Source organism: Pongo abelii, chromosome 3, assembly GCF_028885655.2.
Source record: "Pongo abelii isolate AG06213 chromosome 3, NHGRI_mPonAbe1-v2.0_pri, whole genome shotgun sequence".
Lineage (NCBI taxonomy): Eukaryota > Metazoa > Chordata > Mammalia > Primates > Hominidae > Pongo > Pongo abelii.
In genome coordinates this window covers 109,780,844-109,993,851 of record NC_071988.2, presented here as the reverse complement: position 1 = coordinate 109,993,851, position 213,008 = coordinate 109,780,844, and the positions used below count along the sequence as shown (strand labels likewise).

General features: G+C 40.2%; 4 protein-coding genes and 2 pseudogenes across 7 annotated transcripts; 3 read left to right on the top strand and 3 right to left on the bottom strand.

The window, feature by feature from the left end:
- Positions 1-60,729: 60,729 nt before the first annotated feature.
- On the bottom strand, positions 60,730-65,314 carry LOC100435850 (leukocyte surface antigen CD53-like; annotated as a pseudogene).
- On the top strand, positions 65,148-68,020 carry PYURF (PIGY upstream open reading frame). Its single transcript, XM_024245770.3, has 2 exons — positions 65,148-65,515; positions 66,991-68,020. Exons 1-2 carry the CDS (start codon positions 65,313-65,315, stop codon positions 67,130-67,132), a joined length of 345 nt encoding a protein of 114 aa, XP_024101538.2. The 5' UTR covers positions 65,148-65,312; the 3' UTR covers positions 67,133-68,020.
- LOC100435487 (PIGY upstream open reading frame) lies at positions 67,232-67,447 on the top strand. The gene has a single exon (XM_054554149.1). The coding sequence runs from the start codon at positions 67,232-67,234 to the stop codon at positions 67,445-67,447; it is 216 nt and encodes a 71-aa protein (XP_054410124.1).
- Positions 68,021-78,453: 10,433 nt separating the features above from the next.
- LOC100461496 (nuclear receptor coactivator 4-like) lies at positions 78,454-80,665 on the top strand (annotated as a pseudogene).
- Positions 80,666-82,805: 2,140 nt separating this feature from the next.
- HERC5 (HECT and RLD domain containing E3 ubiquitin protein ligase 5) lies at positions 82,806-133,599 on the bottom strand. 3 transcript variants are annotated; one of them, XM_024246044.3, is made up of 23 exons: positions 132,767-133,599; positions 130,804-130,927; positions 130,087-130,163; positions 127,900-128,121; positions 126,625-126,716; positions 126,263-126,393; positions 123,071-123,216; positions 121,856-121,932; positions 121,037-121,140; positions 119,630-119,689; positions 117,294-117,387; positions 113,748-113,937; positions 110,182-110,336; positions 102,671-102,784; positions 101,723-101,833; positions 99,594-99,764; positions 95,792-95,935; positions 94,613-94,779; positions 88,965-89,031; positions 87,984-88,054; positions 84,551-84,734; positions 84,368-84,470; positions 82,806-83,291 (listed from the first exon to the last, which is right to left on the bottom strand). In XM_024246044.3, the coding sequence occupies exons 1-23, from the start codon at positions 133,482-133,484 to the stop codon at positions 83,086-83,088; spliced, it is 3,528 nt and encodes a 1,175-aa protein (XP_024101812.2). In that variant the 5' UTR covers positions 133,485-133,599; the 3' UTR covers positions 82,806-83,085. The 3 variants fall into 3 exon arrangements, with proteins under 3 accessions (XP_024101812.2, XP_054410121.1, XP_054410122.1); XM_054554146.2 differs by lacking the exon at positions 101,723-101,833; XM_054554147.2 differs by lacking the exons at positions 101,723-101,833; positions 102,671-102,784.
- Positions 133,600-147,151: 13,552 nt separating this feature from the next.
- Positions 147,152-212,103, bottom strand: HERC6 (HECT and RLD domain containing E3 ubiquitin protein ligase family member 6). 2 transcript variants are annotated; one of them, XM_024246004.3, is made up of 23 exons: positions 211,718-212,103; positions 208,212-208,371; positions 206,016-206,092; positions 200,718-200,945; positions 198,025-198,119; positions 195,479-195,606; positions 194,627-194,763; positions 193,387-193,454; positions 186,591-186,712; positions 185,975-186,034; positions 182,974-183,067; positions 178,310-178,499; positions 174,050-174,204; positions 167,668-167,781; positions 166,933-167,040; positions 162,890-163,060; positions 160,327-160,470; positions 154,339-154,505; positions 153,245-153,311; positions 152,435-152,505; positions 150,175-150,358; positions 149,982-150,084; positions 147,152-148,017 (listed from the first exon to the last, which is right to left on the bottom strand). In XM_024246004.3, exons 1-23 carry the CDS (start codon positions 211,914-211,916, stop codon positions 147,797-147,799), a joined length of 3,063 nt encoding a protein of 1,020 aa, XP_024101772.2. In that variant the 5' UTR covers positions 211,917-212,103; the 3' UTR covers positions 147,152-147,796. The 2 variants fall into 2 exon arrangements, with proteins under 2 accessions (XP_024101772.2, XP_054410123.1); XM_054554148.2 differs by lacking the exon at positions 200,718-200,945 and having other exon boundaries at positions 211,718-211,931.
- Positions 212,104-213,008: the final 905 nt, after the last annotated feature.

The following is a 213,008-nucleotide window of genomic DNA, read 5'->3' as shown; positions in this document are numbered from 1 at the left end:
TTCTATAACCCTGTCTTCCATCCATTTCTTTCTGCATTCTTGTATATTCTCTAACAAACGTACTATATACTGAGCACCTACAATAACGTCAGCCCCTGTGAATACACTGGTAAGCAAAACAGTACAGTCTTTGTTGCCGTGAAAGGCGAGACAAACATTAACCAAATAATTGTACCAAGGAATATATACTTGCTAACCTATATAAATTTTATAAAATAAAAACATTCATGTTAAAAATAAAAGGCTTAATAAATTCTAGGCTCATGCCCCTGTAATCCCAGGGCTTTGGGTTACAGGCTGAGGCAAGAGCATCGCTTGAGGCCAGGAGTTTGAGACCAGTCTGGGCGACATAGTGAGACCCTGTCTCTCCAAAAAATAAAAATAGGCATGGTGGGGCACACCTGTAGTCCTAGCTACTTGGGAGGCTGAAGTGAGAGAATAGCTTGAGCATAGGAATTCGAGGTTGCATTGAGCTTTGATGGCACCACTGCACTCCAGCCTGGATGACAGAGGAGACTCCAAATACACACACACTCACGCACACACACGCACACACACACACACACACATATAATCATAACATTTTTTTTAAGAGACAGGATCTTTCTATGTTGCCCAGGCTGGCTTCAAACTCCTGGACTCAAGCAATCCTGCTGCCTTAGCCTCCCGAGGAGCAGGGATTAAACTAACCATAACTTTTGACAGGGGGACAAGACCATGTGGTTCAGCTCTATCACTGGTTAGACAAGGTATGCCCAGTGGCAAGGGGATGGTGCCCAGGGCTGCTGCTCTTCTACCTGAACACATGCTGATTTCCTCCATTAGTTACCATTCACTTCTTAAACTACTTACATCTATTTTGAAATGAAACAATTTTTCAATAGAATGGTAATACTATTTAATGATAATTGTTTTCCTTTCTTCCCTGTGTTTAATTTACTTGCCTTGCAGACAAATATTTACTTGGTAAACTTTGAAAGAGATAGATTTCTGATATCTTGGATGAAATATGTGGAAAAAAACAGGCTACCCAGGACATTCTGTCTCTCAGATACACCATTGAAGAATAAATATCTTTAGGAGGGAAAAGCACTGACTGATTATTTGACAAGTAAAAAGTATGTGTACCTTGTATGGTTATGTAATGACAAAGGTGTTTCTTGGTCCCCCACCTCCAAAAGAAGTACTTATTTTCTCAGTCTAGTCAGTACTTAATGGAAAAATCAGTCTATCTATACCCAGACTAAACTTATTAAAAACTGTCCTGTAACACACAGCCTTGATTTATTAATGTGAAACAACTTAGAACAAAAACATTATGGTAAATCAATATTACCATCAAATAATCTTTTAATATTATTGAATATGTTCCACCTGTAGTACTGTTAGACAAGAAGCATCATTCCTGACTACAAAGAGCTTACAGCCATTATGATTATTTCTCTATCTTCCTTGAAACTATTCATGGTTTGTTTGCATTTTTTTCCTATCAAGCCATTTGGATGAAGCATAAGAATCTTATCTTAATTATGAGAAACTCACTGTTTTCATATAAATTAAAATGTATTAATGATAACAGGATTGGATGGTTGAACATTTTCTAAGAAAACCTTTAAGTTGAGCATTAGCTGGTCTCTGAAGATTTCATCCAATAATGCCTTTAGGAAGTGAAATATTTCATGAAGCTTCCTCCTTTTAAAAGGTCCCTTAATATGTGCTCTTAGAAATGGCATCCCACATTTCACTATGACTGGACTGGCAAAATAAGTGCTTGGGCAAAAGCAGCAAAGGTCATGTTTGTCATCGTGTAGCTGCATAGAATGCATGCATGTAACTGCCAAAAATCAGGCAGCTGTTTCACCCTTCTAGAGGCAGAGAAACATAGTCTTCCAAAATTTACTTGTGTAAAACCAAAATAAAATCATAAATGTGAAAAAAAATCTCCTTCCTTTGAAGTTATACTAAATCTGGGTCAAAGGAAATTTAAGGAATTTTATTATTTCCTAGAAAAGCTAAAGTGAACCTGTGGAATTTCAAGAGGGCATACCTATAACAATATTAGACAGCTTTATAGGTTGGCCATAAAAATCTGTAAACACAGCAAATATACCTAATAAATGGTTTGTTGTTATTACATAATATGTTTAGTGACATTACATGATATGTTCAGTGACATTACATGATATGTGAATTGTGTTGTCCCTTGTAACAATGCTCATGTTACAAAGCATGGTGCATTGATACAACATTTTTCCCAATCCAAGCAAAAGCAAAATCAGCTGCAATGTGTTGCCTCAGTTGATTTCTCCCTCTGATTTCTCCTGAATAAACCTGTACCTTTAGCATACCTCAGAAGAAGTAAGTAATCAGGGAGTTCAATGTGTAAAATCAATATATACTATAATATAATTTACTTAAGTCTGTAAAAAATAAAATAACATTGTCTGTGTTTCCAGACTTTACGGCCACCTTTTTATAAAGTAAACTGGTATTTAACTTTCTATTGACCTTCAGCATTTTATTTTCAGCCTACATATAGGTAAAAGTCCAGTGAAATCTGCCATTGTATTTACTTTTAAGTTGTTAACAGATTATTCTTGTCACAGATACTATAGATACTGTAATTGACTCTGTTTATCTCTTTCTGTTGGCTCTCCAAAGCCTAGAGCAAAATGTGTGGCCCATCTGTACAGAATCTTATTGCTTGCGTTTTTAGAAGTAACCTCAAGGTTCATTTTAACTTTCTTATATCATTTTTCCCATTGTACTCATTTCCTTACCTACTTAAAAAAATGAAAAGCAACTTGTTTTTCTCTTCACAAATGTAAAATATATTTGCTATATGAAATGTGTTAAATACATATTTAACACATTCTCTTAAATACATATTTAAGAGAAAAGAAGAAAGTGAAATGATCTGTGCTTTTCACTGACCACATTTAGTTCTTGATAGTTTGGCATTTCCCAATGCATACATATACATTTTAAAAAGTGGCTTATTCGGCCAGGCGTGGTGGCTCATGCCTGTAATCCCAGCACTTTGGGAGGCCGAGGCGGGTGGATCACCTGAGGTTGGGAGTTCGAGATCAGCCTAGCCAACATGGCGGAAACTCCGTCTCTACTAAAAAGACAAAATTAGCCGGGCATGGTGGCACATGCCTATAATTCCAGCTACTCGGGAGGCTGAGGCAGGAGAATCACTTGAACCCAGAAGGTGGAGGTTGCGGTGAGCTGAGATCATGCCATTACACTCCAGCCTGGGCAACAAGAGCGAAACTCCGTTGCAAAAAAAAAAAAAAAAAGAAAGAAAGAAAAAAAAGCGGCTTATTCTACACATAATATTTATCATTCATCTCTCTGAATTGAACAGCATATATTGAACATCTTTAATAGAATCATATACTATTCCGCAACATCATTTTAAACAATTGCATGGCATACACAAAACGGATATGCTGTCATTTAACCAACTTCCCCCTGTTGAATGTTTAAATTGCTTTCAATTCTTTACTGTTATAAACAATTGTGCAACATAGCTAAACACAGTGAATATATCTAAATATTTGGCCTCACCCTTGATTATATCAGTAAGATGAATTCCTAAAAGTGGAATTGCTAGGTCAGATAGAATGCAGACTCTTAAGATTTTGTAGTTTGCCAAGTTTCCCTAACAAAAGATGGCACCAGCCAAACACACACACAATATCTGAGTGGCTTCTCTCTAGCCCCCTTACCAGTAATTTTTTTTAAATCTTTCTTATTAATTTTATAAGTCATTTTAAGTCATTACTGATATACGTGAAATACAAACAAAGAAAAATGTTAAAATCTTCTAGTTAAGTAAAAAGCAATGTATACACATCTGAACATTAGCTTAGGTTAACATCTTTTTAAATATTCATATCAAAAATCACCTAAATGCCTAAAAATTTATGATTAGGGTTGTTGTTCCTTTGCCAAAATTTTGTTTGGTATCATAGATTTCCCCCACCCCTGCCACATACCTGCCAAAAATAAAGTTTCCAGAAAGGAAGTTCTATACAAACTCAAATTGTTGTTCATCATTTTCATCTTTAGTACACATGCACAAGCCAATAAAAGTGAGTCAATATTTCACCAAGTTCCATAGCAAAAAAAAAAAAAGCAAAGTGTCGAAATTTGTCTCATCAGCAATAGAATGATAGCCAGAGAAGACATTTTATTGTCCGTTTCTCAAAAAGAAAACTTAGTGTCATGATTTATATTATCCATCATGGTCCAATCACCTTCACTATCAGTCACTTCATCAATGTGCCCCATGCTTTATATAGGAAAACCACCTACTAACCAACTACAAGATGGACATGTACTTTGAGTACTTTTGTAACCTGCTATGGTTGAATATTTGTGTCCCCACTAAATTCATATGTTGAAATCCTAGCCCCCAGGGTGATGGTATTTGGAGGTGTGGGACTTTTGTAGGTGATTACATCATGAAGGTTGAGCCCTTGTGACTAGAATTAGTGCCCACATAAAAGAGACCCTATAGAGGTAGCTAGCCCCTTCCACCATGTGAGGACACAGTGAGAAGGCACCATCTGTGGACCAGCAAGAGGTCCTTACCTGACACCAAATCTGCTAGTGCCTTGATCTTGAACTTCTCACCCTCCAGAACTATGAGAAATAAATTTCTGTTTATAAGCTATCTAGTCTATGTATGGCATTTTATTATAGTAGCCTTAACATACAAAGACACAACCTTTATGGGTGGAATATGCTATTCCATTCAAGTTGTCACCCAGATCCCTCTTGAATTAACTGGATAACATTTCAAGATATGTCTCTTAGTCCATTTTGTGCTGCTATACTAGAATACCACAGATGGGGTAATTTATAGTGAACAGAAACTTACTGGCTCACAGTCTGGAGGCTAGGAAATTCATTATCAAGGTGCTGGCATCTGGCAAAGGCCTTCTTGCTGTGTTAACAAATGGCCAAAAGGTAAAGAGAGAGGAACTCTGTGTCCTCATGTGGTGGAAGAGCAGAAAAGCAAAGAGGCACAAACTCACCCTTTTTAAATGGCCTTAATCCCCCGCTGTGACAACTAAGCCCTCATGGCCTAAGCACCTCTCTAAGATCCTACCTCTTAATACTGTTACAATGGCAATTTAATTTCAACATGAGCTTTGGAGGGGACAACATTCAAATGATAACAGTAGGTACATAACTGTCAACATAGAATCAATTTAAATGACTTGCCCAATACCTGGAATGGAACATGCACCCCGGGCCATGTTAGCTGTGTTCTAATTAACTGTGCTGATGTTTCTGAGGGTAAATGGCTTAGAATGTGTAGTCAGTTAAATAATTTCCCTTCAAATTCATGTCTGCCTGGAATCTCAGAATGTGCACTTATTTGGAAATAGGGTTGTTGCAGATGTCATTGGTTAAGATGAGTAATGCATCTATAAGCCAAAGAACACCAAGCCACCACCAGAAGTAAGAAGAGAGGCACAGAACAGATTCTCCCTCAGAGCTTCCAGAAGAAACCAATATTGCTGACACCTTGATTTCAAACTTCTAGCCTTCAGGATTGTGAGATAATAAATTCCTATTGTGTTAAGCCACCCAGTTTGTGATTCTTTAATATAGTAGCCCTAGCAAAGTAATATAAAAGGTAACTATGATGCTTAAAAAAGCATCAGTTATAGGATTCAATGTAGTGTAGCTGTGGCATCTGTCACCAGGTTAATTGCCAGAATTGACTGACTGCTCTGGCATCCTCCTAGTCCAGAGTTCCCTTCCTCTCAGAGCTCCATGTGTGTTCTTCCCAAAGTGTCAACTCAATCAAAAAGAATGACATTTCCAATCTGACAAAGTCTATTTTTAGTCAAGGTATGTGGGGAGCTGTACTCCCTGGCTAGAGCTTTCCAATAAGCACTGAAATCCCTTTGCAAGCAAATGTAGGTTAGCCAAATCTGTTTTACAAAGCGCCCCTCTCCACCTGTGATTTTGTTAGAATATCAGTCAAATCATAGCTCCATATCAGTTTCACACAGAAAGCATGTAGATTTATAAGATTAAACTTATATAAGCCTCGACCTTGATGAAGTCCTAGTCATTTCAAAGACAAGCCTTTATATTTTCTTTGATATTACATCAGAGCAGGTACTCTTTCTAATTTATCATAGTAGAAGCTGAAAAATAATTACGTAAAATTACATTTTTTTTACTTTTTTTTTTTTTTTTGAGAAGGAGTCTCACTCTGTATCCAGGCTGGAGTGCAGTGGTGTGGTGCAATCTCAGCTCACTGCAACCTCCACCTCCTGGGTTCAAGCAATTCTCCTGTCTTAGCCTCCCAAGTAGCTGGAATTACAGGTGCCCACCACCATGCCCGGCTAATTTTTGTATTTTTAGTAGAGACAGGGTTTTACCATGTTGGCCAGGATGATCTCAATCTCCTGACCTCGTGATCCACCTGCCTCGGCCTCCCTAAGTGCTGAGATTACAGGTGTGAGCCACCGTGCCTGGCCTACTTTCTTATTGAAATATAATTTATACCATAAAGCAAGACTCTGAATGTTCAGGTAAAACTTCATGTTGTAAGGAATTTTAAACTTTCCCTCTGGAAGTTCTGTAATTGAGTCTGCTGAAATAAATTGACAATAAACAAATTAACAGGAGAAGGCATACAAATTTATTAATGTGTACATGTGCACAAGAGGCACACAAAATATGAGACTCGAGGAAGAGCCAGATGGTTGAAGTTTAAATACCCTCTTCATAGGAGAGAGGGAAGTGGGGGATGTAGGCAATTTGGAGAAAGAGTAAATGATTTTTAGGTAAAATTAATGGTTCCAAAGGACAGACAGTAGCCTGGGACAAAGTTTCTCTGTGCTCTAGGGAAGGTGGCAGCAAGTTACAGGAAGGAGAGGGGCAGAACTGCACTGTGAACAAAGGTTGGCCCATTATGTAAATAAAGTCTCTCAGGTTAATAAAAAAGTTTCAGAGCAGCCTCCAGAAGAATAAGAATAGCCTGTCTGGGCATGGTGATGACTTTTAATCTTCACTCCTGACTAATCTTGACTGGTTGTTTGATGCAATTCCTAGGGAGGGAGTTTAAGACAGTTGCATTTCTTTTAAAAGAACTTCCCTCAATCAAATATGGGAACTTCAGAGAAAACCCATCCCTGCACATTGGAAGGGAAGATGGGGAGCAGCAGGTCAGAGAGAGAGAGAGACCTTGGTTCTGAAGTTTATTTCTGAGGCCTTTTAATCCCTTTTGTTCAAAGCATTCAGCATGCCAAAGCACCATATTTTGGGATATAGTTTTCTGAGCCCCAACATTGTCTATGGAGAGGACTGATGAAAATTAATCATACCCATAGGAAACTCATCAAGTGCAGACCTAGTCCATTCCTCTCTATATCAAAAGGAAATCTTGACATTAAAAAAAATTTTTTTAAAGCTTCAATGTTATACTGTAAAACAAAATGAAAACTATTCATTTTAATCTGTACAGAAATAGAAAACCAGTTATCTAAATAAATTGCTTAGGGGATAGATTCTGATCCCAGGTCAGCCTTTGAAGCATCCAGTGAACTTGGCTATGCTTAATCTAATATGCATTGAGAAGGATGTCTTTAGTGTATGGGGTTGACATCAGATTTAACTATAGAAACATTTCAGTTAGACATCAAGTGGGCAACTCTTGATGATTCCACTGAATAAGAAATAATTGCTGCTAATTAGAAGCTACCTTTTTTATGTCTCAACTAGTCTTTGAAAAGAGATTACCAGTGATATTATTTATTGAGTTATTTTAATATCCATTTTGTGAAGATATTAGTATTTGTTGTATTCAGAAAAATTCTATAAAAAACATAGATAAATATTCTGTAAAACACTGAAATAAAATCTTTTAAGGAAATATTTTCAGGCCACGGGCAGTGGCTCATGCCTATAATCCCAGCACTTTGGGAGGCCAAGGCAGGCAGATCACTTGGGCCCAGGAGTTCAAGACCAGTGTGGGCAACATGCTGAGACCCTCTCTCTCTATTATTTTTAAAAAAATAAAAAGAAAGAGGGCCGGGCGGGTTGGCACACACCTGTAATCCCAACACTTTAGGAGGCCAAGGCGAGCAGATCACCTGAGGTCAGGAGTTCGAGACCAGCCTGGCCAACATGGCAAAACCCTGTCTCTGCTAAAAATACAAAAAAAAAAAAAAAAAAAAAATTAGCCAGGCATGGTCATGGGCACCTGTAATCCCAGCTACTCAGGAGGCTGAGGCAGGAAAATCACTTGAACCCAGGAGGCAGTTGCAGTGAGCCCAGATCATGCCATTGCACTCCAGCCTGGGCAACAAGAGCAAAACTCCGTCTCAAAAAATAATAATAATAATAATACATAAATAAATAAAAAGAAAGAAAGGAAGAATATATTTTTAGCAAATAAAATAACTCTCAACACAATAGGTTCTGCAGCCTTTTTACAAGCTGGCTCTAGAAACACAAGAATCCCTGAAATGGGTCTAGTAAGGGAAAAGAGAAGCAGGAATTATCACTACCAAGCTGCAGCAAAAGAAGGGGGGTTTTCATGTGTTAACCTTTCTATTTTCTCTTTCCCTCTTCCCTTCCTCCTTTGCCCTCTGATGTCCCATGCCATTAGAGCACCATACTTAACTTTCTTTTTTGGTTATCTATCCCCTTCAGGAATCTGATGAAAGTTATACATGTTTTCTTCAGAAAATGATGCATATACTCATACAATTATGAACACCATTCTAGGAGTATTCATGGATTCTCTGCATTTAGGGACGGACCTAATACACTCCTCTTCCCTCATTATGAGCCTCTGCCTCAACCTCTTACCAAATCTTTCAATAAAAGAATCTGATAAATTCATTCATACCCAAATACGATAAGGCTTCATATTTGGCCATTCTCTCATAGAAGAGAATTATAATTGAAGTGACATCATCTGTAACTGAAGGATATAAGCATCATTGTACTATGTGGGAGCAGCATTTACCACCTAATGACTCCTTCCTGAAGACCCAAAATCAAACCCTCATATAAGATTAACTTGATTTTGGGTGCCTACTCTTGAACTCAATTCAGAGTATATAGAATTGAATTCATCTTTCCCCCAGAAAATTAATTCCACTTCCTTATTTTTTTCTTTTTTTAAATTGAGACAGTCTCCCTCTTTTGTCCAGGCTGGAGTGCAGTGGTGTGATCTCAGCTCACTAGAACCTCTGCCTCCTGGATTCTCCTGCCTCAGCCTCCCGAGTAGCTGGGGATCACAGGTGCCCACCACCACACCTGGCTAATTTTTGTATTTTTAGTAGAAACAGGGTTTCATCCTGTTGGCCAGGCTGATCTTGAACTCCTGACCTCAAGCGATGCACCCGCCTCAGCCTCCCAAAGTCCTGGGATTACAGGCATGATCCACTGCACCTGGACTAATTCCACTTTCGTTGCCTTCATAATCCGGGTTCAGAATCTTGAAATTACCTGGGTCCTTTACTCTTTTCCTCTCACCCAATCATCAAACACTGTCGTTTTTTCTTTATAATGTCTTTCACATCCATCCCTTCCTCTATTTATTGGTTTCCTATTGCTGCTGTAACAAATGACTCCAAACTTAGTGGCCTAAAACAACACAAAATTTATTATTTTACAGATTCTGGAGGCTAGAAGTCTGAAATGAGTCTTATCGGGCTAACATCAACATATTGACAAGGCTGGCTTCCCTCTGGAGACTCCAGGAGATAATCCACTCCTTGCCTTTTCCAGCTTTTAGAAGCCTCCCATATTTAACAGTTCATGGCTTTATATCACCTTCTCCTAACTTCGACTCTCCTGATTCTTTGATGTAAAGACCCTCATGATTACATTGGGTTAACCATGTTAATCCAGGATAGTCTCCTTATCTCAACATTTTTAATCATATTTGCATTTAAAAAAACATATGCACAGGTTCTGGGGATTAGGACATAGATATCTTGGCAGAGAGGGATGCATTATTCAGCCCACTGTACTCTATAATATCACCTCTTCCTCAACCCTACTTCTGGTCCTTATCTGTACCACTGAACTAGTTCAACATTTCCTAAACTGGTTTTCCTGACCCCAGCCTCTCTCCCAATTCCCCGTCCATTCTACATACCAATAACAAATATTCATTAAAACTTAGTTCTTCGTCCTATTCCCCATACCCATTCCAAGGCCCTGAACCTAGTTTACCTTAGGCTGGCATTGGTCACTCTTTTGTTTGTTTGTTTTTTCAGATGGAGTCTCACTCTATCACCCAGACTGGATTGCAGTGATGCCATCTCGGCCCACTGCAACTTCCGCCTCCCAGGCTCAAGCAATTCTTCTGCCTCAGCCTCCTAAGTAGCTGGGATTATAGGCATGTGCCACCACACCTGGCTGATTTTCATATAGATAGATAGATAGATAGATAGATAGATAGATAGATAGATAGATATAGATATATATTTTAGTAGAGACAGGGTTTCACCACGTTGGCCAAGCTGGTCTCGAACTCCTGACCTCAGGGATCCACCCGTCTTGGCCTCCCAAAATGCTGGGATTACAGGCATGAGCCACTGCGCCCAGCCCACTCTTAACAAACTAATCTCCACACTGTCCCACAACCTATATAAACCAATTATTTGTTCAGATCATACCCCCTTCTTGCCTCCAAAATTCTGCCATTATGCTAAAGTTTACATAAGTCCCACCTCTTCCATGACTTCATCTCAACAGTTCCGAGTCACAATGTTTCTACTTTCTTTTACTTCCTACAGCATTTTTTGTTGGGGTGATGCCTCTAGCATTTATCACATGCTACTGGGTATAGATCCTGTCTCTGCCTCTTTCCCACTATATGATCTTAGACAAGTCATTTCCCTTTCCCAAGCCTCTGTTTTCTTGTCTATAAAACTGACAATATTTATGCCCTAATTATAGGATTATGATGAGGGTTCAAAGAGATAACAAAGCATTTAAGATACTTAGCACGTAGTGTTACCTCCTCCTCCTTTTTCTTCTTATTTGCCTTCTTTAATATATGACCTAAATCCTTTGTTATATTAAAAATTCCTTGAAGATTCCGACTATTTCTTTTTTTTTTTTTATGATGGAGTCTCGCTTTGTTGCCCAGGCTGGAGTGCAGTGGCATGATCTTAGCTCACTGCAACCTCCACCCCCTGGGTTCAAGCAATTCTCCTGCCTCAGCCTCCCGAGTAGCTGGGACTACAGGCGCCCCCCTCCACGCCCAGCTAATTTTTGTATTTTTAGTAGAGATGGGGTTTCACCATGTTGGCCAGGCTGGTCTTGAACTCCTGACCTCAAGTGATCCACCTGCCTCATCCTCCCAAAGTGCCAGAATTACAGGCATGAGCAACCATGCTCAAGCCAATTACAACTACTTCTTATACATTATGCCATATACATTGGAGGCTCAATAGATACATTTTTATCACTATTGTTGTGGTGATGATAATTATAATAATGTAAAGGGACAATCTGATATTATTTTCACAACATTGATATGGTCCTTGACATTTCTGTTTCTCATTCTTATTATATAAGTGAATACCTCCTTTTCTCTTAAACTGTTTACACTCCTATTAACTGTGTAGAGAGATTCATGCTTAATTCATTGTGGAAACACCTAAAGACAATGCTTGGCAAACAGCTGGGCTTCATTAAATATTGGCTGAAGGAACAAATCTTCTAGTGTTTTAGAATCTGCCTGTCACATCACCTCCTTTACCCATGATTGATAATCTGAAAAATGAAGAGATTGTATTTAATGATCTCTAAAGTCATTTGAAGCTCTAAAGTTCACTTATAGTACAATTCTGTGAATAGTGCCAGAAACTAATTTGACCAAGAAATAACCCTTTCTTACCTTTTGAATTGTTTCCTCAAACAGTACTGTCATTTGATATCACCATTCTATGGTGCCAATTTATAACGTAAATCTGTTTATGGAGACAGAAAAGCAAATTTTTCCACTAATTGCTAAATATAAATTAAGTCAACCACTATTCAGTAGCTATTATTGGCAACTACCTTTGGTATTACAAGCCTATTTTATATATATATGTATATATGTACCCACACATACACACATATATATACATAGTATAAGATATCTTTTGTTCTGATGCAAAAAAAAAGTTTAGTCAAATATATATGTGGCACTTATATAAATATTCATTTGATTGAAGGTAATATAATAAAATGTGCTTTTAAAGACAAATGTATAATTAAGGTTGAAAATGTGAAATTGTAGTTAATATGGGTTTTGGCCAGAAATAGCTAAGTCCCTGATCTACGTCAGTAACTTCTCCCCTTAAGGTCCACAAGGAAAATACATGCACAGAGGATTAAGCAAATAAAAAAACTTGCTATTAGATAAGGCTTTAATGCCAAACCTCAGTGTGGAACTTTAGGGTACTTGTTTGGAACTTGGGTAAGAAGTAGCTTTGCCTAAACTTCATTAGTTTAAAGGACCTTGAACCAAAACAGAGGCCTATTTTCTCTACATCTGCCCCATAGCTCAAATCCACAACTTAGATCTTGCTATTTTAATGTCCACTACAGTTGTATACCCCTTCCACAAGACTCTACTCAAAGCATGGCCTCAATAGTGTCCTTTAACTCTACCAATCTTTAGCAGCAGCTCCTCCTCCTTAGAGGAGAGAAGAAATTGCCATGGCCAAAAATTGGGGGAAAAAAGATAAATTCCTCCCTTACACCGTATAGCAAAATAAATTCCAGATAAATTTGAGAAATAACGACAAAAGTTTCAGAAAAAAACTGAGTAAGTACAAAATTTTGTGGAGGGGAAGGAGTCTGTAAGCATGGTGCCATGAAACAAAATGGAAAAGATTGATGGGCTTTATTATATGAAATTTAAAGCAGAAAACTCTATAAAAAGGTTAAAAGGCAACATCCAAGTGGGAAAATATCTGTACTAAGAGCATTTTAAAATAAATTTGAAGAAATGATCCAAAAAAATAGCAGAGGCCTTGATTAGGTAACCACCACCACCTCCCCACCCTGACACACACACACGCACACATTAATGGGGAGACCTATCTAGCATTTTCTGCGAATTCTTCCCTGAAGAGAAAACATTTAAGTCAAAACCTTAAGGATGTGAAGAGTTGCCAGGTGGGAGAAGAGCATCCCTGGGAGAGGGAACAGCATGTGTGAAAGTTCTGAGGCTGGGAAGAGCTTGTCATGTCAAGGCACTGAAAGGATTGCAGGATTGTCAGCATGGCTGGAGCACAGTGGGCAGAAGGGGTGGCAGGAGGTAAATTTAGAGAAAAGAGCAGAGACATATCATGCAGACCCTTCTGGGGACCTTGATTTTATTGGACATTCAATGAGAAGCCACTGGAAGGTTTTATACAGATCACAGGCACCTGGAAAGACGGCAAGGGTGGAAGGGGAGCAGCAGTAGAATTATAAAGACCAACCAGGAGGTTATGGAGGATATTGAAGTAATCTGGGCTAGAATGGTAGTAGCTTGGGTTCACATGATGGCTGTAGAGATGAAGAGAAGTAGATGGAGTCAAGAGCTAATTTGAAGGTAGAAGAGAAAACAGCTAGGAGTAGAGGGTTGGGAGTGGGAAAATCAAAGAAAAGTCCTGGATTGCTGGCTTGAGCAGCTGGTTAAGATAGTGCTGTCCTTTATTAAGGTCAAAACGATTGAGGAAGGAACAAGTTAGAATAGAAATACAGGTCATCCTCTAAAAGTATAAGGTCCTTAAGGGAGTATCTACGCTTCATTTTGCTTACCACCATCTACCCAGCACCTAGCATACTTCCTAAGAAAATAGGCAGTATTTGTTGAATTAATGGATACAAATTGAACCGGGTTTGATGGCAGTCCTGTAACATCCTAACCACTCAGTTCTTACAACAATAGAGGATTTGGTTAATTGAAATGAAATATTAAATGAATGTGGAATAAAGTTCTGAGATTCCCATTTCAAATTCATGCATCAATTGATAGTGATAAATTAATATCTTCTACAAATATGAACATCCTGTAAAGCAAATGATGTTTTTACTGAATGTCTAATGTAAAAATGTCTGATGCTTGTACAAGGTACTTCAGGAAGGAAAAGTCCCAAAAACTTCACTATAGATGATGGCTCTTTGTTATTGCTGAAGCTCTTAAATTCTATTGTTGTAGAGAGTTGACTCTTAAAACAGTGCAGCCTTGTACCACTGACTTTTATTTTAAATGGGGGAGCAAAAGAGAGCAAGTGACATCATCTCTGTGTCAGCTGTTGATGCTTGTCAGCTTTGACAGGCTAAGGAGGAGCTCTAGAATGACACTGAGACCAAATCAGTATTCAGCTTTTAAACTCTTACGGAACATGGTTTTTAGCATAATCACATTAACATGCTATTTGTATATCCCAACTCTACTAGAATATGCATTTCATTATGTGAAAAGAAAAAAATCCTACAGAGGAGGATACAGAAGTGTATCTTCACTGGTGTTCTGCCAAAAGATACTTTTCAATAGGTAATTGGCATTTAGTATCTTTACTATTCCAATAAAGGCTTTTCAAAAATTGGCACTGTCTACCATTGAAAATCAGATTTGATAAAGGAGACCTCAGACTCAGTTAAATATATCCAGAGCTGAAGCTGTATATCTGTCTACATGAGCTTTAAAATAAACAGTCTATAATAGCCATGCAAAGTTTTTTTAATATTCTGAAAGTATTAAATATAATTATTAATTCCATATGACCCAGCAATTCTACTCCTGGGTATTTACCCAAAAGAACTGAAAGCAAGGTCTCAAAGAGATCTTTGTAGACCCATGTTCACGGCAGCATTATTCACAATAGCCAAAAGGTAGAAGTAACTTGTGTCTATCAGCTGTTGAATGGATAAACGAAAGGTGGTATATGCATACAATGGAACATTCGGCCTTCGAAAGGTAGTATCAGACACACTCTACCACATGGATGAACCTTGAGGACATTATGCTAAAGTGAAATAAAAGTCACAAAAAGATAAATATTGTATGATTCCACTGCTATAACGTATCTAAAGCAGTCAAATTTATGAAGACAGAAAGTAGAATGATTGTCAGGGCCTGGAGGAAGAGGAAATAGAGAGTGGTTGTTTAATGAGCACAGAGTTTCCATTTTGCAGGTGAAAGATTCTGGAGATAGATGGTGGTGATGGTTGCACAACAATATGAATGTACTTAATACCATTGAACTGTACACTTTAAAATGGTTAAGATGGTAAATTTTATGTTGTATGTATTTTACCACAATTAAAAATAATAATAACTATTAACTAACTTTAAGTAGAAATTGTAATATTACAATAATCTGGCATTACAAGACATTAGATCGGACATTGTATTCTCCTTCCTTTACTTCCCAGATCCCTAATACTTTGAAAAGATGGAATATGCATAAAGCTGCAACCTCTGTGCACTGCCACAGGACTTCCCCTATCCTTGTCCCTTCTTCCTATCACTCCCTCTGGTGTTAGGAATGTGGTGGGATTTTTACATGCCAGGATGCAGTGGGCCATTTTAATTCTTCCTAGATTCTGCCCAGTTGCTTTCAGGGAGCCGCAATTTTCAAATGGCTATAGATTGATTTTGGGGGCAGAGGAGGTAGAGGTAGATGCGGATAGGGAAACCTGTGATCTGGCTGCCTCAGAAAGTAGTGCCTGCACATTTCAGGCATGGCAGAGGGAGAAAGAAGGATTTTAGTTCTACTTTCAATTAGGAAGGATCATTCCGTTTCTGACAGTAAAATTTGGGTGTATTTATTTTTCAGTTGTGTTTTGTTGCTTTATGAATGATGGAAATGCTTTTTAGATCCTAGCAACAGACTAACGAATCTTACCATTTTTGGAAGGGGGAATGTGACATTTTCACATTTTCTGGACCATCACAGGTCTTTTCACTGACAGCTAGGAAAGGCTGTCAGGGCTGTGAGCCAGGTGCTGTTTTAAATCATTATCTTTCTTTTTACTCTTTCTGCTGGCTTGTTTTGGAAAGGGCAGATTAAGGCATGGGAATCTCCTTTGGGACTGTCAGTGAATCTATAGTGAAGATTTGCCTTTTCTAAGATTCATTCTCAGAGAATTTAGCATTACGTTTCAAACCAATGCACAGATGACAGGGTGAAGGGAAGCTCTGAACTGTTTAGGTCACCATCCTATCATTTATCCCAGAATTCCAGAAGTCAAAGTAGGAAACAGTCCATGCTTCATGGGTCCCTAGTGACACTGACTTGTAGCAGTGTAAATAAATGGTTATATTGTGCATATTTCTAACTTCAGATTTTAAATGTTCAGTTAAAATGTCATCTAATCAAGAGATTGAGCTATATAATGACTGGAATCGTGGCTGGATTCTAAACCTGATGAGCTTTATGTCCCATGTGCACACAAAGAATGTTTTTTAATGACTGATGAGTAAGCTAAATTTTTGTTTTCTTCTCCAAATGGCTATGGATTTTCTTTTTCTCAGTGAACACTGATCTTGAATACATTCAGATGTTAAAATCCAGCTGTTTCTCTTTGTCAACAAAAAGCAGTCTTAATTAGTTTTTATAACATATACATGCCTTTCACTCTAGAGAAGTGCAACACTCAACAAATGACATTTTAATTAAAATCCAGTGAATTCTTTTCCTGTTCTTTTTCTCCTTGTATTGTTTTGCTCCATAGTTTCTGTATCTGATACACAAGGGAGAAATATCTCCAAAATATAACTTTTCAGATAAGAGAATCTGTTAACCAATTTTTAAAGAATTTATGAATTTTCAGTTTATGATTAAGTTTTCCCCATTTATATAACTTTAATTATAGGTTTCATGAAAGAAAAGACTGCTATTATTATTATCATTATTATTATTATTATTATTATTATTTTGAGACAGAGTCTTGCTCTATTGCCAGATTGCCAGGCTGGAGTGCAGTGGTACGATCTTGGCTCACTGCAACCTCTGCCTCCTGAGTTCAAGCAATTCCCCTGCCTCAGCCTCCCGAGTAGCTGGGACTACAGGTGCATGCCACCACACCCGGCTAATTTTTTATATTTTAGTAGAGACAGGGTTTCACCATGTTGGCCAGGATGGTCTCAATCTCCTGACCTCGTGATACACCCGCCTTGGCCTCCCAAAGTGCTGGGATTACAGGCGTGAGCCACCACACTCGGCCAAGAGACTGCAATTATATCAATTTTACATATTGATAAATTGATTTTTGGTTAGAAGATGGCCTGAGGCCATATACATGTTTTGTTTTTGTTTTTTGTTTTTTGTTTTTTGAGGCAGGGTTTTGCTCTGTCACCCAGGCTGGAGTGTAGTGACGGTCACAGCTCACTGCAGCCTGAAACTCCTGGCCTCAAACGATCCTCCCGCCTCAGCTGCCCAAGTAGCTGGGACTACAGGTGGGTGCCACCACACCTGGCTAATTAAAAGAATACACTTTTTTGGAGATGAGGTCTCACTATGTTGTCTGGGCTGGTCTTCAACTCCTGGCCTCAAGTGATCTTCCCACCTTGGCCTCCCAAAGTGTTGGGATAACAGCCATGAGCCACTGTGCCCAGCAAGGTTGGTTTCTTCTGAGACCTCTCTGCTTGGCTTGTGTGTGGCCCTCTTCTCCCTGTGAATTCACTTGGTCCTTCCTTCCACACATGTCTGTGTCCTAATTTTCTTATCTTATAAAGACATCAGTCATATTGGATTAGGGCCCACTCTGATGACCTTACTTTAACTTAATTACCTCTCGGAAGACCCCCTCTCCAAATATAGTCACATTCTGAGGCACCAGGGGTTAAGACTGCAACATATGAATTTTAGGGGGACACCGTTCAGCCCATAACACCAACTCACAGACTTGCCATGTTTTTTTCATTTGATTGAGATGGAGTAAAGTAGTCTCAGATGATAACTGTTTGTATACAGACAAAATACTTATAAACTATATTCAAACTGGAGTCAGATTATACCACAAATATAGGTTGTTTGGGGACTCCCAAATGGCAATTGGTAAGGATGACAGATTTTTGGACCAACAAATCTCACAAGCCTAAGGACGTCAAAGGCCTATAAGGAATAATGGGGTTCCAGCTATAAGGATATTAAACACATGCATGTGTAAATACTATGAATAGATATACCTAAGACTTTGCACCTGGGCTCTCTAGTTTGCATACCAAATCTGTCCTTCCAGGATCTGGGGGAAAAAAGAAAGAGTGAATGAGAGTTCAGAAGAAATTTTGAATACATTTTCAAACCAAGACTAGTTTCTTCTTTTGCTACTTAATTTAGGGACATGGACATTCAAAGTCTAAAAAGGTTACCATTGCCCTAAAACATGTATCATCCCACTTACCTTTAGGGACATTCCCATTACTAATTTGTATATTATCTGTTTATTCCCACAGATGACTTGTTTACTAGTTATGATACTTAATTTCCCTAAGGATCGTTTTTCTCATCTCTAAACTAGGGATGAGCCAGGTGCCTTGGCACATACACCTATAGTCTCAGCCACTTGAGAGACTGAGGCAGGAGGATCCCTTGAACCTAGAAGCTTAGAGTTGTAGTGCACTATGATGGCACCTGGGACTGACCACTGCACTCCAGCCTGAACAACACAGTGAGACCCCATCTCTGAAAAAATAAAATAGGAGGCCGGGTACGGTGGCTCACACCTGTAATCCCAGCATTTTGGGAGGCCGAAGCGGGTGGATCACAAGTTCAGGAGATGGAGACCATCCTGGCTAACACGGTGAAACCCCGTCTGTACTAAAAAAATACAAAAAAAAATTAGCTGGGGGTGGTGGTGGGCACCTGTAGTCCCAGCTACTCAGGAGGCTAAGGCAGGAGAATGGTGTGAACCCAGGAGGCGGAGCTTGCAGTGCACTCAAGCCTGGGCAACAGCGAGACTCAGTCTCAAAATAAATAAATAAATAAATAAATAAAAATAAAATAAAATAGGAATAATAATAGTACTTACCTCGCAAGGTTGATGTGAGAATTAAATAAGATGATGCCATTAAATGTCTAGCACAAAGTGAGTATACAATAAAATATTAACTAACATCAGCTAAACTCCATGAAGGCAGGAGCCATATCTGGACTAATCACTGCTGTGTACCCACTTCCTGGGAGACAAGAGATACTCAATAAATGTGTTCGGTGGATGAAAGAATTAACCACAATCTGATTTTGGGATCACTGAAACAAAAACAGGGGAAGGCAGGACAGATAGGAGAGTGCACTATATTTTTCAATTGATTTTTTAATGTAATAAAGTTGTCATTGCATTTTTGAAGCATTTGTATAAGATAGTAACCCTCTGACTAAGATTGTTTCATTACTGAGAAAATTATTTTTTCTTTCACAAGTTCATGAACACTTCTCTCAAATCCACACTTGTCAGAGTTGTTTTTCAGAATTTATGTTTCTTATTTTTTATTGAGAAAAATGAAAATAACTGTATACTATCCCACTTTGAATAATTTGAAACCTGAAACTAATTACTTCTATATCCACTCCTCATACTATGCATGCCAGTGAAACATTTTAGGAATGCCAATGACTTGAAGAAAAATGAAACAAGCCATCATGGTTCTCAACCACACCTGCTCAGTCCTTGTCTTTGCTTCCTTTCTCCTACCTATCTGCCACCCTGGAAAGGTGTGGTGTGGAGACTAAAATGCTAAAAAACAAAAATAAGAGGAAGCGGGCACTGCACTGGACATAGACATGTTCCCACCCACTTGGAATTAAATTAGGGAGCAGCACGACAACCGATAGAGAAACCAAAGGGAACTTCCGCCTCTCAGTTCACCACATACTCCTGGATGCATGTGCAGCCCTATGTGAGCAGGAGCTGGCCAGTTCCAAAGAACAGGCAACCTGGAGCGCTAGGGAGGCTGCCTGGCTTGCACACATGGAAATCCTCCCAGCCAAATCCTTAGGGAAGGGAAAGATGATGTGCATGACCTGAAGGGCTGAGGATCAAGGTTCAGGGCACACGTAGTGACTTTCATGGATACATGGATATATGGCTACAAACAAATGGGGGCAAATTAATAAGAATAACTTCAAAGGAGTATACTTAAGGAGAAAAGTTAAATGATACAAACCACATATATTGAAAGTAACAAATAGAGGTGGAGCAAGATGGCTGAATGGAAGCCTCCAGTGATCATCTTCCCTGCAGGAATACCAAAATGAACAGCTATCCACATAAGAAAGTACCTTCATAAGAACCAAAAATCAAGTGAGCAATCACAGTACCTGGGTTTAACAGCATGTAAGGAAAGAGTCACTTAAGGGGGTAGGAAAGACAGTCTTGAATTATAGATGCCACCCCTCTCCCATCCCCAGGTAGCAGCTTCATAGCGTGGACGGTGAATCTGTGTGCTTGGGGAAAGGAGAGTGCCGGGATTGTGGGACTTTCCATTGGAACTCAGTGCTGCCTATCACAGCGGAAAGCAACACAGGGAAGAATTCAGTCAGCACACATGGAGGGAGCATTTTGACCAACTCTAGCCAGATGGGAATTGTCCATCCCAGTGGTCAGAACTTGAGTTCCAGCTAGCCCCACCACCACAGGCTAAAGTGCTCTGAGGTCTTAAATATCTTTGAAAGGCAGTCTAGGTCACAAGGACTGTAATTCCTGGGCAGGTCCTGGTGCTGTGGTGGGCTCAGAACCAGTGGACTTGGGGTGCATGTGACCTAGTGAGACACCAGCTGGGGTGGCCAAGGGAGTGTTTACATCACTCCTCCTCCAACCATAGGCAGCACAGCTCACAGCTTTAAGAGGTACTCCTTCTTTCTGCTTGAGGAGAGGAGAAGGGATAGTAGATAGGACTTTGTCTTGCAACTTGGGTACCAGCTCAGCTGCAGTAGAAAAGGGCACCAGGAAAAGTCCTGAGGCTCCCATTCCAGGCACTAGCTCCCAGATGGCACTTCTAGACACACTCTGGGCCAAAAGACAACCCACTGCCTTGAAGGAAAGGGCCCTCCAAGCAGGATTCATCACCTGCTGACTAAAGAGCCCTTGGTCCTTGAATAAACATCAGTGGTACCCACACAAGTCTCATCATGGGCCTCCAGTGAGACCCAGTGTCATGCTGGCTTCAGGAGATTTCTAACTGTGGTGGCTGCAGGGAGAGATTCCTTCTTCTTGAGAAAAGAAAAAAGAAGAGTGAGAAGGACTTCATCTTGCAGCTTAGGTGCCTGCTCAGCCACAGTAGAATACAGCACCGTGTAGATTCCTAAAGTTCCCAACTCCGGGCCCTGGCTTGTGGATGACATTTCTGGACCCATCCCAAGCCAGACGGGGGCTTGCCGCCATGAAGAGAAGGACAGAAGCCTGGCGGGACTCACACCTGCTAACTGAAGAGCCCTTGGGCCTTGAATGAACATAGGCAATGGCCAGGCAGTGATTGTCACAGGCCTAGAGAGAGACCCAGTGCTGTGCTGGCTTCAGGTCTGATCCAGTGGTCGTGGCCACAGGGGTGTTTATATCACTTCAGCTTCAGCCTGCTCAGCATGGAGAGAGAGACTCTGTTTGTCTGGGTACAAAAATCAGTAGCATTTCTATTGGCATATATGCCAACAGTGAACAATCTGAAAAAGAAATCAACAAAGTAACCTGATTTACAATAGCTACAGATAAAATAAGACACTTAAGAACTAACCAAAGAAACGAAAGATCTCTATGATGGAAACTATAAAACACTGATTCAAGAAATTGAGGAGGACATGAAAGTTGGAAAGATATTCCATGTACATGAATTGGAATAATCAATATTGTTAAAATGTCCATGCTACCCAAAGCAATCTACAGATTCAATGCAACTCCTATCAAAATACCAATGACATTCTTTACATATGTAGAAAAAATAATCCTAACATTTATATGGAACTACAAAAGATCCAGAATAGCCAAAGCCATCCCAAGGAAAAGAAACAAAACTGGAGAAATCATATTACCTGACTTCAAATTATACTACAGAGCTATTGTAACCAAAGCAGGCTGGGACTGGCATAAAAACGGACACATAAACCAATAGAACAGAATAGAGAACACAGAAATAAATCCATACATCTACAGTGAATTCATTTTTCACAGAAGTATCAAGAATACACATTGGGGGAAGGACAGTCTCTTCATAAATGGTGCTGAGAAAACTGGATATCCATATGCAGAAGAATGAAACTAGACCACCATCTCTTGCCATATGGAAAAATCAAATAAAAATGGATTAAAGTCTTGAATCTAATACCTCAAACTATAAAACTACTACAAGAAAATATTGGGAAAACTCTCCAGGACATTGGTCTGGGCAAAACTTTCTTTAGTAATACCCCCAAAGCACAGGCAATTAAAGCAAAAAATGGACAAATGGGATCACATCAAGTTAAAAAGGCACAGCAAAGGATACAATCAACAAAGTGAAGAGACAACTCAAAGAATAGGAGAAAATATCTGCAAACTACCCATCTGACAAAGGATTAATAACTAGAATGAATACATGAGGAGCTCAAACAACTCTATAGGAAAAAAAATCCAATAATTTGATTAAAAGTGAGCAAAAGATCTGAATAGACATTTCTCAAAATAAGACATACAAATGGCAAACAGGTATATGAAAATGTGCTCAACATTACTGATCACCAGAAAAATGCAAATCAAAATTACAATGAGATATCATCTCACCCCAATTAAAATGGCATTCATCCAAAAGACAGGCAATAACACATGCTGGGGTGAGGATGTAGAAAAAAGGGAACCCTTGTACACCGTTGGTGGGAGGGTAAATGAGTACAGCCACTATGGAGAACAGTATGGAGGTTCCTCAAAAAACTAAAAATAGAAGTGCCATGTGATCCAGCAATCCGACTGCTAGGTAAATACCCAAAAGAATGGAAATCAGTACATTCCAAAGATATCTGTACTCTCATGTTTATTGAAACACTATTCACAATAACCAAGATTTGGAAGCAACCTAAGTGTCCATCAACAGATGAATGGATAAAGAAAATGTAGTACTATTTAGCCATAAAAAAGAATGAGATCCTGTCATTTACAACAGCATGGATGGAACTTGAGGACATTATGTTAAGTGAGATAAACCAGGCACAGAAAGACAAACTTTGCATGTTCTCATTCATTTGTGGGAACTAAAAATTAAAACAATTGAACTCGTGGAGATGGACAGTAAAATGATGGTCACTAGATGTTGGGAAGGGTAATAAGGACGGGGGGAAGTGAAGATAGGTAATGAGTACAAAAATGTAGCTAGAATGAATAAGATCTAGTGTTTGATAGCACAACAGGGTGATTACAGTCATCAGTAATTTATTGTTCATTGTAAAATAACCAAAAGAATATAATTGGAATGTTTATAACACAAAGAAATGATAAATACTTGAGATGATTGATACCCCATTTACCCTGATGTGATTATTATGCATTGTAGGCCTGTATCAAAATATCCCATGTACCCCATAAATATATATACCTACTATGTACCCATAAAATTTTTTTAAATTAAATAAAGTGACAAATAGCAAAATTCTAGGGTAGAAATTAAATAAAATTAATTTTCCTATTATGCCCAGGTTTCCATTATGCTCAAGGCTCAAATGTCACAAATTGCCAATCAGCAATACTGAGGCAATTAGAAAATAAGTCATCTTAAAATACTGAGTTCAGTTCTCATCTTAATATTGTCAATGCGGTCACACATAATCTCTCAGTGAGCAATCCCTAACAAAATCCCAATGGCATTCCTCACAGAAATAGAAAACAAAACCCTAAAATTCATATGGAGCCATAAAAGACCCCAAATAGCCATAACAATTGTGAGAGGCAAAAACAAAGTTGGAGGCATTATACTTTCTGTTATCAAATTATATTACAATGCTATAATAATCAAAACAGTATATACTGGCATAGAAACAGACACACAGAGGAATGAGTCAGGTTAGAGAGACCAGAAATACATCCAAGCATATACAGTCACATAACTTTTGACAAGGGCACCAAGAGAACACCATGGAGAGAGGCTAGTCTCTTCAGTAGATGATGCTAGGAAAACTGGATTTCTATAGGCAGAAGAATGGATTTGGACCCTTATCTTACACTATACACAAAAATCAAATAAAAATTGATAAAAACCTAAATAAAAGACTAGAAACTATAAAACTCCTACATGAGAACATAGAGAAAAAGCTGCTGGAGATTGTCCTTGGCAATAATTTTTTGGATATCACACCAAAAGCTCAGGCAACAAAAGCAATACTAAATAAATTGGACTAAATCAAACTAAAAAGTTTCTGCACAGCAAAGGAAATAATCAACAAAAAGAAATAGAAGCCTATGGTTTGGGAAAAAATATTTGCAAACCATATACCTGGTAAGGGGTTAATATTCAACATTTATAAAGAACCTATACAACTCAATAGTGGAAAAGCAAATAACTCAATTTAAAAATGAGCAAAAGACCTGAGTCGTTCTCCAAAGAAGATATAACAATGATCAACAGGTATATTGAAAGGTGCTCAACATCATTAATCATCAGAGAAATTTAAATCAAAACCATTATGAGATATCACCTCACACCCCTTAGGATGGCTATTATAAAAAAGGATGGCCAGGCATGGTGGCTCATGCCTGTAATCCCAGCACTTTGAGAGGCTGAGGCGGGTGGATCACTTGAGGTCAGGAGTTCAAGACCAGCCTGGCCAACATGGTAAAACCCCATCTCTGCTAAAAATACAAAAATTAGCCAGGCTTGGTGGTGCGTGCCTATAGTCTTAGCTACTTGGGAGGCTGAAGCAGGAGAATCACTTGAACCTGGGAGGTGGAGGTTGCAGTGAGCCAAGATTACACCATTGCACTCCAGCCTGGGCGACAGAGCAAGACTCCATCTCAAAAAAAAAAAAAAAAAAAAAAAATTCAAAACATAACAACTGTTGGCTAGGATGTGGAGAGAAGAGAACTCTTGTGTGCTGTTAGTGGAAATGCAGATTTGGTACAGCTGCTATGAAAAACAACATGGAGGTTTCTAAAGAAATTAAAAATAGAACTACTGTATGGCCCAGCAATCCTTCTTCTGGGTGCATACACAAAGGAAATGAAATTATCACCCTGTAAAGACATCTGCACTCCCACGTTCATTGCAGCATTATCCACAATAACCAAGATATGGAAACAACCTAAGTGCCTGTCACTGGTCGAATGAATAAAGAAACTGTGGTACACAAATACAAAGGACAATTATTCAGCCCCAAGAAATAAAAAGATCTTGCTATTTGTTAAAACATGGATGAGCCTGGACTTATGCTAAGGGAAATAAGCCAGACACAGAAAAATAAATTGCATGATCTCACTTATATCTGGAATCTATAAAAACAAAACAAAACAAAACAACAACAACTATACAGAGATAGAGAACAAAACAGTGGTTACCAGGGAGGGTTTGGTGGAGGAAATGGGGAGATGTAGTTCAGAGGATACAAAGTATATCTGCTTTGTATCATGTCTTTGAAGGATGAATACATCTAGAGATCTAATGTAGACATGAGAATTATAGGTAATAAAATTATACTGTATTTGGAATTCATGTTAAATGAGATTTTTTGTTTAGAAACAAAAAAAGTAACTATGTTAAATAATAGATACATTAACCCATTTATGCCTAGTGTTCCATTATTGGAATGCTAAGCATGTGGGAGTTATTTATATCCTACTGCTCAAGGTCATCACCAAGGTCTGATTACAAAAATTCAAAAAATTGCAACCTCAGGCATAAATGGATTATTGCTTCACTGTAGTAAGCTTTTTACTGTCTATCTGTCTATCAATATATTCCATAATATGTTGTATACCTTCTGTATACACAGTGAAATGTATTTTTAAGAAAAAGAATCTCTCAATGAGAATTTCCTTTTTTTTTTTTTTTTTTTCGAGACAGAGTCTCACTCTGTTGCCCAGGCTGGAGTGCAGTGGCATGATCTCGGCTCACTGCAAGCTCCGCATCCCGGGTTCACGCCATTCTTCTGCCTCAGCCTCCCCAGCAGCTGGGACTACAGGCGCCCACCACCATGCCAGGCTAATTTTTTTTTTTCTAGTAGAGATGGGGTTTCACCATGTTAGCCAGGATGGTCTCGATCTCCTGACCTCGTGATCCACCCGCCTCGGCCTCCCAAAGTGCTGGGATTACAGGCGTGAGCCACCATGCCCAGCCTCTCAATGAGAATTTCTAAAATTGTTTTAATTTCAAAAGTTTTCAGGGTACAGGTGGTTTTTGGTTACATGGATAAGTTCTTTAGGGTGATTTCTGAGATTTTAGTGCACCCATCACCCAAGTAGCATACACTGTACCCAATATGTAGTGTTTTATTCCTCACTCCCCTCCCAGACTTCCCCTTCAAGTCCGCCAGGTCCATTATGTCATTCTCATGCCTTTGCATCCTCATAGCTTAGCTCCCACTTATAAGTGAGAACATATGATACTTGGTTTTCCATTCCTGAGTTACTTTGCTTAGAATAATGGCCTCCGTCTCCATCCGAGATGCTACAAAAGACATTATTTCATTCTGTTTTATGGCTGAGTAGTATTCCATGGTGTATATATACCACATTTTCTTTATCCACTCGTTGGTTGAGGGGCACTTAGGTTGGTTCCACATCTTTGCAATGGCTAATTGTGCTGCTATAAACATGCATGTGCATGTGTCCTTTTCATAAAATGACTTATTTTCCTTTGGGTAGATACCTGGTACTGGGATGAGTGGATCAAATGGTAGTTCTACTTTTAGTTCTTTTTTTTTTTTTTTTTGAGTCAGAGTTTCGCTCTTGTTGCCCAGGCTGGAGTGCAATGGTGTGATCTCGGCTCACCGCAACCTCCACCTCCTGGGTTCAAGCGATTCTCCTGCCTCAGCCTCCTGAGTAGCTGGGATTACAGGCATGCACCACCATGCCTGGCTAATTTTGTATTTTTTTAGTAGAGATGAGAAAAATTTTGTATTTTTCTCCATGTTGGTCAGGCTGGTCTTGAACTCCTGACCTCAGGTGATCTGCCCGCCTCGGCCTCCCAAAGTGCTGGGATTACAGGCATGAGCCCCTGTGCCAGGCATCCACTTTTAGTTCTTTAAGAAATCTCCATACTGTTTTCCACAGTGGTTGTATTAATATACACTCCAACTAGCATTGCAAAAGTGTTCCCTTTTCACCACATCCATGCCAATATCGTTTTTTGACTTTTTAATTATGGCTATTTTTGCAGGAGTAAGGTGGTATCTCTGTGGTTTGAATTTGCACTTCCTGATTATCAGTGATGTTGAGCATTTAGTTATATATTTGTTGGCTGTTTGCATATCTTCTTTTGAGAATTGTCTATTCATGTCCTTTGCCCACTTTTTGATGGGATTCTTTGTTTTTTTTCTTACTGATTTGTTTGAGTTCCTTGTAGATTCTGGATACTAGTCTTTGTCAGATGCATAGCTTGTGAATATTTTCTCCTACTCTGTGGGTTGTCTGTTTACTCTGCTAATTATTTCTTTTGCTATGCAGAAGCTTTTTAGTTTATTTAGTTTTATTTAATTTATTTTATTTTTTAGTTTATTTATTTTTGTTTTTGTTGCCTTTGCTTTTGGAGTCTAAGTCATGAATTCTTTGCATAAGCCAATGTCTAGAAGAGCTTTTTTGATGTTATATTCTAGAATTTTTATGGTTTTAGGTCTTAGATTTAACTTTTTGATCCATCTTGAGTTGATTTTTGTATAAGGTGAGAGATGGAAATCCAGATTCATTCTTCTACATGTGGTTTGCCAGTTTTCCCAGCACCATTTATTGAATAGGGTGTCCTTCCCCCAGTTTATGTTTTTGTATGCCTTGTCAAAGATCAGTTGGCTGTAAGTATGTGGCTTTATTTCTGGGTTCTCTATTCTGTTCCATTTGTCTACATGCCTGTGTTTATACCAGTGCTATGCTGTTTTGGTAACCATAGCCTTGTAGTATAATTTGAAGTCGGGTAATGTGATACCTCCAGATTTGTTCTTTTTGCTTAGTCTTGCTTTGGCTATGCAGGCTCTTTATTTGTTCCATATGAATTTCAGGATTTTTCTTCTAGTTCTGTGAAGAATGATGATGGTATTTTGATGGTAATTGTGTTGAATCTGTAGATTGCTTTTGGCAGTATGGTCATTTTCACAAAATTGAGTCTACCCATCCATGAGCATGGGATTTGTTTCCATTTGTTTGTGTTATCTATTATTTCTTTCAGTCGTGTTTTGTAGTTTTCCTTGTAGAGATCTTTCACCTCCTTGTTTATGTATATTCCTAAGTATTTTAATTTTTTGTAGCTGTTGTAAAAAGGATTGAGTTCTTGATTTGAACCAACCTGACCTTGATTGCTGCTGGTGTACAGCAGTGCTGCTGATTTGTGCACATTGCTTTTGTATCCTGAGACTTTACTCAATCCATTTATCAGATCTAGGAACTGTATGGATGAATCTTTAGGGTTTTCTAGGTATGCAATCATATCATCAGTGAACAGTGACAATATGACTTCCTCTTTTCCAATTTGGATGTCCTTTATTTCTTTCTCTTGTCTGATTGCTCTGGCTAAGACTTCTAGTACTATGTTAAATAGAAGTGGTGAAAGTGGGCATCCTTGTCTTGTCTCAGTTCTTAGGTAGGATGCTTTCAACTTTTCCCCATTCAGTATGATGCTGGCAGTGGGTTTGTCATATATAGTTTTTATTACTTTGAAGTAAGTCCCTTCTAGGCCTATTTTGTTGAGGGTTTTTATCATAAAGTCATGCTGGATTTTATCGAATGTTTTTTCTGCATCTGTTGAGATGATCATATGGCTTTTATTTTTAATTCTGTTTATTTGATGCATCACATTTATAGACTTGCATATGTTAAACTATCCCTGCATTCCAGATATGAAATCCACTTGATCGTGATATATTATCATTTTGATGTGCCATTGGATTCATTTAGCTGGCATTTTGTTGAGTATTTTTGTGTCTATGTTCATCTGGGTATTGGTCTGTAGCTTTCCTTTTTTGTTATGTCCTTTCCTAGTTTTAGTATTAGGGTGATGCTGGCTGGCTTCACAGAATGATTAACGAAGTGTTCCCTCTTTCTCTATCTTTTGGAATAGTTTCAGTAGGATTGGTACCAGTTCTTTGAATGCCCGATATAATTCAGCTATAAATCCATCTTGTCCTGAACTTTTTTTGTTTGTTTTTTGGAGACAGGGTCTCACTCTGTCATCCAGGCTGGAGTGCAGTGATGTAATCTCAGCTCACTGAAACCTCCGCCTCCAAGGTTCAAGTTATTCTCTCACCTCAGCCTCCAGAGTAGCTGGGACTACAGGATCGCACCACCATGCCCAGCTAATTTTTATATTTTTTGGTAGAGACAGGGTTTCACCACATTGGCCAGGCTGGTTTCAAACTCCCGACCACAAGTGATCTGCTCGCCTTGGCCTCCCAAAGTGCTAGGATTACAGGTGTTAGCCACCGTCCCTGGCCATTTTTTTGTTGGCATTTAAAAGAAATTGCTGATTCAGTCTTGCTTCTTGTTATTGGTTTGTTCAGGGTTTCTATTTCTTCTTGGTTTAATCTAGATTTTCTAGTTTGTGTGTGTAAAGGTATTCATGGTATTCATGGTAGCCTTGAAAGAACTTTTGTATTTCTGTGGTATCAGTTGTAATATCTCCAGTTTCATTTCTAATTGAACTTATTTCGATCTTCTCTATTTTCACTTCTAATTGAAGTTATTTTGATCTTCCCTCTTTTCTTATTCTCACTAATGGTCTATCAATTTTTTTATCCTTTCAGAAAACCAACCTTTTGTTCCGCTTATCTTTTGTATTGTTTTTTGTTTGTTTGTTTCAATTTAATTTAGTTCTGTTCTGATCTTTGTTATTTCTTTTCTTCTGCTGGGTTTGGGTGTAGTTTATTCTTGTTTCTCTAGTTCCTAGAGGTATGACATTAGATTGTCCATTTGTGCTGTTTCAGACAGAATTTTTAAATAAGTAAGTGAATGCATGATCAACATAGTAGAAAAATCACAGACTTCGAGCTGGATGTGGTGGTTCATGCCTATAATCCCAGCACTTTGGGAGGCCAAGGCAGGCAGATCACTTGAGGTCAGGAGTTCAAGACCAGCCTGGCCAACATGGTGAAACCCCATCTCCAATAAAAATATAAAAGTTAACTGGGTTTGGTGGTGGGCACCTGTAATCTCAGCAACTGGGAGACTGAGGCAGAGGCAGAAGAATAACTTGAACCTGGGAGGCAGAGGTTACAGCAAGCACCACTGCACTCTAGTCTGGGTGACAGAGCGAGACTCCATCGAAAAGAAAAGAAAAGAAAAGAATAGAAAAGAAAAGAGGAGAAAGGAGGGGAGGGGAGGGGAGGGGAATTATGGACTTTTTGGATATAAAAGTTCAAATCCCGGCTCTGCACCTAAGGCAGCTGTGCCTCAGTTTTCTTACTTATTAAATGGTAATTACAATACATCCCCTAAAGATTGTGTTGAGGATTAAATGAGCTAATATCTTAAAAGGGTCTATCATAGTTCCTGGCATAGGACTCTGAATTATCAGCTCCCTTTCCTCTCTGCTTCTTTTCCTTCCATTGACCACATTAATAAGACATATGATTTAAACTAAAGTATGAAGGAATGAATTTATATAAAGGAACAAATTCCCTGACAGCATGCATTTTCCAATATTAAAATTGGTGTATAATAAAAACAATGAACAGGTAAACTAAGGAATTTGGGGCTTAAGGAATTTCTCTTTTCCTTCAGTAGAGATGCATTTTTCAGAGGCTGTCCATAGGTGGGAGAGAATTAAGTGAAGGCTTATTGGAATGAGGGGAGAATAGAAGAGGAGTCTCATGAATAGGACTTTCCATTTTAAAAAGCTTAGCTCGTGTCCAGAAGCATGACCTCTCACATTCCATTGTGTGATTTATAAGCTGTAAGGTGGAAAGAGAATGGGCTAGGGAGGCAGGCAGGCAGGAGTTTGCATCCTGGCCATGTGTGACCTTGGACATATTATTTAACTTCTTTGAGCCTCACTTTACTCCATTTATAAGTTGAAGATAATACTTCCCTGCAAGTTCATAATGAATTACATGAGATAACATAGGCATAGTGCATCATGCTCAATAAACAAGGTTTCTATAAATCTCAGCTGTCCTTCCTACACTCTTCAGGGTGTCTTTCCTTATTTCTTTGCTATACCCAGGTGCAAAGGAAACACCTCGTTTCCTTAGCTCTTATAAAGGTATTTTTTTATGAACAGATAGTTGTTCAAATTGATGTTTCTGTGAGGGGATGAGGCTGGTCCATCCTATTCTTCTATCTTGCTAGCATCACTGCTAATAAAAGAAAATCTTAGCTGTCCTAATAGCATCTGGACAGCTAAGGAAAACAAAATAAACTCCAGCAATAGTTTATGAGTTTATAATACGGAACATAGTCCATATTTAAAAAAAAAATTTCTGAGGCAGGATCTCACTGTGTCACCTAGGCTGGAGTGCAGTGGCCCAATCATGGCTCACTGCATTCTCAACCTCCTGGGCTCAGCCTCAGCATCCCTAGTAGCTGGGACCATAGTCAGGTGTCATCATACTTGGCTAATCTTTGTATTTTTTGTAGAGATGGGTTTTTGCTGTGTTGCCCATGCTGGTCTCAAACTCCTAGACTCAAGTGATCTACCTACCTTGGCCTCCCAAGGTGCTAGGATTACAGGCGTGAGCCATTGTGCCCACCCCAAAAATGTTTTTTAGAATAAATGAATAAATATAAATATGACACTTCTGTTCTGGGCCTGCTGTTTAACTGACAGTCTAAAACTCACTGGCGGTTCTTAGATAAACAAAAAGTTGTTTTTTTTTTAAAGTATAATTGAAAATAAAAGAGTAAATAAAATTCCAGTTTAATATATCTAGTTACATTAAATATGTCCTTCATTTACTTGTTCAACAAATTTTTATTGATCAGAAATTGGAGAAATGAACAAGACAAAATCCCTATCATTAAAGAATCATGTGGGCATTAAAGAATCATGGGAGAGAAAGACTAGAAAAGCAACCATTACAACACAGTGGATATGGGGACAAGGGGTAGACTGCAGGGGGCATGAAGTGCATCTGAGAGGATGAGAGGATGTGTCTCTCAAAGAATGATCAGGAGTTAGCAGTGGTGATAGTGAGAGGAGGCAAACAAATCCTCGGCAGACAGGGGTGGATCCTCAGTGAAACACCACTGTCAAGCCAAAAACAGCCTGAAACCTGAGACCTGAAGTGAAAACTTTTATTTCTGTTTGACCATTCTTTCTCAATTGGTTATTTCTGAATAATACTTTTTAACCAATCAAATGTTACCTTTTCCAATGCTACCTATGGCCCACCCCTCCCCATTTTGTGCCCATAAAAGCCCCAGACCCAGCCACACTGGAGAGGTTGACAGCCCATGTGTCCCCTCTCTGCTAAGAGCTGTTTTGTTGCTCAATAAAATTCTTCTCCACCTTCCTCACTCTTCGATTGTCAGTGTATCCTCATTCTTCTTGGACATGGGACAAGAGGTTGGGACCCACCAAACATGGGTACAGAGAAGGCTGTAATGTCATGCCTGCTGGTGGAGGGCAGCCACCCCAACCAACAGAAGCAGTGGTGGGGCCAAGCCAGCCCTGGAGCTGCAGGCCAGGGTGGAACAAGGGGCTGACAGAGCTGTTAACATGCTGCCATCCATCAGGCTGCAGACACCAGGACTAAAATAGCTAATTAGCATGCTGTTACATCCCCTCTGGGCTTTCGGGGTCACAGGCACCCCTGCCTGGGCATCACCGTGTTCCCCTTGTCTGGATGCTGGAGTCCACCACAGGAGTGGCTTGCAACACACATCATCCAGCCTCAAGCACCACATGGAGCCCACTTCTGTGTCAGCACTTAGAATGGCCAACTGGGCCCTGCACTTGCTCACTCACACAACTCCTCTTGCCAGGGGCTGAGCACACAGTTGTGACAGCCTCTGGACCCATGCCAGGGTGCCACTGGGCACAGTGTGGTGAGCAGAGGGGACAGGATATCTTCTGTGATGAACTGGGCCCAAGCAAGTCCTGAGGGCAAGGGTGTTGCTGGCCAGGGATCACTGGCTGACAAGTGACTGAGAAAAATCCTGTGTCAGTCATAGAGCAGGCGAAAGAGAGTACCAGCAGAGCTAACTCTAGAGAACAAGACACTTTTGGAGTAAATGTGGTAAACACATGTGGCTGCAATGAGTATGAGTCATGGTGAATGATGAGACTAGAAAAGGAAAGGCTTTCCATCCTAAAAAGGCTTCCATCCAAGGGCTTTCCAATCTGAAAGCCCTTGGCTGCTTTGCTAGAGTTGGACTTTATTCTTTATATAATGAGACTACACAGAATGATTTTTAAGTCATTCAATGAAATTATCAGTTCTATTCTATATTTATATACATATATACACTTGTATACACACACACGTATGTGAATATATCAGTGCTAGCAACATAAAGAACAAATATCCTCCAAAAATATTGGTGACAGAGGTTGTTTTAGGAATCTAGATGATTATTGAAAACCTGAGTTAACACAAGGTAGCAGGGATGAAGAAGAGACCCAAATAAGTGAAATTTAGGAGGTAGATTTGACTGTATTTATGACTACTTATTGAGTCCATGCTATGAGCCAGGCTAACTACTAAGGAAATAGAAAAGAAAAAATAGCTCTTAACATTAAGTAACTTCTAGTCCAATGATGGATACAAACAGTTAAACCAACTACAAATCAATAGGGAAGTCATTATGATAGAGGTATAATCAGGTTCTATGGTTGCCTAGCAAAGATGTGATCAACTCAAACTAGGGAAAGAAAGGTAAAGGAATTGAAGGATAAGGTGGGAAGGGGAGAGGAAGGAAGAGGTGGGAGCTTTCCAAATGAAGTGAATCTAAAAGGGATAGATGGAGGAAGGGGGAGATGTATGGTCATTTTTCAGAACTGCAAAATGTGTGAGTATATGTGAATATAAGGTACTTGAGACCATGTGGTGATAAATAAGGCTGAAGAAACTAAGATAAGAATAGGAAAGATTCCAGCACTTTGGGAAGCCAAGGCAAGAGAATTGTTTGAGGACACGATTTTTAGACCAGCCTGGGCAACAGAATGAGACTTTGACACTATTTAAAAAAAAAAATAGAAAGGGCTTCGTGCCATGGAGAGGAATTTGAAATTAGTTTGAAAGCTGTAGGACACCACTGAAGAATCATGGCAGGCAGGCAACAGAATCTAATTGGTGTCTGAGGAAGATGGCTGTGGTGGTAGAGTAGAAGACAGATTGCAGAAGGGTAAGGAAGCCAGGTCAGTAATGATATTAGGACTGAGTACAAGTAAGGGATTAAGTAAAGGCTAGGATGAACAGGTAGAATTTATAGGACTTGTGGCTGATCTGATGGGGAGGTTTTAGAAAAAGCAAGTAGCTTTTACCACAGTGATTACTTTCACATAATAGGCTCTCATAAATATTTATAGAATGTAACTAAATTGCTTTTTTTCTTTAAATGGGTTTGTTTCAACCAACTAATTCTTTCAAAATAAGAGTATTTGTTTCTGTTAATGCTGCTAAAGAGTGTGGTTTTAGAGCTATTAGGGTTTACCTCCATTTCATTCGTGTCTTAATCCATTATTGCAAATGTTTGCACAAAGCTTTTGGACAGCTAAACAGGTGGTGGTATTCAGAATGATTGCTTTGCACAAAGACACTTGGGGTTTAGCAGATCCAGGGCACGTCCTATGTAACACAGTTGCTCCTACCTAGGATGCTTCATTTTTCACTGAGGGATATTGGAGAATGTAAGATGTTTGATAAGGCTAGGATGATTTTATGTATCATGCCAAAGAGTTATAGTATGGAAATATCAACAAAGCAAAAATAAATGTGAGTCCTTTGTCATACTTTAACAGCTTCCAACATCATCAATTTCAAAGCTCCTTTAACTCTTCTTCTGACCCCTCTCCCCAAATCCAACCCAATTATCAATTGGAGACCCCCATGCCTATTATATATCTAATTGGTCAATCCAGTCTATTCTCTCATCTAGATAACCTTACCAGCTTACTAGCTTCTCACTGGAGCTTAACAGGTCACCAATTTCATATAGAGTAACTTTCACTATAATTCTCCTCTCTCCTCATCCTCATCATATCAAACTTAACCAAGAATAGAATATTCCTGCTCAATCTCTGCTAATAGGATTTATCTGCATCCTCACTTCAGCAACCATTGTCATACAAAATAGTAAGTAAATTTTAATTTATTTCAGGTTATATAGAAATTCTTCATATCCACTTGAAATATTTCAATAGAACATGCCAATATTGTTTTCAATAAATACACAAAATACCTTTTTAAAAGACCCTTTTATATCAAACCTACCAGTTAATGATAATTAGCCATAAAAACATACAACCTAATTCCATTAGTTTAATCAAATTTTCACTTGTAGCATACCCAACAGCCACTTGTAAACAAAATTTCTCCATGTTAAATAAATCAAGTGTTTTTAAGATATCTCAAACTACCCCATAATAACTTGCAAAACTTCTATGCTGTCATACTCCACTACATTTAAATTGTCAGTTAATTAAATTTTTGATTCCACACTCTAAAAATGTTGGTTTATACCATATAACTCCATATAATTTCTTTTTTCTTTTTTTTTTTTTTTTTTTTGAGACGGAGTCTCGCTCTGTCACCAGGCTGGAGTGCAGTGGCACAATCTCAGCTCACTGCAACCTCTGCCTCCCAGGTTCAAGCAGTTCTCCTGCCTCAGCCTCCCGAGTAGCTGGGACTACAGGCACCACCACCACGCCCACCTAATTTTTGTATTGTTAGTACAGACAGGGTTTCACCATGTTGGCCAGGATGGTCTCGATCTCTTGACCTCATGATCTACCTGCCTTGGCCTCCCAAAGGGCTGGGATTATAGGCATGAGACACTGCGTGGCCACTATATAATTTCTATACTAAAGTTCACCTGTCTGATAATTGTTTTATTTAGTTTAGTTCTAGATGTAATCCTATGTTTGAGTCTCCATAAACATTAGCATGAGTAAGCCTGGAAATTAACATTCTACCTGAAAATCATCATCCAAAATAACAGAAGCAGCAGCACATTTTAGTATACTTATTACTATACTTATTACTATACTTATTACTAGGCCAGTAAATAGGACATAAGCCCCACACCTCAATCACCATAATTCTGACTCTACCCATGGAGCTAGGCCTTATCTGTTTCCCAGTTAAAGGTCAAGGTATCCTATTTATCTCTTCATATCCTCCTCTAACATGTCAAAAGTTTTCCCATTCTCAACCAATTCTTCCCATTATTAGCTCTGCGTATCTTCCATTAGTAAAGCCCTTAATTTTATTTGGCAGCTGAGAAGCTTTAATCAAATTCAACTGGGAAAAACTGTAGGCTACCTATGCCTCAGTTGTTCATAAAGACTAAATAGCAGTCATTATTGTTTAAAGCCCAACTCTGATTAACCTCAATTATTTTATTGACCTCATCTTCACAGTTACCTTATTCTTCATTGAAAATTATGTGCCTGCTACCAAGACACAGCCTCTTGTCACTTAATCTATAATTAGTATTGCCAGGATACCTTTTTTTGGAGACGGAGTCTCCCTCTATCGTCCAGGCTGGAGTGCAGTGGCGCAATCTCGGCTCATTACAACCTCCACCTCCCGGATTCAAAGATTCTCCTGTCTCAGCCTCCCGAGTAGGTGGGACTACTGGCACACACTATGACGCCCAGCTAATTTTTGTATTTTTAGTAGAGACAGGGTTTCACCACGTTGGCCAGGATGGTCTTGATCTCTTGACCTTGTAATCCATCCATCTTGGCCTCCCAACGTGCTGGGATTACAGGTGTGAGCCACCGCACCCAGCTGATACCATTTTAAATCCTTAGGCGTTGTTTGCCATTAACAAGGTTTCTGCCCAACAATCTTCTTTTTGAAGAATTTATTAAGCACCACATTGCCATTTTAACAATTTCGTTATTACACCCTTACCAAATAAGGTAGTAAGTGCAGTGGCGTGATCTCAGCTCACTGCAACCTCCGCCTCCCAGGTTCAAGCAGTTCTTGAACGGGTGAACTTTAGTATAGAAATTATATGGTGGCCACGCAGTGGCTCATACCTGTAATCCCAGCACTTTGGAGGGCCAAGGTAGGCAGACCATAATGTCAAGAGATTAAGACCATCCTGGCCAACATGGTGAAACCCTGTCTGTACTAAAAATACAAAAATTAGGTGGGTGTGGTGGTAGTGCCTGTAGTCCTGTCTCCTAAATAGGAATCTGTTAGTGAATGCTAATTGCATTTCTAACACCATAGGTTTATTAAAGGCAAGGATCCTAAGGTTCTCCTATTTTCCTTCTTAATTGTTTTCATGAATTTTATCCTTTACTAACCCCAAAATAATTTTCATTCTCTTTTCCCATGTGATTAAATGTGACAAGTTTACGCTGAGTATTTTTAGTTATTTCATTTACTCTGTTTCAACAACTCTGTTGTTTACAAGCAACAGAGACCCTTTCAAGTTAGCTCATGTGGATGAATAAGCAGACTAGGAATTCATGGAAGTTCAAGAATTGAGGCTGGATATTGGTTTTGGATTCAAACTTTTTCTAGAAATCTTAGACGCAGGAGTTCAAGAATATTTCCTCACAAACTCTGCTGTTAGTGTCACTCAGCTGAATTCTGTGTGTCTACTATTCTGTGCTAATAAACTTCTTCTGTCTACTTATGATTTCTATTTCCCCATAATTATGTTACCCATGGTCCATTATGGCCTCCCAAGTCTGGGTTCTGTCTGATAGATTTCAGCTACACCATCTACCAGTAACAAATTCAGTTTTGTTCCTTACGTCCAATTCATGAGAAAAATTCATTTGGTCAAATTAATTTTTTTGAATCTGGCCTTAGAGGGTAAAGATTACTGTCTCACCTAAAGATGAGCTGTTTCTGAGACAGATGGTTAATCCAGTCTAACAAATGTGGTTGGAGGGTAGGGAAAGAGGGAAGATATCACCACATACCAAATATGGCTTCTGAAACAACAGGGCCCATTAGTAGGTCAGTTTCCCTTGGTGGAGGTTATGGACAGGGCAAGCACACAAAAAAAGGTGGCCAGTAGTTACAGATGAGACAAAATGTAACCCTATTCTTTGTTTAATGTTGACCTCAATTTCATCAGATTTTATTATGCTGTTGTGTATTAAGTAATGAAACTGTTTAAGAGAAGATTGTAACAACGATAAATTCTTTAAAAGATTAATTACAGCATCTATGAAAAATCCATAGCTAACATCATCCTTAAAAGTGCCCATCAGTTGTGGATTGGATAAAGAAAATGTGAGCCAGTAGTGGTGGCCTACGCCTGTAACCCCAGCACTTTGGGAGGCCGAGATAGGTAGATCACTTGAGGTCAGGAATTCAAGACCTGCCTGGGTAACCTAGTGAAACCCTGTCTCTACTAAAATACAAAAATTAGCCACGCATGGTGGCACGTGCCTGTAATCCCAGCTACTAGGGAGGCTGAGTGTGGGAAATAAATTCACCGTCCAAACCCAAAGAATGGACTCTGAGACACAAAGAGCAGAGGAAAACGAGACTTTTAATGGTGGTCTTGCAAGGCGGGGTTTCTGCTAGGCAGGCACACCCGGGGCAGTCACAGCAGGTAATTTCTCTCCTAGCACACAAGTCCCTCCCCCAGTTCCTCATTGGTAGAGTACTATGGGGTTATAATCTTCCCAGATGTCGCCTAAGTTTCATTATCCCCTTATAAGGTCATACTCCATTCCCCTTCCCTGCTAAAGTTTCGATTCCCCAATAAGGAAACTTTCTTCCCTTTTATGGGCTGACTCCTCCTCCTGTTCGTGTATCCTGACTTTCTAGGTGCCTGAGCCGTGTGATTGGCCACATCCTCAGGCTGGCTGCCAGTACTTAGATTTCTATCATGCCTTGAAGATGGACCATTTAAAATGTTTTCTCACACTGAGGCAGGATAATCGCTTGAACCTAGGAGGCAGAGGTTGCAGTGAACCGAGATTGTGACACTGCACTCCAGTCTGGGTGACAGAGCGAGACTCCGTCTCAAAAGAAAAAAAAAAAAGAAAATGTGGCACATATACACCATGGAATACTACACAGCCATAAAAGAGAATGAAATCGTGTCCTTTGCATCAACATGGATGCAACTGGAGGCCATTATCCTAAGTGAATTAGTGCAGAAACAGAAAATCAAATACCGCATGCTCTCACTTATACATGGGAAATAAACAATGGGTTCACATGGACATAAAGATGAAAATAATGTCTATTTGGGGACTCCATAAAGGGGAAAGCAGGAAGAAGAGGAAGGGCTGAAAAACTACCTATTGGGTACTATGTTCACTATTTGGGTGATAGGTTCCAGCATGCATTATGCAATATACTCATGAGCAAACCTGTGTATATACTCCGTGAATCTAAAATGCTGTTTTTTTAAAAAAAAAGATACTGTTAAGTAAAAAACCTAAGGAATATATGAGATTTATAATATAATGCAAGTTATTAAAATTAAACACTCACCCCCCCCCCAAAAATGGTGCTAGGACAAATTGTATCCACATGCAAAAGAATAAGTTTTTATTTCTACTTTATATCATATAAAAATTTCACTGACAATGGTTCTAAGAACTAAATGTAAGAGATAAAACCATGAAACTCTTAAAAGAAAATATAGGCATAAATATTTGTGAACTTGGATTAGGCAATAGTTTCTTAGATATGACACCAAAAGCACAAGCAACTAAAGAAAATAATAGAAAAACTGTACTGCAAAGGACACCATTAAGAAAGTGAAAAGATGGGCCGGGCGCGGTCGCTCATGCCTGTAATCCCAGCACTTTGGGAGGCTGATGAGGGCGGATCACGAGGTCAGGAGATCAAGACCATCCTGGCTAACATGGTGAAACCCTGTCTCTACTAAAAAATACAAAAAATTAGCCAGGCGTGGTGGTGTGCGCCTGTAGTCCCAGCTACTTGGAAGGCTGAGGCAGAAGAATCGCTTGAACCCAGGGGGCAGAGGTTGCCATGAGCCGAGATGGCGCCACTGCCCTCCAGCCTGGGCAACAGAGTGAGATTCTGTCTCAAAAAAAAAAAACAAAAAAACTGAAAACATGACCCACAGAATGAGAGAAAATACTTGCAAATCATATATCTGATAATGAAATTGTATCCAGAATATATAGAACTCAATAATAACTCTTAGAACTCAATAATAAAAAGGCAACCCAATTGAAAAACGTGCAAAGGATCTGAGCAGCCATTTCTCCAAAGAGGATAAACAAATGGCCAAGAAACAGATGAAAAAAAGATGCTCAACATCATTGGCTCTCAGGGAAAGGCAAATCAAAAGCACGTGGAGATACCATATCACACGCACTGAGTGACTATAATCAAGGAGACAAGATAATAACAAGTCCTTGCAAAAATGTGGAAAAATTTAAAATCCTCATATACTGCTGGTAGAGATAAAATGGTGCAGCCACTTTGGAAAACAGTCTGGAAATTTCTTAAAACATTAAACACAGAGTTATATGGCCACCAATTCTAATCCTAGGTATATATTCAAGTGCAATAAAAATGTACATGTATACAAAAATTTGTTCACAAATGTTCATAACAACATTATTCATAATAGGCAAAAATTGGTAACAACCCAAATGTGTATCAGCTGATGAACGGATGAATAAAATATGGTATATCCACACAATGGGATATTATTTGGCAATAAAAAGGAATGAAGTACTGATACATGCTAAAACATGTATGAAACTTTAGAACATTATGCTAAATGTGGCTGGGCACAGTGGCTCTTACCCGTAATCCCAGCACTTTGGGAGGCCGAGGCAGGCAGATCATTCAAGGCCAGGAGTTCGACACCAGCCTGGCTAACATGGTGAAACCCTATCTCTACTAAAACTACAAAAATTAGCCAGAAATGGTGGTGTGCTACTATAGTCCCAGCTACTCAGGAGGCTGAGGCACATGAATGGCTTGAACCCTAGGGGTGCAGGTTGCAGTTAGCTGCATTCCAGCCTGGGTGACAGAGCAAGACTCTGTCTCAAAAACAAACAAACAAAAAACTTTATGCTAAATGAAAGAAGCCAGTCACAAAAGATCACATATTGTCTGATTTCATGTATAGGAAATATCCAGAATAGGCAAATTAGCAGAGAGAAAGTAGATTCGTGGTTGCCTAGGGCTGCGAGTAGAGTGGGATTGGAGAAATGGGGAGTAAGTGCTAATAAGTATGGAATCCCTTTCTGAGATAATGAAAATGTTCCAAAATGAGTCTTAGTGATAACTGTGCAACTCTGAATATACTTAAAACCATTAAATTTTACATTTTAAGAGGGTGAATTATATGGTATGTGAGTTTCTCCTAATAAAGCTGTTATTTAAACAAATTTATAAGTATACATTCCTTTGATATGTGTTACAATAATGCAGTGATTAGCTACTTGTTATACTTTCTATCCAAAAAATTCTAAGACAATTCTTATACCAATACTCCAGCAAAGAATAAAAATTAAGGACTGGAATTTCACTAGAGCATTGATATTTTATCTGATAAGGCCAACTAATTTAATAAAGCTGTCTACCATTTCATTATTAAACATAATATTGTCTTAAACATTGCCTTATATTATAAATTATAGTGTATTATATAAGTTTAGGATGAAAGAAAGAAAAAAAGGTTAAGGAAGTACTGAAACATGGTTTCTTCACTGTCTGTTGTGGAATTTCAGTTATAGACCAAGAAACAGTTTTTTAAAATCACCCTAGCCTAGGAACTATGTCACATGTTCTAGGGGAATATGACACATTATTGAAGAATAATAACTCAGGGAGCCTATTATTTTATTAATAACAAGGTCCAAAACTTATTTCTGAAACTCTATGACAGAGGCTACTTAAATACATTAGATTCATCTGGGATTAACAATGCCCAGTGAGTTTCAATTTGTATAGTGCACGAAAACAAAAATAAAAACAATCATCTGCACAATTGAGCCATATGATTTCATTAAAACAGGTTACACAATGCATGAAAGGACTAGATTAGCCAGGCATGGTGGCGCACGCCTATAGTCCCAGCTTCACTGGGGGCTCTGAAGCAGGATAATCAGTTAAACCCAGGAGGTTGAGGCTGCAGTGAGCCATGATCGCACCACTGCACTCCAGCCTAGGTGACAGAGCAAGACAAAGAAGGAAGGAAGGAAGGAAAGGAGGAAATGACGAAGGGAGGGAGGGAGGGGAAACAAAGAACTAGAAAAAGTATATAAAAGAATCATTAAACACTACCAGATTTCGTAGTCAATAATATTCAAGTTCTCCTTTTTCCTGGCATATGGATAGCACTATCCTACCCCGCTGAAGTTAGATACAGCCTCATAACATTTTTTGACCAACAGAGGTGCAGTGTTAAATGATGTGTGTACTTTCTTCAGTTCTTTTCCTTCTGCCAAGGTAACCAGCAATATCCTAGCTGGTGGAACTTCTGTTAGACTGTGCCTCTCAGTACAGACAATATGGAATAGAGACCCCAATCATTCTGTGATTGATATGGATTACACCAATCCATATGAATTTACAGTCTCTCTAGTTCAAAAATTGTGAAATACTGGAAATTTCAAGTAATTCAATCTAATAGCATAAACACAAAATACACTTGTTCTTTTAAGCCACTAAGATTTAGGGATTGTTTTTAGTGTAGTATACCTAATCTATACTATTAATAAGTGATTTTTTTCCCTAAAGAGCAATGAAGTCTCTTCTAAAATATTTGGTTGAGATTCACATTTATACCACTATTAAGGAGGCTGGAAATATAGAGCACTTGAATGATTACATCTGCATATTAGGATAATTTTACACTGGATTTTAGTTTAGAATTATTCCTGAAGAATTTTAAGTTCAGATTTAAAAGCTCTTTATAGTTGAGTTCTCTTCAAGCATATGAAAAGAGAAAATAGATATTTTTCTTAGAGCCATCATTACTTTAAAAATGAAACCAGGCATGGTGGTGCACACCTCTAGTCCCAGCTATTTGGGAGGCTGAGGTAGGAAGATCCTCTGAGCCCAGGAGTTTGAGACCAGCCTGAGCAACATAGCTAGACCCTGTCTCTAAAAAAGAAAAAAATTTCTCATACATAATTCCCTAATCATTAAGAATTCTCGAAATGCTGAAGTGGTAGGATCACTTGAGCCCAAGAGGGTGAGGCTGCAATGAGCCATGACTGCGCCACTGCACTTTGGTCTGGGTGACAGAGCAAGACCCTATCTTAAAAAAAAAAAAAAAAAAGATTTCTCAAAAGGAATGATTTCCTTTAAATAATTACACAAATTTAAATATGTGTTGTAAAGTCTCATGAGGAATGTATGATAGCTCCCTTTAAGTCCTTGTAAAGTTGGTAGAATAACCAAAAATTTTTTATTTTATTTTTATTGAAAAAATGTTATTTTTAATTTCTGTGGGCACATAGTAGGTGCATATATTTATGGCTGGGGTACATGAGATGTTTTGATACAGGCATGTAATGTGAAAGAAAAATATTTTATACCAAGCCAGTAGGACTGGAAGAGTAGTGATATGGACAGGACTGTGTCCCCCCTACCATTCATATGTTGAAGTCCTAACCCCCAGTGCCTCAGAGTGTGAATATTTGGAGACAGGATTTTTTTATTATTATACTTTAAGTTCTAGGGTACGTGTGCACAACATGCAGGCTTGTTACATAGGTATACATGCGCCATGTTGGTTTGCTGCACCCATCAACTCGTCATTTACATTAGATATTTCTCCTAATGCTATCCCTCCCCCAGCATCCCACCCCCCAACAGGCCCCAGTGTGTGATGCTCCCTGCCCTGTGTCCGTGTGTTCTCGTTGTTCAATTCTCACACATGAGTGAGAACATGTCCCTGTGATAGTTTGCTGAGAATGATGGTTTGCAGCTTCATCTATGTCCTGGCAAAGGACATGAACTCATCCTTTTTATGGCTGCATAGTATTCCATGGTGTATATGTGCCACATTTTCTTAATCCAGTCTATCATCGATGGACATTTGGGTTGGTTCCAAGTCTTGCTATTGTGAATAGTGCCGCAATAAACATACGTGTGCATGTGTCTTTATAGTAGCATGATTTATAATGCTTTGAGTATATACCCAGTAATGGGATCGCTGGGTCAAATGGTATTTCTACTTCTAGATCCTTGAGGAATCACCACGCTGTATGCCACAATGGTTGAACTAATTTACACTCCCAACAGTGTAAAAGTGTTCCTATTTCTCCACATCCTCTTCAGCACCTGTTGTTTCCTGACTTTTTAAAGATCGCCATTCTAACTGGTGTGAGATGATATCTCATTGTGATTTTGACTTGCATTTCTCTAATGACCAGTGATGATGAGCTTTTTTTCATGTTTATTGGCTGCATAAATGTCTTCTTTTGAGAAGTGTCTGTTCATATCCTTCGTCCACTTTTTGAAGGGGTTGTTTGGTTTTTTCTTGTAAATTTGTTTTCATTCCTTGTAGATTCTGGATATTAGACCTTTGTCAGATGGATAGATTGCAAAAATTTTCTCCCATTCTGTAGGTGCGGATGATAGTTTCTTTTGCTGTGCAGAAGCACTTTAGTTTAATTAGATCCCATTTGTCTATTTTGGCTTCTGTTGCCATTGCTTTTGGTGTTTTAGTCATGAAGTCTTTGCCCATGCCTATGTCCTGAATGGTATTGCCTAGGTTTTCTTCTAGGATTTTTATGGTTTTAGATCTTATGTTTAAGTCTTTAATCCACCTTGAGTTAATTTTTGTATAAGGTGTAAGGAAGGGACCCAGTTTCAGCTTTCTGCATATGGCTAGCCAGTTTTCCCAGCACCATTTATTAAATAGGGAATCCTTTCCCCATTTCTTGTTTTTGTCAGGTTTGTCAAAGATCAGATGGTTGTAGATGTGTGGTGTTATTTCTGAGGCCCCTGTTCTGTTCCATTGGTCTATACATCTGTTTTGGTGCCAGTACCATGCTGTTTCTTAGTATAGTTTGAAGTCAGGTAGCGTGATGCCTCCAGCTTTGTTCTTTTTGCTTAGGATTGACTTGGCTATGCAGGCTCCTTTTTGGTTCCATATGAACTTTAAAGTATTTTTTTCCAAATCTGTGAAGAAAGTCAATGGTAGCTTGATGGGGATGGCATTGAATCTATAAATTACCATGGGCAGTATGGCCATTTTCATGATATTGATTCTTCCTATCCATGAGCATGGAATGTTCTTCCATTTGTTTGTGTCCTCTTTTATTTTGTTGAGCAGTGGTTTGTAGTTCTCCTTGAAGAGGTCCTTCACATCCCTTGTAAGTTGGATTCCTAGGTATTTTATTCTCTGTATAGCAATTATGAATGTGAGTTCACTCATGATTTGGCTCTCTGTTCTTGGTGTATAGGAATGCTTGTGATATTTGCATATTGATTTTGTATCTTGAGACTTTGCTGAAGTTGCTTATCAACTTAAGGAGATTTGGGGCTGAGATGAGGGGATGTTCTAAATATACAATCATGTCATTTGCAAACAGGGACAATTTGACTTTCTCTTTTCCTAACTGAATACCCTTTATTTCTTTCTCTTGCCTGATTGCCCTGGCCAGAACTTCCAACACTATGTTGAATAGGAGTGGTGAGAGAGGGCATCCTTGTCTTGTGACGGTTTTCAAAGGGAATGCCTCCAGTTTTTGCCCATTCAGTATGATATCGGCTGTGGGTTTATCATAAATAGCTCTTATTATTTTGAGATACGTTCCATCAATACTTAGTTTATTGAGAGTTTTTAGCATGAGGGGCTGTTGGATTTTGTCAAAGGCGTTTTCTTCAACTATTGAGATAATTGTGTCATTTTTGTCGTTTGTTCTGTTTATGTGTTGGATTACATTTCTTGATTGGCATGTGTTGAAACAGCCTTGCATCCCAGGGATGAAGCCGAGTTGATCATGGTGGATAAGCTTTTTGCTGTGCTGCTGGATTTGGTTTCCCAGTATTTTATTGAGGATTTTCACATTGATATTCATCAGTGATATTGGTCTAAAATTCTCTTTTTTTGTTGTGTCTCTGCCAGGCTTTGATGTCAGGATGATGCTGGCCTCGTAAAATGAGTTACAGAGGATTCTTTTTGTTCCTATTGATTGGAATAGTTTCAGAAGGAATGGTACCAGCTCCTCTTTGTACCTCTGGTACAATTCGGCTGTGAATCCATCTTGTCCTGGACTTTTTTTGGTTGTTAGGTTATTAATTATTGCCTCAATTTCAGAACCTGTTATTGGTCTATTCAGAGATTCAACTTCTTCCTGGTTTAGTCTTGGGAGGGTGTATGTGTCCAGGAATGTATCCATTTCTTGTAGATTTTCTAGTTTATTTGCGTAGAGGTGTTTATAGTATTCTCTGATGGTAGTTTGTATTTCTCTGGGATTGGTGGTGATATCCCCTTTATCATTTTTTATTGCATCTATTTGATTCTTCTCTCTTTTCTTCTTTATTAATCTTGCTAATGGTCTATCTATTTTGCTGATTTTTTCAAAAAACTAGCTCCTGGATTGATTTTTTGAAGGGTTTTTTGTGCTCTATCTCCTTCAGTTCTGCTCTGATCTTAGTTATTTCTTGCCTTCTGCTAGCTTTTGAATGTGTTTGCTCTTGCTTCTCTAGTTCTTTTAATTGTGATATTAGGGTGTTGATTTTAGATCTTTCCTGCTTTCTCCTGTTGGCACTTAGTGGTATAAACTTCCCTCCACACACTGCTTTAAATGTGTCCCAGAGATTCTGGTATGTTGTGTCTTTGTACTCATTGGTTTCAAAGAACATCTTTATTTCTGCCTTCATTTTGTTATTTACCCAGTAGTCATTCAGGAGCAGGTTGTTCAGTTTCCATGTAGTTGTACGGTTTTAAGTGAGTTTCTTAATCCTGAGTTCTAATTTGATTGCACTGTGGTCTGAGAGACAGTTTGTTGTGATTTCTGTTCTTTTACTTTTGCTGAGGAGTGTTTTACTTCCGATTATGTGGTCAATTTTAGAATAAATGTGATGTGGTGCTGAGAAGAATGTATATTCTGTTGACTTGGGGTGGAGAGTTCTATAGATGTCTATTAGGCCTGCTTGTTGCAGAGCTGAGTTCAAGTCCTGAATATCCTTGTTAACCTTCTGTCTTGTTGATCTAATATTGACAGTGGGGTGTTAAAGTCTCCCATTGTAATTGTGTGGGAGTCTAAGTCTCTTTGTGGGTCTCTAAGGACTTGCTTTATGAATCTGGGTGCTCCTGTATAGGGTGCATATATATTTAGGATAGTTAGCTCTTCTTGTTGAATTGATCCCTATACCATTTTGTAATGGCCTTATTTGTCTCTTTTGATCTTTGTTTGTTTAAAGTCTGTTTCATCAGAGACTACAGTTGCAACCTCTGCTTTTTTTTGCTTTCCATTTGCTTGATAGATCTTCCTCCATCCCATTATTTTGAGCCTATGTGTGTCTCTGCACTTGAGATAGGTCTCCTGAATACAGCACACTGATGGGTATTGACTCTTTATCCAATTTGCCAGTCTGTATCTTAATTGGGGCATTTAGCCCATTTACATTTAAGGTTAATATTGTTATGTGTGGATTTGATCCTGTCATTATGATGTTAGCTGGTTATTTTGCTCATTAATCGATGCAGTTTCTTCCTAGCGCCGATGGTCTTTACAATTTGGCATGTTTTTGCAGTGGCTAGTACTGGTTGTTCCTTTCCATGTTTAGTGCTTCCTTCAGGAGCTCTTGTAAGGCAGGCCTGGTGGTGACAAAATCTCTCAGCCTTTGCTTGTCTGTAAAGTATTTTATTTCTCCTTCACTTATGAAGCTTGGTTTGGCTGGATATGAAATTCTGGGTTGAAAATTCTTTTCTTTAAAAATGTTGAATATTGGCTCCCACTCTCTTCTGGCTTGTAGAGTTTCTACTGAGAGATCTGCTGTTAGTCTGATGGGCTTCCCTTGTGGGTAACCCGACCTTTCTCTCTGGCTGCCCTTAACATTTTTTCCCTCATTTCAACCTTGGTGAATCTGACAACTATGTGTCTTGGGGTTGCTCTTCTCAAGGAGTATCTTGTGGTATTCTCCGTATTTTCTGAAGTTGAATGTTGGCCTGCCTTGCTAGGTGAGGGAAGTTCTCCTTGATAATATCCTGAAGAGTGTTTTCTAACTTGGTTCCATTCTCCCCGTCACTTTCAGGTACACCAATCAAATGTAGATTTGGTCTTTTCACATAGTCCCATATTTCTTGGATGCTTTGTTCATTTCTTTCTACTCTTTTTTCTCTAAACTTGTCTTCTCACTTTATTTCATTAATTTGATCTTCAATCACTGATATCCTTTCTTCCACTTGATCAAATCGGCTATTGAAGCTTGTGTGTGCATCACGAAGTTCTCGTGCTGTGGTTTTCAGCTCCATCAGGTCATTTAAAGTCTTCTCTACACTACACTGTTTATTCTAGTTAGCCATTCGTCTAACCTTTTTTCAAGATTTTTAACTTCCTTGTGATGGGTTAGAACATGTTCCTTTAGCTCAGAGAAGTTTGTTATTACCTATCTTCTGAAGCCTACTTCTGTCAACTCATCAGTCATTCTCCATCCAGTTTTGTTCTGTTGCTGGCAAGGAGGTGCAATCCTTTGGAGGAGAAGAGGCGCTCTGGTTTTTAGAATTTTCATCTTTTCTGCTCTGGTTTCTCCCCATTTTTGTGGTTTTATCTACCTTTGATCTTTGATGTTGGTGACCTAGAGATAGGGTTTTGGTGTGGATGTCCTTTTTATTGATGTTGATGCTATTCCTTTCTGTTTGTTAGTTTTCCTTCTAACAGTCAGGGCCCTCAGCTATAGGTCTGTTGGAGTTTGCTGGAGGTTCACTCCAGACCCTGTTTTCCTGGGTATCACCAGCGGAAGCTGCAGAACAGCAAATATTGCAGAACAGCAAATATTGCTGCCTGATCCTTCCTCTGGAAGCTTCGTCCCAGACGGTCACCTGCCTGTATGAGGTGTCTGTCGCCCCCTACTGGGAGATGTCTCCCAATCAGGCAACACAAGAGTCAGGGACCCACTTGAGGAGGCAGTCTGTCCGTTCTCAGAGCTCTAACGCCGTGCCACTGCTCTCTTCAGAGCTGTCAGACAGGGACGTCTAAGTCTGTAGAAGTTGTCTGCTGCCTTTTGTTCAGCTATGCCCTGCCCACAGACGTGGAGTCTATAGAGGCAGTAGGCCTTGCTGAGCTGCAGTGGGCTCTGCCCAGTTCAAGCTTCCTGGCCGCTTTGTTTACCTACTCAAGCCTCAGCAGTGGTGGATGCCGCTCTCCCCGTGAGGCTGCAGCCTCGCAGGTTGATTTCAGACTGCTGCGCTAGCAGTGAGCAAGGCTCTGTGGGCATGGGACCCGCCGAGCCAGGCATGGGAGGGAATCTCCTGGTCTGCCGGTTGCTAAGACCATGGGAAAAGCACAGTATTTGGGCGAGAGTGTACCGTTTTTCCAGGTACAGTCTATCATGGCTTCCCTTGGCTACGAAAGGGAAATCCCCTGACAGCTTGCGCTTCCAGGTGAGGTGATGCCCCACACTGCTTTGGCTCGTCCTCTTTGGACTGCACCCACTGCCCAACCAGTCCCAGTGAGATGAACCAGGTACCTCAGTTGGAAATGCAGAAATCACCTGTCTTCTGCATCGATCACACTGGGAGTTGCAGACCGGAGCTGTTCCTATTTGGCCATCTTGGAAGCAACTGGAGATAGGACTTTTAAAGAGGTATGAAATGAAAGTAAAATGAGGTTATGGTGGGTGGATCCTGATTCAATATGACAGATGTCTTATAAAAAGAGGAAATTGGGCCGGGCATGGTGGCTCACGCCTGTAATCCCAGCACTTTGGGAGGCCGAGGCGGGCAGATCACGAGGTCAGGAGATCAAGACCATCCTGGCTAACATGGTGAAACCCCATCTTTACTAAAAATACAAAAAATTAGCCAGGCGTGGTGGTGGGCACCTGTTGTTCCAGCTACTCGGGAGGCTGAGGCAGGAGAATAGCACAAACCCAGGAGGCAGAGCTTGCAGTGAGCTGAGATCACACCACTGCACTCCAGCCTGGGTGACAGAGCAAGACTCTGTCAAAAAAAAAAAAAAAGAGGAAATTGGGACACAGACATGTACAGAGAGATGACCACGTGAAGTTAACAGAGCGACAGCCATCTATAAGCCAAGGAGAGAGGCCTTAGAAGAAACCAACCCTGCCAACACGTTGATACCTAGCCTCAAGAATTGTCAGAAAAAAATGTCTGTTGTTCAAGCCATCCAGTCTGTGGTACTTTGTTATAGCAGGCCTAGCAAACTAATAGGCAGCTATCACCACCATACTCCATGGTGTACAGTGTCATCTCAAAGAGCATCGCAGTGTGAAAGAGGTCTTTAGCAGTTGAATCTAGTGAGAGAAAGAAATGTTGTACTCCAAACTGCATGGTTCCTTTACTATGATGCAAAACCATTTGAAAGAATAAGAACCTTCCATTTATTGTGTTAGATTTCTAACTCCAGAAAACAGGTAAATATCCATCGAATCACCTGTACCATTTCAACATAGTTCTCCCTTAAAGAATATGTGGGTCAAACAAAGAGGCTGAGAGTAAGAATTCACAGATTTAACACCAACATAAACCTATTCTTTGATTGTAAAGTATGGCTAATAACATAGGACATTATCTTCCTGTCAGAGGGTTTTTGATGAGTGATCTAGCTGTGAGCCAAATGCACAGTGTCACAGAAACAACAGTCCTGCTGCTATTAGAGCTTCATCCCCGAGGAGCTGCTAAATGCAGATCTCCCGTTTACTTAAGGCTTTAATATTCAGTACTATGGATTTCAGAGCTACATCTTGTTTTTATAAATAATTTTGTGGCTAAAGCACTAAAAATGTCAGAAGATCACCATTTTAAAGTCTTTTGATTTTTATATGTAATCTCTAAGAAGGCCAAATAACACAGCTAAACAATTTCTATTTAGAACACAGAGGAACACTTGGTCTCTCTTTTGTTTAGCCTTCAACATAACCTCATCCCTGTATGCTACTTATTAATTACATAGAGGAAAACTAATTTACAGTAGTGACAACTTAAAGGGACCACTTTAATAACTGGTTAGCATAACCAGTAATAATTCTTGGTAGGATGCACTAAAAATGACACAGTGTTGCTTCTGTGGTACCCTGGCAAAAAATGCATAATGTAAAAAAAAATTACCTGAATCTAATCATGAAGAAATATCAGACACACCCAAATTGAGGAATAGACTTGCTGCAAGTAAACTTCCCATAATGCCTCAAAATGTCAAGGTCATGAAAGATAAGAAAAGACCGATGAACTGTTTCAGATTACAAGAGATGAATGAGACATGATGACTAAAAGTCATGTCTCATCCTGGATTGAATCTTGGACCAGAAATCCTTTTCCTTTTGCTATAAAAATACATTAATGGAACAAATGATGAAATTTAAATTCATAAATTATACAGTAATATTGTATGAATATTAATTTTCTGATTTCGATAATTGTCCTGTGGTGATGTAAGAGAATATATTTTGTTTTGGTTTTGGTTTTGTTTTGAAGTGTTGAAGTGTTAAATTGTAAATGAACCTCATGTCTGCAAGTTACTGTCAGTTTTTTAAAATCTAGCTACAGAAAGCTGTTAATTTGAGAAATCCAGGTGAAAGTGTATAAGAATTCTTGGTTGTATTTTTATAACTTTAGTGTGTGTTTTAAAAATACATAATCCCAGGCAGAAAAGAATTTAGAAGATAGATCTGATAGAGTACTCCTTCTAGCACCTCCATCCTAACTTATATTACTCAAAATTATAATCAGATTGGGAAAGAGTTGACATGTTTTGAATTTCTCTAAATTGAAAAAAAATCATTGTGCTTTTCTTTTCACGGGTAGCTAAATTTCAAGCAGATTCTGTGACTGTGTAGTATTTTTTTCTATTGGCAAGTTAAGAGGAACAACATTTGGTACTAGACATATTACATTCATTTTACAAGTGTTTATTAAACATATACTATATGCCAGTCACTGTGCTAGATTTAAGGATAAAGAAATAAAATACACATGGTATGTGACCTAAAGGATCTTCTAGATTAGTACAGGAAACAAACATATAAACGAATACTTGTAAAGAAGTAATAAATGTTATAATAAGAGTGAGTGAGTGAGTGAGTGAGTATGTATTGGGGTGGGGTAGTTTACTATTGTATACAAGGGATTGATGGTCAATTCCCAGGAAGCAGGGAAAAGGTAGGAGTTAGAAAAATCTTCGTAAAAGAGTCTGTGTTTGAATTGGGTCTTAAAAGCCGGGCAGTGGTTTAGAGGGACAATGGAGTAAAGATATTCTGGGCAGAAGAAATGGCATGAACAAAAGACATGGAGCTATGAAACAGGCTATTATGGGGACAGCAAATAATTCAGAATGGCTGAATTCAAGATGAGAAGTGGCCACAGTGAGAAAAGAAGCTGGAGACAGGCTGGGGCCAGTTTCTGGAGGGCCTCATAAGCCATTGTGCCAGAAGCTTTTGCACAAACCTAGGGAAATCATCTGGGAGCTCTTGGCCACTTGAGTGCATCGGTGAATAACTAATTTGTTAAACTATCACATGCAAAGCAAGGTGCATTGAGGTAGGTCATCCTAGTCCCATGAGATGATTTGTGTTTATTGTAATAAGGAAATGGAACCAAGAATGGGATGCACTCCCATCTTTCTGTCTTACATTATGACATAAGAAACATTTGCATTATTTCTACTCTGTAATATTTCTGTAAGAGATTTCAGGAGTGCTGTGGTTTGAATATGTCCTCCAAATTTCTTGTATTGGAAACTTAACTGCCAAATTCATCTGTTGGTTGGAGTTGGGGCCTTTGAGAGGTAATTGGGATTAGATAAGGTCATTTGTGTGGGACCCCCATGATGGGACTGGTGGCTTTGTAAGAAGTGGAAGAGAGACCTGAGCTGACACACTTGCTCCTGTCCTCCTGCCATGAGATGCCCTTCATCATGTGATTGGATGTGGGAGGTGAAAAGATGAAGTCCATCATGACTTCAGACCTCAGCCCAGGTGACTCAGAGGTTGGTGGTATCATTTACTAAGTTCAATACAGAAGAAGGAGAGTTTTCTGGGGAAGTGTAGGTGAGTGGACAGTAAGTTTAAGAAGATCATTCTGATTTAGTCACCTTATATAACATTTTTCAGTTTATGAATTCTCTAAGTTGGTGACTAAAGTACTTTTCAGTAAGATCTTTACATTAAAATAAAATGTCCCCAGTGACTAGACCAAACTCAAACTACTGAAATATTTAGTTGTATTTTCCATTGCAATGAAATCAGGAAGAGTGGTATTTTCCATTGCAATGAAATCAGGGGCAGAGTGGGAATCCCAGGGCACTGCCCTAGGTGCTGGCAGGCCAGGTGTAAGTTCAAGGTTGGGCTCTGAGTCAGCCAAAGATGCCTGACAGGCTTAGAAAACTAGGAAAAGCAGACTTCCAAAAACTTGGAATTGTGACCATAGTTTCAATAAAAATACTCAGGACTCAATTTACTTTCATCTAGTCATGATTCTGGTAAAAATTATCTTTTTCATATACAATAACTCTTGTGTTAGCTACATCACTGGAGAGTCAAATCAAGTTAAAGTTGTCAAATTCCTGACTCTCTTCAACTATGGAAAACACAGCTTTTCTATAATAAAAGAGCTTTTAAAACAGCCCCATCTTCTTCATCTGAATACAAAAAAAACTACTTCTTTTGGAGGTTCATTTCCTTTTACACTATGGACTATTTGATGGCTACAATCTGAACAGTCATTGGAAACACACACAAAGTAAAACACCTATTGATTATTATTTTGAGAATTACTTCAGTTGTTTTCGAAGGCACCATAATGCACTAGCTTAAACATGGATAATAAAAAAGTCATATAGAATCACACATTTCAAAGCTGTAAACTTGCTGTCTTAATTTTTTTTTTCTGAGAGCATGAGACTTTTAAAATCATGTTAATGCCATGAAAAATTCCATTCATAACTTTCATTTAATAAATTGGAAAAGGAAATGGTAGACTTTTGGGGAAAAAAGCCTTGCAATATGAGATCCTTTTAGTCACAGGAACTGACTAAGTAGAGGGAAGAGGACTGGAAAGTTTAGACTCATAGAAGATGCCACTGGATACTTATAGTGTTTAAGATCATTCCAGAGCAGGATTCCTCAGCCTGGTCACTGTTGACATTTTGGGCCAGGTAATTCTTTGCCGTGAGGGGCTGTCCTGTGCATAGTAAGATGCTTGGTGGCATCCCTGGCCTCTGCCCAGGAGCACCACCCCAGTTGTAACCATCAAAAACGCATCCACACATTGCCAAATATTCCTGGGGTTCAAAATCATTCCAGTTGAAAAACCAGTGTTCTGGAGTCTTGCTACTAAAAGTGTGGTCTGCGATTCAGCAGCAGCATCCGGAAGCTGTTAAGAAAAGATTTCAAGCCTCCTATTCAGTATGATCCTAGTCATAATGAGTCAGAATTTGCATTTTAACAAGATTCCCAGGTGATTCATATGCATATTCAAATTTGAAAAGCACTGTCAGATGATATGGATCATATTTATCCATTAGCAGGAGGGTAGTGGAGAAGAAGTAGGAATGGGAGGTGGAAAGAGGGAGGAAGGGAGTAAAAAAAGATAGAAGCTAAGAAACCTGGGTGATAGTGAAGGTACACAGCACTTTAAAACCAAGCACAAATAACATTTCTTTTTGTGAAATTTTGAACAAAGTTGCCAGTAAGAACGATAAAGAAGAAACTTTTATTATTGGGATTTTAAAGGGAAAAATATTAGAAAAGTAGAGATAAAGAAATTAGGACTATATATGAAGTTAGCTACAACTTTAAATCACTGAGGCCTAGATTAGAATTGTGACTATTAAGATCAAAGTGTTGAAAGCCAGAAGACTTATGAAGAAACAAATTGTAAGAAATGGCGAACAGGCAGATGTGAAAGAGAAATTACAAAGGCTTCTGGCATGCTGTTTCTCACACGGTCCCTTCCAAGCTAGTCTGCATCATGCCAAGGAAAACCTTGAGAAAGGGCAGGGGATAGTAGTATGAGTAGCATCGAATTACTCACATAGGTCTCAGGTGACATCATTTTGCCTCCTTTTATCCCTTCAATTTTATTTATAAAATCAGAATTTTCCATGGTATGATGGTTAATAATGTGTCGACTTGATTGGATTGAAGGATGCAGAGCATTGCTCCTGGGTGTGTCTGTGAGGGTGTTGCCAAAGGAGATTAACATTTCAGTCAGTGGACTGGGAGAGGTAGACTCATCCTCAATGTGCGTGGGCGCCATCCAATCACCTGCCAGCGTGGGTAGAATAAAGCAGGCAGAAGAAGGTGGAATGAGCAGACCTGCTGAGTTTTCTGGCCTTCGTCTTTCTCCCATGCTGGATGCTTCCTGCCCTCGAACATCAGGCCCCAAATTCTTCGGCTTTTGGACTCTTGGACATACATCAGTGGATCGCCAGGGATTCTCGGGCCTTCGACCACAGACTGAAGGCCGCACTGTCGGCTTCCCTACTTTTGAGGTTTTGGGACTCGGACTAGCTTCCTTGCTCTTTAGCTTGCAGATGGCCTACTGTGGGACTTCACCTGGTGACCGTGTGAGTCAATTCTCCTTAATAAAGTCCGTTTCGTATATTCATCTATCCTATTAGTTCTGTCCCTCTAGAGAACTCTAATACATATGGTATTAGTACAAGAGGTAAGTTGTCTTGCCTCTTCCTCAAGCTCTCCCTTGAACCCTTGCAAAAAGAAAATTCCCCACATTGTTTTCCTAAATATTACAACTCTACGTCCAGAGGATGATTGTTTTCCTGAGTACTTCTTAGTACTTCTACTCTTCATTCTTTTTAGTAATTCTGATCAGGACCTTTTATTTTCTATTATAATGGGCCAATGCGATGGTTAATTTTATGTGACATCTCAACTGAGCTGAGGGATGCCTAGTTAGCTGATAACACATTATTCGTGTTTGTGTCTGTGAGTGTTTTTCTGAAAGAGATTAGGATTTTAATTTATAGGTTGAGTAAAGAAGATCTGCCCTCACTTATGTGAATGGACATCATCCAATCCTATGAGAGCCTGAATAGAACAAAAAGGTGGAGGAAGGGTGCATTTGCTTCTCATTTGAGCTGGGACAGCCATATATACTCCCCTGCCCTCAGATACTGGTGCTCTGGGTTCTAGAGCCTTTGAGCTCCAATCTGGACCTACACTGTTGGCTCCCCGGTTCTCAGGCCTTTGGACTTGGACTGAGTTACATCACCAGCTTTCTCCCGCTGGTTTTCCAGGTTGCAGAAGGCAGATTATGGGACTTCTAGGCCTCCATAATTGTGTAAGTCAATTCCTGTAATAAATCTCCTGTTTTATAAATATATCTATATAGATATCTCTTACTGGGAGTGTTTCAGGCCACTATTCTTTATTATATATAAATCACTATTCTAAGTGATTTATATATTTCATTTAATGATCACATCTACACTCTGGGGTAGTTGACCACTCAGGGTTCAGTGTAGGAAAAAGAAATTGTTCTAGGAATTTCCAGTGTATAGGAATTTAATATACAGAACTATGTGTTTATAAATTCATTAAAATGGCTAGAAAAGCAGAAACAGGGGGCTGCTTCTGGAGTTTTGGTGTTAAGCTAATGCCCTAGTAGCTGTGACCCAGAAGAAACTGTTACTGCAACCACTGCTGTGGCTGCCGCAGCTGCCCTGTACTAAGACACTGCCCCTTGCATCCGGAGAGTGCAGCATTCATCTAACCCACGCAAATCCTGTGTCTGTCAGAACCCGTGTGTCAACTCTCCCTGCTGCAGGAAGCTCACCTCTGCCTCCCTTTCAAATTTCACGTGTGTGTATCTAGCTGGCAGAGTCTATTTCATAGCCAGAACCCTATCTATAAGGGAGTCTGGAAAATGTACTTGTTCGTTTTCCAACTTCTTCAAATAGGAGTGTTGAGAGATCAACAGCTCATCTTCAGATGGAGGTTGAGAGAGCAACAGCTGCCACAGATTTCAAGCAGAGTTTGAAAGAACTGCAATTTTTTATTGATTTAATTTGTTCTAAATAGACAAATTAATATCAGGTGGAGTTGCTTATCTGGATATTTTCTTGTGATATATTTATAGTTTTAGTGACCTCTTTTCTTATTTTTTAAGTTTATATTTCAAAATATGTATGAATAGGATATTTTAAAGAACAAAATAGTGGTGATGACTCCCATTAAGAAATACTATTGGCTGCGCAGGGTGGCTCATGCCTGTAATCCCAGAACTCTGGGAGGCCGAGGGGGGAGGACAGCTTGAGGCCAGTTCAACTAACCTGGGCAACATAGCACAACAACAATTTAATTTAAATTAAAAATTTTAAAAATTTTAAAAATTTTAAAAAATACTATTCCTGCCAGGCATGGTGGGTCACGCCTATAATCCCAGCACTTTGGGAGGCTGAAGAGGGCGAATCACCTGAGGCCAGGAGTTCAAGACCAGACTGACCAACATGGCGAAACCCCATCTCCATTAAAAATACAAAAAAATTAGCCAGGCGTGACGTGGTGGTGCACACCTGTGGTCCCAGCTGCTTGGGAAGCTGAGGCCAGGAGAATCGCTTGAACCTGGGAGGTAGAGATTGCAGTGAGCTGAAATCGCACCACTGCACTCTAGCCTGGGCAACAGAGCGAGACTCTGTCTCAAAAAGAATAAAAATAAAATACTATTCTTCTTTCCATATATTCATATCTTAATTATGTTGAACTTTTAGGCTTAAGATCAAACCTGGCCATTTTCATGATCAGTTTTGAAATGTTATAGTTATACACAGAAGCCATTTAAAATGTATATTAATATGCAGCCCTACAATATCTACTCAAGTCCGTATTATTCACTCTTACCTGAGCTGTAGTATAGTATTGATGGCTCATCACACTCATCTCTGCCTAACAAACTTTTATATTCTACTTGCAAAGTTAAAATTGTTTTTGTGGATTAAAAAACGAAGAAAGGAGATAAAATGGGTATCTCCTGAGGTCTCAGTAAATAATTTGTTACGGCTATGAGACCTATACTGACACTCCCCTAAGCCCTCCTCAGGCCTTAGGCACAGCCTTCTTTGTGAGCCTCATATACAGTATAAGTTCAACAAATGTTGAATGAATGCACAAAAGAATGTATTATATGTAAACCTGAATGTTTTATTTAACTTTATCCTGTGCTGTTTACTCCACTTAAGATTATAAACATCTTGAAAATAGGGATAGCTTTTTTTTTTTTTTCTTTTGGAGACGGAATCTCACTCTGTCGCCTAGGCTGGAGTGCAGTGGCACGATCTCAGCTCACTGCAACCTCCACCTCCCTGGTTCAAGCAATTCTCTTACCTCGGCCTCCCGAGTAGCTGGGATTATAGGCACCGCCACCACACCCAGGTAATGTTTTGTACTTTTAATAGAGACAGGGTTTCACCATGTTGGCCAGGCCAGGATGGTCTTGAACTCCTCAGGTGATCTGCCTGCCTCAGCCTCCCAAAGTGCTGGATTACAGGTGTGAGCCACCGCACTTAGCCGGAATAGCATCTTATATGCCTTTATGCCCGTCCTTTTCACCTCCTAATATAATCTGAGAACACAGGAAGTGATCAATATTTACTGAACCAAATCAATAGTTTTGAAATAAAGTATTCTTTTATCAATTATGAACTGGTAATGTTTATATTTTAAAACTATTTTATTAAATAAAAAAGTTTAAATAGAGAAACATTTAAAGAACAATTCAGCAATATTTCGACCAGCTAAAGAGAACCAATTTTTTTTTTTTTTTTTTTGAGACATAGTCTCTCTCTCTCTATTGCCCAGGCTGGAGTGCAGCGGTGTGAGCTCAGCTCACTGCAGCCTCTGCCATCTGGTTTCAAGCGATTCTCCTGCCTCAGCCTCCTGAGTAACTGGGATTACTGGCGTCTGCCACCACACCTGGCTAATTTTTCTATTTTTAGTAGAGACGGGGTTTCACCATCTTGGCCAGGCTGGTCTTGAACTCCTGACCTCGTGATCCACCTGCCTTGGCCTCCCAAAGTGCTGGGATTATGGGTGTGAGCCACTGTGCCTGGCCTGTTTTTTTATTTTTTAGAGATAGGGTCTTGCTCTGTCTCCTAGGCTAGAGTGCAGTGGTGCCATCATACTTTAACGTAACCTCGAACTCCTGGGCTCAAGTGATCCTCCTTCCTCAGCCTCCTGAGTAGCTAGTACTTGCAGGCACTGCCACAGCCAATTTTTTTATTTTTTGTAGAAATGGAGTCTTGCTAAGTTGCTCAGGCTGGTCTTGAACTCCTGGCCTCAAGCAATCCTCCTGCCTCGTGCAGGATTACAAGTGTAAGCCACAGCACTCAGCCAACATTTTGGTTGTTATTTGTTTTTTGCCCCTATGCCGAAGTTCTGGGTTTAAAAACATAATCATTGTGCATACATTTTTGTGTCCTGCTTGTTTTTCACTTATTATAATTTTCTGTGTTGTTATGAGTTTTTATTTTTAAATCTGAATAATGGTGCATGCCTGCCACATAGTGGACATTCAATAAATTAATAAATTAATACTTTATTCATTTATTCATAAACATTAAGAATTACATTTTTAAAATATTTACTATTTTGATAGATGAGAAATGGAAACTTCTTTGATTTTTCAAAAAATTAAGATCACTTTTATTTATCGAAGAGCAAAATAATAAATTAACAAAACCTTAGCTGATAGAGAAATAACACCAGAAGTCTTGTGCATATGATTATCAACTAAGTAACTGGTTGAAGTCAGGATATAAATCACTGGATAATTTTTTGTGGAAAGACAGAACAAATTGATGAGGCCCTTAATAAAGAAATGGAAATGAAACCCTGCCCTTTGGAGAAAGAGCACTCTGTAATTCCTATAGCCACCACTCTTCATCAAAGAGAAACAGGGTTGTGACAATGGTCCCATGAGCCTGGACCTAGAACCCTCTTCAGCTTGTCTCTTGCTTGACTTTGGAGAGCAGACTGGGCATGACACAGAGGCCAGAGACTAATTTGACAATGGGAAGGTTAAAAACTTCATATCCTGGGCCCACTCTTTGATCTTGAGCCATTAGTTCCACAGTTTCTCTTGGCCTTTCATGTCTAAAAAAATGTCCAAGTATTACTGTTACCACCTTGAGAGACGTGGCTGCTGCCATCAGTAGGTGAAAGGTTGTCTCACTGCCTGAGATGGAAAGTCCCTAGCCAACACCTTATTTTCTGACTGTATAAGACAGTGACCCAAAAAGCGAAGGGGAGGACAGGCAGTCCAGCAGGTGACCATTTAGAACTTCGTGCTATAAATGGTTTTGGATTTCCAAAGATGAAACGAGTCTCCCCAGCACAGGGCAGTTGCAGGTCACATCCCCAGGGCCTGACTGGTTTTATCAATCTGGCTGTTTGGGGTCAGTGCAAAGGACATCCTCACCACCTGGATTGCACATATACACAGATGGTGATGATTCTGATATACAGGAAATTGGCGTGAAACTACAGTCTCGCTTTTGCATAGCAACCTTTCACTTTCGGATCTGAGGGGCAAGATGCTTGTTGCCCGCTGGACCAATCACTCGTGCCATTTACGCCACAGCAGTGCAGAAATGACTGGATGGAGTCCCACATCGCCTTGGTGCTGTTGTCCCAGTGGTAATGGTAGATGCTGTCCGTCAGGCCCTCAGCTACCTATACATTCAGCTTCCGTTCGTAAACAAAGTGTAGGATGGCCAAGGTCACCTCAGCAAGGAGGATAATCGGCAGCAGAATGAACAAGGACATAAGCAGGCACCTGTTTTTCTTGACAGAACCTATGCAGCCCAGGAAGGCAACCACCGTGATAATGGAGCCCACGATGACAAGCACATTGCCTGGCGTGAGGGAGGGGAGCTTATGGAAGAGTACTCCCAAGCTGTTGTGGATCAGCGGGTACATCCCCATAAGTGCAGCAGCCACAGAACCAAAAGAGCAAGTTGGGCTGTGCGTGGTAGCTCACGCCTGTAATCCCAGGACTTTGGGAGGCTGAGGCGGGAGGATCACTTGAGCCCAGGAGTTCAAGACCAGCCTGGACAACATAGTGAGACCCTGACTTTACAAAAAAAATTTTAAAAATTAGCCGGTTGTGGTGGTGCATGTGCGTGCCTATGGTCGCAGCTACTCGGAAGGCTGAGGTGGGAGGATTGTTTGAGCCCAGAAGGTGAAGGCTGCAGTGAGCTATGATGGAGCCACTGCACTCCAGCCTGGGAGATAGAGCAACATCCTGTCTCAAAAAAAAAAAAAAGAAAGAAAGAGAGAGAGAGAGAAAAAGAAAGAAAGGAAAGAAAGAAAGAAAGAAAGAAAGAAAGAAAGAAAGAAAGAAAGAGAAAGAAAGAAAGAAAGAAAGAGAAAGAAAGAAAGAAAGAAAAGAAAGAAAGACAGGACATGCTTCCATAATTTCAAGCTACTTGAGCCCATGCTGGGATATTCTGGTCCTTTTGCAGGCACTAGTCCTCAGCCCTTCAGACAGAATTTGTGATTATCCTTCAGATGGCCAAGACAAGGCTGGTAACTTTCATGTCTAGAGTTATTTCAAAACTCCTTTGATGTCTGAAACTAGCATTACTACTTTACTATTGAGGATAATTTTTTAATATGTTTATTGATCAGCTGTATTTTCTTTTTTGTGAATTTTTCTTTTCAAATATTTTGTCCATTTATCTATTGGAAACTTGATTTTAATAAACTCATTATAATTAAAATTTATTAATAGGACTTTTATGATTTTTGTTTTTAAAATAAATGTTGGGCTGGGCACAGTGGCTCATGCCTGTAATCCTAGCACTTTGGGAGGCCAAGGTGGGTGGATTGCTTGAGCTCAGGAGTTCCAGACAAGCCTGGGCAACATGAAACACCATCTCTACAGAAAATACAAAATTAGCTGGGCGTGGTGGCATGCACCTGTAGTCCCAGCTACCTGGAGGCTGACGTGCCAGGATTGCTTGAGCCTGGGAGGTCAAGGCTGCAGTGAGTCACGACTGCACCACTGTACTCCAGCCTGGATGACACAGAGAGAATCTGTCTCAAGAAAATAAAATAAAAATAAAAAATAAGTGTTGTCAAATTAAGAAAAATTGGCAAAATGAAAGTAAATCTTTGTAATCACAGAAAGAAAAGATCAAGCAGAGATAAATGTTAGTTCAAATACTAAATGATGCCATCTAGTGGAAAATTTATTTTGACTCATTTCTTTGGATTACAGGTTCACAAATTTCAATGCCCCCAAATTTGGAATTGACAGGCTCTGTTAAAATACATAGTCCAGCCCCTCTTCTGCCTACAGATTTCTAACTTCATGTGTGTGATAATCCAAGAATTGTGATTCAATAGTATCCATATTAGAAATTAGAAAAGTTCCATTTCAGTTAAAAAGAGTGTCCCAGAAGTACCTTGTGCTTTCCCTTTCCCTTTTCATCAGAATGTTTACTAGTTTCACCATAATAAATAATTTTATTGCTAACAACATTCTTTAAATGTGTTAGCACCTGTGCTGTTTTACTTGAATTGTTTTATTTAGTCTGTTCAAACACTGTAAGTTACATACTATTATTATTGTATTTCACAAGTGAGAAGGTTGAGGGTGAGAACTTAAGTAGCTTCTCCAAGATCACACAGCTATACTGTATCTGAGCCCAGAAACCATCAGGTTGTTGTGTACAGGCCTGTGTGACAGGAAAGGTCATAGTCATGGGAATAGTGAAAAGGGACTAACTTTTAAAAGACCAGTTCCAGTCCCATGATCCTATCCTATCATCTACATTTAGCTTAGTATACTACAGGCAGAAATGAATTGTATTTCTTCATTGCTAAGGGCTATTTAGGGACATTTTGCTTTGATCTGTCGCAATTTAATACACACATGGTGACAGTCATACATTCATATGTTCCTTAAATATTGGTTGTTGATTTCTGGTGTTATAAATTTGAGGATGTTTTCAATACTTTGCTGTTACTCTCTATTCTTCCCCTAAATAAAGTAAACTGAACTGCCTCAAACCCTCTATGTGGAGGCAAACTGAAACTAATTTATTTATAACTGGTTAGAAAACCCAGTTGACAGAGATCTGTCAGCCAAGCTAGCTGAGGCATGTCAGCCAAGCTAGCTGAGGCTTAAGCATGGGTGCCTTCCCCTACCCAACAAGGGCCAAGGGTTGAGCCCACTCAGCGCTTGCAGAAGTCAAGCGCTGTTTCTCCTTAAGCAGAAACTTATCTTTCCTACAGCTCACCCCTTCCCTTGAGCCCAAAGTATCAACTGATTTCAACTGAAAAATTAATTCCTGCTACTGCCCTAGTCGGAAATAGTGTGAAGGTGACATAGGAACTTTACAGTAGTTTCCCTTGAGGGTATGTCCTGATAACTGCCCTATTCTCTAGTCCGTTAGTAACTCTAATAACGGAAAGTTATGACTGTGAAAGATTTCTTTGTGGGGGAAAGAAGGTGAGGCAACCAGAGACTTTCATTATCTCTTGAATATCTATCCAGTAGAAGTGTTTCCTTTTTGGTATCCTATAAGCTACATTAACCTTAGAAAATCTTCTGAGCATTAGTGAACAAAGAACATCAAAAAATAAACTGTTTTTTTTTTTAAAAAAACAGGATGGCCCAAAAAACAAACAAAAAATTAGGATGAACACATAAACATTTGTCAGTTTATTTTTACATTGGAGTGGAAGAGAAATTTGAAAATATAAACATATTTTTGGATTCTGTACTTCCAGCTCCAGGAACTCAAAGTGTGAAATGATAATGCCCAGTGATGCAAAAAAAAGTTCAGGTTGATATTCAGCAGAACGGAGGGAAAAAGTGGATGACTAATGAGAATCTTTGAGTCTTCGGACATGGAAAAACTAGATGAAATAAAAATAAAAATAGACAACATTAATGGAGCATTAATTTGTGCCAGGCACTTTTCTAAATGTTCTTCGAATGCACAATCACATTTATGCCCTACCTACAGGGTAGGTACAATTATTAGTCTTATACAGATAAGGAAAATGAGCAGTTAAGTCATTTGCCAAAGTCATACAGCTCCTAATTGTGGACAGGGAACCAAGCTGTCAGGCCCCAGAGCCCAAGTTCCCATCTACTACACTGTAAGAAAGAGATCTAACATGGTCACTTCCTCGGAGAGTCGGAAGCAAACCTGGGATACAAATTCACTGAATGGATCACCCATTCATTGAATAGATCTTTAACAGGCAGATCACATCTGCCTGTTACACAGTTATTTAGGCCCCTTGCGGCCTCCAAGCTCATTTATAGAAGTAAATTAGCTGTGCTTTATCACGCAAATACTTCACAATGACTGGGTCTCAGGCAGGAAGAATTTATATATTTTGGAGGGTCAGGGGCCTAGGCCATTCCTTCCAGGTTCTCACTTTTTTTAATGAGAGAGAAAAAAGCCAAACAAGATTACAGAAACTAATGGTATAGTAAAGATGTACATGAAACAAATGAGCGCTTTCAATACATCCATGACAATACATTCAATACAATACATAACAGTGTGTTTGAAACTTCACTTGGAGGTAACCACGCTGGTCCAAGCCTAACTCCCTACAACTCTGAGGCCTGGCCACTGGCTTCCTAGCATCCTTGCGACAGGCCCCGGTGAAAACCCAGACACCTCGACTTAAACACTGGTTTAGTTTTTAGTCTGGTAAGGCGGCGGGGCACCCACCAGAGGCCTCTGCCCTGGGGCTGTCCTCCGGACTATAGATGACGCCCGTGGGAAAAGCAGTCGGAGCAGAAGCACCCTCGGAACCAAAGCGCCCGCCCCGCCTACTCCCCGGCAGCGTTTCCCAGAGCACCAGGGGGCGGGGCCTGGCCGGCTGGCCTGGACGAACGGGGAGCCAGGAGCTCGGCCACGGGTGGCAAGGGCGCAGTGAGGCCTGGTCTCCGGCTGCCAGACCATGCTGAGTGGAGCACGCTGGAGGCTCGCCTCAGCGCTGCGGGGAACGCGCGCGCCGCCGTCCGCGGTCGCCCGTAGGTGCCTGCACGCGTCGGGGTCGCGGCCTTTGGCCGACCGGGGCAAGAAGAGTGAGGAGCTGCCCCGCGCCTTCGATCCGGCGCTGCTGGAGTTCCTGGTGTGCCCGCTCTCCAAGAAGCCGCTCAGGTAACTCGCTGGCGTTGGCCCTTCCTTCTCAGCCTCCCGGTGGGCGGAAAGGGAGCGGTGGACCGCGGCCTCTCGCAGCCACTGGGGCCTTGTAGGTCGGTCAAGTACTCTCCGCTGCCATATTCTGGACTCTGTCCTCACCGGGCGCACAGCGGGCAGGACGGGGGAGACCGGAGGCCAGGGGAGCTGCGTCCCACATCTCCCAGAACACATCGCCAGCCTGCGGGAATGGCTCGAAGCGTTTTAGGGTTCGCGACTGGCTGCGCATTGCAATCACCAGGGGACCGTTTTAAAAATGCCGATTCCCCGACAGCCCCCAAGACGGGCAGACTTGGAATGCTCGGGGAATGGGACCTGAACATTTGTATTTTCTCTTTTTTTTTTTTTTTTTTCCTTTTAAGAGACAGGGTGCCCCCTACGTTGCCCAGACTGGCCTAGAACTCCCGCCTCAGCCTCCTCAGGAGTCGGGAGACAGGCGCCGCCCCCACGCCCAGCTTATTTGTGTTCTTAAACGGTCCCTAAATTATTTCTAACGTACCACCAGGTTTATGAACCACTGCGATTCAGGACAAGTCCAAAGCCTTCCGGTTTTTAAGCCAAGATAATGAAAAGTATTGTTGTACCCTCCAGATTCTTGTGAAAGTGTCTTGTACAACTGGTGCCTGACAATCTTAAGCAATTCAGCTGTGTTTGCTGCCCGGTGGCTCTTAGTTGTGGCCTAGCAGGTTTCGTAGAAGCCTCTTTAACTAGTTTTTGGGAAGACAGCTCTACAGTTTCCAAGCTACCAAAATTGAATATTGACAACACTAATGCTAGTATTACAAATCGCATAAACACCAAAATGTTATCAGTGATTATCTCTGAATGGTAGATTACTAGCAATTTTTCGTATTTCTTTTTCCCGTAATAAACATATTATTCAATTTTCTCAAACCTCGAAATTATCATTTGATTTACCTTTATAACTAGCTCACTGCAGACTTAGTGCTTTCCAAAGTTTCCTCATTTCTGCCCTCTCACCTTTTCCAGTGATTTCCTTCTAATGGATTAGTTAAGTTTCTCTACTTAGCATTTATTCTAAAACGAAGAAGTTGATTTTTCTCTAGTGTTTATTCTAGTAGTAAATTAACAGGGATGGTTTGGGGGTTGACCAAAGTAATGAAGGAATATTTGGATAAGAGAGGGGGATCTTTTCTGACTAGCATGAAAAAAAATTAAGGAATAACTTGTGAATAAGGTGAAAAAGAGAATATGAGAGAAACTGACTAAAATGAGAATAATTATAGATTGTAAGAGAATTTTTCTAAGATAAAAGGTTGAATTGGCTATTGTTGCTTTTAGAATTAAAGAAGACTATTCTGGGATTAACTCCATACCAAAAATTGGATAAATGGTGGTATTTGTTGCAAATCAGGCTCTTCAAGCATTTTATTTTCCCACAACTCATTTTGTTCTTTTTTTTTTTTCCACCTCAGATATGAAGCATCAACAAATGAATTGATTAATGAAGAGTTGGGAATAGCTTATCCAATCATTGATGGGATTCCTAATATGATACCACAGGCAGCTAGGATGACACGTCAAAGTAAGAAGCAAGAAGAAGTGGAGCAGCGCTAGTTCATAATTTAAAAAAATTAAAAAAAACGCAACAGCCAACTTTTCTTAGTACCATATACCTTTTAAAACACAGTGGCAGGTAATAAGTGGAAGAGAAGAATGTTTCTGTCTCTTCCTACGTTGACTGTTCTTATTCCACTGGTTTCTTTAGCAGGACTGTTCTACTCAGCCTCTGTGGAAGAAAACTTCCCACAGGGCTGCACTAGCACAGCCAGCCTTTGCTTTTACAGCCTGCTCTTGCCTGTTACCATACCAGTGTATGTATTCTTCCACCTTTGGACTTGGATGGGTATTAAACTCTTCAGGCATAATTGATGCAACTAGAGTCAATATGCTGTATATATTAATGATAGTTCTTGGGCATCGATCTCTGAAAGCTCAAATGGATGGAATTTAGTTTGCGGGAAAGAGGCTTTGCTTTGCGCATATCAGGCTTAGGACTGTGGGAAGCTTAAGTTGCAGATGCTTCTTTTATTGTACTCTTGTTCTGCCCTTGTTTTTTGAAGGCTCTGACTTATAACTGCTGTATCAGACGAAACATTTTGACAGTGTCTTTTTGGACATGAACATCCCTAATTGACATGTGATGACTTTCTTATTCCATTCATCTAAGAGTCATTGAAATTTTGTTTTGCTTGTTTGTTTAGCTTCAAGGTCTTTGGTAAAGTCACATGTTAGGGATGACTGAAATAATTCCAAAGGAGTGATGTTGGAATAGTCCCTCTAAGGGAGAGAAATGCATTTGAACGAATGTGATATAAAACCACATAATCAAATAGAAACTTCATGTACTTACAAAAATTGAGTTTGTAAAATTACCTTCATTTCTTTGACATTAAATGCTTATATTAGCAATAAAGATGTTGACACTTTCCTATAAAAAATAAACCAGTTTGCAGTAGTCATTTGTTTGTTTGGTCACAGAAGTGTTAATGATACTAAGGGAAGTTGTAAAACTGCACTAAATGTAGTTGTGTTTAGAGAGGTACTTAATACCCAAAACAGAATCATTTCCTAGGAAAGTGGGGGGTGAGAAGACTTGCAAGTAGTGGATTGTACCCTGTTGAGCTTAGAGCCATATTTGAGCCACATTTCAGTTTATTTTGCCAGGATGCCGAATAACACCACTAAGGGCATGAGCATCAACATATTAGTAGCCCCTGATTTTCTAGAACTTTCAACAAGACTAATCGAGCATAGTACAATACTTCTGAAGTATAGTGTGTTTCAGTAGTTAACCCAAAGAAACCTAAGAACTGAATATAAACTATTTTTATTGGAATCTTATGTAAACAGTGATTCTTCTGCATCAAAAAATTAAAACATGTTAGATGTGTTTTCTTTTGAATTAATTTAAGGTATACTGTAGTACAAACAACATGTTAAAATTACCCTATGGCAACATACAGATAACCTGGAAGACTACAGGTTCCCAGGTATTTCCTGAAGAGTTGTTCTTTTCAGTTAACCCTAAATCTCACACTTAACCAAGTCAGGGAAAACGAAACAATTCTGAAAAACAAGTACATACTATATCTCAAGAAATCAATTTCAGTTTCAGCTTTTGGAAGTTGAGTGTTTTACTATTTCAGGAAACACTGACAAGAATGCCCTGGGGGAGGTTAGTATTTAACACCATCCTCTCATTAACAGAATTTATTTAGCAATCAGTTGTTACAGTATAAACATATACCAGGTACAATTATAAACATAGTGCTGTGTCTTCAATCGTATAACCCTAAAGAGTAGGTAATATTAGCACCATTTTATAGATAAGGAAACAAGCACAGAGAGATTAAGTGACTTACCCAAGGTAACATAGCTAATAATTGGATGGAAATGTAAACCATCTAGCCATCTGGCTTCAGTCTTAACTACCATGCCATGTGCCACTTTATTTTGTGCTATTTGGTCGTTTGTATTTACAAGAAAAACAGAGAAATCAAAATGCTTAGTTTCTAATTCTTATTCAAGACTGGACTAGGTGGCCACCCAACCCCCTCCTTTTTTTGAGACAGGGACTTACTCTGTTGCCCAGGCTGAGTGCAGTGGCATGGTACGATCATAGCTCACTGCAGCCTCCACCTCCTGAGTTCAAGTGATTCTCCCACCTCAGCCTCCCAAGTAGCTGGGACTACAGTCATGTGCCACCATGTCTGGCTAATTGTTTTTTGTACTTTTTTGTAGAGATGGGGTTTCACCATGTTGTCCAGGCTGGTCTCAACTCCTGGGCTCAAGTGATCCACCCGCCTCGGCCTCCCAAAGTGCTGGGATTACAGGAGTGAGCCACTGCACCCAGCCAGTGCCCTTCTTATTGCTTAAGGCACCGTATGCTTTATTCTAGCACTTAACCTTATGCTGCAATTGTCGGGTTTTTGTCTCCTGTCTATACAGTAAATGCTGAACATTTTAAATCTAATGTTTAGCACAGAGCAGGCAGTAAGTGCCTCCTGAGTGAACACATGGCTCTGAGAAGCCTTATAACTTCAGCCAGTTACTTAGCATTCTGGGCCTCATTTTTAGGGCTAAAAAGTCCTTACCCTTGTTTCATAAAATGGTGAGGATCAAATAAAATTTTACACACGAGGGTACTTTGTAAAGAACTAAGTGATATTCTAGAGACCATGTGAGGAACTTTGTGGACCTACTCACCAGTGAAACAAGCCTAACTAGTGAAAATTATAAACGAAACAACCATTTAAATGGTCTGGAAATTGAACTACTGGCGTACAGCTCATTAAATAAAGAAACATTCAAGGAAACCTACTGAAACTTAATAAGAACAGCAAGTTTTTGTCATCTGACCCACCAACCACTTCTTTTCTGCTCCCTCTCAGTTCAGCGATGGCCACTCCAGGAGGGTGTAGTCAAGAACACAGGGCTCGCTCTTCCCCCAGCTCCTAGTTGAGGGTTATGGTGCCTCCTCGGAGGTATAGGCCATCAGCATAGTAAAGGTAATTATGTAATTATAAAAGTATAAATGCATATTTCATCATTCTTATTTATAGGGCAATTATAGAAAAAAACCATGTTTATGCAAGATGCATTGTATTTGGGAGCATGTAACATACATAACATTTAGCATTAACATCACAAAGGAAATGGAGGTAAGCAAAGCTGTATTTGCAGTACGAAAATGATACCAGATAGTAACTTGAATTCATAAGAATACATGTAGAGAACCATAAGAGATAAATATGTAATGAATGCTATAAATATATACTTGCTGTCCTTTTCTCAGTTTAAGAGACATCAGATTATATAAAATAATTATAACTAAGTATTGAGTTTGTAACATACAGATGTGATTACATAACAATAGCACAGCAAGAGGGAAAAAGGAATTGAGCACTTGATATGTGGTTAGATAAAAGTAATGCTTCTATATCTTATCGACAATTTTTGTTGTTGCTGTTGTTGTTGTTTGAGACGGAGTCTCACTCTCACCCAGGCTAGAGTACAGTGGCACAATCTCTGCTCGCTGCAACCTCCGCCTCCTGGGTTCAAGTGATTCTCCTGTCTCAGCCTCCCCAGTAGCCGGGATTACAGGGGTGCAACACCACACCTGGCTAATTTTTGTGTTTTTAGTAGAGACGAGGTTTCACCATGTTGGCGAGGCTGGTCCTGAACTCCTGACCTCAAGTGATCCACCCTCCTCTGCCTCCCAAAGTGCTAGGATTACAGGAGTGAGCCACCATGCGCAGCCTCTTATTGACACTCTTATAAACAGATCAGCAGTTTTAAAAGACCTCTTAAGCCTTCATACACTGCTGGTGAGAATACAAAATGTTGCAGCTTCTTTGGAAAACAGCAAGACCACAAAAGGTCAAATGTAGAGTTGCCACATGACCCAGCAATTTCACTCCCAGGTATATACTCAAGAGAAGTGAGAACTTAAGTATTCACGACAGCTTGTATGCAAATGTTCATAGCAGCATCATTTAGGATAGCCAAAAAGTAGAAACAACCCAAATGTCCATAAACTGATGAATGGATACATAAAATGTGATATGAATATAATGAAATAATATTTGGCAATATAAAGTGATAAAGTACTGATATATGCTAGACTATCGGTGAACCTTGCAAACATCATGCTAAGTCATAGAAGCCAGTTATGAAAGGTCACATAGTCTAATTTCATTTATTTGAAATGTCCATAATAGTCAATCTCTAGAGACAGACAGTAGATTAGTAGCTGCACAGAGCTGGAGAAGAAGGGGGAGATTGTGCAGTTTTGGCTAAAGGGTACAAGGTTTCTCTTTGGGGTGATAAAAATGTTCTAAAATGGACTATGGTGGCAATTTGGGAGGCCAAGGTGGGAGGATCGCTTGATCCTCCTGCTTGAGCCCGGGAGTTCGAGACCAGCCTGGGCAACATAGGGAGACCCTATCTCTACAAAAAATAAAAAAAATAAAAAAATAAAAAAATTAGCTGGGCATGGTGGTGTGTGCCTGTTGTCCCAGCTACTCAGGAGGCTGAGGTGGGAGGATCTAGCCCAGGAGGTCAAGGATGTGGTGAGCCATGATCATGCCATTGCACTCCAGCCTGGGCAACTGAGCAAGACCTTGTCTCAAAAAAAAAAAAAAAAAACAACCCAAACAGAAAAATTGACTATGGTGATGCTTGCACAATTCTGTGAAGATACTAAAAACCGTTGAGTTGAACACTATATATGGCTGAGTTACATGCTATGTGAATTATATCTCAATAAAGTTGTTAGAGGAAAATGTAAAAAGCAGTATCTCAGTGTCCAGCCTAAGGCTCAGTGGTTCCAGGTCACTTGCTGGAGGTCAGATGCTGGTTAGAGGCATGGCCAAAAGTGAATGCAGGTCTTACGCCTTCTAAGTTTTGTCCACCCATTGTGCTACTTCTAGTGACCCTATGAAATATGACACGCTGTATTGGGAATTCAACAGGTTTCTAGTGTTCCTTCCCAAGCTTCTCACTAGCAAATCATCCTGGCTTCATATCTGTTCATTGGGACACAAGCTGCCCATTACGTACCTCATGCTGCACGCCATGGCTTTGACCCCAACACTTCCATTTGTTGCACTGTAAACCCACCATGAGGAACACTGCCTTATTCCTGCGTTAATGAAACGCTTCCCCACTCCTCCTCCTCGATAATCCGCTGACTTCACAATGCCAGGGGACCTATTGCTTCCGTAGAGACTCTTAATATTCTCTTTTTAAGTGTCCTCAGCTGCATCACTGACAAATCATCTTTAACCACATGTTAATGAGATCCTTCCCACCAGCTCTAAATGAGAAATTCCCATCCTGAGGGAGCAAAACCTGGCCTGTTGTGACCTACTCTCCTTCTTTATTTGCGGCCAATCCTGCAAAGAAGGGGATTTTTTTTTTTTTTTTTTTTTTTTTTGAGACGTAGTCTCGCTCTGTTGCCCAGGCTGGAGTTCAGTGGTGCAATCTTGGCTCACTGCAAGCTCTGCCTCCTGGGTTCACGCCATTCTCCTTCCTCAGCCTCCTGAGTAGCTGGGACTACAGGCGCCCGCCACCACGCCCGGCTAATTCTTTGTATTTTTTAGTAAAGACGGGTTTTCACCGTGTTAGGCAGGATGGTCTCAATCTCCTGACCTCGTGATCCGCCCGCCTTGGCCTCCCAAAGTGCTGGGATTACAGGCGTGTATTTTTAGTAGAGACGGGGTTTCACCATGTTAGCCAGGATGGTCTAGATCTCCTGACCTCGTGATCCGCCCGCCTTGGCCTCCCAAAGTGCTGGGATTACAGGCGTGAGCCACCGCGCCCTGCCCAAAGAAGGGGATTTTAAGGAGGCCCCTCTGAACTTGAGACTGCATCTGTAAGATGAAAATTATGATACCTACTTCCAGACCAAGGGAGAGTTTTAAATTAGGTAGAAAATGTGAAACTATCTAGGAGAGCCAAGAGCCACGGTAGATTCTCCCTACTGTGTGTAGTGGTGGAGAAAGCCTGTCCACTATTCCAAGTTTTGTCCCATTTGGAAGCAATTGTTGTCTTCTGCATTTGCCACTAGATGGCACTTTTGGTTAACTCATGGGACCACTGGCAATTGATCCCTCAGAAGGAAGCAGAAAGACAAGTGCACTGGTGAAATGCAGAGCTAGGTAGCATCCAGCAGAATGCCATGACAGCCGAAGTGAATCCTGAAAAATGAATACGAATAACCAAGACAGAGGAGGCAGAATTGAAGCAAGGAGGTGAGGAAGAGGGAGAGATAGTGGTGCAATAGGAAGAGGGTTCCAGGCAAAAGAAAAAGCATGTGTGAAAACACAGAAAAGAGACTGGGCCCATTCAGGAAACTGAAATAGAATTATGGGCTGCTTAATGATGTTTCCAGTAACAACAGACCACATATACAACGGTAGTCCCATAAGATTATATTAGGAGCTAAAAATTCCTGTCGCCTAGTAGCATCATCGCTGTCATAATGTTGTAAAGCAATTGCTTTATTTTTAAAATAAATTTAGTGTAGCCCAAGAGTACAGTGTTTATAAAGTCTACAGTGGTGTAATGTCCTAAGCCTTCACATTCATTCACCACTCACTCACTGACTTAGAGCCACTTCCAGTCCTGCAAGCTCCATTCATGGTTAGTACCATTTTTTATCTTTTATATCATATTTTTACTGTACCTTTTCTATTTTTAGATATACAAATATTGACCATTGTGTTACAATTGCCTACAGTGTTCAGTACAGTACACATGCTGTATAAGTTTGTAGCATTGTGCAAACATCACAGGGTGTACTTACAAACACAGCGTGTAAGTATACTCTGTGATGTTTGCACAATAACAAAATCGCCCAAACAGTGGGACATGAGGCTGGCGCTGTACACAGGGCACATCAAGAAGGATTTGGGAGCTGTAATAATAGTCAGTGTCAGTGAAATCAGAATTTATTGCCTGACTTTTAAATTGTTTGGATTTGTGCAGCTGATAAACACTATGGCTCTTTTTCCCATAAAAAAGGAAAAAGAAAAAAAAGCACGTGCAGCATTCCAGAGGGTTTGTATGTTATAGATCCCTGCTGTGACAAGTGTTCATACTTACAGTACAGTAACCACTTGTCACATGTAGATATTGAGTACTAGAAATGTGACTAATGTGACTGAGAATCTTTTAAATTTATTGAATTTTGATTAAAGAGCCAATATAGGATGGCACAGTTCTAGACTGTTTTTCCCACTGCTGCCAATGAATGTGTTTACTTTTCAAAATTCTTCAAAGACAAAGCCTTATCTACAGAGGAGTCCAACTTACTGGATAGTGCAGATACAGATTTCCAGCTTCACAGGAAGCTCTGTTGGGCAGTGTTGGTCTAGATACAAGGAGAATGTTGAGAGGCTAATGAAGTGATGGGACAAGATAATTTTTTTTTTTTTTTTTTTTTTGAGACTGAGTCTTGCTCTCTCGCCCAGGCTGGAGTGCAATGGCACAATCTCAGCTCACTGCAACCTCCGCCTCTCGAGTTCAAGCAATGCTCCTGCTTCAGCCTCCCGAGTAGCTGGGATTACAGGCATCTGCCACCATACCCAGCTAATTATTGTATTTTTGGTAGAGACAGGTTTTCACCATGTTGGCCACGCTGGTCTCGAACTCCTGACCTCGGGTGACCCACCTGCCTCGACCTCCCAAAGTGCTGGGATTACAGGTGTGAGCCACTGCACCCAGCCAGTAGATGATGATCTTGAGCTTAGAGCACTGGCAGTAGTGGGGTTACAGAGATGTTAAAACTAAAATTATTAGAACTTGACTTGCATGTGGAATGTGGTAAAAAAGAGGGAGAAATGGAAGATGACTGTAGGCTTCTTCTTGAAGATATTGGTGGGATCACGCCAAGCTGTGAAATATGGGAAAACATTTTTGGAATAAAAAATGACAATTTTCTCCTTGCAAATGTTGAGATTAAAGAGCCAAGGGGCATGCAGGTAGTGACATAGACTATAGAAAAATGGCTATCGTGCTGGAATATATGAATTCCTGTAGGTCAGAGGTATAGCTCCAGGTATCACAGGTAGACCTCATCTATCAGCTTAAAGAGAAGACACGTTAGCCACAGGCCCAGTAATAACTGAAGCCATAGACTTGATCAGGAGTCCAGGGGTTGGGGGTGTAAGTATACAAAGGAAATGGAAAATAAGTCAAGAAAAGGAGAGCAACAGTCTCGTTTCAAGGAGAAAGTAGTCAACGGTTTCAAATGCAGTAGAAATGATTTAAGATGGAAATAAGTTTCTGTTGATTTTTACAACAAAAAAAGTCATCTGTGACTTTTACTGGAGCAGTCTGAGTGGGAGAAGTGGGGGACTGGAGGGCAGATCACACTGTCATGGAGAGATTAAGGCAGGAATTTCCTAATTGTAGATTTTTAGGAAAAAGAATAGGAAGAAGGAAAAAGGGGATATATAATGAAGAGGAAAATTCTAAAATGTATTATCTTAATGGCAGAAATGTGGATATGGAAGAGCCTGTGGTGAAGCAATTGAAGATTAGAAGATACAGGAAAGCTGGCTGGGCATAGTGGCTCACGCCTGTAATCCCAGCACTTTGGGAGGCCAAGGTTGGTGGATCACCTGAGGCCAGGAGTTGAGACCAGCTTAGGCAACATGGCCAAACCCTGTCTCTACCAAAAATATAAAAATTAGCTGGGTGTGGTGTGCGTGCCTGTAATTCCAGCTACTTGGGAGGCTGAGGCATGAGAATCGCTTGAACCCAGGAAGCAGAGGATGTGGGGAGGCAGAGGTTGTGGTGAGCCAGCATCGCACTACTGCATTCCAGCCTGGGCAATAGAGCGAGGCTCTGTCTCAAAAACAAAAAAAACAAAAAACAAAAAACAAAGATATAGGAAAGCATGGAGAAATGATGGAGGTCTTGGAGGCGGAAAGGAATGCAATCAGAGCACAAATAGAACACAAGACACCTCTCCTCAGAGACAGGGAGGGAGAAAGAAACAAAGGGTGATGGAAGTGGGTTTATAGATGGCTAACAAGTAGGAAATTCCAGGCCGGGCGTGGTGGCTCACCCCTGTAATCCCAGCACTTTGGGAGGCCAAGGCAGGTGGATCACGAGGTCTGGAGATTGAGACCATCCTGGCTAACATGGTGAAACCTCATCTCTACTAAAAATAAAAAAAATTAGCCGGGCGTGGTGGCACGTGCCTGTAGTCCCAGCTACTTGGGAGGCTGAGGCAGGAGAATCGCTTGAACCCAGGAGGCAGAGGTTGCAGTGAGTTGAGATCGCGCCACTGCATTCTAGCCTGGGCGACAGAGTGAGACTTCATCTAAAAAAAAAAAAAAAAAAAAAGTAGGAAATTCCAGAGGTAGATCCCACTCTATCAAATTAGGTCTAATGGGTGGACATCACACACCAGGTACAACTATTGCTCTTTCTTCTATAACAAACACAGTTTAGCACACATTTAAAAATATATATTAAATAAGATAGACTATTTTATCCCATTTTCTCTCTGCTTGAGAATATAAATAACACTTCATAACAGAGGAAAATATTTACTCACTGGTGTTGTTTGAGTTTGTATCTTGTCTTATTATTAATTTGTTTTATTGTGTTAGCAAATGAAAGACACTGTTCATTTTCTACCTATTCTGAGCTATCCTTCAAATACTTTCAGGTTGCATGTTTTATACGTTGGCCTTGAATATCTTATTTTATTAATCATAATTGGACCCTTGTACCCTCTTAACAGACCATTGTCTTTAACCAGTTTCAAAAACTTGTTCCTCTCTTATTTCTCCTGTACTGTAAGCATCTCTTACAAAACTATGAGCCAAGGTAACTCCTTAAAAAGTCATCCTTGTAATTTAGGGACTGAGGCAAATTATCTTTCAACTCAAAGTTGCCCTAAATTCTGTCCCCAGGCAAACAGCTTGCCATCTTGGCACACACACACACACAAAATGAAATACATGTTCATTTATGTACTCAAAAAGTGTACAGTGACAGATTTCCCAAGGCATATTACAATTTTATAGTTGCTGCTTGTACTATAACTATTTCTTTAGAATAGCTCCTCAATTTCTTTCTCCATCGTATGCAATTCTAGGGGAACTGCCAATCATCTTAGCCTTTCCTGGCCATGGAACGGGTATAAGACTCAAGGTAGACAAAAATAAGAAAGATCATCTCTCTTTGGAATTTAAAAACAGCTTTATTGAGATATAAGAGGCATACAATAAATTACACACATCTAAAGTGTGTAATTCGACAAATTCTGGGATATGTATATACCTGTGAAACCATTCTCACCATTGAAATAATGAACATATCCATCATCCCCCAAAGCTTCCTTGTGCCATTCTGTAATCCTTCCCTCCTGTCCCTCCCCACCCCCATCCCCTTTCCCAGGCAACCACTGATCTGCTTTCTGTCACTATACTTTAGCTTGCATTGTCTGGCATTTTATATAAATGAATCATACAGGATATAATCATCATTAACTTCTTTCACCCAGTATAATTATTTTGAGATTCCTGCATGTTGTGTCAACAGTCCATTCCTTTTTATTGCTGAATATTATTCTATAGTATGGACAGACCACAATTTATTTATGTATTCACCATTGATAGACATTTGAGTTGTTTTCCATTTCTGGCTATTATAAATAAAGCTGCTATGAACATTTGTGTGTAATCCTTGCATGGACACACACTTTTATTTCTTTTGGGTAAATTCCTAAGAGTAGAATAGCAGGATCATATGGTAGATATTTCTTTTTAAGAAACTGCCTAACAGTTTTCCAAAGTGGTCAAACCATTTAAATTCCCATCAACAGTGTGTAAGAGTTCTAGTTCTTCCACATCCTCATCAACACTTGGTACGTCTATTTAATTTTAGCCATGGTAATAGGGGTGATGTGGTACCTTACTTGGGTTTTAATTTGCAGTTCCATAATGATAAATGTTGTTGAGCTTATTTGCCATCGATATATCTTCTTGTGTCTGTTTGTGGCTGTTCAAATCTTTGCGCATTTAAAAATTGAGTTGTGTCTTCGTTATTGAATTTTGAGAGTTCTTTACATATCGTGGGTAGGATACAAGTCTGTCTTTGTCCATTTTGTGCCGCTATAACAGAATACCTGAGACTATGTAATTTAAAGAACAGGAATTTATCTCACAGTCTGGTGGCTGGGAAGCCCAAGATCAAGACACCAGCAGATTTATTCTCTCATTCAAGCTGGCATCCTTGTTGCTGTGTCTTCAGGGTAGGAGAATTGTGTTCCTCATGTGGCTGATTGATGCAAGACTCCTTACATGGAGTCAGAGCAATAGTAGGTAATACTGTTCTATGTAAAGAATAAAGGAGGAAGCAAAAAGGTTCCAGTCAGTTGAAAAGATTCCCTTTAAAAAGACTCCTCAGGAGTTTTGTGTGGGGCTGTCTCTGTCCACTCAAAGTCCCCCTGAATCACCCGGAGAGGGATTGGGAGCTGGAGCAGTGAGCAGAATGAATACCTCACATGACCAGAGTGGCTACTCCAGTAATAGAGAACCCCTTTTGAGGTGTAGTAATGCATGGAGGGACTTGGAACTTGCTATTGGTGGAGTTCCCTGGGCCGAACAGCAAATTAAAGATAACTTGTGAGAAGTCAAAGCTCAGATTCAGAGTTGTATAAGCTGTCACCTAGAATGCCTTACAAACTGTGAGGTGGCTGTATGAACAGTTAGACCTCATCTATCAGCTTAAAGAGGAGACATTTCAGCCACAGGCCCAGCAGCTCTACTGGTTATTGGGCCAGTTCAACGGTCTTATTCATTAACTGAAGTGCACCCAAAACAAAGATCTAGCCAAGTCTCTGTGTGCCTGGAGAGACTGGGCAGTTTGACCCTTAAGTTTGAAGATTAAACTGTCCTGCTCTTTGAAGCAGACACAACTGCTCTGCATGACTATCACCACATTTGGGTTTCTCAAGACCATTCAAATTCCTAAGCACTTCATGCCTCATGCTAGCTCATCAAATATCAGGCCCTTCCTGGAGAAGAGAGGCTATATCCTAATGCCAGAGCAGAAGTCAGCATCCAGCATCACAGATGTCCCTCTCAGGGAATGGCTTGGAAGCAACCGTACCAGTGGTCTTCAGGAACAACCCCCCAGGACTGGCTCACTCAAAAGCAGACCTTGGAGAACAGACTTCTTCCAGAGCCGGCAGTTTCTTCAGTAATGTCTCAGGCAACCTAAAGGGCTTTGAAAACTTGCTCCTCAAGAGTCAACAAGAAGAAGTTCCTGAAAAACCAAGTTATCTAAAGTGACAGCCATTTTACTACCAGTTCTTTCTCCATTTAATTGAAAAGGTGGAAGATCTAGAGCTTTCTGATCAAAATGCGATGATCTATCTGAGTGGCTGGTGACTTCTCAGGAATCCTATAAGCTGGAGAAGCCTGAGAATGGCAGTTGTGAAACCAGTGAGAAGTTTAAATTCTTGTTCCAGTCCTACAATGTGAATGATTGGCTTGTCAAAACCAACTCCTATATCAACTGTTGGGGCAACCAGTCCAATAGCGTAGAGATTTTGAAAAACCTGGGCAATGTGAAGTGCCTGAATGACTACTTGGAGGCCAAGAAACTATTGTCTACCCTCAGCATCATTTCTGAGGATTGACTTGTCCAGAACCATCAGGATCCATATAAAGTAGAGGACATATGCAGAGCCAATGAGCCCTGCACAAGTTTTGCAGAGTGTATGATGAGAATTGAGAAGGAAGCTCTGTGTAAGTGCCTTCTAAAGAAAGATGGACAAAATAATGGGACGCCTGTGGAACCCAAACCTGAGCCTGAGAAGCATCAAGATTCCCTGAATATGTGGTCCTGTCCTTCAAGAGAAGAACAAGCTAAGGCATCAAAGGCAACGGCTCCTTCTAGAACTGCTGATTCAAGTCATAAACAACAGTCCCTTGTCAGAGTGGCTAATCGGGCCCCCATATAAGGAAGGAAGTCCCAAGTACTGAGGACAGGGCTGGCCAACAAAAGCTTAAAAGCCCCACAATCACTTCCTGGTGTCCCTTTAATACAGCTGACTGGATCCTGCCAGGAAAGAAGACGGGCACCCTCAGCCAGTGATCCTCTGGAGAAGACAAGTGGCTACTTCAGAAGAAGGGCCAGGAAGTATTACTTAATCCACCCCTACAAGAGGAACATAACTTCCCCCAAGACCATGATGGCTACCCTACAGTTTGTGATCTCTTTGCCTGTATGAAGCTTAAAATCGAGAAAGAGAAGTGATTATATCAAACTCCTTTACAGATGTGAAGGAACAGACCAGAGTTCAGCAGCTTTTCTGCAGATTATTACACATCCATGAGCTAAGTGACTGTGGCTTGCCAAATCATTGTGTTTCCAGGTCCGACCAGTTAGCTTAGTCCCTTTCCTGCCTAAATTTGAACTAGTGAAGCAAAATACGTCATCGGATTATGAGTTACTATTTAAACAAAAAATGCTGAGGTGACTCAGTTCTTTCCTTTTTACAGAAGTATTAATTCATCCCACACTAGAAATGTAGCACCTTGGTGGAGTTTTTCACAAGCCTCCCATGCTCCTTAGATTGGGTTGTTACTAAAAGTACATTAAAACACTGTAGTTTTAAAAAGAAGTATTTCTGTAATTGAAGTGTATTGTATTCTAAAGCTAGTAAACTTCCCTTTTGTTCTTTAGCTGCTTCTCTTGCTGTGTTTTCTTCTATTAGAGGCTGAAATAATTTTTCTGTTCTATTTATATTTTGCACAAAAAATTAATCCTGCCAGTAGTGATTACCAAAACATGTACTAATAACCTTGGTAATTTTTGACACTAATTACCAAACATTTTAGCCTACATGTTAGTTTTACATCATTTTTCTTCTTCACTTGAAAGAAACTGAGCTACTGCAATTTTTTTCTTTATTCCTTTTTCTAAATCAAGCTTGTCCAACCCATGGCCCACAGGCCCCAGGATGGCTTTGAATGTAGCCCAACACAAATTTGTAAGTTTTCTTAAAACATTAAGAGATTTTTTTGTGTGTGATTTTTTTCTTTTTAGCTCATCAACTATTATCAGTGTATTTTATGTGTGGCCCAAGACAATTCTTCTTCTTCCCATGTGGCCCAGGGAAGCCAAAAGATTGGACATCCCTGCTCTAAATGTTATTGGAGTATCCAGTGAGCTCTTTTAGAAGGGCTCTGTATTGTTTTAAGACCATTTTTCAAGGTAGTTTTAGACTCTTTTCAAAATATTCTACAGATCTACACAGGGTTTAAAAGAGCCCCAGTGCTGACTAAGAGCAAATAGGTAAGACATGTTGGAAATGTAGTGCAGTACTTGAACCACTCACTATCCTAGGGATTACTGGTGTATCCTCTGTAAATGGAAGCTGAACTTGACCCCTGGTGCTTTTAACTAGGGATAAAGTTGTCCTCTCACTGTAAGCACAGCATACCTGTACCTCTGAAAGTACAAAGCAACGACATTTTAGTAAATAGGCTGCTTACAACACTTGTACCTTGGGGTGTTCATTGAAGCTTTATGAAAACTGATGTTTTCTCAGTATCTTTAAACTCATGTCCATGCTTTAAAAAGTCTCCAGGAGAGAAATGGGGTTTATAATATTTTAAAATTCTCTAAGATATCTTCACCGCTTTCCAGACTTTGAAACTATGAAGCTTCTCAACTGCCTATGTTATTGGAAATACTTTTGGGAAAATGTCATGGTCCCACAATGTCACTGTCATACAGCTTTACTAAAGTTCTTTGAACCACAGCTGAAAAGAGCTTTGTATTATTCCTTAAGCCCCACCCAGATATCATTTAGAACTATTATAATAATAAAGATGATGGGTAAAAAAAACTTAAGGACGGCCGGACATGGTGGCTCACGCCTGTAATCCCAACACTTTGGGAGGCTGAGGCCAGCGCATCACCTGAGGTGGGAAGTTCAAGACCAGCCTGACCAACATGGAGAAACCCCGTCTCTACTAAAAATACAAAATTAGCTGGGCGTGGGGGTGCATGCCTGTAATCCCAGATACTTGGGAGGCTGAGGTAGGAGAATCACTTGAACCCAGGAGGTAGAGGTTGTGATGAGCCGAGACAGTGCCATTGCACTCCAGCCTGGGCAACAAGAGTGAAACTGTCTCAAACAAAAAAAAAAAGAAAAAAAAAAACCTAAGGAGTCTTTCCAGTATCTTAAGTTGCAGCTAACTTTGTAGTTTCTTTTTGGGGCCTAACACACTGTATTTTACATTATCAAAGCGTAATTTACATTTATCACTATGTTAATGAGTATGTACAATATTCTTTTGCTTGGATGCATTTTGTACCTAACTCCATTAAAAGCATAACAGCCATTTAAATAAAAAAGCTTCCTCAGAGCCTTCTCCCAATAACTGTCACCACTGCCACCTGTCCCTACCTTGAAGAGAGGTGGGGAAATGTATGATTTTAAAAGACTGAGAACAATGCCACTTCTACCATATAGGGCATCCGTACTGAAAGAAGGGGAGAACAGATACTGGGTAGATAATCACAAGTTTTAAAAAAAAACTTCTAAGCTAAAGAGTCTCTCTTCAGGCCAAGTCATGCAAACATTGTGTGAGAGACACAGCTTAATCTATATTATAATTGATATATCTTACATGCAATGATAGCAATTCCAAAAGAGCTGGTAAACACATTGAATAGTGAATAAGACTTTTATGTTAATTTTTCAGTTATTTTATTTTTGAAAAATATTTCCCAAAAGAGGTAAGGAATATGATGTAGGCATAGGGATATCCAAGGGAGAGAATACAGTCACGGGTTCTAACTGGCCAGTAAACCCTCTTCTTCATCCCTCTTTACTCCTTATCACTAGAGACAGAAATGAAAAACCATGGCTTCAGGCTGCTAAAAGCCTAAAACAAAACGAAGTAGAGAAACAACAACAACAATAACAACAACAACAAAATAAGGCTGTTGGACAAGCAAGCTGGTCAGCCAAATCCTCTGTTGTTGTTGATGGCTTCTTGAAGCGCTTCTTCAACTGTTTCCATTGTAGAATATTTAGGGAGGAAGAGGACACTGAAACATGTCAGTGCTCTCATAGGGTCTCTTTCATTCCAACTTTCAGGACAGCAAAATGTTATTTTCATATTATTTAAATCTTTCATTTGTAGTCTGTCAGTTCCTGTAAGAAATACTAAAAAGAAGAATAAAATTAGGCAATCTGTTTTACATGGAGACCAAAATCTCTTTACAGAGAAAAAAATCTCTTTATTCACAAAACTTTATTGTGAGCCCATGTGCAGTGTCCTACATTTGACAGTGCATTGGGGATTGTATTCGAACAATGTCTGACACACAGTCACTGTCCTCAAGCAGCTTAAAGTCTGACAGGGAATATTAGATTCTTGTGACAAAAAAGACACATAATAGCAAGAGAAAAGCTGGAAGGTATAAGACAGCCCAAGGAGGTGTCATGAAGTTAAGTGCCTCCTGAGTTAATGCTATGCTTGAGAATAAGGAGAGAGAGCCAGGCTGGGATGACTGAGGGGATTTCCAAGAGTTCAGAATTATGCCGGACCTTTAGGGATGGAAAGGTTTAGAAAGGCAACAAGGAGGTAGGTGAGGTTCAAGGCAGGAGAAGGAACTTCAGAGAAAGGCCTGGAGGTGGGAAGGTGCAAGGTGAGCTCAGGAGTGTTCAGATAATGGGATTATTTGGTTGGAACAAAAATTTCCTCTAGGAGTTAAGACTGGAAAGGTAGGCTGGGCTTCTATTAAGTCTGAATATCTTCTAACATACATGTTACCCTCAAAAATAAAAACAGAAGATAAATATTTCTCAAAAGTAAGGAAATAGAAAATGAGAAAGTCATTAAGCCTAAAGATACAAATAAAATAGCTGCGTACAGTAATAGCAAATATAGTATTAATAATATAGGAACAGTAAAAATTAGCCAAATAAAATATCTTAGTTAATCCCACAAAGGCTGAATAAGTGAATGATGACAGGGCTACAGAAAGAAGGCTTGATATTTAGCTCGGATGAAGAAACAAAAACTTTAAAAGCAATAAGAAGGGATGAAATCACAGGGGAAAAGATTGCTTATATATATTAACATTTGTTTTTTGATGTTGGGACACAGAGGATGTTCAATTGGACTAGGTGTAGCTCTGACACTATGATTTGTTGCAAACGGTACTTATCATAAAGGAAATTTTTATCCCGTTAAAAAGACATACGATTATAGATCTATTCATTGATATAATACTTACCAAGGAATTTTTTCTTTTCTTCCAGAGTCAACTTGTGGAAAGCCTTCCAAAACATCACTATGGTGGGATGTGAACTGTTATATCCTGGTTCATAACGTGCATTCTAGAGAAAATACAAAAAAAAAGTTATTGAGGAAATAGGAAAGAAAACTGAATTTAATCAACTTAGACTTGATGATGTACCTTTTCAAATGTTTTCCAATCATAATCTGTATTCCCAACAATCACATCCTTCAGTTCTTCGGGGTGGAATAATTTGATAATGTCTTCGTCACACATTTTATAAAATCCTCTCCGAAATTCTTCATAAACTGCCTTTACAGAGTCGTTGAAAATGTAATCGATATACTTAGAAACATAGTCTCTCCTTTAATAAAACAAAATGTTATTTCCACTTACTGCAATATCCTGAACAAAATGGTGAGGGGCTAAAAATAAAAGCTAGAATACCTAACAGTTTTTGAGTACCTACCATGTGCCATGGACTGTCATAGTTACTAGAGATTATCTAATGTAATTTTTTTTTTTTTTTTGATACGGAGTCTCGCACTGTCACCCGGACTGGAGTGCAGTGGCACGATCTCAGCTCATTGCAACCTCCACCTCCTGGGTTCAAAAGATTCTCCTGCCTTAGCCTCCCAAGTAGCTGGGATTACACCTGCCTGCTACCACGCCCAGCTAATTTTTTTGTATTTTTAGTAGAGACGGGTTTTTACCATGTTGGCCAGGCTGCTCTCGAACTCCTGACCTCGTGATTTGCCCGCCTCGGCCTCCCAAAGTGCTGGGATTACAGATGTTAGCCACCGCACCCGGCCCTAATGTAATTTTTATAACAACTCCATCATATGCTGCTTATAACATATATAACATAAATGTGAAAACATAGATTAAAGTCAAAGAAGGGAAAAAGATACACTATGCAAACATCAACCAAAATGAATCTGGTGTAGCTATACTAAAATCAGACAAACAAGACAAGGATAGGAAACTACATTTACTAATGACAACCGAGTCATATACCAGGAAGGTAAAACAATTCAAAAATTTGTTATGTGATTAGTAATAACTTAACAAAACTTAAAGAAACAGTCATATCCACATGTATAGTATAGATGCTGATATACCTCTCCCAGTAACTAACAGAAAAGCAGACAAAAAATTTTTAAGGACACAGAAGATTCAAATACAATAAATGATCCAAGAAACCTATTTAGAATACTGCAACAAGATCTCTACATAGAAAACTACCTAACATTTTTTCAAGAATGACAAAAGATGATTTAAACAAATGGAGATTCTGTATTCATGGATTAAAGCCTCATTATTTTAAGATGTCAATTTTTTCCAAAAATTGATCTATAGGTTCAATATAATCAGTTTCAAAAACTGAAAAAATAAAACCTGAACCATACCTCGCATCTTACTAAAAAATCAATTAAAGTGAATCATAGATCTAAATGTGAGAAATAAAATGGTAAGCTTCTAGAAGAAAATACAGGGGAATATATTCATGGCCCTAGGATAGGGAAGTATTCATAAAATAGAAAACAGAAAAACACTATGCATTAAGGAATATATTGATAAAGTGGACTACATTACAATTATAAATTTTGGTTATCAAAAGATGCATTTAAAAAGTGAAAAGACAAGCCACAGTATATAAGAAGATATCTGCAGTACATATAACCAACAAAAGACCTGCATCTAGAACTCTCATAAACTGACAAGAAAAAAAAAGCAACAGAAAAATAGACTAAAGATGAGGAATAATTATTTCTGAAAAGAGGATATCCAAACAGCCAATAAGCATATAAAGTGCTTAACATTAGTAATCAGAGAAATGCAAATTAAAACCACAATGGAATACTACTATATACCCACCAGAATGGCTAATTCAAAAAAGATTAGTAATAGTATTAGAGTGGATATAGAGCAATTACAACTGTCGTACCCTACTGATGAGTCTGCCTCCATGTTTTATGTTTGCTTACTAACAGCTTTCAAGTCCCACTCCTCCTCCTTTTTCCCCTTTCGCCTCCATATCTGCACAACACAGCCTCACTCCCTGGGCACCCACTGATGGCTGAGTGGCTTAAACTTCCCCATGCATGCTCTGGGTTGCATGAGAACCCTGACCCTGGCCCCCTGCTGGAACCACCATAAAAACTAAAGCCACCTGCCTCTCTCTTCACTTAAGCCAAACGGATCGGCTTGGGTGCCTGTCCAGCTCTCCCCAGAAAGTCCCATTATGTACTAAACATTTTCATACTCTCTGGCATACATATGGCATCATCCATATCAATATCCAAATGAATTTCAGGTAGGAGGATTGATCCTGCCTGCATAGAGCAAGGGGTAACCACAAGGCAACAAGCACTTCTCCCAGTTACATACCAACAGAAATGCCTGCACATAAACAAAACACATGTACAAGAATGTTCACAAGAGCATTATTCATAATAGTCCAAAACTTGAAATACACTATGTCGGTCAAAAATACTACAGATAGGCCGGGTGCAGTGGCTCACACCTGTAATCCCAGCACTTTGGGAGGCCGAGGTGGGTGGATCATGAGGTCAGGAGATGGAGACCATCCTGGTTAACACGGTGAAACCCTGTCTCTACTAAAAATACAAAAAATTAGCTGTGTGTGGTGGCGGGCACCTGTAGTCCCAGCTACTCGGGAGGCTGAGGCAGGAGAATCGCTTGAACCCGGGAGGCAGAGGTTGCAGTGAGCCAAGATTGCGCCACTGCACTCCAGCCTGGGTGACAGAGCAAGGCGCCATCTCAAAAGAAAATAAAAATACTACAGATAAATAAACTGTGACGTATTCATACAATACACAACTATATAGCTGGAAATGTTACATTTCTTGATCTTGCAGTAATTACATAGGCATGTTTGCTTTGTGAAATTCACTAAACTGTACATTTATGACTTGTGCAATTTTCTGTTATATAGGTTATACTTCAATACAAAGTTAAAAAAAAAAAGATTAGGAAATCATGGAAAAAGATGTGATGTAGGCCAGCATGCTTCCTAGAGATCTCTTTGCCACTCTGACCAACTATCAAGGGAGGTTCTATAATTCCAAACTCCACGGCTTTAAATGGCATTCCATTAGATGTTGGGAAGTCAAAATATCATAGTAACCTTTTCAACAAATACTTACTATGTGCCTGCAATGTACCAGGCACCACTGTAGACTACTCTAGGTACTGAATATACAGTGGTGAAGAATACATACCAAGTCCCTGCCGCATTCACTATCATTGGAGAAACAATGAGAAATAAATAAGCAAATAAACCCTAAAGGTAGGTAACGTGTGATATGAAAAGAAAAAGCAGAATGAGTGGATAAAGAGGGATAGATGTTGGTGTTGTAATTTTGGACAGGAGGAAATAGAAAGGTCTCTCTGAGAAAGCCATTTCCATTCCTTACCACAATATAAATTCCATGATATATATGTCAAAACACATACAACACACACCAACTTCTCTGCCTTAGTGAAAAATGGTTAATGAGAATGAAAAATTAAAGAGCTAAAAGGAATTTTTAGAGCTCAGTAAAATAAAAATAGTATATATACAAACTATTTTATTTTTTGCACCTACTTGTTAGTCTGGTTGACAATTACGCTACTTCCATTAGGAATTAAGTTTGTGTCGTTTCTGTCCCAGTGCACCTGTAACCACAAATGAACTCAGATAATATCTCCAACATAATTCTGAACAATCTATCATCAACAAAAACACTTTGGAGCATACTTTCTAAAAAGAATGTGTTAAAATGTACATTTTTGTCATAAAAGCTAGCAAGGAATGTACAAACAAAAAAATTACACCCTATCATACTGAATAAATTTTTTCAAAGCTTGAATTCTCTTATTTTAACTGATCAAATTAAACAAATTAACTGGAAAATTGCTACATCTCAGTATTCACTTCATACAGCATAGACCCAGTATGGTAGATTTACAAAAATGGCCATGAATTCTTCCCATCCTAGTTCTCCTGCCCCTTTGCCTAGTGGCTTTGCAACACTTCCAATCAAGGGGAGAGGCTATCTCTTCAGCACTGAATCTCGGCATGGCCACGTGAAATACTTTAGCCAATGGGATCTGACAGAAGCAGAAGCATGTGTGGTGAGGCTTGCTATGGCTTCCTCTCTGTAACCCTAAGGCCACCATGTAAAGAATAAACACTGCAGTCTTGCTTCAAAAACCTCAGCTAGCCTATTGGAGAATGAGAGACCACAGGGAACAGAGACAAGCTGTTCCAGCTGATACCCTATAACCCAACCAGCCTGCCAGTGACTAGGCATGTGAGTGGCACCACTATAGACCATCCAGCCTAGCCAAGTCGGTCCAGTTAAGAAACCCACAAAATTGTATTTGTTCTTTTAGGGTACTAGGTTTTAGGGTTGGCTGTTACACAGTAAAATCTAACTGATGCACCTAGATCATGATGAAGAACAATACCTTTTTCACTAATTTATTCAGGTTTTTTTTTTAAGTAAAAGTTGACATGTTTAGTTAAATATGTAGAGTTAATCAGATGAAAACTAATCTGTTATCTGCTTTTATTGTTACTCACATTAAAATGGATGTAAAATACTTCTTCAAAGTTATCACCTTCATCATCCAGAAGTGTTTGCAAATTCCTAAGGAAAAAATAATCTTGCTTTTAAAAAGGTAATAACCATGATCACTAGACACGGCATCTAAAATAAATGTCAAGTGTATAGCTATTCTGAAGGTATGAGGTCAGGTATAGTTCACAGCACCTCTTTCTCTGCATACTGATAGTCTAAACAGGGCCAGACCTCAACTAAACATGTCAAATTTAGGAAGCTTGTCTGCAATTCTGCAGGCTGCCTGCCTGCTTCACAGCTCTCGTACCTTTACCCTAAATTCCCTACCTAATGATTGTAGGTTTCTATTTAGAAAAGGATTCTAACGTTCACTGATAGTGAAATTCATTCAAACTGGTGTTACCTTTATTGAAGCTTTTGAACTTTACTTACAGAATAGGTCTCCTATTAAATTTCAGGTATCAGTAACTCTGAGGTGGGTCAAAGGACCTTCTCTGCACCTCTTGTCCCAATATCATCAAGCTTAAGAAACACCTGAAATTAGACTACCTTAATAGTTTCAGGGCATTTGTGAGAATAGAGGTCACATCAAAATGGACAGTAACCAATTTTTAAATTATTTCCATCCTATCAACCTATGATACTTTATACATGCTTTTGAAATAACACGTCTCATTGTATTTGCTCATTCACTCAAATATTTATTCAACAAACATTTAAGTAACCCCTACTGTAGCAGGCATGGGGATGTAAAGTTGAGACTAAGATATTACTGCCAATACTCTGGGACTTGAAGGTGAGGTATGCCGATGGGAGTCTCACCTGCAATACAGTGAGGTATGTGCAGCCAGAGAACTATGGAAATCACACAAGTATAGGCTTAAAAGAGCACAGTTAAATTTTTCTGAAGGGATACATGACATTGGGAAAGGCCTCTGGGATAAGGTGGAATCTGAACTGATTGTTTTTCGCCACTGGATTTTTAAATTACTGTATTGTGAAGTAACAGACCATGTTTTATTCATTGTGGGTTGTTTTTGTTTTTGTGGGGAAGGAGGTGAACTGTTCTCCAGCTGTGATCCTGTGAAATCGAACAAGTTACCTGCTTCTAAAATACAATGGTGGGCCAGGTGCAGTGGCTCATGCCTGTAATCCCAGCAATTTGGGAGGCCGAGGTGGGTGGATCACTTGAGGTCAAGAGTTTGAGACCAGCCTGGCCAACATGGCAAAACCTCCTCTTTACTAAAAATACAAAAATTAGCCGGGCATGGTGGCATGTGCCAGTAATTCCAGTTACTCAGGAGGCTGAGGGACGAGAATCGCTTGAACCTGGGAGGTGGAGGTTGCAGTGAGCCCAGATCGCACCACTGCACTCCAGCCTGGGGCACAGAGCGAGACTCTGTCTCAAAATAAATAAATTAAATTAAATACAACAGTGGAACAGGCATAGGATAGACATTCCCATTTCAAAAGGGAGTAATAGAAATAAGAAAGGGGTAATAGGTCCCAACTAAGTCCAAAACTCAAAATGGCATGCAACATTAAATCTTAAGGCTTGAGAATAATCTTTGACACAATGTCCCACTTTCAGGACACACTGGGTTTGGGGTTGGGCTCCTAAGTTTCCAGGCAGCCCTACACCCATGGCTTTGCTGGGCACAGCCCACCCCTGGAGGCTCTCACACATTAGTATTGGGTGCTTGTGATTCTCCCTCAGGCTGGAATTGCACACTGGTGGCTCTTCTGGGGTCTCTAGAGCAGCCTCACTCCCATGACTCCACTAGGCATTGCCTTAGTGGGGACTCTCTGCAGTCGCCTCAACCCTGTGCCAGTTCTCTGCCTGGACCCCATGGCTCTGTGGAGTATCCTTTGATATCTAGGTGGGAGAAGCTAAGGCCCCACAGCTTGTGCACTCTGTGCCAGCAGAGATGGCACAGCCACTGTGACCCACACCTGGGGCCACTGGAGTCACACCTGGGTCAGCTGAGGAGCACTGTGCCAGAATGCAATGAGTAGGGACTTGAGGCAGCGCTGGACATCAAATGTCCAGGTCCTGTGGGCACACAAAGCCACTCTTGACATAGTTCTGTCCTCCAGGCCTTGGCACTCAGAGCCTATGATGGGAGTGACAGCCCCCAATGATCTCTGAAATGCTTTGGGGTCATTCTTCCATTGTCGTGATGGATAGCACCAGGCTTCCACCCATCCACACTAATCTCTTTATTAATAAAAAGAGTCACCTGGCCACACCCTTGGTGCTGTCTTCCAAACACGTTTGCATTCTTTACAACATGGCCAGGCTGAGAATTTCCAAATCTTTAAGTTCGGCTTTTTTTCTAATGATAAATTCCACTTTAAATAATTCTCCCTGCTTGCATGTTGGTATAAGCAGTCAAGAAAAGCCATATTGTTCCTTTACCACTTTGCTTAGAGATTGCTTCTGCCAAATATCCTGTTTCATTGTTAAGAATCTTACTTTCCACAAAACACTAAGAGAATTCAGCCACATTCTTTGCCACTTTATATAGTAACAAGGATCACCTCCTCCAATTTCCAATGTGTTCCTCACTTCCATCTGAGACCTCATCAGAATTGCCTTTATTGTCTGTTTCTACTAACATTCTGATCACAACCACTTAGGTAATCTCCAAGAAGACCAAGGTTTTCTCTAGAGGTCTCCTCTTCTTCTGAGCCCTTGCCAGAACTGCTCTATAGGGCAATACATGATTTTTCTAGCATGCGCCTCAAAACTCTTCCACTACTTACTGATTACCCAGTTCCAAAGTCGCTTCCAACACCACACTTCTTGGTAGCAATTTCCCTTAGTCCACTTAGGCTGCTATAACAAAATACCTTAGACTGGGTAATCTATAAATAGAAATTTATTGTTCATGGTTCTGGAGGCTTGGAAGTACAAGATCAAAGTGCCAGCAGATTCGGTGTTTGAATCTAAAGGGAATAAATAGGTGATGACCCATTCCTTTTCAATGGTGCCCTCTGTGTCCTCTCATGGTGGAAGGGGCCAACAGGCTCCCTTGGGCCTCCTTCATAGGGGAATGAATTCCACTCATGAGGGCTCCACACTGGGAATTAGACTTCAAAATATGAATTTTGTGGGGGACACATTCAGCCCCCGACAGAACTTTCCCTTTTGCATTTTTCTAACACCCTCTTGATGAACAGAGAAGTTCTTTAATCTTATTGCAGTTAAATGTATTAAATCTTTTCTTTACTGTTGGTACACTGCATGTCTTGTTTAAGAAATCTCAAAGGTGAGAAAGATCATTCTCCTGTATTTTCATGATTTTTGCATTTAATATCTAAATCCTTCATCCACATGGAGGTGATTATCATGTATGGCATAAGACAAGGATCTACTCTCATTTTTTTCCCCCAGATAGATATCATTTTTTTTCAGTTCCATTTATTGAGTAGTACTGCTATTCTTCTTGATCAAATATGTCACCTCTAATAAAGTTCCATATAGGCATGGTTCCATTTCTGAGCTCTATCTTCTGTTCTATTGGAAAACCTGCACCAATATCATACATCATACTGTCCTGACTAATACAGCTTTCTAATAATTCTTGATAGCTGACAGACCAAGTTCTCCATCCTTATTTGCCTTAAGAATTATTTCTGGCTATTTTTGACCCTTTGTTCATCCATATAAATTTTAGAACCAGGTTGTCAAGTTTAATAAAAAGCCTCCTGGGATTAAAATTGAGTTTTACTAAACACAGAGATCACTGGTTCTCAAAATGTGAGCCAGACCAGCAATTCTTGGGAATCCTTGGGCCTTTACAGAGTTCATGAGGTCAAAACTATTTTTATAACATTATTAAGATGTTATTTGCCTCTTTTCACATTCTGCTGTGAGTAAACAGAAGAGTTTTCAAGAGGCTATATGATATTGTGGAATGCTCTGATAGCTAACAGGTATTTGTGTATTCCTTTGTTTAAAATATTTAATTTCTAATCCTGTAAATATTGACAGATGTAACCAACCTAAGTAAAAGCACTTTGGAGTCCTCAATATTTTTAAGAGAATCTTAAGACCTAAAAGTTTGAGAAACAAAGATACAAATTTAAAGACCTTTTAGTTCATGTACATTGTTAATTATCAGTCTTTTGAGGCATAATTATTATTTAGGTTATCTTCGATGTTTCCAGCAAAATAATAATGACAAATTTATCTCCTTTCTAAATCCTGTGCTTTTGATTTTTTTTTCTTGTCTTCTTAGTACAGTTAGTATAAATGATTGATAGACTCTGGAGCCAGATTGTGTTCAGATCATCGTTCTGCCATTATGGGGCCTTGAGCAAGTTACCTAATCTCTCTGAGTTTTAGTTTCTGAATCTGTAAAAGAGGGATGATAATAATACTAGAATCATATTACTGTTCTTATTCTTTTTTTTAATTGAGACAGGGTCTTCTTCTGTCGCCCAGGCTGGAGTGCAGTGGTATGATCATGGCTCACTGCAGCTTCGACCTCCTGGGCTCAATCTATCCACCTGCCTCAGCCTCCTGAGGTGTGCCTCCTGGCATGTGCCACCACGCCCAGCTAATTTTTGTTGTTTTTGTTTGTTTGTTTTTGTAGAGATGAGGTCTCGCTGTGTTGGCCAGGCTGGTCTCAAACTCCTGGGCTCAAGCAAGCCACTTGCCTCAGCCTCCCCGCAGTGCTGGGATTACAGGGATGAGCCATCATGCCTGGCCTGTTCTTACTCTTTAAAAACATAAAAATAAAAATAAAAATCTCTGTAGTATTCCATTTGCATAAGTATACCAAAAATATATCATTCCCTTAGTGAAGGACATTTAGGGAGTCTTTATATTATAAACTATAAATATAGTATATATTACTATACACTGATCCTTGCATGGTTGTGTATTTCTGAAAGTTAAATGTCTAGAAGTAGAATTGTTGCGTTGAAAAGGCAAATATGTTTTGATTTTGCTAAGTCCTGCCACACTGTTCTCTGAAAAGGAGTACCAATTTATATTTCCATGAATAATACCTGAAATTAAAATGAAAGTTTTCAAGCCCTTGCTAATACTATATAGCATCAACACTTCAAACCACTGTCAACTTGAAGTATAAATTAGCCTCTCACTTTAATATGCATTCTATGAGCACTGGTGAGATTGAAGACATTTTTATTTAGGAAGCATTTCTATTGCTTCTTCCCAGGTTGCCTTCTTGGATACTTTGTGAATATTTCTTATGGATGTGTAGGAATGCTTTACACAGCAGGGATATTAAAACCCTTCTACTGTTGCCATTTTTTGGTGAGTTGGTGGCTTGTCTTTTAACTTAGAAATAAGTTTCCATTTTAAAGGTGATGACATGAAACAACATTTAACATAAATATCACTAGTAGATTTTGCACCAGTCATTCTGTGCATGACTGTTCCTACACAGAAAAAGTTGAAAGATTAATGCAAACATTGAAGACTAGTTATGGGAATAATCAACACTTCCTAATTTTAGAAAAAAATTATCATCCAACAATTCTTGTCAAAGTTAAAACTGGTCTAAAGTACCTAAAATGGTGCTGTTGAACATGAAAATATTATGAAGCGCGTGTACTTAAATATTTGCCTAAATATATGTTAGATAGGGTCCTTTCTCAGGAACTGTTTACTTACTTTCCCAAATCAGGACTGAGTTCTTTCAAGTCTTCCAATGACGGTATTTGGTCCAAAAGTTTCTTAAACAGTGCCAGTGGGAAAGGGAGGTTGGCAACATTGCAATTGAACAGGGAAAGTCCACATAGAACCCCAAAAAAGAAGTATCTTTTCTTCTCAAATTTAGGCTGAAAAGCAAAAAAAAAAATCTTAAAGTATTATGAGTTTTTACCAGTACAATGAAATATTTATATTAAATAAATCTTTGTTCCTCTTTCATAAAATCAAATCTCAAATTGAAAAATTTAAAGCCTGAGATAAGAATGTTTAGGGTTTATATTAGGTTGGTGCAAAAGTAATTGCAGTTTTTGCCATTAAAAGTAAAGGCAAAACCTGCAATTACTTTTGCACCAACCTAATATTTGGTCATTAAGTCAATTTAAATCCCTGCCACTCTCACGCTTGTAATCCCAGCACTTTGGGAGGTCAAGGTGGACAGATAACCTGAGGTCAGGAGTTTGAGACCAGCCTGGCCAAACTGGTGAAACCCCGTCTCTACTAAAAATACAAAAACTACCCAGATGTGTTGGCAGGAGCCTGTAATCCCAGTTACTGTAATCCCGCCAGGCTGAGGCGGGAGAATGGCTTGAGCCTGGGAGGCGGAGGTTGCAGTGAGTTAAGATCATGGCACTGCACTCCAGCCTGGGTGACAGAGTGAGATTCTGTCTCAAAACTAAAGCAAAACAAAACAAACAAACAAACAAAAAACCAAATAAATCCCTGTCACAGTTTTGGTTCCTAAAAGCATACCAGCAATAAAAATACATTAGGTTCAGTAATCCTTATAAACTAGTTTTCACAATTTCTTTCCACAGCCTTTGTCTTCAAATTCATTAGGAAAACAGAACTGACACAAAGAATGAGTACCTAAAAAAGAGAGGGTTCCTTTTTAATCCATGCGTTATATAAATGATCAAAAAAATATATTGCTTGAGTTCTATGTGGACAGATATGGGAACCCAGGAAAAGGAAACACCATTTTAAAGAAAATAATCACCTTATTAGAATTATACATTATCTCCACAATTATATCAATAACTCCTCTCCTAACATGAAATAGTCTAGACAAACTAATTTTCTATGGTATATGATGTACTTTTTCTGTTGCAAAATACCTTAAGCAAAGAAAAGAGAACTTACCTTGACAGGAAACCACATGCAGGAAGCCCCTTCAGGATACATGAACATCCCATATTCCGGCTGAATCATCTCTTCAAACAGACAGTAGAAGAACTCTTTCTTGACTCCTCCGAGGTCATACCCAATTTCTCCACTAAATGAAACCTGAGGAAACAGAGCAAATAATACATCACTTCCAGGGCTCTATATTGCTACATATGAAGTCTCATTTAATAATAGTAAATAACTAACATTAACTGTGGACCCAAGTATTTGGAAGGCACTGAGGTAAGTATCCTACTTATATTATCATATTTAATCCCTATATTAATTCTATGAGATAATGAGGCCTTGAGAATTTAAGTAATTTTTCTAAGTTTATACAATAGTCAGGTGGTGCAGCCTAGTTTTTTTGTTTTGTTTTGTTTTTTGAGATGGAGTCTCACTCTGTTGTCTAGGCTGGAATGCAGTGGTCTGATCTCAGCTCACTGCAACCTCCGCCTCCCAGGTTTAAGCGATTCTCCTGCCTCAGCCCCCAGAGTAGATGGGATTACAGATACGCACCACCACGCCTGGCTAATTTTTTTGTATTTTAAGTACAGACGGGGTTTCACTGTGTTGGCCAGGCTACTCTTGAACTCTTGACCTCAAGTGATCCACCCACCTCGGCCTCCCAAAGTGCTGAGATTACAGCCATGAGCCACCACACCCAGCCTACAGCCTAAATTTAATCCTATGTTGGTCAAACCCCAGAGCCTAAAGTTTTTACCACTAAATTGACCTCTACTGGCATCACTATTATAGTCATCAAATCCAAGTATAATAAAAATAAACAGAAAGAAAGAAATAAAAATCAGCCGGGCGTGGTGGCTCACACCTGTAATCCCAGCACTTTGGGAGGCTGAGGTGGGCAGATCACGTGAGGTCAGGAGTTCGTGACCAGTCTGGTCAACATGGTGAAAGCCCGTCTCTACTAAAAATACAAAAATTAGCTGGGTGTGGTGATGCATACCTATAATCCCAGCTACTCAGGAGGCTGAGGCAGGAGACTCACTTGAACCCGGGAGATGAAGGTTGCCGTGAGCCAAGGTCGCACCACTGCTCTCCAGCCTGGGCAACAGAGGGAGACGCTGTCTCAAAAATAAATAAATAAATAATAAAAATCATGATATTTAAAAAACCAAGCACACATAAGGTGTTTGCTGAAGTGGCTGTTTGCTCCCCAAGGAGGCTGCACCCCCACTGCTGACACCAATCCCTCCCAAGAGGATGCTATCATAACCCATCTTTGCTCCTTCAGTCACCCCTCCATTCCTGCCTTTTCTTGGAATACTTCACTTCCATTCACAAACATGTTAAGGTCCCCCTTAACCTTAAAAGGAAAAAAAAAAAAAATCCCAACACATTGTCTCCAATACAGACAACATGGGCTCCTTCCACTCTTGCCAAACTTCAGAGATATACGACAACTTCCAAACCCACTTCTCCACTTAAATGGGTCTCTCCAAGAAGACCAACAACTGTAAATCCCCAAGCTCCAAGGATTTTTTCTCATATCTCATCTCCTCAATTTTGTTAACTCATTTTCCACTTCTGATCATGTCCTTTTTCTTGACATACTCTTCTCCCTTGCTTTCTCTTATGAAGCCCTCTTCACAGTTTTATTTCTCTCTTCTTTTTCCTGCTGGCTTAATTTCTAGAAACAGAATTGCAGACAGTTCTATCTTAACACTTCTGTCCTTTCTCTCTGTTCTTTCCCTGGATGCTCATTTTCTCCTTAAACTTTATCACCCATAGGTATTTAACCTTCAGATTCAGTGCATTTTCTCTCCTGATTGACAGTCACTTTCAAAGGCCTGTTCAACATTTCTACCCAGATGTTACACTAGCATCCCAGAAAGCTCCTCTTACCAGTTTCTTTACTTAGATGCTGCCTCTTCCTTTCCTCTTGGTGAAATAGTGAAATATTAAAAATCTTTGTAGCAAGACCAGGTGTCAAACCCTTCTCCCTCTTCTTACTAAGGACAAGCTGCCCGATCTCATAAAGCCTCAGTTTTCCCACAAGATTATCAGAAAGATTACAGGGGTCATACATGTAAAATGCCTCACACAGAGCCTGCAAATGGTAAATGCTGAGTGTTTCCTGAATTTAAAAACTGAATGAACAATATATAAAAGTGGAACTCAAATAATCGAGTGGACTGACTGGCAAAGCATAGAGTCACATAACAAGTTCATTAGAGTTATACAATTATCTGTGTGCAAAAATACATGGAAATGCCAACTCTAACTGCAATATATATATTTTTTTCCTTGAGACAGAATCTTGCTTTGTCACCTAGGCTAGAGTGCAGTGGGGCAATCTTGGCTCACTGCAACCTCCACCTCCCGAGTTCAAGCGATTCTCATGCCTCAGCCTCCCAAGCAGCTGGGATTACAGGCACCCACCACCACACCCAACTAATTTTTGTATTTTTAGTAGAGATGGGGTTTCACCATGCTGGTCAGGTTGGTTTCGAATTCCTGACCTCAGGTGATCTGCCCACCTCGGTCTCCTAAAGTGCTAGGATTACAGGCATAAGCCACTGTGTCTGGTGCAATATGCTTTTAAATCAGTATCTTGAGACTTAGTAAAATCAATCTTTCTTTAATCTGAGTAGGAGAAGTGATAAACTAGGGTCCCCAATCAAAAATACTACATTTACTAAATATTATCAGGCCAATCTTTATCCGTCTTCATTAAGCAGAAAGTCTAGTGCCTAATGGCTGGGCCCAAATCCTGGCTCTGATGCTTATCAGTTGGGTTATTCTTGGATAAGTTACCTAATAGTTCTGTACCTCAGTTTCCCCATCTGTAAAATGGGGGAAAAACAGAATCTGCCACATAGTGTTGTTGAAAGGGTTAAAAAATTAGGTATAAGGCACTTACAATTCTTGCCACAAGGACAGCACTCAAAAGATCTACTGGTCATTATGATTTGGTATCAAATATTTACTAATAAGATAAATTATGTGGTAATTAAACAAATAATCAGTTAAAGATCTTCCGAACATGGTCAAATCTACAATTATACCCCAAAATAACTGTAGGATTTAAAGAGGAAGTTCTCTTTTCTACAAAGCAATTTAGGTTATTATTATTTTTGTTTTTTTTTGAGACAGAGTCTCGCTCCGTCACCCAGGCCGGAGCGCAGTGGCATGATCTCAGCTCACTGCAACCTCTGCTTCCTGGGTTCAAGTGATTCTCATGTCTCACCCTCCTGAGTAGCTGGGATTATAGGCGCTCACCACCACACACGGTTCATTTTTGTATTTTTAGTAGGGACAGGGTTTCACCATGTTGACCAGGCTGGTCTCGAACTCCTGACCTCAGGTGATCCACCTGCTTCAGCCTCCCAAAGTGCCGGGATTACAGGTGTGAGTCACCATGCCTGTGCCAATTTAGGTTACTGCATAAGAACAAAAACAATCCCTTAATTCTCCTCTATGCTAACCATCTCACTGAAACCCTTCAAGGGTGGTGCTAGCCAGGCTAGGCCAGACCTCAGAAGGGACTGGACCTCTTAGGGCCAACACTGAACTATCTACCTGAGCAGGGTGTGGGGAGAACAACCACTTTGCCTGCTGCTCCTTAGCCCAAACATACTGAGTGCCCACAGCTATCACCCAAAACGCAAAGGCAACTAGGGAATCAGAGGAACCCTAAAATAAACAACCTCTGTGGCAAAGGAAGATAACTTCCTCTCTATGAAACCATTTGCTACCTTCTTTTATGTTTTTCTTTTCTCGGCAGCAAAAACATTAAGTGAGAATTATACTTTACCCATAACTCTTTCCTCAGGTCTTCATTCTCAAATTGACTTAGCTGATTCAAAACATCCTCAATCAAGTGATTCCTTCTGACTGTTAGATCAAACGTGGGCCTCAAAGCAAATTCAGACTCTCTTTCTTCCTCAATTGCTGCCGACCTAAGATAAGCTTTATGTTTTTTACCCTAGGAAAACAGAAACAGAAATATTACACTTTATTTTACCATTGGCCCTCTCAAGTAAAAATTTGGAAAGCAGAATAAACTGGTTACGCTTATAAGGGCAGGTCACATTTATGAAAAGAACCTTATATGCACCACTGAAGATAAATGATAACATCAGTATTTAGTCTCAGTGAGCAGAGGAAACAAGGGACCTGAAGAATCAAAGCCTTTGTGGAGCCAACCTGGATGAGCAAGTAAGTTACCAACCGCAGGTTTTATCAGACCACTTTCTCCTATACACACAATTATTAATGCTTAAGATACCAAAGCTACTTATTAACAGGCTAAGAGATGTATTGGTATCCACTTAAACAGTGCACTGCAACATGATGCTCTCTCATTCCGAAGAGAAGTTCAGATGTTTAGAAAGCAAACAAGCTGCAGGAAAAAAATCCAGGTATGAGAGATGTCACCAAACAACCTACTCCAGGAAAAAAAATACCTAGACAAGAGATTTTAAGGGAGAATTTACCTAACAAGTTAATCGAAGAGAGACAAGCGGGGAGAGAGAGTGGGAGAGACGGACAGACAGACAGAATGTCCATTCTGAAACCAAATGGCAATTTTAGGTCATTAAAGTCTATGGTTCAGGGCCGGGCACAGTGGCTCACGCCTGTTAATCCCAGCACTTTGGGAGGCTGAGGCGGGCGGATCACTTGAGGTCAGGAGTTCGAGACCAGCCTGGCCAACACGGTGAAACCCTGTCTCTACTAAAAATACAAAAATTAGCTGGGTATGGCAGCAGGCGCCTGTAATCCCAGCTACTCGGGAGGCTGAGTCAGGAGAATCGCTTGAACCCAGGAAGTGGAGGTTGCAGTGAGCCAAGATCACACTACTGCACTCCAGCCTGGGCGACAGAGGGAAACTCTCTCAAAAAAAAAAAAAAAAGAAAAAAAAAAGTCTATGCTTTTAGCAGAAAAAGTAGTAGTCAAATATTACTTCTATGAAATTATCTCTGGAACCTTGTTTAAAATCAGGAGAGAATAGGTTGTAAGAGTTGAAGCAAAACAAAGTTCTTTTATCTTTTGTTCTTTGATTTCCCTTTGTTGAATATTTCATTACAGTCATACTCAGAACTCATAAATCAATTTCCCATTTCTATTATGGTAAATGCATTACATGAAACTATCTGCTTTAAGGACATATGTTTGAATATTATACATACATATAACATATGTCTGCATATGTAAAAGTGATAATAATACCCAACCCTTTGGGTACTTTGTGTGAGGCAGTTTTAAATGCTTTACCTATATTAACAAATTTAATCCTTATAAAATTGCAACAAGGCAGGGATTATCTGATACAATTCCTTGGGAATTTTCAATTGCCCAATTTTACTACTTTGGTGGTAAAATATTTTGTTAACGTTTGATAAAATATCCATCCACTTTGCTGGATATATCTACAAACACAACCACCTCAGCTGGTAACAGTACTGTACATAGAAAAGGGGGGAATCTGTACAAACCTCTATTATGGCACCATCACAGAGTAGTAGCCATTTATTAGGCTCCTAATTTCAGGAATCCTCGGCCACTTCTATTCCTGCTACTGTATCCTTTCCTTAGATTGTGCCTCCTTACATAGGTGCTAGTCAAGCCCAAGTTTGTTATGCCTCTTTGAGTACTATTCAGAAGACTACAGGCTGCCACTGCCAACTTCAGGTAAAAACCCGACAACTAGGCCAGTTGTCCAAGCTCCATCCCTTGCTACCAAGGCCCTAATTTGCCTTAAGGTGAAGATGATTCAAATTATGACAGTCGGCCTTGCCTTCTTCATTAGAGTATAAGCTCCTTGAATGCCACAACCATTGGTTTCACTGGTAGGTGGTTCTCTTATCACCCCCAAAATACTGCATAATTAAGAAGGCACTTAGCATGTGATTTATGCTAATGAAGACAAATAGGCATACATACCTCTATTTTTAAAAGTGTGTCTGTATGTAGTAGTTTAATTTTCGATAGATTATTAAAGATAAATGGAAAGTGACTGAATATGACACAGCATTCTACATTTTCTGAAGTGTCCTAAAAATGGAAATGACAATAATTCTGATAAGTTAAAGGACAGAGAAACCTTACACTTTACCTCATAGCCTTACATCCCTGATGGTTTAAGGTCTCAGTACTTCCAACAAAAGCAATCCAAATTACTGGTCCATAGTACTAGTAGTAGAAAATGTGTTTTATATGTATCAATGAAAGGTATATAAAGACAATGTTTAGTGCCCATTTAATTTAGCAATTAATTATAAACTTTGGATGCTTTCCCAAAGAGTCTGTTCTGCTGAAACCTGAGTTTCTACCATGTGAATAAGCTCAGTTGCATTTAGTAAACGGAGAATGATATAACATGGGTAGCTGGTTAGCTCATACATGAATTTTGCTGGGCAAGACTTGATGTGCTAGAAGGAGAATTATAACCTTCAGAGAAAGGAAGAAACACTTCGGGTCAACTGCTACCTTGGCAGCAGGAGCCCTTCAACTGTATCTTCAGAAAATAAAAAAGGAGTGCTTACACCCAAGACACTACCCACAGGGTCTTGGCTCTTGGCTCCTGATGAGTCTCACTGCCTTCTATGACCACTTTAAGGGTATCAGAGCTCCACTAGTCCTTCTCTAATCACAGTGTAGACAGATTTCTACCCTTTCCTTTTTGTACATTTTTCATACTCCCATAGTCATCTCCCAAGGTGTCAATCACTTTTCTGCTGGAACTCTGACTAAAAAATTGCATAGATTTTGAGGAGTCTTAACGTTTCCCACAAGCCCTGCTATTTCTATTGTGCAATTTTGCAGAGGACAAGAAATGCCTGTGTTAACTCACTGATTATCAATTTCCCCCTTTAAACATGCTATACCTACCACAGTCATTTTCCACAAGTACCTTCTGCATACTTCTACAAAAAAATTGAGACGGTACAAGAGTTCGTCTACTTGGAAAATACTTTCAGGTAGTTGACATTTCATCTGGTTTACCTTAAATAAAACATGACTTGTGAAAAAGTTTTATATTTAAAGACAATTTTGCTTAATAGCTGTTAGATTAATAGATTAAATTGTAAATGAAACACTCTTATAATGACCAGAATAAAATTCTATCCAATTCCTCCACTGCCAAAGCCCCAAATTTTCATGAACATAAAGAATATCTAAGATTTAAGCATAGAGATTGATGATGTAATGATAAACTTCTAGTTATTTTTAATTCATAGGAAAATTTTAAAGAACTTTCAATCCAAAGGAAAAAAAAATGCAATATCCCAAAGTACTCTGGGGTCCAGTTCTTCATGTCTTAGTCTTTAGGACTTAGTAATATACCACTTATAGACATTCACTCTGCTGAGGCATTTGTGGAACATTCCCCTACCGAGAGGAAATTTTCCAACCCTCCATCCCATATGATATGATCAGGGTTATTATGACAGACACATGAACACCCTGGCATGTAGTGAAGACAATGAATAATAATGACACTAGACACTTCGGACATTAGTGACTGTTAGTATTTGACTTGGATGGGCATTATCCTGAAATAAATTACTCTCAGGTGGTCTTCTAAAAACTCATCTTGGCTGTATGCACCGAAACCATGTGTCTAGAATGTTCTTATTGACTCTCGTCCAGACCTCAAATATTCCAGGCCTCCCAGTGCTACCACCCAAAGTCTGGTGAGACTGTTTCACCCTGTAACTATGGCCCTCTGGATCTGATGATCTTGTCCTTACATTATCACTATTAGCCTTAAGATCTCCAGAGGTGGGGGGAGGGGGGAGGGATAGCATTAGGAGATATACCTAATGCTAAATGACGAGTTAATGGGTGCAGCACACCAGCATGGCACATGTATACATATGTAACTAACCTGCACATTGTGCACATGCACCCTAAAACTTAAAGTATAATAATAATAAAATAAATAAATAAATAAATAAATAAAGATCTCCAGAGTCACAGAGAAAGTGCATACTTCATCTTCATGGTTCCTGGTGGCCTCCTGCTGAGGTGGGAGACTGACAAATATCAAATATTCTGATATTATCTATTAAGGTCAAAGGACAAAGCGGGATCCCCTGAAGATTTCTTTTGTTGCTGCTTCAGTATTTCTTGTGATTCTCTTTGTAAGTGGCAAAAGCTTGTTAGAATATACCTTCCCAGAGCTCTTCAATAAATTTATCATTTTTTCAAAACACAAATTATTTTTCATTAACCTTTCCCTTTTGTAAAAAAATCTTTAAAAATTGTTGAAAATAGCCATTGTTTTTCAATAGTATGGTAGATTTTTTTCTTCAGCAGTATGATATATTAGGTACCCTGATCCACTGAAAACACCCAGAAATACAGGAAAAGCTGTAACAAACATGTTTAAAGGCATTACTGATTTTTTAGGTAGATACGGAATAATCAGGTCAAAAACTAAATGAAAGTGGCATTTGCCTTGAGAGCATCTGCCCAACCTGGTGAATGTAAACTTCAATTTTCAATGGTTGGGGCTTTGGGGAAAGGAGGCAAAGCCTAGACTGTTCAAATTAGAGAGTCCATAGGAGAAGTTATCCCCACAAGTCTGAGACCCAAAAGGGTTAAACCATCAGGTAAGGATGAACTAGAAATGAATAAGCTCTTTCCTCCACTGCTATTATCAATCACTCCACCTCCACCTTGACCCCAGGACCACAAGGCAAACTGTTCCAAGTTCAAATGGTGCTGAGTTGGGGAAAAATTATCCCCTACAGGATCTGTAATTACAAAAGAGCTCTCCTTCAACTTTGCCACCAAATTCTAAAAAGCTTCAAGCCAAAAATGTAAAGTGCTACCAAACTGGTGGTATCTCCAGGAGCCTGGCAGAAGAAAATTCTCTGTGAAGAAACCCAGCCCTCAAGTAATTCCAAAAGATAAAAGTTCCAAGGAAAACAGACAGCTCTCACACATACACAAATCACAAAATACATGAGGATAAAGACACCAGGAGGAAGATTCAGCAGAAACTGACCTGCAAAGACTTCAGATACCTGAGTTATAAGGCATATATATTCAGATAAATAAAAGGAAAGCGTGAAAAGAATGAAGAAACTATAAATAATGAGCAAGAAACTAAATTTAAAGAACAAATTCGAGTATCTAGAAATGAAAAACATTAATACTTGAAATAAAAACGTAAAAGGCAGTATTAATAGCAACCAAAATCACTGAAAAGAGAATTCATGAACTGGAAGATAGGGCTGAAGAAATACCATCCAGAATGGGGTACAGAGAGACAATGAGACGGAAAATATGACAGAAAGCTTAAGGGACATGCCAAATAGACTGAGAAAGTCTAACATGTCAATAACTGGAATTTCAAAAAAGAGAGTCAATATTCATTTAGATTTAAAATGTGGAACAATTTCTAAAAGGAGGGAAGTATCCTTAACCTACAAAGGTTATTTTCAAAAACCTAATAGAAGGCCAGGCGCAGTGGCTCATGCCTGCAATCCCAGCACTTTGGGAGGCCAAGGTGGGAAAATCACTTGAGGTCAGGAGTTGGGAGACCAGCCTGGGCAATGTGGTGAAACCCCATCTCTACTAAAAACTCAAAAATTAGCCGAGCAGGGTGGCATGTGCCTATATTCCTGGCTACTCAGGAAGCTGAGGCACAACGATAGCTTGAACCCAGGAGGCAGAGGCTGCAGTAAGCCAAGATCGTGCCACTGCACTCCAGCCTGAGCAACAGGATGAGACTCTGTCTCAGGAAAAAAAAAAAAAAAAAAAAAAAAAGCCTATAGGGCTGGTGTGGTGGCTCACCTGGGTAATCCTTGCACTTCGGGAGACCAAGGCCAAGGCAGGAGAATCACTTGAGGCCAGGAGCTCAAGACCAGCCTGAGCAACATAGTCAGGCCCTGTCTCTCCAAAAATGAAAAAATTAGCTGGGCATGGTGGTGCATGCCTGTAGTCCCAGCTACTCAGAAGGCTGAGGTTGGAGAATCACTTGAGCCCAGGAGTTCAAGGCTGCAGTGAGCCATGACTGCACCACTGCACTCCAGCCTGGGCACAGAGTGAGACTCCGACTCAAAACAACAACAATGACAACAAACCCCTATAAGTAAATGATACTAAAAGCATTTCCTTTGGAAACTAAGAATAGTCCATGAAAAAAAATTTCCTTTAAAATCACAAATAAGTACCCACTGTTACCCCGCTTCTATTTAACATCATATTAGAAGCCCTAGCTAGAGCAAGACAAACGAAAATAATAAAACATATATGGACTGGAAAAAGAAAACATAAAAAATTCAAAAGAATCTATAAGTAAATTCTAGATATAACATGAGAATTTGGCAAATTTGCTGAATATAAGAATCACTATTCAGGCCAGGTGCAGTGGCTCACACCTGCAATCCCAGCACTTTGGGAGGCAGAGCCGGGCAGATCACTTTAGGCCAGGAGTTCAAGACCAGCCTGGCCAACATGGTGAAACCGCATCTCTACAAAAAATACAAAAATTAGCCAGGCATGGTGGTGCACGCCTGTAATCCCAGCTACTTGGGAGGCTGAGGGAGGAGAAGCACTTGAACCCAGGAGGTGGAGGTTGCAGTGAACAGAGATCATACCACTGTACTCCAATCTGGCCAACAGAGGGCAACTCTGTTTCAAAAAAAAAAAAAAAAAAATTAATATTCAAAAATCAATGCATTCCTATACACCAATAACAGATAATATAATTTTTAAGACACTATAATAGTGTAACAAATGCAAATGTCTTGGGATATATTTGACTAAACAGACTTTAATAGTAAAATAACAAAATTTTATTGAAAGACTAATAAGTAGAGAAGTAGATGCTATGAAGATTCACAACAGTAAAGATGTCAACATAGTGAAATACAGAAATATAAATAGTTAAATATAGATTCAATGTAATTCCAATCAAATTCTCAATAAGACTTTGTATGTGTGTGTTTCTGTATATAACTTGACAAGGCAATTTAGAAATACATACGGTAAATTTTTAGCAAAATGTATATGCCAAAAATATTCAAGATGCACTTAGAAACAAGGCTAGGGTACTTCTCTTACTAGATATGAACAATTAATGTACAGCCATACAAAAGGACCCATGGTATAGTGGACCCATGGTACAAAAGGACCCAAAATTGAATCCCAAACACGGAAACTTGATTCACAACAGTTTGTACTGCCTATCAATGGAGAAAAGACAGGATTTCAATAAGTGAAATCCTCAATAAGTGCTAGGGTAACTTTTTCATATTAGGGTAACTTTTCATATTAGGGTAACTTTTTCATTAGGGTAACTTTTTCATATTAAAAATAATAGAAATAAATTTGCATTAAGTTTCCAGTTGCATTAAACAGTAAACTGTGAAATGCAAAGCTAAAGTCAGTATTTCCTTTAGACCTGGACAAGAGTGTCCTCTGCCCTAGGACCATGGTTCTTGCAGTGGCTCTCCTCTAGCCAAGCCTCTTCCCCCAGAATAAGGGATCTGCAGGGCCAGGGGGACCTGTCTATTTTCAGCCCACACATCCCCTTCTAGATTGGGCTGCATATACCAAGGACCTGGGATTCCATGTTCAAATGGTTCCAAGCCTGCTTCTGACACAGGCCTCTCCCCGTGCTTGGTCTCTAGAGAGTGAACTATGTCACAACTGAGATCCTCCAGTCTCAGGGTTGGCTAAGGAGGGTCTGTGGTGGGAGATGGGATGGAACTCAGACATATGGGCTGAGGTGTCCACATACGGGCATGTGACACCCCTTCTGGTGTGGGACAAAACCAATGGAGGAAAAAAAGAGCAGAGGGCTGCATTTCAGCTATCACTTCTCTTTTCTTTTTCTTTTTCTTTTTTTTTTTGAGATGGAGCGTTGCTCTGTCATCCAGGCCGGAGTGCAGTGACGAAATCTTGGCTCACTATAACCTCTGCCTCCTGGATTCAAGTGACTCTCCTGCCTCAGCCTCCCAAGCAGCTGGGATTACAGGCGCACGCCACCACGCCCAGCTAACTTTTGTATTTTTAGTAGAGATGGGGTTTCACTATGTTGGTCAGGCTGGTCTTGAACTTCTAACCTTGTGATCTGCCTGCCTCAGCCTCCGAGCAAAGTGCTGGGATTACAGGCACGAGCCACCACACCCAGCAAGCCACCACTTTTCAACGTAGAATTTTAAGAAGACTGAATTTTCTAAATTCAAACCTGGCCTCCCCTGTCATTATGAAGGTTTATTTGTCAAAAGAGGAGGACAGTATATTTTATTTTATTTTATTTTAACAGTTTGTTAGATAGGTTTTTAACCTTTTAAATATTAGACATATGGTATATAGGCCTCCATTTGTACTCTTCCTCTGGCCTTGGCTATTGTCCTCTTAGAAGACTATCAAGGGCAGTTTTGGAGACCTAATCTAGCCCTCTGTTATTTTTATAGTCTTATTGGAACATAGCCATGACCATTCATTTTTGTATTGCCTGTGGTTGCTTTCATGCTACTCCTGAACAGCTGAGTAGCTGCAGTTGTGACAGAAACCACATGCCTCATAAAGCCTAAAATATTTACTATCTGGTCCTTTCCAGAAAAAAGCTGCTGACCCCTGATTTAGGGTAATAATTTAAAACCTTTATGGGAGAAAAAAAGTTTAAAACAAGGCACAAGGAGTAAAATTATATAAAGAAATGGACAGACAAATTTATCTACATAAAAATTAAGAATGTGAGTTTGCCAAAAAACACCATAAAAGCAAAAGACAAGCTATAACCGGGATACAATATTTGCAACACATATCATTGACAACGGAGTAGTATCCAAAATAGAAAGAATTCTTGTAAGCACTAAGAAAAAGTCAAATATTGGCCGGGCACAGTGGCTCATACCTGTAATACCAGGACTTTGGGAGACTGAGGTGGGTGAATCATTTGAGCTCAGGAGTTCGAGACCAGCCTGGGCTACATGGCGAAACCCCATCTCTACAAAAAATACAAAAATTAGCAAGGCGTGGTGGCTTGCACATGTAGTCCAAGCTACTTTGGAGGCTGAAGTGGGAGGATCACAGAAGCCTGGGAGGCAGAGGTTGCAGTGAGCCGAGACTGCGCCACTGCACTCCAGCCTGGATGACAGAGGGAGAACCTGTCTCGAACAAATCAAAACCCTTTACGGGAGAAAAGAAGTTTAAAACAAGACACAAGGAGTAAAAAGAAATGGATTGACAAATTTATCTACAATAAAATTAAGAATGTGAGTTTGTCAAAAAACACCATAAAGCAAAAGACTAGGATACAGTATTTGCAACACATATCATTGACAAAGGAGTACTATCCAAAATAAAAGAATTCTATAATCAGTAAGAAAAAGTCAAACATCATTTAAATGAACAAAAGTCAAGGACAGGCATTTCACAGAAGGGGAAACAAATATTGCAATTATAAACATGAAAATATGCTCTAGTGCATTTGAACCAGGGAAATACAATTAAAACCATAATTTGGTATCATTTCCTATCAAAAATATTTTCAAAATGTTAAAGTCAGACATGGAGCAACGGGAATTCTCATCAACTCCTGGAGAGAATTTAAATTGGTCCAACTGCTTTAGAAGAGTTTGTCACTACCAGTAAAGAACAACACACACATTATCTGTAGCTTATCAATTCTAGAATTAGGTATGAAAACCAGAACCAACTCTTGACACAAGAAAACCAAGAGATATGAACAAAAATGTTTATAGCAGCATGTTTTCTCATAGAGGAACTCCCAACAAGACAAAAAAAAAACCACACACAAGAATTGCAAACAGCATATGTATCTGTCAATATTGGAACAGATAAGCAAAGTATGGTATATTCATACAATGAACTATACTGCAGAGTAAAAATGAATGAAATACAGCCATTAAGCATTAATCTGGATAAATTTATAAAACAACATGGAGTGTAAGCAGCATGTATTCTATTCACAGAAATTTTGAAAATAGCAAAATTAAACATCATAGTGTCTAGAAATACATACCTATAGTTCTAAAACAGTAAGAGCAAGGGAATGATTATCCCAAAATCCAAGATCATAACTACCTCTGGGAGACGGAGGGGTTGCAACCCATGAGGGGTACACAGGTATTTCTAAAGCGCACAGGTATTTCTAAAGTACTGGAAATGTTTTATTTTTTTAACATGGGTGGTAAGGACACTAATGTTTATTTTATTATTTTTCTTTGAATTCTAAATAGGTATTTTATATATATTCCTTTATATGTATGATGTAATTTACAAAAAAAAATTTAAAAAATAGCAATATAAACTTCATATGTCTCACGTAAGTCTGCTTAAGATTCAAGCCAGCTGAAAGGAAGCGAATTTTTATGGCTAGATAAAAACACAGAGGTTTCTAAAGGAACTCTTACCCTGTGCAGCTTCTTCAACATTTCTAGGAGAGCTTGAACATTACCATTCTCCTCAGCACTTTCATCCCAGTAATCCAACTGGCATATGACGGCTGTTTTAAACATCTGGACCAGTTTGCTGAAAGTGGATTCTTGCAGAGTTGCCCAATACTCTTCTGAGGAATACAAGGAAAGCAAATTATTTTAAAAATGAGTTTTATTGTGTTTTTTTTGTTTTTTTTTTTTTTTTGAGACAGTGTCTCACCCTGTTGCCCAGGCTAGAGTGCAGTGGCACGATCTCAGCTCACTACAACCTCTGCCTCCCAGGTTCAAGCAATTCTCCTGCCTCACTCTCCTGAGTGGCTGGAATTACAGGCACCTACCACCATGCCTGGCTAATTTTTGTATTTTTATAGAGACAAGGTTTCACCATGTTGGCCAGGCTGTTCTTGAACTCCTGACCTCAGGCAATCTGCCCACCTCTGCCTCCCAAAGTGCTGGGATTATAGGCGTGAGCCACCTCACCAGCTTATTGTGTATATTTGAGGTCTACAAAATGTAATGGGATACATATAAATAGTAAAATTGTTACTATAGTGAAGTAAATTAACATTTTTTGGTAGGCCAGGCATGGTGGCTCACACCTACAATCCCAGCACTTTGGGAGGCTAAGGCAGGTGGATTGTCTGAGCTCAGCAGTTCCAGACCAGCCTGGGCAACATAGAGAAACTGGTCCCTACCAAAAATACAAAAAATTAGCCGGGCGTGGTGGCATGTGTCTGTGGTCCCAGCTACTCGGGAGGCTGAGGTGGGAGAACCGCTTGAGACTGGGAGGTGGAGGCCGCAGTGAGCTGAGATTGTGCCAGTGCACTCCAACCTGGGTGACAGAGTAAGATCCCATCTCAAAAAAAAAAAATTTTTTTATAACAAGAACAGCTAACATCTACTTATTTAACAACAATAAAATCCCTAATACGATATGTTATTAACTATAGTCCTCCTGTTGTCTTGTCTAGTAGATCTCTAAACTTGTTGATCCTACACATCTGCTTCTTTGTGTCCTTTGACCTACATCTCCACATTTCCTTTCCACCCCCATCCACTAGTAACTACCATTTTATTATCTATCTCTGCATATTTGACCTTTACAAGGAAGGTAAATATAATTATCATGTAATTTTACTTAGATTGTTGAAGGTAAAAAGTAGCCAGTATTTTTTGATACACATAACAAAATATTTTAGTATATATTATAATCACAAAAGCACACTTGTAATAAATTTTTCACTGAATAAATACAATTACTATTACAAGTTTAGAATTCAACTTTCTGGTTGCTTGAGCCCAGGAGTTCAAAGATTACAGTGAGCTACAATTGTACCACTGTACTCCAGCTAGGTGACAGTGAGGCCCTGTCTCTATTAAAAAATAGTACTAATAATTTAACATCCTGGAAAAGTTCCTTTACAGTTAATAGAACTACAAACTTGATGTAATTAATTTGTGAAAAAATATGAGCAAAATTAATCACATTCTTTGCGCAGATGAAATAGTATGTGTTAAAAATTAAATTAAAAATTGTTTGTGATTGCACAACTTTCTTTTTGTGCTCCCAGTCTGAGATGTTTAACTCTCAGAGAAAACGTATTTCAGCATTTTAAAAAACAAAAACCATTTTAAAGTAGCTTTTCATCACTTATCATGTTATCCAGATTTAATAAAACATAAAGAATGGACTTCCTTGAGCTGAATATGCTATGTATGCCAAAAATCTCATTAAACTCTATTCATGCCCCTAGAACTTACTTGCAGTGTACCGGAAATACAGGGATAGGAGGAAACAGTCAGACTATCTGGATGTGGGACAGTCTACAAGACAACTGACCAGGATTCATCCTTCCTTCCTCCTTCATTCCTTCCTTCCCTCCCTCCCTCCTTCTTCCCTTCCCATCCCTTCCCCTTCCCTTCCCCTCCCCCACTTTCCCTTTCCCTTCCCCTCCCCCCCTTTCCCTTTCCCTTCCCCTCCCCCCCACTTCCTTTCCGTTCCCTTCCCTTCACCTTCCCCTTCCCTTCCCCTTTCCCTCCCCTTCCCCTCCCCCACTTTCCCTTTCCCTTCCCCCCCTTCCTTTCCGTTCCCTTCCCTTCACCTTCCCCTTCCCTTCCCCTCCCCTCCCCTCTCCATCCCCTCCCCCTCCCTTCCCCTTCCCTCCCCTCTCCATCCCCTCCCCCTCCCTTCCCTTTCCCTCCCCTCTCCCTCCCCTCCCCCTCCCTTCCCCTCCCCTCCCTTCCCTTTCTTTTTCCTTTCTTTTGATTGATTGTATTTTTAGTAGAGATGGGGGTTTCACTATCTATCTATCTATCCATTGATTGATTGTATTTTTAGTAGAGATGGGATTTCACTATCTATCTATCTATCTATCTATCGATTGATTGTATTTTTAGTAGAGATGGGGTTTCACCATGTTGGCCAGGCTGGCCTCGAACTCCTGGCCTCAAATGAGATTCTTAAAAAAAAAAAAAAAAAAAGCTGTAAATACTTTTTACTTTTTTTGGGAAAAGAAGAGAAGTTTGAATGACCTAGATATTGGATAATATTATAAAATTATGACTAATTTTCTTAGATATGATAATGATGCCAGGGTAATACAGGATTCCATGTTCTTTTTTTTGGGGACGGAGTCTTACTCTGTCGCCCAGGCTGGAGTGCAATGGCGCGATCTCGGCACAATGCAACCTCTGCCTCTCAAGTCAAGCGATTCTCCTGCCTCAGCCTCCCGAGTAGCTGGGATTACAGGCATGCACCACCAAGCCCGGCTAATTTTTGTATTTTTAGTAGAGTCAGGGTTTTGCCATGTTGCCTAGGTTAGTCTTGAACTCCTGACCTCAGGCGATCTGCCTGCCTCAGCCTCCCAAAGTGCTGAGATTACAGGCATGAGCCACCATGCCCGGCCAGATTCCGTGTTCTTAGATGAATGGTGAAATATTATGAGTGAAATCTCATGTCTTCAACTTATTTTCAAATAGTTAAGTAAAAATAAAATGTAATCTGTACATAAACAGAAAGCACAAATGGCAACATACTTATTATTGCTGACTCTACAGTAGAGGGTACATGGGTATTCAGTATATATCATAATTACAAAAGCACACTTGTAATAAACTTTTCAGTGAATACATACAATTACTATTGCAAGTTTAGAACTTAGCATCCTGGTCGCTTGAGCCCAGGGGTTTAAGATTACAGTGAGCTATGACTGCACCACTGCACTCCAGCAAGGTGTACCATTTATTGCATATGGTATACTATACTATTCTTTCAACTTCTCTGTGAAATTTTTCATAGTGGAAAGTTGGAAACTAAGGAAATCATGACAAAGCCATGTGTCTATCCAAGGAATCTAAAAAAGTATTAGAATAATCTATTTTAGATGACCATGGTAATTGTTACAGTATCTTTAGAGTATGCTAACAATACGAACTAAAAAAAAATGAATACATCTATAATTATCTAAGTTTTGCCATAACTTTACTAGACATGTCTTTCCACTGAGAAGACAGGTAAAGTATCTTCAAATGATCAATCTTACCCAGAACCAGTGAAGACTGGTCACTCATTTTACAAACAACCTTTGCAAATGTAACCACAAGGCTCTCCCAGTTGTTAGAAATATGCATCACAGGACATTCTGGGAGAAGGAAGAAAATTTCTAAAGCTTCTTGGGGTGGAGAACGAAATGGAAGTCTTTTGAGCAGATTATCTTTGAGGCAGGTGGTTATCTGTGGTCAGAAAGGAACAGGGAAAAGGCATTCAAAACTCAGTAGAAGCAGGGTGCAACTGATGGTAATAAAACAAGGTATAGAGGCTGGAATGTCATTCTACTACTAAATGAGAATAATCATTGAGTTTTCTAAAACCCCTGTTTACACCCCTTCTCACCTAGCCTCCAAAATATTGGAGGTATTTGGGATATACAGTAAGTATTCCCTCCATTCAATTATCAGGGTGCATGAAGGAGATCAAGCACACCTAACCAGCACTTTGGGAGGCCGAGGTGGGCGGATCACAAGGTCAGGAGATCGAGACCATCTTGGCCAACATGGTGAAACCCTGTCTCTACTTAAAATACGAAAATTAGCTGGGTGTGACGGTGCGTGCCTGTAGTCCCAGCTACTTGGGAGGCTGAGGCAGGAGAATCGCTTGAACCTGGGAGGCAGAGGCTGCAGTGAGCTGAGATTGTGTCATTGCACTCCAGGCACAGAGCAAGACTCCATCTCAAAAAAAAAAAAAAAAAAAGAAAAGAAAAGAAAAAGAAAAAAACCACATGTGCAAGAATTACACTGAATGAACGATAATTCAGAACTAATAAACAGCCTTCTCAATCATAAGTACCATATTCTACCCTCTGGTTCACACTATCACACCTTGGGTTTCTTTTTTCAAGAGTAAAAATGCATCAGAACTCCAAAAAGCAGAAAAACAAAACAAAGCAAAAAAAAAAAAAAAAAAAGACAAAATCCAACAACTTCAAGAACAAAATTTAACATAATTCTCATTATCTTCCATAAGAGCAACTGTCTCTACCACAGACTCTAGTTTCTAGCCCCTCCAATTTCCTTATAGTTTCCCCAATTCAGAATGCAACTGTTTAGGAAAAAATGGAATGGAATTCTGAATTTTTGTTGTGTGTGCTTAGATCACAGTAATCATGTTTAAAATCCCACTATGAAGATAAGCTAGTATTTATGGAATACTTATTACTTGTCAATTATTGTGCTAAGTGATGTACATATATTAATTAGGTCATTTAACCCTTATTATAGTTTCTCCCTAACACAGATGACATTAATCCTATTTTACTGATGAGAAATCTGTGATTCAGAGAAAGTAAGTAACTTGCTCAAGGTCACACAGCTAAGTGGGAATTTCTCTGGATCTTTCTGACTCCAAAGCCCAAATTCTTAATAATTATATTATGAGATAGAGGCTAAATGATATCTGTAAATGTACAAATTGTTATAATTACCTGTTTTTATATTAAAACATTATATTGGACTCCTACAGTGAGATTCAGTCTTTGGAGTTACGTATACCTGACAACTCTATTTCAACATCTTGTTAGTACACACACATTCTACCTCCTTGCTCATCATCAGACACAACCTCAAGCCTCCTCACCTATTCCAAACCCTTAGAATGACCGTGATACCCTCAAGCCAGTCCTATTGTCTGACACACTGCTTTGGCATACTCTTTTCTAGCTGCCTCGAATGCCCTTCCATGTGTGAGCACCTGGTAAAATCTTAATTCCTCTGGGCAACTTGTTTTGAGTAAATAGAGCTAACCATTCACTGCCCTAATAACGACTCAATTCGTCCAAAAATATTGCACACAGGCTACATTCTAAGCCAGGCACTAGCGAAGACAGTGAAGTGTAAAACACACCAGGTCTTTGCACTAATGTATGCATGTATGTATCTGTCTCCCTTACTATACACCATGAGCTTCTAAAGCACAGGGAGTATGTCTCTTTCATTCTTCATCAAGAGTCATCATTACAGTGCCCAACACATAGCAAGTATTCAAATGTTTGCTGAATAAATGAACACTGCCAAAGGTCTGAGCGTCTGTATCGCAGAACCTCAAGATAGAAAGAAACATTACAGGTCTTCTAATCCAGTCATCTTATTCTGAAACAATGGAGGTCAAGGATGCCCTATGATTATTTCATTTACATACCATATGTTCTTTTTGTGGCACAATCAAGGTATGATTAGTAAACAGAAGGAGCCCTTAATGATGAACTGATCCAATCCCTTCCCTTCACAGATGCACAAAAGGGCTATATCTATTTTTGGTAATCTTTCCATGGTTGTATTTAGTAGCAATGACTCAGAATCTTACAGAAAGAAGTTAAACTGGCCCCCACAGGAGGATTTTAGAAAACAAAAGAAAATGAGCACTAACAAATGTTGATGAAATAGTCCACAGAGTAGTTTCTGGGTTGTTGATACAGGCAGCACTAAGTGTTGCAGAGTCCCAATAAAGGTACATAATTAGGGAACCATTTCACCTCAGACCCCCAGTGGGGCTGTGGTTCTGCCAAAGTTAAGAGAACTGAACTTTCCATCTTTCCTTGAAAGAAAGGAGCGCATGAGAAAACTTGCAGCTGAAATAGAGAATGCTAGTTGTGGCAAACAGAGCAAGTGCGGGAGCTGAAAGGAGTAAGGATGAAAGATCAAAGATTGAGAGGGAAGAGAAGAGGGATATGAACACAGAGAGAGACTAAAAAATGGGGGGAGGCTAGAGGGAGGAAGGAAGGGAGGAGGGAAGGAGAGAGAAAGAAAGAAGGAACTACAGTGAGACCCAGAGAGAAAAAAATGGAGAGAAGAACAGAAAGTAGTATCCCTGTATCAACCAGTAAAATAAAATAGGGAAATAACAAAGACTACATTAAGAAAAACTAAATTAATAAACGAAGCATGCAGTAAGCGGAGATCGCACCACTGGACTCCAGCCTGGGCGACAAAGTGAGACTCTGTCTCCAAAAAAAATAAAAATAAAAATAAAGGAAGCATGTTTGGAGCACCTGCAAAAAGAAAACCTAAAGATAGCAGTAACAGTGCTGAAACAGGAAGCAATCATCCCATAAAGAACAAGAACATTCTAGAATCTACAGAAAAGTAAAATGGAAAAAAAAAAACAAAGAATCTAGGCAGTCCCTGGTGAGAGGGATATTCATTATCAGAAAAAATGTTCTCATTTCTACATTTACGCTTCAAAGGATTGCATATAAAATGTTCTTATTCTAGTGTACCAATCTCAACAAATCCTTAATCATCTTCCTAAAGCCCTGAGTTGAAAAACTTCCCTCTAGGAATGTGTATGCATATATGTGTATGTGTGTTTGTGTACAGACACATTATTTAGAATATTTGTAACCTGTGTGACTACCATGCCAACTATTTCACTCTAAAAGGGCCAACTCCTAAATGTTATCTGAGTTTAACTTAATCTGAATATGCTACAAGGTCTCGGAGAATCCCTTAACACAAAACATTTCTTCTGAAATTTTGAGTTCTCATAAGAAATATTCTGGTGTATTTTCTTTCTGCACATAACAATCTGAAGATACCATGTTAGTAATCCAGTCCTTTTGGGTTAACTCCTTGAACATGTTTCTTGCTTTATTTAAGTCCAAATAAACAGGCATCATTTCTGTACTTCTTCTGTAGAAGAAAGATAAATTTTTTATTAGATTATCTCCCTAGATGCAAAGTTTCTTCTAGAGTTTGCCCCATTTCAACAAAATTACCTTTTTTCTCAAGTGTATAACTATAATAAATTGTCTAAATACAAATGCAATGTAGTAAACAACATGATTTTTTCTAAAATACCAAAAAATATCAAGGCTGCTTTAACTATATATACCATAAGACTTTAACTCAGATGCTGTCTTATCTGTAATAGGTTAAAAAAATAAATATTTCCCAGTTTAAAAAAAATAGCCACAGAGGGAGGCTGAGACAGGATAATCACTTGAGCTTGAGAGGTCAAGGCTGCAGTGAGTTGTGAATATGCCACTGTACTCCAGCCTGGGTGACAGAGCGAGACCCTGCCTCAGAAAAAGAAAGAAAGAAAGAAAAGAAAGAAGGAAGGAAGGAGGGAGGGAGGAAGGAAGGGAGGGAGGGAGGGAGGGAGGAAGGAAGGGAGGGAGGAAGGGCGGCCATAGAAAAAAGATAAAGATTTTTCCAAGGAAGGAAGGAAGGGCGGATGGAAGGAAGGAAGGAAGGAAGGACGGATGGAAGGAAGGAAGGAAGGACGGATGGAAGGAAGGAAGGAAGGAAGGAAGGACGGATGGAAGGAAGGAAGGAAGGAAGGACGGATGGAAGGAAGGAAGGAAGGACGGATGGAAGGAAGGAAGGAAGGAAGGATGGAAGGAAGGAAGGAAGGAAGGAAGGACGGATGGATGGAAGGAAGGACGGATGGAAGGAAGGAAGGAAGGACGGATGGAAGGAAGGAAGGAAGGAAGGAAGGACGGATGGAAGGAAGGAAGGAAGGACGGATGGAAGGAAGGAAGGAAGGAAGGATGGATGGATGGAAGGAAGGAAGGACGGATGGAAGGACAGATGGAAGGAAGGACAGATGGAAGGAAGGAAGGAAGGAAGGACGGATGGATGGAAGGAAGGAAGGACGGATGGAAGGAAGGAAGGAAGGACGGATGGAAGGAAGGAAGGAAGGAAGGACCGACCACAGGAAGAAAGGAAAGACCACAGGAAGGAAGGAAGGACCACAGGAAGGAAGGAAGGAAGACAGAAAAAAGATAAAGGTTTTTCCCATTTCTAAAAAATACATCCATTTCTTCCCGTTAAATGAACTGAAAAGTGGGAACCAAAAGAAGGGGCTTCTGACCAATAATTTCTTAGTACTTCAATATAAAGTTATTAATGAAATGTTTAAGTATCTTCTCATGGAAGACCTTCTAATGGAAGGTCATGCAGCCATTAAAATTATGTTACCGGCTGGGTGCGGTAGCTCACACCTATAATCTCAACACTGGGAGGCTGAGGTGGGAGGACTGCTCGAGGCCAGGAGTTCAAGACCAGCCTAGGCAACACAGCAAAGCTGCTGTCTTTACAAAAGTTAAAAAATTAGGAGGTGGTGGCACATGCCTGTAGTCCCAGCTACGTGGAAGGCTAAGGTGGGAGTATTTCTTGAGCCCAAGAGTTTGATGATGCTTGAGCCCAAGAACCATGATGCTGTAACTCCAGCCTGGGTGATGGAGTGAGACCTTGTCTCAAAAAAAAAAAAATTACCAAAAAAGATAGAATAAAATGTAAAATGGGCAAACATTAATGTATAAACAATATGATCCAGCTGGGCATGGTGGCTTACACCTGAAATCCCAGCACTTGGGGAGGCCAAGGCTGGTAGATTGCCTGAGCTCAGGAGTTCGAGACCAGCCTGGCCAACATGGTAAAACTCTGGCTCTACAAAAAAATACAAAAATTAGCTGGGTGTAGTGCCATGTGTCTGAAGCCCCAGCTACTCAGGCTGAGGTGGGAGGACTGCTTGAGCCTGGGAGGCACAGGTTACAATGAGCCAAGATCATACAACTGCATTCCAGCATGGGCAACGACAGGGCAAGACCCTGTCTCAAAAAAACAAAAACAAAAAACCAGTATGATCTCATTTTTTGTACAAGAATACATTTGCATGAAAAAATATAATCATATATGTAAGTGCTAGCTATTACTCTTAAGTGATGGATTATGGAAGATTTTCACTTTCTTTTTATTGTGTGTATTTTTGACATTTTCTACAGCAAGCATATATTTACTTTTGTTTAAAAAACAATTTTTAAAAAGGGATGAACACACAGCTAATTATTTTACCCTCCAATCATTTTTTTATCCTCTTTCACAGTACTCTTAATACAATTTAATACAATTAATTTATTATATATATTACCTTTTCCTTAAAAAACTTCCAGTTAGACAAGCAGGAGATGAAAATATCTCTTGGATTTCCCTATATTAGTAATAAGACACTGGTTAAACCAAATCACATGGTATACATACATACAGCCTCTTTAAAGCATGAGACATGATAAATACAACATCTTATAACTATCCTTCCAACCTCTCCATTTGTCTCCTATCTGTACGCATATTATCTCGGCTTCTAAAAGTCCATTCTGTTTGGTAAATCTCAAAATTTCAGTGGCAAACACGGGAAATAAAAAAGTTTATACACACTCAGAGAAGCCTCAAATAAAGAGGAAAGGCTTGATTTATGGTCAGAACTTTCTTGAACAAACAAAATACTCCCACCTCACCAACTATGCAAGTCCTATTTATTTCTATTCCATTGAAGTAGAAATAAATAACCAGAAATTAAGTGGGGGAAGGAGTATGCTCAGTTTCATCTTAGAAGTAGTTGTACAGTTCTTAATTATTTATGCTCTGCAAATTATGATGCAACTATTTTGTGCAACTACTTTGTACAATCATTTTCCAGAATTAGAAAGCCATACCTAAAAATATTTCTAAAAGATGATGTTTGTAAGAATAGTAGGAGTTCTATGGTTTAGAGAAGAATGGTACAAATTATTCAGCTAAGAATAACAGGTACACAAACTAATGGTTCCAGGATCAAATGGGACTGGGAAACACTATAGACTGTATTTTCTGGCCAGAGAGTCACAATATACATAAACAGAGGCCTGGAGAAGCCCTACAGTAAAGAAAGCTGTCCTCATGGCGCTTACATGCTAGTTGTGATGGGTTAGTTTTATATGTCAACTTGGCTAGGCCATGGTACCAAGATATTTGGTCAAATATTATTCTGGATGTTTCCATGAAAGTATTTTTTTAGATGAGATTAACACGTAAAACGGTAAACTGAGTAAAGCACTTGAACAAGTGAATAAAAAGAAAGCACCTTCCATAATGTGAGTGGGCCTCATCCAGTTGAAGGCCTTAAGAGAAAAGGCTGAGGTCACCCAAAGAAGAGGAAATTCTGCTTTTAGATTGCCTTCAGACTTGAGCTGCAACATCAACTCTTCCCCGAGTCTCCAGCCTGCTGGCCTGCCCTACAGATTTTGGACTTGCCAGCCCCTACAATCTCATGAGCCAATTCCTTAAAATAATCTCTCTCTCTCTCTCCCCTCCATAGATACACAGATGGACAGACAGACATGACAGAGATAGAGATAGAGATAGAGATAGAGACAGAGACAGAAATACACACATATCCTATGAGTTTGTTTCTATGGAAAACCCTGACTACAAAATGTCATATTGCTGTGCAGAACCAGTTTGGGAAATGATACTTGAGAGTGATATATAAGCAGAGAGTCAAGACTGTGGGGTGTACCTTTTTGTGCTCTGCCACCGTTTAGTCTCCACATCAGCAATCCATCTCTTTACGGTCCCTTCATTCAGTGTAGGAATTGTCCTTTTCAGATTAACATAGGAATTCTGTAAACAAACAGGAAAGTAAAATACAATAATTTAGACACATCAGAGATAGCACTCCAGAGGGTAAAACTGACTTTTAAATACGTGTAATACAGCCCTGGGACAATCACAAAGTGATACTCAACCAATAAGTAATCAATCATTTGCCTGGCTGCCACTTTCTTGTCCAAGGGGGCTTAGACTGAAAGTAAATTTCTCTGAGGACCTCAACACTCAGCACTTTATACGAATACAATCGAATTAAACTGAACATCAGACAGCCTTTGAAGGGAAGGGAAGATCCTGAAAGAGCTGTGTGCAGAAGTGTGAGGAACTCGATTTCACTTGGTGAAGTAGGGCAGGGAAGTTACGGACTTTTTATTTGCAAGCCCATGAACCTTGGGGTCTTTCTTAGTACTGGCCTGCAACGTCATTTTTAGAATCTGTCACTCCGTAGTGCAAGGAAACTGACCAAACATCATCGGCAAGTAGCCCCCAAAGGTAAGTATAGTCTATGGAAATCACACTGATTAGACATTCACCAGAGAAAAATCTGCTGATTTTTGTGGGAAAAGACTGATGTAGTTTAGACAATAAAGGATCAGTAATGTCCAGCTATCCCCCAAAAAGTCAGCCTGGTAAACTGATGATTTTGGAATTCACCAAACTTGGATACTAGAACCCTTAGTTTTGCTTAAAATACCAGGTCATAGAACACCTGGAGATCTATTTTTACCTCTTTCTTTATCCAGAGCAAAATACTTTGATTCCCTCCAGCAATCAGTATTAACTCCTTTTCTGAGGTATGGCTTTCTGAAAGGATGCACAAAAAGTAAGAGTTTTAGAAAGTCATTTGGCACAAACATGCATGTTCAATTTAAATAACTTCAGATTCTTCTTAAACGTAGTCATCTTATCTTCTAAATAGACAAAACTTGTACATTTTCCACCAATTAAGAAGCTGAAATACATATACTTTGGAGTAAAGTCTAGTTGGCAAACAGGTAATTCATAAGGTGGACATGTGATATCAGTTTAATATACATAATATAAATATTTATATATAAAATGCAAATATTTGATTAGCTAAATGCTATCAGTTTAATTCAACTCCCATTACTAAAAACCATGTTTTCAAGATTTAACCAATAACTGCTGGCTATAAAGAATATAAGTACTTTAAGCCCATGTAACTGGTTATAAGGAATCAAAGATAATACATGCTGCTTAAGGAAATAACTCTGTTCGTTTTCCCACAAGAAATGAGTAAATTTTATTACTTGAGGTCACCACGAGGCTTTCAGAAACAAGTAACAGAAATGCTCCGAGGTGCTTCTATAGTGGAGTGTTTCAGAGCTCAGACTCTGAGGTCATAAAGGGCATGGGTTCAACTCCAGACAAACCACTTACTGGCCATGAGTAAGTGGCTAACCCTTTTCTCTCCAAGCCTCTTTGTCCTCTAGTAAAACAGGAGTGACAGAATACACCTACCAGAACTGTTATAAGGATTGGTGAGATAACACAAGTAAGTGCTGAGCACAGTTCAGTGCCAGGTACATGTTGATTGCTCATTATTCTGAGGGTTTTATATGACTGTGGATCAACTTAACCAGGGCAACCAACCAATTACAAGAATTAGTAAACAACTAATTACAAGAATTAGTAAGTCTTTTGCAAACTGGAATGAGGGCTGCATATGTCTCTGAATCCATTGTCTATTTTATCATTTAAATTCACATTAATCCTAATCTGAAGGAGTAATATAGAATAATTATTTTGCCTCAATAAATTAGACTGACTCTTGAATTGTTTACCAGTAAAATATGAAACCAATATTTAGAGAAACTCCCTTCATAGTCATATACTGCTTTCTTTGTCACATTACCCAGTTAGAAAAATCATTTTCTCTAAAAAGATACTATGCCAAACCCTATGTTCCTATAGAATTTACCAAGTTTGAGTTCTTCACTTGATGATACTTTTACTGGAAGCGGTATCAGCTGGTCACGTGTTCCACCATTTCCCAGTTGTCCGTCTTTTCCAGAACCAAAGGAAAAGACCTTTCCCAAATCAGAAACATAGGCAAGTGTGTGCCACCTATTAAATAAAAGCACGTATGGTCAATTCTTAATTATCCACAATGATGAGAGTGTTTAGCAATACAGTAAATTGCCAAAACTATGTTACCCAGTGAGAGTGAAACTAAACATCTCTTAAAGGATGAAAACCATCTGGAAACCAAGAAAACAACATGTACCTGAAAAGACTTTGGAACCCAAAGGCCACTCAAGACTATGATGTCATACTTTGGCAAATGGTGTTCCCTTTGTTGGAACAAGCACCTCCCCTTGCCCTCTGCTCATTTTTCAACATCAGTTTGAGTCACCACCTCTTGGAAACCATCCCTGAGTCCCTTCTCTTTCCATGCTGGAAGACTCAGTTGAGTTCCCACTTAATTTCTCAAAAGACCTTTACCACACTGATTTTCCTATTGATTTGCTGGTTTGTATATCCCACTATACTGTTGTGTAGCAAGGAATCTGCCTTGCCCAGAGAGGTCTGGCTGATGCCCAGTTCCTGGGAGGTAACCTCTAAACCCACAGAATTTCCCAAGTGATAGAGGAGAGTCTTTGTTATTCATGGCAGGATCCTGGGAGAGCTCTCCTGGCCTGTGATGTAAATCAGACCTACAGGAGGGCAGTGCTGGAGATTAAGTTCAACTACCTGGGCAATGATTAACCAATCATGCCTCAGCAATAAAAATCCTCAATTTAGGCTGGGTGTGGTGGCTCATGCCTGCGATCCCAGCACTTTGGGAGGCCAAGGCAGTAGGATACTTTGAACCCAGAAGTTTAAGACCAGCCTGGCCAATATAAGGAGACCCTATCTCTACAAGAAATTTAAAAATTAGCTGGGCATGGTAGTGCGGACCTGTGGTCCCAGCTACTCAGGAGGCCAAGGCAGGAGGATTGCTTGAGCCTGGGAGGTCAAGGCTGCAGTAAGCCATGATAGCACCACTGCAGTCCAGCCTGGGTGACAGAGTGAGACCTTGTCTCAAAAAACAAACAAACAAAAAACACCAAATCATAAACAACTTTTGACTTGGGTGAACTTCTCTGACTGGATGGCAGATTATGTACATCCTGTACCCTGTCTCCAAAAAAATAAATAAATAAATAAATAAAAAACCAAAACAACTCTCAACTTGGGTGAATTTCTCTGATTGGCTGGCAAATTCTGTACATCCTGTCACATTATCAGGCCAGAAGAGATAACACCATCCACCTGCTCCAAGGGGAGGTGACAGCCACAAGCTCAGCATTTGCAGCCCTCCTAGACCCTGCCCTTATGTTTCTTCCTTTGACTGGTACTAATTTGTATCCTTTTCTTGTAATAAATGTGACTATGAGCATAACAGCTTTTAGTAAGTTCGTGAGTCTTTCCAGTGAATTGTCCTGTTAGTAGGGGTACTGCCCTGATGTGCATTAAGACAGATCTCCAACTTGCCTCCTTCTCTTGTAATACATGCTACTCAAAAGGATTGTATGTAATGAAGAATCCAAAGAGGTGATAAGACTGCTTTGGTTAAGAGATACTGAATGAGGTATAAATATTGAAGAGAACGTTTCTTTGGTGAAGAGACTCATATTCCAATAATTTGGTCTACCTTAATAATATTACCCATTTATGTAATTCTACTCCAAGATCATAAGAAAATATGCCTACAGACTAAAAGTATGCATGCTAGTTTTTTATAAGAATGGTTTCAGTAAACTAACAAATGAACCCAACATTCAAATAGTCTGAATTTTTCTCTATGTTTAGTGAGGGAAAAACTGCCGAAAAGAATAAGTGTATATGGGGGAAAATATTCTTTAACCCTACCAACTCCCAACATTCCTCTGGCAAGACGTGGACTGATATATCTGATAATCAAAAAAATTAAATAGTGGCGTGGTGGCTCACCCCTGTAATCCCAACACTCTGAGGGGTCAAGGCAGGCAGATCACCTGAGGTCAGGAGTTCAAGACCAACCTGGCCAACATGGTGAAACCCTGTCTCTACTGAAAATACAAAAATTAGCCGGTTGTGGCCGGCTGCGGTGGCTCATGCCTATAATCCCAGCACTTTGGGAGGCCGAGGCAGGTGGATCACGAGGTCAGGACATCGAGACCATCCTGGCTAACACGGTGAAACCCCGTCTCTACTAAATATACAAAAAATTAGCCAGGCGTGGTGGCAGGCGCCTGTAGTCCCAGCTACTCAGGAGGCTGAGGCAGGAGAATGGCATGAACCCAGGAGGCGGAACTTGCAGTGAGCCGAGATTGCGCCACCGCACTCCAGCCTTTGCGACAGAGCAAGACTCCATCTCAAAAATAAATAAATAAATAAATAAATAAAATAAAAACATTAGCCAGTTGTGGCAGTGCACGCCTGTAATCCTAGCTATTCCAGAGGCTGAGGTGGGAGAATAACCTGAGCCTGGGAGGCAGAGGTTGCAGTGAGCTGAGATTGCATCACTGCACTCCAGCCTGGGCGACAGAGCAATACTCCGCCTCAGAAAACAAACAAACAAACAAAAAAAACCTTTAAAAAAAACCAAGGAGTCTGAGCAAGACATTTTACCTTTATTTTCTAAAAAGGAGCTGAGAAAATTAAACTTCTTAGGAATATTTCACTCGAACCATCACTGACTATGTCTTATACTTTACCGTGATCAGGGCAGGCTACAATGAAAGAACTCTGGTAATTAAAAAGTATGTTGGCCACAAGGCATTGTCAGAGAGGGTGATTACATTAATGAATAATCCTTTGTGATTTGCGCTTTATTTTTCCCAAATAAACAATGACGTACGTATTTTTCTTAAAGACAAAAGTGCACCTGAATAGTTACAAAGGTATTTCACTAAGGAGAAGCAGAAAGTGAATTGTATCTGCTCATTAAAAAAAAAAAAAAAAATCAAAGAAAACAACCATGTATAGTAAAAGGGGTATTATGTTTATCTAAATAATATAAATTAAGCATTTTCACTGATTTGAAAATGTTTGATACATCTTAAAGAAACTGATAGAAATTTTATTAAATTACTATCTAGTTTGCTGCACTCATTTTATCAATTCTCATTGATACTTTATAACTTACCTTCCACATGCTATCTGAGTCACTCTATTCCCAACAAGCTCAGCCACCAAACAGGGTCTTAGCTCATTCTGTGTTGAATTATGACCAAGTTGCCCATGTTTTCCAGCACCAAAAGTAAACAGCAGCCCATCCTAAGGAAAGGGAATGTCATATCAGATGTTAGAAAAATAAAATAAAAAAGTAGTATTCACTGATGCAAAGTGAATCACTAATAAATAGCACTGTCAAAGTAAAGCTCCTAAAAATCAGAAGGACAGTCCTATATATAGGAAGTGATGACCTTTCTTCTCTGGGAAACACTAACTTCTCATACAAAATGTTCTTCTAAAAATACAGCCAAAAAGAGACAAGGGTACACCCACCTGTGTGAGCAGGGCACTGTGAGAGCCACCACAAGCGAGAAATTCAACTTTCTGATTGTCTAGTGCTTCAATAAGGGATGGATAATCTTTACCTATGTAAGGAAAAAAATAGCTGAAGTGACCAAAAGGAAATGCTGAGTTTCACACTGGAGTTACCTGGACTGCTGCTTCTCAACCCAGCGACAACAGTTCTCATGATATTCTGACAAGAAAGGCTCTATGTTGCCATGTTTAAGATCAAGTTCTACACCTCAGGGTGAAGGTGGGACCAGTGGCCAAAAGGGTCACACTTAGGGGCACCCACCTGTGAAATGGTCAAACCACTTCCCAAAGGCTGTTCTCAATTATGACTTGATTCACTTTAATTGCAGCACATTAGATATTTCCAACACCCATCTAGAATTACTTTTAATGAACATAGCAATTCCTTTTTCTTTCAAATTATCTACTAGTGTCATCACCTCACACTACCTCTTTTCTTCATGATTATTTTCATGTCAAAAGCACTCAGAGATTCAGCCAAAGTAGTTTAATGACCGCTTTATTCTCTTCTCTCCTTTGAATATTTTTCTAACACTGACTTATGGGCTATTCTGTGTAATGACCATTGCCCTGTATCAGGGACAAATGAGTAACCAGTGATCCAGGGTAATGCATACAGTACCACAGCTGGGTAAAGCAGCAGAATTTCTTATACCTGAAAACGCTAATGAGTTGTTTGGGATCATGAGAAATTTCACCATTGGCTTTGTTCAATAATGGAAATTACATGTTTTTTCATGTGTGTTTTTGTGTGTTTACAGATCTAATTGATACCTTATAGAATAAGATCAGGATATGTGAGTTCTTAAATATAATTTTAGTATTCTTTTGTAATAATACACTAACAGACTTTAAGTGCAAAGGCTTTAAAGGTCATCTCATCCAAACTTGTCACTTGACAGAAAAAGAAAATGAGGCCTAGAGAAAAGTTTAGTGACTGGGCAAGGCTTGCAGTTAGTAAACTGCAAAGTGGGAATCAGAATCCAGGTTCTCATCCCTAATTCAATGCCCTTTCCCATCTCACACACAGCCCTAAAACATGTCTCAATTACAGTAACAACTTCCACACTATGTATGCCTCTTGGACTGATTCTGCCCTGAAGACAGAGAGGTAATCAGGAAGAGCAGTGCAAATGAAAGTGAAGATTTGAACCATTTTTGACAGGGAGGTCCATTAAATTCATCTAACAAGTATATGTGTTGGTAATAGGAATCTGAGAATGTGTTCCATACTCTCAGTGTGGCCCAGGCCTAGTTGTCCAAATTCATTTTTTCCCCATGAATAAATGTTGCCAGTCATGGATAAGGCCATGCTGTGGGCTTCTCCGGCAGAAATCTGAGCCAAGGGTACTCCTGCGAGGTGCTCCACAATCTGTGGTGTGGTGGTTGAGGGAACTTTCCTTCCAACTCCAAGCTGCCCATGCAGGTTCTGTCCCCAGGCAAAAAGCTCACCACCTTGACATAAACAAAGCAAATGCTGTTTTATTCAATTTAAAATGCAGCAGATATTACCCTAAAGCATTATGCATGCTCTACATAGTATAATATCACAATATTGTACCTTTGCACTGATGGTACTCTCAGCTACCCTATGTCTGCCACAGAAAAACATAGAATCTTCTCTTTAGCAGTGACAATTACACTTCCTTATCCCTCACTTCAAAAGTGAAGCTATTTGAACATATTAAATAATATCTTCAACATAATACATTTGATTGTAAATCAAATTTAAGAAATATTTACTTTAAAACACTCAGAGGATGGGCCCATGAAAAACAGAAGCAATCTACCTCTGCAAAAAACCCCAGAGCTACTGTTTTTCTCTCATGTGCCTAACGATCCCAAATAAACAACTGTAAAATTCATTTGAAATTACAAGATCCCAAATAAACAACTGTAAAATTAATTTCAAATTAGTTTCTTGAACGAGTCAGTTTCTTTTTCCATTAACTGAATATATGGAGCACATTTTTTAGGGAGCGTTCTTAGATGTTATCTGATAGAGCTGACAATATCTAATAGAGTCTAAAAAAATACACCAGAGAATTAAGGTTTACTGGAATCTCTTTGCAAGATACTGTGCAGGATGTGGTGGGAAGCAGAGCCTCTCCTTCACACACAATTTTCATGCACCTGTCAGCCACCAGGAATATAATGATGAGCATGACCAGTTTCTTCTCTTGCTGCCCCAACTTTTATTCTTTCTGTACTGTCATTTACTAGTAATAAACTCTGAATATCCCTTTACCCTTGTACATACACGCCTCTAGACCCTGGGCTTCTTAAAGGCAGGTTTTGTGTGTTTCATCTTCATAATCTGAACACAGTAGATAATACGAAATATCTGTTCATGAATGAATGGAGTCAAATGATCAATTTTTTCCAATACAAGTTCATACTATCAAATCTCAACAGGCCTTGCAATGAAGGTCAAATACTCACTAATTATTAACTTCCCTTGAATCCCAGATTCTATTCAGCTTATGAACATGTTTACATCTGTCCTATATATTAACAAAAATTCCCTTGACTTCGAATTCCCCTCTATTACCCTACTTCTATCTTAATTATTTCATTCACAGTAAGTTTCTTTTTTTTTTGAGACAGGGTCTCACTCAGTTACCCAGGCTGTAGTACAGTGGCACAATCATGGCTCACTGCAGCCTCAAACTCCTGGGCTCAAGGGATCCTCCTGCCTCACCCTCCCCAAGTAGCTGGGACTACAGGTGCAAGCCACCATGCCCAGCTAATTTTTAAGTTTTTTTGTAACGATGAAGTCTCCCCATGTTGTCCAGGCTGGTCTCAAACTCCTGGCTACAAGTGATCCTCCCACCTCAGCCTCCCAAAGTGCTGTGATAACAGGCATTAGCCACCAAGCCTGGCCTCACAGTCAAGTTTCTTTAGGAAATAATTCATATTCACTGCTTCCATTTCCCACCATGACAGTGTCCGATAGAAAACGAGAAATACTACAGGGCTAGGGAGATCCTTGAATTCAAAAAGCAACGTTAAAACATATCAGAGGCCTGCAACCTGGCCACAAAAGGGGATTCTGAGCCAGAAGAGTGGAAGCTGGAAAAGTGTTAGGAAAAGGGAAGCAGTTTCTGGAAAAGGGTGGCCCCAGGCCTGTACCAGATGTAGAGAAAACAGTTTTGATTATTCAGAAAATTTTCACTGTTTCATACTTGAAAAATAAAAACATGAAACCAAATTTAGGAATAGTAATTATGGAAACCTGAACATTTTACAGATCCAAGAAGTCTCTCATTATGTATCTGCTTTAAGAATAGTACTCGGAACCATATCAAATTCAAAACTGTATTTCTGTCCTGTTACAAGTGAAATATAGACATTCTACTGGCTCCACATATACACACATGTATTACTTCTACAAAACTATTAATATTACAGAAAAATTACCTTTTGAGAGTGCAAGAGAATGATAATCTCCACATGTGATCTGAATTATTTTTTTTTCTTGAAAAATGCTTTCAAACCTGATGAAGGAAAATACATTTTGTGTTAATCACCATAATGAAAGTTACAACATGGATTTTAGAACTATTAATAGTATTTAATCAGAAATGAAGCTCAAGAAAAAACTTTCAATTTACTGCATCACATTCAATACATCTAAAATTATTTTTTAAATACTATATGTTTTAATTAGTGGTTTAAGAAAAAATATGCATCACATAATTATAATATTATTATGCAAACAATTTTATGATGCAGGAATAAATGCAAGACGAAAATAAGTTCTAATTCATATAATCTACTAGGGAAAAGTCTCACAAATTATTTCATGATAATGTGTATTTTTTCTAGGTTAAAAACTTTTATTTCCAGAAATTTAACTTATAGGATTATTGTGAGGATCAAATGAGTTAATGAATGTGAAAGTCCAATTTAGGGCTAGGCAAACTATTTAATCATTTCCTTTAAATGCCAAAACAACACATGATACCTGCCCTGGAGGACGTAAGGACTTTACTGGTCAGTGCAGAATTTATTATTTACTTAAGATGCTACTATCTAAAGCAGGGGACAAGAATCAGATATGGAAACATTTTCCTACAAAATTATTATTGTCTTTTGATTAAAATTAATTTTTAATAGAAGAAAAAAGTTCCCTACCTTAGATGTTTCATGCTATAGTTGTCATACTCAAATGGTTTTCCATCTGATGAGAGAATCAGCATGTGCTCTGCTCCTTGGTCCACGGAATGTATCTTCATGTTTTTTCCTAATTTAATGCATTCTACAGAGCAAATCCAACCAGGAACTTATCATCACTTTGATTATTACCCACTGTATTACTAACTTCATTATAATACACTTAAAAGATCTGGGAAAAATTTCAACTAGACAAGCTTTGACTTACCATGAACTTCTTTTTAAGAAAATTCAGGTAGGCAAAGCAAATCAGGAATGACAATTGTCTTGACATAGTTTTTTTTAATTAGAAAAAATATTGATGTATACTTTGTTGTAAATGGAACACACCCTTAGAATATCCAATTAAATATCTGCTTTTAGGTTCTTGTTTATTAAGTGAAGACAAATGAAATTTGAAATGACAAAGATGAAAAAGTCTATAAGAAAATATAACTTTAAGACAACATAACTCATTTCAAGAACAAATAGTGTATTCTGAAACACATTCCTTTCTCCAAAAAAGCAAATAATAGTAATAAACACTTCCCAACAGTTCCCAGTAGAAGCCAATGCCTATATTCTTAAAAGGAAGGATTATGTTTGGGGCACTATCTTTAAAGAGGATGCTGTTGAAAACATTTTTCATTGGCATTAATTTGGCCCTTTCTAAAGTTAAGAGATTTTAAACTGTCCACTAGTAAAAATGTACTCTCATTTAATTTGTTCACAAAAATTAAACTAGGATAGTTTTGGGATCTTGTTTCATCTTCAGTGCTGATGAAATAGAATCTATTCATGTAAAAATCTCAAAGCACAAACCATATTACAAATGCCAGGGGAATCAAAACAGTTTGGTAATAAGAAATGGCTCAGCAGACTAAGAGTTTCTTTTAAAGAGCCTCAGCATTTCAAATCAGTTGAAAAAAAGGAAGTATTAAGAAATGGTATTGGGACATCAGCTAAGCATTTGGAAAAGCAAATAAATCTAGCTCCCCTCCTACCTCAGTACTTAAATTCCAAGCGCACGAAAAATTTTAACTTAAAAAAAAAAACCTTAAAATTACTATAAAGATGAGTACATTTTTAAAAACACTGGGAGTGTGGATAGCTTTCCAACCTAACATAAAATCCATAAGCCTCCTTAACAGACAAAGAAAAAGATAGACTACCCCCCAAAAAATGCACAATAAAAAACAACATCCACAAAACGCAAAGTGAGAAAAATATTACAACATGTACGACGGGCAAAAGGCTATTCTTATTCAATATTCAAATACCTCTTCCATACAAATAAGAAAAAGATTTAACAACTCAAATTTTTAAAAGCCAGGCAAAGATAAACAGGCAGTTTACCGAAAAAGGAATGCAAACGTCCAGCAGTTAAACGCAAAATAAACTCGCAGCAAGATACCAATTTCTTCACTCCACAGATGGGCAAAATTTTCGAGAACGCGGGCAATTATTTCCCCCACTTCGATGAGAATGTGGGAGAAGTACAACTCAACGCCAAGGTAAAATCCCATCACTGAGAATGGCTGCCAAAGTTGGAGCAGTGACTACTTTCTCAAACGAGATAGTGGGAGATGCGGCGGGCGGCGGACGGGGGTACAAACTTGAACAGAAACCTATGAGAAAGCCAGACTGGCTAAAAGGATGAAGACGCTGCCCGCATGCCCCGCACAGGCCAGTTTGCTGAGTGGAGGATCCGCTGGTCGCCAGCATCCCGCTCACCCCGCGCCTGACACTGACTGGGATAAAAGAGAGCTCAGGTGCGCCGTCGGCGAAACGACCCGAGCCAGGCGCGCGTCTGCGGCCTTCTGGGCTCTCCTCCCTCAGGCGCGGACCCCCTGGCTGCCCGCCCCTTACAGCCCCCAGCCCTCACCCCTCACAGCCCTCATAGCCCTCACAACCCTCACAGCCCTCACACACCAGCCCCACTCACTCGGCGTCCGGGCGCCGCCGCTCCCGGCGAGCAGCTGGTGAACCTGGACGCCCGCCCCGCCGCGCTCCAACACTGCGAGGCGCCCCGGCGAGCAGCAGATTTGGCGCGTCACCTCGGCCCTCCGGAGCAACGCGCGGTGGAGGCCCGAGGCGCTGGGGAAGAGCCAGAGCTGTGCGCCCGGAGACTTCGCGGGCTGGGACGCGGCGGCCTGGCCCGCGGTCGAGCGCCCGTTGCGCCGCGACTTCCTCCGCGACCTCCGCTCCATCGCCGCTTTGCGGGGTCCCAGGGCCAGAGGCGAGAGGAGAGAACGCGTTGTCCCGGGACTGAGCGCGCCCACTGCCTCAGGCGTCGCGCGCCAGAGCGGGAACCAGCTGCGCGCAGCTGCGTGGCGTCGGGGAACCGCAGCCTCAGCTACTGCGCCCCTGCGGGGACGCCACGCCCACCACGTGCTGTTTGGGGGCGGGGCCTGCAGCTCGAGGGGGAAACGAAACAGAATGTTTGTTGTTGTTTTTAAGGGGCGGAATCGAAAAGGAAAAGGAAACTGTAATGAGAGTGACTTGGCAGGCGGCCAAAGGCAACAGGTCGTTGGCTGGCGTAAAGGCCGATGGGCTGGACTGAGAAAGTGTCCCCGGGCGGGCAGCGGCTGCCTTAACTCCTGGACGGAATGGCTTTCGAGGAAACGCTGCAGTTCCACTAGGAGGCACTGTGACACACGCATTTCCAGAGGGAGGGATAACGGAAGCCAAGGTTTGTTAAGCGTTGTGCGCCGCGGCCGGGCGCGGTGATTCACGCCTGTAATCCCAGCACTTAGGGAGGCCGAGGCGGGCGGATCACGAGGTCAGGCGATCGAGACGATTCTGGCTAACACGGTGAAACCCTCGTCTCTACTAAAAATACAAAAACAAAATTAGCTGGGCGTGGTGGCGGGCGCCTGTAGTCCCCACTACTCGGGAGGCTGAGGTGGGAGAATGGCGGGAACCCGGGAGGCGGAGTTTGCAGTGAGCCGAGATTGCGCCACTGCACTCCAGCCTGGGCGACAGAGCGAGACTCCGTATCAGAAAAAAAAAATGCGTTATGCGCCGGGCTCAAACCGGCATAAAACTGGGCAGAGCTATGCAGTCAGCCACCGCTCCCCCACCCCCATCCCACCCCGCCTCGCGCCCGCTCCACTACGTACTCCCGGGTGCCTGGCAACAGTGATGTGCTTTAGGCCTTTTAGAATGCGTACATACGGAACCATATCTAAGTGCTGTCTGGCTTTTTAAACTTAGCACAATGCTTTGAGATTCATACTATTGTGTTTAATTAGTAATTCCTTTGTGTTATTGCTGAATGGTAGTCTATCATATGGGTATGCCACAGTTTATTCATTCACCAGTTGATGGGCCTGTCGGTTGTAAGGAACAGGAGAAAACTTCCCCTTTGCTCTCTGAAGGGTCACCGAAAATCAACTGACAAGGCTGGGCCTGGGCTCCTGCCTGTAACCCCAGCCCTTTTTTAGGCCAAGGCAGGAGGATCTCTTCTTTGTGAAGTGTGTATTCAAATCTTTTGACCATTTATTTATTAGCTAGCTTGACTTTTTATCTGAGTTCTTTATATATTATATTTGAGTTCTTTATATGTTTCATACCATGTTCTTTATTAGCTATACGTTTTGAAATGTTTTCTACCTGTCTGTGGCTTGCCTCTTCATTTTAAGTGTCTTTTGAAGCACTGAAGTTTTAAATTTGGATGTAATTTATCCATTTTTTCTTTTACATAGTTCATACCTTTTTTGTCCTACTTAAGACATTTTTGCTAAATTCAAGATTATAAGATTTCCTCATTTGTTACCTTCTGGAAGTTTTATAATTGTTGGTCTTCATTATATTTAAAATGAATTATTATTTATAGTATTGATCGATGCTGGAGGCAGATAAGGGAGGGTCCCTGGAGAATCTCTGACCTTCCCCACAAGCTTTCGTGCAGCTGAGGAAACCTGCCCAGGGTCTTGTCTGGGCATGCCCACAAGGGACTTGGGGGCCCACCTGCACCGGGAGAGTGGGGTACAGCCAGAGGGAATTTAGCCTTATGCAGCCGGGAGGAGCAAGATGTCTTCAGCTTGTGTGTGTTGGCCTGTTATTCAGTCTGTGAGCTGGGAGCCTGTTGGCAGGACCCTCCTTGTTTTTTTGCTGAGAGCTTTCTTCTAATAAATGCCACTCTTCACCTTTCAATGTATTCACATGCCTAATTGTTCCTGGTCATGAGACAAGAACCTGGATTTTGGCTGAGCTAAGGAGCAAAAATTCCTGCATCCATATGAGGTAAGAATAAAGGTTCATTTTTTTCCTTATGGATTTCCAGTTGTTCCAGCTTGCCTATCCCCATGGAATTGCCTTGGCATCCCTGTCAAAACTCAGTTGGCCGTATATTATAACCTCAGAGCCAGCCCAAACTGGCCCTACTCTATTGATAACAAAATGGCCAGTTACCTTGTAGGTATAACAGAGCCAAAACTGCAAGTCATGTAGACTGGGCACGTGCTGTGGAAAAAGCTTTGACCTCTAACAATGAAACAGGAAAGGTTCCCTTGTCCCCTTCATAGGGCATGCGACGGTGGGAGTGGCTCGCTTCTTCAGTGCCCCACTGCTCACACCTCTAGGGGAGCATACAGACAGGCAGGTTGTGGGGCTCCGACCCCACGCCAGTGTCTAGGGGTGGATGTTTACTATTCCTGAAGCACCAGTGGGCTGTGCTACTGTGTGCTTTTTTAGTTTTGCTGTCTATAGGCACTTATGTTAACCAGCTCAATTAGACCCTCTACCTTGTCACAAGGACAGAGGGCTTTCTGTATCCCAGGTTCTTGCCTTGGTGTACCGGAAGAATTGGATCACATGTGGGCTTGGAGAATGAGTGCAAGGTTTTATTGAGTGGAAGTAGCTCTCAGCAGATGGGGGAGCCAGAAGGGAGTTGGTTTTCCCCTGGAGTTGAGCCGCTCAGCGGCCCAGGCTGTCCTTCGACCACACTGGCCAAACTCCGCATTGTTCTGCTGGTCGATGGCCTGCCAGTGCTAGTGTCTTTAGAATGGTACTTGCCACACAGTACCTACTATAAGTAATTATTCAATGAATTAATGAATCCCTTAACATTCAGATTTTTCAAATAAATTATTCAGCAGTTTGCTAAAATAAAAACTCTAGAGATATTCCTGAATATAAAATATATATCTAGCAAGGTTAGGGATATAGGAAATGTTGCTTTACATAATGTTGTTTTATTAAAAATATTATTCTTGGCTCACACCTGTAATCCCAGCACTTGGGAGGCAAGGCAGGAGAATTGCTTGAGCCCAGGATTTCAAGACCAGCCTGGGCAACATAGTGAGACCTTGTCTCTTAAAAAAAAATTATTCTTGATTCATCACTTTATTATTTATCCAAACATTTTCAACTAATTCTCTTTTTTTAAATTGTAAATTGGCAATTTATAATTGTATACATTTATGGGGAACAAAGCGATCTTATAATTTATGAATAACAATGTGGAATAGTTCAATCAAGCTAGTTCCCACATCCATCACCTCAAATACTTAACAATTTTTGTGGTGAAAACATTTGAAATTTTTCTCTTTGGTATTTTGAAAAGTGCAATACTGTATTGTTAATTATATTTACCACACTGTGCAATCGAACTCAAAAAAAAAAGAATGAACACATTCATCTCGTTACCTGGTTAAGTGTTCTGATGGTCAGGTGTCCAGGTTCTTGGCACATTGAACAAAGAATTGAACAACACACATGAACAAGCTGTGAAGGAATGAATTTATGAAAGTGGAAGACAGTGGGCCGGGCGCAGTGCCTCACGCCTGTAATCCCAGCACTTTGGGAGGCTGAGATGGGCGGATCACGAGGTCAGGAGATCGAGACCATCCTGGCTAACACGGTGAAACCCCGTCTCCACTAAAAATACAAAAAAATTAGCTGGGCATGGTGGCGGACACCTGTAGTCCCAGTTACTTGGGAGGCTGAGGCAGGAAAATGGCGTGAACCCGGGAGGCGGAGCTTGCAGTGAGCCAAGATCGCGCCACTGCACTCCAACCTGGGCGACAGAGCCAGACTCCATCTCAAAAAAAAAAAAAAAAAAAAAAGAAAGTGGAAGACAGTGAAGGATCAAAGGCAAAAGTACATTCCACAGGGTGCGAGTGGGCTCAAGCAAGTGATTCAAGAGCCCTGGTAGCAAAGTCTTCTGGGGCTTTAGTACCCTTTAGAGGTTTCTTGGTTTCTTGTGGGTTACATCCTATGTAAATGAAGGACTGGCTTGTGACCAATTAGATGCCAAGGTGAATTGGCCCATGGCCAATCCAAGACTGGTGTGGTTTGGTGCCTTATGCAAATGAATGTCCTGGAATGGACAAATCATTGGTCAGAGTGCAGGTTCGGCCTGTGGCCAATCAGAGCCTGATGTGGTTTGGCACCTTATGCAAATGAAGGTCCTGGAATGGACCAGTCATAGGTCAGTGTGCAGACTCTTCAGTTCCAGGGAGTCTGTCCAAGTTATCCCTAGATTCCCTATTTCTGGGTCCTATTCTCCTGCCTCATTTTCCCCCTGAGAGACATGATCCCTAGAAATCTTTATGGGAGGCAGAGAGACTGATGGTCTTTTCTTCTGTAACTGCTTCCTGCTGATTTAGCACGCTGGCCTTACCTACTGGGGACCACAGAACTCTCGCCTTGCTTTGTCTTGTGGAGACCGGGTAAACTTTGACGGCCAGAGGTGGTGCCTTTACCTGGCACTGGCTGGAAACCTTGTCGCACAATCATCTGAAGCTAAATGGTTTCTAGGCAAGAGAAAATGAACTTGGTTAAAAGGTTTAGCAAACGTGGTCCAAAGACCAGGGCCAGTATAACCATTAGCAATGGTCTGGCTAGGGGATGGAGCCATGACCCCCAGTCCAGCAACCTTGACCAGGAGCCCATGATTCCGACAGCTGTTGTATCTTAGCGGCCCAGTCAGCTAGTTTTCAGGTGGCATCCCTTACTATTCCTGATTGGTTGACACAGAAACAGCATTCTTCCTCTAGGAAAAGACATAAGCCTCCCTTCTCAGTGGTTATGAGGTCTAGTCCCCTTCTATTTTGCAAAGTGACCACTGCCAGGGAGCCTATTTGATTTTGTCTGATGACAATACTTTGAGCAAGTCATCCAAGATTTCCATGAAATCAATTGACAAACCCTGGTAGTAGGATAGGGAGGTTGCTAGCCCATTAACTCCTGTTCCTATTCCTGCTGTTACTCCCAGCTCTACTAAAAGGAGTATGAGTTGGATGGCTTGCTTGTGTCTGGTGGTTGCAGTCAAAGGTATAGTGAGAGATTGGTTATTGGGAGCTATATTAATTTCAGGGGCTAAATAAACAAGTGTACAAGTTCCAGTCCAATTGGCAGGTAAACATAAGTAGAAGCTGGTCCTGCACAGGAAAAATGCTCCCCGTTTTTCAAGACAGAAATTGTTTTCTATGGTGAACATATGGGTTAGTTTGTTATTTTCGCTTTCCCAAGTAGTTAAGGTCCCTGCTAAGGTGGCCCCTGTTGATGACGGGAAGGGACCTTGCAAAGTTGGGTTGCCCCAGTGGTTTTATTTTCCCAGTGGAGGTAGCTGCTCTTGGTGTCCACCAACAACCAACCGGGAGTATTATCATATTGGGGAACCAAAAGACAGCTAGAGGTGAATTTCAGGGCTAATGCAGTCTTCCCAAGGAAAAGTGTGGACACAGCTAGTGGGCTTCCCTTAACAGTACTTAGACCGAATATCTTTTAAGGTGCCCTTAACTAGGAATGGTTTCCGTGAAAACCATTCTAAATCATGTAGTTTGAGTAATTGTGTAATTTACATGATTGTGTGAGGGATTAATCTCCAGAGTGTAGTTGCACTGATTACTCTTCAAGGTCCCCAGGACCTTACTGGACTTTTGGCTCCTTTTGACACAGAGTGTACCTGGAATTCTAGCTGTGTGTGTGTTGATATTGGGCCCCAGATGGGCTTTTCTGAGGATGTAACCCTAGAGAGGTTGCTCTGATAGGACTGCAGGAGGTTTACTGCTCGTCCTGTCATTGTAACCTTTGTCATGTCTGTAATTTGGTTGTGTAAGTCATCTAACTAAGTTTATTAGTTTGAAGAGAGTTCCTCCTTTGTAGGCAGGGTAGTAAGTCATTTTTTCAAGGGCCCAATATCGTGCTGGGACTGGGATAGCAGTGTACCTGGAGGAGTATGGGGATAAGCAAAGCCAACAATGTTTTTGCTAAGGCTAGGCTGGCAGCCACGCACAGTGCCTCTAATCCCAGCACTTTGGGAGGCCTAGGTGAGCAGATCAGTTGAGGTCAGGGGTTCAAGACCAGCCTGGACAACATGGTGAAAGCGTGTTTCTACTAAAAAGAACCCAAAAAAAACCCAAAAAAACAAGGCTGGGCTGGTGGTGTTTAATAGCCTTTGTGTTAGATTCAAGGTCCTTAGTAAATACTGAGGGTCACCTAATGGTCAGAGGGTAAATCGAGGCCCTGCTGTTGAATTAAGCCAATTCCCAACATACATGATCCCAGTGTGTGTGGCCTATAGCAAATCATTGTGGGTATGAATGTACCTTTTTGTTATTTTGCTTCCTTTAAGTCCTACAGGATAGGATTCTACTAGGGCAGAGGAGATGATCCTACCCGCTTGGGAAAAGGCAGTTTAATAATGTAAGAAAAACTAGTATTACCCCAACTACCACGACCACACAGAAAAGACACCAAGGAAAGTTAGTAGGCCTTTACTTATCTTTTGGCCATTCTTTTAAACAGGTACTTCAAGGTCTTCCACAGGTTCACAGGTATAGTGGCTGGTGGGAGTTCCACATTCGGGGTCCAGGAACTTCTGGTATGGCAGGCTTGATGCTGGAAAGATGTATCCAATTATCTAACCCTAGTACTTTGACCACGGAAGGTGTGGCCAGCACCACTGAAAATGGTTCCTTCCATTTGGGTTGTAGCTGTTGAGCAGATTATCCCTTTTTCCATGTTTTTACCAGTACCTTACCTCCTGGCCTAATTTTGGGTTGCTGGTTAGTTCCCAGTACAGGGAACCACTGGGTTCCAAACTTTTGTAAATCCTGCTGAAATTGTCCCAGGTTAATTAGGTATTTTACTAAACTGGTTGTTTCTGGATCAGTGATTAGATCATTAGTTAAAAATGGCCTTGCATATAATATTTCATATGGGCTCATATTAATTTTTGCTTGAGGGGAATTACAGATCCTTAAGAGGGATGTGGGGAGCAAGTCGACCCAAGTCTCTGACATTTCCTGGCACAGTTTAACTAATGCCCATTTTAGAGTTTGATTAGCCTTTTCTACTTTCCTGGAGGATGGAGGCCTCCATGCTGAATGTAAATTTGATCCTGAGGGCCTTAGCAACCCCTTGAGTTATTTGGGAGACAAAAGATAAGCTGTTATTTTGAAGGCTCTGGGGTAGCCCAAACCAAGGGATTATTTCTCTTTCTTTCTTTCTTTTTTTTTTTTTTCTTTTGAGACAGAGCCTCACTCTGTTGCCCAGGCTGGAGTGCAGTGTGCTCGGCTCACTGCAGCCTCCACCTCCTTGTTTCAAGCGATTCCTGTGCCTCAGCCTCCTGAGTAGCTGGGATTATAGGCATGCACCATCATGCCCAGATAATTTTTTTTTTTTTTCGTAGAGACAGGGTTTCACCATGTTGCCCAGGCTGGGCTTGAACTTCTGGCTCAGTGATCTGCCTGCCTCAGCTTTCCAAGGTATTGGGATTACAGGTGTGAGACATCATCCCTGGCCAGATTATTTCTTTTAAGAGAATTTTCACTACTTCATTGGCCTTTTCTGTTCTGGTAGGGTAAACTTCAACCCAGCTAATAAAGGTTTCTATCAGTACTAGTAAAAACTTGAATCCTTTACAGGCTGGCATATGGGTAAAGTCCAATTGCCAGTCTTCCCCTGGGTAAGTTCCTCCTCTTTGGATTGGCTCTATTAAAGGAGGCACTTTGTTTCCTGGGTTGTTTAATGCACACAGTGAGCAGGCTTGACAGACCTGTTTGGCCATGGAAGCTAGGTTGGATCCAGTGAAGAGCTTGTTTACCATGGCCAAAGTTGTGTCTCTTCCCACATGGAAAGAGTTATGCAGGGCTTTTATGATTTTCCATTGGACTGCTTGGGGAAGATTTATTTTTGATCCCTTATACCACCAAGATCCCTGTTTCATTCCTCCTTGTTGTTTTATTAGCTGTTCTTCCTGTGAGGTGTACTCAGGTTCTATTGGGGGGGTCATAAAAAAAGAGTAGTGCTAAAACTTGTTGAGACTGTACCTTGAGGGCTGCTGCCTTGGATTCCTTTTTGTTCCCTTGCCACTATAGGAGTTAGATTCTTTTGGTGCCCTTTGCAATGAATAATGGCTATGGCCTCTGGCAAGTGTTGTCTGTAATAGCTGAAGAATCCCATGTTTTATGGGGGAGTGCTTGCTAGTAAGTAGTCCCCTTTCCAAATTGCAGCATGAGAATGAACCACAAGAAATGCATAGTTAGAATCTGTATAGATGTTAGCTTTCTTTGCTTGTCCCAACTTTTTTTTTTTGAGACAGAGTTTTGCTCTGTCGCCCAGGCTGGAGTGCAGTGGTATGAGCTCAATTCACTGAAACCTCCGCCTCCCAGGTTCAAGCAATTCTCCTGCCTCAGCCTCCCAAGTAGCTGGGACTACAGGCACACACCACCACGCCCGGCTAATTTTTGTATTTCTAGTAGAGATGGGGGTTCACCATATCGGTCAGGCTGGTCTTGAACTCCTGACCTCAGGTGATCTACTTGCCTCGGCCTCCCAAAGTGCTGGGATTACAGGCGTGAGCCACTGTGCCGGCCCCTTGTCCCAACCTTAATGCTTGAGTAAGAACAATGATCTCAGCCTTTGTGTCAATGTGCCTGGGGGCAGTAGCTGGACTTCAAAAACAGTGTAATTCACTATTGCGTATCCAGCTTGGTGCTCCCCATTTAGTACAAAGCTGCTACTGTCTGTAAACCAGTTATCCACAGGGTCTGGAAGAGGCTGATCTAAAAGATAAAAGAGGCTGGCTCCCATATCTGTGTACAATGATCTGCTCACAGGAATGATTGGTTATGGTGCCCATAGGTAGCAGTGCGGCTGGTGATATGGTTTGGCTGTGTCCCCACCCATATCTCGTCTTGAATTGTAGCTCCCATAATTTCCATGTGTCGTGGGAGGGACCCTGTTCCCGGAACCAAGCTGGGTCTGGCTGCGTTTTCTCAAGGCCCAATAAGGAGAAGCAGACAAACTAGGAAAGAATGGAATTTATTGATGTAACTGGATACAGGGAGAAGGCCAGAGATAATTCCACCAGACCAACCCAAAGTGTTACAATTTTCTTAGTGCATGTATAGGTTGGGGTTATGTGCCTACGTGCAGTATAGCATTCGCCTAAGTCTCTCTGTAACTAATTTTGTTTCAACTAGAAGGTCAGAGGCAAAAAATGCTTGCTAAGTTTGATTAAAATGGCCCCAGTACCTTCAAGGCCTGTCTACTGTGGTACCAGAGTGATTATTTCTATCTTATCTCCTTAGCAGCTTGGTCCAGAGAGCTGCCTTAGACTCTAATAAATCTATTCAAACAGCTGCCACCATTACCTTGAACTGTCTCAGATTCCGTCTTCCCGAGATGGGTCCTGGCACTAGGAATGTAACACTGTCTCTATTATTTTGACTTGCTCCAGGTTAGGGAGAAGCCTACTGACCATATGACATATGTTTCATTTGTAGCTTTGATGTCTGGGCACCAGTTTCCCTAGGCTTAACTATTTGCTAAATGTTAAGGCAGTGCTGTGGAAATCTGTCAGTGTTAACTGGAGTGATATACAGGCCTGTCTGTGTGATTGTCAGGGAGAACTGGCCTGCCACAACCTGGTGGGAGGTAATTGAATCATGGGGGTGGGTCTTTCCATGCTGTTCTCATTATAGTGAATCAGTCTCACTAGATCTGATGATTTTATAGAGAGTTCCCCAGCACACGCTGTCTTGCCTGCTGCCATGTAAGACATGACTTTGCTTCTCCTTTGCCTTCCACCAGCCATGATTGTGAGGCCTCCCCAGTCATGTGGAACTGTGAGTCAGTTAAACCTCTTTCCTTTATAAATTACCCAGTCTTGGGTATGTCTTTACTAGCAGCATGAGAACAGACTAATAGAGCTGGGTCAGGTCTTAACTGTGATCTCTGGATTATCTAGGAGTGCTGCCTCGTATTTAATCTTTCTCCTGTCATCCAGATATGTCCTTTTATCTCTAGGACTGGTGGGGAGTTGTGGCTGGTCTAGAGTAATTTTTGTTTATTTATTTATTTATTTTTTAGGCGGAGTTTTGCTCTTGTTGCCCAGGCTGGAGTGCAATGGTGCGATCTGGGCTCACCATAACCTCCGCCTCGTGGATTCAAGCAATTCTCCTGCCTCATCCTCCCGAGTAGCTGGGATTACAGGCATGTACCAGCACTCCCGGCTAATTTTGTATTTTTAGTAGAGACAAGGTTTCTCCACGTTGGTCAGGCTGGTCTCCAACTCCCGACCTCAGGTGATCCGCCCACCTTGGCCTCCCAAAGTGGTGGGATTACAGGCGTGAGCCACCACGCCTGGCCAGCCTATAGTAATTTTAATAGCTTCTTCAACCAAAATAGCAGTGGCTGCTATTGCCTGCAGGCAGCTGGGCCACCTGGTGGCTACCATCTTATTTCTTTGAAAAGTATGCAACAACTGGGCGCAGTGGCTCACACCTGTAATTCCAACATTTTGGGAGGCCAAGGTGGGTGGATTGCTTGAGATCAGGAATTCAAGACCACCCTGGCCAACATGGTGAAACCCTGTCTCTACTGAAACACAAAAATTTGCTGGGGCATGGTGGTGACAGGCACCTGTAATCCCAGCTACTTGGGAGGCTGAGGCAGGAGAATGACTTGAATCCAGGAGCTGGAGGTTGCAGTGAACCGAGATTGTGCCAGTGTACTCCAGCCTGGGAGACAGAACAAGACTCCATCTCAAAAAAGAAAAGTATGCAATGGGCCTAGGCTCTGTTCTCAACTTCTGAGTAAGCACTCCCACTGCTATGCCTTTCTTTTCTGCTACATACAGGAAGGGCTTGGTGAGGTTTGGAATGCTGAGTGCAGGAGCCTGGCTGAGAGCCCATTTTAACTTGGTGAAAGTCTCCCTCATTTCTAGGGTTCATTCCATTGGCTCATCTTAAGGTCCCCTTGTTGCCTTGTAAAGGGGCTTTGCTATGTGCTCGAAATTTGGGATTTATATTCTATAGAATTCAGCCATTCCAAGTGAAGCTGCTGCTTGGCATGTGAGTTAATTTTGGTGCCCATGACGTCCAGAGTTACCCAGGGATCCTAAGTGGTAGTGATGATGTCCCTGGGTCCCATGAGTCTTCATCTGATTCCTCATGTGCTGCTAGAGTTTTGACTGATGGAGCCCCTTGGTGGGAGCAGGGGCAGTCAATTATCCAGTGCCAGAGGTCGCGACTGGTGCCCTCACATTGGCAGCACAGGCCCTGCGTGGGCTTAGTGCAGTCCTTTGCCTAGTGCCCATTTTTCTTGCACTTGTAACCAGAGCTTTTGCCGGCATTGTCCTTGTGACCCTTTGGGTTTTCCTTGGATGCCTTTTGGGCATTTAGGGCATCACGAGTGACAGTTGCCATAATTTTGGCTGTTTTTCTTTAGTGTATTCCCTTTCCACTTCCTCCAGATCACGATTGTTATATACCATGCAGGTGGTATCAATAAGCTGATTTTGATTAGTTTGTGGTCCCATGTGTAGCTTCTGGATTTTATGCCTAATGTCCAGGGCAGCTTGGCTAATGAAATCCTGTGCCATTAGTACTTTGCCTTCAGGAGAGGGAGGGTCCAGGTTGGTGTATTTTTTAAAAGCCTTTTCCAATCTACTATAAAATATAGCTTTCCTCCTTAACCTGTGTAATTTCCCTTAATTTACTGCCTTAGTCATTTCCTTTCTCATTCCTCCCAGGTGAGCTTCAAGGAATTTGGCTGGGTTGTTCATTCCCATAGGGGTGTTATAGTTCCAGTTCCACTCAGTGATGGGGACTGTATCTGGGCCCAGGCAATTGCCCTTGGAGTTTCCGGCAAACAGCTTGTTTGCTTCACGTTGGGCGGCCTCAGAAATACATTCTTTCTCCAGAGGAGTGCAACAAGTTGCCAGGATACATTGAACATCTTTCTGTGAGAGATCGAAGGCTAAGGTTAAAGTTTGGAAGCCATCTGCAAATCTCCTGGGGTTCTCAGAATAAATTCCTAACTTATCCTTTCATTGCTGTATATCAGTTATGGAGAAGGGGGCCTCCACTTAGATTAGCCCCTCAACTCTTGCTACTTCCCTTAGGGGAAATAGAGCTGGACAGGGATTGAATAAGGTGTTCCCCTAGAAGTGTGTGGGGAAACTTAGTGGAGTTCCCGGCTCCTGTTCTTGGGTTTGATCCTCAGGAGCACTTGGCAAGGGGTTGTATAGAGGTGGTTGCAGTTCCCCCTAAGAAACGGTGGCCCTTGCAGAAAGGGGTCATCTATAACATCCGGTTCTACTTTAGGAATTTTTTCTCTTTGAGGGCAAAATTTGGAAGCCTTACAAATTGAAGGGTTTTGGTGCAGGGCCATAAAGGCTTAAACATGGTATTTCTGACCATTTACCCTGCCTTTTGCAAAATAAGTCTAATTGCAGGATAGTGTCATGACTGAGACTCCTATTGACTAGCCATTGCTCCTGGTTATCTAGAGGATACTGGGGCCAAACAGTATTACAGTAAAAAAAACACAAATATTTCCTTACTATATTGTCAGGGTTAAATTGGTTCCAATTATTGAGGATGCAGCTGAGTGGGGAGTCAGGTGGTATGGATGGCGTATTTCCTATTGCTGTTTGTAAGAGAAAAAAAATTCTGAGGAGGATTTAATACTAGACTTCAGAACCTCCATCTAGGGGCTTCCCCTTCAGAGATGCTGTGGCCTAGGATTGGATCTACCAAGGAGTCCCCCTTTGGGGTCCAATCTTAGAGTGTCAGACATCTCTGACCTTAGGTGGGCACCAGTGCTGCTTTGAATGCTTTCCCTTCATAGACAATGGCCTAGTATGATTCCCTTCATTCTTGGATATGGTTCTTGGCTTTTGGCATCCTTGTAGCTGGCCATAATAGTTTCTTCCCAAATGGTTTCCTTAACCATTGTCATAACTATAGTTTGAAGGGCAAGGGATGGCAGACTGCTTAATTTAAACTTGTTGGAGACTGGCCTCTCAATAAGGGAGCATAGTGCTCTCTGACTGTACCAGATAAACCAGGAGCAGAGATTTCCCCATGGATCCACTACTGTGCAATTTATACAGTGATCCAAGAGTCTCCACCAGGATTCTTCTCTTAGTACCAGATCTACTCAACTCAAATGATCTAGAAGTGGTCCCTTACAAAAGAAGCAGGGCACTTTCCCTATCCAAGTGGTTGGTCCGTAACCTTTAGGCTAATGTTTGCTGTTGGAGCCTCCATAGTCAGTTACCTATTGCCCTGGCCCTTTGGGTTTGGGGTACATCTCTAATTGGTCTAAACATGTTATCCCAACATAAGCAGCAAATAAATATAATATTATAGTCGCAAAAACATGCACCTCATGGCGGCAGGGATTTATCTTGTGCCCCTATTTGTTGTATTCCCTGACAGGCTGACTCCACGAGGGAATTTTAGCATAAGAAAAGGAGGGTTAAAGCCACCTGAAATGTGTATGTATTCACCCTGGACAAGCCGCCACTGCCAATTGCATCACATGTAGGGCTCAGGAACTATAACCAGGAAAGAGAGAAAAGAATCCCACTTCCAGGCCAGGCAGCTATCCCACTCACTCTTTGGCTTTCAGGCAACACTGGAGAGTGGCCTGGGCCAGTTGCCCTCAATTACCAAGGAGCTACTGGGAAATGGCTGCTGAAGGACTAAAAAGAAAAGGACTCAGGACCCCACCTGAAGCAGGTGATGATGGTTAGGTGCTTACACACGGAAACCTTTCAGTCTCACCAGACAGTGGCCCTAGCAAGAGACCTGCAGTTGTCTCTGTGCTTAGAATGCTGTTTGCCAAGGGTCCCAAGTTGGAAAAGGGAAAGAAAGAGAAGGGGAGAGACAGAAAGAGTCCCATGTGGAGTTTAGTTCCAGCCCATGGCCACAAATGGAATCTCAATAGAATAAAAGAAAATAAATCCCCAAATTTGGGCTTACCTCCTGACTGGCTCGCTAAAATATGTTACTAGGTTAAGGGTTCTGATAATCAGATGTACAGGTTCTTGGTGTGTTGAACAAAGAATTGAGTGACATGCATGAACAGGTGGTGAAGGAGTGGATTTATTGGAGCACAAGGCAGTGAAGGAGCAAAAGTGAAAGTACATTCCACAGGATGGGAGTGGGCTAGAGCAAGTGGCTCAAGAGCCCTGGTAGCAAAATCTTCTGGGGCTTAAGTACCCTGTAGAGGTTTCTTGATGGTTACACCCTATGTAAATGAAAGACTGACTCACAGCCAATTAGAGACTGAGGTGAATTGGCTCACGGCCAATCCAAGACTGGTGTGGTTTGACTCCTTATGTAAATGAATGTCCTGGAATGAACCAATCATTTGCCAGAGTGCAGGTTTGGCCCATGGCCAATCAGAGGCTGATGTGGTTTGATGCCTTATGCAAATGAAGGTCCTGGAATGGACCAATCACAGGCCAGTGTTCAGACTCTTCAGTGCCAGGGAGTGTGTCCAAGTCATCCTTAGATCCCTATCTCTGGACCCTATTCTCCTGCCTCAGTCTTGTGTGAGATTTTGTGCCCTTTGACCGTCATCATCATCTCCCCATTCCCCCAACCTCTCCCTCAACTACTTCTAACCACTATTCATTAACCTCTTGTATTGTTTAGGTGTAAGGAAGAACAGAAGGATCCAAGTGTGAGAAAGCCCACCCTGAGTCGCTCAGAGGTGATTATGACTATGTGAGCATGGGTGAGACAAATCCTCTGTTGTTGTTGATGGCTACTTGAAGTGCTTCCTCCATTCTTTCCATTGTAGAATACTTAGGGAGGTAGAGAATACAATGACAAGTTATTGATGTTGGGTGATCTCTTTCACTGAAAGTTTCAGGACAGCGAAATACTATTTCCATTTTCTGTATGCCTCTTGCATGCAGCCTATCACGTCCTGTAAGAAAAACTAGAAAGGAATAAAATTTGGTTAAGTTATTTCATAGAAAGAGTAAAACATAATGAAAAGGAAGAAATTAATCACTTCATTCAGTAAGTATTTATTGAATGTCCTTAGGCAGAGAGAACTGTCCTAGGCCATGTTGAGTGTAGAAAAATTATGATATTTGGTCTTTGTCCTCAATGAGTTCATGGTGTAGTTGGGGGAAAATTATATGCATGAAAAGATAGTAGCAAGAAGGAAGTTTATTTAGCTCATCTAGGAAGAATGAGGTTAGGAGCTTAAAGGATTCAGCAGGGAGAGAAACACCAGGCTGAGTGGTCAGAGAGACTTCACAGAGGTCACACCAGGCTATTTCTCAAGACAGGATTTGGCTGAGCTTTCAAGGCAGGGGACAAAGCTCAGGAAAAAGCCACAGGTGGGAACAAGTGAACTCATGGGGTGTACAGACAGCTGAACCACTGGGCTGAATCAAAAGTTTCCCATTAAGAGAGAAGGTTAGAAAGGCAGCTTGGGCTTATAGAGAAATAGGTTGGATCTGTGGACAAGTTGGAATTGTCCTCCAGCATCCTTAGTAGCAACAAAAATATCAAGAAGAAAGACGTGTAACTCAGGAAGAGCTGACGAATGGGATGAGATGGTGAGAGAAGTCATTAAGTATGCCCTAGAGAAACCTTAGGGTTCCCACCAAGAGAAGTTCTTATACCATGAGGCTACAGAGCTTAGTGCTCAAGTCAGCCTGATGGATTCTATTCTGGTTCCCATACTTACCAGCTGTCTGAACATGGGCAAGCTACTAAATGCTCCAAGCCTCTTTTTCCTCATGTCTGAAATGGGGAAAAAAGAATAGTACCTACCTCGTAGGGTTGCTGTTAGGAAAAAGGTAGGTAATAGATACAAAGCAGTCAGCATAGTGCATGGCACAGAATAAGCACGCAGTAAATGCTGCTGCTGCTATTATTATCATCAGTTGTTGTTGCCATTATTCTAAATGATATATTACTATAAAACAGATAGTTTGCATCATTCGAACATCATAGGACTTAGATAATTAGATGAAGATAGGAACGTGAGATAAAAGGCTTAGGAGGCAGCTGAAGTGAGGAAAGAGGGTGCAGAAAAAGTCAGTGTAGAAAAAGTAGTAAAATAGCAAATCTCTACTTAAAAAGAAACAGGCTTGAGTAAGAGAAAGAATGCTGGTCTAGAAGGTAGGGAGCCTGGGTTCTCATCCTTGCTCTGCCACTAACACATGTGACCCACTGGCAAGAATGGTGATATAGAGATAGAAAATTATTTTAGGCAGATAGTGAGGGCAAAAGAGTCCTCAGCAGAACTTCCCTTCTAACAAAAAGCAGTCCAAGAAATCACTTCTTTTCTAACAGAGAGCAGCCTGGAATATCAGGCTGCAAACATAGATAAGAAGGCTGGAAGCTAGCACGGGGGAATGCCAGCAGTTCCACCAATAGAAAGGGCAACCTGGGACCAGGCATATCCACCATGGGGGTTCCACCTCCCCTCTTTTTTAGCACATGCACAGTAAGAAAGAAATAAGCACCATGGAGTAGCTACCCACCTGTATAATCAAAGATTGGGGTAGGGGCTGCCAGAGATTCGTGCCCTATGCGGATGGTACACCCGGTCCTAACTCATTTTTCATGCCCTATGTAGATCAGACACCACCTCCTCACTAGCTCATCTATAAAAAACCCTGCATTTCACCACAGATCAGCAACTCATTTTTCTAGGACCCCTCTCTGTAGCAGAGAGCTATTCTCTTTTCTTCGCCTATTAAGTTTCTGCTCTATACCTCACCCTTTGTGTGTGTCCATGTCCTTGATCTCCATGGCCATGAGACAAAGAACCTTGGGTGTCACCCCAGACAATGAGGCCACTTCAATGGCTTCATTCTAAACAAGACTGTACCTTTTTAAAAGATATATAATTATGTGTCCATCTAGTACCACAGTACTTACAGAGGAATTTTTTCTTTTCATCCAAGGTTAGTTTGTGGAAAGCCTTCCAAAACAACTGTATAGTAGGATGTGATTTTTGGTATCCTTGCTCATACTTTGAATTCTTGAGAGAAAGAGGGAGAAAAATGATTTGAGTGGGGTGGAATATATAGAAGTTGTTTGGAAAAATTGGGGCACTTTAGGTGTCACCTACCTGTTCAAATTGTTTCCAGTCATAATCAGTATTTCCAATGATTGCTGTCATTAGTTCTTCGGGGTAGAAATGTCTAAGTATCTCCTTCTCACAGACTCTATAAAATCCTCTCTGAAATTCCTCATAAACTGCTTTTACAGAGACGTTGAAAATGTAATCAATATACTTAGAAACATAGTCTTTCCTTGAGGGAAGCAAAAAAAAAAAAAGAAAGAAAGAAAGGAAAAGGCCAATGATTAAAAGATTCTATACTTTGTTCTTATTTCTATTGAGAAGGAAAAGTAAATTACTTCTATATAGCACAAGAATGTTGTATTGTGACCAAAACCTGGTCAGCTAGAAGAAAGAAATTTAGAAAATATAATCAGAAGGTTTAAAACTATTTGGCTCACTTTCCTCACTGCAGTCAGGAGGATTTTTTTAAAACATGAATCTGAATATGTCATTCTCTTGCTTAAAGTCTTTCAAAGGCTTCCCATTGCCCTTGGGGTAAATTCCAAACCTCCTTAGCAGGGATCAACAGGCCTTCCCAACCCTACCTCCTCCCTCAATTATCTGACCTTGCCAGTCTCAGCAAGCAGCCTCTTCCCACTTCCATTTTTTCTTTCCTTCCCTTCCCTTCCCTTCCTCTTCCCTTTCCCTTTCCCTTCCCTTTTCTTTGTTTCTTCTTTCTTTCTCTTTCCTTTCTTTTTCTTTCTTTTTTTTAAGAGATGGGGTCTCCCTATGTTGCCCAGGTTGGACATGGACTCCTGGCCTCAAGTGATCCTCCTGCCATAGCCTCCTGAGTAGGTGAGACTACAAGTATGCACCATGGTGCCCAGCTCCCACTTCCATTTTCACTTCTGGCCATACTGACCTTTAGTTCATGGGTCTTGTCTCTCTTTTGTAGTTAGGCCACAGAATGCAGCATTTCTTCTTTACCTGATAACTTGTACCATCCATTAGATTTCAATATAAGTAAGACTTTCTCAGGGTTGATCCTTCTGTTCCTTTGCTTGTCGCCTCTCACAACACTTGTCACTTTGTGAAAATTATTCCTGCAAGGTCTGTCTTATACTACAGGATGTAATTTCTACTAAATGATTAATTTCCTGATGGCAGGGTTGCTACTGGAGGCATTTCCATCAGAGACATGATTGTCTCCCACACTTTGGGCAGCCTTTGTGGACTAGCCTATCTAAATCAACTCTTGTCTGCCTTCCCCTGTAACCATTGGTGTGCTGGTAAATATCTAACAACCAGCTCTCTGAAAAGGAGTGGGAGGGGAGGGGACACACATTTGCAGCATTGGCGAATTTCTGTGGTGTTAATATTCCCACCATGGCTGATTTTCAGCTACTAATACTTTGATAATAAACTCTTAACATTTTTGAAAATTTAACAATCAGCTCTCACAAGCTGGTACTAGTGAGCTCCAGCATACCACCACCTAGAACTCTCTAGTTTCTTAATCGGTTTTAATTTTCTTCAGAGTGCTCATCCTTATCTGACATTATATTACATAATAATTCATTTGTGGCCAGGTGCGGTGGCTCACCCTTGTAATCCCAGTACTTTGGGAGGCTGAGGTGTGAGGACTGCCTGAGCTCAGGAATTCGAGACCAGCCTGGCAAGACTCCATCTCTATTAAAAATAATAATGATTCATTTGTGTATTGTCTTTCTGCCCCACTGGAATTTAAGCTCCAAATTTTGTCTGTCTTTTTGACTACTGTATCTCCAGAACCTAGAATAGAGTCTGGTACAGAATAGGGGCTCAAAAATATTTCCTAAATGAATAAATAGTAAAAAGAGCTACAAAGGAAATATTGAACCCTGAATTCTTTCTCCTTTTATCTTAAAAGCTTCTTTTTTTCTAAAAGATTAGGACCTAAAACAATCACCTGAGAAGCTAAAATACTTTTTTTTTTTTTTTTGGAGACATAGTCTCACTCTGTTGCCCAGGCTAGAGTGCAGTTGCACAATCCCGGCTCACTGCAACCTCTACTTCCTGGGTTCAAGCAATCCTCAGCCTCCTGAGTAGCTGAGACTACAGGCATGTGCCACCACACCTGGCTAATTTTTGTAGTAGAGACGGGGTTTCACCATGTTGGCCCGGCTGGTCTTGAACTCCTGGCCTCAAGTGATCCACCTGCCTCAGCCTCCCAAATTGCTGGGATTACAGGCGTGAACCATATTTAAAAATACATTTTTAAATAATAGTGATACAACATTTTATGTACAGTATATTCAAAACAGATATTCTAGCTGTCAAAACTTACTTGTTGCTTTGGTCCACAAGTATGGAGATCCCATTTGGAATTAAGTCAACATCATTTTGGTCCCAGTGTATCTGTAACCAAAATGTATCAGGTACCAAATATCAAAGTAAGTTTGAATAATCAACCACCCATAATATCATTATTGCCAATACATTTTCCCCTATGTAACTGAAAACTTGGAGCTAAATAATTTTTTATGTAGTTCAGCCTTGTAAATACATATGAAAGCAAAAAAGCCTACCCTAGTACATGTGGTACATTACTTTCATGCCTAAATTATCGTTTAGTTGTTAAATTATTTACACTAGTTGAATAATCACCATAGCTTCACTTTATTTGAGAGTATATAGACATGAGAAGAAGATAAGGGGAAAGTCTTGCAGTACAGAAATAAAATGTCTTTTAAAAAAGAGGTCCCAGGGGCCAGGCACAATGGCTCATCCCTGTAATCCTAGCACTTTGGGAAGCTGAGACAGGTGGATCACTTGAGGCCAGGAGTTAGAGACTAGCCTGGCCAACATAGCAAAAACCCGTCTCTACAAAGAATACAAAAATTAGCCAGGCATGGTGTCACATGCCCATAGTCCCAGCTACTCAGGAGGCTGAGGCAGGAGAATCACTTGAACGCAGGAGACGGAGGCTGCAGTGAGCCGAGATCACACCATTGTACTCCAGCCTGGGTGACAGAGTGAGACTCTGCCTCAATAAAAAAAAAAAAAAAGGGATCCCAAATTTAAGATACTATAATAAAAATTATTTTTTAGAAACAGATTAAAGCTAAACTATAATTTGGCTTTCATTAGTACTCACAGAAAAGCGTATGCAGAGCGCATCTCCAATGTCATCAGCATCATCATTTAGAACTTCTTGCAAACTCCTAATGAAGATTTTGTTTTTAAAAATTATATTTATTGATCTTATAAAGTTTCACAAGTAATTTTAAATGGAAAAAATTATGAATAATATAGAAATGTATAAAATATAATATAAATTTCCTATCCTCCATCTTCTCATTCCCTTTCCCTAGAGTTTACCTCTATTTACAGTTTGATTTGTTGGACCATTGTTACCACGTAGACACTGCTACATCTTCATGGAAATTACAAAAATGAGCTGTTTCCTCTAGACAGTGATTCTGAACCAGGGATGACTTTGTCCCCTAGGGGTCGTTCAGCAAAGTCTGGAGACATCTTTTGTTGTCACACTTGGAGGGAAGGTTGCTACTGGCATCCAGTGGGTGTGATCCCAAATGCTGCTAAACATCCCACAATGCCCAGGACAGTCTCCCACAACAAAGAATTAAACAGGCCAAAAGGTCAGTATTGCCAAAGCTGAGAACCCCTGCTCCAGCACACATCTAGCCAATATATTCTTACACTAACAGTACACGAGAAGAGAGTCCTTTCCCCCAATTTTTTGCCAACACTGTAAGAAAAACTTTTTAATAAGTGTCAATCTGTAAGTAGAAAAATGACATCTCATTTTTATTTATTCCCTGAATTACTAGTTAGGGTGAGCATATTTTCAGTTTTTTTATTAGACTTACACACACACACACACACAGGCACACACACACACACCCTTGTATAGTCATAAATATTTATATGGGTGATGATGCACATATATATTGTGCTCTCTGAAGCAACTGTTTCCACCTGAATAAAGTCAAGAGACCAGGCCAGAACTCTTGTTTCTTCTACTTGTTAATAATTAGAGGAACATTCAGCTTTCCTCCATTTTGAAGGTTTACTCAATTATAAATCATGCTAAAATTCAAATTCCTCTCAAGAGCATACATTATTGAAATTGAAGACCGTATCTGTCTCTCTGTGTGTAAGATTATTTATGTCTAAACAACTGAGGCTTACTAGATACAGTCCTGAAAAAGCGTTATATTTACTTACTTCCCCAACCGAGGACTGAGTTCTTTTAAATCTTCCAATGATGGCTTTTGGTCCAGAAGTTTTTTATACAGAGCCAGTGGGAAAGGAAGGTTAGCAACATTTAAATTGAATAAGGAGAGTCCACACAGCATTCCAAAGAGGAAATATCTTTTCTTCTCAAGTTTAGGCTAGAAAAGAAAAAAAATCCCTAAGGTATTATAAATAATTAGTAATACAAAGGGATAATTAGATGAGTAAAAAAAAATGTGGTTCCCTTTTCTAAAAGTCAAAAATTAAAAACAAAATGGGCTTCAGGAAAATAAAAATGTGAAGTTCTTCTACAGATTATAATACAATTAAATTTCTTCCATAATTTTGAATACAAATTGATAGTTCAGAACATTAAATAAATGAATTCGTTGTATCTGGAATGTTAAAAAATATGCTCAGACAGCTTTATATAATCAGGTTTTCACAATTTAATTTTATAGTCTTTCTCTTCAGATTCATGTAGAATAATGACACTGAGAAAGGAAGGGTGCACTTTATACATTTATTGGTCACCAGGCATATTAGATGAGCCTCGCATGAGTGGCAGTCCCTTTGGCAATGCAGCCCCACAACTTGGGTGTGCTTAGAGGGATGAGCATATGGGTCAGGGAGGGTGACTGATGCTGGGGACCAAGAAGGTAGGTAGAAGAAAGAAGGGGAAGAAGGAAAGAGGCCTGGTGAAGTTGGCATGTCTTGTCTGCACTTTGTAGTCCTGGGTGAGAGAAAACACTGGCTCCCTCTATCCAGGCCATGATTGCAGCACAGTAGATCAACAGCCTGAAAATTTTGGGATTTAATTCCAATGCCAACCTTACTGTTAGTGGGTGCCTGACTTTGGGCCACTCACATAATATTCTATGGTACAGTCTAGTTGCCATATTTATTTATTTGAGTAAATTGTGAAAATAAATTCTAAAATTGCATTTAAATTTTGAAAATAAGTTCTAAGTACAATACAAGTAATCAACAAAGGGGTCCCCTGAAACCTAATCAGTCTTCTTTCCCATAATTTGTAATATGTCCCTTGGTTATAGTTGATTTCATCTCTTCACTGAGCCATATACAAATCAGGGTGTTTTTTGTTTGTTTGTTTTTGTTTTTTGTCTCTGTTTTTTATCCAGCAGTATAGCATAATGCTTAAGAGTAAGAGCTCTGGGATCAGACAATCCTGAACTCATATCCTGGCTTGATCACTTACTAGTTTTCTGTCATTGGCTGATTTATTTAATCTCTCTAAGCCTCAGTTTCTTCATCTGTACCTCATAAGGTTGGTGTGAGGTTTATTTTCCTCCTCTCCATCCCCAACCTGTGTCTCTTTAGTTCATTTCATCCCATTCCTTCACCTTCAACCTCAGGCCTTCGCCTCTCCATTATACTTTCAAATGCAATCACTTCAGTCCCCTCTTGATTTCTTTCTCTCCTAACCAAGAATCCCTTAAGTTTGTATAGTGCCCTAAAGCCTTCATGGTACTTTCACATACGTTACTTTGTTTTGTTTTCACAATAGCCCTGCAAAGCAGGCAGAGCAGAAATTGTGATGTCCGTTTTCTTTTTTTTTTTTTTTTTTAATTAATTAATTAATTTATTTGTTTATTTTTTTCTCCCCCCTCCCCCCACCCCACAACAGTCCCCGAAGTGTGATGTTCCCCTTCCTGTGTCCATGTGTTCTCATTGTTCAATTCCCACCTATGAGTGAGAATATGCGGTGTTTGGTTTTTTGTTCTTGCGATAGTTTACTGAGAATGATGATTTCTAATTTCATCCATGTCCCTACAAAGGACGTGAACTCATCATTTTTTATGGCTGCATAGTATTCCATGGTGTATATGTGCCACATTTTCTTAATCCAGTCTATCATTGTTGGACATTTGGGTTGGTTCCAAGTCTTTGCTATTGTGAATAATGCCGCAATAAACATACGTGTGCATGTGTCTTTATAGCAGCATGATTTATAGTCCTTTGGGTATATACCCAGTAATGGGATGGCTGGGTCAAATGGAATTTCTAGTTCTAGATCCCTGAGGAATCGCCACACTGACTTCCACAAGGGTTGAACTAGTTTACAGTCCCACCAACAGTGTAAAAGTGTTCCTATTTCTCCACATCCTCTCCAGCACCTGTTGTTTCCTGACTTTTTAATGATTGCCATTCTAACTGGTGTGAGATGGTATCTCATTGTGGTTTTGATTTGCATTTCTCTGATGGCCAGTGAGTTCATATGGAACCAAAAAAGAGCCCGCATCGCCAAGTCAATCCTAAGCCAAAAGAACAAAGCTGGAGGCATCACGCTACCTGACTTCAAACTATACTACAAGGCTACAGTAACCAAAACAGCATGGTACTGGTACCAAAACAGAGATATAGATCAATGGAACAGAACAGAGCCGTCAGAAATAATGCCACATATCTACAACTATCTGATCTTTGACAAATCTGACAAAAACAAGAAATGGGGAAAGGATTCCCTATTTAATAAATGGTGCTGGGAAAACTGGCTAGCCATATGTAGAAAGCTGAAACTGGATCCCTTCCTTACACCTTATACAAAAATCAATTCAAGATGGATTAAAGACTTAAATGTTAGACCTAAAACCATAAAAACCCTAGAAGAAAACCTAGGCAATACCATTCAGGACATAGGCATGGGCAAGGACTTCATGTCTAAAACACCAAAAGCAATGGCAACAAAAGCCAAAATTGACAAATGGGATCTAATTAAACTAAAGAGCTTCTGCACAGCAAAGGAAACTACCATCAGAGTGAACAGGCAGCCTACAAAATGGGAGACAATTTTCGCAACCTACTCATCTGACAAAGGGCTAATATCCAGAATCTACAATGAACTCCAACAAATTTACAAGAAAAAAACAAAGAACCCCATCAAAAAGTGGGCGAAGGACATGAACAGACACTTCTCAAAAGAAGACATTTATGCAGCCAAAAAACACATGAAAAAATGCTCACCATCACTGTGATGTCCGTTTTCTAGGTGAGGAAACAGAAATCTCAGAGAGGCTAAATGACACACCCACCATCACTAAAGATTAGAACTCTAGGCTTCTGATCCCACATCAGTGCTTCCTTCCCCATCCTGTCATGCTTCTCAAAAACTATTATATATTAAGTCAGCAATCTATAACTTAGAGCCAATTGGTAAAGTTTCTGGTGTGTTGATCCTATTGCTACAACTACATCTATAGAGTTTCAGGAGGAAAGAGATTATGTCATGTAATAATTTGAATATCCCACAATATTTAATACAATGTAGGAACCTCAAGAAACATTAAATAAATGCTTGCTGATTGACCAATAAAAAATCGTACCATTGGCACATCTTAGCCATTCCTATATTTTAGAGGGTCCATATGTTCTCAAAAAGATACAAAACACCTTTCAGTATTTTTTCACATGTATTCATCTTTCTCCTCCTCCTGCCTGTCCTTTCTGCCATTTGGAAGAACAATTTGGAAGTTTATGGGAAAGGGGACTAATAAATATGCCTTAGTTCATTTTCTGTTGCTTATAACAGAATATCTGAAACCAGGTAATTTATAAAGGAATGTATTTCTTAGAGTTCTGGAGGCTGGGAAGTCCAAGACTGAGTGGTTGTATCTGGTGAGGGCCTTCTTGCTGATGGGAACTCTGCAGAGTCCTGAGGCTCCACAGGGCATCACATGGTGAGGGGGCTGAGTGTGCTATCTCAGGTTTCTCTTCCCCTTCTTACAAAGCCACCAGTTCCACTCCCATGATAACCCATTAATCCATTAACTCATTAATCCATGAGTGGATTAATCTATTCATGAGGGCAGAACTCTCATGACCCAAGTACCTCTAAAGGACACCTTTTCAAGACTACCATATTGGGGATTAAGTTTTAACATGAATTTCAGGGGGTGGGGGCATTGAAACCATAACACAATAGAAGCTCAACATGTGATTCTTTTTAGAACTGTAATCTGAAAATCCAAAATCTGAAATGCTCTAAAATCGGAAACTTTTTGAGTGCCAACATGATGCCACAAGTGGGAAGTTCCACTCATAACTATTTAATACGAACTTTGTTTCATGCACAAAATTATTTAAAATATTGTATGAAATTACAATTTCATACACAGATTAAATGATCTGTGTTACTAATACAGAAATGAAGACAAATTTTTTTGTTACTTTTTTTTTTTGAGATGGAGTCTCACTCTGTCACCCAGGCTGGAGGGCAGTGGTGTGATCTTGGCTCACTGCAACCTCTGCCTCCCAGGTTCAAGCAATTATCCTGCCTCAGCCTCCCGAGTAGCTGGGACTACAGGCTCATGCCACCACACCCAGCTAATTTTTTGTATTTTTAGTAGAGATAGGGTTTCACCATGCTAGCCAGGATGGTCTCGATTTCCTGACCTGGTGATCCACCTGCCTCAATTTTTTTGTTACTTTAAGAAAGAAAAGGTTTATACTTTAAGGACCTTTACAAAAATATAATAATTACAGACATGAATCACCTTTTTTATTTTTATTTTTTCCTTTTTAGGCACCTTTTATTTTTGAAACAGAGTATCACTCTGTCGCCCAGGCTAGAGTGCTATGGCCCAGTCTCAGCTCACTGCAACCTCTGCCTCTTAGGTTCAAGCAATTCTCCTGCCTCAGCCTCCCAAGTAGCTGGGATTACAGGCACGCACCACCACACCTGGCTAATTTTTGTATTTTTAGTAGAGACGATGTTTTGCCAGGTTGGCCAGGCTGGTCTCGAATTCCTGACCTCAAGTAATCCCCCCACCTCGGCCTCCCAAGTGCTGGTATTACAGGCATGAGCCACCGCACCTGGACATTAATCACCTGTTTTTGTTTTTCTTTTTTTTTTTGAGCTGGAGTCTCAAAAAAGGGATACCGAGATTCTGCTCAGTATCCCTATGCGAAAGGCTTGGGACCAGCAGTGTTTCAGATCTCAGAATTTTTCAGATTTGGAACATTTGCATAAACACAATGAGATATCTTGGGGATAGGACCCAAGTCTAAACACAAAATTCATTTATATTAATAGTTCGTATACACCTTATACACATAGCCTGAAGGTAATTTCAAACAATATTTTAAATAATTTTGTGCATGAAACAAAGTTCGTATTAAATACTTATGAGTGGAATTTCCCACTTGTGGCATCATGTTGGCACTCAAAAAGATTCCAGTTTTAGAGCATTTCAGATTTTGGATTTTCAGATTACAGGATGCTCAGCATGTACTACAATTTGTTTACCTGCTCTCCTACTGATGGATATGTAGGTTATTTCCTAAATTTTGAGAAGCAGTAATCTAAAGTGTTTTAAATTAGGACAGAAATGACTGACAGAATCCTGGAGATAATTTTTCATTCTTAAAAGGTGATTCAGCTGGGCGTGGTGGCTCACACCTGTAATCCCAACACTCTGGGAGGCCGAGGCAGGTGGATCACTTGAGGTCACGAGTTTGAGACCAGCCTGGCCAATATGGCAAAACGCTGTCTCTACTAAAAATACAAAAATTAGCCTGGTGTGACAGACGCCTGTAGTCTCAGCTACTCAAGCAATCCTCCCACCTCAGTGTCTCAAAATCCTGGAATTACAGGTGTGAACCACCAGGCTGAGCCAAGCTGGACACCTTAAATGTATGCAGTTTATTATATCTCAAGTATAATTTCTTAAAACCATTAAAAATGTAATGTGCATGTGAATCACCCAAGGATTTTATAAAATACATGTTCTGATTCAGTAGGTGTAGAGTAGGGCCTCAGATTCTGCTTTTCTAACAGCTCCCCAAGTGATGCCATAGCTGCTGCTCTGTGAACCATACAAGTACTACTCAAAATATAAGTAGCAAAGCTCTATATGACCTAATTTTACACCACTATCTATGGTGTTAATGTTGCAGTATATGGGGTGCCTTTTCTGTTCTGGGGGAAAAAAAAAAAACCATAAGAAATAAAAGACTTGCCTTGGCAGGAAACCACATGCAGGAACCCATTTCAGGATACATGAACATTCCATATTCTGGCTTGGTCATCTCTTCAAACATACAGTGGAAGAACTCTGAACTAACCCCTCCAGACTCAGGACGAATTTCATTAATAAATTCAACCTAAGGAAAGAGAACATAGTCCCAGATCCTGACTTAAAATACAATGTTTTGAGCTTTATGGAAGTTTTAAACCTCTAACGACCATTCCTGCAGTCTCTAGAATTATTAGAATCACATAGCCCTTACCTCCTTGCAATCTGTCTTCCCTCAGTTTGCTGCTGAGCAGTGAAGGCCATGAATCTATTTATTCTCGGATTGTTGTGTGCGTCCTTTACACTGCCACATGGACCAAGTAAAGGGGGACTCTAGCAAGACTTAGCATTTACCAGTTACATTGACCAGTATCTCAAACCAAAATTTGATGTTCTTCAAACCCGTGGGCCCCTAAATTCCCTGATAATTCCATCTTGTTGTCCATCTCATCATTCAGACTTCACAACCTTGGCTGGCTCCAGTCAACAAGTATTTGGTTTCTCCTGTCTCTACTCTTATTTGGGCTTCTGCAAAACAGCCCTCCCAGTCTGCCTGGGCATGAGACCTTTGCAAGAACCAGCAGAGCAGATTGCCCATAGCTCTCAAATGAGAAATCAGCATTAACCAGTCCCTCTTTTTATTTATTTATTTATTTATTTATTTATTTATTTATTTGAGATGGAGTCTCACTCTGCTGCCCAGGCTGGAGTGCAATGGCATGATCTCAGCTTACTGCAACCTCCACCTCCTGGGTTCAAGCCATTCTCCTGCCTCAGGCTCCCGAGTAGCTGAGATTACAGGCACCCACCCCTGCACCCAGCTAGTTTTTGTATTTTTGGTAGAGACGGGGTTTCGCCATGTTGGGCAGTCTGGTTTCAAACTCCTGACCTCAGGTGGTAATCCGCCCACCTCGGCCCCCCCAAAGTGCTGGGATTACAGGTGTGAGCCACCGCACCTGGTCCCAGTCCCGTCCCTCTTTTTAAAAGCTTTCTCTACCTTTGGACTTTATGGCTATGTACTATCTTGGTTTTCCCCCATGTCTCTAACTACTTCTTTTCTACATCCTTTTTTGGGTAATTTACTTTTACCTTTTAACGATAAGCACCACTAATTTTTGTTGCTTAGATTTTTGTTCTCTCGCTACTCTCTTTGCCTGGGAAATCTTATCTACTGCTGCTTCGATCAATAGACCATCATGTTTAAGGGCCTGCCCCACTTTCCCTTCTGAATATCTCAATAACAAACCTACTTCTGATTTTCCTATTTCTGCTCATTTATACTAGCAAGTCTGTCCATGTCAAGACTCACTCATGATGGGCCCTGACAACCTTGCCCTTGTTCAGAGTCTGTATTTTTATTTGATCTGGCTTGAAGTTTACTTTTTTTTAACCCCTTGGTCATCTCTCATAAGGGGAATACTTTTCTACAGATTTCTTTACAGTTAAGATTTAAAGAAAAATAGGTATGAAGGGAGACATACAACTAGAAAGCCTGGTTTATAAAGTAGTTTTTGTTTTCCATTGGAGTCACATGCTGGGAAAATCCCTTTTTTTTTCTGAATCCCACTTCCCAGGTTCTGATTTCTTCTCTAACAACCCAACTCTTCCTCTCATGGCTGACATCGAGAAAATCCACTCCCTTCTGGACAGACTCCAGCTCTTACCTACAGAGTTAGTCATTATTCTGTAGCCTCAAGAGGGCAAATAACCTGAGGTACCACACAATAAAAACCCTATAAGCACCCACAAAGGATAAAAGGAAGGATGGCTAGAATTGAAACTCATATAGTGGAAGGTCTTAAGTGATGAAACTAGAGCCAACATGTAGGAAAAGTATCCCTTCCTCTAGCAGTTTGATTGCGTTATAGCCCCAATTCTTCACCCCTCTGTGATCCATGTCTTTTGCATATGACTTTGCAGTTCCTCCCGCTGAAGAGGCTGTGTATATTTCCCTAGCCTTTGACTTAGGTTCAGCTTTATGACTGCTTTGACTAAAGCAATGTTTGGTCTTGCTATCTTGCACCTCTGGCACTACTGTGGGAAGAACATGCTTGCTCGCCCCAGGAGGAGAATGAAAGACATAGGAAGCAGAGCTAAATTGCTCCAGCCAGGCCTAGGTCAGCCAGTCCCTAGCCAACTCTCAGACATGTACACAAACTCAGATAAAATTTGCAAAGCCACCCAGATGAGTTCAGCCTAGATCAGCAGGTCCTCCACTGAACTGCAGATCTGTAAAATAAATTATTGTCATTTTGAGCCTTTAAGTTTTGGGATGTTTCATTATGCAGCATTTTTGTAGTCATCAGTAACTAATAGTTAACTCATAGCCCAGTGTGCAATTAAGCATCCCATTGCTATTCTCTGAAGGGTAAGAGGGGAATTCTGGAAACCAAAAGATTGATAACCATAGCTGCAAATGCAGGCTCTTTTAAGAGAGCGTTTATTATATCATATGAATGCATCCCTCCCACAGAAGTAAAAATGTTCAATGAGACTTTTTACCGTACCACTAATACTTTGCAGAAGTCAGTGGCTTCAGCTTGACTTAATTGACGCAGAGCATCTTTAACCAGGCGACTTCGTCTGACTCTAAGTATAAATCTGGGTGATGGAGGAAATTCATCCTTTTTTTGCAGAATTGTTTCATGCATAAGCATGTATGCTTTCTCTTCTGACATCTGGAAAAATAAATTTTTTAGTTGGCGTCTCCTTTTGACCTCATAGGAATCCCAGGGATTGTTTAATATTTCCAATAAACATTTTGTGTAGTATACACTTAATCCTGCCATTGCTATAAACACTCACATTGTAATTATTTAAGAAAACAGACAACATATCTGCCTTATGGAAGGTGAAGTGATTGTAGGACCAAAGAAACTATGGTTACCTAGGAATTGTGTACAGGAGATTAGTCAGCATGGATGAACAGCTAAGTTATTAAAAGCTATCTCAGATTATTTATTATAGTAAACATCATGCTTAAAGGCCATACTGGTATTCAACATGCTGAGACATTCATCCACCATCAGTCTTAAGACACAGAGCATTAGCATTGTAATCCTCAGGAATATAAAGACAGTATAAGAGCTCACGGATAATGTGAGCTGTAGGAAAAAGACAGAAGACAGACTTCCTCAGAGAAGATCCACTCTTCTCTTTCCAATAACTATGATCCATCCATGGGAACTTTAAGAATATGCCACAGGTGGCCTCATTTTATATCTAACATTACTCCTGGTCACCCTAAATAGTACTTCTTCTTAGCTTTTCTGATCACTCTAAGTACTTCCCTTTAGCTTTTCTGAATTCTCAACATTGTCTCACTACTTTAATCTCTGATCTTGTTTCTGTTGAACTTCTTTAGATTAGAAATCTAGTGTTGGATTTGCTATCCTTGCTTTGACCTTCAACACTCCTCAAGGGCTTCAGTTACATCACAAGGACAATAAACGAGGATTTAGAACTCAAACCAATGTAGCCCTCATAGGGCCTGTCCTGAAATCATGACAGCAAGACCAGTGGATAATAGCTATCCTACCCCAGGTTCCTAGGCTGGGTGTGTTTGCCCACATTCACTTTCCACAAGCACATCAGAGAAGTGTGCATATCGCCCTGGGGTTGGGAAATCCCTGCCCTGAGTATCTGCCACCATTATATACTAAGAAATTTGTCTGTTATTACTAGATTCTTCTGGTTTTTCTGTAAGATTTTTTTTTTAAGCACCAGATTTGTAGGGAAAAGGAACAAGTTCCATCTCTGTTCCTTTCTGGTGGTGGGTCATCACCTCCTGTGGCCCTGCAGAAGTCTGCAGGTCTGCGACATCCAGCAATACTGACTACTGAGCAACATGTTCCATGGGTCTGAGTTCCATGGGTCTGTGGCCAGCAATGTCCTCCACTGACTACAGCAGGGAGAGGTGTCTGTACCTTCTTTTACATAACCAAGAGCTGGATGGGAAACCTGCCTCTTAGCTTAATTTCCAGCTTCTCTACTCCGGTTCTCTATATATTGGTTTTACCTTTTCACATTTACACATATGAATTGGTGATCCAATTTGGAGCTTGCACTTTTAACTATATCCATTACCTCTCCTTTGGACAGCAGGATTGTAAAGTCAGCTTTCCAGCTTCACTCATAACAACTAAAAGTAAGAGTTTTCTTGTCCTCAGACTTTTTCTAGTCTTTCATAATGTGCAATCTGCCTGAGTCCATTGTCCACTCAACCCTCGACTACTCACTAGCAGAATAGACAAATGACCCAGAGAGAAACATGACTATAGGAGAAAATACCATAGAGGGAAGGTCTTGTTTAAGGGAAACTGATGGGAAAGTTAGGTTTGGAAAGGAAAGACAATCTATTTTCTCCCTTTACCAGGGATGTTAGGAAAATAAAAACAGATGGCTCAGAAATAAAAGAAGAGATGACCTGGTCAAATATATTTGTAAACATGCTGGTAATAGACACTAATAATAGTAACTAGGCTGGGTGTGGTGGCTCACGCCTGTAATCCCAGCACTTTGGGAAGCTGAGGCGGGCAGATCACCTGAGGTCAGGAGTTCGAGACCAGCCTGACCAACATGGTGAAACCCCATCTCTACTAAAAATACAAAAATTAGCTGGATGTGGTGGGTGCCTGTAATCCCAGCTACTTGGGAGACTGAGGCAGGAGAATCAGTTGAACCTGGGAGGTGAAGGTTACAGTGAGCAGAGATTGCACCATTGCACTCTAGCCTGGGCAACAGAGCTAGACTCTGTCTCAAGATGATAATAATAATAATAATAATAATAAGCTGGGTGCAGTGGCTCATGCCTGTAATCCCAGCACTTTGGGAGGCCGAGGCAGGCAGATCACTTGAGGTTGGGAGTTCGAGACCAGCCTGACCAACATGGAGAAACCCTGTCTCTACCAAAAATACAAAATTAGCCAGGCATGGTGGCGCATGCCTGTAATCCCACCTACTTGGGAGGCTGAGGCAGGAGAATCACTTGAACCCTGGAGGCAGAGGTTGTGCTGAGCCGAGATTGCGCCATTGTACTCCAGCCTGGGCAACAAGAGCAAAACTCTGTCTCAAAATAATAATAATAGTAACTAGAGGGACAGCCCTTACCTGTGGAATGCTACTAGCAGGATATACCTTGTCTGTCTAGGTTGCTTATTATAAATAAACCTGGAATTTATGGATTTATGGGGCATGGCACATTGGAAAATGTCATGTAAGCCATGTAATTAGCGGGGTATAAAAAGGGAATGAATAACTGAAATGGCTTCTCTTGTGCATGTTCTATCTCAGACTTCTTATGTTTCCACCCAGATGCATCCTTTGAATTAGTAATAAAAGTCAATAATGGGTGTAAGTTCTGATTCCTATGAGTCTTTAAAATATAAATATCATAGATAAATAGATATAAACTTTTCATGAGGAATGACCTAGAAAACAAGCCTCAGCAATAAAAAAAATTTGGAAAATTTGTTTTAGCATGATAAGGGGATGACATTATATATACTTAACTGAGAACTAAGGCTGATGGTGATAAAAGAAACAAAATAGTATGTAAATCTTATGTGGGACTAATACAACTACCAGAAAAGAAGCAGAAGGGTGAAAGTAAGTGGAAAACAAAATAAACTCATTGATTGACTCATAGACATTATTTAAGAATAAAAGAATGTCAGTCGGAGCTTATAAATCAAGCTCCAAGAAGCTTAAGGAGGTATTTTTAATCCAAAGATTAGCACTTAAGAACATAGCAATTAAAATTGGATAGAGGAGGAGAGGGAAGAGAGAAGGAAAGAACAGTTTACTGGATAGTGTCAGTATTGCTCACGGCAGGAAAACAATAGATACATATTATATAAAGAAAGTGAGGACTAGAACATTAAATAACAATGAGAAATATAAATTAAAATCAAACTGAAATATCATGATTAACTCATCAAAATGGAAAAGATCACAAAGCTTGATAATACTCTGCATTGCTGAGCACAGCATGTGGAAGAGGCATTTACAAACTCTATAGAGGGTAATTTGGCAACATTTGATAATTAAAGGGATAGGAATTAATTATTCTACCTTCCTATGTGAATGGTCTTTAACCATTTTAGAGGAACCAAGTGCCCTGACTGATAAGGAAAAGCTCTTTTTTACCTAATTCTAGGAAATGACTTTGGAAGGAATAAGATTAGAAGTATTGCCATACCACAAACCTTAATGAAAATAATGGATGAAATTATTAAATAAAAGGTTAATGAGAAACAATGAAAGAATCATGTGGTTGCCGCTTGAACCACTCATGAATCTCACAGTGAACATGAGTAAGACAACCAGAAATAATGCATTGAAGTATGGGCAGGTGAAAAGACACTGGAACTGAAATTTGCTGTAAAATACTTCAGCAAAAACAATAACAACAACAAAAGAAAAAAGTGATAGATAAAAGTGTGGCAAAATGTTGACAATTGCTGAATCTTGGTGATGGGATTCATTATACCACTATCTCTATTTTATATATGTTTGAAATGTTTCATACTAAAAATTAGGACATACATACCTGCATCTTTATGCATGAATCAGCTTGCAATAATTTAATTTTGGATAGCGAATTAAAGATAAATGGAAAATCACTGAAAATAACAGGACTGGGGGTTTCTGCAGGTATCTAAAAAATAAACAGAGATAATAGTTTTGATAATTAAAAACAATAAAAAAAACTTACTTCCTTTACCTTATTGCCTTTTTTTTGGAATCTGGTTTTTGTGGTTCTTTGTTTTTTTGAGACAGAGTCTCTTGCTCTGTTGCCCAGGCTGGAGTGCAGGGGCATAAACTTGGCTCACTAAAACCTCCTTCTCTGGGCTCAAGTGATCCTCCCACCTCAGCCTCTTGAGTAGCTGGGAGTACAGATACGTGCTACTACGTATTTGTATTTTTTCGATAGAGACAGCGTTTCACCATGTTGCCCACGCTGGTCTCAAACTCCGGGACTCAAGCAATCTGCTCACATTGGCCTCCCAAAGTGCTGGGATTACAGGTGTGAGCCACTGCACCTGGCCTCAGTAATCTGTTTGTAAGAATCCGAATTACTTAGAAACAAAATTTCAAAAACTTCATTTGTTTTATGATTAAAATATATTTAAGTTTTCAGTGATCATCAAATTTAGCAAATTTATCATTGCAATTAAAAAAATTTCAAATCCTGATTTATCAAAGGAGTACCTTTACAGATACTACAGTAATGTGTCTTCCTTTAATATATGAACATTTTCAGAAGTAAAAATGTTATTCTTACCAGGTGGTTATCCCGAAAGAGCTGTTTTCTTCTATCTGTACAAAAGTTTAATAAGTTGGAGAGTTCATTTATGTTGAAAGTATTTTCTGGTAGTCGACAGTTAGCTTTGTTTACCTTAAAGAGAATATGACCTGTGAATTTCATTTTCTATCAATAAGTGATTTAATCTATGATATATAGATATATATGTATGGCTGTTATACAGATAAGAAGAAGAAAGCTCCCTAAACTGAAAACATTTGTCAGTGATGAAGTATAGTTCTATAAAGTTTCCATTTTCTGAGCTATAATTTCCTTAATTTTCATGAAGAAATGTCAAAGATAAGACGCTGACAGTGTGGATTAGTAAACTAATTTTTAGGGCATAGATTTACTGGAAATAGTTTCTAGATTTTGAGAATAAAAGCACCATAAAAATCCAAGGTACTTTTAACAAATTCAGCACTTTGTTCCTTAATTAATAAATACTAATTTGGCACACACTATTTTTGTCAAGCATGGGACAAATCTTTAGATTAAAATGTCCTGTCTTACACAAATGAATGTGGATCTATTCCCATAAAACTGTATTTGCAAAAACAGGAGACTGCCCTTGGGTGTAGATGGACAATCTGTGGTCTAGTAGGTAAAAACAACAAGTTACCAGGCATTTAGGATACAGTTTCTGATTGGGGAAAGACTTAAGAGGTTCAAGAAGGCTTCCTAAAGGAAGCATCAATGATCTAAATGATCTAAATGCCTCCATCACAAAAATTAATACAAATGATAGAAGGTGGGAAATAAGAAATTTAAGAACATAAATTAAGGAAATGAAAAACAAATATACAGGAGCAAGATCAACAAATGAAAAGACTGCTTCTTTAAAAAAGAAAAAACAATTTCCTGGTAAGACTTTAAAAAAAAAACAAAAAAAAACAGTATCAAGAATGAAAAATGGGGCGACACTGCAGATTGTGATGAGATTAAAAAGATAAAAATAGGACATTTGAAAACTTAGATAAAGAGGCAAATCCTGGGGAAATACCCAGCAATACAAGAAAAAAATAGAAAATCTCAATAATCCTGTGGCTGTTAAATTAAACCCGTAATCTAAAAAACTTTCGACAAAGAAATTTCCAGACCCAAAAGGTTTATAGATTAGTTCTACCTATCATTTAAGGAAAATGCTAGTATTACACAATCTTTTACATAAAATAGAGAAAGAATATTTCCCAAATAATTTCATGAGATTAGCGTTACCTGGTCCAGAAACCTCACAGGGGCATTATGAGAAAGTAAAATAACAAACCAGTCTCACTCATGAATATAGATGCAAATATGATAAGCAAAATATCAGCAAATGGAATCTTTGAAATCTATAACACATTATAGATTTGTAACACAGAGCAGGCTGTGTTACTTCAAGTAGATAAGGTTAAAACAGCTGAAAACCCATCTGTGTATTTTGCCATCGTATGCAGAAAAAGCATTTAATAAAATTCAATATCCATTCATGATCGAAAAAAACAAAGCCCTCAGCAAACTAGAAATAGAATGAAGTTTCCTTAACCTTTTAAAAACATATCTACAAAAATCCCACAGCAAAACATAAAACTGGATGTTAAGGTTTTCCCTTTGAGATCCAAATAAGGTTATAAAACATTATACTGGGTGTCCTAGCCAATGAAATAAGTAAAGAAAAATAAATAGGAACAAAACTGTTATTATTTCAAGTTATATGATTCTATACAGAGAAAATCCAAAGAAGTCAAGAGATTAGTTTTAGTAGGTAAATTTAACAAGATTTTTAAAAAACAAGCTTAATGTATAAAAATTACCGCATTTCTATACATCAATGACAGTTAAAAATTTAACTTTTAAGAGGAAAAAGTAGATGAATTTATCATCAAAATAAAAAACATTTGTGCATAAAGACACCATGGTGAACGTGAAAAAACAACACATGGGAAAATACTAGCAAATCGTATATCTGACAAGGGACTTATAACTGTATGTAAAGAACTCTTATGACTCAATAATAAAAAGACCAATACACGAATTTAAAAATGGACAAAAGACCTAAATAAACATTTCTCAAAATAAGATACAGAAATGGGCAATAAGCATATGAACTGCTCAACATCATTAGCCATCAAGGAAATACAAGTCAAAATCACAAGGAGATATCATTTCCCACTCACTAGGATGACTATAATCCAAATGACAGATAATAACAAGTGTTGGCAAGAATGTGGAAAAGTGGTCGGGTACGGTGGCTTATGCCTGTAATCCTAGCACTTTGAAAGACTGAGGTGGGTGGATTACTTGAAGTCAGGAGTTCGGGACCAGTCTGGCCAACATGGTAAAACCCGGTCTCTATAAAAATACAAAAATTAGCCGGGCGTGGGATGTACACCTGTAATGCCAGCTACTTGGGAAGCTAAGGCAGGAGAATGGCTTGAACCTGGGAGGTGGAGGTGGCAGTGAGCCGAGATCGTGCCACTGCATTCCAGCCTGGGCAACAGAGCAAGAATCTGTGTCAAAAAAAAAAAAAAAAAAAGAATGTGGAAAAACTAGAACTGTCATACATTGCTGGTGGTAACACAAAATGGTGTAGCTGCTTTGGAAAACAGTCTGCTGGTTCCTCACAAGATTAAACTGGAGTTGCCATATGACCCAGCAGTCCCACTGTTGGGTATATACGGGAAATGAAAACATGTCTACACAAAAATTTGTATAGACATTTAAATAGCGGCATTATTCATAATAGCCAAAGAGTGGAAATAACCCAAATATCCATCAGTTGAGGAAGGGATATATAAAATGTGGTATTTCATACAATGCATTATATTATTCATCAATAAAAAAGAATGAAGTACTCATACATACTCCAACATAGATGAACCCTGAAAACATTATGCTAAGTGAAAAAAGCTAGTTACAAAAGACTACATAATGTGTGATTCCATTTACATAAAATGTCCAGAATAGGCAAATCTGTAGAGACAGAAAGTAGATTAGTGATTGCCTAGGGCTGGAGTGAGAGTAAGGGGATGGGAGTTGAGGGGGAATGGAGAATGGAGAGTGACTGCTAATGGGTATAGGGCTTCTTTTTGGGTGATAAAAATGTTGTAAAGTTGATTGTGGTAAAGGTTATACAACTCCATGAATATACTAAAAAGTATTACATTGCACATTTTATTTATTTATTTTTATTTTTAAAAAAATAGAGACAAGGTCTCACTATGTTGCCCAGGCTGGTCTCGAACTCCTGAGCTCAAGCAATCTTTCCACCCCAGCTTCCCAAAGCGCTGGGATTACAGGCATGACATTGTATATTTTAAATGAGAGAATTATATCTCAATAAAGCTGTTTTAAAAAGATATATAACCACATAAAATATCAAGTACTCATGATTTATCTAATAAAAGACTGCAAGACTTCTACACAGACCACTATAACATATTATTGTAAGAAACTGCAGAACTAAATAAACAGAGAGCTATGTCATGATCAGACTTAGAAGACTCAGTAAAGTTGTCATTCTCTCTCCAGTTGTTCTATAGATTCATTTCACTACCAGGTCAAAGACACAATCAAAAGCCCGACAAATGGAATTTGTGGAATTGGAACAAAAAGGTAATTCTAAAGTTAATATTTAACAATAATACTGAAGGAGAAGATAAAAGTTGAAAATTACTCTATCACATATCAATATTTATTATAAAGATACAGTAACTTGTACGGTGTTGTACGGGTACAAGGATAGATTAACAGCCAAATGAATACTTGATTTTCAACACAAGGAGTACTACAAAGCACCAGGGAAAGAGGTGTATTTTATTAAGAAGTAAATTTAACCTAGAAAGAAAACGAAAGTTAGTGTAAGAAACAGTGCCCTGTTCTGACACCCTATATATAGTAAGAGAGAATGAAACCCAAAAAGAAAAAAGCCGAGAGAGAGAGAGGAGAGGGAGAGGGAGAGGAGAAGACAGAGGATTGATGACAATGTTTGAGGGAGAGGAAGAGGGGAAGAGAGAGGATTGATGACAATGTTTGTGTCCTAGGATGTATGTCTGAAGTTAGCATGACCTAATATTGTGCTTTCTCTATCACAACATTAGTAAAACAAATATAGTCTTCCAATTGTCCACAATACTAGAGATCATTCCAGAACCGAGACCAAATATTATGTTTATTAATTGTAGCTTAAGACAGTAAATTACAGTGTAGTGGTCTTAATTACTAATTCATTATTAATAGTTTAATAGCTTTTCTTCCTAGGCACAAGAACATCAAAGCATAAATCCTTCAAGTATCAGCAATGACATCACTTAAGAATTTCTCAGAATCTTAGGCACCACCCCAGGCCTACTGGATCAGAATCTGAATTTTTTAACAAGATCTCAGGTAACTTGCATGCATATTAAAGTTTGAGAAGTGCTGCCCTAGGTGCCTTAGACATTAGTGCTCATTATTCTGGTCTACATCTCTGGAATTTAAGAGCTCTTCTGTGAATCACTGATCACTGTGAATTCAGACACTCATCTGTAACATGGTTGTGTCAATCTTTAGATCTAGTCAAGAGTCCAATCTGATTTCTCTTTATTGGGACTACCACCCAAAGCAGAATGAGGATGATGTAACCACGCCCAGTGACTTCTGGATACCACTGACTCTAGGTAACTCTACTAAAACAGACTTTGCATTCTTGGTGACCCTAATGTTGACACAGCCATAGAGAACGTGGACACCAAATCCTAATGGCCTCATTTGATATTTCTACAGTGGGATTTAGCAAATATTCTGATATAGACAGACTGAGTTGATATAACAGTATCCATTGGGCCTTTTCTTTGTTCTGGCCATAGTCCTCGGTGAACTTTTCTTCCTTTCTATTTAATTTTTACTAAGTTACAAATAAAACATATATGTTTCATTTATAAATCACATATCTGGGCTGGGCACAGTGGCTCATGCCTATAATCCCAGAGCTTTGGGAGGTGAGGTGGGCGGATCACTTGAGGTCAGGAGTTCGAGACCAGCCTGGCCAACATGGTGAAACCCCGTCTCTATTAAACATACAAAAATTATCTGGGTGTGGTGGCAGGTGCCTGTAATCCCAGCTATTCCGGAGGCTGAGGCAGGTGAACCACTTCAACCCAGGAGGCAGAGGTTGCAGTGAGCCAAGATCACACCACTGCACTCCAGCCTGGGCAACAGGGCTAGACTCTGTCTCAAAAAAACAAACAAACAAACAAAAAAATCATACATGTGTAGTGTGATGGGTCCCTCACCAAATTACTTAAGGGTTTTTATCCAGTGCCTTAACCCTGAAGGCCAGGCAATGAGCCAAGGCCACGGTGCCCAGCTGAGGAGCAGGTGTCCCTGAAAACCCAAACATCCTGGAGAGTATCTGAGAACCTACCAAGAAAAACATTCTCATGGCTCAAACATTGTAGCTCTTTGAGCCAGAAAATTTGCTTAAGAGCAGTTTAGAGATGGGAGGCAGCACAGATTGCTAGAGCTGTCCTGTTGCCGTCCAGGAGTGCCCTGTATGTAAGTCCTAATAGATACATCTACTCATCAAACTGGGCTTGTCCTAAGTCATTTTTTGGTCTTTTGGCTCGCTCCTACTTTGAGGGAGGGTTTTTCTATGTGATTCTGGTTTTTTTTCTTACAACATACATTGACTAAGTGCATAAATCTTAAATGTGCAGCTTGGTGAGCTTTTACACACATACTCACTTGGGTAAGTACTGTCCAGGTGAAGACATGGAACATTTCTAGCAGGCCCCAGGATGTTCCCCTATGCTCCTTCCAAGCCAATTGCCCTTCCCAAGAGGTAACACCATTCTGCTTTCTGTCATTATAGATTAGCTCTGCTTGTTTTTAAAATTCTTATAAAAGAAGACATAGAGTGTAATTTTTGGTGTGTTTCTTGCTCATCACTATGTTGATGAGATTCATCCATGTTGTTGTATGTTGTTACATGTAGCAGTATCTTCAGTGTACTTTACTTTTTTTTTTTTTTTAAGAAATGTGGTTTTGCTCTGTCACCCAGGCTGGGGTACAATGGCACAATCATAGCTCACTGCAGCCTCAAATTCCTGGGCTCAAGCCATCCTCCCACCTCAGCTTCCAGAGTAGCTAGAATTACAAGCACAGTGTACTTTTTCTTAATGAAAGAAGTTCATTACAAAACATCTTAAGTCCTCCTAAAGTTTCTTAACTTTTAAATCCCTAATTATTTTATGCCAAACATTTCCCTTTTCTATATTCCTTTGAAAAACATTTGACTCCTCATGATTTTTATTTGACTTCTTAGAAGTCCAATTGGTTGAGACTTAAGGAATTTTGATTAAATAAAATAGTACATACATTCCTTTAGAGTAACCCTTACCTTATGCAGTTCTTTCATCATTCCTAAAAGAGCTTTAACATTACAGTGATCCTGTTCGGTTTCAGTCCAGTGAAGCAGCTGAGAGATGATGGCTGCTTTAAGCATCTGGATCAGCGGGTTCAGAGAAGATTCTTGCAAAAATGCCCAACACTTCTCTGGGGGGTGTAAAATTAGCCATGATAAATATGTTTTTCCTACCACCCCCCAAATCTCTGTTTCTAGTGGGTTTTTTCATGTAAGAAATAGATAATATTTTACATTTCTGATGGCATAATTTATAAATATCTTTTTTAAGTATATCCTGCACAACTGTTACTGCTCACAGATGTGGAAATTTTTTTCCCTTATTAAGTATCATTAGAATTTTGAAAAGCTCAAATTCAGGATTTGAAGAAATTGGTTAATGGCTCACATTTATGCTTAATTGATTGACTTCATGATTTTCAAACTGACAATTGTATAGGGTATCTATAAAGTCTGAAAACATACATAGGTGAATACACAAACACATACAATGGCATCAAGGACGTTTTTAATCTGTAAAAAATGAAAAAATATTATATATGGTTTTGGATTTTATGAACATCTGGTACATGGCCATGTACTTTTTAAAATAGCCAATAATTATATTTTAATATTACTGGATTGCAACATGGATTTGGAATGTGGAACCTTTAAATTCTCAGAACAGCTCTCAGAAAACAAATCAATTTGATGTTAAAATACATTATCAAGCAAATGTAATTAACACAGTATTACCCAGATATATGAAAAGCAAACACATAGAGATTCCATAAGTAGACTCAAATACACACGAAATTTTAATACATAATAAATGCGGCATTGCATATTAGTGGGAATGAAAAAGATTCAATAAATATGTGGGGAAAACTGGAAAATGATCTAGAAAAAATAGTGTTTAACCAAGATAAACTTCATATGGATCAAATATTTAAATATAAAAATAAAATAATAAAAATTTCAGTAGGAGGATGGGAATTATTTTAGTTATAAATTATTTTTGAAGTATGACCCCAAATACAGAAACCATAGAATAAAATATTAATATAGGAGGCTACATTAAAATTTTTTAAAATAATTCTGCATAGCAAAAATACCACAAAGTAAAAAAAAATTTTTAATAGCCTAAATACTTGCAATTCGTATTATTGATAAAGGATTAATTGCCTTCATAATTAAAATCTCCTAAAATAAAACAGAAAAATACTAACAACCAATAGGAAAAGAGCAAAGAAGGAAGAATAGCAAAACCGCTCTCACAGGGTTAATGGGAATTATAAGCCAGGCTTTATGCAGAATTATGGTTATTGATGAGGTCAATTGACTAGGGTGTGCTGGTGCACTTCAACCCACTTCGCTGAGCTGATAACTAACCCAGAGTCACACAGCACACTGAGCACCTGCTCTCCCATTGTTCCTACAGATAAAATCTCTGACACTGGACCTTTTTATCCAATAATTACTTAAGGCATTTTGCAGATCCTGAATTCCAGCAGAATGGCTGACACCAACTGGTCTGAAGACCCTCACCAAGGAACCGACTCAGCGCAGGAATGCAGTTTCTTCATCTCCCTATCCCTGACTTCACCCCTCACTTCTCAACCAATCAGTGATCACCACACTTTAGGCCATCACCTGTGTCCAGACCCCTTAAAAACCCCATCCGCAAACCTCTTGAAGAGGCATATTTGAGGTTTCCTCTCATCTCCTCATTTGGTTTCCCTACAATTATTAAATTCTTTCTCTGCTGCAACTCCTACTTTTTCAGTGTATTGGTCTGTTACTGTGCAACAGGAAATCAGACCTGGTAGTCCTATAATAAGAGTTCACAGAATATGATATACAAAGTGATCTGTGATATGCAAAAACCGGCACAATCTCACTCTTAATAAGAAAAATTCAACTTAAAATTAAAGGGTTTTTTTCCTCAGAATGGCAAAGATCAAAGTTTGATAACATGGTTGGAAAGTATGCAGACCAATATTCTCATATTCATTGATGAAGTGTAAATTGATACATCCTTTGTCAGTACAGACAGGTTTCCCAACTCTAGGGGTGAAATTTATACAGACTACAATGTGGATGACAACCACTTCAAATTGGGTGATATGATGACCCTGACTCTGTGGAGGGTCATTTGGCAAAATATCTCAAAATAAAAATGTACATACAATTTGACTCAGTGATTTTGCTTTCTGGAATGTTTCCTGCATGTGTGAATTTATATATGTACAATGAAATGCTTCACAATAGAACATTCTTCAGCCATTAAATAGAATGAGGCAGTTCTATAGATTCTCTATTGGAATGATCTCCATGATATCCTGTTTAGTGGGAGAAAGCAAGTTGTGGAAGAGGAACTTTAATAGTTTGCTACCATTAACAACAGAAATAATACATTTGTATGTTTCTATATATAGAATATCTTTCAAACGTTACACAAGAAACTAGAACCTGTAGCCACTTCTGGGAGGGGAACTGGGTGGCTTACATTTCATTGTACATATCCTCTGTACCTTTTTGTTTTTCTTTGAGATAGGGTATTGCTCTGTCACCCAGGCTGGAGTGCAGTGGTATGCTGATAGCTTACTGCAGCTGTCAGAGGCATTTGAACCAGAGCAACTCCATCTTGAATAGGAGCTGGGTAAAATAAGGCTGAGACCTACTGGGCTACAATCCCAGACAGTTAGGCATTCTAGATGACAGAATGAGATCGGAGGTCAGCACAAGATACAGGTCATAAAGACCTTGATGATAAAACAGCTTGCAGTAAAGAAGCCGGCTAGAATCCACCAAAACCAAGATGGCAACGAGAGTGACCTCTAGTCATCCTCACTGCTATACTTTCACCAGCACCATGACAGTTTACAAATGCCATGGCAATGCCAGGAAGTTACCCTATATGATCTAAAAAGGGGAGGTATGAATAATTCACCCCTTGTTCAGCACATAATCAAGAAATAACCATAAAAATGGGCAACCAGCAGCCCCGAGGGGCTGCTCTGCCTATGGAGTAGCCATTTTTTATTCTTCTACTTTCTTAATAAACTTACTTTCACTTTATAGACGGTCCCTGAATTATTTCTTGTGTGATATCTAAGAACCCTTGTTTGGGATCTGGATTGGGACCCCTTTCCAGTAATACAGCCTTAAACTCCTGGGCTCAAGTGATCCTCCTGCCTCAGCTTCCAAGTAGCTGGGACCACAGGTGTGTACCACCATGCATGGCTAATTTAAAAAAAAAAAAATTGGTAGAGTCGGGGTCTCACTATGTTGCCCAGGCTACCCTCGACCTCCTGGGCTCAAAAGATTCTCTCACCTTGGCCTCCCAAAATGCTAGGATTAAGGTGTAAGCCACAATGCCTGGCCCTCTGTACCTCTTAAGTGAAGGAGTCCAGGGAAATTTGCCCCAAAATATGGCACCCTGGTATGCTGATTATTTTAAGTTAAAGGCCCTTGAAGGTCAGCAGATGCTGGAAAAGGCTTTTCTCTGACACTCCCTTATCTACCTTAAGACTGGACCCACTATAGAGAAGAGAATTGCCTTTCATGCCATTTCTGAAATTACATTATCTGTCACAGAGAAGACAACTGAGGAATGTAACCACACCTAGATGTACTTTTTCAAAAGATAATGCCTGCTTCTCAGGCTCATTCCAATTCCAAGGAGAATCATTTACGAGTTAATTTCTGTTTCCTGGGTCCACTCATTCTCCCTAATAGTCATTTACTACTTCTCAAAAGAATTGTCTACATTCCCTACCTCCCCTCTCCTCTATGTAGAAGGGTATATAAATATCTGTACCCCATTGGGTTATCGGGTAATCACTGAACTTTCAATATATGCTAAAAGCTATAAAAGGACATAATACAGTACTGAATAAAGTAAAAAATAATAATACAAAGTTTAACATTTGTTTTTCATCATCTGGTCAAAATGTCAAAAGTTTCAAAATAATATGAGCAAAAAATTTTAAAGTATGGATTTATCTTGATTGAATACTTTATAGCTACCAAACTCTGATGTCAAAGCCACATCCAAGTCTAAAAACTACACCTGCTTTGTATGATAAAACTAATAATTATAATAGCTTTAGATTATTAATCTTTTCAATAATTCACATGCCATGTTCTCAAATACTTGTCTATTTTGAAATCTTCTATTCAAAATTTGCTACAACGTCTACTTCAGAGAGTGACTCTATATTGAGAGTACAGATAAAGTGACATAAAACTTACTTAGGACTTGCAAAGATTGTTTACTCATTTCACACACAGCCTTTGCAAATGGAACCACCAGGTTCTTCCAGTTCTTAGAATCGTGCATCACAGGACATTCTGGGAGCAGGAGGAAAACTGATAAAGCTTCTTGGTGTGGAGAACGGCATGGAAGAGCTCTGAGCAGATCATCCTCGAGACACGTAGTTATCTGTGGTCAAAATAGGATCAGGGAACAGACCCAGGATATATTAGATACAGAGGATTGTGAGAAGCAAGCTATGAAATTAAGGGTTTCACTCCACCATGTTCCAATTAGAATAATCACTTAACCATTCTGAAACCTATTGATGAGACTCCATCACTCCTTCCATCCCAAATGCCCCTGATATAGTACATGAGAGCCATCCTCCTCATTTTATATCAGGTTCCCTGAAGAAAATAAAGTGAAATCTCATGAGCATGGATATACTGAGTGAATTATGGATTCAAAATGAATACAAAGCCCTTCAAAAGCAATGTTGTATGCAGGTCACACTAGTATTCCTCCTTCTAGAAGGAAGAGCTGTCCCCTTCCCCTCACAGAATATCCATTTCTTTCTTTCTGTTTTCTCACATACCAGTAGAAAAATTTGCAGAGAAAAATAGCTCTAAATTTTTATATTCTTTATTTCATCCAGAGGTAAAGTTTTACCTCAGCGTGTAGTGGCTCAATTATAACTGGAGTGCAGTGGCTCAATCATAGCTCACTGCAGCCTCAAGCTCCTGGGTTGAGGCAATCCTCCCACCTCAAGACTCCTAAGTGGAGTGCACTGCCACAGCCAGCCCATTTTAGAAAATTATTTGTAGAGCTGGAGTCTCACTATGTTGCCCAGGCCAGTCTCAAACTCTTGGACTCAGGTGATACTCCCCCCTTGGCCTCCCAAAGTGCTAGGATTACAGGCATGAGCCAATGTTCCTGGCCCAGAAGTAAACTTTTAAAATGGGATGTATATAAAAACATACTAATGGGAATAAACTTGTATGGTATTCTTTATATTTGTTTGAACATTCATTGAGTACTTACAATGTGTCAGGTGATCTCATGTAAATCATTTTATTTAATCTTACTGATAATCCTGTAAGGTAATTTTTGCTTTATTTGTTTTTTACCTTGTTTTTACAGATGAGCAAGGAGAGACTCAGAGGAAGTTAGTGGAAAGAGGTTACTCGATTAGAAAGTGACTGTGGCACTACCATAGTAGTAAAATCTATCATGGCAGAGAAAATGCCATATGTTCACCTTGCCAGTCGTTTTTCTTTTTCCTCCTGGGTTTATAGGAAGATGGCACCCCTGGCTCCCCTGCAATTAGGCAGGGCCATGTGACTGAGTCTTAGCTCACCAATGTGGGAGAAAGTGATGTGTGACACATTAAGGCCAGGCCACTGAAACCTCTCATGGGAACTTCCATACTCACTTCCCTCATCTGCTAGCCAACCCAAAAGATTGAGTGGAGGATTTTACAGCCCCAGGGCCTAGAGATGCTGGAAAGAAGCCTGAGTCAGCCCTGAATGAACCTGTGCAAAGGTGCCTCTGACCTCCAACCCTTGTTGGACTAGGATGTTGGAAAATATTGTGTTAAGCTACTGATATTTCAAAGTTGTTTGTTATAGCAGCTAGCCATATTTACTCTACCTGATAGATCTATGTTCTGTAATTACATTGTTTGCCTCTCATGTCATAAGGGTAAATAAGTGACATATGCAACAATAAACTGTGATGTACTATATATTGTTTCTATTACATTCAAATTCTTAAAATTTGCTTTTTCACATGTCTAGCAAAATATGATTTCTGTGGAATGCCAGTTGGTGTTATGCTAGAAAATAGCATCACGATGTCAAATAACTCCAAGAAAAATAGGGTCAAAAGAGATTTCTTTTAGTGTATGACGTCATAGAATCTTTGATTTCCTAATGCGCGTATCATGACTCCATAATAGTAGGGAGTGTTCCCGAAGTTTTTTCATTAAGAACCCTTTTTATGGGTTTTTTTATAAAACTAATGTCCCTTGGAACTCACACTGGGAAGAGCACCCCAAATTATCTCCCATATCACCTAAATTCATTTAAGAAATATACTTCAATACTTCATAATATTTGCTATTATCACTTCATCTTGAAAATGAAAATATTGTATCTCCTACACATTAAGGAACACTTTCCCCATTTCCCTTCCAAGTATAAGGACCCACTCAGACCCATCAAAATTGTATAAAGATTATTTTACTAACTGAAGACATTTGAGATGCCTTTTTGGAGCTTCTTTTATCTAACTAATGCAGAGCTCTTCTAGTATGAAGCTCTTGTACATCCCCCATTGAGGAGCTACACTGCTAAAAAGGAGACCAATCATTCAGACCACTTGCATGTGGATGAGAAATTGCATAAACAAACATTCTTACAAACTGTCATACCTTCCATTTGTCTCCATAAAATCCCATTTGTTCTTCCCATAGGAGCCCTTTCTCCCTTCTCCCTTTCCTCCATTAAGTTGGTTTATAAATTCTTATCCCTAGCTGTTCAGGGAGCCTCTTCATCTGAATGCGCCACATGCAAGCGTACAAAACTTGTTTTTTTCCTCCTGTGCTAAAGGCTAAATGTGTTCCCCAAAATTCATATGTTAAAATCCTAACCCCCAAGATGATAGTATTAAGAGGTGGGGCCTTTGGTAGGTAATTAGGTCACAGGATTGGAGCTCTCATGAATGCGATTAGTGCCCTTACAAAAGAGACCCCAGAGAGATTTCTTGCCCTTTTTGCTGTGAAAGGAAAATAAATCTTGGGGCCTCAAAATCACTAAGCTAAAGAGAAAAGTCAAGCTGGGAACTGCTTAGTGCAAACCTGCCTCCCATTCTATTCAAAGTCACCCTTCTGTTCACTGAGATAGATGCATATCTGATGCCTCTTTTGGAGAGGCTAATCAGAAACTCAAAAGCATGCAACCATTTTTCTCTCATCTACCTAAGACCTGGAAGGTCCCTCCCTGCTTTGAGTTGTCCCGCCTTTCCAAACCAAACCAATGTTCATCTTATATATGTAGATTGATGTGTCATGTCTCCCGAAAATGTATAAAACCAAACTGTGCTCCCACTACCTTGGGCACATGTCATCAGGACCTCCTGAGGCTGTGTCACAGGTGTGTGTCCTCAATCTTGGCAAAATACACTTTCTAAATTAACTGAGACCTGTCTTAGATATTCGGGGTTCACACTGCCATGTGAGGACACTGAAAATATGGTCATCTATTAACCAAGAAGTAGGCCCTCACCAGACACCAAACCTGATGGTGCCTTGATCTTGGACTTCCCAGCCTCCAGAACTGTGAGAAATAAATGTCTGTTGTTTAAGCTACCCAGTCTACAGCATCCTGAGCACTAAGAGATTCTGTTAATTATTAATTTTCAGTGACCCCTTCCACCAGCTCAAACCTGAGTCAGTAGAGGAAAAGAAAATTTTCTTCCCAATACAACCCAGAATCACACAATATTAAACTGGAATAGATTTTAAAGATGAATTCAACAGGTAAAGAAAATGTGATCCAAAGAGAAAGGATGAAGTAGTAACAGAGATTCATCTCAAATAGATGTAAGTTTCATCTCAGAATAGAGAAGTGGCTTTTCAGTTGATCAGTCCAGGATAAGGTTATCCTGCTTCCAAAACCAATGCTCTTTTCCTATATCATGCTAGAGATTATCCACCTCTCAAGCATTGCTCTGATTATATTGAAAATAAAAATATTGTATCTATTGTACATTTAAGGATTCAATAAGAAAATAAATCTCAGCACCTAATAAAGTACCTGGAATATAGTAATTTCATAATGAACACTACCCCCTCTTCCAGCCCCAATCATAAAACCACCTTTGCAAGAGTATGACAGTAAGAGAAATTGACATGGTTGACTCTATCTTGCTTCCAGCCTCACAGGTTGGCTGTCTTTTCTCATTCTTGGGCATGAGCCAAGCTAACTTTGGGAGAAATTTAGTTTATCGTTTAAATGATACTAGTCTGTCCCCAAAACTGAATTTTTCTGGTAAAACTAATGAAAGTCCACCAAGTTAGGAGGATGAGAGGGGCTTGAATTCTAAATAATTATCAGCCATTATTCTGGAGGTCATAAGATTTGCAACTTCCCCAATTACTCTTGCAAATAACATCATTACTTTAGAACTTAAGATTGGCCTTTTGAGATGTCTTTTCAGGTTTTTGCATTTCTGACAACTGGATGGTCCCACCTGGACCCATCAGCCAGTCCTGTGGCCCCCACCCAGGAACTGACTCAGCACAAGAGGACAGTTTCTATTCCCTATGATTTCATCTCTCACTCAGCCAGTCAGCATGCCCCCTACCCTAGCCCCCTGTCCACCAAACTGTCTTTCAAAAGCCCCTAAGCTGTGAGCCTGAGCCTCCACGAGATTGATTGGAGTAATAATTCTATCTCCCACATGGCATGGCCAGCCTCATGTCAATTAAACTCTTTCTTTACTACAATGTCATAGTCTCAGTGGGTCGATTTTTGTTTCTGCAGTGGGCAGGAAGAACCCATCGGGCAATGACAATCATAGTTCCCATCTCACCCAGCTTCCAACAAAAATAAACTGCAATCGTATTTGTTCTATATCTAAAGTAAGTATTGGCTATTACCATGGAAGAAATCCATTCCTTTTTTGTTAACTTCTTGAAGGTATCTCTTGCCATTTCTAAGTCCACATCAATGGAAGTCGTTTCTCCAGTTCCTCTTTGGATACAAGAAATGCAAGAAAGCACATAAACATAAGGAAAGGGATATTTCTAAAGTTCGTACGTCATTTGTTGTTTTATTACATATAAGATACAAACCTTTTTCTTAAAGCTTGCCTCCTTTCAAAATAATCAACTTACTTGACATAAAAAATGTACAGTTTATGTTCTCCTTGTTAAAAGACAGTAGATAACAATTTATTATCTCTGTAGTGGCTACATCAAGTTTGGGCTGCCATATTAACAACATTTTACGTGCTGAATCTGACAACGGAAACCATCTCCCCCATGCTCAGTTTGCACACTAAGAACTAGAACTACCTACCCCCTACCCTCCTTACCATTCAACAGAACTTTGCAACTCCACTGTTTTTATTAGCATGACTTTACTTTTCCAGGAAACTTTTGCCCAGGCAAATGGCAATTGTTCATCATGGGAACTTCTTGAAAAACCCATTTAAATCTTCAATAGAGAGCATCAACAGTTTGTGCCCATAGATTCTTTGAATCCCTTATCTCAAAATCCTTATCTTGCTGTTTGCACCCATCCTGGATAGTTGTACATTTACCTAGTCCAAATCAAACCTCCAGCCTTCCCTCTCACATTGAAAGACCTCCTTAAACCAGACTCCCAATTGTAAATAAATTCCGAACTTATCTCTCCTCTCAGAAACACTACTGCAGCTTTGTCCAGGTGTGCTGTTCTCTCTGGCCTGTCTTATCAACAAGTTGTTTTAGTGATATTTGAGAGGCCAGCATTCAATAAGCCCAACAATTTTTAAATAATGCATTATCAAATATTGTATGCCAGCTGCAGTGGGTCATGCCTGTAATTCCAACACTTTGGGAGACCAAAGTGGGAGGACTGCTTAAAGCCAGGAGTTCAAGAGACTAGCCTGGGCAACATAGAGGAGACCTTGTCTCTACAAAAAAATTTAAAAAAAAAAACTAGCCAGGCATGGTGGTGCACACTTGTAGTCCCAGCTACTTGTGAGGCTGAGGTGGGAGGACAGCTCAAGCCCAGGAGTTCAAGGCTACAGTGAGCTATGATCAAACTACTGCATTACAGCATGGGCAACAGCACAAGATCCCATCTCTAAACATTAAACAAAACAAAACAAACAAACAAAATGCCAGGCATAGTGGCTCATGCCTGTAATCCCAGCACTTTGAGAGGCTGAGGTGGGCAGATCACTTGAGGTCAGTAGCTCGAGACCAGCCTGGCCCAACGTGGTGAAACCCTGTCTCTACTAAAAATACAAAAAAATTAGCTGGGCATGGTGGCGCATGCCTGTAATCCCAGCTAATCAGGAGGCTGAGGTGGAAGAATCAGATGAACCCACGAGGCGGAGGCTGCAGTGAGCAGAGATCATGCCACTGCACTCAAGCCTGGGTGACAGAGTGAGACCCTGTCTCAAAAATATAAATAAAAATAATAAAAATTTAAAAAAGAGGCTGGGCACGGTGGCTCATGCCAGTAATCCCAGCACTTTGGGAGGCCAAGGTGGGTGGATCACTTGAGGTCAGGAGTTTGAGACCAGCCTGGTCAACATGGTGAAACCCCGCCTCTACCAAAAAATATAAAAAATTAGCTGGGTGTGGTGGCGCACACCTGTAATCCCAGCTATTCAGGAGGCTGAGGCAGGAGAATAGCTTGAACCTGGGAGGTGGAGGTTGCAGTGAGCCGAGCTGCACCACTGCACTCCTGCCTGGGTGACAGAGTGAGACTTCATCTCTAAATAAATAAATAAATATATAAATAAATAATAAAAAAGAAAGAAAGATTTTCTCCTTGCTAGATTAAGTGATTTATAGTAATATTAGGGCTAAAATATGTATGCAAGTACTAAAACAAAGTATTATAAATTTCCCCCTTAAAATATATTCTCTTTTGCAGCCTTTGACATCTTAGGAGTTCCTCACCCCTGGGAAGTGAGCATGGATACTTTTTCATGTTAGGAAGAAAACAATCTTCACATAGAAAAGATTTTCCCACATGCAGTAAGAATTAGCCTGAGGTGAAGTTATTGGCATCCAACAGTTCCTCTAGTCCTACAAGCTGACTGAGAATGCAGCTGGGTTAAGAACTAATAGAACTGCCAAGAGGGTTGTACAAGGGCAAGTAATAGCAACAAGGGTTAAGTGAGTACCGCCTAGTGACCAGGAGTGGGTACAAGATGTGTATCACCATATTTTGAACCAGTGAGCAAACTTAAGGCCAAGTTAACAAGGGAGGGACAGGCAAAGGAGAACCCATATGAGTTACACCAGCTTCAGACAGATCAGCAAGGCATCAACCTCCAAAGAAGCAGAGGGCAGCCTAAGACCCTTTACACTGCTATTTCTGCTTCTCTTCCCTTTTACACACAGGTGCCATATTGGAGAGCTTGGAGGAAAGAGCAGAAATAGAAAACTCAAATATTGAGCATTATAGGAACTGTTTCAACTATTGGATCAGACCAAATGTTAAACCAAATAGGAGTAAAATCAGATTTTCTTCTATAACAGTGAGTTAAAGACAACATAAATAAGATCTATCTTTAATTGATCATACACAGTAAAAATTGTAAAGTGTACTCTTGGCTTTTAAGTACTAAAGCAATGTGAGATTTAGCTGATCCCTTGTATATACAAAGATCCTGAAAAAACACCATTCCTTCTAATCAGACAACAGAGTAAAGTGGTATGAAGGAAGCAAACAGTATTAATTAGGAATTATAACTTATGGTAGTCTAATAGAAAATTACTTTATAAAATGAAAGAATTCTATAACAACCTACAGGGTTCTCTGTGTTGGACTTTGTGGGCAAGAATAACAAAATTCACAAATTAAACTTACTTGAAACATTTAATTTTAAATATTTTCCAGTGTTTTAAATGAAGGTAAATCTTATGTAAGTATTACCTTTTTTTAAAAAAACTCGCCGTCAGACAAGCAGGAGATGAAAATATCATTCTAATTTCACTGTAAAAGTAATAACAAGGGGTAAGTCACAACATACTATAAAGCATGGCTTTTAAAAATCTTATTATGTCTGAATAAGTAAATGATGACGTGGAATCATTATTAATGAAAATAACTACTCTCTTAAGAGTCTCCCAAATCCTAGGTATACTTTGTTCATACTATTTCTAAATCTCACCAAAACCCTTTATAGTGGATTTGCTCAAGTCATGTAGGTTTAAATAAAACCTATCCCTGTGAAAACCAAAACTCATAAAACTCCAAAGGGGTAAACTATGAAGATATAACAACAGTCCACCTTACTGAAGGCTTTGTGAGCTTTTTTGATTCACTCCTGCAACTCCCTCACCTAGTAAGGCACCTGGGATATCACATGTCCTCCATATATCTGTAAATGAGTACACTGATGACCTAGTCACACTAAGAGGCTGTAGAAGAGAATCATGGTCAAAATGCAAATACCTTCACAACAAAACGGAAACCTCTATCTTAGGATAAAACGACCAAAGCCCCAGAACCAGATAAAAGTTGCTTATAATTTATCAGACAGAGCCACCTTTTAGCCACTTCATGTTCAGTACTTCTTCTTTTCACTGCTATCCATTTTTCTGCCATGGACTGGCTAATTCGGCTTATTTCTGGCAGGGTTTTCCCAGGAGCATGTGTGGAACTAGTATCCTTCAGGGAAGGAAGAAACAAGAATGATCAGGAACACACACATGTTCAGTAGTAAATTATACAGCAAATCAGCTGGCATGGGTGGTAAATAGGCCCTGCCCTCTTGGGTGGTAGCACTTGGTGGGAGGAGCTTTGGCGTCAGACCGGTAGGGGCTATTCCACCTCCTAGCCTGGGCCACTTTGCTTGGTCTGAGCCTTAGTTTCATCATTAAAAAAAAAAAAAAAATGAACGCAGGGCTTCAGACAGATACTTATAGATCATTATTCACTGCAGCATTATTCACAATAGCCAAAAGATGGAAACAACCCATGTCCATAAACAGATGAATAGATTTTTTAAATATATATAAAATGAAATATTATTCAGCCTTAAAGGAATGAAATTCTGGCCGGCACAGTGGCTCATGCCTGCAATCCCAGCACTTTGGGAGGCTGAGGCGGGCAGATCACCTGAGGTCAGGAGTTTGAAACCAGCCTGGTCAACATGGTGAAACCTTGTCTTTACTAAAAATACAAAAAATTAGCTGGGCATGGTGGTGGTCACCTGTAATCCCAGCTACTCAGGAAGCTGAGGCAGGGGCTTGAGCCTGGCAGGTGGAGGTTGCAGTGAGACGAGATCATACCATTGCACTCCAGCCTGGGCAACAAGAGCGAAAGTCCGTCTCAAAAAAAAAAAAAAAAGAAATGAAATTCTGACACATGCTACAACATGGATGAATTTTGAAGACAAGTGAATGAAATACGCCAGATGCAAAATGACAAATATTGTATGATTCCACTTATATGAAGTATCTAGAACAGGCAAATTCATAGAGACAGAAGGTAGATTCAACATTACCTAAAGCTGGGGGCGGAGAGAGGGAATGGGGAATTATTATTTAATAGTTACAGAATTTCTGTTTGGGGTAATGAAAAAGCCTTGGAGATGGATAATGGTGACAGTTGAACAATATTGTGAAAGTAATTAATGTCACTGTCACTAAATTGTATACTTAAAATGATTAAAATGGCAAATTGTATTTATATATATTTTACCACAATAAAAAGAGATAATAATACCTACCTCTCTGGGTTCTTTTTTTAATTTTTTTTATTTTTTATTTTATTATTATTACTTTTGAGACAGAGTCTCGCTCTGTCGCCCAGGCTGGAGTGCAGTGGCATGATCTCGGCTCACTGCAAGCTCTGCCTCCCGGGTTCACACCATTCTCTTGCCTCAGCCTCCCGAGTAGCTGGGACTACAGGCACGCGCCAACACGCCCAGCTAATTTTTTGGTATTTTTAGTAGACACAGGGTTTCACCGTGTTAGCCAGGATGGTCTCGATCTCCTGACCTCGTGATCCACCCGCCTCGGCCTCCCAAAGTCCTGGGATTACAGGCTTGAGCCACCGCGCCCGGCCTATCTGGGTTCTTAAGATTCAATTATAGTAAGTATAAAAAGCTTTGGGATTATAATAGGCACTCAATAATTAGTTTTCTTCTTCCCTTTAATCACCCACAAGTGTTTACTTTTATGTCAGTAACTCTCAAATTGTAATATGCATCCAAATCACCTGGTAGGTTATTCTGGTGGGCTTGTTAAAGTAGATTGCTGGGCTCCACCCCATAGTTTCTGATTCAGTGGGTCAGGGTAGAGTGCGAGAATTTGCATCTAACAAATATTCCGGTGATGCTGATGCTGCTGGTTTGGGGATCACACTTTGAGAACCATCGCTCTATATAATACTTGAGACCAAATAGCCCAACCAGGGGTTTCAAAAATCACTGTCTGGAAAGAAAAATCCATTTTCAATACAGTCTTCCAAAGGCATTAGTACTCTGCTATAACTTATACCTATGCCTCCACTGCACTTGTTATGAGCCAGGAAATCCTGCATCATTTTGGTTTAATGCTGAAATAAAAGACCTCTTGAAGAAGACAGGTAACCACGGCTCTTAAAGTTCCCTTCAGCTTCTTGATCTGAGTCCTGGGTTTTCCCCGTAGTTTGATCAAGAGGAAGAGTTTTTCCCCCCACATCCCAGGAAACTTGGGACAATGAGGTGCTCCCTCTTGGCAGTTACATACGATTTCTTCATTTTCTGCTTCAAAATCCCTAGCTCCTCCCAAATGCACGGCATGAGACTATGTCATCTGCCTCCTCTTCTTTTGTAATCTTCTCCCACTGTCCTGGTCACTCCCCTTCATTCATCGAAAGCTTCAGCACCTTGCTGTCTTCTTCACACCACGATTCCCGTGGCCACCCTTCCTGCCCTCACTCTTGGTTACTTCAGAATTGGTGAACCTGAGCTATCTCCCACCTTCATCTCTCAATTCTTGATCATCTCCACTATTTTCCTCTGCTCCACCCCAGCCACACATGCCCTGGATCAGGGTTTTTAAACTGACACTATTGATATTTTGGGTCAGATAACTGTTTGTTGTGAGCACCTGTCCTGTGTATCACAAGATGTTTAGTGGTATCACTGGCCTCTGTCTACCAGATGCCAGTAGCAGCCACTCCCAATACCATGCTCTCCCCTAGTTATGACAAACTACAATGTCTCCAGACATTGCCAAATATTTCCCAGAGCATGAAATCACCCCTAGTTGAAAACCACTGCCCGAGATATAGGTGAGAAGCTGGATGTTATAATTATCAATTGTTCCATCTTCTAAATTTCTACTGGAAATGTTCTCTTCTCTGATCATCATACACCATCTTACAGATTCACCTCCTTTAGAGTAAAACCCACAGTCCAAGATTCTTTTGTCCACCCGGATCTCCAATCCATTAGCCCTGTTGTTTGTCCACGATTCATCACCCTCTTTCGTCCTCCTTACCCAGCTTAGATTCCATGGTACATCACTATAATCACACCTATAACTCTTTTGTCCATTTCCTATTGTACTTACCTAGCAAAATTCCATCTGTATTTAAACTTGACTCTGAATTACTCCAAAATCCAACTGAAGAAGCCTAACATCATGGGAGAAAGCTGCACAACTGTGCAGACTGATTTCACTTTAAGTCTATGACCACAGATTTCAAATGGGCACCTGATACTGTCTAATGGATTCCAAGGCTACCTGCTTTTTCCCCAAGACAACTATCACAACCCTTCCTTTTCTTCCTAAACCTTTCATACTCCTCTGCTTACTCATGCTCAGACGGGGACCTTGTCTTATGCATCACTGAAAATTGAAGCAATTAAGCAAGAACTAATCACCTTCCCACCATCAACCTACCTTCACCTGTACCGTTTCTTATTACAGCAGAATAAACACATCTGTTCAAACCCCTCAATCATGCGTTAGATTCTGTTTCCTCTCTCCTAATCTCAGACATTGCTTCTGCAATTATTCACTCTTTATTTTTCTTTTTTTTTTTTTTTTCTGAGATGGAGTCTCGTTCTGTCGCCCAGGCTGGAGTGCAGTGGCGCATCTCGGCTCACTGCAACCTCTGCCTCCCAGGTTCAAGCAATTCTCTGCCTCAGCCTCCCAAGTAGCTGGGACTACAGGCACCCTCCACCACACCCGGCTACTTTTTGTATTTTTAGTAGAGATGGGGTTTCACCATATTGGCCAGGCTGGTCTTGAACTCCTGACCTTGTGATCCACCCGCCTCGGCCTCCCAAAGTGCTGGGATTATAGGCGTGAGCCACCATGCCCGGCCTATTCACTCTTATGCAGCATGGGGAACCCTCTCACAGTTCTCTACTCTCCTTCACATCAAAATTTCTCAGAGTTGTCACAGGCATTGTTTGCACTTGTTCCCCTTCTATTCTCTGTCCAGCCCACTCGGGTCAGGTTTCCTTCTCTCTCCTCTGCAATAACACAATCTTACCAAAGCAAAAATAAACTATGCACTCGTCTTACTTGACCACTCGGCTGTATTTGACAGAATTAGCCACTTTCTCCTTCTGGAAATACAGCAGTCCCCCCTTATCCATGGGGGATGTGTTCCACCAAGACCCCCAGTGGATGCCTGAAACCATAAATAATACCAAACCCCATATTGACTGTTTTTTCCTGTTCATCCATACATATGATCAAGTTTAATGTATAAATTAAGCACAGTAAGAGATTAATACCAATAACTAATAATAAAATGAAACAACTATAACAATTTACTGCAATAAAACATATGTAAATGTGATGCCCCTGTCTTTCTCTCAGAATAGCTTATTATACTGTATTCACCCTACTTCTTGTGATGAAGGGATGAAGTGGAATGGTGTGAGATTTCATCATGCCACCCAGAACATGTGATTTAAAATTTATGAGTTGTTTATTTCTGAATTTCCCATTTAATATTTTTAGACCACAGTTGAATGTGGATAACTGAAACTGTGAAAAGCAAAACTGTAGATAAGAGGTACTACTAGGAGCCAGGCGCGGTGGTATACACCTGTAATCCCAGCATTTTGCCAGGCCAAGGTGGGCAGATCACTTGAGCTCAAGAGTTCAAGACCAGCCTGAGCAACATGGCGAAACCCCATCTCTACAAAAAAAAAAAAAAAATACAAAAATTAGCTGGGCATTGTGGTGTGCGCCTATAGCCCTGGCTACTCGGGAGGCTGAGGCGAGAGGATGGCTTAAGCCTAGGAATTTGAGGCTGCAGTGAGCCAAGACTCCAGCCTGGGTAACAGAGTGAGACCCTGTCTCAAAACAACAAAAACACAAGCAAACAAACAAACAAAAACAAAAGAGAGGACCTCCATATGGGTGCTTTCTTCTCTTGGCTTGTTTGGCCAGTCTCTAGGTCTCCTTTCCAAGCACATTTCAGATGGGTCCCCCCTCACATAGCTGACCCCAGCTTACAGAACTGGCTCCATCTTATAGAGCTCTTTGTCCTTTCTTCCTATGATTCTGCCTCACTGGCCTTCTGTCACACACACCAAACTCATTCTTGCCTCACAGGCTTTCTGTGTGCAGTTCCCTCTGCTCTGAGCATTCTTTCTCTGGACCTAAGCATGGCTAAAATCTCTGCTCAACTGTCACAGCCTCTACAAGGCCTTTTCTGACAGACATTTCTAAAGAAGGCCACCTCACCAATCTCAAACAATCAGTGTGTTTTCTTCAGAGTACTTGTCACTGTCTAATACAATTTTTTTTTTTTTTTTTTTTTTTTTTTTAGAGACAGAGTGTTGCTCTGTGCCCCAGGCTGGAGTGCAGTGGCATGATCTCAGCCCACTGCAACCTCCACTCCTGGGTTCAAACAATTCTCCTGCCTCAGCCTCCCAAGTAGCTGGGATTACAGGCTCGTACCACCACTCCCAGCTAGTTTTTGTGTTTTTACTAGAGATGGGGTTTCACCACATTGGCCAGGCTGGTCTCGAACTCCTGACCTCAAGTGATCCGCCTGCCTCGGCCACCCAAAGTGCTGGGATTACAGGCGTGAGCCACCATGCCGGGCCTCTAACACAATCTTATTTATTTTGCATTTACATATTTATGGTCCGGCCCTGCCTGTGGAATCCAAATGCTATGAATGAGGGTAACTTTGTCTGTATTATTCACTTTTGTCCAAGTGCACCAAGAGCAGAGCCTGATATATAAAAGGGTCTCAATTTTTGTTGAGTGGCTGATTGAATGGCTATGATAGAGCAACCAAAGTATAGTCTCCTAACTATCCCAACAGCACAGAAACCTTTGCCTCTGACCACTTTCTGTGCCAGGGACTACAGAAAGAGTCTATTATGTTTCTAATTTGTACTTTTTCCTGTCATCAGGAATGTTTTAAACATCAAGTTTAAACATCAATTTTAAAACATTCCTGATAACAGGAAAAAGTACAAATTAGAAAAATAACTATGAAGGCTTTTGTTTCCATAAACATATTTTGGAACTCACCCAGAAATGTAATAATAAAATCCCTCCTGTTAACAATTAGGAAGTCACTATAGCATGGTGGATAATGGTGTAAGCTATTGGGTTAGACTGCCTGGATTTGAATCCAGCTCTACCACTTACTAACAGTGCAACTTTGCATAAATTCACCTCTCTGAGACAGTTTTTTCATCTGTCGAATGTGAAAAATAAAATCAACAAGAGTTGATATGAGCATTAAACATCTTGATCCATTTGAAGAACTTCGATTGCTGCCTGACACTTGGTGACTGCAGTTAAAATTAGTCATGACTGTTATCTATCATCATTAATTTTATTAAGCAATAAACTTGAGTTGGGGACTCGATGATGTGATCCTTGCAACAAAGGACAGCTGAGACACTGCACGCTACCCCTGCCACACACACCCCTGCCCACTCACACACATGGCAATCCTTCCATTGAAGGAGGTGCCACTGGGAAATTCCCTACAGGACACGTCAGAAACCCTTCCTTCACAGTCCTGGACAGGGAAAATTCAGTTCCCTCCTGAAAATGGAAACAGCTGCTGTTGACACAAGTTACATGTGTATGTGTATTTACATGATGCAAATTCAACATACCCACTTACCAATAAAGAAAAAATAAATCTGAAATGGTGGTGGTGAGGGGTCTAATCTGTTAGGAAAGTTGACAAATAAGGAAGTGAGAATTACGTAATATTTTTTCATAAGCATTCTAATACAGGAACTTATTGTTTTAGTAAAACACCTGAATATATATGAATAATACAGTATTTCAAATACTGCTCTGAAATCTTGAGAAAAAATAATTTTTAAGAGGAACAAAAAGTATAATAGATACCTGATGAGTTGTCACAAAGTTGGCACATGTTCCAGCAAAAATGTGTTTGACTTGAACATCCACAAGGTCTAAAAGAAAGTCATAAATCCATGCTTAGAGTTTTTAGAAGTAAAAATAAATCGGATGTATTACCAAGCCAAATTTATTTACTTACCGGCAATTTATATTCTCCTAAATGGATTTTGAGTACAAACGTAGTCAAAAGATTAATTTTTTTTCTTTTTCTTCCCTCCCATCATATTGAAATAAAAGATCAGCTTTGATCAGATTACATGTCATATATTCACTTAGTCTAAAATTTAGTTTTTCATGCACTTGCATAATGCAGCCAGGTGGCCATGCTTTAGAAGATATTTGATTAACTATATAAAAGTGTATTGTTCTGGTTGCTTCTTTACTTTCTTAATAAATTTGCTTTCACTTTATGGAAAAAAAAAGTGTATTGTTCTGATGTTTAAGTAATCAAGTTAGGATCCTCTTCTGTATTACCTTAATCTTTTTTATTTTATTATTTTATTTTATTTTTTTGAGACAGAGTCTAGCCCTGTTGTCCAGGCTGGACGATCTCGGCTCACTGCAACCTCCACCTTCTGGGTTCAAGCGGTTCTCCTGCCTCAGCCTCCCGAGTAGCTGGGATTACAGGCTTGCACCACCACGCCCGGCTAATTTTTGTATTTTTACTAGAGATGGGTTTCACCATGTTGGCCACGCTGGTCTTGAACTTACCTTAATCTTTAGAAATGATTACCAAATACCCTAAGATTCACTGCATAAGAAAAAAATGCACTATATAGACATAAAAGTACAGCCAGGTGCGGTGGCTCACGAGCCAGGTGCTGGGCTCATCCCAGCACTTCAGGAGGCTGAGGAGCGTGGATCACCTGAGGTCAGGAGTTCAAGACCAGTCTGACCAACATGGAGAAACTCCATCTCTGTTAAAAATACAAAATTAGCCAGGCATGGTGGTGCATGCCTGTAATCCCAGCTACTCAGGAGGCTGAGGCAGGAGAATCGCTTGAACCCAAGAGGCAGAGGTTATGGTGAGCCGAGATCACGTCATTGCACTCCAGCCTGGGCAACAAGAGCAAAACTCCATCTCAAAAAAAATAAATAAATAAAAATAAAAATAAAAGTACTAGGGGAACTATAGTTCTGTAGGACCCTTTGAAAGGAAGCTGAATACTAGTTCTCCTCCAGTGGCATTGATGAACACAAAATCATGAATTAATGGGACTCATACCTTCAGCAGAAATCAGGCAGCTAATGTCAAAGTTCTCTGTCAGGGCCTCTGGACGAGTTGGCTTGCTTGTGTCACTTGGTCCATGACCAAAAGATACCACCTGACCAGTGGTGTGCACATATGCAAGGGTGTGATAACTACAGGAGAGAGAATACACCATAATGAAGACTAAGGCACTCATGGCTTTTGAGAAAGATGATGTCCCTTAACATAAAATAACAAACACAAAAAACCCAATTTACTTTAATAAGTACCCAGCTCCCTTATCACAATGTCAGTGTTAGAGGGCATCAAAGGATGTGGCTAAACAGATGGTGAGTCAATATTAACTTACTACTAATCTTAAAAATAGAATGTTATTGATGGGTCTTTACTATGGTTTCTATCATTTGTGTTCTAAATGCAGGCATTTCTATTTTTTGGATTTTTTTTTAATGCATTGGGTAGATATTTAAACACTCAAAGTGTCCTCATAATTATGTTATGCAGAACTCCGAATATATATATGTAAATATACATCATCTTCTGCATGCATGAGATTAATTTACTTTAATTTCATCTTATCAACTTAAGCAGGAAAGCTCTGCTATTTTTATCAATCTACTTCCCATTCTCCAGCACCTGGTACAGTGTTCTATACACAGTAGATTTCCAATTATTTCTTAATAAATAAATAAAATATCTAGAATAAAGATTAAAAACTGAAAAATTAAACTATATTTGAAATAAGTAAATTTTCAGGCAGGAATTTTAAGGTTTGATAACATTCCATATGAGTCATTTCTAAGTAATAAAATATAACACTTTCTACACATGCTAAGAAAAAGAAAAAGAAGAAGAAGCCTATATTACCTTCCGCAATCTATCTGCGAAACTAGGCCATCAATTCTTTCCACAAGTTGTGGACCTTTCTTCTCAGGAGTGGGGCTGTATCCCAGCTGTCCAGAGCGATTGTCTCCAAATGTGAACACTTTCCCGTCCTGCTTAGCAAAGGAAAAATCAAATTAATTTCAGGTTTAAAAAGGTAACTAAAAGCTTACTGATTGTCATACAAGAGTTAATATGGGAGCACTCTGTGAAACACAAGCTCTACATAAATAGGAGACATCCTTTATTCTTTCTAATAGTGTATGTCAAGTAAATACTTTAAACATGAAAAATCACTGGGATCAGGCACAGTAGCTCACACCTGTAATCCCAGCACCTTGGGAGGCTATGTCAGGAGGATTGCTTGAGGTCAGGAATTTGAGACTAGCCTGGCCAATATAGCAAGACCCCATCTCTACACAAATTTTTTTAAAAAAATCATTAGCATTTCCTTAAAAACTGGGCACTTTGGTGATGTATTGTATAGCATGGTGACTATAGTTAATAATGTGTTTCATATATGAAAATTACTAAGAGAGTAGATCTTAAAGATTCTAATCACAAAAAAAGATATTTATGTGAGGTGATGCATATGTTAACTAGCTTGATTGTGGTAATCATTTCACAATGTACACATGTATTAAGACATAATGTTGTACAGCATAAACATATACAATTTTTATTTGTCAATTATGCCATAATAAAGCGGAAAAAGAAAGAATTAGGTACTTAATAAGTCTTTATTGAATGAATAGATAAATTAAATGGTTCAAGAGTAAAACCAACATTTAAGTATGAGGTTGAATTTATCTGAGCATTTTCCTAAAAATACTGTCTTCCCAAAACATTCTATGATTACAAACAACTCTAGCTTTCTCTTTATTTCTATTTATTCTCTTTATTTCTATTTATTATTTATATTAAGAATAATATAATCCAAAAAATTGAGGGTTTTCTAATTTAAGATATACATTTAAAACAAACAATAAAAATAATTGGGGGCATACAGTTTTTAAACAAACATTTCAACTACACAAGTAGTTTTCAAGTCTATTCCTTATGGCTCCAGAAAGAATCCATCCCTTTGGAATATATTGTATGGTGAGGACAAGAATGGGAAGAAAACATTCAGGAAGCTGGGTCATACCTATGCCAAGCAAGAAATGAAATGAAATAATGTTCTAGGCTGTAAAGTGGATTATTGAAAACTGTAAAAATTACTTTGTTGTTTCTATCATAATTTTTATCTGTAGAATCACATTGTCAATGAATAATTGCTAAAGGGGCCAGGCGCAGTGGCTCATGCCTGTAATCTCAACACTTTGGGAGGCTGAGGTGGTTGGATCATTTGAGATCAGGAGTTTGATACCAGCCTGGCCAACATGGTGAAACCCTGTCTCTACTAAAAATACAAAAATTAGCCAGGCGTGGTGGCACATGCCTGTAATCCCAGCCACTTGGGAGGCTGAGGCAGGAGAATTGCTTGAACCTGAGAGGCGGAGGTTGCAGTGAGCCGAGATTGCACCACTGCACTCCAGCCTGGGTGACTGAGTGAGACTCTGTCTCAAAAAAAAAAACCAATAATAATAATAATTGCTAAAAGGGATTAGTTCCTGTATTAACCTAATTTTTTTTTTTTGGACAGGAGAGTCTCGCTGTGTCAACCAGGCTGGAGTGCAGTGGCACGATCTTGGCTCACTGCAACCTCTGACTCCTGGGTTCAATTGATTCTCCTGCCTCAGCCTCCCAAGTAGCTGGGACTATAGGCACCCATAACCATGCCTGGCTAATTTTTGTATTTTTAGTAGAGATGGGATTTCACTATGTTGGCCAAGCTGGTCTTGAACTCCTGACCTCGTGATCTGCCCACCTCGGCCTCCCAAAGGGCTGGGATTATAGGCATGAGCCACCACACCCAGCTATTAAACTAATTTAGTAGGTATCTAAAGATATTTCCTAAAGCTGAAATTAGCTTTTGTTACATATCTTGAAAACCTTATGATTTATATTTGGTTCACATCTCCTCTTTAGATATGTGTACACTGAATGGCTCTGTCTAGATATTGGTATATATATCTTATGCTACAGTCTGAATGTTTGCATCCCCCCAGAATTCATATGTTGAAATCCTAACCCTCAATGCCATGATATTAGGAGATGGGGCCTTTGATAAATGATTAGGTCATGAAGGCAGAACCCTCATCAATGGGATTAGTGCCCTCACAAAAGAGGCTCAGGAAGAGCCCCTCACTCCCTTCACTATGTGAGGACACAGTGAAAATATGGTATCTATGAATGAGAAGTTTGGCCCTCATCAGACATCAAATCTGCTGGCACCTTGATTTTGGACTTCCCAGCCTCCAGAACTATGGGAAATAGATCTCTGTTGTTCATAAGCCACTCTTTTTATGGTATTTTGTTATAGTGGCCCAAATGGGCTAATGTCTCTGTCTTTCAACAATAATTAGTACATATGTATCTTGTTACCATTTCTCTGGAACTCAAAAAAATAGCAACACGTTTTGGCTTACCTGGGTAAGCACAGCAGTGTGCTCAGCACCACAGCTGATATAAACCACACCTAGATTCTTCAGTGCACCAATTGAGAGAGGCTTGTTGCTTTGCACTGTTGAAAGAAAGCAGAATCTCTAGAGTATAAGAAACAGACTCAGATTTCATGACTATTTACATTTTAATATCTTTTTATATTTCTTTTTTATGTAAGAGATATATTTTATTATTCTTATAATTCACTAACATAATTTTCAGATTTCATGAGTATTTATATTTTTAATATCTTTTTATATTTTTTATGTAAGGGGTATCTTTTATTATTTTTATAATTCATTAACACAATTTTAAAAGTAAACAATCCGAAGTATAAGACAGAGGAAAAACCCTACCTTGGGAAAGAAAAAAAAGAAGTGCTCCTTTAACATTTATTTCTGGAAGCTGTCTAATCTTCTGGAATGCCCAAGGCTATTGACCTAGAAAGCTAAGCTTCAAGACCCTCATGCCTGATACTACTGCCATCTGTTCTATTCATTTGTCAACCTAAAGTAACAACCGAGAGGCTCTCAAAGAACAAGTTTATTTGGGAATGAATGACGGGATTACAATCCAGGATATGCATGCCATAGCAGGCCATGGGCATATCTGGGGAGGTTGAGGCAAGGGGGAACTTCTAAAGGCAAAAAAGGAGAAGTACACGTAGGTTATTTTGAAACAGAAGTTCATTGGTTACAAGGACTTATTGCAAGGCAGCAGTTAGGAAACACTGTTACTGGAAAGATGTCCTCATACAGGTGGCCTTAACTGCAAGGTTGTGGTTTTGGTAGAGTCCTCTGGGATAGTTATTATCAGGCGGATCTGTGTGAGGATCCTCCCTTCATGCCCCCAGGCCACCCAACTCCATTTTATTAGGGTTTGAAATAAGTGACTCCATATTGATTCTGACAATTTTCACATTTTTCTGTCACACGATAGATGCTCTGCAAATGTATTATAAAAATTGAGATGATAAGAAAAACTGGCCGGGCATGGTGTCTCACACCCGTTATCCCAGTACTTTGGGAGGTTGAGGCGGGTGGATCACTTGAGCGCAGGAGTTCAAAACCAGCCTGGGCAACATGGTGAAACCCCGAGGCTATTGACCTAGAAAGCTAAGCTTCAAGCCCCTCATGCCTGATACTACAAAAAATACAAAAATTCGCTGGGTGTGGTGGTGTGTGCCTGTGGTCCCAGCTACTCAGGAGCTGAGATTCCAGTGAGCTGAGATTGCACCACTGCACTCCAGCCTGGGCAACACAGTGAGACCCTGTCTGAAGAAAAGAAAAGAATAAAGAAAAGAAAGAAGAGAAGAGAAGAGGAGAGAAGGGAAGACAGGGGAGGGGAAGGGAGGGGAAGGGGGGAAGGGGGGAAGAGGGGAAGGGGGGAAGGGAGGAAGGAGGAGAGGGGACGGGGGACGGGAGGGGAAGGTAGCGGAGGGGAGGAGAGGGGGTGAAGGAGAGGAGATGGGGGAGGGTAGGGGATGAGGATAGGGGAGGAGAGGGGAGGAGGATAGGGGAAGGGATGTGTGAGGGGAGGTGGGAGGGGAGGGGAGGGGAAGAAGGGGTGGGGGGAGGAGGGGAGGGGAGGAAAGGGAAAGGGAGGGCAAAGGAGGAGGGAGGGGAGGGAAAGGAAAAGGAAAGGAAAGGAAAGAAAAACTTAGCTAATGCTGAAATGGTGAAATGAAACAAGGTATAAGTGCTCAGCATGGGACTGGCACAGGTTAGGTGTTAACTATATGTTAGCTGAATGTAAGGAATTAAATAGAGGAGGATGGAGTTTGTGGGGAGTACATCTTGATGAGTTTTGTGTTCAGAGGAACTGGTTGTTTAGAGAAGTGTTCTTTTGTCTAGAGGAACTGGTTGTTTGACCTAATGTTAGCAGTCTCCCAATCCAGCAGTTTCTAAACTTTGCTGCAAATTGGAATCACCTGTGAGGTCTCTAATGACGACAGATGCTTCTGGGTTTCACCCCCAGACATTCTGATTTAATAGGTATGGGGTCTGACCTGGGCATCGGGATTTTTAAAGGATCCTACAGTAGGCAGAATAATGGCCTCTCAAAGAATAATGGTCTCCCACTTCCTAATCCCGGAGCCTGTAAATAAGTTATATGGCAAAGTGAAGTTCCAGAAACCGACGGAACTAAAGTTGCTAATCAGTTGACCTTAAAACAAGGGAGATGTGCCTGGATTATCCAGGTGAGCACACTGTAATCAAGGGTCTTTTAACTGAGGAAGAGGGAGGCAGAAGAGTCTATGTGAAAGTAATGTGACTTGAGAAAGACTTATCAGCCACTGCTAGCTTTGAAGAAGAAAGAGGTCTATGATTAATGCAGGTGGCCGTTAGAAGCTGGGGAAGGCATGAAAATGGATTCTCCCCCAGAGCCTGTAGAGAGGAAGGCAACCTGCCAACACCTTGACTTTAGCACAGTGAGATCTGTGTCAGAATTCTGACCTCCAGAACTACACGATAGTACATTTGTGTTGTTTTAAGCTGCTAGGTTTGAGATGATTTGTTACCACTACAACAGGAAACTAATATAGCTCCCTAGGTTATTCGAATGTGTCACAAGTTTGGGAACCACTGTTTTAAGCATTAAGACTGCCCTTTGCCAAGTTGGTCTTCCACCTGGAAAGAAAGAATGATTTACTGCACAAACAAGACCATCTCCTTACCTGGGACATTACGCCCACTGAGGGCCAGCTGCCCCGCACTGTTACTTCCCCAGCCAAAGGAAGTCCCACAGAGAGACAGGGCAAAGCTGTGAGCCCCTCCGGCAGCCACCTGAGCCAATGGGATCCCCTCCAGGGACCTCACCCTCTGCGGGCTGGCTTGGGAGGGGAACTCCTTCCCCAAGCCCAGCTGCCCATGGCTGTTCTTTCCCCATGAAAACACTTGGCTATCTACAAAAACAAAGATGAGAAATTAAGAATTGTATTAGAATACCAAATTCAAATAGAAACTACTAATTCTACAAATCATTTTTGTGGCTTTAATGAGGTATAATTGACAAATAAAAATTTCATATATTTAAGGTATACAATATGATGAGCTGAAATACATACACATTGTTAAATGATTGTCGCAATCAGCTAATTAACATATCCATCACCTCACATAGTTACCTTTGTGTGTGTGTGTGGTGAGAATACTTAAGATCTACCCTCTTAGCAAACTTCAAGTATACAATGCACTATTATTAACTATACAGTCACACGGCTGTACATTAAAAACTTACTCACCTTATAACTGAAAGTTTATACCCTTTGACCCACATCTTCTGATTTCCCCCAAGCCCCCAGCCCCTGGCAACTACCTTTCTACTCTCTGTTTTTATTGAGTTTGACTTTCTTTTTTTTTTTTTGATACAGAGTTTCATTCTGTCGTCCAGACTGGAGTGTAGTGGTGTGATCTTGGCTCACTGCGAGCTCCACCTCCCGGTTTCAAGCGACTCTCCTGCTGCAGGCTCCTGAGTAGCTGGGATTACAAACGCGTGCCACCACGCCCAGCTAATTTTTGTGCTTTTTTTAGCAGAGATGGGGTTTCACCATGTTGGCCAGGTTGATGTCGAACTCCTGACCTCAGGTGATTCACCCGCCTCGGCCTCCCAAAGTGCTGGGATTACAGGCATGAGCCACCGTGCCTGGCTGAGTTTGACTTTCTTAGATATCACATCTAAGTGAGACCATGAGGTATTTGTCTTTCTGTGTCTGGCTTATTTCACTTAGCATGATGTCCTCCAAGTTGCAAATGGTAGGATTTCCTTCTATTTCTATTCTACTTCTATTTAATTTTACAAATCTTTAAAAGGTAAAACAGAGATAAAGAAAAAAATGAGATTAAAGTATCCCAACTAAAGGCAAGCGGGGCGGTCTAGGTCACCTTCAAAAGTCCCTTCAAACAGTGTCCACTCTTCTCCCTCCAGTTAAGGGCAACTGTGTTCTTTCAGCTGCTCAGGCCAAAAATTTAGAGTCATCCTTAACTCCTCTCTTTTACACCCTTCGACCCAGCAAATTCAAAACTTCTACCTTCAAAATCTATCCAGAATCCAACCATTTCTCACCTCTCCACTGCTACCACCTTAGCCAAGTCACCAACATTTCTCTCCTGAAAAATGACAATAGCACCTCACTGATCTCCCCGAGGCAACCTTTGCCCCCATCAGTTTGTTCTCCAAAGAGTAGCCAGAGTGATCCTTTTAAAAATATAAGTCCAATTGAATACTTCAGGAGCTTGCTGTCTCACTCAATGACGGACCAACTCCCATCACAGACCCCACATCACCAGTCTGGCCCACCCCCACTTCCCGGACTTCATCCCCCCCTGCTCACTCCTCTCAAGACCCTTTGCTATTCCTGGAGTACACTTCTGAGCATGGACCAACCCCATGGCCCCTGTGTCTGGGTAATTCTTTCATGGTTAGCATCCTATCTCTCCCTCCCTTTTCATTTTGTTTCTGCTCATATGTCACCTTTTAAGAGATATCTTCCCTGACCGCCTCATAAACTAGAAAGACTCCTTTCCTCCACCCAGGTACTCACTCTCTGTCCCCTTACTCTTGAAGGGGTACCAAACCAATATATCTCATCCCACTTCTTTAACATATTTCAAGATGGCTATTTAGTAGGGCTGGAAGCACAAGCATACCTAAAAAGCTGTCTTTTGTGTGGGAGATTTGCACCTGTACAGAAAATCTGCATTGATGCAGGCAGGCTTTCTCTGAGGCCCTCCCGTGTCTGATCTAGGAAAGATTAACTGAGAATCCCACACCTCTAAAGGTCTGGAAGAAACATTCACCATCTGTTCTCTTCGAGGGCTGCTACCTGTAAGGCTTCATCTACACAACAGGACCACCTCTGCCTCAAGATGGTATATAAGCGTCTCTGCCCCATTGGGGCATTGGGGTAATTGCTCTATGGTTCTCCCCTATGCATATTAATAAATAAATTAATATGCCTTTTTTCCTATTAATCTGCCCTTTTTTTTTTTTTTTTTTTTTTTGAGACGAGTCTTGCTGTGTCACCCAGGCTGGAGTACAATGGCACAATCCCAGCTCGCTGCAACCTCTGCCTCCCGGGACCAAGTGATTCTCCTGCCTCAGTCTCCCGAGTAGCTGGGATTGCAGGTACCTGCCACCATGCCCGGTAAATTTTTGTATTTTTAGTAGAGACAGGGTTTTGTCATGTTGGCCAGGCTGGTCTTAAACTCTTGACCTCAGGTGATCCACCCACCTTGGCTTCCTAAAGTCCTGGGATTACAGGCATGAGCCACTGTGCCCAGCCTGTATTTTTAGTAGAGACAGGGTTTCACCATGTTGGCTAGGCTGGTCTCGAACTCCTGGCCTCAAGTGATCCCCTTCCAGAGTGCTGGGATTACAGGCGTGAGCCACTGCACCCAGCCAGAAAAAAAAAATCTAATCTAAGCTTATCTAATGCCTAAGTATATACCCAGTGAAATGCTAACACATCTCAGAGATTTTTTAATAAGTTATTACATCTTTTATTTTTTAACTCTTCTAAAGTTAATTTCTAACACTAAAAATAATTTTGAGGGCAAAATGCAAAACGTCAAACTCTCATGAAGGTCTATGAGAACTCACCTTTCACCATAGCAAATGCATTGAATGCCTGGGCTCTGCCCAGCCTTTACAGTCCAGACCAATGCAAAGGCAAGTCAGTACCCCAAGGAAAGAATTCACACCATGTCTATAATTAAGAAGGAGAGTGAGGAAGGAAAAGATGCTCCTATTTATGGTGCCTCTGCTATATGCTAAGGACTGTACAAGGTATACAGGGTATCTTCTGTCATTCAGTCTTCTAAATAACCTTCAAGTTAAGTATCAATATTCCTACAGATGAGAAAATTGAGACTCAGCCAAGTTAAATAACTTGCCCACGATCAAAGAGCTAGAAATGACAGGTAGAAGGAATCACACAATGGCCACGGGATATGCCCTGGACTTGTAGTCAGTGCAGTGTAATAGTGAAGCACTTAGGGTTGAGACCTAAACACTATAGGTTCAAATCCTGACTATTCTGTTTCTTAGTGTGTAACTTTGGGTAAATAATTTAAAGTCTCTGAACTCAATATTTTCCATTTCTGAAATGAGGATATAAATCATACCCTGCTCCTGTTTTTGTTTGTTTTTCTTTTTTAGAAACAGTCTTACTCTGTTGCCCAGCCTGGAATGCAGTGGCACAATCATAGCTCACTGCAGCTTCAAACTCCTGAGCTCAAGCACTCCTCCCACTTCAGCCCCCTGATTAGTTGGAACTACAGGTGCATACCACCATGCCCAGCTAATTTTTCAAATTTTTGTAGAGACAGGATCTCACTATGTTGGCCAGGCTGGTCTCAAACTCCTGGCCTCAAGTTATCCTCCTGCTTCAGCCTCCCTAAGTGCTGGAAATACAGGTGTGAGCCACTATGCCCGGCCCAGTTCCTGTGTTTGTAAGGTAATTATGTGAAAAAACACACATAAAGCATTTAACATGGCAGCTGGCACATAGAAGATGACCAATAAATGTTAGCTGTCCATAGACCATGGCACAGTTGCAGTGACACATAAGACATTACCTGAGGAGCATACAAATGTTATAGTCCTTTGAAGGGGGTCAGGATATGCCACACCAAAATATGCTACTTTGGCATAAGGATTGTTTTGAGTTGAAGGCAATTGAGAGTTAAGAGATGTAGGAAAAGGTTTCTGCCCTTCTCTTATCTGCCTAAAAGCAAGGCATAAGTTTCCCTTTGTGGAGTTATCTCCACTCAACCGTACCAGGGAGAGAAGAGTAACTTTTATCACTGAAGACGATGAAGCAGCACTGAGATGAATCTGCATAAACAAATCTTACTAAAATATCCTGTATCTTCCCTTGGTTTCCCTATATATTTCCTAGTCACTTTCCCACAATTTATTATCCCTTGAAGCCCAAACTCCCTTTTCTTTGTTAAAACAGTATGTAAGTTCCTAAGTCTAACCACTACTTTTAGTTTCACTTATTTTCTGTGAACTCTTGTGCACAAAAATATTAATAAAAATTGGGGACCAGGCACAGTGGCTCACGCCTGTAATCCCAGCACTTTGGGAGACCGAGGCGGGTGGATCACTTGAGGTCAGGAGTTCGAGACCAGCCTGGCCTACATAGTGAAACCTCATCTATACTAAAAATACAAAAATTAGCTGGGCATGGTGGCGCGCACCTGTGATCCCAGCTACTTGGGAGGCTGAGGCAGGAGAATCGCTTGAACCCAGGAGGTGGTGGTTGCAGTGAGCTGAGATCATGCCACGGTACTCCAGCCTGGATGACAGAGCAAGACTCCATCTCAAAAAAGAAAAAAAAGAAAAGAAAAGCAAAAAAGATAAATTGGGTGCCCTTTCTCTTTTAATCTGTCTTCTGTTAATTTAATTTGCAGGTTCCCAAAGACTACGCATAAGAGGGTAGAGGAAAATTTTTTCCTCCTTCAGACTCTCTATTGAGAAATTTGGATTGAGGGTGGACAAAGGAGGGTGGAGGTTGGTAGAAAAAGTGTAGATGTACAATTGTTATATGTCAATAAAGACAAATAAGTAAAAATTTTTAAAAAGAAAAAATATAGAGTCGTGATTTTGACACCTTGACTTCTCTTTCTTTGATCTAAGCGAAATAGACAAATACGTCTGCCAGTGTGGACAAGCCATTCAGCATAAAGAGCAAATGGCTGGAAATAAAGCCACTACTAAGCTCTGAGACAGTTGGCCAGTTACGTCAAATAACCAGAGACAGCCCCTTATGGCACTATGAATTAGGCACTGTTTAGAGTATAATTAGGACCAAGAAATTTGAGAAAAAAATATGAAAACAATATATCTTATGAAACCGGGAGAATGAAAAACTTCTAAATGAACTCCAGTGCATTAAAAATCAGCAGCTATAATTCCTATTCCAAAAATTACTTCCTACTCACACTCAGATCCAAAAAGTGTTTCTTACCTTTTGATAATGCCAGGGAGTGGCAGTGTCCACAGGAAACTTGTATTATTTTTATACCATTCAGAGTCGTTATTTTCCTATAATACAAATAATACAAAATTGATTAATCCTTATTTAGAGTGAGTTGTCCAGTGGTCTACAGATATTTAAAAGTATCTCAAGTAATACATCTGGTCCAGGAAAACCATTTTATTTTCTTGTATTTCTGTAGTACCTTTATTCCAAAGCCCTCAAACTGTTTTTAACATGACATCAACATGTACAAAGGTATAGGACAGAATCCAAAACAGTATATAATGCAAAAGCCATTGTTATTGGACTTTAATGCAATATCTAATATACTAATTTTATTCTACACTTAATAGCCTAAAAGAAAAATAAATTTTTTCTACATATGTAGTATAGGGCCTTAGAATTTATAGAACACCAACATCTTCATCATCTAATTTAAGCCCTAATTTAATAAAGAAATCATTAGGTTAAATCATACAAAATTGCCATTTTTGTGGATCAAAACCAGATAACTATCAGCAATTTCCTTTTTTTTTTCCACAGACGGAGTCTTGCTCTGTCACCCAGGCTGGAGGGCAGTGGTGCGATCTTGGCTCACTATAACCTCCTCCTCCTGGGTTCCAGTAATTCTACTGCCTCAGCCTCCCAAGTAGCTGGGATTACAGGCATGCACCACAATGTCCGGCTATTTTTTTTGTATTTTTAGTATAGACGAGGTTTCACCATGTTGGCCAGGCTGGTCTCAAAATCCTGATCTCAGGTGATCCGCCCACCTTGGCCTGCCAAAGTGCTGGGACTACAGGCGTGAGCCACTGCGCCTGGCCACTATCAGCAATTTCATAAGGTGAATCTAATGGAACTCAAAGAGGTCAAATAGGTATGACGCTGTAGAACCAGACTCAAATTCTGGTCTTTTCATTCCAAGTTCAATGCTCATTTCCCCAAGTCACATTGATCTCTACTAGAATTTAATGACCAGAAGAGGTAACGAGAGGTCACTTCCTAATATTAAAAAGCATGCGTTTGAAAATCCCCTAAGTATGTAATTCACAAACACACAATCCAGAGCCAACTACTTGTCATATCTGTCCTGGGAAACTGTTTGTGAGGAAATGTGATATTTCCCTCCACTTTACTAAGTAAAATGTTAGGGCCCAGTGGTTTATGACAAGCCAAAATGTTATGTTGAGAAAACAACTTCTCCTCTTCCACCTTTAGTCCAATATTTGGGGGCTTGCAAATTAACTGACAATAGATTAACAAGAGAAAAGACAAAGGTTATTTACAAGTGTGCTCGCTATTGCAGAATATCCCAAAGTAAAGTTTTATATATGTCAACTTAATAAAAGGCGGGGTTTTGGGACTTCAGTGGGAAAGCATAGAAGGTTCTATTGGGCTTTTTGATGGTAATGGTAATGGGTGGTCTATCTTAATGACAACTGAATTCCCAGGAAACTCTCACTCAAGGAAGTCACTGGGAACTGCATTTTCGGGAGGCTCTGTTTTAGTGTGATAAAGGAAGTTCAAGTAAGATTTATATCTGTATCTTTTGCAGTTCAAATGTTTCTACTTTACAGTGGTCTTTATACCCACTCTGGAGGTCTAAGTTGGCCCCCACAGTTATATTCCAAGAGATAAGATTAAGATCAAAGGGTCACATCTCATTTCACTCTGCTCTAATTAAATAATAATTGGTGTTGTAGGTTTTTTCCTCCCTTCTTCCCTCACTACACTGTAGTCCTTCAGGTTAGGTTAGGAACTGTGTTTGTCATACTCATTTTTTTTTGTTTTTTGTTTTTTTTGAGACCGAGTCTCCCTCTGTTGCCCAGGCTGGAGTGCAGTGGCACTGTTTCAGCACCACTGCAACCTCTGCCTCCCAGGTTCAAGCGATTCTCCTGCTTCAGCCTCCTGAGTAGTTGGGATTGCAGGTGCCTGACACCATGCCCGGCTAATTTTCTTGTGTTTTTTTGTAGAGAGGGGCTTTCACAGTGTTGACCAGGCTGGTCTCAAATTCCTGACCTCAAGTGATCTGTCCACCTTAGCCTTTCAAAGTGTTGGGATTACAGACATGAACCACTGCAGCTGGCCTGTCATAGTTTTCCTTGTATCCTGGCATCCTGCACAGTGCCTGGCACATGATACTATATATATTGAATAAACGAAGGAGTGGGTTGAAATACTTACTTAGGTGTGAAACTTATTTCCTTGAATTCTCCAATTCCCAGCTGCCCTTCAGAACCAGCTCCCCATGCGAAGACCCTTCCTTTGTGGCACACAGCCAGGGAGTGCTCCTTCCCGCAGCTCACAAGATCAACAATTAGGGTTTCCAATGCCTGAATTGGTTCTTTGGGAAACAAAACAAAACACCACCTAACCACCACCGCAGATTATTAATTTAACACAAGCTTAAGACAGCACTTTTCTTCAAAAAGAAGGATCATCCAGATTTCTTGTCTCCTCCAATGGTCTTTTAAATCAAGACCTTAAGTCCATTCTAAATGTCTGAAGGAAGTAAATTCAATGTATGTTACCCTGTCTTTATAGGATACAGCTCTGTTAAAATAATCAACTGGGAGACTATTAGGTTGAGATGGCTCCAGCACCTTGGGTTCCTACCTAAGCAAACCAAAACCCAACTCAGAGTGGTTGATCATAGCCTAGGAAAACGAAACTTAAGGTTAACCAATCAGAAACCGCCAGCTAACATCTAACTAGAGACTTTACCAACCAGAAACTGCTGACTATTTCAAACAAGGGACTTTCCACTTTAACCAATCAAATATTTTCTTTGTCTTGCTTCCTGGAACACGTTATCAAAGGTTCCCCCTGGCATCTCCTTGCACCTCCCTTAGTGGAGCCCAACTGCTTGAGGTCTGGTGCTGCTCAATTCATGAACTGCTGAATGTTCAAACTGACTCTTAAAAACATTTAATTATCCAAGTCTATCTTTTAATGGCTGTTATTTAAAGGAGTAGGCATCATGGAGGGGGTAACTTCTAGGGACTATGACACATGACCAAATGTTTCTCTAGCAAAACCTAGCAAAATAAAGGGACCCAGAAAAAAGTTGGGATCTCCTCCATTTTGCTATTCTGTCTTCCCACCCTAAACACTGAAAGCAGTGAATCCCTTGCTCAGAAGGAAATTGGAAGGGAGCCTACCTCATGAGTGTGAGAGGCAGGTGCTGGATCCTCTTACAAAGAAAAGTGAAAAATATGCCCCTATGGAGGCCCTAAATATACCCACAAATGAAAACCGGATCACATTTCCCTACAAGCCAATCTAAACTGCTTTCCCAAGGTGTCTGTCTCTGAATTATTAGAGGTTTGGAGTTCAGAACATCATACCAGTAAAGTTTTTGCAACATTTAAGATTTTGTTTTTCCTTTTATCTTTGTAATCTTATCTTTTTCAACTATTTACTGTCAATTTATGCAAGGCTAAAATTTCCCAAAGATTCATGCACTCACAAAGATAGAAATTAGTACCATTTTTCTGGAGAACAATTTGGCGTTAAGTATCATGTTGCCCTTCATTTCCAAATAAAGATGATAAGACCTGAAAACATGCTACTTTACCATAAGAATTTGAGCTGAAGGCAATTGAGAATCAACAGATGCAGGAAGAGTTCTCTGCTCTCTTCTTATCTACCTAAAAGTAGGTCATAAATATCCTTTTGTGAGAAGCTCCCATCTCCTGCACCAAGAAGAGAAGGGTTGGCCAGGCGCGGTGGCTCATACCTGTAATCCCAGCACTTTGGGAGGCTGAGGTGGGCGGATCACGAGGTCAGGAGTTTGAGACCAGCCTGACCAACATGGTGAAACCCCGTCTCTACTAAAAATATAAAAATTAGCTGGGCATGGTGGTGGGCGCCTGTAATCCCAGCTACTTGGAAGGCTGAGGCAGAAGAACCGTTTGAACCTGGGAGGCGGAGGTTGCAGTGAGCCAAGATAGTGCCGTTGCACTACAGCCTGGCAACAGGGCAAAATCCCATCTCAAAAAAAAAAAAGAAGAGAAGGGTCACCTAAGATGAAGACTTGGCACTGAGGTGAGCCTGTAAACAAGTCTAATTAAAATAACCCTTATCTTCCATTAGATTTTCCCATGTATTTTCTAGTCACTTTCCCTGAGTTCATCATCCTTTAAAGTCCAAACCCCCTTTTCTTTGTTAAACGTGGTACACAAGCTCCTAAGTCAAAGCACTTGAGTTTCACTTCTATTCCGTAAATTCCCAAGCATGTAAATTCCCCTATATGTAAAAGATTAATAAAATTGTATGCTTTTTCTCCTGTCGATCTGTCTTCTGTCATTTAAGTTTGCAGGACCCAGCTGCTGAACCTAAGAGGGTAGAGGAAAAATTTTCCTCCTCCACACACCTTTTGAAACTATTCTCAGCAAGTCATCAGAAATGTAGTCAAATATTTGCTTACAAGAATATCAATCAGTATTATTTATAAAAGCCCCTAGTGGGAAACAATCTAATTTCCACAAAAAGAGAATAATTACAGTACTCTCAGAGTTTAGAATGTTATGCAGCAATTTAAAATATATCTTCAAAACATACACAATAAAAGGGTAATATGTTCATAAGATTATGTTTGATGAAAACATAATCTTGTACAGATTATGTTTGATGAAAACATAATCTTGTACAGATTATGTACAGAGTTGCATTAATACTGCATATACAAATCTATAATGACATGATTTTTATAAAGATTAAATATGTACATAGAAAAAAGTAGACAAGGAGAAAATGCATCAAAATGTTAGGAGTTATCTTTGGGTGTAGGAGCTATGGTGATTTCTTTCTCGTATTTCTACAATAATCCATAACGATTATTGTATTATCTCATATATATAATATTTATATTTATTATTATTATTTTTTTGAGACAGAGTCTTGCTCTGTCGCCAGGCTGGAGTACAGTGGCGCGATTTCGGCTCACTGCAACCTCTGCCTCCCGGGTTCAAGCGATTCCCCTGCCTCACCCTCCCGAGTAGCTGGGACTACAGGCGCGCGCCACCACGCCCAGTTAATTTTTTGTATTTTAGTAGAGACGGGGTTTCATCATATTGGCCAGGATGGTCTCGATTTCCTGACCTCGTGATCCGCCCGCCTCGGCCTCCCAAAGTGCTGGGATTGCAGGCGTGAGCCACCGCGCCCGGCCTATTATATCTATATATATTTTAATGCCCCAGTGCATTTCTAAGGGAGATACAGGTGTCCGACCCACAAACCACGTTTGTAAGGTCAGGCTGCCTTCTCCAGGTAGAACTGCGCAGGCGAGGATTTATCTGCAAGACAAGCCGGAGGGACCACATCTGTTTCCAGAGCAGCGCTGACCAGGTTAGTTTCGGCTCTCAGTTTCGCTTTGAACTTGAACTGGAAACCGAAACAAATCCGAGGGGCGTCGGGAAAACGAAACTGAGGAAGTTGCTCTTCGGTAGCACAGGGCACCATTTTCCCGGTTCCTGTGGCTCTTCGGGTCCCGAGGAATCCGAGGCTCCCAGCGCCGCTCCCTGCCTGGCCCGCGGCGCCCAGCATCTGAGCCACTCCCTGCACCTGGGCCCCCCGCGCCCCTCACCCGGATCCCAGCGCTCCGCACCCGGTTCCCTGCGCCCGGTACCCAAGCCCCCGCGCCCATGCACTGGGATCCTCACACCCCGCACCTGGGGCCCCGCGCTCACCTGGCAGCTCCCCGCGCTGCGCGCCCCTGCGGCCCAGCTGACCCCTGCTGTTGTCTCCGCACGAGAGGACCCTGTGGTTGGTCAGCAGCAGCAGAGAGTGGCGCTCCCCGCTGGCCGCCTGCAGTAGCTCAGCCGCGGGGCTGCCCGCCGTCCTCCGGCGCTGCAGCTCCCTGGAGTCGGCGCCCCAACAGAAGTACATCCCGCTTCTGCGCCCTGTCGCCTGCTCCGGATTCCGTTGGTCCCGCTGCGATAGGCTCCCGAACGCTGGTGACTGGGTGCGCGATGATTTCCTGAATATCAAGAGACTCACCCTGTCTTCAACCCGCCCCAGGGGCGCAGCCCTGGCCCCAAGTCAACTCTCGCTGCCTGAACTTCAAGTGCTGAAGAGCATAGAGGGCGTCCCAGGGAATGAACCTGGGTTTGCATCCTAAGCCATTTATGAGTCATAAATGCCACTTTGGGCAAGTTACCTAATGATTCCGTGCTTCAGCTATCATATCTACGAAATATGGACAGCAATTCAGCAAATCTAATATGTTGGGATAATTTAATAGACACATAAAGTGTTAGAATAATATCTAGAGTGGTTAATAAAGCATCTGAGCGCCCACCTCCTTCCAGACCTTTTTTGGCACTGAAAATACGTTTATTTTTTGTTTGTTTGAGACGGAGTCTCGCTCTGTCGCCCAGGCTGGAGTGCAGTGGCACCATCTCGGCTCGCTGCAACCTCCGCCTCACGGGTTCAAGAGATTCTCTTGCCTCAGCCTCCCGAGTAGGTGGGATTACAGGCGTGCGCCACGACGCCCGACTAATTTTTGTATTTTTAGTGAAGGTGGGGTTTCACCATGTTGGCCAGGCTGGTCTCGAACTCCTGACCTCAAATGATCCACCCCTTCAGCTTTCCAAAGTGCAGGGATTACAGGCGTGAGCCTCTGCGCCCGGCCTGAAAATACAATTAGTGAAAGACAAGATCCTCTTGATGCGTTTACATTATCCTGAGGGAAAGAGAACATAAACAGATAAACACATAGTGTAATATGAAGGGGCAACGAAAAATACAACAGGAACCAGAGGGTGGAGGCGGAAGGCACTGGTATTTGAGATGATATTAGGGAAGCTCTCTCTAATGAAGTAATATTTGTGCAGAGAGCTCAGGGGACATGAGAAATGAGGGAATGAGTCGTGATCACACCTAAGGGCAGAGGATGAAAAGAAGCAGTTGGAAGGTTTTGAATAGAGAAGAGCCGTGATCTGACTTCAGTTTTTAAAGATTCATCTGGCTGCTGTGTGA

What these genes read in the sequence shown, in the direction of transcription:
- PYURF (XM_024245770.3), top strand. Translation starts at nt 65,313, where the DNA reads ATGCTGAGTGGAGCACGCTGGAGGCTCGCCTCAGCGCTGCGGGGAACG. An exon ending in CTCTCCAAGAAGCCGCTCAG is followed by an intron (nt 65,516 to 66,990) that starts GTAACTCGCTGG and finishes TTTCCACCTCAG; the next exon opens with ATATGAAGCATCAACAAATG.
- LOC100435487 (XM_054554149.1), top strand. Translation starts at nt 67,232, where the DNA reads ATGTTTCTGTCTCTTCCTACGTTGACTGTTCTTATTCCACTGGTTTCT.
- HERC5 (XM_024246044.3), bottom strand. Translation starts at nt 133,484, where the DNA reads ATGCGTGTGTCACAGTGCCTCCTAGTGGAACTGCAGCGTTTCCTCGAA. An exon ending in CGGCGGCGCCCGGACGCCGA is followed by an intron (nt 130,928 to 132,766) that starts GTGAGTGGGGCT and finishes TTTGCTCTGTAG; the next exon opens with AATGCATTAAATTAGGAAAA. An exon ending in TATAGCATGAAACATCTAAG is followed by an intron (nt 130,164 to 130,803) that starts GTAGGGAACTTT and finishes TTCCTTCATCAG; the next exon opens with GTTTGAAAGCATTTTTCAAG.
- HERC6 (XM_024246004.3), bottom strand. Translation starts at nt 211,916, where the DNA reads ATGTACTTCTGTTGGGGCGCCGACTCCAGGGAGCTGCAGCGCCGGAGG. An exon ending in GCATGTGGTTTCCTGCCAAG is followed by an intron (nt 154,506 to 160,326) that starts GCAAGTCTTTTA and finishes TTTCTTTTCTAG; the next exon opens with CCTAAACTTGAGAAGAAAAG. An exon ending in CGCTCTGCATACGCTTTTCT is followed by an intron (nt 152,506 to 153,244) that starts GTGAGTACTAAT and finishes TTTTGGTTACAG; the next exon opens with ATACACTGGGACCAAAATGA.